The 215,869-nt window shown below is 42.2% G+C and overlaps 2 protein-coding genes and 1 pseudogene across 6 annotated transcripts; 2 read left to right on the forward strand and 1 right to left on the reverse strand.

Annotated features, from left to right (window-relative positions):
- Positions 1-28,077: 28,077 nt before the first annotated feature.
- On the reverse strand, positions 28,078-136,140 carry TBC1D30 (TBC1 domain family member 30). Of its 5 annotated transcripts, XM_033221385.1 has the most exons (14): positions 134,991-136,140; positions 125,103-125,267; positions 82,063-82,124; positions 81,445-81,510; positions 79,484-79,609; positions 77,690-77,875; positions 73,367-73,535; positions 71,182-71,350; positions 66,916-67,021; positions 44,152-44,264; positions 41,997-42,136; positions 38,113-38,319; positions 37,881-37,940; positions 28,078-33,888 (listed from the first exon to the last, which is right to left on the reverse strand). In XM_033221385.1, the coding sequence occupies exons 1-14, from the start codon at positions 135,466-135,468 to the stop codon at positions 33,101-33,103; spliced, it is 2,835 nt and encodes a 944-aa protein (XP_033077276.1). In that variant the 5' UTR covers positions 135,469-136,140; the 3' UTR covers positions 28,078-33,100. The 5 variants fall into 5 exon arrangements, with proteins under 5 accessions (XP_033077276.1, XP_033077278.1, XP_033077280.1 ...); XM_033221387.1 differs by lacking the exon at positions 37,881-37,940 and having other exon boundaries at positions 28,078-33,816; XM_033221386.1 differs by lacking the exon at positions 37,881-37,940 and having other exon boundaries at positions 30,260-33,888; positions 134,991-135,468.
- A 16,124-nt stretch (positions 136,141-152,264) lies between these two features.
- LOC117091263 lies at positions 152,265-152,384 on the forward strand (annotated as a pseudogene).
- A 1,408-nt stretch (positions 152,385-153,792) lies between these two features.
- Positions 153,793-200,303, forward strand: GNS (glucosamine (N-acetyl)-6-sulfatase). The gene is made up of 14 exons (XM_033221390.1): positions 153,793-154,148; positions 160,744-160,803; positions 165,226-165,432; positions 167,444-167,509; positions 168,269-168,367; positions 170,177-170,344; positions 172,248-172,330; positions 173,725-173,843; positions 176,123-176,226; positions 184,428-184,529; positions 190,355-190,462; positions 191,761-191,871; positions 193,619-193,779; positions 196,857-200,303. Exons 1-14 carry the CDS (start codon positions 153,957-153,959, stop codon positions 196,933-196,935), a joined length of 1,659 nt encoding a protein of 552 aa, XP_033077281.1. The 5' UTR covers positions 153,793-153,956; the 3' UTR covers positions 196,936-200,303.
- The last annotated feature ends 15,566 nt before the right edge of the window (positions 200,304-215,869 follow it).

A 215,869-nucleotide genomic window follows, 5' to 3' on the forward strand; every position in this document is an offset into this window, starting at 1 on the left:
ATTATGAAATTCAGTTTGCCAGCAATGGGACCTGCTACTCTGGCAGAAAAGTGACAAACCAAAGGATCTTGGCCAAATCTGCCTATAACCATTTTTGTGGGGTATGTTCTGTATGCTTCAAAATTTTGAATTAGTTGCTGGCATTTAAACCCTGGGAGATATGAACACATCCAGCAAGTGGGCTGCACTGCTGCTTGGCAAAAACTCACCCTGGAAAAGGTAAGACAGCTCCCTTTGGAAAGGGGATCCATGTTTCTGGCCACCCGTCTGCACCCAGGCTCGCTTCACCCGCTGACACCATTGGCCGTGGCCTTTAGGGATCAGATTGTGGCTCCTGCTCTCCAATTCAAGCTCTCAATAAATCAATATAGTGCGCATTGGGGCTGGCATTCCTCCCTGGCAGAGATCCTATATGGGAGAGTGAGGGAAGACTGACTCATCTGCCTGGAAAGAGATCTCAACTTTTCAAGGTTGTGGCTGTTTGGGGGAATCTCATAAAGCCTATTCATGCTTCCCCAGAGAAGTACACAGCCACACAAAAGGTTGCTTATAATTTCAATAGATATTGGACCCCTTATATCTTATTCTGCTCAAAATTAAGATTCTAGCTCTAATATGCTGTGGAGCCTAGCTGGCTAACCAAATCATACTTCCCATCCCAACTCTAATTTGGGGGATTTTTTCTATGTGTAATCAGATAATTTTTGATAGACTCCCCATAGGGATAATGACATTTAGTCTGCTACACCTGTGGACAGTCGGGCAGCTACTGAATGCTAGTGAAATAATGGTTCTTTGAGTCAAGCAAGTAAGTAACATCTAAAATCTGCTATTCTTGGAAGCTGCCTGCTTCCCAGAGGTCTCCAGCCCAACCACAACCGATAAATAAAATCAATTTTAAGACCAGATGCCCTTCCTCTCCAGTGACTCCTTAGGCCTGTAATTAAACAACGAAGACAGAGATATCAACTATGTTAGTGAGCTTTAAAAAATGAAATGTGGCATCATTTGTTTTCTGGAGAACAAATGCCTTGAAGCTAGTGCCTGGTCATATTAATATTTCATTTTTATGTTTGTCTTGCCAGTGATCCCCCAGCCCTTTCCTGCTTTGCAGCATTCTCAGACTTCTTCAGAAGTTATGCACTTAAAAATATGTTTAAATACACATTCTTATAAAAACCGATTTCTCCTTGGTAAGAGGGGAGGGTTAAAAATACCCAGCATCGTCCCAAAAAAATTACCAAGAAGCCTTTAATTTGGCACTTGTCCTTCCTGTGATTTAAACTCATCAAACCACAGCCGTCCCTGGATAAAATTAGAATCAGACATAACAAAAACAAGATATATAGAAGACTACTGGGAACAATCTTTAGAGATGATAAAAAAATAATAAATAAGGAAAGAAACTGTGCTTTAAAATCACACAATTCTAGATATATCCAGATTAATATATTAATGCAAATACTGTGAAAAGTTATACCATAGAAGTTGAATAATATTTTCATAAAACAAGGCAGTGTTTTCACAAGGCACCTTTCATCAAGCAATCTTACAACTTCAGAAAGCACTGGATAGAGAAAGGGAAATATTCCCCAAATCCAATAAAGCTCAGTTGCGCCATTTAAAATAACTGCCAAGAAATGGGACATTCTGGGACAGAATTTTGGATCAAACTACTATGTTATTGTATCATTGTTTAGAAATGGAAACTCAATTATGTTACAGAATGACCTTTGTGAATTACTAAACGACTTTGAAATAATAGATGAAAACTTTCTTCTCAGATCCACTCTCACTGGGATATGAGTGCTTTCTCTACTTGGCGTGCAATACATGTCCTTAAGGGCAAATTGTTCTGGCCAGAAATGCTCATGCATTATCGCAAGGAGCAGAATTACAGCTTTTACTTAAAACTTTGCACCGTAGTGAGTTTTATACAGCGATAGAAATGCCCAGAAATGGGTCTCAGGGAGACTGTTTTGTTGCTGTCATGGTTGACTTAAATTGCATACCCTTTGTGTTTTCCAAAAGCCAAACCCTTATTCACCTGTAAATATGCTAGAAAGTGGGGCAATGTATCAATAAAATAATGCCCCAACTCCCAGCTGATACTAACTAGTGCGTGCGCTAAAACAATACAATAAAAAGAAACTCTTGGACTTGAGCAAATTAAGTGGAAAGAGATATGGAAAAGTTCAAGACCAGTCAATAAAGTAAATAAACTATTTCTGTCCACCAGTCAAGTTTTGAAACAGTTCATATAGATAAGTTTTACTACCCTTCTGGCATTAAGACATTCAAAGCTCCTTCTGGTCTTATGGATTTATTTTTTTATTTATTTTAATTAATTAATTAATTATTGAGACAGAGTCTCGCTCTGTCACCCAGGCTAGAGAGAAGTGGTATGATTTAGCTCACTGCAACCTCTGCCTCCTGGGTTCAAGCAATGCTTCTGCCTCAGCCTCCTGAGTAGCTGGGGATTACAAGCACCCACCACCATGCCCAGTTAATTTTTGTATTTTTAGTAGAGATGGGGTTTCGCCATGTTAGCCAGGCTGGTCTTGAACTCCTGACCTCAGGTGATCCACTCGCCTTGGCCTCCCAAAGTACTGGGATTACATGAGCCACCGCACCCAGCCTGGGTTTATTTTTAACAGAGTTATGAATATAACCAAGATCAGATCCCATCTGAGTACATTGCCTCCAAGATCCAGATCTTCTGCTTCAGGATCACCATGTGAGTGTCTGCAGCAAAACCTTCCAGCCAAGTGGAAATCACATGGCACCCACCACCTAAACCCTACATGTTCCTGTGCAGGCCTATCCCTTAGGTAGGACAAGTTGGGCAGTGGCTCTGGACCCTACATTTAAGGGGCAAGGATTGGGAAAGCCTTAGGGTACTGCACCATATCTTCTTTTCTGAATACCACTAACTTCCATCTCCAATTTTCTGTCCCAACTGGGCTTTGAAAAATGAGAATAGAGTGGACTCCTTCCAAGTGAAACTTTCTAGTGTGGGTCCCATACAGGTTTTATTACCCTGGTCCCAGACCCCAAGTCCCTGCTTTAAGGTATAGCCCTGCTTTAGGTACATTTCAGTAGTGGCCGTTCCCAAAGTCCTGAGAACTCAGAAGGAGGTTGTGGCAGGCCCTGCAGCACCAGGTCTCTTTCCTCCTCCAGAGATGGGGTCTTGTGGGCCTTCAACTGGGAAGGAAACTCCAGAAAGGCACAGGATATAGATCAATATTTTGTCTCTCAGATGAGACCATTTTAAGATGTCATCAGAGACTGTTTCTGAACATATTTTCTAAATCTAACATCAAACAAATTAATGCCGCAAGACACACTTTGGATTTGATATTACTTGGCTTTATTTTATTGAGGGAGTCAATCTTGTCTTTCAATAGAATTCACTGGTTCCAACAATTAGTGACATAAATCCAGGAATGAGAGTGTCAGAGAAAAATCTGTTCTGTGCCTTCTTCCTCCTCCCTTAGCCCTGGGATCATTGAGGTTGTATTTCTATAATGCAGGAAGCTGCCTTTGATTTTTCTTTTAGAAACTATGCAAAATAAAAAAAATTTGAGGGCCAGTGTAACTTCTTGAGAACCACAAGGAAAAGAGCCAGAATCCCAGTGGTGCCGGAAAGACTCGGGGGCACATAAACCTCAAGGTCAGTCCTGCCTAGAAGCTGAAAGAAATCATAATAAGACTTCGTCTCTTTTCATCTTCAAAGTCCTTCATAAGCTCTAAATCATGTATCCCACCACACTACTGTAATCATGCGATTTGGCAGAAGCAGGAGACCTTTTATCTCTGGAGCTCAAAGCACTCTATAAATGCCAATTAATCCTTACAACTGCCCTGGGAGGTGATGGAATATTGGCGGACCTACTTTGTACATAGAGAAGTTATGTGATTTGGTCCAACCCACACAGCAAATTGGCAGCAGAAATAAGTTGAGAACTTGATCTGGAGGTTCTATTCCTGGGACATCTAAGGCTGAAAGCCTAGTCTGTATTTAAAGCATCTACATGGTAGCTGGCACATAATAGATGCTTAGGTAATAATTTTTGAATGAATGAATAAGTTGAATATTCATATTTCCAACTGCCTGCTGAATGTGCCTGAGCTGTGGTAACATCCCCAATTCAGGTTCAAATTTCTTATCCAAATTTACTTTGACTCTTGGGTTTCCATTCATTCACTCTCCAACCAGAACACCTACTATAGCAGAAACCCTCTCCTGAGCCCAGTAGATAGAGTGGTGAATAACATCCTGAGAAAACAAGGTAGACAATAATGAAGAATACAAATAATGTTAGATAAGAAGAGTGGAGTGATGTGACAACACATGAAAGCCAGTCGCTGGAGACCAAAGGATCATCCAGTTGCCACTGCAGGTGTAGGGCAAGAGCCATTTGCCAGGGCCCAGGGCACTAAGAATTTTTTTAGTATTCTGGCAACTTAAGGAAAGAATTCTCACTTGCTTCTATTCCCCTACAATTGACAGCAAGACTTTAAGTCAAAAAAGGCCTAATGATTTGTCTTCAGAAGTAATGAGAAAGAGGCAAACTGGTGATACTGTGTTGTAAGGAGTTCAGGGATGGAATAGGTGATGGCGGATTCTGAACTACAGGCCAGGACTGAGACTGGTCCCCAGAGCCCGTCTACACCTGAGCGTTGCCCCAAGGCATAATATTAAAAGTCCTGTTCTTCCCAACAGAGAGTGCTTACCTCTTTTATTTGCCACTCTGTCCATTCATTCACTTTATATTTATTGAGTATCTACTATGCATCAAGCTCCAAATGCATCTCTGCCCTTAATGGCCCCACCACAAGCCAGGCCAACAATGATCCATCTCGATACTCTTTTATTTGACACACAGCATTTTTTTTTTAGTTATAAGATGATTTTCGGCCCAGTAGTAATGAAAAAGGGGTCACATAGAGATAAATTATCAGTAGTTTTTTTGTTTGTTTGTTTTTTATCCCTGTCATGGCAAATCTGTAGTTTTAAAAGTGAACTACTCAGCATCAATTGCAGTTTTTTCTTTTTTAAAAAAAATAAACTAATATAATTTATTTTTATAAAAGGAGTTTTAGGTTTACAGAAAATTTTATTGGAAAGTATAGAGTGTTCCCACTCCCTTCCTTTCCTTATCTCTCTACTCTGGATCAATCCTGGAAATGGGCTTGTCTGCTTCCATAAAGGAGCTAATAAGATCACTAAGCACATTAACCTCATGCTTTTCAAATCCCTCTAATTTTACAAAAACAATGGTTAGAAGAACTCAGGTTACAGACAAAGCTCCTGCCTTTCTGACACAGAATTCAGAGCCAGCTGTGAACACATGAAATTCCATTCATGCTTATTGGACCTAAGGTGGCACTATTATAAGGAGCAAACTCCAACATCTCTCCTGGGCTTGCTTTTCCCCTATCCTGAATTTAATTTAGTGGAGTTGAGGAAGAGGAGGTGGAGGAGAGGAGTCGGTCCTTCTGGCAATAGTAGCAGCAATACCTAGATGTCTGCAGTGCTGGTGGACTTGACTGTGAATATGTTTCTATTTTTCTCAAGGTACACAACATTACCCCAAAGCCCATGAGCCTTTGAGGAAGCAGTTCTGTAAAGATGGATTCTTTAGTCACGTGTTCCATATCTTCTACTTGCTTCTCCAAGTCACTGTAGTTTCCTCTTTGAACATAACTAAGTGGGCTTAAATTCCATCAAACTCTCCTGCACTGTAACTGAAATTTAGCCTAGGACAACAAAAATTTTCCTCACAACTGTTCACAGTTCTCTTTTCATTCTATCATAGAATTAACAATGCAGAGTAAGCCCAAAGATAGAGAGTGAAGGAGAAAATGAGAATTTAAAGGCTGAGCTGATCCTCAAATTAAAGACTTATTCTCTCTAGGTGAGGGTTCTCAGAATAGAATTCCCCTGAGCCTATCTAAGAATATGGCAGTTGGCTCCAAAACTTCTAAGAAAATCAGAAACCACCCAGCACCTCAGGAATACATTCATAGATCAACTGGAAATGCAGGAAGGGTCCTTTCTTAGAGATCATTTGATCTAGACTCCTGAAGATTTTGTCAATGAAGAAATTGTGGCCCAAAACAGTGGAGAAACCAGGCAGGCCTACATCAGAGTCAGGAGAAAACAGAAACGCAATGTCCTGATCCTTCTTACTTTTCACTATACACAGATATTGCTCCCTGCACACATGCATACATACTTAAAATCTACTTTCTACAGAGTTTAAGTTCACTTTAATCAGCTACAGACTGAAAATGAACAGGGATGCTTTGGTCAACCAAAGATATGTTAATGTCCAAAACCCCAGAAATAAGTTAGAAAAAAGTAATTGGCATTGCTGGTCCCTGGAAACTGTGTGGCCCTTTCTCCCCGACACTTTCATGCCTGCAAGCAAAATTCTCTGTCACATACATGTGCAACTATCTCTGTTTTCCAGAGATTCCTGAGGTCAGCCAGTTAAGGCTAAAAGGCCTCGATGACAGAGCAACTAAAGTTTTCTCTCTATACTCTCTGGGCTGAAAGCTGGGCCTGCCCACTCTGTTCTAGCCACTGCCGGTTGTAAATTATGAAATTGTGCTACAGTTGATTGGGTGCCAGGTCCTGGACTAAGTGATTTTCTTTTGTCCTCACAATTACCCCTATCTGTCCAATGGGAAAACTGAGACTCAGGCGAACCCACTGGTCTCCCTCCAAAACCTGCTGCTGCCTTCCTGGCCATGTTCTGGTCAACCAGGAGCTGGCTCTTCTCTGTTCTAAAAGTGGAGTGGCAACTGTGAGGACCCCAAAAGAAGACCAGTTCCAGAAGCCAAGCCAAAAATACTGATGTGCTTTCTGCCCCCAGGAGTTGGAGGAACTGTACCTAAGCTCTTGGACCCAAGACACACATTACTAAACGTCAGGATGGCCAGCCACAGTCAGAATATTACAACTGGGTGCCCCAAATCTACAAAATTTTTCCTCCAAGTCCCAACATTCTATATTTTGTGCAATCAATTTCCCTCCTTCCTATGACAGTCTCAGGAGGAGCATTGTGTCCTCTTCCCTGGAAAATCTCTTCTTGCCACACCTCTTACCAGGTGACTGATTGGCCCCTGTTGACCTTCTGTGCATTTTACAGAAATTGTCCTCTTCACGGTATCTTTGCTTTGTGGTGGCAGATTGGGGGTGACATAATCACAGCCATAGCCATATAACACCAGAAGTGTCCCTGCTGCCTAGTCTTCCACCATTGAAAATCCGCCCCTTCTGTCCATATGTTGTGCTATACCAGTGAGGGGATGTTGATGTTCAGGGGGGATGAATCCATATCTGCAGGTGGATGAAGCAAGGGATTTCACATAAATGAGTCTCTAATTCTTACCTAGCTGTGATGGCCTCCAAGCTTCAAGGTCACAGCTCAGATGGCTGAGCTGACCTTTGAACCTAAATTAGCCTGGCTCACAGCTCATCACTACCCAATGCTGCCTCCTATTTCTGGAACTTTCTCCATTTTGGAGATACTCCTGGAACATCCCTAGACATGGCCTCCCACATTCCCCACTCCTACTTTCCATGGTGTTTGTCATTGCTCAGTTTTCCTCAAACTTAAAAAATACAGAAAAATACGGGCCCACAGCTCAGTGTAAAGGAAAGTTTAAAGCTGTGGTTGTCTGTGATCACTTGGTGTCAACACAGTTATGAACCTAAAAGCAAACGTGGGCACTAAAATTAAATGGCACTGGTTAAGTGTTTGGTTATAAGGTAGTCATAGATGTGATCCAAAATCAGGTTAGATTTGGTTTTTTAAAATATCAAGACATTAAATGTATTCAGTAATAAAATATTGAAATTAAAAAGTCAAAATTTTAAACTTTTCACTGAAATGATGGATTCCCTGGGAATCCATGGCCAGCAAATTAAGCAATAGAGGGGAAGATCACCTTCCTTTTCTCACAGGTGGGTGCCGGAGGCCCCCTGGACTTTGAGACAGGAGTTTCTGTGTGTGCATGCAGGAAGAGGAGGGACTCTTACAGCTAACATTTATTGAGTGCTTACTTTGTGCAAGACTGGTTAAGCACATTATATGTTGTTTTTATTTAACCCTTCTATGAGGGTTATCATCACAGCAATCTGCTATGAGCTAGGTACTCTTATCTCTGCTTTTACTGATGAACAAATCAAGACCTAGAGAGATTAAATAATTTGAGCAGGGTCACACAGTTAGTGGAGAAACCCTTGTCTATGGTCAAAGCTCAAGCTGCTAACCTGAACACTAGTTCTCTCTCTCTCCCATGTGCAACCCTAATGAGGAATGTCAGCACAGTCAGTCAACCTTGGTTCTCCTCACTTTGTTTTTACCACCTCTGGTTGCACCAGCACTGATTCTGGGCATCACACAAAAAGCCTGCACGGGCACTCCCCACAGCACCAACTCAGCGTCAGGCCTAGGACAGTGGCTTAGGAAACACTTAGCTTGTTGTGAAGGAGTAAAATGCTTTAAACAATAGATGAGTGTGGTGTGTGTGTAGTGTTGTTTGTTTCCATTTTTCTTATTATTCCATTCCCTTTTTATGGATCACCAAACACTGGCTGGAGCAAATCCAAGCAACTTAACTTTCTGTTATTGACAGAAGGACAAGGAAACCAAAATGAAGATCATATTCCCCAAGTAGGCTCCCACATGCCTTCTCCATCTCCTCTGGAACCTGGTGGATTTTTGAAAAGACAAAGCTCTTACATTTCTGTTATGGGGATGAGATTTAGGGCAAAAATTATGAGGCCTAACTGATGCGGGACATTCTCTCTGACTTGGGGCAGGTGGGCTGTATTCCAGGCTGCTTGGCTCTTTCCTCTCTTCCTTGGCTATTTCAGACAGGCACTAAAGGAGCCCAGAGATATCTCCAGCGGTCATCTGAACCCCAGCTTCGGCGACCACCTCTGTCACAAAGACACTGTGCAGAGAAACTTGATTGAAAAAGCATATGTTCAAACCTGATTGAACTTGCTAACTTAAAGAGGCATTAAAGTCAGGAAATGAAAAAGAGATGAGCTGTATTAGTTTACCTTTGGGACCCGAGATAGTATATTTATACAGTCGCCATGAGGTAACAATGTGGAAGGGTTCCAAGGCTTGGCATGATCTAACCTGCAAGTCTATTTTCTTGTTTTCCGGTCTAGAATCCTCTCCTTGGGGGAGCTGAGAGCTGTCTGGTGCTAAACGTTTCCAGCCAGAGAACTTCTAACCTCTCTCTAGAGACACTCCTGAATAAATTAGTAAGTCGGATTCTTCTCTTTCATTTCACCTCACTGCCACTACTTACGTTCTTGGTACCAAGCTAAACAAGTCCCCACTTTGGTGGTTTACACGGAAACGTATTTGCTGTTTGTTTTCATGCTCCCTGAAGTCATTTCTGGGTCCTGGCTCTGTGTTTTTGGTTTCTTTAATCTTTCCTCATAAATCAGTCCTTCCATTCCCTTCATCTTTTTATTGCCTTTCTCTGAATTCTCTCCAATTTGTCTACATATTTCTAGTGCTGGGTGTCTAAACATAATTTACTGGACGAAAAGCCATATTTGGAGGGACCTCATCAATTTATCTCTTGTCCTGAATCTTTTCAAGGGGTCTTGGGTATAGTTCTAAATACCACTGACCTGTCTACTCCATTAATTAACAATAAATATCCCCTAGAACAACCTGATAATGTTGTCATGAGATTTCATGGCCCAACACTCCCTTAAAGAAGAGACTGTTGTTGGTTTTTTGTTTTGTTTTGTTTTTTCATATCCTCTGGTACACAGTAACTAACCAGTTTGGAGGGACCCACCTCACACCTTGGTACATTTTTTAATGAGTGATGTTAAAGAAAGATTTCAGGGTATTTTTCACAGGTAACCACAAGCTGATGGAGGAAGGCTGTTTCTAAATTGGCCGTTTAGATGGGACACACTTCCCTAGAGAAACTGTGCTGTTTGTGGTTAAGTTTAACACCTAGTTCACAAAATATACTTAACAAAGTTTTAAAAATATTCACAAATCCCATTGTGGCCAAGAGTAGGGTGAAAGAGGAATTCTTACATACAGGTAATAACTGTGCAAATTGGCACAACGTTTTTCAGGGTAATTTGGCAACATGTATCCAAAAGTTTTACAAGTACTTGGCCTTTGACCAATGGGTAACCAATGAGGTTACTTCTAGGAAGTTATCCTAAAAAATAAAAAATTTAAAAGGGGACAGAGATGTATGTACAAAATGTTTATCCAAGTATTATTTATAGCAGTAGGAAAATATTGACAATATCCTAAAAGATTTTTTTAAAGAGTGATTGGGTAAATAGAATGGAAATAGGCTACAAAGATGTATATACAAGGATATTTAGCATAGTATTATTTATAGTAGTATGAAAAACTGGAAATAACCTAAAATTTCAACATACGGTGATTGGTTAAACAAGTGGGTCTAGCTCCATATTTATTCAAACAGAACAATGCCTATGGTAGCTAGACATGGTGGCTCATGCCTATAATCCCAACACTTTGGGAAGCCAAGGTGGGTGGATCACTTGAGATCAGGAGTTCGAGACCTGCCTGGCCGACATGGTGAAACCCCATCTCTACTAAAAAAACACAAAAATTAGTCAGGCGCAGTGATGATGTTTCTTTCTCCACAGGTGACCTAGCAAAGCAAGGGCAAACTTGTGTACACCTGCAGTCCCAGCTACTCGGGAGTCTGAGGAAGGAGAATCACCTGAACTTGAGAGGTGGAGGTTGCAGTGAGCAGTAAGCTGAGATTGCACCGCTGCACTCCAGTCTGAGTGACAGAGCAAGACTCTGTCAAAAAAAAGAAAGAAAAGAAAAGAAGAGAAAATAAAGAAGGGAGGGAGGGAGGGAGAGAGGAAGGAAGGAAGGAAAAGATGCCTATGGCATATTGAGTTAAAAGAGCATCTGACGAAGAAGGAGTTATAATGTGATTCCATTTTTATTTAGAAAAATCTCTATCTCAGACTGGGCACGGTGGCTGATACCTGTAATCCCAGCACTTTGGGAGGCCAGGGCAGGCAGATCATGAGGTCAAGAGATCGAGACCATCCTGGTCAAAGTGGTGAAACCCCATCTCTACTAAAAATACAAAAATTAGCTGGGTGTGGTGGCACATGCCTGTAGTCCCAGCTATTCGGGAGGCTAAGGCAGGAGAATTGCTTGAACCCGGGAGGCAGAGGTTGCAGTGATCAGAGATCATGCCATTGCACTCCAGCCTGGCAAAAGAGCAAGACACCGTCAAAAAAAGAAAAAAGAAAGAAAAAAAAGAAATAAAGAAAAAAAGAATAATCTCTACCTCTAAGTTTATAAATATAAATAAATATATATATACATATATGAGACAGAGAGATCTGGAGATAAATATCCCAAAATATTCATAATGGTTGTCTGTAAGTGATAGGCTGAAGGTGACTGCATGTTCTACTTTATTGTCTAATCCCAATCCAGTGAGCCTGGTTACTTGTAAAATTAGCAAAAACTATAAACATTCTTTTTACTTTTTGAAGATCGAAATTAAAACCAAATCAAGGGCCAGACATGGTGGCTCACACCTATGATCCCAGCCCTTAGGGACACTGAAGTGGACGGATTGCTTGAGCCAGGAGTTCCAGGTTGCAATGAGCTATGACCACGCCATTGCACTCTAGCCTGGGCAAGACCCTGTCTCAAAAAACAACAATGAAAAACAAAAACAAAAACAAAAAACTAGTCAGAATATACTGGACTTGTATTATATGCAAAAGATAAATAAGGGTCACTTTCCTGCCTCGGGTAAATATGCAGCTCTTTGCAGTGCTATGAGAACACGCACAAGCTGAGGAAGGAATCATGATGGGGCCTGGGAAGACTGTGCAAGGCTTTGGAAAGGAGGTCATGTTTCATTCAGACCTTGAAGGATGAGCAAAGTAGGAAGGGGCATTCTAAGTCCACCACACTACCTCCTGAGTATCAAATTTACTTCTTTTAAAAAGAAGAAAAAACTTCCTTCCCAGCATATTGTTGGTCTATCCCTCTAGTATGAATATAGTTACAATAATTATCTCTGTAACACACAGTATTTAATGGTTGTGTTTGTATGATCAACGAAACAGTTAATCAATGTATATGACCAGCATTAAGCTGATTTTGCTAACAACCTATTAAAATGGAGAAAATCAAAGATCAAAATAAATAGTTAATGGAAAATCAATTCCAACCGGACTCTCTGTAAGGAAATGTCCTGCTTAAACATGTGGCCAGCACTGAGCTAAGTATGGAAACATTCTTATAAAAGTCCCTAGCCCCAGCCCTCTTCCACATTCACACCCTCATATGTGTCCAGTCTTCGTCATCGTCCGCACAGGGCTGCTGCTTGTTAACTGAGTGTTGATATGTTCTCTTCAACGACATTGTGAAATATTGACTCACATCTGATGTTTCCACTCACTTTGTAGATTCTTGGCTCTAAGACAGAATAGTCAACTGAATTCCAGATGCCAGGATGCACGTATCATCAAACGGAGGAATGATCCTCTGTTGAAAGATGATGTTTCTTTGTCCACAGGTGACCTAGGAAAGCAAGGGCATGCTTGTGTGTGGACACTCATTCATACCATGTGTGCTCGGGTTGTGTGCCCAGGCTACCGAAAGCCCTTTGCATACTAAGTTCTTGGTTTATCCACAGAGCATTTTGCTGACTTCTCTCCAAAAAAAAAATAAATAATAACCAGTTCCTTAACCTTATTAAACCAAACACTTAAATTCTGAAGCAGCCTAGGAGAATAAGAAGAAAGAAACCACTAGAACCCACATTGCTGCACTCTCCTCAGAAGGTAGACTAACGATTTGATATGCTGGTTAAAACACACACACACACTCTGACACATACAATGAAAGTGGCCCAAAAAAGTCAAGATATGCTAGAAGATGATTATCTTGAATTCAGGGAGGACCAATGTCTACAGATAAAAAGAGCTCAAGAAGTACCAGGAAAGCACAACAATGCAAATGACTTAACATCACAGGACTGTGCACTTAAAAATGGTTAAAATGGGCCTGGTGCCCATTCAGAGAGGCATCTGACGTTCCTCTCCATGGACCCCAGAATATCCTTTTCTTTCTCATGTTTACTCCAGGGCAGCAACAGAGCCAGTTATTTTTTGTCACTTGTAACCACATTGAATTCTAACGTATACCGCTTCCTAAAGGAAATTAGTCTTGAACAATGAGCAGGAGTTAACCAAACACAGAAAAGTAGATAGGGTGTTATAGAAGGGTAAACAAGTTAAGCACAGGTTTGGAGGTCTGCCTCTGCATGGTGAGTACATGGAACCATGAATGTGGAGAAGTCCAACATCCACTGCAAGGCACAGAAAAGCTGGACACAAGCCTGGAAAACACAGGGAAAACTAAATCTGAGATAATATTGTATGCCACACAAGGGAGCCTGAATTTTATCTTGATTAGGACAGGAAGCTATACACAGTTTTTAGATGGGGAATGATGGACTCAGATTTGCATTTAGAAAGATCACTCTAATCCCAGCACTTTGGGAGGCCGAGACGGGCGGATCACGAGGTCAGGAGATCGAGACCATCCTGGCTAACAAGGTGAAACCCCGTCTCTACTAAAAATACAAAAACTAGCCGGGCGAGGTGGCAGGCGCCTGTAGTCCCAGCTACTCGGGAGGCTGAGGCAGGAGAATGGCGTAAACCTGAGAGACGGAGCTTGCAGTGAGCTGAGATCCGGCCACTGCACTCCAGTCCGGGCGACAGCGCGAGACTCCGCCTCAAAAAAAAAAAAAAAAAAAAAAAAAAAAGAAAGATCACTCTGGAAATAGAGAAGGGAGTGAAAGGCAGCAAGCTGGAGTCAGATAAGTGACTGCTGCAATCGTCCAGACAGAGAGGGCCCTGAAACTTACCTGCACCCTTGGAGCCACATGAAATAAGAATAAACCTACCCCTAGAAGTCAGAGACAGCAGGGAATCTTGTACTGAGTTATTGCGAAGAATTCATATGCCAGTTCCAGTCCTTTATTTGGACAGAAAAGAATAGAATATAAAGAAGAGTGTGTCTTAGAACCGTCTGGTACAATTGACCCCAGTCATCAGACCTGCCTCTGACCCATGAAGCTGTCACCCAAAAACATAATTAATTTCTAGACCTTTTTCTCATTCTAGATCTGTGTCCAGAATCATTTCAACCTGGATCTGCCTTGTCCTTGATTCAAAGGCCCTTGATGGTCTGACAGTCAGCATTCTAAACTCATGCCCAACTCTCTGATACTTACCTCTGACCAGCCACTGTCCCATTTCTTTGTTTTCCTTTGCAGCAAAACCTCTCCCAAAACTTTTACGTACTAGTTGTCTGTAATCTCCCTTTCCTTCCATTCTATCTTAAATCCACCCAACACATACACTGAAACTGTTTTTCTCAAGATCATAAATGACATGCATGTTGACAAATACAACAAATAATTCTCAGTTATCGTCCAATTTGACTTAGTAGCTTTTTTTTTTTTTTTTTTTTTGGAGACATCATCTCACTAGGTGCCCAGGCTGGCCTTGAACTCTAGAGCTCAAGCGATCCTCCTGCCTCAGCTTTGCCAGTAGCTGGAACTACAGGCAACTGACACCATGCCCCTAATCAGCAGCATTTGACACACCTACTTGTTGATAAACCTTCTTTACTTGCCTTCCAGGATCTACAACTTTTAGTTTCCTCCTATTTGCCTGATTACTCTTCTGTATCCCTTGCTGGTTCCTCCTCTTCCTCTCTACCTCTTAAATATTACAGTGTCCCAGGCTTTGTCCTTGGTCTTTTCCATCTATACAAGGGTTTCTCAACTTTGACACTACTGACTTTTTGGCCAGATAATTCTTTGTTGTTGGGGGCTGTCCTAGGCATTATAGGATAGCTATATATAGTAGCATCCCTGCTCTCTGTCCAGTAGGTCCCAGTAGCAACGACTCCCCACAACCAAAAATGTTTCTAGACATTTTCAAATATCCCCAGGGGAAGCACCTCTGGTTGAGAACCAATGCTCTAGGTCTATAGGAAATTCTCTTTACTGTAAGTGTCTAAGACCTTAGTGATCTCTTCCAGTCTGAGGTTTTAAATATTATCTATAAGGCAATGATTCCCAATTTTACATATCCAGTCCAGACCTCTCTTTTGAACTTCAAATGGACTAAAATGTTCAAATTCCCATTCAAACATTTTGCTTCAATATATAGTGGACATCCCAAACTCACTATGCAATCTTCCCCATCTCAGTTGAAGGTAACACCACCACTCTTTTAGTTGCTCAAACTAAAAGTCTTGGGATCATCCCTGACTTCTTTTTCTTTCACATCCTGCATCCTGCCAAGAAATCCTATTAACTCTACCTCGAAAACACATCCAGAATCTGACCACTTCTTACCACTACTACTACCCTGATCCAAGTCGTCATGATCTCACACCTGGGTTGTGCAGCAGCCTCCTAACTGGTGTCTCTTGATATATCTTTGTGCCTCCACTGTCTGCTCTCTGCAAAGCAGCCAGAATGAGCCTTTTAAAATATGCCAGATAATTCCACTTCTTGCTCAAAACTCTCTGTCTCCTTATCTTGTTCAGAGAAAACTCAAACTCCACACAAGTCTCTGCGAGTCCCTTGTCACTTTTCTGACCTAATAAACTGCTATGCTTAGTTATCATCAACTGAGATGAAAAAGCTGAGGGGTGGGGCAGGTTTAGAAGGAAGATCAGGAGTTCATATTTGAATGTTCTTACGTCTGGAACTCAGAGGGAGTTCTGCACTGAAGGCACACATTTGGGACTTGTTGGCATAAAGATGGTATTTAAAGACATGAACCTGGAACAGATCAGCAGGGAGTAGATACAGATAAAGAGGGGCTAGGGCTGAGCCCTGAAGCACCTCAGTATTAAATGGATGGGAAGAAAAGGAGAAACCAGTGATAAAAACTTCAGCTGAATTAAATGTAATGGAGTTTAACTGAGCAATGAATGATTCGTGAACCAGGCAGCCTTCTGAGCCAGAATAGGCTCTGAGATTTCAGCGCAGCCATATAGGGGAAGAAGATTTATGGACAGAAAAAGGAAAGTGATGTATAGATAATGGAAATGAGGTACAAAAACAGCTGGATTGGTTACGGCTCAGCATTTCCTTATTTGAACATGGTTTGAACAGTTGGCTACATCTGATTGGCCAAGACTCGGTGATTGGCACAAGTGTAGGATATGGGTCTGTTTACACCTCCACTTGTTATAGTTCACAAGGTGCAGAGAAACTGTAGGCCAAACTTAAAATATGTAAGGAGGCAGCTTTAGGCTAAATTTGATATAATACCAGCAAAGGAGATTGAAAAGCAGGAATCAGTGAGGTAGAAGGAAAACCAAGTGTGTGTCATATCCTATAAGCTGAGTAAAAAATAGTCTCTATGAACAAAATCTGAGTCAAAAGTTTCCCTCAAATTCTAGATTCCTCTTAGAGACTTTTCCAGGAAATGTATAATCAAACTATTTGCATTCCAAATGCAGCCTGCAATGTAAATATCTCTTTCATCACTGCACTATATTGCCCATTAATTTATCACATACAATTCTTGTGGTTCAGATTCTCATCTTCATTTAATATCTGTTTTCCTACTTATGATGGTCACAACTTAATTAAATAAACTGGAAGCTTAGGTATAATATGAATAGGGCATATATATGTAGAAATATCAAACTGACACAGATGACTAATATCGGAAATATAGTAATTACATTGCCTAATGATATTAATCTCATCATTTACCAAAATGAGTAGCTCAGGACCAAAACTTGGGGGAGCTATTTCTAACTCTAAATTTCATCACAACAAACCCTTTTAGACACATAATGGCTAATATTTAATAATCTAGTATTTTGTCAGACAATATATTAATTATTCAGTTAATTTCAAGGGTTTTGCCCAACATTTACTGAGTTCTTGGAGCCACTTGACTTGGTTATTTCTTCCAGTGATATAGATTAGTATTTAGCTGGCCAGTGTGACATTCATGGGTTGTTGTAGCAAGGCAAAAACAAAACCAGACTTGGAACCAGTCAATGTCTTTGTAAGAAAAGAGATGTGTGATATAGTTCTAGCTCACAACAGATAAGTGGATTCTCAGAAACATTTCGCTGGAGGATTGCTTGACCCTGGGAGGTGGAGACTGCAGTAAGCCAGGTTGGCACCACTATACTGCAGTCTGGATGTCAAAGTGAGACCCTGTCTCCAAAAATAAAAATAAAAATAAGCAGTACACAATGGGAAAAAAATTGCTTGACACTGATCCTGAGGAAAAAAAAAAAAAAAAAGACTTGAGAATTTAAATCTACCTCAACTGCAAATGGACCGGTATTGTTATAGTGTATAAAAAATTAACATAATCTTACTCGATGGAAGCTTCCAGATCAACTGCAGTAATGGTCCCTATACCTGCATGAATTGGACCTCACCTGGAGTGTTATGTCTCATTCCAGGAAAGACACAGTAAGAACACTGACAATCCCAACTGTCTCCAGCAGATGCTGTGGATTGCTTAGTACAGGGCCTTGGCCCTAAAGCTGTTCAATAAATAACGACTGAATTATCCCGAATCAATCCTTCATCCTTTCTTCTTATCTCCTGAATTGATGAGGAGTCTGGAAATCATGAGAAATGATTAAGGGAAGTTGAAGGGAGGCAGATTTTGGCTTAATATAGAATATGCTTTCTAACAGTGCTGCCCCACAAGAAAATGAAATGCCCAACCAAGTAGGGATCTTAGTACAGAGAGTATTCCAGCAGGTGAGCACTCCTGTACCAAGGATGTTACCAAAGGATTGCTTGCAGTAAGTGGGAGACTGAAGCAGCTGACCTCCAAGAGCTCTTTCAGTTCTGAGGTCCCTGAAACATGTCAGGGTCTATAGAGGGGATCTCCATAGCCAGCTCAGGACACTGTAGGGCTGGCCCTCCTCCCTCCTCAATGTGAGCCCCTGCTCTATATGTTGAGCAATTCCTCAGAAGGTGACTTTACTGACCTGAGGAATTCCTCAGCATATAGAGTAGGGGCTCACACTGGAAAGGGGTGCTGGGCTTCAGTGGCAGCTTTACCCTTTGTGCAGCCAGGGATAGCCACCTGGTGGGGCTTGTTATGACAGAGTGGCCTGCACTAGACACAAGGTAGTGTGTATGCCCTAAATCAGACAGAACATTTATTTGCCCTTACTTACAATAAGTCACTCTACTTACTTTAAAAGGAAGCTGGGCCGGGTGAGGTGGCTTATACCTGTGATCCCAGCACTTTGGGAGGTCAAGGCGGGCGGAACACTTGAGGTCAGGAGTTTGAGGCCAGACTAGCCAACACAGTGAAACCCTGTCTCTACTAAAAATCCAAAAATTATCTGGGCGTGGTGGCACTCGCCTGTAATCCCAGCTACTTGGGAGGCTGAGGCAGGAGAATTGCTTGAACCCGGGAGGCAGAGGTTGCAGTGAGCTGAGATCACGCCACTGCACTCCAGCCTGGGTGACAGAGCAAGACTCCGTCTCAAAAAATGAAAAAAATAAAATAAAATAAAAAGAAGCCGTTTTCAAAGTCATTCTTCAGGAAATAATGATCCTTGGCTGGGAACTCTGTACCTGGTGCCCCGTATTCAAATGCCATGTCTATATACTTTTTAAACTTTGCTAGATTTGAGCACAGGTGAAGGAGGTAACAATGGGATCCATTCCGCCCTTCCTCACGCAAGCACTCAGTTAAGAGTAAAATGTCCAGCGTAAATTATTGGAGCCAAAGCGGCTGGAAAATATTTCCATGAAGCAATAGTGGCATCTAGTGGTCAGATGAAATAATCACATGCCTGCTCACTTCAAGTGAAGGGGAAGAAAACAATAAAACCCCAAGCCTTTTTACTCTCCGTTTATACCTCTTATCCAACCACACCTGACAGGGAACTGGTTGAAAAATCAGAAAAGCCAGAACAGAGAATCATTAAAATGATACATGCAGAGCTCACTAAAGACTTTAACCTAAAACACACATCTAACTATGCGTTTATTCACCAATCATGCGATGCAGGGCCAGGGTCTCTTTCCTGAATGCAGATTCACCAAGTTGCTGCTAGTCTCTGTTGCACAAATCAAACCATTGTACATCATTACAGTGTCCAGCATTTACTTACGATATGGTGAGAACCTTAAGACACTTGAAACAAAATTGCCTCCACTGATTTTTATGATTTTTTTTTTCTTACAGTTGTCTCTCTCACCTTTCATTCAATGACGCTTTTTTGGTAACTCAGTTTTATCGAGGCTTTCCAAAGCTTTTATCTTAGATTTTACAGGAACTGCATCTCTTTCTCTTTGTACTCATATTTCACCTGTTTATTAACTATCTGATCACATACAAATCCTCCAAACATAAACTGGAACAAATGAAATGGAAGGAAGATGGTTATTTAGATAAGGCTTATCTATGTTCATTTTTTTCGTAAGCCAGGGGGCAGGAGTATTTTTTTAAGATCCGATTTAAATTTCCAACGCCCACCGCATTTATTTCATTTCACCTCTCTTTCACTTTCCTGCAGCGCAATTTCCCCCTACCTCCTTCACTTACAGCCCAAACTCCCATCTCCTGTTCAACTGGAGTAGAAATTCCTTCACTCTCTCCCACCTCTACCTGCTGTACTTCTCAGCATTTCTGTTTCTTCAGCCTTCCTTCTTATCTCAAAGAAAAGGAAGCTCCCAAGTGTGCATTTACCATGTGGTGTTCGCCTTTCCTTCACCCATCTACCTTTCCCTGCGGGACTTTCAACTCCCGTGAGGGAAGGAATGTGACTTTTCTGGTCTGTGAAGCTCCAGAGTGCTGTCCTGGCCTGAGAACGTTGCTCTTAGTGTCAATAAAATGATGTCATGGCTCACTGGAGAATTGGGATGACACCGAGTTGAGTAGTTCGTCATGCCTTTGGGAGACCTTGGGGAGCACAGGTCGTCTACCAGGAGAAGCCAGTAAGGTCGTGTCCAACTCCAGCTCAGAGTTTTGTGAACTCAGTTGTAACTACGATTTTTCAGTTCCCAAATACCTTGTCAGTTCTCTCCTCACGTGGCAAAACACAGTGTGTTAACTAAGGAAGCCAAGGAGCAAACCCATGGTGTCTCTGACAGTCCATCCATCCCTTGACACTATCCCAGACTTTTGACCCGAAAACGTAGCCTAACAGCTTTAAAGAATCAAGGCTAATGAAGTTTGCATACTGTTAGGGAAGTCAAGTGCCTTTCATTGGGCCATCAAGTGCTATTGGCAAGAAAGATAAGACAATAGGAGAGCCAATGTAAAGCAATTAGTTAAGATAATAGAAGAAATGGAAAGGCATTATGCTGATTTTTGCAAATGTATGACCAATTAAGGCTAATCTGCCTTGGGGCAATAATGCCTGATCCCTGCATTGGACAGAAAGGAATATTTGGAAGTTTTTCTGCTGGCCTAGTCAAATTCAATTCTGTGTGAATATTAGTCCTTGTGAGTAATAACAGACCTCTTTAGCATCCACTAATTCATATTCTTTAACACACCATCATTTTCCCCTCAGATTAGAAGCACACTTTTTTTTCTCTTTAGGCTAAAACATACCATTGTTCTGAGGTCCTTTTCAGCTTATCTAAGAGTGAAAAACAATGCCAAGCAGCCCTTGCCTCTTTCATACACCATGCCCATTAGCTGTACCCCTGTTAATGGGTGTTAGCTTTCATTTCCTGCAAAACTATGACTTTTTAATAATCATGGCCTTTTTGTTCCCAAAGCAACTTAAAAGAGGAGGGACACCAGCGTGGGTCACTGTATTTTAGGATCTAGTTGCCCATGTGGTGTCCACATACCATGAGAGGCCAGCAGTTGCTCCAGTCCAACCCCGACTCTGAGAGGGAAAGATCTTCTGAGTGCCTGTAGTACAATATCCTCTCCCGTTGCCTCCCAGATCACAATCTTCCATTACATCACATTAGTACAGCGGGTTAAGGGTTGGGGGGACAGGCTTTTAGAGGGACTACCACCAAGTGGTTAAGAATAAGGGAGCTGGCCGGGCACGGTGGCTCACGCCTGTAATCCCAGCACTTTGGGAAGCCGAGGCAGGCGGATTACGAGGTCAGGAGATCGAGACCATCCTGGCTAACACAGTGAAAACCCGCCTCTACCAAAGAATACAAAAAATTAGCCAGGCGTGGTGGCGGGCGCCTGTAGTCCCAGCTACTCGGGAGGCTAAGACAGAAGAATGGCATGAACCCGGGAGGCGGAGGTTGCAGTGAGCCGAGATCGCGCCACTGCACTCCCGTCTGGGCGGCAGAGTGAGACTCTGTCTCAAAAAAAAAAAAAAAAAAAAAGAAGGGAGCTACAGCCGCACTCCCAGGTTCAATTCCATCCTCTGCCACTCTCTGGCTCTAGGATCTTGAGAAAGTAACATCCTCTCCAAGTTCCAGTTTCCTCATCTATTGCAGAAGAAGGAACACTAAAGCCAGGCATGGTGGCATGCGCCTGTATTCCCAGCATTTTGGGAGGCTGAGGCAGGCCTAGGAGTTCAAGATTACGTTGAGCTATGATTGAGTTATGAGCTATGATTGTGCCACTGCACTTCAGCCTGGGTGACAAAGTGAGACCCTGTCTCTTAAAAATAAAAGAAGAAACACTGGTACTTACTCTGAGGGGAGGTTACAAGAATTAAAGGAGGCAATCCATGTAAGGCTCTTAGCACAGTGCCTGTCAAACAGGAAGCACTCAATAAATATTAATTGTTATTTTGTGTTTATCTTCCTTCACTATCCCATAGACCCATAATTCTCAAATTTTGTGGTCTCTGAACCTCTTCAGACAAACTTTAAATTTCACATAAGCTCTTAAAAATTATGAGGACCCTAAAGAGCTTATACATGATATCTTTTATTTAGTGTATTATAAGTCAAGTCAAAATATTTTAATTATTTTAAAAATACAATAAATACTTTATCATAAATAAGATTCTATGAAAAATAACCACATTTTCCAAAGCAAAAATATTTGGCCAAAGGGCAGCATTGCTTTACATTTTTGCAAATCTCTTTCATGTCTGGTTTAACAGAAGACAGCTGGGTTCTCCTATCTACTCCTGCATTCAATCTGTTGTGATATCACACATTATGCAGCCTCTGAAAACCTCCTTGTATATTTGTGAGAAAATGTGAGTGAAAAAGGCAAATCACGCGCTGGTGTTGCTGTGAAAATAGTATGACCTCTTGGACTTTATGAAAGAACCCCAGAGCAGTGTCCAGATTTTCTGGTGTCAATATATCAGCACGGCAGAGTCTCAAGTACCAAGTCAGCTCATTGTTAGAGGTGGGAGAATTTTCCTAGACTACAAAGCCAACAGAATTGGACATGAAAACAACTGCTGGTGCAACTGTGACTATGCCCTGATTAAACGAGACAGGAAAACCCTTAATCTCAGCCTCGCCATATAACCTCTGGTTCAGAAACTCAGGCCTGAGCCATGCAGAAGGCCAGACCCCTGTTGTTCTGCCGTTTGGAATGAAGCTTGTTTGTGAATAAAACATTGGAATCCATCCATTTCTCTGGATTGATGATTAGCAACTATTTTTTGTTATTGCTTTTCTTGTTTTTTTTTTTATTTGTTTTAGAAGAGAGTCAATTCAAAAAAATAAAATCTTTTCTTGATGTAATTCCTTTTTCAAAAATTATCTTTTTAAATTCTGGAAATCCAGTGTTTATGACTTAAGCCTTGTTATTTTTATACTATTAAAGGTTTGGGGTTTAAGACTTTGTTTTGTGTTTTTGGCAAACCTTTAAACAAATATTGTTGCTGAATAAGAACCTCTTCAAATGTTTTACTTATTCTTTACTGACTTTTCAAGATACACACGGTAGTGACATCATAGCCACCATGTCTAGCAGTGACACTTTAAACCATTTACCAGGCAAACTTAAGCAGTGGTTCATTCTCTGCACCTGCTGGGGATGGACAGTCCCTCCTGGAGGGGATCCAGAGATTACCTCTAAAATAATTTCAAAAGAAGGTGGAACTGGGGCTCTCTGGGGCTACTTTCTCAGGGAGAGGCATCAGGTGCAAAGCTGTTTTTCGCTCCTCAAAGCTCTACAACACAGGCTAGTCTTCCCCTCCCCCAACTATTTCTAGAAATTTGAAACGTTATTGTATCAGTCAAGACTAAATTGCTGGCACCAAAACCCAAATTGAAGAGAAGCTTTTGGAGAGCAAGGGGTGGAGTATCCTCATTTATTGGAAACACTTTGCACCGGACACAGTGGCTCACGCCTGTAATCCCAGCACTTTGGGAGGCCAAGGCAGGTGGATCACCTGAGGTCGGGAGTTCAAGACCAGCCTGACCAACATGGAGAAACCCCGTCTCTACTAAAAATACAAAATTAGCTGGGGTGGTGGCACATGCCTGTAATCCCAGCTACTCAGGAGGCTGAGGCAGGAGAATCGCTTGAACCTAGGAGGCAGAGGTTGTGGTGAGCCGAGATCGCACTACTGCACTTCAGCCTGGCTAACAGAGTGAGACTCCGTCTCAAAAAAAAAAAAAATCAGTAAGAAAAAAAGAGCAAAAATGAGCAAAGGCTATGAACAAAGGACATATAAATAACTTTTAAATATATGTCAACCTTATGCATATTTTTCAAATATACATTAAGTACTCACCCAATCAGAAAAGATCAAAAAGTTTGATAAGATAGTGATGTGGGGGGTAGGAGGAACTGGGCACTTCCACACATTGCTGATGGCAGTAGAAACTTATGGAACATCTGTGGAGAGCAATTTGGCAACATGTATCAAAATTTTAAATGAGCAATGTTGACAAGTAATTCCATATCTTAGAATTTATTCCTTAACTAACTTGCTCATTTGTAGTATTACATCATATGTACTAGGATATACATATTCCATAGATATGAAATTGGAAGTAAACAAATAATCTAATAATAGATTAGAGAATAAATGTATTGTGCACAGACCTGAAATGGAAATCCATGCAGCAGTAAAAAAGAACGAGGTGGCTCTACTTGCACTGTTCTGGAACGATCTCCATGGTACATAGTGAAAAAGGAAAGTTCAGAAGGTTATTGTGCTACTGCTTACAAAAGTGTGTGTGTGAGAATGTGCTTGAATATGCATAAAACATATCTGAAAGGATACAAAAGAAAGGAGTAACAATAGTTTCCTGTGGGTAGAGGCTTTGGGTGGACGGGGTCAACAAGTAGAGGGAGACCTAGTTTTCCTATGTTCTTTTGTACATGTTAAATTTTCACCATGTGCAAATATTATCTAATTAAAATGAAAGTCTAAACAATAATTTTATAATGTTCGGCTTCTTAAAAACCTTTGAATATCCTTGAGCTACATGATGCCTAGGATTGCCACTGAGTAATGTTTATTATTGTGATAGAAGCACTTTTTAATGTACTAGAAATTCTGCTCCATAGCTGTACATGCAACAAAAATCTTTATGCTTTTCACCATCTGTTAAATTCTGTTGCATAGACATTTGTGGAGTTCATCACATAAGTTATATGTAGCTCAACCTTCCCCAGACCTTAGCAACCTCTTGGTTCAGATAGGGTTCCTGTAGCAACAATGACTCAACACTGTTCTCACAGACATATTTTGAAACAGGACCTGTAAAGTCCTCCCATCCCCTTAACTGGGCAAGGTTTTCTTGAAATCTTCAAGGGGCACCTCTCATGTGTTCCTAAACAAGTGTGCTCCCAGTAGGTCCTCCCACGGCTCTGCTGAACCCCGCAGGTCCCTTGAGACCCACTTTCTCACCCAGCCCTGCTGCTTCCCCGCAGATGCCATTAGGGATACACCAGAGCCCCTCCTCTGTGAGAAAGCTGCCGGTCACCTGGGGGAGGTGGAGTGAATGCCACGCTCTGTTTCCACTGTGTTCTGTCAGACAAATCCCACAAATATGCTGCTTGGACTCCCAAATTTTGTGGAACTTGGTGACACAGCTCTTCATGTTTTGCTCACACTCTGTCCTCAACAGGACTCCTCCGGGAACACAGATGGAATCGGAATGGTAGACAAAACTGGTGAAAGACAGTTTTTACTCAAAATCACCTCTCCTTCTGTGATGAGAATATAAGACCAAAGAAGAACTCAAAGGGCGTGAGGAAAGAACCATCTTCAGAAAACAAGAACCATGTTCCTTGACTCTGTCACCTCTCTACACCTCTCCACACCATCTGTTATTATGACGGGAAGACGAAGCCAAAACTGAGAGAGCAGTTTAGGAGAGGTTTGAGTCACTGGAAAGCAAAAAGAATCCTGACTACTGCACTGATATAGCCACCATTTTGCCCTTATCATCTGTAATCTTCACAACACCTCTGTTCCAATTAATTTTCAACATGAATGGTAGAAAATCTGACCAAACTAGCTAAACCCCAAAATTGGAATGTTAGCTGATATAGTAAATAGAATGAGACAAATTGGCTTCAGGCATGGCCTGATCCAGAGCTCACAGGCCCTGAAGGCAGCCTAGTTTCTCTGTTCCTCAGCTCTGCTTGCTCAGTGTTAACTCTTCTCCAACAAGCTCTCCCCTCATGGTTACAAGATGGCTGCCAGCAACAGCTCCTGGGCTTTTTCCTTCCAGGTTAAATTCTGTTGTGTATCCATTTATGGAGTTTATCACATAAGCTATATGTAACCCAATTTTCCCCAAACCTTAGCAGCTTAGGACCAAATCCAGTAGAAACGAGTGAGTCTGCTTCCCTGAGAGTTCAAAACAAGAGCCTAGGAATTGAGTTTCTTTGCCTGTGGCTCATCCATGGCTCAGATACCATGGCGAGGGGGAGGAAGAGTCCTGAGTGTCTGAGCTCAGGCCCTATGCTCCCTCCAGGGCCATCACTGTCACCGGAAGTACTTGGGCAGAGGTGGAGGAGGGCTGGCTCCCCAAGCAAAAGTAGGGCAGTGTTGCCAAAGCATAGTAAATTCTAGGCAGCAAAGATGGCAGTTGTCCACAACAAACCCTATGAGATTGAAATTATTCTCATTGTACAGATGTGGAAATTGAAGGTCTCAGATGTTAAGACTCTTGCCCCAAATCATATAATGGTATAGATTGGATTTTACCCCCATTAATGTGTGCAATGAGACTAAAAGGATAGGTAGGTATCTGCCAGGCAGACTTGAGCAAGGAGGGTGCTCGAAGCGAGGATTTATGAATACACAGCAGTACGAGGGCATTAGGGGAGTGGGGGGCCTTCAGGGAACTTGGAGTTATGGGCAAAGTTATAAGACAGTGTAGCAAAGAAGAGCTCAGGCTCTGGTGTCAGATGGATCCAGAAGTTATTTACCAGTTCAATAGGTTGCAGTGAGCAGCCTGCAGTGAGCTGAGGTTGTGCTACTGCACTGCAGCCTGGGCAACAGAGCAAGACCCTGTGTCAAAAACAAAAACAACAAAAAAAATTACTAACGGAGATTTGTTTGTTTTTTGCTTTCTTTCTTTCACATTTTAATATAGATTCCTGAACTCTCCAGGGATAGGGAGATTCCTAGGTTGAGGTATCAGGAAATTTCCTCCCAGAAAAGTGTTGGTCATATAGGGGAATTCATCCACCTCCTTCCAAGTGGCCAAGGATGTAACTGCTCACTTCACCTTCATCACCTGTAATATAGTGCCAGTAAGCTTCACAGAGCTCTTGAGAGGAATGAGTGAGATAGCACAAAGGAGCTGGTATAGTGCTGAGCTCAAGGAGCTCCACAGATGGTCAATGTTATGGTACTGGTGAGGATAGGTCGCACGAGGTAATGAATGGGGAAGGTGTGGGAAAATAAGATGGAAAATTAACCATGGGTCAAATCACGCTAAGATAAGGATTTTAGCTTTTACCCTCCACAAAATGAAGAAGGATTTTGACCAGAGGGACGGCCCAATGAGTTTTTCATTTTAGAAAGATCATTCTGGCAGCAGTGTATAGCCGAGCAGCAGAGAGGTGGGGTGGGCAGGGGGAGGGTCCAAAATGGATGACAGTGAGACCAGTTAGGAGACCATTTTAATACAGTCATGTGCCACATCACGTTTCAGTCAACGATGGACCTCATATGCTATGGTGGTCCTGGGTGATTGGAATACTGTATTTTTACTGTGCCTTTTCTAATATGTTTAGATACACAATTACCATTGTGTTGCAACTGACTGCAGTGTTCAGCACAGTAACTTGTTATACAGGTTTGTAGCCTAGGAGCAATAGGCCACATCATATATAGCCCAGGTGTGTAGTAAGCTATACCATCTAGGTTTGTGTGAGCACACTCCGTGATATTTCCCCATCGTTACCCCTGTCATCAGGTGACATATGGCTAATCAACTTGTTCGGTGGTTGCTAAACTTAGTTCAACGTTAAAATTACTAAGAAAGGCCAGGCACAGTGGCTCATGTCTGTAATCCTAGCACTTTGGGAGGCCAAGGCGGGCAGATTACTTGAGGCCAGGAGTTCAAGACCAGCCTGGTGGACATGATGAAACCCCATCTCTACTAAAAACAGAAAAATTAGCCAGGCATGGTGGCACACACTTGCAGTCCCAGCTACTTGGGAGACTGAGGCAGGAGAATTGCTTGAACACAGGAGGTGGAGGTCGCAGTGAGCCAAGATTGTGCTACTGCACTCCAGCCTGGAGATATATGTGTCTTAAAAATGGACATATTTCCTGACCCTTCAACTCCACTTCTATATGCATATCCTAAGAAAATAATTCGGGCTATGTACACTCCACCCTGTCTCAAAAAGAAAACAATTACTAAGAGAGTTTTTTTCTTTTATTTTTTGCTTTGTTTCATGTTTTAATACAGATTCCTGGACTCTCCAGGGATAGGGAGATTCCCAGGTTGGGGTATCAGGAAGTTTCCTCCCAGAAAAACTGTTGGTACCATAGGAGAATCGATCCACCTCCTTCCCAGTGATCAGCATTGCCTAAAGGCAAACTAGAATTGTTATAGCAAGAATGTAAACACTAAGAAACAGTCAACTTTCTGGTTTTTTAATGTTAAAACAACAACTCTTGAAGCCCCTGGGGGACAGGTTGGCATAGTCAGATAAGGATTGCCTGGGATGGAAGGGATGGAGAGAATGGGATCGAGTGACACTTTGCAGGAGGTCATTTGGTCTGGCCAGAGCAAACCACCAGGAAGGAAGCAACCTTCGAGGTGATGGTATCTGAAGGTGGGGCCATTGGGAGGTAATTAGGTTTAGATGACATCATGAGGATGGGACCCTCATGATGAGGTTAGTGCCCTTATCAGAAGAGGAAGAGATCAGAACATACTCCCTTTCTCCATCGTGTGAGGACACAGCAAGAAGGTAGTCATCTGCAAACCAGGAAGAGGGCCCTTCCTCACCAGATACCAAATTTGCAGACATCTTGATCTTTGACTTCGCAGCTCCAGAACAGTGAGAAAGAAATGTCATTGTTTAAGCTACCTCAGTCTATGGTACTTTGTTACAGCAGCCTGAACTGAATCAGACATTCAGCATTGGGAGATGGCCAGCAGGGAACTGCATGGAAGCTGACCCAACACCTACAGTACCAGTCCCAATTCAGGTGAGCACTGGCTGCCTTTGTGGAAGAACCACTCCCACAGTTCTGCCTTCAGCCAGAAGGCCTCCCATCCATCGCTGTATCCTGATGGCTCTATGACTGTAGACTTGCTGACTTTACTCTGAGCTGCCTGATGTGGGTAACAGATAACTCCCACTTCAATGGCCCAAATACTCACTGGCCTTCACATTTCCATCCTGGGGATGAATCAGAATTCACCCAAACATCTCCCCTATTCCCAGATGTTTACATTGTTTTCAGGTTTCCGTTAGTACATTTAATACTTCAATGAACATGTTGCACATAAAGCTTTTACTGCATAACTTCTAACTCTAAAATATCTGGTATTCTTTGACAAAACCTAGCAATGGCTATTTCTTTGAGTTCAAGATACGAAGTCTCAAACACTATTCCCTTCTCAAAAGATACAATTAAAGTTCTTTTTATGAAATTCAGTACCTGTTGATGGAAAAAAAACTCTTAGCAAGCAAAAAATAAAAGGGAATTTTCTTAACCTAATAATAGGCACCTACCAGAAACCTCAGCCAACATCTTACTTAATGCTTCTTTTAAAAGTCAGGAATGAGATATGGGTGTTATGAGTGTCCATTATCACTGCTTCTAAAACACTTCTGTTGGCACTTCAACACTAGAAGTCATAGAAAAGAAAAAAAAAATGAAAGAGATTGCTGCCTCTTCCAGGATGTAGAGAAGCAGGCATTCTAATTCACTGCTTGTATAACTTCAACCTTTAAGAATGGCAATTTGGAGATATATGTGTCTTAAAAATGGACATATTTCCTGACTCTTCAACTCCACTTCTATACGCATATCCTAAGAAAATAATTCGGGCTATGTACATACATGTAACAGGTTACTGTCTCTACTACTCTCTAGTCAGAAACCTCCTATTTGACAAGGTACTGCTTATGTGAATTCCAGCATGAACACATGCAGGAATATTAGTCACTAAAAATCATATTGTATAAGAGCATTTACCAGAAAGACAGCTTAAACTACCACGTTCAAAATACCTTTTTTTGTAGATAATGGCGTGTACATACATACACAAACGTACTGGAAAGATCTATACAGAATACTGATGATTCCTTATGCTCCTTGTTTTCCCAATTTTCTAAAACCTACTACTTTTCTAATTAGGAAAAACAATATATTTTAAATGCTGCCTCAAATGCTGTAGGCAGCAAAGAAAGTGGCTCAGAAACGCTGTAAAGAGAGATTTTATATGGGGAGATGGTAGCAACTATACATCTATTCATACAGAATCCTTAATGCCATGCAGCTAAACTGTATTCTTATCGTTCATTTTATTAAGACAAAAATAAATGGTAGATCTAAAGGTTAATTTTAGGTAAACTCTCTTAGGTAAACTCTGCTTACTCATATTCAGGAACTAGCTATTCTGCAAATTCTGAGCAGGTCACAGGACACTCTGCAACCCAGTGATTAGACTGGGGAAGATGGAGCTTATCAGGCTGTTTCCCTGGTTCATGTGACCAAGTGGGGTCTGGGGTTGGGGGTGAAGGAAGAAGGGAGAAGGGGCGGTCACAACAGTGTTCCATGCATGCACTCAGACAATGGCACAACAGTTACAACAATGAAAATCTTTATGCATATAACTTTGTGATCAATACAATCCTTCAGAACAAGAGACAAACAAAGGAATACAATGTCCCAAACCATTGCAGTCCATAGGCTGACATTGCTAACTAGATTTAGATCATCTGGAGGCTTTTGTAAGAGGAACTGAGGTGCAGAGGCATCAAAATGAGTTGATTCCCGGTAAAAGTGCTAAAAGGCTACAGACATATCTAAAAATCAAGAAACCACTACTTGTTAAGTACTTCTGGTGTTTGCATACAGTGTCCAATACATAGGGAAGAGAGCAAGTCCATACTGGTCTTTGTACATGCTGTGTGGTAGAGGCTACTGCAGGTTTCTTTATTTTCTAAAGTAGGCAAGGCTCATTAATTGACCAATTCACATTGTGATTACTTGGTACAATGCATGCATGTTATTGGTACACAGAGTGCTTTAACAGGAATCTGCTGGATTTTCAAAAATCTGACAAGGCCATTTTTGTCTCAGAGGACTATTATTATCCTTTCAGTTATTCATTCATTCAACAGATACGTATCCCAAACTGTGTGTTATCTCATCCATCCCCTTCTCAGGAAGACTAACCCTGGAAACAGGTGAGAGGAGAGTGTTCACAGGGCACAGCATGTGTTGTTGATACTGTTTGTGGACAGCAATGGTGCAATCCCAAGGACTTGAATAAGTGGCCTCTACCTCATTAACCAACTCCTTGAACCCAGACCATCAGGGAGCTAGTGAGCTGATTCAAGAGAGGAAAGAACAATTCTCCATTCAAGTGAGACATCCCTCAAGGGGAACACGACTATTCTGACTCATTTGGGAAGGGGCAAAGAAAAGGATATGAGGTGGAATCATTCTTATCTGTAAAGTTTAGCTGATGGAAGAAAATGGTGTCATTTGCTTAACTCTGGAAAATGCAGTGGGTCTCTGGGCCCTGAGGGTGGTATGCAAAATAAGCCCATCTCTCCACCTACACCCTTCCCAAAAAGCAGGCTGTGGGCGTGGCTGCTTTTTAAGAAGCTGGATGCTAACTTCAGATGGCACAGAATTCAAAACCAAAACTGTAATAACTTCTTAGTCATATTTTCCATCTTCAGTTCCTTTGGGGGTAAAAATACCACGAAGAGGATAAAATAGCTTTTCTCACGGTATAGGTCATTGTGTGTTTTCTGTTCAAAAAAAGTTCACACAACCACATTCTCTATTATAAAAATTAGTACCTCTCATAGTAAAAGCCTGCTCTACAATTACAGTTTTCGTTTCAGAATTAAAAATCCATTTGCTCCAATCAATATTGGCCGCATCAACAATATTCCTGAAAGTATTGCCAATAGTCTTCCAGAGACAAACATGAAGGCTGAGTCTATTCCTCTAATGACGGCGGGGAGAAGGGATTGAGGAGTGAGCCTTTTGCTCAGCCAAATAACAGGTGCATGAAGCATTCTTAAGATAAACTCCCTGTTCAGGATAAGGAAGTCAGAGCTGGTTTTGTAAAACGCCATCAAGGGACTCTGTACCATCTGGAGACAGGTCCTTTGAGTCAGGAGGGATTTTAGTGAATGGCTTCCCAGTCTCGGTTTTTACAAGCTATGTAGCCAATGCATCTGTGTACAAAGAGCATTAAACCCGCCTATTGCACTGAAGGAAATGTGGCTAAGTCACTTGGAATACCGGGAGTACTGACCTTGAGTAACTGAAGTGCTACTTCACCTCTGTGTGGCTCAGAGTTCCCATCTGCATAGTGGAGACAAGAGGTGCTATCCCTGACCCGCTGGGTGAGAGAGAGCTAGAAAGGGCAGGAGTGAGAGGGAGCTAGAAAGCACTGGGGCCTTCTCCAGAGAAAGGCAGTGTTCAAGTAACAAAGTACCCAACAAAGGACTCCAATCAAAGAGCACAAAATTCAAGTAACAGAGTCACAGGTGCTGTGTTCTGGCTTCTGAACAGAGGCCTTGTGCGTCTGCAGTCGAGAGCTGGTGGGTGAGTGAGCTGTGTGGTAGGGGATGCAGGCCAGGCTCTGTGTGGAGCCCATCAAGTCATCCGTACCACTGAGGATGAAAGCTCTCCTCGAGAGGAGAACACAGACCTCAGGAAAAGCTCAGTGGCGCGAGCAAGCTGTCCGGAGCAACTGCTTAAAGCATATGCCAAGTGTGTCCTGTGCGTAAGATCTTCAGCTGGGTTATCGACCGAAATTTCAAGAGATGAAAGGTTTTCTTCATTTTGAAGGTAGAAATAGACAGTTAAAGAAAGGCTGTCTAGATTTTTCTCCTATGATTTAGCATAAGAATTTTTTTAAAAAATTGAGACAGGTACTGTAGGAAATCTCACAGGACACAATCCCCTCCATAAACCACGAAAAGGAAAATCAGGAAGTTTTTTGTAACGAAGAAACTTACTTTTTACAGTTTCTGTCCTAGCAAGCTGGTATGTGCATGCTTGAATATTAGTAATACCCAGAGAACTAGAAGGTTTGGGGGCACTGTCACAGGGACTCTGAAGGCCCCCAGAACAGAAGGATGGACAAGAGTTAACAGTCTAGATATATAGTCTTTTTTAAATAGCTCACAATGAAAAATTGGGAAAATTTCACACTATAAAACCACAATATTTATTTTGCCACAAGAATCCACTTCATCAGTTAGCAAGTAGATGGGAAAACAGCCCTGTTTCTAACTCCTATTATAAAACTTCCAGTTCCCATTTTTTATGGGCTGTTGCTCATCCCTGAACCTACTCATTTTCACTGGACAAATAAAACTCTTTTAGAGCCATTCAGCTGCAGCCCTTATACTACTGTGAAAAGGTGAGTCCAGATACAATGTTTCGGGGAGACATCATCGTTTCTTAGTGCCACTGTTTCCAATGCCGGGTTTGCTGAAGCTCCTGCTCATTTGAGGAAAGTGCACAGTCGGGGTTCTTTCTGTAGGGCCATATAATCCCAAGTTCCTGGCAGTAGCAGATTTCCGTAGGGGCTTGACGCTGGGGAAAGGGCTAAAGATGGGGGTTTTTGAGTTGCTGCCTTGGGGAGGTTTGCTGGTGGCTTTGTTTTCTTCAGGTGCACTCGGCGGCTCTGGGCAGTGCTGCTGGCAGGGTGGGTGCACCCTGGGTTCACTTTCAGCTGCGGCATCCCTCTGGTTCAGTTCCAGGGCCCCCAACTTCACCTGAACCGCAGACACATCCACATCAGCATCTCCGAACACCGGCTCCGGAGACTGCCCCTCGATTGTCCTCCCGGTACTGCCTTCGGGGCTGCTGCCTTCTCTTCCAACTGTCGCTGTACAACTAGAGGGGAACGCCTCTGCTGCCCCCAGCCCTTTGGTCTTGCTGGCCTCGTTCTGCTCGTCTATCAGCCCTACGGTGTCCCCACAGCCCGGATGACTCTTGGTCCTTGGCATGTTCTTTTTGTGGACTCGGATGTGAGTTCGCCACGGGGAGTTGAGCTTTGTCTTAAGGTCTTCGTAGGGGACAGGAGACATTTTCCCTCCTGTGTGCCCAGGAATGTGGATGACAGCATTCTTGGCAGCTCTGTTAGTCATTTTCATCTTCTTTCCTAAAAGAAGGTGGTTTATAACTGGAGAACTGTTTACCTGAGATGGGAGAATGCTGGTCACTGGCCCTTTGTCTGAAAGAAATGTTGAAAGGTAGCATGAAGTGCATCACAGAAAAACACATCCATCCTGGAACAGAAATCACATGGGGGTCCTCCCAGCCTGGCCCACCACATCCCTTCCCACGCATTCCCCAGGGAGGGGCACAGGCATGTGACTGAAGACAGCAGAAACCGAATTCAACCCAAGAGCCTGGAACACCAATGTTCTCTTCTTTAAAGAAGAAGGGACCACAGGGTGATGATACAAAAAGGAACATCTGACCCCTCATTCCTCATTAGGGCCTGGACCCCCTCATGTTTTTTTACAGAGAGCTCTCGTCTCTGAGTAGCAACTTCAGAGGTACTGTACCTAGAAAAATCTTTGCAGATTTAAAAAAATAATAATACAACAAACACTATGACCATATGGATTATCATCTGTCAGCCTCTGAGAGGTAGGAAAAGAACACACTGCATATTATGAAGTGAGATCCAGCAGAATGACAGAAGTGATAAAAAGGTAGTGAGAATGCAGTGAAATCACAGCTATCCAGCATCTAGCCCTAGAGATGAAAAACCACTCCTGTGTCCTCAATGGACTTTGAAAGCCAATTGAAAACTGAAAAGCACCAAAAGCTTTGTCCTCAGCTAGGTGCCGTGGTTCATGCCTGTAATTCCCAGCACTTTGGGAGGCCAAGGCAGAAGGATCACTTTAGGCCAGGAGTTCAAGACCAGCCTGGCCAACATGGTGAAACCGTGTCTCTACTAAAAATACAAAAATTAGCCAGGTGCGGTGGTGCGCACCTGTAGGCCCAGCTACTTGGGAGGCTGAGGCCGTAGACTGCTTGAACCCGGAAGGTGAAGGTTGCAGTGAGCCGACATTGTGCCACTGCATTCCAGCCTGGTAATACAGCAAGACTCCTTCTCAAAACAAACAAACAAACAAAAAAGCTTTGTTCTCCTAGAAGGCACTGTCAAAGGCATTATTGTTGACCTCCTGTGGCTATGACCAGGCTCCTATTTCCAATGCAGCATTCAACACACATGGTCCCAGGATGGCACCTGCAGAAAGAAGTTGTAGGGAGAAGGCCTCTCCCTCTGTGTGTGAGTTTCCTTCCTCCTTGATGTCCAGGTCATCTGGCTGAACTAACTTCCACCCTTCTCTACTGTTGTCATTTACCACTGGTCATACCCCAGTATCAACTGAAAATGTTGATAACTGTCTCCTCTTCACCACATTCCTGCCACCTCACCAATTATTTGACTGTCACTGTGATTGGCCCTCCATTACATTCTCATAGTTCCTCAGCCTCCCCAGTTCCATCCTAAACCTTATCACCCAGCTCCACCTTATGTGAAAATATTTAATTCTAATACTCCTCACTTTGGCTCTTCCAGGTCTCAGGCTCTCAGTCTAACTATATGTGGTAATGAACCATAGAGACTTCTGGCTCCTTGTTCCTCAGGCTCCTCATAACCCCTCATGTGCCTTCGGCTCACTGACACCCCTACCCTGCCAGATGCGTGGCCGATCGCTTAGATCACTGCTTCATAGGCATCCCTGTCTCTTTGTCACACATTGCTAGTAAAGCCCCAACCTGGGATCCATAATCCACATTCTCTTTTCTGAAACTGAGCCCTTCAAATTCATGACCTCTCATTTCACTGGGTCCTTAATGCCAAACAATCTTTTCATTTCTCTGTCTCACTCCTTTCAATGACTTAACTAAATCTTCATTACTTTCTTTAACCTCTCATTTACTCCCAACCCCCACCTTATTCCCACCAAACAACTTTCCCCCAATTTCTCCATGAAAACAAAAGCTATCAAGTCTGAAAGGCCTCTATTTCCCATCCTCCCTAACCTCGGAAGCTGATACCTCAACCGCCATCCTCACCACCTTCCATTAAGTCTCAGAAGCTAAGGTCTTTTTGCCTCTAGTTCAAGTTCAGTCTCTCCCCCTGTGCTGCTAATCCTATCGTATACCATCTCATCTAAAACCATGCTGCTCAAACCATGGTCCCTGATATGGTTTGGCTGTGTCCCCACCCAAATCTCATCCTGTAGCTCCCATAATTCCCACGTGTTGTAGGAGGGACCCAGTAAGAGATAACTGAATCATGGGGGTGGGTTTTTCCATGCTGTTCTCATGATAGTGACTAAGTCTCACAAGATCTGATGATTTCAAAAATAGGAGTTTCCCTGCACAAGTTCTCTTTGCCTGCTGCCATCCACGTAAGATGTGACTTGTTCCTCCTTACCTTCCACCATGATTGTGAGGCCGCCCCAGCCATGTGAAACGGTAAGTCCATTAAGCCTCTTATAAATTGCCCAGTCTCAAGTATGTCTCTTTGCAATGTGAAAACAGACTAATACAGTCCCCAAGCAGCAGCACCAGCAGTGCCTACGGGCTTGTTAGAAACATATAATTTCAGCTCCATTCCAAACCTACTGAAACAGAGTCTATATTTTAGCAGATCCCCAAATGATCTGTATGCACACTAAATTTCGAGAACCAATGCTCTAGAGATTTGCCTTTGAGTGGCAATCTTTCCCTTAAAGATAACCACATTAACCATGATCTAGAGAAAGGGTCAGCAAACTTTTCCTGTAAAGGACCAGACTGTAAATATTTTAGCTACTGTAGTGTGAAAGGAGCCTTAGACAACCTGTAAAAAAACGGGCATGCCTGTGTTCCAATAAAACTGTATTTACAGGCTGCGTGCAGTGGCCCACTCCTGTAATCCCAGCACTTTGGGAGGCCAAGGTGGGCAGGTCACCTGAGGTCAGAAGTTCAAGATCAGCCTGGCCAACATGGTGAAACCCTGTCTCTACTAAAAATACAAAAATTAGCCGGGCATGGTGGTGCATGCCTGTAATCCCAGCTACTTGGGAGGCGGAGGCACAATAATTGCTTGAACCTGGGAAGTGGAGGTTACAGTGAGCTGAGATTGCACTACTGCACTCCAACCTGAATGACAGAGTAAGATTCCATCTCAAAACAAACAAACAAACAAAAAAACTGTACTTACAAAAACAGGTAGTGAGCAGGATTTGGCCTACAGATCACAGTTTGCTGATCCCTGATGAGGGTACAAGCCACTGGGTCAATTTAGCACCCTGGGCAATTGTTTACCATCACATCCAAAGACTTGTACAGTGTAGTTAAAAAGGGACTGTACAAAGATTCAGAACACCTGTGTTCTAGCCCTGGCCTGACCACTCACTATAGCTATATAACCCTGGACAATTGCTAAGCCTTCCTGAATCACCATTTCCACACCATTTGGAAGAAGATGAGACTATCTGTCCTTGCCTTCCTCATAGATTTGTTTTAAGGACAAAATTAGGAAATGTATGTGCCAATGTTTTTGAAACTTAAAGTGAAATTGTTCATTTATTTTGTGACTGGTTTCTTAAAGATTCAGGATAAAGTGAGAATCGTCAAGAAGTCAACTATTCTTCTCTGATAAATGGAAGGTAAATTCAGTTTTTGTGCAAGATCAGTCACATGCTCACATGCCACTTTAAAAACACGTCAAATTTATATTTTGGTTAATTCTGGACAGGCATCATTTTCATTAGGATATTCATTTCAAGCAAGAATAAACAACTCCCAAATCAGCATACATTAAACAATAAAGCAGATTGTTCACTGGGACTTTTGGAATTAAAAAGAAAAAAGCTTGGCAATCCTTGGAAAAGAGCATTTCCAATTGCATTATAATTGTGTTCTTTTTAGTATACTCCCAAGATAACTTGCCGTCAGCAAAGCACAGGCTTTTTAATGTTTTTTTTTTTTCCATTTTCTCTGATCACAACATCTGTTATAATATCACCTAAATGACTAGTATGTAGCTTAATTTACTAGTGTGCAGATGGCTAAATTCTATACTCAGATGCATAAAATTTATGGGGCAAAAGCTCCAAAATTTCTCAAGTCCAAGGACTGCATGGCTTTGCAACACTTTAATCATTTGTAAACCCTTCTCCACAGCACACATAGTAGAGACGTGTTTAATACCATCAACTGCCTGGTCCTTGGGGCCTAAAAAGAACCTGCAGTCTTTTTCTTCTTTAGAGCCTGATAAAATAAAATTTAAAATGAGATGCTAAATATGCTATTATCTCAAGCCAGCTGTGTTGACAGATACTGAGCTACAGTTAGTAATTCCAAGGCCTTCCTAGGATTATTTGTTCTTCATTTCACAAGTTGAGATACAGTTGAAATTGATTCAGATGAAGAATCGCATTACCTGCCCTGATGTACACCTGATGAACCTGCTGCTGTTGCTTCTTTTTAATTCGAGAGTACTGCCGCTTCAGTGCATTGATATCTGTGGTCATGCGTTCCATCATCATACTGTTAAAAGCTGCATGGTATTCACTTCGACAGGAATTGATTGCTCCTGGACTCAGCTCTGCAATGTTATTAGATCTCAGACTCTGCTCCTCATTTGGCTCTGCACTCGAAGGATGAGACATAAGGAGATGGTCAGCAGAGGGGAACAGGAGTAAATGGAAAGTGATTACACTACAACCCAGTGAAGTATCTTAACCTCCATTAAATTCTAAATCACAGAAAAAAATGCATACTAGAGTTTGTCTAGTGCTATTTTGATGTGCTCCTGAAAATATTTCTGCATTTTCTTATTAACCTAACTGTGGGTCTGACATGAGCTATGTGGGTTCAGTGTTTGATTTTGTTACCAGTTTGTTAGCTATATAGACATAACATCAACTGCTTCCAGATAAAAATCACTGCCATTTTCTAAGATTCCCTTAGAAAGATATAACTCCTAATTTCTAAAATCATTGTACAGATTTCCACACAACTGCATGAGGATTTATACAGGATTGATGGTTTGTAGAGTTTAGACAGTCATTAAAAGTGCATTATTCTTACATTAAAAATAGTAACAATTTATAACATTATCAAGACTTCAGACCACTGTATCACTAAAATGAACGATTTGTTCATTTAACAAACATTTCTTGTCCACTCTATTGTTATGTCTGATGTGGTGTCTGCTCCTGTGATAGCTACAACTAGCAGATTTGTCTCTTAAATAAAATTGAGATGACCTCCAAGAAAGAGAAACAATACTGGGTGGGAGTAACCCACAGACTGCACAGGCCAAAGCGGGAGAGAGCAAGTTTCTCCAGCACAATTTGTAAAACTGACATGGGAGCCAGAGTAAAAAAAGATGGAGAGATTCCAACTATCCTAACATCTGCTGACAGTGTTATTCAGACAAAGGCTAAACATCTCAGAAATTTACTTCATTTTTTTACTGTAATCATTTCTGTAAGGAGAAGGAAATTAAAAGAGAAACTGCTAATCAGAGCAAAATCAACAAGAAAGACTAATGATGAAATCATGTCATCCTAGAGCACAAAAATGCACAGAAAGAAAAACAGAGAAAAAAATGAAACATAGACCCAGGCTACAGAAACCCAGATTCAAAAACTTTACCATTAAAATATGTATTGATCCTATGGCTAGAAATCAAAAGCTGAAAATCAAGCAATAAGAAAGGGGGTAGAAGGCATTGCAGAAATCAAGAAGACTCTTGTTGGGTTCAGATTTTTAAAAGCCATTTAAAAGGAGAGGAGAGCATATACCAAGGACATACTCATAAAACAGCATGAGCCCAGCCATTAAAAAGGTTAAAACTCAAAACAAGCTGAGGCTTGCAGGAAATACTCCAAAAGATCACAACCAAAAGTTAGAAATAGCAGCAGTTGCTGCCACTGCTCCTACCTTCCAAACAAGAACCGAAAAAGTGAGAAGATAGCCCCATGACTTCAAGAAGGTAGTATAAAGTTGGCAGATGACAAAGATAACACAGAGGTGCCTGACATCTATTCTGTTTCTGTCCTCTTTCAGCATATTTCTAACTTCTCTGAACAAGGAGAAGGTCTTCAAACTAGAAGAGGTAGAATAAATATCCTAAAAGAAAAGCTGCCACCCAAGACAAGAAAGGACGTACAGAACCACAAACTTTAAAACAGTGCATACCATTGATAATGTCCAGACCACAGAAGTCTATTCTGCATAGAAAAAAATAATGAAATAAAACATGGCATGTGATTCAGAGCACCACATTTTAAGAGGAACATTACCAAATTATAGGATATCTAGAGGTAAATTAATAGACTATTAGGAGGTCCAGAAGTCAAAACTTAAGAGACATGCTTAAAGAAATTCTGAACTTGGGCCTTTGAGAAAGCTTTGGAGGACATGATAGCTGTCCTCAAAGATTTGAAGGGATATCAGGTAGAAGAGGGAGTAAGCACTCTTGTTCTGTTTTTTTCCAAAGGGAAGAATCCTCCTTTCCAGCTGGAACCATGGATGGTGTTGAAGAGAAGAAAAAGAAGGTGCCTGCTGTGCCAGAAACCCTTAAGAAAAAGCAAAGGGATTTTGCCAGAGCTGAAGATCAAGCACCTGAGAAAGAAGTTTGCTGAAAAGATGCTTCAAAAGGCAAGGAGGAAGCTTATCTATGAAAAAGCTAAACACAGCCACAAGGAATACAGGCAGATGGACAGAACTGAGGTTCAAATGGCTAGGAGGGCAAGAAAAGCTGGCAACTTCTATGTTCTTGCAGAACCCAAACTGTCACTTTCCCTAAGGATCAGAGGTATCAATGGTGTGAGCCCAAAGGTCTGAAAGGTGTTAGAGTTTCTTCGCCTTCGTCAGATCTTCAGTGGAACCTTTGTTAAGCTCAGCAAGGCTTCAATGAACATGGTGAGGATTGGAGAACCATACATTGCATGAGCATACCCAAACCTAAAGTAAGTAAATGAACTAATCTACAAGTGTCATTATAGCAAAATTGATAAGAAGCAAATTGCCATGACAGATAACACTTTGCTCAATCTCTTGGTAAATATGACATCATCTGCATGGAGGATCTGATTCATGAGATCTATACTGTTGGAAAAGGCTTCAAAAAAGCCAGTAACTTCCTGTGACCCTTAAATTATCCTCTCCCCAAGGTGGAATGAAGGAAAAGACCTCCTATTTTGTGGAAGGTAGAAATGCTGGCAATAGGGAAGAGAAGAGCTACAGGCTTATTAGAAGGATGAACTAAGGGGTCTACCATGATTATTTTTGTAATCTGGTCAGTTAATAAACAGTGATGCCTTCAAATAGAAAAAAAAAAGCAAAGAGAAGAACTATTAGTAGAATGGGTCGGTGGAAGTTATCTCTTTGTAACTAGAAACCATGGACTAAGGGGAAGAATCTAGCAAAGTGTCTTGTAAAATAATGAGTTTCTTGTCATTCAAGAAATTCAAGTAGAGGTCACCATAATGTTTTGATTTAAAGGGTAATCCTATTGTAAGAGAAGCCAGTATGGAATAAATTAAACTCAGATGGAGTATATTAAGCATCTACTATATGCCAGGCTCTGTGCTAAGGAACTTAGCACACGAAGTTGAATCCAGTGAATGGGAGCAAAAGTCACCACAGAGAAAAAGAAATGTGTATTATGCATGTAACACATAATACAGAGAGAAACTATTACATAATAAAAAGATAAAGTAACAGAAAAGATGCTTTTAGTAACAATTTTTTTTTTAAGATGGAGTCTCGCTCTGTTGCCCAGGCTGGAGTGCATGGCATGATCTCAGCTCACTGCAACCTCCACCTCCCGGGTTCAAGCAGTTCTCCTGCCTCAGCCTCCTGAGTAGCTGGGACTACAGGCACACACCATCACACCCAGCTAATTTTTGCATTTTTAGTAGAGACAGGGTTTCACCATATTGGCCAGGCTGCTCTCGAACTCCTGACCTCATGATCCACCTGCCTCAGCCTCCCAAAGTGCTGGGATTACAAGCGTGAGCCACCACATCCAGCCTAGTAACGACTTTTTAATGTTGTTGTTGTTGTTGTGTTTTGGTTGAGACAGGGTCTCCCTATGTTGCTCAGGCTAGTCTTGAACACCTGGCTTCAAATGATCATCCTGTCTCAAAGTGCTGGGCTTACAGGCATGACCCACCATGCCTAGCCTAATAAAGACTTTTAATAGTCGTAACCAGTTCAGAAAATAACTTAGGCATCTATAGGACACAGTGTTACTCTTATTGTAGTAAACCAATACATCTTGATAATCTAAATCAAGAGCCACCTCTTTACCTTTAATTTGTTTTTGGTACTTCTGCAGTTCAGGAGCCAGGAACCCACTAAAAGGTCCAAGACACCCCACTGCATTAACGACAGCATCCTCATCGTCTGGGTCATTCTCTTCATCACTGTCTCTGGCCTTACTATGTCGTCTTGAAAAACATAAAAGACAAAAAAGAAATATAGAAAGAAAACCAGAGGTATTTCAAAACATAATACAGTTACATGGTTTAAATGCCATATATATAATTAACATAGAATTACATATAATTAACATGGTGAAACCCCATCTCTACTAAAAATATATAGAAATTAGCCTGGTGTGGTGCCGTGCATCTGTAATTCCAGCTACTTGACAGGCTGAGGCTAGAGAATTGCTTGAACCCGGGAGGCAGAGGTTGCAGTGAGCCAAGATCATGCCACTGCACTCCAGCCTGGGCAACGACAGAACAAGACTCTGTCTCAAAAAAAAAAAAAAAGAATTTTATATAATTACATGATTTATAAAAAGTTTCCCTCCCATCTCTGTCCAACTTCTGCCCATTGAAACTAGTAACCATGGTCACTTGTGAGAATCTCCTACCTAATTCCCACAGGTGATCATCGTTACTTGTTCTTACATATTCTTCAGTTTCTCTGAGCACACATAAGCAAATATGACTACATGCTTTTATTTTTCTCTTCTTTTTGGATAACTATTAGCATACTATATATGCTCTTCTGCATCTTGCCTTTATTCATATAAGAAATCTTTACGGGCTGGGCACAGTGGCTCACACCTGTAATCTCAGCACTTTGGGAGGCTAAGGCAGGAGGACTGCTTGAGCCCAAGAGTTCAAAACCAGACTGCGTAACATAGCGAGATGCTGTCTCTGCAAGAAATTTAAAAATTATCCAGGCATGGAGGTACGTGCCTATGGTCCCAGTTACTTAGGAGACTGATATGGGAAAATCACTTGAGCCTGAAAGTTAAGGCCGCACAGTATGCCATGATTGTACCACTGCACTCTAGCCTGGGTGACAAAGTGAGGTTTAGAAAAAAGAAAGAAAGAAAAGAAACCTTTCCATATTCATACACAGAGCTTCCTTATGCTTTCTTACAGTTCTACTGGATGTACACACCCCATAGTATGGAACCAGGCTGCTAATGGTATACACGTGAGTGTTTCCAATAATATGTTATTACAAACTCCTGGGCGCAAGCAATCCTCCTGCCTCAGCCTCCCAAGTAGGAAGGACTACAGGTATACACTACTACACCCAGCTAATTTTTGTAATTTTTGTAGAGACAGAGTCTTGCTATGTTGCCCAGGCTGGTCTCGAATTCCTGGCCTTAAGTGATCCTCCTGCTTCAGCTTCCCAAAGTGCTGAGACACACACCCAGCTTGGGTGGCCATTTTCTTATCAATTTCTAGGAATTTTATATATTAGCAATATCCGTCCCTATTTTGTATAGTAAGTTAAAAATATCCTTCCACAGATAGTTTTGAGTCTACTTGTAGAGGTTTGGTTTTGTTCCATTTGGATCATCCAGAAAATTATATTTAAAGTACTTATTTTTTTCTTTTTTTTTTTATTTTGAGTCAGTTATTAAGGCCTTCCCAATTCCAAAGAACTAAAGGAATTCTTCCACATTTTCTTATGCTAATTTTATTATTTCATTGTTTCTATTTAACACATTCATCCATATGGAATTTATCCTGGCATCTAGTATGAGGTCTGACTCTCATTTTCTTTCCAAATTAGTTCCCATTAGTCCATCATCATTTACTAATAGTATAACTTTTCACCATTGATTCAATATGCTTATTTTTCATATGATAAACTCTTTATCAACTGTCAATTTTTGGTCTTCACAGTTTTTAAATCAGCTCATCTGTGTATTTGTATACAGGTTCCACACTATTTTAACTATTGAGATTTTTAATACTTGACATCATTAGGTAAGTTTTGGGGTTGCGAAATATCTCTTATGTTCCAAATTTCTCTGGAAAGTACACTTTTAAAAATCTCTCTTGAGTTTAAATCAAAACCATTGGAAAGGGACATTCAGATTCTAAGTGTCAAATTAACATATCTCTGGGGCTTCATAAATATTAATTTACAGTAACAAATTAAGATATTAAGTCTTCCATCATGAAAACAATGAGGAATTAAAAAACCTTACCCAGAAACTGAGGTGGGTTTAACTGTGGCTGGGAACGGTGTAATGTTGTAGGTGTATTTTTCCCTCAACTCTGCCAATTGTGGGAAAGGGAATGGAGCCATGGAATAAACAGTCTGAAAAACAAAAGCAAAAATGCCATGTCTGAAACAGTAGCCTTCAACAACTCTTATCAATCCTGGAAAGACATTAAAGTTTTATGAAGTCGAGTGTGAAGAGGCAGATACTGCTCCTTACACAGCAAGTGGAGAGATTACACTTCAACATCTGCTTTCAAGACAGACAAAAGAAGATGATTAAACCCGACCCAGTGAGCTCTCAAATCAACCCAGCTGCAGCTGGGTATTCAACTGGTAAACAAGGGTGGGCAATCACGGGCAGTCTGATTTCCTCCTGTTGTTCGATAAATGGATTAATGCAGAAATCCACAGCTCCCTATGTCTTCTGTATCAAAGAACTCAAAAATGTTCTTCCTACGTAGTGCTTACTTTTCACAGCTCTGTTAGATGATTTTTAGACATTTAACGTCAGGTCAGCCTTCTGGATAAAATTAAGTCTAGTGGATGATCTTGTGATCGACTACAAGTTTTCTCCAAAGATACCACCTTTTTAAATGTCTGTGGATGAGTTCTAGGTGAAAATTGCTAGGTGTTATTTGAAAGGAAAAAAAAAAGACAAGAAAAAAGTGACAGGGTGTAAAGCTTAGGCTGTTAAAACTCTATAAATAAAAATGCGGAAAAGCACCCAGGCTTCCACCAGAATTTCAAAATTATGTATCATTCTATCAGCAATAGAAAAGTAATATTGTTGGCTTTCTTATTTTTATTAAAATTTAATAGCTCCAAACATGTTTCTTCAATCCTGGCACTTACTCACCAGAAAATATATATTAATCACATGTTCATTTCTCCTAGAAGCCAAAGAAATAGCCTGATAATGTTTTCCTAGGAAAATATTTTAAAATGGTATTTTTTATTTTAGCAGGACTGTTTTTAGGAAGGCTTAGAAGATGTCTAATTTGGCATATAGCAAAAGGAAGGCTGTGAAAGGGGTTTGATTGTGATGCTTTTTCATTTTATAGCTCAGTGCCACCACTGTGACAGTCCCCTGCAATTTTATTCTAACAACCTGTACATCTTACTGTCCCCAGATGTCATGGTATCCCTTTATACTTTACTGTACCAGCCCAAGATTCCAAACAAATAGGTGTTGGCTGAAATTCCTTCTCTTCAGTTCTCCATGCTTACTGTGCAAAGCTACAGGCTTATAGGGACTGCAAACATAATCTCGAAGCTGCCTTATCACAGACACTCCAGACTTGATTATACCCAAAAGTCTGAGGAGTACAGGTTTACTAACAATAAACTGTGCCCCAAGAAAAGAAGCAGAAGGCATCTTGTGGCTCTCACTAGCCTTAAGTGTGAAATTAAACCAGTTCCCCACCTCTCTGGGCCTCCTTTTCCTCATTTAAAAAATAAAGGGTGTGAAACTCAGGATGGTGGTTACCTCTGAGAGGAGATGGGGATAAGATCAGGGAGAAGTATATGAGGGTGTTTTCCTATGGTTGTTAATTTTTATTTCTTAAATTGGGTGGGGGGTATGTAGATTTTATTGTACTATTCTTAATACATCTGTACGCCCAAAACACTTCATATAATTTTATTAATAATGTAGTCAGAAGCACTCTCATGTTCTTTGATCCCACAAAGGTATCCAACAGCTACCTCGCTGCCACTGCAGAATTCTTCCCCGCTTGCTTTTACGATCATGTCTTAGCTCCACATACCCTTTTGAGGGAACGCAAGAGATGTGAAATCCTCTCCTCAGCAGCCGACCCAGAGCACAGCATCTTCCCTAGGGACTGGGTAGGAGCTGCACTGCCCTAACTGTCTGACCATCACACACCAACTGTGATCCCACAGTTGGGCCAAGAATCAACTCTCATTCATGTAACTTTTTTTTCCTCTCTAACAATTTAGAAATGTGTTCAGACATTTAAGAAACCCATGTCCTTTGGATTCAACTTTAAAAGGTGAGATTTTTGATGTTAAGAATTTCAAAATTCCTTACAAGTGTAATAACATATCTTATTAAAGACAGTAAGTAGGATGATGAGCTAAAGGTTCACCTGTGTTTCATTTTGCCAGTTTTGTAACAAGTTATCAGTAAATTCCCTCATCCAGCCTTGTGAAGGAAGTTCATAAGAGGAACAGGGAAGTACACCTCCCCGTACTGTACCCTGCCGTGCGCCAGGGCTGATGGTCTAGGCTGTGAGCAAGATCCCTCAGGGGCCACTCAGCTAAAGACACCTGACCAAAAAGAAAACTAGCTCCACTGCACTTTCATCCTCCACTTCAGGTCTTCCTTTCTCTGTCATTGACTTTTAGTCCTTCAAAGAAGAAATCAGTATCCCTGAAACAAAGTTGTTTATAGTAGTTCTTCCCAAATATTCACTCACTTACTTGAAGGTCTCACGTCTGAAGGCATTTTATCCCAGGAGCATAAGCATCCCTGGCACACTGACATAGCATTCAGGGTGTCCAAAACCTTTAGGCTTCCACCTTGGTAAGTCGGAAATTTACAACAGATTCCAAGAAAGAGATTTGACTAATCATCTTAGAGCCAAAATATGGTACAGTAATAGAATCACAGGGTTAGAAAGGAATTCGAATATATTAGTTCCACCTCCCTCCCAAGCAGGAGTCCCTTCCAGAGCATCTCCAACAGATGGTCACAAAGGCACAGCTTTAGCACTTTCAGTTATGGGCACACACAGTTTTGCAGGACAGATGATTTCAATTTAATTAATCAAACATGATCCTTGTATTGAACAAGCATCCACACCCTTGTAATTTCCACCCCATCACTGATGGAAAAAAGTGAACAGAGTGGGTGCAAAGGAAAGTCCTGCCTCTCAGTACATAAGATCTCCCACCAGACAACAGGAAATCAGTCACAAACACTTTGAGTTAGGCTTCCCAAGCACCTACAAACCCTAATAATAGCATCTTAACTAACTTTTCTCCACACTGCCCTCAAGGAATTTACAACAGGCATCATCAAAAATCCTACTGATATCCAGGTACATTATTTAATCAGCATTCCTCCAGTTTCTTTAACCCTATCAATTAAAAAACAAACAAACAAACGTGAAAATGACCATTGCTAATAAGAAAACAGTGATCTACAAGGGGGAAAACCCAGCATATGATTTTCAGTATGGCACTTAGAACAAAGAAAGGGAAAAGACTGAAAGGGGCGAATGCTGTCATCTCTTCAGCTCAAAAATAAAGACCTTACATTCAGCCCACATTTTTCATCTGGTGCTATTTCGGGTTTGCTGACAGTACTAAATTTTAAAAAATGAATATAGGAAAGAGAATGGCTTGAAATGACATTCACCATTTCTCTCCTGAACATTCTATGATGTCAAGGAAAACTAACAAGTATTTACTATCTGAACTACCAACATACACTTAAATAGATATTTATATTTAGGCACTGAAAAGACATTATATTTTGTAATTATTGATATGCTTTACAAGAAATATGAAAACATGAGTTGCACAAAATTAGGCTTAGTTCATCTTCACGCAGATGTTTTCCTCGACAGGAGGGATGCTACTGAAATGGAATCCCATCAATCAATCCACAGCCTACAATTCTCCCTCTAGGATTCTTCTGCTTTAAGCAGCGTCAAGAAGTGGTTCCTTCTCCTAATACCTAAGATTAGAAATTCCTAGAGGACAAAGATGGCCTCCGACACATCTCATTCCTTCCGGCAACGTTTAAACTGTAAGTGAAATGAAATGTTGACTTATTCTTCTAAAGAGGATTTCAGCTTTTAGAAAGACATCTTTTGAATAGGTAGAAGCAGTGTGTTGGGTGGTGAGGAAAAGCATTCGGCTAGCAGTCGGGGAACTGGGGGCAGTCTTGGGTCTGACACTAGACAACCTGAGAAACCGACAAGTTGCTGACACTCCAACTCATGGTTTCCTCTCTCTAACGTGACAGAATTAGTTTAATTGATCTTTAAGTTTCTTTTAAGCCAGTGTTTCTCTAAGTGTTTTCTGAAAACCACCTGTATCAGAACCACCCATGGGTCAAATTTTCATACACTTCTGGGATGTTTCTTACACAGTCCAGTTTGAAAACCACAGCCTCAAGATCTAACATTCCAAGATTCTGTGTATTCACTGAGTAACCAGTTGTATTCTTTGCACTAAGCTAGATGTTGCTGAAGCCCCTAACATTAAGGAACTTGCTACTTACAGAAAAAAAAAAAAAATTAATATACTTGAAAAATAGAGTGGGTGCCGTAGTTCATGCCTGTAATCCCAACACTTTGGGAGGCCAAGGCAGGCCTCGCCTGAGGCCCAGGAGTTCAAGACCAGCCTGGGAAACATGGCAAAACTCCATCTCTAAAATACATTTTAAAAAATTAGCCAAGCATGGTGGCATGCACCTGTAGTCCCAGCTACTTGCAGGGCTGAGGAGTGAGGACTGCTTGAGCCCAAGAGTTCAAAACCAGCCTGGGCAACATGGTGAAACCCCATCTCTACAAAAAATTTAAAAATTAGCCCAGCCTGGTGGCACATGCCTGGAGACCCAGTTACTTGGGGGGCTGAGGTGGGAGAATCGCTTGAGCCCAGGAAGTCACGACTACAGTGAGCCATGCTCATGCCACTGCACTCTAGTCTGTGTGACAAAGTGAGACCATGCTTGAAAAAAAAAAACAGGAATCTTCAGTACTGGAGGAGTACAGAAGAGCCATCATCCATGAGTCCCGAGATAACAGAGGTCGTGGGAGTGGGAGAGAGAAGAGATTGAGCGGCATGCGGCATCCAGGATCCAGGTGGGCAAATAGGATTTTCACAGATGCAGCATCAGAGGGACCACAAGCCCTGTCACAGGAAGGAGCAAGGGCCTACAGAGGCCTGGGTGGGAACAGAGCTATGACCAGTGCCATAGAATCTGTCTGTGAAATAGCAGGAACACCTTTGGATAGGCTGGGGACGGGGCAGTCCAAGTACACTTCTAAAGCAACCTATCTGAAAACAAGCCCATCCTCCTCCCCTCAGAAACTTGCCCTCTTCCTTCTAAGCCAGAAGATTATGGGTTGCCCTTTCTCCCCCATTACTTTTTCTTTCACCCCTGTATCCCTTTTCCATGGCCAAGTCCAGTCAATTTCACCTTGTAAGTGCTGTTTCTGTTCCAGTCTGTTTCCACTCTTCACTGCCTCCTCACAGGCCTTCCTGCTGTCAGACTTGTCCCTTTGAAATCCATCCTTCACAGAGCTGCCCATGGAGTTGACTTAAAACAAAACTCAAACATTTTCCTCCTCTCCTTAAAATCTTTCAGGTCCACAGCTCTTCTATTCCCCTTTCCAAAGGGCCCACAGAAGCCCTAGAACTCCAGCAAGTACAATCTCTCAATCACTGACCTGAAACGTCAAGTCCAAGTGCCTTACCAGGCCAGGCATTGTGGTCTTCCATGAGCCAGTCCCTGAATTCCAGCCTTCTGACAGTCCCCCTCACACTTATCAACAGTCCTTGACACATGCTTCTCTCTCAAACACGAATTGACTCTCCACTCTGCACAAGAGCCTTCAACACACACACACACAACCACCCTTGCATATATGTGCACCCCTACACACACACACACACGCCCACGCACACACACAGCCTAGTCAACTCCTATTCTTCTGTAAAGGGAAAACCAGACATGAATTCCCTCAAGAAAGGCTTTCCTAACTTCCTCTCCTCCAACTCACTCCATCCCTGCCCCCTAGACTAGATGAGGTCTTCTCTCTTCCTCAGCCCCCAGCCCCTCTGCACACCTCCCTCGGTGCACTCCCTACACTGTGTTCTAGGAGACTATAGGCTCCCGAAGACATAGCCCATGCTTTCTTCTGTGTCCCTGCACCTGGCACATTACCTGACATTTAGAGGTGCTTGATAAATATTTGGAGAAGTTAGTACAGAGCATAGAAAATCAGGCTGAAGCATTTTATTTACTGTAGTTAGTAATAAGGAAGTGCTGAAGGACTTAGTGTAGAGCAAGGAAATGACCAAAGCAGTAAGCATGGATCATTACTCTGGTAGCAAAATGCTGGGCCCCTATCCCAGGCCTTAGCTCCCAGATGACATTTCTAGCCACACCCTGGGCCAAAATGGAACCCACTGCCTTAAAGGGAAGGACCCAGCACTGGTAGGATTCATCACCTGCTGACTAAAGACCCTGAGTAACAACCAGCAATATCCAGGGAATATGCTATGGGCCCTGAGCTCTGAGACATGCTGGCTTCAGGGGAGACCCAGCATATTCTCAGCTGTAGTGGCTATGGTAAAAGATTCATTCCGTATTAGAGCAGAGGGAATCTAGAAAGACAGCCATCTTCTACAAGTTGGGTTTGATTCAACATTGATTGAAAAAGAAAAGGCAGAAAACTAATCATGGATTCTCAATAAATGTTTGCTTAATGAATTAATAAGTTTGATGGAAATGGAGGGGCAGGCAAGATGGCAGAATGGAATCATACACCATTCACGCCCCCTGCTGCAACACCAAATTTTAACAACTGTCTGTACACAGAGAAGCACCATAACAAGAATCAAAAATTAGGTGAATAATCACAATATCTGATTTGAACTCCATATCGTGGAAAGAGACACTGAGGAGGGGAGGAAAGACAGTCTTGAATCATGGATGCCACCCCTCCCCAATCCCCCTGGCAGTGGCCATAAGACATGGAGAAAGAGTCTGTGCACTTGGGGATGAGAGAGTGTAGTGACTGGAGGACTTTACATTGAACTCAGTGCTGCTCTGTCACAGTGGAGAGCAAAGTTGTGCTGGGCTCAGCCAGCATTTACACTCAGAGGGAGCATCTGAACCAGACCTAGCCAGCAGGGAATCGCCTATTTCAGCTGTTGAACTTGAGTTCCTCAGCAAGCCTCGCCATCGCAGGCCAAAGTGCTCTGGGATCCTAGGTAAACCTGAACAGCAGTCTGGGACACAAGGACTGCAATTCCTAGGCAACTCCTAGTGCTAGGCTGGCCTTAGAGCCAGTGAACTAGGGTGGCACATGACCTAGGGAGACAAAAGCCGGTGTGGCTACGGGAGGACTTGCGCCATCCCTCCCCCAACGCCAGGCAGTGCAGCTCATAGCAATGAAAGTGACTCCTTCCTTCTGCTTAAGGAGAGGAGAATAAAGAGTAAAGAGGACTTTGTCTTGTATCTTGGATAGCAGCTCAGACACAGCAGGATAGGGTACCAGGCAGAGTCATGAGGCCCCTATTTCAGGCCCTAGCTCCCAGATGACATTTCTAGAAACACCCTGGGCCAAAAGAGAACCCATTGCCTTAAAGGGAAGGACTCAACACTTGCAGGATTCATCATCTGCTGACTAAAGAGTCCTTGGATCCTGAATAACAACCAGCCATATCCAGGGAGTATGCCATGGGCCCTGAGCTCTGAGACATGCTGGTTTCAGGGCAGACCCAGATATTCCCAGCTGTGGTGGCTATGGTGAAAAACTCATTCTGTTTGAGAAAAGCAGAGGGAAAAGTAAAGGGGACTTTTTCTTGCACCCTAGATACCAGCTCAGCCACAGTGGGGTAGAGCAACAAGCAGGCTCTTGAGGTCTGAGTCCAGGCCCAGGCTCTTGGACAGAATTTCTGGACCTGCCCTGGGGCAGGAGGCGCCCACTGCCCTGAAGGGTGAATCCCGGGCCTGATGGCATTCACCATAAGCTGATGGAAGAGTCCTTGGGCTTTAAGCAAACATTGGTGGTGGCCCAGCAGAACTCCTTATGGACCAGTGGTGGTGGTGGCCACGGGTAGAAACTCTTCTGCCTGTGGTATGGGGAGGGAAGAGCAGGAAGGACTTTGCATTGTAGTTTCAGTGTCAGCTTAGCTGCAGTAGAATAGAATATCAGGTAAATTGCTAAGGTTTTTAACTCCAATCCCTGGCTCCCAGAAAAAAACTCTAGACACACGTGGGCCTAGGGGGAACTCACTGTCCTGAAGGGCAGGGCCTTGGGCAAGGCCCAATGCTTAGCTAACTTCAGGTCTGACCCAGCACAGTCCCAGTGGTAGTGGCCACAGGGGTGTTTGCATCACCACACCCCCCGTTCCAGAGGGCTCATCACAGAAAGAGAAACTCCACATGTTTCAGAGAAATTAGAGGAAAAGAATAAGAGTCTCTGCCTGGTAATCCAGAGAATTCTTCCAGATCTTCTCAAAGACCACCAAGGTGGTACCTCTACAAGTCTGCAAAAACCACAGCATTACTGGGCTTGCGGCCCAAGTCCCTTCTAATACCTAGTGATAATTTGGATATTTTTCTCACTCAAATATCATGTTGAATTGTAATCTCCAATGTTGGAGATGGGGCCTGGTAGGAGGTGTCTGCATCCCTCATGAATGGCTTGGGCCATTCCCTTGGTGATAAGTGAGCTCTTGCTCTGAGTTCACATAATACCTGGTCATTTAAAAGTGTGTGGCACCACCCACCATCTAACTCTCTCTCTTTCTCCTGCTCTGGCCATGTGACATGTTTGTTCCCTCTTTACCTTTGCCATGATTAAAAGCTCCCTGTGCCTCCGCAGAAGCCAAGCAGATGCCAGGGTCATGCTGCTTATACAGCCTGCATGAACCAATTAAACCTCTTTTCTTTATAAATTATCCATTCTCAAGTATTTCTTTGTAGCAATGCAAGACTGTCCTAACACCTGGAAAGCCTTCCCAAGAAGGATAGGCACAAACAAGCTCAGATTGTGAAGACCATAACACCTAACTCTTCAATATCCAGACACAAGAGAACATCTACAAGCATCAACACCATCCAGGAAAACATGCCCTCACCAAATGAACTAAATAAAGCACCAGGGACCAATCCTGGAGTAACAGAGATATGGGACCTTTCAGACACAGAATTCAAAAGAAATTCAAGATAACACAGAGAAGGAATTCAGAATTCTACCATAAAAATTTAATAAAGAGTGAAATAGTTAAGCAGAAATTATGGACTTGAAAAATGCAATCAACACGCTGAACAATGTATCAGAGTCTCTTAATAGCAGAATTGATCAAGTAAAATAGTGAGCTTGAAGACAGGCTATATGAAAATACACAGAGGAGACAAAAGAAAAAAGAATAAAAAATAATGAAGCACGCCTACAGAATCTAGAAAATAGCCTCAAAAGGGCAAATCTAAGAGCTATTGGCCTTAAAGTAGAGACAGAGAAAGAGATAGGGATAGGAAGCTTATTCAAAGAGATAATATCAAAGAACTTCCCAAACCAAGAGGAGTACATCAACAGTCAAGTACAAGGTTATAGAACAGATTTAACCCAAAGAAGACTCCCTCAAGGCATTTTACAATCAAACTCTCAAAGGTCAAGGGTAAGGAAATGACCCTAAAAGCAGCAAGCGAAAAAAAAAAATGAATAACATACAATGAAGCTCCAATATGTCTTGCAACAGACTTCTCAGTGGAAACCTTACAGGCCAGCAGAGAGTGGCATAACCAAGAGAGAGTGGCATGACACATTTAAACTGCCAAAAGAAAAAAAAAAACTTCTACCCTAGATTAGTAAGTATATTCAGCAAAAATATCCTTTAAGCATAAGGGAAGAATAGAGACCTTCCTAGACAAACAAAAGCTGAGGGATTTCATCAACACTAGACCTGTCCTATAAGAAATGCTAAAGAGAGTTCTTCAATCTGAAAGAAAAGGATGTTAATGAGCAAGAAGAAAGCATGTGAGGGTAAAAAACTCACTGATAATAGTAAGCACACAGAAAAATACAAATTTAGGATAACACTGTAATTGTGATGTATAAACTTATCTTGACTTAAGTACAAAGACGAAACGATGGCCAGGCACAGTGGCTCATGCCTGTAATCCCAGGACTTTGGGAGGCCAAGGCAGGCGGATCACGAGGTCAGGAGAGTGAGACCATCCAGGCTAACATGGTGAAACCCCATCTCTACTAAAAATACAAAAAAATTAGTCAGGCATGGTGGCAGGTGCCTATAGTCCCAGCTACTCGGGAGGCTGAGGCAGGAGAATGGCTTGAACCTGGGAGACGGAGCTTGCAGTGCACCAAGATCACGCCACTGCACTCCAGCCTGGGCAACAAAGCAAGACTCGGTCTCAAAAAAAAAAAAAAGAAAGAAAGACTAAATAATAAGAACCAATAAATAAAAACTAGAACAACTTTTTAAGACATAGTACATAAAGAGAAACAACAAAGAGTTAAAAAGCAGAGGGTCAAAGTTAAAGTATGGAGTTTTTATTAGTTTTCTTTTTGCACATTTGTTTATGCAACCAGTGTTATGTTGTCATCAGTTTAAAATAATAGGTTTAAGATAGTATGTGCCAGTGTCATGGTAACCTCAAATCAAAAAACACACAATACACAAAAAATAAAAAGCAAGAAATTAAAGCACACCACCAGAGAAAAATCATCTTCACAAAAAAGGAACAGGAAGGAAGGAAAGAAGAAAGAGAAGCCCACAAAACAACCAGAAAACAAATAACAAAATGGCAGGAGTAAGGCTTTACTTCTCAATAACACTGAATGTAAATGCACTATACTCTCTAATCAAAAGACACAGAGTGGCTGAACGGATGAAAAAACAGGACCCAATGATCTGTTTCCCACAAGAAACATACTTCACCTGTAAAGATACACACAGACTCGGGTAGCTGGCAAGATGGCTGAATAGAAACAGCTCCGGTCTGCATCTCCCAGTGAGATCAATGAAGAAGGTTGATGATTTCTGCATTTCCAACTGAGATACCTAGTTCATCTCACTGAGACTGGTTAGACAATGGGTACAGCACACAGAGGGTGAGCTGAAGCAGGGTGGGGCATCGCCTCACCAGGAAGTGCAAGGGGTCAGGAAACTTCCTCCCCTAGCAAAGGGAAGCCTTGAGGGACTGTGCCATCAGGAATGATGCATTCAGGCCCAGATACCATGCTTTTCCCATGTTCTTTGCAACCCACAGACCAGGAGATTCCCTCAGGTGCCTACACCACCAGGGCCCTGGGTTTCAACCATAAAACTGGGTGGCCATTTGGGCAGACACCAAGCTAGCTGCAGGAGTTTTTTTTTCATACCCCAGTGGTGCCTGGAACATCAGCAAGACAGAACCATTCGCTCCTCTGGAAAGGGGGCTGAAGCCAGGGAGCCAAGTGGTCTAGCTCAGCGGATCCCACCCCCATGGAGCCCAGCAAGCTAAGATCCACTGGCTTGAAATTCTCACTGCCAGCATAGCAGGCTGAAGTCGACCTGGGATGCTCAAGCTTGGTGGGGATAGGGACGTCCACCATTACTGAGGCTTGAGTAGGTGGTTTTCCCCTCACAGTGTAAACAAAGCAGCCAGGAAGTTCGAACTGGGAGGAGCCCACCACCGCTCGGCAAAGCCGCCTTAGCCAGCCTGCCTCTCTACATTCCTTCTCTCTGGGCAGCGTATCTCTGAAAGAAAGACAGCAGCCCCAGTCAGCGGCTTGTAGATAAAACTCCCATCTCCCTGGGACAGAGCACCTGGGGGAAGGGGCAGCTGTAGGCGCAACTTCAGCAGACTTAAATGTTCCTGCCTGTTGGCTCTGAAGAGAGCAGTGGATCTCCCAGCACAGCGCTGGGGCTCTGCTTAGGGACAGACTGTCTCCTCAGGTGGGTCCCTGACTCCCGTGCCTCCTGACTGGGAGACACCTCCCAGCAGGGGTCGACAGACACCTCATAGAGGAGAGCTCCGGCTGGCATCTGGCAGGTGCCCCTCTGGGACAAAGCTTCCAGAGGAAGGAACAGGCAGCAATCTTTGCTGTTTTTTTGTTTTTTTGTTTTTGTTTTTTTTGTGTTTTTTTTTTTTTTTTGAGACGGAGTCTCACTCTGTCGCCCAGGCTGGAGTGCAGTGGCCGGATCTCAGCTCACTGCAAGCTCCGCCTCCCGGGTTCACGCCATTCTCCTGCCTCAGCCTCCCGAGTAGCTGGGACTGCAGGCGCCCGCCATCTCGCCCGGCTAGTTTTTTGTATTTTTTAGTGGAGACGGGGTTTCACCGTGTTAGCCAGGATGGTCTCGATCTCCTGACCTCGTGATCCGCCCATCTCGGCCTCCCAAAGTGCTGGGATTACAGGCTTGAGCCACCGCGCCCGGCCAATCTTTGCTGTTCTGCAGCCTTCACTGGTGATACCCAGGAAAACAGGGTCTGGAGTGGACCTTCAACAAATTCCAGCAGACCTGCAGCAGAGACGCCTGACTGTTAGAAAACTAACAACTAACTGTTAGAAAACAATAGCATCAACATCAACAAAAAAGGATGTCCACACAAAAACGCCAGCCGAAGGTCACCGACATCAAAGACCAAAGGTAGATAAATCCATGAAAATGAGGAAAAACCAGTGCAAAAAGATTGAAAATACCAAAAACCAGAACACCTCTTTTCCTCCTTTCCTCCAAAGGATCACAACTCCTCACCAGCAAGGGAACAAAACTAGACAGAGAATGAGTTTGATGAATTGACAGAAGTAGGCTTCAGAAGGTGTGTAATAACAAACTCCATCGAGTTAAAGAACCATGAAGCTAAGAACCTTGAAGAAAGGTTGGAGGAATTGCTAACTAGAATAACCAGTTTAGAGAAGAACATAAATGACCTGATGGAGTTGAAAAACACAGCACAAGAACTTTGTGAAGCATACACAAGTGTCAATAGCCAAACTGATCAAGTGGAAGAAAGGATATCAGAGATTAAATAAAGCATGAAGACAAGATTAGAGAAAAAAGAATGAAAAGGAACAAACAAAGCCTCCAAGAAATATGGGACTATGTGAAAAGACCAAACCTACATTTGACTGGTGTACATGAAAGTGACGGGAAGAATGGAAGTGAGTTGGAAAACACTCTTCAGGATATTATCCAAGAGAACTTCCCCAATCTAGCAAGACAGGCCAACATTCAAATTCAGGAAATCAGAGAACACCACAAAGATACTCCTCAAGAAGAGCAACCCCAAGACACATAATCGTCAGATTCACCAAGGTTGAAATGAAGGAAAAAATGTTAAGGGCAGCCAAAGAAAGGTTGGGTTACCACAAAGGGAAGTCCATCAGACTAACAGTGGATCTCTCTGCAGAAACCCTACAAGCCAGAAGAGAGTGAGGGCCAATATTCAATATTCTTTTTTTTTTTTTTTTTTTGAGATGGAGTCTCGCTCTGTTGCCCAGGCTGGAGTGCAGTAGCCAGATCTCAGCTCACTGCAAGCTCCGCCTCCCAGGTTCACACCATTCTCCTGCCTCAGCCTCCCAAGTAGCTGGGACTACAGGCGCCTGCCACCTCACCTGGCTAGTTTTTTGTATTTTTTTAGTAGAGACGGGGTTTCACCGTGTTAGCCAGGATGGTCTCGCTCTCCTGACCTTGTGATCCGCCTGTCTCGGCCTCCCAAAGTGCTGGGATTACAGGCTTGAGCCACCGCGCCCGGCCCTCAATATTCTTAAAGAAAAGAATATTCAACCCAGAATCTCATATCCAGCCAAACTAAGTTTCATAAGCAAACGAGAAATAAAATCCTAGACAAGCAAATGCTGAGTGATTTTGTTACTACCAGGCCCGCCTTACAAGAGCTCCTTAAGGAAGCACTAAATATGAAAAGGAAAAACTGGTACCAGCCACTGTAAAAACATACCAAATTGTAAAGACCATCAACACTATGAAGAAACTGCATCATCTAACGAGCAAAATAACCAGCTAGCATCATAATGATCAAATTCACACATAACAATATTAACCTTAAATATAAATGGGCTAGGCTGGGCCTAGTGGCTCATGGCTATAATCCCAGCACTTTGGGAGGCCGAGGCAGGCAGATCACGAGGTCAGGAGTTCGAGACTGGCCTGAACAACATGGTGAAACCCCATTTCTACTAAAAATATAAAAATTAACCGGGCATGGCGGCGCACACCTGTAGTCCCAGCTACTCAGGAGGCTGAGGCAGGAGAACTGCTTGAACCCAGGAGGCAAAGGTTGCAGTGAGCCAAAATTATGCCACTGCACTCCAGACTGGGCGATACAGTGAGACTCCGTCTCAAAAAAAAAAAAAAAAAAAGTAAATGGGCTCAATGCCCCAATTAAAAGACACAGACTGACAAACTGGATAAAGAGTCAAGACCCATTGGTGTGCTGTATTCAGAAGACCCATCTCACATGCAAAGAGTCATATAGGCTCAAAATAAAGGGATGGAGGAAGATTTACCAAGCAAATGGGACACTGGCCGGAAATTTTCTTTTTTTGTTGTGTCTCTGCCAGGTTTTGGTATGAGGATGATGCTGGCCTCATAAAATGAGGATCAGAGTGGAACTGAAGGAGATAGAGACATGAAAACCCCTTCAAAAAAATCAGTGAAACCAGGAGGTGGTTTTTTGAAAAGATTAACAAAATAGACAGACTGCTAGCCAGATTAATAAGGAAGAAAAGAGAGAAGAATCAAATAGACACAATAAAAAATGATAAAGGGGGTATCACCACTGATCCCACAGAAATACAAACAACCCTCAGGGAATATTATAAACACCTCTATGCAAATAAACTAGAAAATCTAGAAGAAATGGATAAATTCCTAGACACATACACCCTCCTAAGTATAAACCAGGAAGATGTCAAATCCCTGAATAGACCAATAACAAGTTCCAAAATTGAGGCAGTAATAGCCTACCAACTAAAAAAAGTCCAGTACCAGACGGATTAACAGCTGAATTCTACCAGAGGTACAAAGAAGAGCTGGTACCATTCCTTCTGAAACTATTCCAAATAATAGAAAAAGAGGGACTCCTCCCTAACTCATTTTATAAGGCCAGTATCATCCTCATACCAAAACCTGGCAGAGACACAAGAAAAAAAAAAATTTCAGGCCAATATCCCTGATGAACATCAATGCAAAAATCCTCAATAAAATACTGGCAAACCAAATCCAGCAGCACATCAAAAAGCTTACCCACCACGATCAAGTCGGTTTCATCCCTGGGATGCAAGGCTGGTTCAACATACACAAATCAATAAACATAATCCATCACATAAACAGAACCAATGACAAAAACCACATGATTATCTCAACAGATGCAGAAAAGGCCTTCGATAAAATTCAACACCCTTTCATGCTGAAAACACTCAATAAACTAGTATTGATGGAACATATCTCAAAATAATAATAGCTATTTATGACAAACCCACAGCCAATATCATACTGAATGGGCAAAAGCTGGGAGCAGCATTCCCTTTGAAAACTGGCACAAGATAAGGATGCCCTCTCTCACCACTCCTATTCAACATAGTATTGGAAGTTCTGGCCAGGGCAATCAGACAGGAGAAAGAACTAAGGGTATTCAAGTTGGAAGAGAGGAAGTCAAATTGTCTCTGTTTGCAGATGACATGATTGCATATTTAGAAAACCCCATCGTCTCAGCCCAAAATCTCCTTAAGCTGATAAGCAACTTCAGCAAAGTCTCAGGATACAAAATCAATGTGCAAAAATCACAAGCATTTCTATACACCAATAATAGACAAACAGAGAGTCAAATCATGAGTGAACTCCCATTCACAATTGCTACAAAGAGAATACAACTTACAAGGGATGTGAAGGACCTCTTCAAGGAGAACTACAAATCACTGCTCAAAGAAATAAGACAGGACATAAACAAATGGAAAAACACTCCATGCTCATGGATAGGAAGAATCAATATCGTGAAAATGGCCATACTGCCCAAAGTAATTTATTCAATGCTATCCCCATCAAGTTACCATTGACTTTCATCACAGAATTAGGAAAAACTACTTTAAATTTCATATGGAACCAAAAAAGAGCCTATATAGCCAAGACAATCCCAAAAAAAAAAGAACAAGCTTGAGACATCACACTACCTAACTTCAAACTATACTATAAGGCCACAGTAACCAAAACAGCATGGTATTGGTACCAAAACAAATATATAAACCAATGGAACAGAGCAGAGGCCTCAGAAATAATGCTGCACATCTACAACCATCTGATCTTTGACAAACCTGACACAAACAAGCAATGAGGAAAGGATCCCCTATCTATAAATGGTGTTGGGGAAACTGGCTAGTCATATGCAGAAAACTGAAACTGGATTCCTTCCTTACACCTTACACAAAAATTAACTCAAGATGGATTAAAGACTTAAACATAAGACCTAAAACCATAAAAACCCTAGAAGAAAACCTAGGTGATACCATTCATGACATAGACATGGGCAAAGACTTCATGACTAAAACACCAAAAGCCATGGCCACAAAAGCCAAAATAGACAAATGGGATCTAATTAAACTAAAGAACTTCTGCACAGCAAAAGAACCTATCATTAGAGTGAACAGACAACCTACAGAATAGGAGAAAACTTTTTTCCATCTCACAAAGGGCTAGTATCCAGAATCTACAAGTAACTTAAACAAATTTACAAGAAAAACACAAACAACTCCATCAAAAAGTAGACAAAGGATATGAACAGACACTTCTCAAAAGAAGACATTTATGCAGCCAACAAACATATGAAAGAAAGCTCATTATCACTGGTCATTAGAGAAATGCAAATCAAAACCACAGTGAGATACCATCTCACACCAGTTAGAATGGCAATCATTAAAAAGTCAGGAAACAACAGATACTGGAGAGGATGTGGAGAAATAGGAACACTTTTACATTGTTGGTGGGAGTGTAAATTAGTTCAACCATTGTGGGAAGACAGTGTGGCAATTCCTCAAAGATCTAGAACTAGAAATATAATTTGACCCAGCAATCCCATTACTGGGTATATACCCAAAGGATTATAAATCATTCTACCATAAAGACACACGCACACATATGTTTACTGCAGCACTATTCACAAGAGCAAAGACTTGGAACCAACCCAAATGCCCATCAATGACAGACTTGATAAAGAAAATGTGGCACATATACACCCTGAAATACTATGCAGCCATAAAAAAAGGATGAGCTCATGTCCTTTGCAGGGACATGGATGAAGCTGGAAACCATCATTCTCAGCAAACTAACACAGGAACAGAAAACCACACCCCACAAGTTCTCACTTAAAAGTGGGAGCTGAACAATGAGAACACATGGACACAGGGAGGGGAACATCACCTACTGGGGCCTGTCACGGGGTATGGGGCTAGGGGAGGGATAGTATTAAGAGAAATACCTAATGTCAATGAGAGGTTGATGGGGGCAACAAACCACCATGGCACGTATATACCTATGTAACAAATCTGCACATTCTGCACATGTATCCCAGAACTTAAAGTATAATAAAGAAAAAAAAAGATACACATAGACTGAAAATGAAGGGATGGAAAAAGTTATTCCACGCCAATGGAAAGCAAAAAAGGAGCAGGGGTAGCTATACTTCTATCAGAAAAAAAATAGATTTCAAAACAAAAAATAAGAGATGAAGAAGGTCATTATGTAATGATAAAGGTGGTCAATTCAGCAAGAGGATATAATGATTACAAATATATATGCACCCAACACTGGAGGACCCAGATAATAAAGCAAATATTGTTAGAGCTAAAGACAGAGACAGACCCAAGCATAGTAATGGCTAGAGATTTCAACACCCTATTTTCAGCATTGGACAGATCACCCAGACAGAAAATCAACAACAAAAAAAAATCATCAAACTTAATCTGTACTATAGAACAAATGGACCTAGTAGATGTTTACAGAACATTTCATCCAACACCTGTAGAATACACATTTTTCTCTTCAGCACATGGATCATTCTCAAGAATAGATCATATATTAGGTCACAAAACAAGTCTTAAAATATTCAAAAAATTGAAATAATATCAAGGATCTTCTCTGACCACAATGGAGTAAAACTACAAATCAATAACAAGAGGAATTTTGCAAACTATACAAACACATAAAAATTTAACAGTATGCTATTGGGTGACCAGTGGGTCAATGAAGAAACTAAAAAAGGAAACTGAAAATGTTTTTGAAACAAATGATAATGAAAATACAACATACTAAAACCTATGGGGTCACAGTGAAAGCAGTACAAAGAGGGAAATTTATAGTTATAAATGTCTACATCAAAAAAGAAGAAAAACATCAAATAAATAATATAATGATATATATTAAAGCACTAGAAAAACAAGAGCACTTTGGGAGGCCGAGATGGGCAGATCACGAGGTCAGGAGATCGAGACCATCCTGGCTAACACGGTGAAACCCCATCTCTACTAAAAAATACAAAAACTAGCCAGGCGAGGTGGCGGGCGCCTGTAGTCCCAGCTACTCGGGAGGCTGAGGCAGGAGAATGGCGTAAACCTGGGAGGCGGAGCTTGCAGTGAGCTGAGATCCAGCCACTGCACTCCAGTCCGGGCGACAGAGCGAGACTCCGCCTCAAAAAAAAAAAAAAAAGAAAAACAAGAGCAAACCAAACCCAAAATTAGTAAAAGAAACAATAAAGATCAAAGCAGAAATAAATAAAAACTGAATGAAAAAACAATATAAAAGATTAAAGAATGAAAAGTTGGTTTTTTTGAAAAGATAAATAAAATTGACACACCTGTAGCCAGACTAAGAAAAAAAGACAGAAAATCCAAATAAACAAACTCAGAAATGAAAAAGGAGACATTACAACTGAAACTACAGAAAATCAAAGGATCATTAGTGACTGCTATGAGCAACTGTATACCAATAAATCAGAAAATCTAGAGAAAATGGATAAATTCCTAGACATACAACCTACCAAGATTGAACAATGAAGGAATCCAAAACCTGAACATACCAATAACAAGTAACAAGATTGAAGCCATAATAAAAAGTCTCCCAGTAAAGAAAAATCAGTAGCATCTCTATATGCAAACAGTGAACAATCTGAAAAAGAAATTTTAAAATCCCATTTATATTAGCAACAAACAAAATTAACTACCTAGGAATTAAGTTAACCAAAGAAATGAAAGAGCGCTACAATGACAACCGTAAAACACTAAGGAAAGAAATCAAACAGGACACAAAAAAATGTGAAGATACAACACGTTCATGGATTGCAAGAATCAGTATTGTTAAAATGTCCACACTACCTAAGGCAATCTACAGATTTGATAAAATCTCTATCAAAACATCAACGATATTCTTTACAGAAACAGAAAAACGATCCTAAAATTTATATGGAACCACAAAAGACCCAGAATAGTCAAAGCTATTCTGAGCAAAAAGAACAAAACTGAAGGAATCATGTTATTTGACTTCAAATTATACTACTATTATAGTAACCCAGACAGCATGGTACTGGCATAAAAACAGACACACCGACCTAAGGAACAGAACAGAGAACCCAGAAACAAATCCACATACCTACAGTGAACTCATTATCAGCAAAGGTGCCAAGAACACACATTGGGGAAAAGACAATCTCTTCAATAAATAGTGCCAGGAAAACGAGATACCCATACATAGAAGAACAAAACTAGACCCCATCTCTTGCCATATACAAAAATCAAATCAAAATGGATTAAAAACTCAAATCTAGGCCGGGCGCGGTGGCTCAAGCCTGTAATCCCAGCACTTTGGGAGGCCGAGACGGGCGGATCACGAGGTCAGGAGATCGAGACCATCCTGGCTAACATGATGAAACCCCGTCTCTACTAAAAAATACAAAAAACTAGCCGGGCGACGTGGCGGGCGCCTGTAGTCCCAGCTGCTTGGGAGGCTGAGGCAGGAGAATGGCGTAAACCCAGGAGGCGGAGCTTGCAGTGAGCTGAGATCCGGCCACTGCACTCCAGCCTGGGCGGCAGAGCGAGACTCCGTCTCAAAAAAAAAAAAAAAAAAAAAACCTCAAATCTAAGACCTCAAACTTGAAACTAATACAATAAAACATTGGAAAAACTCTCCAAAACATTGTAGTGGGCAAAAATTTCTTGAGTAATACCCCATGAGCACAAACACCCAAGCAAAATGGACAAATGGGATCATATCAAGTTAAAAAGCTCCTGCACAGCAAAGAAAACAATCAACATGAAGAGACAACTCAGAGAGTGGAAGAAAACATTTGTAAACCACTCATCTGAAAAGGGATTAATAACCAGAATATACAAGGAGTTCAAATAACTCTTATAATCTTATAATTTGATTAAAAATGAGCAAAAGATCTGAATAGCCATTTCTCAAAAGAAGATATACAAATGACAAACAGGCTTACGAAAAGGTGCTCAAGGCCAGGCGCCATGGCTCACGCCTATAATCCCAGCATTTTGGGAGGCCAAGCTCGGCGGGAGAATCACTTGATGTCAGGAGTTTGAGACCAGCCTGGCCAACATGGTGAAACCCCATCTCTACTAAAACTACAAAAATTAGCCTGGCGTGGTGGCGAACACCTGTAGTTCCAGCTACTCGGGAGGCTGAGGCACGAGAATCGCTTGAACCCAGGAGCGATTTTTTCTTGAGACGGAGTCTCGCTCTGTCACCCAGGCTGAAGTGCAGTGGTGCGATCTTGGCTCACTGCAAGCTCCGCCTTCCAGGTTCACGCCATTCTCCTGCCTCAGCCTCTGGAGTAGCCGGGACTACAGGCGCCCGCCACCATGCCCGGATAATTTTTTGTACTTTTAGTAGAGACGGGGTTTCCCTGTGTTAGTCAGGATGGTCTGAATCTCCTGACCTCGTGATCTGCCAGCCACGGCCTCCGAAAGTGCTGGGATTACAGGTGTGAGCCACCGTGCCCGGCGCCCAGGAGTGATTATTGAACTGCGATTCGGTGAGCTGAGATGGTGCCACTGTACTCCAACCTGGGGACACAGTGACACTCTGCCTCTACAAAAAAAAAAAAAAAAAAAAACCGACAACAAAGAAAAGATGCTCAAAATCACTGATCATCAGAAAAATGCAAATCAGAATGACAATGAAATATTATCTCACCCCAGTGAAAATGGCTTTTAATCAAGACAGGCAGTAACAAATGTTGGCAAGGATGTGGAGAAAAGGGAATCCTTGTACACTGTTGGTAGGAATGTAAATTAGTACAATCGCTGTGGAGAAGAGGTTGGAGGTTCCTCAAAAAAACACTAAAATTGGAGCTACCAAATGATCCAAAAATTCCCTGCTGGGTACACGCCCAAAAGAAAGGAAATCAGTGTATCAAAACGGTATCTGCACTCCCATGTTTCTCGCAGCACTGTTCACAATAGCCAAGATTTGGAAGCAACCTAAGTGTGTATCAGCCAATGAATGGATAAAGAAAATGTGATATATATACAATATGGAGTACTATTCAGCCATAATAAAAAGAATGAGATTCTGTCATTTGCAACAACATGGATGGAAATGGAGATCATGTTAAGTGAAATAAGCCAGGCACGGAAAGACAAACTTTGAATGTCCTCACTTATTTGTGGGAGCTTATTTGTGGATGGAAATGGAGATCATTATGTTAAGTGAAATAAGCCAGGCATGGAAAGACAAACTTTGAATGTTCTCACTTATTTGTGGGAGCTGAAAATTAAAACAATTGAACTGATGGAGATAGACAGTAGCAGGATGGTTTCCAGAGGCTGGGAAGAGTAGTTGATAGGGAAGTAGAGATAGTGGGTACAAAAAGTAGTTAGAAACAATGAATAAGATCTAGTATTTGATAGCACAACAGGATGACTAGAGTCAATAGTAATTTAATTGCACATTTAGAAATAACTTTAAAAGTATAATTGGATTGTTTCTAACACAAAGGATAAACACTTGGGGAGATGAATACCCCATTTACCATGATATGATTATTATGCATTGCATGCCTATATCAAAGTGTCTCATGTACTCCATAAATATATGCACCTACTATGTGCCCACAAAAATTAAAAAAAGAATCTAATGGAAGAGTGAGTGTTAATAAGTCAGCTATTTTTTCTATACTTGCTGTCAATTTCAAAGACTTGATGAATATGATATTGAGGTACAGTAACATGCCATAAAAAAAAACCAAACCCTTCAAGTCTTTCACTTTAAAATTTATGATTAATATATAATTACCTGAGTTGAAAATGTGGGCAAAACAAATGAAACAAAATGCTGATGAGAATAATCTTTTTTATCCTCAATAATTTCTTCCCCACAGTAACTGTTTCCCCCCACAAGTCTAAGTAGGCTGGGCACAGTGGTTCATGCCTGTAATCCCAGCACTTAGGTAGGCCGCGATGGGAGGATCACTTGAGTCTAGGAGTTCCCGACTAGCCTAGGCAACATAGCAAGACTCCATCTATACAAAAATAAAAATAAAAAATTAGCTGTATGGCTGCATAAGCCCGTAGTCCCAGTTACTCAAGAGACTGAGATGGGAGGATCGCTTAAGCCCAGGAGACAGAGGCTACAGTGAGCAACAATTGTGCCACTGCACTCCAGCCGGGGTGCCAGAATGAGCCAGTCTCAAAAAAGGAAAGAAAGGCTAAGAATAAAATTCAGAATAAGCACTTGGTGATTTTGTTTTTCCAGTGTATTTTTCCAGTTTATATTGCTGCTAATGATTTCTAAGCAACACAGTCTGAAGGAAAGATACAACGAATATCCATCATTCATTTCTTACTTCCTTTTATGACATAGATTCTTATCAAATTATAAACAGACTCTTGGTCAATTTAAGAAACTAAGTCTGACAGCTAACCAAGCACATTTCTCAAGACCGCTGCTCTGGCACTGGTTGTTCCCACCGTGCCTGGGGTTCCCTGAGCCAAGCTGCTCCATGTTGCCCACTCACCTGCATGAGTTCATGGCTTTGCAGAAGATCATTCTCTAGCATCTCCTGGGTAAGGCGCCCCATGGTGCTGTAGAATTCATCTGCTGTTTCACAACATTCTATCTGCCTAGATAAAGAAAGGACAGAAAATAGAACTTGTTTAGGGCATCCATGCTGTGTAACAGTGCATGCTGCAGGTATAAGATATGTTGGGCTGGGCATGGTGGCTCATGCCTATAATCCCAGCACTTTGGGAGGCTGGGGCAGGAGGATTGCTTGAGGCCAGGAGCCTCAATGCAGCAAGACCCCATCTCTCCAAATAATTTTAAAAATCAGTTGGGTATCGTGGTACACACCTGTGGTCCCAGCTACTTAGAAGGCTAAAGCAGGAGGATCACCTGAGCCTGGGAGGCCAAGGCTGCAGTGAGCCATGATAGCACCACTGCAACCCAGCCTGGATGACAGAGTGAGACCCTGCCTCAAAAAAAAGGAGGGGGGGGACAGTAGCCTTTTGCCATCAAGTAACTCAAGTTATCAATCAATGAATATCAAAATCCTGATATTCCTAAAGCCCACTGTGGGTGAAACATTTAAAAATACTAAAAGCAACTTTAAGGTACCCATTTTGGATAACTCCTGTCATTCCTACTTGGCTCCCCCAGCCTCACAATCCCAGCTGTGGCATCTTTATTGTTTCCATGGGACACAATCTACACCTCAGAATTCCCACCACTGGTTAGAAATCATAACCATGAAATTGGGTACTAAAGAACAATTATCTCCTTTGAGAGAGTCTATTGGTCTTAATCTGCAAACAGTGATATCATTAATACAATAGATTTAAAACCAAACCACAGTAGGAATAAACGATGAAAATTACAAGAACTGCATCTGCATATTTCATCAGTCCACGGGGAGTTTTCACAGGCAGAATTTTCTGAGTTCTTCTCAGCGTGCTGCTGCTAGTTGGAGATTACACCTTTTCTTGCATTCAGTTCTACATGTAAATAAAGAATCTGACACTCACTTGGCTACCTGTGAGCCAGGTTGGACTTCAATCTTTCTTCTAGAAAGGGGAAAACAGAAGAGCCCAAAGCAAAGAGTACCAGGTATTTCCAATTTATTTATTTATTGTGACGAAGTCTCCCTCTGTCGCCCAGGCTGGAGCACAGTGGTGTGATCTTAGCCTACTGCAACCTCCACCTGTTGGGTTCAATCAATCTTCCTGCCTCAGCCTCCCGAGTAGTTGAGACTACAGGCGTCCACCACAACGCCCTGCTGATTTTTTGTATTTTTAGTAGAGATGGGGCTTCACCATGTTGGCCAGGCTGGCCTCAAACTCCTGGCCTCAAGTGTCCACCTGCCTCGGCCTCTCAAAGTTCTGGAATTACAGGCATGAGCCACAGCACCCAGCCTAGGTATTTCCATTTTATATGATAACATTCTTTTTATTGTAGGATAACTCTAGTTTCCCACCAACCAGAAGACCTACACTTTGATATATACTAATGCCAGGGGATTTCTGTAAAGCCATCCAAAATAATATGATTACGGAAAAACCATAGTTCTGGAGTGTTGTTCTAATCCCATTGCCACAATCATGTAAATAAATGAATGGAATAAACTGCTGAAGTATTACTATAAAAGTATAGAGCAGCCTGTGGGCATGAATGAAAGGTGCTTAAGTTTACCCTGGGAGGTAAGGAAGAGAAATAATGCTGAGATGAAATTGTTTTTCAGGCTGACAAGGAAGAATAAGCATCCCAAAGACACAGATGCAGGAGACAGCAGGCCTTATCTGGGGAACTGCAAGTAGCTCCACACGACCAGTGAGACCAGCATAGGGGAGGTGGTTGCAGGACCAGAGGAAGCCAGTGAGAGCTGAGGGAAGAGAGCTACTGAGAGCAGAGAGCAAAGGCCTCACCTGGCAGCTGAGCCTCTACAGAGCATGAGTCATGAAAAGGCTTTAAGTAGGGAGTGAGGGAACAGCTGTGCCCTTGGCAAGGTCTGCCTGGAGGTGGCACGGCAAATGTGGGTTACCATGGGGAAACCAAGGAGGACATACCACAGTGGGCCAGGCATGGGTGATGAGGAAGGAAACTAAAACAGCAGGGGCAGAGGAGAAAGGACACATAAAGAGATGCTAGTGATAGTGTGCTAATGGTCTACAATTTACATATTCCAAAGTACCCTTGGTGAAGTGAAAGGTAGAAATTCCAAGTTGCAGAACCCAGGTGAAAGGAAAGGTCCTAGATAACCATATATAAGGCACATGTTACTCAGGTGTACATAAACTGGAGATTACCTATATGCTTTTATGGTTTTTCCAATAGGAAGTTTGTGGGGAAGATTATAGGCATTAGAATCAGAAAGATCCAAATTTAAGTCCCAGTTCTGCTATTCACTGGCTGTGTGACTATGAACTAGCTAATTACCCTTCCTAGGGAAATTTTCTTACAGAAAAGACAGGGAGAACAACCCTACCTACTTCACAAGGTTATTGGGAGAACTGAATGCGATTATGTGTTTAAACTGCCTAACACAATGGCAGGCACTGCAGACATTTATGATGTATGTCAATTGCCTTTCCTTTCCCTTAACAAGCCGCATGCTCAAAACATACAGAATTATAATAAGCAAAAACTGACAGTTAAAATTCTATCATTCTGATTCATATATCCCCTAAACTTCAAAAAGACTAGCCATTTATTATCAGTAGATTCACATTATTAAAAGCACGGACTCTAGAGCCAGGAATGCCTGGGTTCAAATTCAGGCCATTCAACTTAGCAATTGGGTGACTTTAGACAATTAACTGAACTTCTCTGTGCCTCAATTCTCACATCTATAAAATGGAGATGACAGTGCGTACTTTACAGGATGATGAAGAATACATGAGTTTATACATCCAGAGTAATTAGAACAGTTCCTGTTCATTGCAAGCGCTCAATGAATATTGGCTTTTGTTGAAGCTATTATTATTTCAACAGTGTGACATCCCTGGGATGATCACAGGAATAAATTCTGATCCTATAGATTAATGGATAGAGAGGAGTAAAACCAGGATCACCTCTTTTCTTCCTGCTCCCTCATGAAGAACCAACACAAAGGCAATTATAACTGGCTCATCATACAGTAAAGCGCTTTACTATTTTAATGTTATAAACCAGCCATGCAGCAACTGGACTATCACACCCAAAGAAACTATCAAAGCTCAAAGGGTTTACAATGTATAGAGTAAGTTGGAAATACATGGCTGCAGCAAGAGGTAGTTACTGGGAGGTAATGAGAGATAAGTAAATAGCACACCAAATCCCATACAGATGAATTTATTTACCCAGCTGAAAAGCAATGTACAACAAAACCAAGGCAAAGGAGATAGCTAGGTGATGTTTAAAAATACACACAAGAATAATTTTTTAAGTCCCTGAATTGATAGTTGGTGGATCTTTCTTCACAAAATTGTTAAAAATGCCAGAAGTCTCCCAGGAAACAACTTACCATAAATACAAAGGCTAGTTAAAAGGTTTTCAAAACAAAAGTGTCAGTGATTTACTAGTTTTGTGACATGTTGTCTATGGGAACCCACTCGTCATTTATAGCTCCAGAATAGAAACGGTAAAAACTTCACCACTTAATGCTTCTTCCATTACCCAGAAGGTACGAAATTTATGTAGTAGTCATAATATATCAAAGATGAATGAAAAACACCCTAACTTTTTCAGCCCTGCTACCAGTAAAAAATATAAGCAAAATCTATTTGGTAGTATGTTTTGGCAGTGACAGATTCCAACAGAGTATTAATTCTTAATGAAAGGAAAGAAGTTCTATGTGTTCTACCAGGCTAGATACCTTGTTATCTCATTTAATTTTATCACAGCGTTGAAAGGCAGAACAAAATAAAGATTCATCAATAATCTAAATTGTGATCTCAACTAAAAAATTCACCTACTCCTAACCAGATCTTTCAGTTTCTCTGTCACCTAAGTTCCTTTCCCTCTTCCCAACTAGTGTCCAAAGAGATGCTGACAAGGAGTGAACCAGTCAGGACACAAGCACTTGAGGAGGAGTGGGAGGATCTGCAGGCCTAAAGGAGTCTGCCCCCTTCTCCAAAATAGACTGCATGTGCCAGCAATGAGCCTGCTGAGATTTCAGGAGGCTAAAGCAATTTTAAAAGTTCACAACTTTCTGTTTTCACTTAAATATCGATGTTTTACATATTAGAGCACAAAAACTGCTTAAGACCTTCAACATCACAGAACAGAGCAGAATGTGGAACTCACTTACTCTCCTAATTTTGCCCAGATAGCCAGCGACACCCTTAGGATGATTTCTGAACCTTCAAAGAAGACTGAATCCCAGATCTTTAAAACAGTCTGATTAGGGAGGCACGTGGCAAAGAGAGTCAGAAACCACTGCATCGTGAAGACATTTGTAAGTGGGGGCTCATATCCACCTGAAACAAAACAAACACAGTCAACTCCTTCAGAATGCATGATTGGCCACATATGCAGACACTCTTTTCTAGTCTTCCATGTCCACTCAAATTTGTTGTATTTCCTGACTGATTTCTTCATATTTCTAAACTCTTGTTCTTTCTTCCTACTTTTCCTGCCATGTTTCTGGAAAAACACAGGTATGCTTTATAAATATGAACTTCACAAAATATTTACAATACTTCAGAAATCTTAACCTAAAACTTACTTTGGCTCTACCTATTGTAGTGAGCCGAAAATTAAGGAGAAAGTTTTCCTCACCAAAAATAGAAGAAAAAGAAAGGATTTCAGTCTCTCAAAAGCAAAAGCCATCCGATTTTCGAAATCATATAATGCCCACTTATATTCAAATGCTGCTTTGATAAGAATAAAATTGCTCACTATAAATTATCTATCAACTTCTTAAGTTATACATAGTTCTCAGACCACAGTGGAGTTAAACTAGAAATCATTAACAGATATATAGTTGGCAAATCCCAAAATAGAGAATAAACATTACATTTAAAAATATTTCCAACTAAAGATCTGGGGTCCAGCCAATTTTGAAATTTCTGAATTTATTAAAAACATAGTACTCTCTCTTACTTTATGTGATCAGTATGTATTTTTATGAAACATAAAAATTCAAATATTTAGAGTGATCCTCCCTCCAAATTATAGCCAATATGTACAATTACCTAAGTGTAAACAAAAAGATGTCTGTTTTCCTATACTCATTTTCTTCCTCCTTACCTATGAACAATGGGAGTATCTTTGTTCAGAGACTAGAATCTGAGGTTGTTCCTCACAGCCAAGTGCAAGTCACTTGGGTAAAATCATGTAGCTCACTAAAGTGTGTCTGACTAGGGGAGAGGGAAGATTGGCCTATCGGGAAGCATTATAAAATCCACACAGTTATACTGCAGAGCCAAGTTAAATGAGATTATTCAAATGAAGGAAATGCCTAGAGACACTCAGGTGTCTCTGAGTCTGTGGCCTGCTAGGAACCAGGTCACACAGCAGGAGATGAGCAGCAAGCAAAACTTCATCTGTATTTACAGCCACTCCCCATTGCTCACTACCTGAGCTCTGCCTCCTGTCAGATCAGCAGCACCATTAGATTCTCATAGGAACACAAGGCCTGTTGTGAACTGTGCATGTGAGGGATCTAGGTTTCACACTCCTTATGAGAATCTAATGCCTGATGATCCATCACTGTCTCCCATTACCCCCCGTTGGGACCATCTAGTTGCAAGAAAACAAGCTCAGGGCTCCCACTGATCCCACATTATGGTGAGTTGTGTAATTATTTCATTATGTATTACAATGTAATAATAATATATATAAAGTACACAATAAATGTAATGTGCTTGAATTATCCTGAAACCATCCCCCAAGCCCTGGTCTGTGGAAAAACTGTCTTCCCTGAAACCGGTGCCAAAAAGGTTGGGGACCACTGGTTTGGAGGAAACACAACAAACTCCTGACTATTCTGTACGCACAGCCAGGGAAGTACAAGCAGTGAGTATAATGACAGCTATGAGCTCAGATACTTCTAAAAACTGGATAATGCCCGCTAGATAGCAGTGGCTCTTAGCTACTCTTTCATAATCTCAATGGTTCAGGTAAAACCAGTTTGTACTAAATTGTACCTGTAGCTCAGTTTTAAAGACTCCTGCAAGTTTGGTGCCCGCTTAGAGCAGTTTAACTAGATAGTAAGATGTGTACGTGGTACTCCATCCAGAGTACATCATTTCAGTTGTTGATCTGGTACTAGTATTAGACTCTTGACTGACTTCCTAACTGTGACCAGTTAGAGGTTCAACATGTGGCCTTTTGTTATTTTCAGTTTTGTTTTCATTCTCTAAAAATCTGTTTCATTACACCAAGCTCTTATAATACCTGGAAATATATATTTCCATTCAATGTTTAGACTCATTTGTACAGTGGAATCAGAGAAGACAAATATTTTCGGTTACAATAGCATTGAATCCTACCTCCACTTTCTTTGTTTGCAGTTCTCTGAAGAGTATCCAGGTGCTGAGATAATTCCGGCAGCTTCATTCTTAAAAGGTCTCTGAAGACAGCCATATCCACAGACAATGCCCGGAGATTATTGACAAAATAGCTTTCGGGAAGTACCTTATCAATAAGATAAATCATAATCTAAAGAAAAAAAAAGATAAAGCTTAAGACTGCTTTGTAAAAACTGGGATCCCAACATGTCCTAAAGAGAAAATAAGTATTCAAATAGATAAAACGCTGTTAGCCAAAGCACACTATCCTTAAATGCATCAGTACCAAATGTTCCAGATTTACAAGGCTCTCCTACAGCCTGCTAGGGAGCATGTGGCATAATCATCCAAGCAACTCAGACCTCAAGTCTGCTGCTGTCTGAAATTTCTAGATGGGCTGCTAGACCTGAGTTCGGCCCATAAGTAGCTGTGATTATGCAACCCTTAGCGTCATTCTGAGAAATGACAAAGCCCAAGCTTGTGCAGCAGCCAGCAGAGCCTCAGTATTGGCTCCTTGATGTCAGCACAGTTTTACAACCTCAATATGAAAACTAAGAGCAGGCGTATCATAAAACACCCCCACTGAAGCAGCTCTCAAGACTTACCATCAACCTGGGCTATTAGAGCAACTCATGTTAGTTTTTTGTCCACTTCCTGGGAAAATGCAACTATGCTTTGTTTTAACAAATAGTACTTTTCAAAATCTGTATTTCTTTCATAAGGTTGTTATAGAGGTTCTACAAATTGCTATTTTCATTTTGATTTTTCTACGTGTATTACCTTTCCTAAAATGTCAAGAACCTCTAGAATGACCCAGCCAAACACACATGAGGTCTGTAAGTCAATCCCTGGTTCTTTCCCACCAAACTCTTACCAACAAAAATACCGGGAACCATGTATTTCCATTCAATGTTTAGGCTCATTTGTAGAGTGGAATTGAAGAAGTCAGATATTTTCAGAGTTATAATAGCATTGAACCACTACCTCCACTTTCTTTGTTTGCAGTTCTCTGAAGAGTATCCAGGTGCTAATTCAGCTGGCTTCATTCTTAAAAGGTCTGGCATGCTGTACCGACCCACTCCCTAAAAGACCAGCTCCTTCCACAAAACACCAGGAAAACAAAATTAAGAACAAAATCATAACTGGTTCTATATACATAACGGGTTCTATGTTGGTAGAAAAGTAGCTATCTCACATTTTGACATTCAGGATACTGTAAAACTCTATTTCCACCCCCCAACCCCCGCCCAAAAAAAATCTCCCTGCCCTGCCAAGGGCCCATTTTTCCCTCCTCCTCAGCTTATAATTTCTACTTTTCAGGCTCATAGTTTTGAACAAGTCAGTAGGGCAGGGGCATGCTCTCGAGGAGGACCTTCTCCTTTGTTATAAGGTGGCCAGACCCACTGGGCCTTAGCCTTCTTATGTTAGGATAAAATTTACCAGGTAAATGTAACATCATCTTGGAAATAGGAGCTCAGCAACAAGAAAAGGAGTAAATTTTGTCTTTGCGGGGAGAGGAGGTTCTGGGAGGCAGCAGCTGATGAGGAGAGCAAGTTTCAGCATGGCGGAGTACCCTTGCAGGAACCTAGCACTCTATGGATCAGAATTAGAGGAATTTACAGGATCATGAATGCAGACGTAAAGGGCATACACTGACAATTATTGTATTTTTCATCTAAGGATACGATATGTAGTGCCGAGAAAGATATTTGGTTTTTATTGAGAAATTATGATTCCTCAAAATTACGTGAAAACAAGCAAAAAAAAAAAAAATTCTTCAATTATCATACTAATTCCTGTGACAGAGAAATTCTCTATCTGAAGGCATCTGAACGTCTGAAGTGAAGACATAGAGCTAGCTCACTCAAAGCACCCACCACTGTATTTCCAAGGTCAAATCTTAGATCCAAAAAAAAAAAAAAAAAAAATCAGGCACAGTGGCTCACACCTGTAACCCCAGCACTTTGGGAGGCTGAGGCAGGAGGATCACCTGAGGTCAGGAGTTTGAGACCAGCCTGGCCAACATGGTGAAACCCCATCTCTACTAAAAACACAAAAATTCGCTCGGTGTGGTGGCGTGTACCTGTAATCCCAGCTACTCGGGAGGCTGAGGCAGGAGAATTGCTTGAACCTGGAAGGCGGAGGTTGCAGTGAGCCAAGATCATGCCACTGCACTCCAGCCTGGGTGACAGAGCAAGACTCTGTCTTCAAAAAAAAAAAAAAAGATTTGGCTAAATAATGGGAGAGCTCTGAATTTTTAACAAAAATTAAAGATTTCCTAAGTAAAAACTTCAGTGCTAATAGCAGGAAAAATGGTTCACCTATTTCTAATAAACTATGTATTTCCCTAGTAATTATGACTTGTAGAGTCTATGCTGGAAAAACAGACAGACAATATTTTCCTCGACATCAGAAGTGTTTCTTCATGAAGCCAACCTTCCTCTGCATATTAAATGTCTAAACACAAGATCTACACACTCTTAAAGGATGATGACATCATCTCATTGCATGGAGCTCTTTTTCGTGGGGGCTGAAATATTCAGTTTCTCATCTTTAATCCATATTTGTAAGTGAGTTTTTAATTTCTAGTTCCTCAAGTATTACTGAGCCCTTTTATAATTTGATTGGGATGTACACTTCCTTCCCTGGACATCTCCATCCCATCCCCTAACTTGATTCACATATTCCAGTTGCTCTAAAGAAAATTCTCATTTTATAGTCATACCAATTACATCTGGAAAAAAACTGATGAAAGCTGACAGACTGAGCAAACAAAATTCCTTCTTAATAAAAAACATCTTAAAGTCATGTATTTGTCACTGCCTTCCTCCCTCTCCTACCCCCGCCTTTGTGATGAACAAGTGACTTCAAAGCTGCTTCCTTAAATACATCAATGGAAAAAGTGAGAGGTTGAACACAGAATTAGATGTCAAGCTGGATTTATAACTAGTCCACCATGATATGTATAAAACCAAGAGGAACATTTGTTTATTTTTCCACATCACATTAATCAGTGATTGACAGCATCAATAAGGTATTCACCATAGTTAAACACAAGTTGTTGGGAGTAGGGTTGCGGTGGGGGCGGTTCTTGAACACAAAAACTAAGTATCTATCTCATACATCACAAAGCATTGCAATCAAGAGCAGTTTAAAGGTTCAAATATGAATTAGTAACCCCACTTTGCCTTAAGCAAATAGGCATTAGCCTCCACATTTAAAATGTTTCGTTTCTCATAAGCACTCTATTTCTGGTGACTCAGTGACTCACATGCAAACCAATGAGCTTAAATCACTAGTGCCCCATCTCAATACATTTTTAAAATTTAATAAAGGTCCCAGGCATCAAAGATTAAAAGATATTAATGTAAGTCAATTCCATAATGCTTCTCCATGCAAACACCTTCCATAGACACTCACTCTCAGTCCAACTCCTCCATATCTTGCTCCAAATATGAAAGAGTAAAGCAGCCCAATAATGCAATCCAATCAGAATGAAGCGTAACTGGTGTGGGAGGCAGTTCTAACACAACACAGTCACACCCTTATATGAGCCCTTCCCCTTGACTATGAGCTAAACCTGGTGACTGGCTTCTAAAGAACAGAACATGGAAATATAGTGGGATGACACTTCTGATATTTGGCTACAAATCTGGAACTTAAACTCTTTTGCCTTGCTCACTATCTTTTACTCTCTTGCTCACTTTGGGGGTGCCAGCCACTGGGTTGGGAGATGGAGAGGCCCACATGGCAAGGAACTATAAAAGGCCTCCAGTCAACAGCCAGCAAGGAACTGGGGCCTCAGTCCAACAGCCTGTGAGGAATTAAATCTTGCCAACAACTACATAAACAAACTTGAAAGCCAATGCCCACCCCCAAGTGAGACTTTAGATGAGACCACAACGCCAACCAACAGTTTAACCGCCACAGTGATGTGTCCTTGAGGCAGTTAGGCTATGCCTAGATTTCTGACGCAAAGAAACTGTAAGGTAATACATGTCTGCTGTTTTAAGCAGCTAATTTGTTGAATAGCAATGAATAACCGATACAATTAATATTTAACTTGCTTTAAAATATGTTGTCTTATAAATGATACTAAACACACAATCATTTGCCTCACAGTTGGCAGCTACATAAGTCTGTCACTTGACATTACTCTAACCTGGAGGAAATGCTATCATAGGTCATTACAAAGGAGTGACAAACACCTTGGAAAAGGATGAGACGTCAAGGAAGAGAGATTATAGTTCCAATTTCTCACTCTCAAAAGTATGTCCATTGCCTTTGTTAGAGCCTGCTACTCACTTTCAGGGCGTCCCCTTCATTGCCTTCCATCACTTCCAGAATTAGTGCAGCCAGGATGTTAAAGCCTTGGCAGTACCCAACAGTTTTGTTCCATCGGGCATAGGCCAGTAGCACCCGCTTCAACACAACCCTGTCCTGCTCAGCCTCCTGGCCGCAGTAAGAACTACAGCCTGTGCGGTGAAGGTCCTAAAATGGAAGGGAAACAATATTTTCAAAAACAACTCCTAATATTATTTCAAAAAAAACCTTATTTTTTGACTCAATAAACAGAATCAAATTATCATCATAAATTTTATTTTTCAAAAATGTGTATGTTTTTATACATATGAACCAAAATGCATTTTTAGCTTTCTTTTTCATAATATTTTATAATATGTTGTTTAAGAGAGATTTGCAAAGGGAATTTCAGTCAGGCCAATTTTCAACTCAAAATGTTTCCAGGATTACCACAAAAAGTAGCTCAGAATTAACAATAATTACATTATAATTTCATATAAATTGATAATTTGTTTTAATAATATTTCTCAGATAAAACAATAGCCATCACAATACATGTATGATTGAGGGTAACATTCTTCCTTTCTACAAATAAAGTATAATATTTAGCTATCAAAACTCTAAATAACATAAAGGAGTGAAATCAAAATAGCAAAAAATGTGATTATAGAGAGAAAAATCATTCTATTCAAATTATTTATGAATTTATATAAGAAAGACAGAAATATTGCTATGCTTTAATGAAGGCAGTATCTGTAATTTAATTACTAAGCAGGGACTATAATTTTCAAGAGTTGAAGTCATTAACTGACATAAGATTCACTTCAATGAGATAACAAAAGATTCTCTTAATAAGATGATTGTTACAAAAAGTGCATTGCCTTAATTCACCAGTTAGACAAAAAGGAAACATTTCAAATATGAGATACTTCATCTCTGTGAAACATATTCTAAAATTCCAAATATATAGCTTAAATGTGAATAATGCAAAGGCGTTTTAGTACACAATGTAAAATTGCATAACTTTTTTAGCATTTGTCTGAAACAGACCAAGTTAGAACAGAAAGTAGCTGATTTTAGTCAGTACTTCCTCCTTTAAAAAAATCTCCAAATATGCCAAAACATTAGCCATCTTGAGGTGGCCAAAATTTGGATGAAACAACTTTCCTTTTAAAACCCCAGCTTAGTATCACACTGTAATGTACTCATATAAAATCAAAAACCATGTTCTAGACCCTTATGTAAGAGGATAATACTGGGATCAAACAGAATCAGTATCCTTGGCTTTTAGCACCAGGCTCTGTTCAACTGTAATAATCCAGGTAAGCAAGCCACTGCCTACACAGCTGGCTTGAACCCACAAGTATTTGGTTGGAAGTAGACCCCACCTCTGAACCTGTCTTTAGAAATGGGCAGTTAAGAAACTATGAAAGACCCTAATAAGAACCAAATGATTCTCATATGAAATATACTTAACTAACTTTTTCAATCAGTGACTTTTATATAAAAATCCAGTCAGCATTACTGACCCATGATAAAGGGTCCTTCTTATAGTGTGAGGAAAATTAATAAGTTGAATATGAATGAAAGTTCATTTGCAAACATTTTCTTCTTACTGGTAACATTTAAATTTATTGTCAAGGTTCCCCATGAAAAAGCCAATGAAATGAGAAGGCAGAAAACATACAGACATTCAAACCAGAAGGTAGAGATCATTCGATCCTCTGTCCAAAAAGCAACTGGTTCTTAGAGTCTTTCTTCTGTATTAGGATGACAGGCCAAGTTCAGGGGCATTACCTTGACTATCTGAATTCCCATGGAGTCATCATCAGGATTACTCCTTTCATTGAAAGTGAAGCGCATGGTTTTGTCCCAGTCAATGGCTATACTGTGCAAATAATGATCTGCCAAGGTCAACCAAACCTAAAATATTACATAGACAAAGGAGAATGCCAAAGTAGAATATACAATTTCACCTTTATTAGAAAGTAGTTATTGCATTCAACAAGAAAATGGGAAGTGTCCCTAGACCAGCTTTTGCTCATAAGTAGAAATCTACAAGAGCTTCATGGAAATTTTTGCTTTACTGATTTGTACCATTTAGAGCCTTTCATTTACTCTTTCAATAAATATTTGTTGAGTTCCTACTATGTGTCAAGCAGCAATCCAGGCATTAGGGATACTGTTAGGAAGACAAACCAAGAAGATTTTCAAATTTTATTTCTGTTCATTGAATAACCTGTATAATCTCCTAAGCTTGTTTTACTTGACTCTCAATTGCTCTCCATACTTGAGCAAGAGCCATCTGGTCACTCATGGTGAATGGGGCTTTTTTTCACCATGGAGTGGCTTCTGCCTTTAAACCATCCCTCTCACACACATACACAAAACTGACAGATGGGTTCCCATAATGAATAAGTTTTTAAAAAGAGCCACTGGATATTTTTACTCCTTTGATTATTTTATCCAGAAAATCTGTTTCTGAAAGTTGTATTTCATAATGTCATTTTTACGAATATTTTAAGAACCCTCCATTTTCAAATTCTAGAAATATAAAGATTAGGCTTATAAATCAATATCCTAAGCATGTATTTCAAGTTTTGGTAATAAACATTGATTCATATATCTGGCCAGACTTCTCTCCTAACCTTTCAGAAGCATATATCCAAATGCTCACTTGATACCTTCAAATTAGATATCTAATAGGCATCTCAACCTTAACAGATCCAAAACCAATCACTTACTCCAGCATCCACCCTACAGACATACACACACCTGCTCCTCCCATCTGAGTAAACAGTAATTCTACCTCCCAATCACTCAGGCCAAAATCTTGAAGTCATCTTTGACATCCCTTTTATACCTTATATTCAATCCAACAGCAATTCATGTGAGCTCAGTCTTCAAAATATATCTAGGATCTCCATTTCCACTACCATAACCCTGATGTATCTGTTGCCTGAGCTACTGCAAGTCTCCTACTGGTCTCCCTATTTCAGCCCTTGTCTCTCATATTCTCAAGTCAGTACCCAGAGTAGCCCATTCATAATAAAAGTCAGATTATGTCACTCCCCTGCTCAAAACTTCCCAGTGCTTCCTAGCTCACATGGAGCAAAAGCCCAAGACCTGTGGTAGCCTCCCAGATTCTCCATGATCTGCCACCCCTTCAACCCACCACATTACCTCTATGACCCCCTCTCCTATTTCTTCCCCCTTTGTCCACTGTGCCCCAGCCCCGGCCCACCCCACCCCACCCCATCTCATCTTTGCTTGAATACAACCCAGATGCGAGATGCTCCCACCTGAGGGCTGAGGGTGCTTGCGTTGGCTGTTCCCTCTGCCTGGAGTATCTCCTCCCAGGTAGTTGCATGGCTGGCTTCTCACCTCCTTCAGGGGCCTATTCGAATGTCACCTTGCTATTTAAAATTCCACCTCCTTACCCCTTTTCTCCTAAACGCTCTTTATTTCTCTCCACATTTTTATCCATGGCACTTATTACCATCTGACATACTTTATATTTTATTCAGTGTAAGCTCCATGAGGACAAAAAACTTTGGTCTGTTTTTTTCCACTGCTCTATCCCTAGTACCTAGAACACTACTTGGCACAGAATAATCAATAATTATTTATTGCATGAATGAATAATCAAGACAGGTTTTCAAGTAACTAAACCTAGAATATATTTTTTGACATTCCAGAGGCTTTAAAGAAGGACAGAGATGATCCTTCTGTATTCTAGCCCTATGAGTCCCCCTTACCTTTCTCCTCCATTCCTTTGGTATTCCTGTGGATAGCCTGGCAACTGCCTTGAGAGCATCGTACCACTAGGAACAAAGAAGAAATCCCAGGAGGTGATCACAGTGACCTAGACAAGCACTTTTCAATCTTTTTCCCATCTTGACATTCATAGAATGCATTGAAATTTGCACAGCACAATGGGGTAAACAGTCAAAGCTTCTTTCAGACAGAATTGATCAGTCCATGGCTATTACTGTGCCACATCCCATCCCTTGGGCACCCTTAACACATCTGTGACCCCTTTGCAGTACACACAGAATGGCTGGGAAGCTCTGATTAATAAGCCAAAATATATGTTATGGGGTTCAGAATAATAGACATTATGGTACAGGTGTGAAATTTATTCACTCTAAATTTTTTTCACACATGTACCATTAATAGAAAGTGCAAAATTTGTCATTGCAAATATAAACCCAGGTCACTTGTAGCTCAAAGGCTACTTTACCCAAAATATTTTTGAAGTGACTAGTCTTCATATTCATATCAAAGAATACATTATTTCCACTTTGAGAATATATCTCAATGTGCCTGCCCTGTTGGTATCCCCAAAAGAAGAGTCTTTTCAAAACCAAAGTTACCTGCTGAAAGCCATTTTGACCTAAAGATGGCTCAAGAGTGAATTTCAACTTAGTATCAACTCCTGAAAGAGAAATACATAATAGATGTTATTTTTGGAGACTATAACAAGTTATATCAAAAATACAAGTAAAAGCTTGATTCTGCTGAATCATCACAAATTTTTTTAAAGTATGTATCTTTACTAAATTTTAGTCAATTTTGCTAAAAGGTAAGCATATTGATTCTTAAAATAGGAAAATACCCTACAGCAATAGAATGTGCCTTACTACATATGATGGTGGTTTACATAGATGCCTGGAGTACCACAAAAACAAAAACAAAAAAATGTTATGGCAAGCTTGGAGTCACACAGTCCTCCATTTGACTTGGTTCCTAGACTGAAACAATTTACCTAACTTATCTAATTTATCTCAGTCTCAATTCCTTTTCTTCTTTTTAAGAGACAGAGTCTCAATGTATCACCCAGGCTGAAGTATAGTGGCTATTCATAGGCACAGTCATAGCACAATGCAGCCTTGGACTCCTGGACTCAAGCAATCCTCCCATCTCAGCATCCCGAATAGCTGGGATTATAGGCACGTGCCACCCCGCACAGCTTATTTTTGTATTTTTTGTAGAAGAGGGTTTCGTCATGTTGGTCAGGGTGGTCTGAAACTCCTGACCTCAAGTGATCCACCTGCCTCTGCCTCCTAAAGTGCTAGGATTACAGGCATGAGCCACTGCACCCAGCCCCACTTTTTAAAGGAATTATTGCTCAAAAGTTCAAGGCCCAAGAAATGCCAAATATTATCAATAACATTAAATTTTACAAATTGCAAAAATCAAATGATGGCATTTTTGTTTCTAAGATTGTTGATAGCAGATTAGGTATACTGAAAACTTCTCCACAACTTCCACTTCTTAGAGGTTGGTATGAATAGGAACAATCTTCGGAATTTATGAAATAATAGTAAGTAATCAAGCAGACTGGTCTTTTAAAAAATATGTATACGTGAAGTCAAGAAGCTGGAAAGAGATGTAGCTGATTTTCGCAAGCCCATGACAGTATGTAGGTGTTCTTCTTGGAACCCTGGAAGAGCACTGTAAATGCATGAGTCGGGTCCTAGGTTTCCAAAGTAAGCTGTGACAGAGAATCCCAGGCATCCAATCTATGCCTTGGTATTTCTTTTTAAAGCTTCAGGGCCATAACCATACTCTGCCTGGACAGATAAGTGTTTTTTTTCTCCGAAGGAATATTAAGTACCCCATGGATCCGCCTCTCTCTGAGGCGGTTTAAACGAAGTCCTGCCCAAACGTAGAACGGTGATACAATGGCCACAGAAGTGTTTCCAGCCCAGCGCACACTTTAAGGCACGTTGAAACAAGACCTAGAAGTGAGGGTGCTGTCCAGACGCGAGGTGCTGAATGGAGGAGCGTATATTCCTGACGTTGGCTTGATAACAAAGACCAGGAAATTCGGTCCCGCGCTGACTTAATTCTTGCCGCACTACAAGGATTCCCTGTATGTCTGACCAATGTGCTCTTCTAACTTTTCCGGGGCACCTGCTGGGCATCATGCGATTGCCTTCCCATAGTGAAACCCAGCAGGGGTTAGTTGGCCAAAACCACAACTATCCTCTCATGATCAAAAATGAGCAAGAGGATTTAACTGAAATTGATTCGCCGCCTGCATGCAAAAGCTTAAACCAGGTCACTTTCACCCCCCTTTTCTTCTAACAGAATACGGGCAGAGAAAAGGTTTATGTTTCATCTGATAATCACGGCTATTCCAGATTCAGAAATACAAAACATTTACTTTTAACGTGGGAAGGAGATTTAAAAAAAAAAAAAAGAGGTAAAGGAAGATGGTGAAGAAAGACTACAGCCTCTGCAACTAGACACTTCCTAGGGGAGAAAAACAAAGAAACCACGAGGTTGGGAAAGGCAGAGCCGCATCCCACCCTTTGGGACTCGGCGCCTCGATTCTCCTGCGGCACTACAGCAGGTCCCCAAGGCGCTGGGGGGTGGGGACCAGAGACCGCAAACCCGTCTGGAGCCCAGCCGGTGCCACTCCAGGGAACAGGTGAGCGCCAAGCACCAGTGAGAGTACAGCCAACTCCCTCTGCGGCCACTCCTTGCCAGAAACCTCCGTGCCCAGGAGCCCGCGCTAGGGCTGGGCTCTTAAAATCCCGGGGAGGGATGCCTGGTGACAGAGCAGACGCAGAGTTATGCAGCCTGGAGAAGCAGGGATGGGTAAACACAGGCTGATGGCAGGAAGGGCCTTGCCTAGCACGGCCAGGCTCGTTCCCGGACCTCACCTATGAAAAGGATCTCCTGCTGCTCCCTACCCTCACTCACAAATTACAGGCTCCGGTTCAAGCTGACCCCGGCACTCACGCTGAAGGGACGCTTGGGAAAATAACACCCAATTTTGCCTTTGCAGTCACCGCCTTCCCCTGCCGACTTCCAGTGTCAAACCTGTGCGTCTCTCCGCCCCCACCTCTCGCAAGGTCTGGCTTCCTGCGAGCCTGGAACACAATAGGTGGTGCGGCCTCTGATGGCCCGGGCAGCCACCCGCACTTCCCCGCCACGGGGAGAAGGCCAAGCGCATAGGCCGCAGGGTGGGGGTCCGCGGGCAGTGGGTGGAAACAGCGAGTTCTCCGTGCCTGGGGAGGCCGCTGCCCCGCCCGGGCCCCCATCTGCTCTCTGCCCTTCCAGACCGAGTGCGCCCTGCAGGTGCCAACGCTGTGCCCAGCACCGGGTGGCAAGCGGACTCTCCCCGGCGCTCCCCGGCCTAGACGGAGTCAGGCTAAGACAGAAGCGCGGGCAGCCCCAGCGCTACTTTCCAGCGCCCCATCTGTAGCCCTGGGTCCTCACCCGGCTCCAGGGTGCAGAGCAGCCGGGGCGCGGTCCGGGAAATGCAGCTGCGCTTCTTGAGCACATTGCTCAGTATGGTGCCCACGCCGCCGCCCTGCCGCTTCAGGCATCTCCCCCCGCGCCTCAGAGACCCGGTCAGCTTGTCCTGCCGCATCCGGGAGCGCCCCAGGCTCTGGCGCGGCCACCGTCCGTCTCGGTCCCCGCTGCCTCACCGGCTGAGCAGCTGCGCTCCCCGAGCTGGGTGAGTGTCCGCGGCTAAGACCCTTGGGAGCAGGGAGCGCACGGCTGAAGGGTCACTGGGACTTGCGGGGCACCGCGGGAGCCGCCGAGCACAGGGAAGCCGCGGGCATCTGCAGTGCGGAGCCTGCAAGGCTGAGGCAGGAGATTGCTCAAGGCGGGGAGGGCGGGAGCGAGTGAGCGAGAGAGCGAGCACGCGGGAGACGGAGGCGGCGCGCCCGCCCCCAATCCCGGCACCGCCGTGCGCAGGCGGGGCGGCCCCAGCTCCCCCGCGCCCAGGAGCGCCAGAGGCAGGGGGCCGGTGGGCGAGCAACTGCATTCGGGGACCAAAAGCAGAAACAGAGATGTCCGTGCTTCTCCCAAGATCTGGGAGGGAACAGAAAGAGCACCAAGGAGCGTCAGTCTCAGGGGTAGAACACCCGCGAGGGCAAGCGTCCTCTCCCTCCTCCGAGCAGCCTCAGAAGGGACGGTGACCCAACCACAGGCGGCGAGGCACATGCTTCAGCCCGAAATGCGCTGAATTATTTCCTGGCAGATTAGAGGCGCGGAGAAAATGAAGAAAAAACATGATTGTTTCTTTTAGAAAAATGGGCTTCCAGAAAAAAAGTGTTCCCATTTCAAGCAGTATTAAAAAGTAATAGTTCCTCATCTCTCCAGCCAGACTTCAGTAGTTCTGAACTACTGCCCATCGTTATGGTTTAAAAAAAAAAAAAAAAGTCATTATCCAATGGTAATATTCACCAATGGAATATTTACCATTAAAATGGATGAAAGAAAGGGTGTGGGGGGGAGATATAAAGGTATTTGTGTTTGCTAATATTTATAAAAAGAAACATTAGATGGATAAACCAAAAAACAAATTAGAAAACTTGTATGGGAGAAGGAACATCCTGGAGGAGACAAGAACAGAAAACTGAGTCCTCTCTTGATGTGCCTTCTGTAGTTTTGGAATAATATTAACAAATTAAGTTTTTTTAAAAAAACCAGGATGATGGAGCAGCATGCCTATAGTCCCAGCTACTTGGCAGGCTGAGGTGGGAAAATTGCTTAGGCCCAAGAGTTTAAGGCCAGCTTGAGCAACACAGCAAGACCCCCATTTCTTAAAAAAGCATAAAAATAAAAATAAATTTTGAAAATACATAAAATAGTCCAGTTACAGTGGCTCACACCTGTAATCCTAGCACTTTGGGAGGTCAAGGCAGGAGGATGGCTTGAAACCAGGAGTTCAAAGCTGCAGTGAGCTATGATTGCACCCCTGCATTCTAGCCTGAGCAACAGACCTAGTCCCTGACTATAAATGAATAAAGTATTTTTAAATTGTAAAAGAAAACTCTAACAATTGAAAATTAATGGAAACAAATCAATCTAATGGACTATCCCACTGATAGCATAAGAACACAGAAAAAAATAATTCTCTCTCTTAAGTTGACATAGAACACAATACTATGACTGTACATCAACAGTGGTACATATTCCTAGAGCAAATAAAACTGCAAAGAAATTTTACATTTCATTCAGTAGTATTCTTATTAATAATATTCATATTTCTTAAATTCTTAAATCAACGACAGGATAAAGCAAATAAATAATTATGCTAATATCAAATGGAGCCAAGATATTTTCAGTGTAACAGAAAATATAAGTGTACAACCAAAGTAATTAAGTTTTCTTTAAAATATTACAATAATATATTTACATGGGAAACACTAGTATGAACTCATTTTTTTCTTTTCAAAAAAATATATACAGCCATTGACTAGGTTTAGAAGTAAGGACAACTCAGCAGCAATGAACACTCCCAGCACCCTGGTTATGGTCTCTAAAAACCATTCCCCACTCAAAGGAACTAAGGCTCCTTTGAGGAGTGACTGATTCCAGGTTTGGGTCAGAAAAAGTACAAGATGACCCTGAAACATTTTGATGACCTCAAAAAGACAGGAAATGTTTCACAATTAATGGGGTCAAGTCAAAAGGACACAAGACTCACATAAACAGGCTCCTTCCTATTGGCCAAAAATGAAACAATTTGAACTTGAAAAACAATGGCTTAGCCTGGACAACATGGCAAAACCCCATCTCTACCAAAAAAAAAAAAAAAAGCTACAAAAATTAGCTGGGCATGATGGCACACACCTGTAGTCCCAGCTACTCAGGGGGCTGAAGTGGGAGGATCACCTGAGGCCAGGGAGGTCAAGGCTGCAATGAGCCATTATCGTACCACTGCACTCCAGCCTGGGTGACAGTGAGACCCTGCCTCAGAAATAAAAACAAAAACAAAAAACAATTGCTGGGTTAGGCTCAGGTCTGTAATCCCAGTGATTTGGGAGGCCAAGGTGGGACAATCACTTGAGGCCAGTAGTTCAAGACAAGTCTGGGCAAAATAGCAAGACCCTGTTTCTGCAAAAATAAAATAATTTAGCCAGGTGTGGTAGTGTGTGCCTGTAGTCCTAGCTACTTGAGAGGCTGAGGCAGGAGGATCGCTTGAACCCAGGAATTCAAGGTTACAGTTAGCTATGATGGGCCACTGCACTCCAGCCTGGGTAACAGAGCAAGACCCTGTATCAAAAGAAAAAAAAATGCTGCTATTGATTGTAAACAATATTGAATATCTTTCAATGCCTTCATAAAGATAGCCTAAACAAGCCAGAAAAAGAAGGCATTCTTATGACTCTTCTCAGAATTTGAGGACAATGTGAGAAATGGTGTAACCCTAAGAATGAGCTGTATAAGAATCTGTTAAAAATGAGATGAGCCATCTGCAAAAGTAAAGCAGGCTAATAAAGGACATGCAAGCTATTCAGTTGTAGCTGCCTGGCAGAGGTAAAGATGCTTTCAAAAGGGCAGTACTCTTTGAAAAGGCATCACTTTAGAAAATGAAGTCATGTTTAACCTGGTCATGACTAATTGCTTGGCTTAGATTTCCCAACCTTTTGCTGCGAGCTCCAGTACAGAAATTTATTCTCCATCAACCATCAACTTTTTGCAGTTTTGGTACATGTTTGTATCCTTCAGCTTTCTATTAATTTTAATAAGACACTCATTGGTTGTTGCAGCCTATCTCAGCTGTACTGAAAACCATTGGAAGAGGTCTGATGCTTCCCTTTGACCAGTTTTTTAGAGGGTACAATATATCCTGGGGCTGAAGATGGTGATGAATACCCAAAGTCAAAGAGAAGGAACTGGCAGGAGAGGGAAAATCCAGGAGGACAAGTTGGTAACCGTATGCACAGTCTCGTCTTCCAGACCTCTCACATGCTCAAACCTTAGAGGGTTTTGTGTTCAATTTTAACAAGAGAGGCTATTCATGCTCAGTTTCCATCACTAGGCAAGCCAAGAGGACAAGCAATCAGCTCTGCTCTACAACACTGTCTCTGGAGTGGAGAGGAGGACATTCTGCCCCTGGGGCTGTGACACATGCCACTCAGACCATCCAGCTCCCTTTGGCTGTGACATCATGCTCACCAAGCAAACTTTGGATTGTCATTTGATTTCCCATATAGACTCTGCTGCACTACAGAGAATATACTGACCAGTTAATAGCAGTTAATACCCCTGAGTTCACTCAGCAGTCAGTAACCTGAAGATACCAAATTTCCAGACTGCCAAAGCTGATATCTAGACTCTAGGCTGTCAATTCACCCAAGTGTCATGACTGATAAAAAGACTTCTCTTTAGATTCTTCTTTAGTTATAATACTTTTCTTACTAGTAGTGACAGAAGCTTGTTTGCTTGCAAAAGGAACATTCAATTTCACCTCTTTTAGATCTATTACAAGGAAAATCTGTTTTTAAAATAAAATTTATGAGTTTCTGCTATGATGGCAATAAGTAGCAAAGGAATTAGACAATATTATTTTGTTTACATCGAAGAGGAAAGTCAGGACTGCCAACTTTCATAGCAAACAGGTAATTAAATGAGCACTAAAACACAATACTCTAAAAGCAGCCATGGCCCAAACCTAGTATTATGTTGATTGTGTGACTCACAGTTTCTTATTTCATGTCCGGAATAGTTTTCCAAACGTGAAAGATGTCATCTAAAGTCAACTTACAGAGAACTCAAACCAGCATGGACTTTGCCAGAGAATCTCAGGAGCCAGGCCAATTTACCATCATTCTTTACTAATCAAGTGATTTTTACCAATCAAATAATAGTGAATTCACATTTGGGCAAATTATACACTGTCACAGTCTAGAATGGTTATGACTTATGCTGAATTTAGGGGAAGGAAGGCTCAATGAACACTTCACACTGGATGAGATAGTTATTTGGATTGCTAAAGAAAATGAAAGCTTTGAGGAAATGCCCCCAAATGTCTCAGAGCTAATAACCTGAGGACATCCCCCATAGATGTGAGCTCCCAGGCTGAAACAAAAAAGTATGGACCATTCGCCATACCCTGCATCTTCAGGCCTACGTGCTGGGAATGAGGTTTCCTTGAGAGCGAATTTTTCCTTTAATGGGAGAAGGGGGAAGAAGTCAGTAAGGAAAGAAAGCCCAACACAAGGAATTAAAAACTACATCTCAAGGGGCTTCCAGAATGGGAAGTGGGTCTGAGGCTTGTGATTTCCTAATGCTGCTATTTTTTGTTTAACAGTAACGTCTAAAAGTAAAAAGGGCCTACGTGCTTATCTTCAGGAACTGACAATTACCAAGAGAAAAGGCCCTGGAAGCCTGCTGTGAGGAGAGAGACCACAGGGAGCCAGCCTGCTCTGGGGAAGTGAGCCTGGAACTCATTTGTACAGCTGTGGAGTTCCCTGGCAGGTGCTGATGAGCACACAAGCTGAGCGTCAGAGGAGATCTCATCAGACCACCAGATCTAGTGGTGTCTCCCATTGGGCAGATGGGGACATTTTGCACTTGTGATAATAAAAAGAGTGGGGGTCTGGTGGCATAAAAGCCACTCTTCCTCCTCTCCCCTCATCCCACAATTTTTGAACATGTGTGAACGGCTCCTGAATAGTGAAAGTGGCATCTCCTAAACAGACAAGATCTGCGACCACTTCCATAAGAAGTTAACACTTTCCTCAGACCTACTAAAAGTAGGGACTTAACAAGTAGTTCCTTCAAGGCCGAGTGCAGTGGCTCACGCCTATAATCTCAGCACTTCAGGAGGCTGACCAGCCTGGCCAACATGGTGAAACACCGTCTCTACTAAAAATTCAAAAATTAGCTGGGTGTGGTGGCACACACCTGTAATCCCAGCTCCTTGGGAGGCTGAGGCAGGAGAATTGCTTGAACCTGGGAGGCACAGCTTGCAGTGAGCTGAGATCATGCCATTGCACTGCAGCCTGGGTGACAGAGCGAGACTCCATCTCAAAAAAAAAAAAAAAATGTAGTTCCTTGAACTCATTATCCAAGACAGAGTCCACACACTGTGAGCACTGTAACAGTTTCTCCCTCATGACAGAGATGCAGGAGCAGGGCAGGAGGAAACTGAGGAGGAAGAAAAAAACTGTAAAATTATTTGACAGATCACATTATCTACATGGGACATTTTCTATTTATATGATTTTATCTTAGTCATAAAAATAATTTCTCTATTTAAATACAGGCATCCTTTAAGACAATCAGGTATAGCTTTTGTATTTTGTTAATTTTAGAGAAAGGACTCTGTCAAGCATGGAACAGAGAGGATTTAAAATTCCAACATCAAATCACACTCAGAATGTCATATGGAAATGTACTTAAAACTCTGCTGCCAGATCCATGTAACCTCAGATGCATAACTAACCAAAGATTTTAGAAATCATCATATTATTCTTCTTGTCCTGGTATTTCCTGTTAAGTATTTTCTTGCTTCAAAATGACTGAAACTGACTCACTACTACTTGAGCTAGATTGATATTGACCACATAAAGACATCCTTTTATTTATTTTATTCATTCATTTATTCATGAAAAAATCATTAATCAGATGCTGTGGGAAAGGCACTGTACTAAGAACTATGAGACACAATTATGAACACAGTACGTACTCTACCCTCAAAGAGTTTACAGTTGGCAGAGCGTGGTGGCTCACATCTGTAATCCCAGCACTTTGGGAGGCTGAGGCAGGCAGATCACGAGGTCAGGAGATCAAGATCATCCTGGCCAACATGGTGAAACCCCGTCTCTACTAAAAATACAAATATTAGCCTGGGGTGGTCGCACATGCCTGTAATCCCAGCTGCTTGGAAGTCTGAAGCAGGAGAATCGCTTGAACCAGGGAGGCAGAGGTTGCAGCGAGCCAGAATTGCACCACTACATTCCAGCCTGGTGACAGCGCGAGACTCTGTCTCAAAAAAAAAAAAAAAAAAAAAAGTGACAAGGACACAAGGCCTATGTGAAAGGTCCTTTAAAATACTATGTGAATAACTGGAGAGATACCATTCTTGCTATATCTTAAGTATTAAATATGTTGCAATGTTTTCCCAGAGCTCCATTTCATTGAGCTATTAAATTTCACCTGAAAACAGGCCAAGGACAAAGTTCATGTACGCTCTTCTTACAGTCGTGGTATTCAGTTCTTTAGTTCCACATCAGGAATACAACTGGAAGATTCACACTCATCACTGCAGAAGAGGAAATAACTGTTTAACCTGGTCATGATGAACCATTTATCTGGGATTCCCCAACCTTACTTACACCAAGCCATTCTAAGATTGTTTGTTTGTTTGTTTGTTTGTTTGTTTTCTGACAGAGTCTCGCTCTGTTGCCCAGGCTGGAGTACAGTGGTGGGATCTCGGCTGGCTGCAACCTCCACCTCCTGGGTTCAAGTGGTTCTCGTGCCTCACCCTCTTGAGTAGCTGGGATTACAGGTGCACACCACCATGCCTGGCTAATTTTTGTATTTTTAGTAGAGATGGGGTTTCACTATGTTAGCCAGGCTGGTCTCTAACTCTTGACCTCAAATGATGCACCCACCTGGACCTCCCAAAGTGCTGGGATTACAGCCATGAGCCATGTGCCAGGCCCTAAGATTCTTTTGACCCCGCTGAGGAGAGGTATGAAAGGAGAAGTTTCTCATATCTATTGAGGTAGATTTGTTTGACTTAGAAATGTATCCCTAGACAGGAGAAGGGTGACGCCCTTGAATGTAATATGCTTAATTTTGGTGATAAGAAGAGAGAAGTACCGGGAACAGGAGAGAGATTAGAATTAACAATAATGTTGGCTTGACAGGTCTGGAAGCCTTCGCTCTCCAGGCTGAGTTCATTCAGAAGAAACAATGTAGAATGTGTGGGCCAATGAGGAGACGTGTGAGGGGACACAGGTAAGACCCTCCAGGAGGCAATGCGGCAGACAAAGGTTAGAATTCTCATGCCAGTACTTGCTCCCTCTATGTCCTTGGGCAAGTTATTTAATGTCTGGGTTTCAGTTTCCTCATCTTTAGAATGAATGATATTTGAGTTAACGGTGAGAATTAAATGACATAATGAAAGTCACGGCACAAAGCAGGAGCTCAATACTGTCCTTTGATTAGTGTTTGTTGTTGCTGTACTAGAGGCCAAAACGGTGCTGTGAGCAGTCATCCCAGAGGTCTGTCCAGCACGGGACTCAGACCTGACCCACAGGGTGAGTCTGACTGGCCAGGATACCCCACTGAGGTCCTCGCCTCATACTCCTCTGGTGCCCTCACTCACTTGGTAGAAATTGTGAAATTAGTTTTGTGTTTGCTCCAAAGGGCTAAGTTAGAACTGCTAAGTGGGAGCTGTAGTGAGGCAGATGTCAGCAAAATTTCAGAATGCTGTGTTGGGCATGGTGGCTTACACCTGTAGTCCCAGCTACTCGGGGAGCTGAGGCAGGAGGATCACTTGAGAGCCTATGATTTCAAGGTTGCAGTGTGCCCTGATCACACTACTGTACTCCAGCCTTGGTACAGACCAACACCCTGAGGAAAGAAAGAAAGAAGAAACGAAGGAAGGAAGAAGGAAGGAAGGAGGAAGGAAGGAAGGAAGGGAGGGAGGGAGGGGAAGAAAAGAGAAAAGAAAAGAGGAGAGGAGAGGAGAGAAGAGGAGAGAAGAGAAGAGAAAGAGAAAAGAAAGGAAAAAAAGAATGCTGTGACTGTAATATAACATCCAGCCTCAGGAGATCATAAATGTCCTCTCCTTTGGAGTTCTCAGGCAAAGGCTGCAAGTCCAGCAGTCAGGGATGCTGTGAAAGGACATTTAAAATGAGGTGAGGCTGGACTAGCAATACAAGTAGAGCAGCTTCCAACCCTAGAATTCTCTGAGACCAATTTAACTGATATTCAGACAGTCTTATTACTCTATTAGAATTCCTCAATCCAGTATAAATGTTGGCCGATGGCAATGCTTGGACAATACAGTTGAGTTGCTGTGTTTTCAGATAAACTGAAATTTAAACAAAGAAATCCTTTTGCTGTCAGTCCTCATTAAGAATATTTCTACAAGGTATTACACTCTCTTGACTTAAAAGTCTTCTGGGCCCAGATGCCAGGGCTCATGCCTGTAATCCCAGCACTTTGGGAGGCCAAGGCAGGCAGATCACCTGAGGTCAGCAGTTCGTGACCAGCCTGGCCCAACATAGTGAACCCCCATCTCTACTAAAAATACAAAAATTAGCCAGGTGTGGTGGTGCATGCCTATAATCCCTACTACTTGGGAGGCTGAGGCACAGGAATCACTTGAACCGGGAGATGGAGGTTGCAGCGAGCCAAGATAGCACTGCTGCACTCCAGCCTGGGCATGAGAGCGAGACTTCATCTCAAAAAAAAAAAAAAAAGATATTCTGAACAAATCAAATTTTCATGTATTTATTACTAATCTTAACCTCAGCAACATGACAAAACGCTGTCTCTACAAAATCTACCAAAAAAATTGGCCAGGCATGGTGGCACATGGCTACAGTACCACCTACTTGGGAGGATCACCTGAGCCCAGGAGGTCAAGGCTGCAGTGAGCCGTGATCACGTCACCATACTGCAGCCTTGGTGACAGAGTAAGACTCTGTCTCAAAAAAGAAAAAAAGAAAGAATCTTACATTATCTTTACATCATTACTCTCATTGTTTAAGAGTCCAGGACAAGTATTAGAAGTTCATGTAATAAAGCTGAACCCAAGTCATCATCTGAAATATGAAAGTTTAAAAAATATATTTACGCATGATTGTATATATGCATATAATACTAAATGCTGTATGAGTTTTTTCATGAATTTATTTCCTTATGATTTCTCTACGGATACATTTGTCACATTCCAATGCAACAAGGTGCTGCTACAGTAGTCTTACTTTGCGATAAATTTAATGTTTAATTTTAAAAATGAAAGCAGAGACTCAGGATTCTTCACAGAACCTCCCTTTGAAAACATCTTTTTTAATAGCTAAACTTCCTAATTCCTGCTTTCACATATGCTTTTCTGTTATTGCTTTTTCTAGAAACACCATAAAGTAGCTGGGAATTTTATTTCTTCAAATGAAACGTATGTTCAAGGCAGTTCAGAGAACCAGAAAGAAAAAAATGTGAGCCAACAAGTCATACTAAGCAGGTTAACTCCCATGAGTAAAACTAAGATCTGTGTAAAGAGAATTGGCATGATATTTCAAAAGTCAATACTAAAAAATTTACTCAAAAGAAACATTTAACAGAATTAATCAAATGTTTTCCCTTACTGTGTTCTAAAGATAAAGGTTAACAGAACATTCAGCTGTGGTTGAATTATAGAGGAGTGAACGTAAAGGGATTTCAAATCACATCAGCATCTACATGAAAAGGAATACACATGTCTCCTGAATTACACAGGTGACAGATATTCGGGGATAAGAGGAATTTAACAGTATGTCAGTCACTATAGGCCTCAGCATTTCAAAAGGCAGCATATCTGGTGATTTACATTCACTTTAATCTTCACCATTATAAATATATAAGAATCCACCAGTAATAGTGGGCCCTGGTAATGGTCAAATTTATGTCTTGTTTTTGAAAGTCAATCTCAAGTTTTGGTAGTAGAGAAAAACTCCTAAGGAAGCAGACAGCTGTTAATAAATACACTTTCTATGTTCTCCTTCTCTTTTAGAAACAGCATAAGCGTGGCCTATTATACTCATGTACTTAATATAGCAGCGCCAGCACTGTTAATTACCACCATCTTTAGTCCGTGCTTACAACAGAGTGTCACTTGGCAGTGCATCAGTATGGCCCAGTGCCAGCATCAATCAGATATGCAAGCTCCTCAGGAGGCCACATTCTATCTTTTTAAAAAATTACCTCTAGTTTCACTACATTTTAAACCTTCCTGATACTTGAAAACTAAGTACCCATGGTGTGTTTTTTAAAAATTCAAAGTAGTTTTTTAGCACATGACCTGACACAAACTAGGCTCTCAGTAAATATTTTTTTTAATTTATCTATGGCACATGAAGAACATCAGATTGGGATCCTGCTGATTTGACATTTAGAAATGGTACCCTCCTGGCCAGGCATGGTGGCTCATACCTGTAATCTCAGTACTTTGGGAGGCTAAGGCAGGTAGATCACTTGAGACCAGGAGTTTAAGATCAGCCTAGCCAACATGGCACAACTCCGTCTCTACTAGAAATACTAAAGTTAGCCAGGCGTGGTAGCACTCGCCTGTAATCCCAGGCACTCAGGTGGCTGAGGCACGACTATCACTTGAATCCAGGAGGTGGAAGTTGCAGTGGGCCAAGATCACACCACCTCACTCCAGCCTGGGTGACAGAGCCAGACCCTATCTAAAAAAAAAAAAAAAAGTACCTTCTTTAACACCTGTATTCCAGATGGTACACTTCTCCACACTCCCACACCTGATTCATCCACGCCCTTGTATTATTCATAGGCAGTCTCTTTCCTCTCAATACATCATAAACTCCTGTGAACACAGGAACTAAGTCTTACTCATTGTTTTATCTCTCTCCTCCCCTGCCTGCAGCTAGCATGCGGCTCTGTACACATTTGACAGTCAGCATGAACTTTAAAAAGACAGAAAGTCATGAGCTCATCATGTCAAGAAGGAAGCCATACCATCCCACTCATTAGAAAAGGACTTTTAATCCAACTACAAGAGAAATTAGTAGATGTATTTACAAATGGTTATTTTGACTAAGATTTACACCACGTAATAAAACATTCCAACACTATTCTTAGTCTCCCTGACAAGTTTCCAAAATATGTGATGCTCAAATGTCACATGTTTGCTCTACTCATCAGGTGAAAATGCTCTTGAAATTCTAGATATAATGGCAGAATATAATGGCAGCATAGAATAGTAGCTAAAATGTACAGCTGCCTGGATTTGAAACCTGGCTCCCACAGTCAGTGGCTATGAAAACTTGGGTGAGTTCATTGTCTCAGTTTGCTCACCCAGAAAATGGGACAGTAAAAGTGCCTAATTCATAGGGGTTTTCTGTTGTTGTTGTTGTTGTTGTTGTTGTTGTTGTTATTGTTGTTTTTGAGATGGACTCTTGCTCTGTCACTCAGGCTGGAGTGCAGTGGCGCGATCTCGGCTCACTGCAACCTCTACCTCCCAGGTTCAAGCAATTCTCCTGCCTCAGCCTCCCAAGTAGCTGGGACTACAGGCATGCACCACCACTCCCGGCTAGTTTTTGTATTTTTAGTAGAGACGGGGTTTCACCATGTTGGCCAGGCTCGTCTCAAATTCCTGGGCTCAAGTGATCTGCCCACTTCGGCCTCCCAAAGTGCTGGGATTACAGACCTGAACCACCATGTCCAACCCTACAATATTTTTAAGGACATTTAAACCTACCTTACAACATTTGACATAGATTACCAACAGTGCCACCAGGTCGCCCAAGCTTCTTTGCTCTTTAATTTTGTTACCACCCAATTTGACCTAGAAATTTAATGCAAGATCACTCCAGAAAGCCCATAAAAAGAATGTTTGTTTAAATTGACAAATTGCTCCCATATTTCATCATCTTGATTTTTTTAAACATGTTACTTGAGAAGAATGAGCTACAATGCAGACAAGCCAACCCTTTCCTGCTCTTCATAAATTAATAAAGCCCCAGCATTAATTACTCAGTAGCCACTGGCTTTGCAAGATCACTGCAAGCCAAAAAGAAAAATCCATCTCTCAGAGCAGAGTTTAAGTAAGCAATTTTCTTCTCAATTGCTCTATTCCTCCAACATCATAGCTTTTTAAATAATGCATGCAATTTTCTAAAATTTGGTTCAACCATTTTTTTTTAAAGTTTACCAAGTGCAGTCCATCATTTATGAAAAAGGTCTGGTCTTAAATACATTCTCCTTATTTGCAATATAAATAGGTTTTACAAGGTATTCTACATTCCTACATATATTAACACCAATTCTTCCAGTTGTGGCTTACAAATATATCGTAGAAGGAGAAATAGCTTGTCCAAAAACAATTGTTTTTATAAGTTTGTTGATTTACCAGGACTATATTTTCCAATGGAAATGCACAAATATAGAAGGATGATTAACAATAATAACAACTACTGCCATGTACCAATTGTTTACTGTGGATCAGACACTGAGAAGGATGCTTTATTTTATCTTGTTTAGCCCAACAAAGTATATATTATTTCCCAAGAAACAAGAAGCAAAAGGGGAGTCTATGCATATATCAACAGGGTAATTTTTTGCTAGGCATAGGAAAAAAACAACTAAAGGAAAATATAGTCATGTAAATATAAGTAGATAATTCTGGGTAGTAAGAATATGGGAAATTATTCTATTTTTCCTTGTACTTTTCTAATTTTTTTTATTCTGGAAGGAAAGGAAAAAGAATGAACAAATGAATGAACAAACTGACCAGGAGGTTAAATAACTTTCCCAAGGTCATGCAATTACTAAGTGGTGAAGTTGAGATTTGAACCCAGGTCTCTCTCACTTGAAAGCCATACTCTATCTACTAAGTTAATAAAATATAATCAGGTATTTTGTATCTTAGCAGGATCAAAACATTTTGGAAGTTCTGAAAGTAGACTTGTTCACAGTCCCCATTTATGTCACCAACTGAACGAAATGTCCACCATTTCCAAAAACTCCTCTTCCATTATTTAACTACTGGTACAAACAAGGTACTGGTAGAAATATCAAAGAAGCAGCAACAACAAGGTCAGCCTAGCACTGCCAGTTAACAAAAAAATCTCACGATAACAGAACAAACAAGTGAAGTTCTCAGGTGAGGACTACAAATACTGGCTCTATCTTATACGACGCCATGGTTGGACATACAGGAGTCAATTAGGGCACACAGTGGGATGGGGCTTGGTGAGCACCTCACAGAGCACTCCTTTCTGCATCAACCCACCCTGTAACCCACATGGGAGAAATCTGAGCTCTTTGATGTTTCCTTAGAAACTGCAGACATGATTTGTCCCGAAAATTAATTTGCCAAATGTGAGAAAGGAAACAGGAAGCTGGTTAGTTAGCTGAAAAAGCAACAAACTGAAGACCCTCTTCATAAAGAGAAAATGTTCAATGATGCAGACTCAGTATAATTGGCCTAGAATAATTTTTGTGCCATTGTTGTGTTCCCTCCCATGCAGGGAGCAGCTGTCATAATCACTATCTGTGTTAAGATAACTTTTGAGATGATTCTAACAAAATTGTCTGAAGATTTTTTTTAAATGCTTTAAAAATCTTGCACTATATTACACTTACTCATTAAATCTCATAAAAATCTCATTACTTACTGATGTTGACATTTTGATAGAGTGAGTCAACATTTCAGATGTTCCCTTGCCATATGTCTAAGACTTGCATTACAAAATTTGGTATACAACTTGATTCCAAATTAACTTTGTTCAAAGAGAAATGTTTAGAATGCCTCCTCTATCCTGCCTGATGCCATCCAGGTGAGTTAGAATGACACAGAGTGAAGCTACTAGGCAGCAAATTTATCTATGGCTGACTCCTCCATGAGGGAAAACTTGGATTAGGCCAGTGATGTGAGTTTACCTTCTAGGCTCTGGGGCTTCTGGCTTCCTAACACTAAGGATGGTTGAGCAACAGAATAGATTAGTAGAGCCTAGAGGAAAAGATTATCAGGAGGAATTCCCAGGAGAAGAAAGTCAAAGGCCATTTAAGAACAATAATTGTCTAGGATTTGATTCAGTAGTTAGCCATTGCCTATTTTCTTTCACATTACAGCTTCTCTCCATGTTACACTGAAGCCTTCTGTAAACTGTTACATAGCATTAGGTCAGTAGTACTTTGGGGTTTGGTTTTGTTTTGTTGTTTGAGACAGAGTCTCGCTCTGTTGCCCAGGCTGGAGTGCAGTGGTACCATCTTGGCTCACTGCAGCCTTTGGCTCCCAGGTTCATGTGATTATCCCGCCTCCACCTCCTGAGTAGCGGGGATTACAGGTGCCCATCACCATGCCCGGCTAATTTTTGTATTTTAGTAGAGACGGAGTTTTGCCATGTTGGCCAGGATGGCCTCAAATTCTTGACCTTACGTGATCCTCCCAAAGTGCTAGGATTACAGTGTGAGTCATGAGAAGATGATGGGGGAGGAACAGAGTAGGGCAAAGAAATGAGGCAAAAAGATGGTGCTGTAAGAACAGAGAAAACATGGAGAAGGAGAATGGCCCAACATAGACCATATATGAAGCAAATCTCTCCCCCATCAATATGGGCTGTTGGAAGTGGGAGCTATATTTTGCTACTGGTTGTCTCAAATACCAAAGGTCACTTTTCATTTCTCTGAGGCCTTGAGATCATTTCTCCAAGGCCTTGAGATCACAGGAGATGGAGCGGGGTGGAGGGAGAGCCATACGGACGAGGGGTAAGAAAGGAGGGCTTCATCAACTGAGCATGGGCGGGTTGCTGTCAGCTGCTAAAGTGGAGATAAAGCCACTTTTGATGGAGAAGAAGAGGAGGAAATAGCGAAGAAGAAAGGGGGAAGGGAACACATTCTGCCAAAGATCCCAAACTCTATGAGATAGATAATTAAATTATAAATTATTTTTCTGGATGGTATTAATAATAAACCATCTGGGGGAAGGATGCTTTAGCTTTTGATCCATGATTAATTAGACTGGATCTGTAGCATTATTGATCCAAAGCCACAAAGAGGCAGAGCATGAATCACAGATGCAGAGGGAAGCTGGAGAAAGTTTTAAGAAAAACAAATCAAGATGAAAGCCAGAATGAGTGGAACAGGCCAGAAGGCAGATAGCTCGAGAAAAATGTTTCAGAATGCAAGCTGTAAAGAATTCAGGTTATTAACTACTGGGTGTCTACCCAGAGGAAAAGAGGTCATTATATGAAAAGGACACTTGCACACACATGCTTATAGCAGCACAATTTACAATTGCAAAAATATGGAACCAACCTAAATGCCCATCAACCAACAAGTAGATAAACAAAAGTAACATTCCACCATGGAATGTTTTTTATTCAGCCATAAAAGGAATGAAATAATAACATTTGCAGCAACCTGGATGGAGCTGGAGGCCATTATTCTAAGTGAAGTAACTCAGTAATGGAAAACCAAATATCATATGTTCTTCCTTATAAAGTGGGAGCTAAGCTATGAGGACGCAAAGGCATAAGAATGATATAATGGACTTTGGGGACTCGGGGGGAAGAATAGGAGGGGGCAAAGGATAAAAGACTAGGTACAGTGTACACTGTTTGGGTGACGGTACATCAAAATCTCAAAAGTCACCACTAAAGAACTTATCCATGTAACCAAAACCACCTATTCCCCAAGAACTATTTAAATAAAATTCACAACAAGAATTCCGGTTATTAGAAGTATAGTTTTGTGTGGTATTGAATGGATAACACAAAGACAGATTTGCCATGTTTTAAAACACAGAGCTATACCATGTTCATAGCAGCCAAATAGGTGGAAGCAACCCAAATGCCCACAGATGAATGAATGGATGGATGAATGGATGAACAAAATGTGGTAATACATACAATGGGATATTATTCAGCCTTAAATATCCATGTTGTAGCATGGGTATATTACTATATTATATAATCCATGCAACAGCATGGATGAACCTTGATGATATTATATTAAGTGAAACAAACCCATCACAAAAGGACAAATACTGAATGGGGGTTGCCAGGGGCTGGGGAGGGAGGGAATGGGGAATTACTGTTTAATAGGTACAGAGTTTCAATTTTGCAAGATGAAAAGAGCTCTGGTGATGATAAATACACAGCGTGACTGTACCTAATGTCACTGAATTGCACACTTAAAATGGTTAAGGTAGTAAAATTTCTGTTATATACATTTTACCACAATAAAAATAAGAGATACCCTTAGGAAACCCAGAGAGATGCAAATCAGTTGACAATTTTGAGTATGTCTCTCTTATAGCAGTATCTTCCAAGGTATAGTTCATCTTATGGCAAAGATTTTCGAGCACCTCCCCTGTGCAAGCAATGTGCTAGACACAGAGCACTGAGATAGGCACAGCACAGTCCAATGGGAGACATAGACCAGGAAACAGAGTATTGCAATGCCATGTGGCCAGGATGACCCTGGAAGTAGTAAGCACCTAATTCAGACTATGTGGTCAAAAGAACTTTCAAAAGGGATGGTGCTTCAGCTGAATCCTAAAAATAGAAGTACTATATAGACGTAGTGCAAAAGAGTACCAGGCAGAGGAAATAGCATGTGGCAAGAGAGAATGTGATAAATTGTAAGTACTGCATGTAACTCATTCTGCTTGGAGCACAGAGTGGGAAGGAGCCATCTGAAGGAGACGAAGGTGGAGAGTCAAACAGCAGCCAAGTTCAAACAATGAAATTTATTTTTCTGGCTGGGCATGGTGGCTCATGCTGTTAAATCATAGCACTTTCCAAGACTGAGGTGAGGGGATCACTTGAGGCCAGCAGTTTGAGACTAGCCTGGAAGATACAGGAAGACCCCAGTTCTAAAAAAAAAAAAAAAATGTAAAATTAGGGTGGCATGGGCCTGTAGTTCCAGCTACTCGGGAGGCTGGGAAGGAAGATGCCTTCCTTGAGCCCAGGAGTTCAAGGTTACAGTGAGCTATGCCACTGCATTCCAACCTAGGCAACATTAAACTTTCTGTGTCTATCTGACTACTCTAGGTACCTCTTATGCATTCCAACCTAGGCAACAGAGAAAGACCCTGTCTCTAAAAAATTAAGAAATTAAATTATTTTTCTGGGTGGTAAATAAACCAGTTGGGGGAAGGATGCTTTAGCTTTTGATCCATGATTAGTTTGGTAGAAAGAATGCCACAAATGGCATATTAGGAAAACCACAGGACAGGGAGTTGAGAGCAAATACAGCACCAACTACCCATGTGACTTGAGAGCATCTTTTTTTCACTGTTGTAAAACATATACAAAGTTTACCATCTTACTCCTTTTGTATGTACACTTCAGTAGTGTTAGGCACTGCTCACACTGTTGTATACCCAATCTCCAGAACTCTTTTCATCTTGCAAAAGTGAAACTTTATACACATTAAACAACAACTTTCCATTCCTCTCTGTATTAGTCCATTCTCACACTGCTATAAAGAACTGCCCGAGACTGGGTAATTTATAAAGGAAAGAGGTTTAAATGACTCACAGTTCAGCATGGCTGTGGGGGCCTCAGGAAACTTACAATCATGGTGGAAGGGGAAGCAAACACGTCCTTCTTCACATGATGGCAGGAAGAAGCACCGAGCAAAAGGGGAAAACCCCTTATCAAGCCATCGGATCTTGTGAGAACTCACTATCATAAGAACAGCATGGGGGGAACCACTCCCATGATCCAGTCACCTCCCACTGGGTCCCTCCCTCCACACGTGGGGATTCTGGGAACTACAATTCAAGATGAGCTTTGGGTGGGGACACAGCCAAACCATCTCACTCTCTCTTTCCCAGCCCCTGGAAACCACCATTAAACTTTCTGTGTCTATCTGACTACTCTAGGTACCTCTTATGAGTGGAATCATACAGTATTTGTCCTTTTGTGACTGGCTTATCTCACTCAGCATAGTGTTCTCAAAGTTAATCCATGTCATAGCATGTGTCAGTCTCCTTCATTTCTAAAGCTGAATAGTGTTCCAGTGTATGTAGATGCTATACCATATTTTGTTTATCCATTCATCCGCTGATGTACAATTGGACTGCTTCCACCTTTTGGCTATTGTGACTAATGCTGCTATGAACGTGGATGTACAAATATCTCTTTGAGACCCTGCTTCCCATTCTTTTCAGTATACACCCAGAAATAGACTTGCTGGATCACATGCTAATTCTACTTTTATTTTTTGAGGAACCACCATACTATTTTCCACAGCAGCTCCCCCATTTTACATTCTCATCAACTGCGCACAAGGGTTTCAATGTTTTTCTACATTCTTGGCAACATTTGTCATTTTCTGATTTTTTAAAATGATAACAGAGTTCCTAATGGATGTGAGCTGGTTGTATGCATCTTATTCAACTCTCTGAGCCTTCAATCTCCTCATCTGTAAAATAAGCAAATTGGACTAGATGATCCCCCAAGGATCTCAAATTTCATTATTCTATGAACTGAGAGAAGGATTAGGTTCATTTTCCAGGAAAGCTCAGTCATGTCATTTCCTGAGGCTCTCATTTCCTAACTATATTCAAAGCACTGACACACACTTTGGATATGGTTTCAAGTAAAACACAGATTGAAATTCAAGTGCAAGGAGCATTAACTTAATGGAAAAGTTGAAGAAAGTCCAGCCCCAGCCTTCCACGGAGAAGACACAGATGTCAATGGATGCTGAAATTGAACAGTATACATAGCTGGAGCAATTTTACATTCCACTGGTCTTCCCACTGGTGGGGTTGAATGAACAATGACAACAACAGACACACCTTCTGCTCACTGTTCAACATTCACTCTTAATACAGAAATAAACTGCAAATAATTTTTTTCAGTGGATAGACTGGGATGGCAGAGAGAAATGCTCATTCCCCCCAAGAAAGCAGTTATGTTTTCTGATATAGGATTAATCCTCCTTACTATGGCAACTAAATCTTAAAAGAAGAGACATATTTCTTTTTTTTTTTTTTTTTTTTTGGAGACGGAGTCTCACTTTGTCACCCAGGCTAGAGTGCAATGACAAGATCTCGGCTCACTGCAACCTCCACCTCCTGGGTTCAAGCAATTCTCCTGCCTCCACCTCCCAAGTAGCTGAGACTACAGGTGCCCACCACCATGCCCAACTAATTTTTATATTTTTAGTAGAGACGGGGTTTCACCATGTTGGCCAGGCTGGTCTTGAACTCCTGGCCTCAAGTGATCAGCCTGTCTTGGCCTCCCAAAGTGCTGGAATTACAGGCATGAGCCACCACGCCTAGCCAAGAAATGTATTTTCTCAATGAGACACACTGAAGAGGAGTCACCAGTAAGTCAACAAAGACAAACAGGATGATGTGCAGAAAAAACCAGTAGCATCAAAAACAGGATTCAGGACTCCAGAACCCACAGCCCAATACTGTTCACAAATTTAGCTCTTCCTCTAAAAGGGATGACTATTACTATCACATTTTTCGAAGAACAACAGCAACAACAATCTATTAACATGGATATATAAAGACTGTTTAGCTCCATAAAGGCCGTGTCTTTTTATAGGAGTGCAGTGCGCTGCAGACCTTAATGTGGGACCTCAAACACAAGAAGTCTCTTTTCTATTTCATTTTAAAGTCTTCAGAAGGAAGACCCAATTTCTCTGTTGCCCAGGCTGGAGTGCAATGGCGTGATCTCGGCTCACTGCAACTTCTGCCTCCCAGTTTCAAGCGATTCTCCCATCTCAGCCTCCTGAGTACAGGCCCTGCCACCAAGCCCGACTGATTTTTGTATTTTTAGTAGAGACAGGGATTTACCATGTTGGCCAGGCTGGTCTTGAACTTCTGACCTCAGGTGATCCACCTGCCTCAGCCTCCCAAAGTGCTGGAATTACAGGTGTGAGCCACGTATCTGGCCAAGAGAAGCCTCTTTAACAGTTCTACTAAGAATCATCATCCAACACCTGAAGACTACAAACTTTCCCACATCACAGGGTTGAGGGTTGAGCCCCATAAACGTTTTGTGGGTGATTTTAGGAGAATTAGGGCAGAAAATGCTCAAGAAGGCCACCAATGTGGGCTAAAAGAGATCTGCCCCAAAAACCTCAAGTCATTTAGAGGAAAAAAATGAATTCTGTGCCCCTTTCCCACTAGTTTTTTCACTACATAACTGACTCCAGAGTCTGTGCGATCTGACACATCAGAAAATTGGTGGGGATCAGCCAATATCATACTGAATGGGCAAAAACTGGAAGCATTCCCTTTGAAAACTGGCACAAGACAGGGATGCCCTCTCTCACCACTTCTATTCAACATAATATTGGAAGTTCTGGCCAGGGCAATCGGGCAGAAGAAGGAAATAAAGGGTATTCAATTAGGAAAAGAGGAAGTCAAATTGTCCCTGTTTGCAGATGACACGATTCTATATTTAGAAAACCCCATCATCTCAACACAAAATCTCCTTAAGCTGATAAGCAACTTCAGCAAAGTCTCAGGATACAAAATCAATGTGCAAAAATCACAAGCATTCCTATACACCAATAACAGACAAACAGAGAGCCAAATCATGAGTGAACTCCCATTCACAATTGCTTCAAAGAGAATAAAATACCTAGGAATCCAACTTACAAGGGACGTGAAGACCTCTTCAAGGAGAACTACAAACCACTGCTCAACAAAATAAGAGGACACAAACAAATGGAAGAACATTCCATGCTCATGGATAGGAAGAATCAATATCGTGAAAATGGTCAGACTGCCCAAGGTAATCTATAGATTCAATGCCATCCCCATCAAGCTGCCAATGACTTTCTTCACAGAATTGGAAAAAACTAAAGTTCATATGGAACCAAAAAAGAGCCCACATTGCCAAGACAATCCTAAGCCAAAAGAACAAAGCTGGAGGCATCATGCTACTTGACTTCAAACTACACTACAAGGCCACAGTAATCAAAACAGCATGGTACGAAAACATAGATATAGACCAATGGAACAGAACAGAGCCCTCAGAAATGATACCATACATCTACAACCATCCAATCTTTGACAAACCTGACAAAAACAAGAAATGGGGAAAGGATTCCCTCTTTAATAAATGGTGCTGGGAAAACTGGCTAGCTGAAACTGAATCCCTTCCTTACACCTTATACAAAAATTAATTCAAGATGGATTAAAGACTTAAATGTTAGACCTAAAACCATAAAAACCCTAGAAGAAAACCTAGGCAATACCATTCAGGACACAGGCATAGGCAAGGACTTAATGTCGAAAACACCAAAAGCAATGACAACAAAAGCCAAAATTAACAAATGGGATCTAATTAAACTAAAGAGCTTCTGCACAGCAAAAGCTCTACCATCAGAGTGAACAGGCAACCTACAGAATAGGAGAAAAATTTTGCAATCTACCTATCTGACAAAGGGCTAATATCCAGAATCCAAAAAGAACTCAAACAAATTTACAAGAAAAAATCAAACAACCCCACCAAAAAGTGGGTGAAGGATATGAACAGACACTTTTCAAAAGAAGATATTTATGCAGCCAACAGACACATGAAAAAATGTTCATCATCACTGGCCATCAGAGAAATGCAAATCAAAGCCACAATGAGATACCGTCTCACACCAGTTAGAATGGTGATCATTAAAAAGTCAGGAAACAACAGGTGCTGGAGAGGATGTGGAGAAATAGGAATGCTTTTACACTGTTGGTGGGACTGTAAACTAGTTCAACTTTTGTGGAAGACAGTGGGGCGATTCCTCAAGGATCTAGAACTAGAAATACCATTTGACCCAGCCATCCCATTACTGGGGATATACCCAGAGGATTATAAATCATGCTGCTATAAAGATACATGCACACGTATGTTTACTGCGGCACTATTCACAATAGCAAAGACTTGGAACCAACCCAAATGCCCATCAATGATAGACTGGATTAAGAAAATGTGGCACATATATACCATGGAATACTATGCAGCCATAAGAAAGGATGAATTCATGTCCTTTGTAGGGACATGGATGAAGCTGGAAACCATCATTCTGAGTAAACTATCACAAGGACAGAAAACCAAATACCGTATGTTCTCACTCATAGGTGGGAACTGAACAATGAGATCACTTGGACACAGGATGGGGAACATCACACACCGGGGCCTGTTGTGGGGTGGGGGGAGGGAGGAGGGATAGCATTAGGAGATACACCTAATGTAAATGACGAGTTAATGGGTGCAGCACAGCAACATGGCACATGTATACCTATGTAACGAACCTCCACGTTGTGCACATGTACCTTAGAACTTAAAGTATAATAATAAAAAAAAGAAAAAGGAAAAAAAGAAAATTGGTGGGGATCAGAGACAAACAGGGCAGGAAGAAGAGTCCCAGGTACTGGATCAGGGAAAGGAGCCAGCCTGCCCTCTGCTGGCCATCTCTGGTAACAGCAGCAAAATGTGGGAGACCCTTTTCGTCTCCACCCAGAGCTGGAGGACCCAGATATGCCAAAAACAAAACAAAGTGCCCAGCCGACAGCAACATTCACACATGACCAAGGCTTTTTGGGAAAGATCACAGGCCAAATGGCAAGCTTTAATGCTTCCTTAATGGCCATGTCCTGGCACATCCCTTTCTGCAAATGGTGTCGGGGAGGCAATACTGTACAGAACCAAAAAAGAGCTCTAATGGGCTAGGCATGGAATAGAATGTGCATTCATCAGCAACAATTATTTTCCAACACACATGTCAAAATATATTTCTATACAGAGTCCATTACAAACAAGTACTTGTTTGTGCCAGTACCAGAAAAAAAAAAATGATGTTACATTATTGTTCCATAGTATACAATCCACTGAAAGTAAAAATTCACGGCAAAAACGCCAAGAAGCAGGTAGGAGAAAACCTCCTGCAGTTTGGGGAGGGGATAAGGTTAGATGTACATTTAAGACTGGGTAAATAACATTTCACAGTGCTGATAAGGAGGCCCTCAGAACACATCTGAATTTACCTGTCTTTGCTATTCTCCTGCTGCCTGATACATAGGTTTTTGAACTATTTTTCAGTCTTTCTAAGTAAATGATAAGCGTAATTTTCTGCATTCCCTCCTCATGTAAAGATTGTATTAACATTGTCAATTAATAAATGTTTACTGGATAATGACCATACTCTCAAAATGCTTTTAATCTAGCTAAGAAGGCAGCCCACATACACTAGTGCCCTGTGTTCAACAGGAGGTGGCACTAGATTAACCCTACGGCTCCCTCTAGCTCCAAAATCCTGAGTTGTTACAATTCCATAAAATTCCTGCATGTTTATGAACTAAGAAGCTCCGATCTCAACAGGACCTTGTTGGTGTTCCTTCCTAATCAGTCCCTTTCCTGTTTGTCAAAGTGATTATTATAAATACGTACTGTTGTTCATAAGTGCTGAGCCTACCCCGCCTGCCTCTCTTGCTTTCATAGCCAAATCACCTGCTTCACAAGTGCACACACATGCACACGCACACACAGTAACCTTGATCCAACCTCTTAACTTATCCACCCAGCCATCTATCCATTCATCTCACACATGTTCAATGAGTCCCACTGTAATGAAGCTGTGTAACAGATGCTGAGAAAAAGAAGATGAATGATACAGCCCCTCCTCCAGAAAATCTATGTCTAATGGGCAGGGAGAGAGAAGACAGATGCATAAAGAAACAAATATGAAATGTAATTAGCGCTCTAATAGAAGTAAGTATAGGGAATGGTGAGGTTCAGAAGAGGAAAAATTCATCAATTCTAACAAGCGGAGAAAGACAGAAACAGCTCTGTACGAGGAGCACAGAACAAGCCTAGTTCTCATCCATCTCATCTCCAAAAAACTCCGGAATGACTCTAACCCCCTTGCTGAGAAATCAAGTGTAATGTGGCTTCTGTCCCCGCCATTGCGTGAAACAGAAACTCTTCTTAAATGAAGGCCTCTAGCCTCCCACAGCATCTTCCACGCTTCTCTCCTTGTTGGCTCTTCTCTCTCCCGGGGTTCTGCCCTCTCTAACAGGTCACTCCCTTTCCTTGCAATCTACCTGTGGTACCTGAGGGATCTCTACTGCAGCCTCCCACACCTTACTCAAGCCCTCACATCAACCCAGATTCCTCCTCTTCCCATATCACACTCTCCAGTCCCACGGAATCTCCCTCCTTTATATCTCATTGCCTTTCCTCCATTTCCAGGAGCCCGTTTCCCAGGGCCCATCGACTCTGCGCTGATTCCATTCACCTCTCCCAATACTCCTCACATCCACTCACCCTATCCAGCCTGTCCTCACTGCTGCCAAAATGACCTCTGAAACATGAAAATCCAGTCACGTCACTCTTGTGCTCAGGGAGACATTGCTACAGAACACACAATCTAAACTCCAGTCTCAACTTCTGCCACTTGCCTCCAGCCTCCAGTTTTGTATCTAGCAACTGTTGATTACCAAGAGTATCCTAAATACCTGATGCACCCTCAGCCTCTGTGCCCTTATCTCTGCCTGGAATGTCTGCCACCCCTCCTAACCCTGTCCACAAGGCACATTTCTATCAGCTTTTTTTTTTTTTTTGAGATGGAATCTCACTCTGTCACCCAGGCTGGAGTGCAATGATGCGATCTCGGCTCACTGCAGCCTCCGCCTCCCAGGTTCAAATGATTCTCCTGCCTCAGCCTCCCAAGTAGCTGAGATTACAGGCACCTGCCACTACGCCCAGCTAATTTTTCATATTTTTAGTAGAGAAAGGGTTTCACCATGCTGGCCAGGCTAGTCTTGAATTCCTCCTGACCTCGTGATTCACCCACTTCGGCCTCCCAAAGTGCTGGGATTACAGGCATGAGCCACCGCGCCCAGCCTCTGTCAGCCTTTTCTAATCGCACTTCCCCATGTTCCCTAGTGCTTTGAAGATTTGGGTGGTTCCCACTTTTTCTCCTATTGCCCTTTGTGCACACAAGGCTGACCATCAGATATAACATGTATCCCCAAGACACATTTATGTATCACATTCTCAATGGAAACACGTAAAGGAAGAGCACTTTTCTTGCATGTTACTGGAAAAGAGGAAGCAATCCTTTCCCGAAGAGTTAAAAACTTATATAATCCCTAACTGATTATTCAACATCTGCTCCTCAAATAACCCATCTCATCAATTTTTTTGTAAGCGAGAAGCCCAGCAACCTTTATAATTGCCTTACACAGGCTAGGATGCAAATGTTGATGGCAAAGGCAACCTCTAAACCTCCCACAGTGGGAATTATAGCAATGGCAGTAAATACTACAGCCAGTGTTCCAAACATTTTACATACTTTAACTCACTTAATTCACACAACCATCCTATGAAGTGAAATCATCATCATTCCCATTTTACTGATGAGAAAACTGAAACACAGAGGTAACGTTAGGGAACTTGCATGAGACTGTAGAACTAGTAAGTGGCAAAACTGGAATTTGAGTCCAGGGGACATGGCTCCAGAGTCCATGTTCTCAACCAATGCGCCCGTCTCACATCCCATCAGCTCTCCAGAGGCACATCCTCAGGAGCCCAGGCTTCTCTCACCTTTCTCCATTCCCGCTTTTAAGAAAGGTGCCTGAAGCCAGACTCCAGCCTGGCAGATGCTGGGGCCCAGTCTGTACCCTGAAGAAATGGTCCAAGGAAAGAGGAGCAAGAAGAGAAGGGGATCTGTACACACAGAGAACACTCTGAGCTCCCATTCCATCTTTCTACCACTCATCCCCCGAATAACTCTGTTGCGTAACTGAGCAAACGTCAAGGTTTTTAAATTTTACAATAGGAGGTCTTTCTGGTAGTCTAATACCACTCAAACAAGTTCTTGTCTTGAGAACATCAAATCACCCTTGACTTGCCTGAAATTCTCCTGTGTCAGCAACACCTTCTCCTAAGCATTTTCCTCCAATTTCATAAAAATACATAATTCTATCCTGAAATAGTAAAAGACTTATTGGAATGCCAAGCTGAAACCTGGTACAGTTAAAACCACCATTTGTTAGCTGATCAATTGGAAAGATGGATTCAGAATACTTCAAAATGTCAACACATGATGTGTAAAAATGGGAGTTGTCAAAAAATCTATTTCAATATACCACAACCTCCATTAGAACTATTATACTGTAATTTTTTATTTGCTTCTCTGACTTTATTCTTCTGAAAGCTCACTGAGGATACTGTATATTTTTCTTCTTCTTTGCACCTTAGCACCCAGCAGGTACTCAACACAGAATTTTGAATTTACAAACAAATACATATATACATGTACACATTTAACATTTCAAAGTACCGTCAATTCTGTCTTCAAAACATTCCTAAGAGATAAGTAGGACCAATATGATTGTCCATTTTACAGGTGAAAAGCAGAGGCACAGAAAACCAGAATGATGGCTGAATAGAGGTGTGGAGATAAGACTTTAATGTTTGGTTTTAGATTAAGGATAAAATGGCATGCTTCTATCCTGGTTGAAATAATCCAACAGAGATGGAAAACCTGATGAAGAAAGAGAGACAAGAAGAAGGGTGATTCTTTGAGTTAGGAAGAAAAGACGGATGCAGGCTACCCCAGAAAAGCTGAACAGTTCATCTCGAGTTATGGGGGAATGCCACCTATACAGGTGGGAGTATGAGGACATTCGCTTTTGATTGCTTACATTTTCTCTGTTAAAATACACAGCAAAAATCACCAGCTGAGCCGGACGCAGTGGCTCACGCCTGTAATCCCAGCACTTTGGGAGGCCGAGGCAGGCGGATCACAAGGTCAGGAGATCGAGACCACGATGAAACCTCGTCTCTACTAAAAATACAAAAAATTAGCCGGGCGTGGTGGCGGGCGCCTGTAGTCCCAGCCACTCAGGAGGCTGAGGCAGGAGAATGGCGTGAACCCGGGAGGCGGAGCTTGCAGTGAGCTGAGATCGTGCCACTGCACTCCAGCCTGGGCGACAGAGCGCGACTCCGTATCAAAAAAAAGAAAAAAAAAATCACCAGCTGAGAATGAGGGGAGAAAAGAGGATGTAAAAAGGAAGAGAGAGAGAGAGGAGTATGAACAGACTAAAGAAATACAATAGGATTGCTGGTGGCACCAAGGGTGTCTGTGAGGCTGGTGGTCACATATTTAAAGAGTCATCCCCATGATATGTCTTTCTGCAGCTGCAGTCAGCTAGGTAGGTGCAGAGACAGAATGTGCAGAGACTTGAGTTTAATCAGGCTTGGGGTTTTGCAAGGTGAAAATGACAAAGAGTGGAATAAATAAGTTAAATATGTACACAAGTGAGTCATTATGCTGACCATAAACTCGAAGCAGAGTTAGTAGGAAACCAAGCACTGGATGTTTATTGATCACTGCTAGGTCAAATATGCTGTGCATGGTGACAGAACAGGAAGAACAGGGATTCAAAGGAGCTTGTCTTCAGGAAGCTGTCATATTAGGAAACAGTCCAACAGTTCCCAAACTTTTCTGTACATTAGAATAGCCCAGGGAGCTTAAAAATCACAATGTTCAGACCACACTCCATGCCAGTTAAATCAGAATGTCTGGGCTGGGGAGCCACGCATTAATAGCCTTTTTAAATTTTTCAAGTGATTCCAATATGCAGCAAAGCTTAAGAAAACTGGAATAGTCTATTTTTTTGCAGAAGACAATGGTATTTGAAGATTTGTGTGAAATTCCTAAAAGTAAGCATTCAGTATAAGTTATATTATCATCTTATGTTTTGCTGTTGATTAAAGATCTGACATAGGAAAAATGCAGTTGATTGTCCCAGCAAATTAAAGAATCAATTCTTTCAGGGGAAAAGTATTTCTTTTAGGCTTGTATTACACTTCATATCAAAGAACTTCAAATTGTGAGGTCTTAATCTTGATATGTTGCTTGTTACTATATTCCCAGCACCTACAATCATGTGTGGGAAATAGTAAACACAGAATGTCTGTTAAATGAATAATACTCTTGAAAGATATAGCCTATAAAAAATGGTTTAATGTAAATGCCCCTTTTTAAACTATAAATGACAAAATATCCCCACTTCTAGAAGTATTCTCTCATAACTAAATACAAAAGTGGTCACAATACATATATATAGTAGTTCCAACAAAGGTTCCTGTATTTCTTTCATATGGTGTTTATCTTATGTTGTATCACTTTTAGTCTTATAGGCCGTATTACCCTTGTAGCAATACAGAGAACATAAATAGTATAATACTTCTCTCACGAAAGCTTAGGAGAAAGAGCTCCCCCTGCTGGCTGTATATATAGTTTTCTCTTGCCATAACTGACAAGAGAAAACAAACAACTCCTGAGTCACTAATCAGCTGAGTGAGTTTCAGCAAAGTTCACCTTTTCCAAGTTTCCCTTTGCTCAACCCAAGCCTGTGGGTAAATGGAGACCATTTTTTAAAGATTTCTAGTAGCTCTCAATTACCATGACTAAGATTCAGATTTTTTTCCTACAAATCAACCCCTTTATAATGAGGTCATAAGAAACACAAGTAAATTATGACAAAACGAAAAAAAAAAACAACTCTTAACTTTAAGATGCTAAAGAGCTTAAAGAAAATCAGGGGAAATTGTTGCTAAAATATGCTGTATGCAAGCTCAATCAGTTTCTTTCATCTAGTCATGTTCTAAGTTATTTCAGGGTAGACCAGGCTGCTAATCATATATCTAAAACATACCTAACACAGTTATCAATATTAACAAATTTGTAATTAAATTCACAATTTTGCAGGCAAATTCCAAATTTAAGGCAAACCTACCCTAATCTGAATAACTTCTTCTCATCTCTCAAAAGAAATGAGCTTATGAAAAAGGAAAAAGTACATCTCAGGTAAGGCAGAAGATTGAAAAAAAATGCATCTAATTTTGGTTCCCATCAAAACCACACTAAAAATATTGTAAAGATAATTTTTTTTTTCTTTTTTGAGAGGGAGTCTTGCTCTGTCGCCCAGGCTGGAGTGCAGTGGCATGATCTCAGCTCACTGCAAGCTCTGCCTCCCAGGTTCACACCATTCTCCTGCCTCAGTCTTCAGAGAAGCTGGGACTACAGGTGCCCGCCACCTCGCCCGGCTAATTTTTTATATTTTTAGTAGAGACGGGGTTTCACCGTGTTAGCCAGGATGGTCTCGATCTCCTGACCTCGTGATCCGCCCGCCTCGGCCTCCCAAAGTGCCAGGATTATAGGTGTGAGCCACCGCGCTTGGTTGTAAAGATAATTTTTAAATCATAACCCACAAGGACCAGAGTGAGGGGGAAAAAAGGAGCATGGAGAATAGCAATGAATTTTTGAAGCTGGAAAAGCAAACAAACATAAATTGACAGAGGATCCTAGAAAGCCAAATCCCAAACTAATAGGAAAGCTGAAATCCAATTTATGTTATACCACATAGTCCACAAGAGACTCGGGGATTGGCAACCAGTTCCCCAGGAGGCTTGACAAGGAATATGGGGAGAAGGTTGTTGAGAAGTGGTTGGATCCCTCGTTCCTCTCTTCATAAGGTTGGCAACTACACCTTTCCCACCCTGCAAAAGTTTAAGAGTCTTATTTTTGAAGACAGTGGTAACAGAGTCCTTGGAGGGTGAGTACCTTACCGAAAACAGGGACTCAATGGCCATATGCATACTGAATGCAGAGACTCCCAGTTCTCTTCACCCAACAGCCAGACCTTCACTCTTCAAGCAGGAGATCAGAAGACTCTTCCTTGAAGAATCTGACCAGCCCAGAAGAAAGACTTGAAGATACTGACCTGAGGGTTCCAGAGCAAAGGGACCATCCAGATGGCACTTTAATGAAGCTCAAAGTCAATAAGCCCTGCCAGGGAGCCCAGAGTTCAAGTCAGCATTTACACTCCCACACCTAATTATGAGCAGACAGCCAAGGAATACCAGATATCTAAGGAAAGCTTCTAAATATAATACAGTTTTGAAAGTTTCTTTCCTCCTTGTATAATCTTATCTCTTCCAAATTGTTTTGTTTGTCCGTTTTAGTCTCTATCATAATATCCTTAGAGCAATAAGAAAGTATATTGCATCTATGAAACAAGAACAGGATACCATATAAAAGAAACATTCAAACAGCAACCCAAAAAGATTTCTCAATAACAGGACTGGAAAATAAAGTTGAGGTAATCTCCAAGAAAAAAAATAAAAAAGAACAAGGAGTTGGGAAGCGAGAAAGCAGGAAAACATTACAGCCAGGTGCAGTGGCTCACACCTGTACTCCTGGCACTTTGGGAGGCCGAGATAGGGGGATCACTTGATTGAGACAAGGAGTTTGAGACCAGCCTGGTCAACATGGTTGAAACCCCATCTCTACAAAAAAATCAAAAAGTAGGCCGGGCGCGGTGGCTCAAGCCTGTAATCCCAGCACTTTGGGAGGCCGAGACGGGCGGATCACAAGGTCAGGAGATCGAGACCATCCTGGCTAATACGGTGAAACCCCGTCTCTACTAAAGAATACAAAAAACTAGTCGGGCGACGAGGCGGGCGCCTGTAGTCCCAGCTACTCGGGAGGCTGAGGCAGGAGAATGGCGTGAACCCGGGAGGCGGAGCTTGCAGTGAGCTGAGATCCGGCCACCGCACTCCAGCCTGGGCGACAGAGCCAGACTCCGTCTCAAAAAAAAAAAAAAAAAAAAATCAAAAAGTAGCCAGGTGTGGTAGCGTGCACCTGTGGTCCCAGCTACTCAGGAGGCTGACGTGGGAGGATCACCTGAGCCCCAGGAGGTCAAGGCTGCAGTGAGCCATGATTGTGCCACTGCACTCCAACATGGGCAACAGATGAGACCCTGTCTCAAAAAAAAAAAAGAAAGAAAGAACATTACAGAACTAGTCTGTAAGTTCCAACAGCCAAACAATAGAACCCCAGAAAGAGGAGAAAGAAAAACGAAAAAGGAGGGAGAAAAAACAACAAAGAAATAATTCAGAGAAAATGTCCAGAACTGAATGACAAAAGTTGCCTGATTGAAAGAGCCTGTCTAGGCCCAGTGACAATGACCTGAGTGAAAACAGACCCACTCCATGCAACATGATCACTGTATTTCAGGAACACCAAGAACAAGGAGAATATTCCACAAGCCAAGGGGAAAAAAAATAAACAGTCTAGGATAAAGGATCAGGCATCAGAAAAGCTTCAGCCTTCTCAAGAGCAACAAGACAAGTGAGAAGGCAATAAAGCAAGTATGGAATAGTCGATCAAAGTGCCTACATACAGAATCAAGACATTTGACATTTTCACCCGTGCACAGTTACCAAAAATTTACTTCACAAGCCCTCTCTCTCAAGGGGGTATGGGAAACAAAATAAAAAGAATAATCAAGAAAGAAATATAAGATCCAGGATACAAGAGATCCAACACAGGAGAGAGACAAAGAAAGCCTCCACAATGAGGCTCCCAGGATGGCAATGCATGCAGATGGAGCCAGCCAGTCGGGAGTGGAGCCGCCTGGCTCAATCAACAGTCCGGTAAGGGAAGTCAACAAAAGAGGCTTCCTGCTGCCGGACCATCTTTCTAACTTAAGGACAGAATGCCCAGGAGAACTCGCCCATATTTTTATCTGTACTTGTGGTTTTTGTTTGTTTGTGTTTTTGTTTTTTAGAGATGGAGTCTTGCTGTTGCCCAGGCTGGAGTACAGTGGTGCAATCTTGGCTTACTGCAACCTCTGCCTCCCAGATTTTCAGCAATTCTCCTGCCTCAGCCTCCAGAGTAGCTGGGATTACAGGTGCATGCCACCACTCCCAGCTATTTTTTCATTTTTTTATTTTTTTATTTTTTTATTTTTGGTAGAGCTGCGGTTTCACCATGTTGGCAGGATGGTCTCAAACTCCTGACTTCATGATCCTCCTGCCTCAGCCTCCCAAAGTGCTGGGATTACAGATGTGAGCCACTGCACCCAGCCTATTTTTATTTTTTATTTTACTGAGTCAGGGTCTCACTCTGTCACCCAGGCTGGAGGGTAGCGGCACAATCTCAGCTCGCTGCAACCTCTGCTTCCCAGGCTCATGCAGTTATCATGCCTCAGCCTCCCGAGTAGCTGAGACTACAGATGCATGCCACAACGCCCAGTGTATTTTTGTTTATTTTTTGTAGTGATGAGATCTTACTATGTTGCCTAGGCTGGTCTTCCACTCGCAAGCTCAAGCGATCCTCCTGCTTCAGCCTCCCAAAGTAATAGGATTACAGGTGTGAGACCCCACACCCAGCAGGCTTGCTCTTTATTTTTTATTTAAAGCTCCCCATGGCCTTGCTCCTGCTCCTAGAAGTAGGCCAAACCACAATACTTGTGTGGGCACGGAGAGGAGAGCATGGAAAGGCCATGGTGAGCTTTGAATAAAAAATAAAAAGCAAGCCTCTCCCCTAACCTAGTTGATTACTCAATAACTAGCCTAGGCTGGGCACAGTACCTCATACCTGTAATCCCAGCACTTTGGGAGGCCAAGGCAGGCGCATCATTTGAGGTCAGGCGTTCAAGACCAGCCTGGTCAGCATGGTGAAACCCATCTCTACTAAAAATACCAAAAAAAATTAGCTGGGCATGGTGGCGCACACCTGTAATCCCTGCTACTTGGGGAGGCTGAAGCAGAAGAATCGCTTGAACCCGGGAGACAGAGGTTGCAGTGAACCAAGATCGCACCACTGCACTCCAGCCCGGGCAACAGAGCAATATTCCATCTCATAAATACATAAATAAATAAATACCAGCCTAAAGCACAGCCTGGCAGAAATCACATGGCTCATTTATAACCTTGCCTTTTGACTTCCCCAGAAGGGAACCTAAAACCAGGCTGCGACCCAGAGACAGCACAGGTTATCTTCTGAAAGGTTTTATCTAAGACAGCAACATTAGCCTTTCCCCACACAACAAGGCTTGGGCTTGCTACTCTGTTTTTCAGAACCATATATTGCTTAGGAACCTATACAGGAAGTGGAGAAAGTATAAAGAAAAGCAAGGTAATGGTTAACACAAATGTGGGGGAGAGAGGAGATCTCAACCAGGAAGGAGCACACAGGGAGCTTTCAACATGCCAGTGATACTTGCTACTCAACCCTGACAGGTGAATATCCACATGTATACACCTTTGTTCACTTATTCTTTAAAAAATACATATATGCATTACATTCTCTTGTTTATGATACATTCTATAATAAAAGATATGTTAAGGAGTAAGTGAATTCCTGTTTAAAATCAGTGAAATTGTTTTAACATCTTGAAAACTAAAGGATCACTCAAAATATTCTTAATAATTTTATGCCTGCAAATATGAAAAGTTATGGCAAGTTATATATAATATACTAGGGATGATGCAAGAAGAAACAGAAGATACAAATAATCCTGTATTTATTTTAAAAGCTGGATTGATAATTTAAAACCTTCCTACAGGCCAAGTATGTTAGCTTACGCCTTGTAATCCCAGCACTTTGGGAGGCCGAGGCAGGAGGATCCCTTGAGCCCAGGAATCTGAAACCAGCCTGAGCAGCATCGCAAGACCTTCCCCCATCACCCGCTCCATGCCTCCATATCTATAAAAAATAAAAAATAAAAAAATATATATATATAATACACACACACACAAATTAGCCAGGTGTGGTGGCACACACCTGTAGTCCCAACTACTCAGGAGGCTGTGGGAGGATCACTTGAGCCCAGGAGGCACAGGTTGCAATGAACTGTGATCACACCATTGCATTCCAGCCTGGGTGACACAGCAAGACCCTGTCTTAAAAAAACAAAAACAACAATAACAAAAAAAACCACCACTTCAATATTCTAAGGGACTGTCTTTAAAAAATAATTTTTTCTCTTCCTTTTGCATTTCTGTATTTTCCAAAGTTTCCACGGGTGTATTACATTTTTAACACTTTATCATATTTTATATAATTCACGTGCCATAAAATTATACAACCATCACCACTATCTAATTCCAGAACATTTTCACCACACCAATAAGAAACCCATTCCATTAGTAGTCATTGCCCATTCTCCCACCCCCAGCCTCTAGCAACCACTAATCTACTTTTTGTCTCTATATATTTGCCAAATGGAATCATACAATATGGTAATTTTTGTGTCTGGCTTCTTTCACTTAGAATAATGTTTTCAAGGTTTATGATGTATCATGAATCAATACTTCATTCTTTTATGGCTGAATAATATTCAATTATATGAATAATAATCACATTTGATATATCCATTCATCCATTGATAGACATTTGAAATGTTTCTACTTTTTGGCTATAATGAACAATGCTGCTATGAACATTTTTGTACAAGTTTTTGTGGGGACACATGTCTTCAATTCTCTTGCGTAGAAATCTAGGACTGAAAATGCTGGTTGGGTAGATTATTTTTATAATTTTACAAAGAGAATTGTTTTTTAGTGGAAAATGTTGAGTTCCAGTGCCACCAAACTCGGGACCACACAAATTCTTTTCCTGCCACAGAGGACAAGGTATTAATGAAGAGAAGACACTCATTATGAAAAGAAAAAGATTACTCACCTATTTCACAAATCATCAGTCTCTACCAGGCATTTTAGGTATTTATCATAGTAAGATTTAATCACATTATTATCAGGATGTGAGAGTGGCCACATTAACAAAATTAGACTACAAGCTAAAATGTTTATATTTATCAGCAAAGCTAAAATAAAGATAATATTTCTGCATATATTCACATTTTGTTCATGGTTTTTTTTTTTCAGTTTTCAAGTGACAGCTAGATTTTATCACTTGATCTGTAAAACTACTTCACAAATTCAACCAGCATAACTTAAACGTTTACTATACCAATGCAGGAAATAGCAAAACTATACAATGTTAATAATTAATATGACCTTCCTTCTGCTTTCATGAGAAACAGGTTAAGCAAACCACTTAAAAATCCTAACATCAGAATCAACAAGTTTTTGTGGGGACATATGTCTTCAATTCTCTTGGGTAGAAATCCTGACCAAATACTCTTTTTATTCTTCTAATTGTGCCTTGAAGCTTTTAGGTGTATTTTCCTGCACACCAAGCTACATTTGTTCAATAATCTGTTTGGCCCAGGAAAGATAAAGTACTGATTTCATAGGCAAACTACGCTAAAGCCGCACATTCTAATAAACCAGAAACTCTGTATGTATAACTCATGTTATAAATTTTTTCTTGCTCAATTGTATTCCAATAACATTACAGTTATCTATCTAATTGCTAAGAAAAAGTAGAACCCTCTTATGTCACAGTTTATAACGGAAAGTGTGGACTTTTGAGACATCTATCTTCAGATCCCATCTCAAATACTTATCAGCTGTGTGATGTTTGCCAAATTACTTAACCTTTCTGAATCAGTTTCCTAATAAAATATGCCTAGAGCTACATATCATTTTGGAGTTGCTATGAGAAATAAAAGCAAGTTTGGCAAAAAGCATGTACTCAATGAATGGTAACAGCTGCTGCTACTCATCATCAGTTTTTAGTATTAAATTGCTTACACCATGGTTATCCTTAGATAAATGGTTAAATATAGGCGTCAGGCCTCTGAGCCCTAGTCAAGCCATCGAATCCCCTGTGACTTGCACATATACGCCCAGATGGCCTGAAGTAACTGAAGAATCACAAAAGAAGTGCAAATGCCCTGCCTCGCCTTAACCAATGACATTCCACCACAAAAGAAGTGAAAATGGCCAGTCCTTGCCTTAAGTGATGATATTTATCTTGTGAAATTCCTTTTCCTGGCTCAAAAAGCTCCCTCACTGAGCACCTTGTGACCTCCACTCCTGCCCACCAGAGAACAAACTCCCTTTGACTGTAGTTTTCCTTTACCTACCCAAATCCTATAAAATGGCCCCACCCTTATCTCCCTTCGCTGACTCTCTTTTCGGACTCAGCCCGCCCGCACCCAGGTGAAATAAACAGCCATGTTGCTCACACAAAGCCTGTTTGGTGGTCTCTTCACACGGACATGCATGACAACAGGGAGAAAAGAAAGTATGCTCTTCTATAACACAATATTGATCTTGTTTTTCTTATTCCCAGTCCAGTTTTAAAACAAGGAGATACTGTAAGGCTTGGTGTAGGAAACCATAAAATGTAAGTAGCTATATCATTTGTGTTAGAAATAAAAATGATCTAGCCATTTTGGTTCATAATTTATATTTACTTTTGACTCTTATATCAAGATTACTATATTCCCTTTTGTGTGTTAACAAGAAATAACCCAATTTAATAAAATAATAAAATAGCTTTTATTCTATAGCATGCTATAGGAGGAGAAAAGCCTGTCAGGTGAGGTGGCTCATACCTGTAATCCCAGCATTTTGGGAGGCCATGGAGGGCAGATTGCTTGAGCCCAAGAGTTCAAGACCAGCCTAGGTAACATGGTGAAACTGTGTCTCTACAAAAAATACAAAAATTAGCCGGGCATGGTGGCACCCACCTAAGTCCCAGCTACTCGGGAGGATGAGGTAAGAGGATCGCTTGAACCCGGGAAGCAGAGGTTGCAGTGGCCAAGACTGAAGCACTGCACTCCTGGGCCTGGGTGACAGAATGAGACTCTATTTCCAAAAAAAAAAAAAAAAGAAGAAGAAGAAGAAAAAGAAGAAGGGGAAAAGTCACTTATGCAAAGAATCATAAACATCAAATCTATGTGGAGGCCAAAACGGGGATTATCTGAACTTCTGCATACTAAATACAAGAAAGTCAATATGTTATTCAGTGTGATAGTGAAATCTCGATTTTTTTAAAATCTCAATTCTTTAGAATTAGTTGACTTTGAGGAAGAGGCAAAACATGCAACTTCTGGAATCAGGGATTTAGTCATGAAACATCTAACCTCTGGCATTTTAAGATGGGTAAATAACCATGTAGTCAAATTTTTGACAGCGTCTATATCAAAATACAGTATCCTATGATGAGAGTAATAATTCTAATGCAGTTATTTCTTAACAAAAAACCTTCTGTTCCATTGAATAGTGTCTTATTAGCAAAGAGATAATTGAACTCTCAGGGAAACGTGCCAGACAGCCCTGTATTCTCTGAAATGCAAAACCCTGCCTGGAATTAAAGAGACAAACTCTAAAATACATAGGAAGGATGCATTGACAAATTCGTGAATTACGCTGAGAGCTTGTGGGCACATTTTTCTAAAATAACACAAATGCCAGCCCTTTTATAAATCAAGTAAATTTAAATTCCAAATGATGATCAGTCCCTAGTAACTACCAATAGAATCCACCAATCTATGGCCCTGCACTAGCCTGACATTTCTCTCTGTCTCCTGAACTTGCTCCACCCTCCCTTATACTTTCCCACACATCAAAAACCCATGCATGGCCGGGCGCGGTGGCTCAAGCCTGTAATCCCAGCACTTTGGGAGGCCGAGACGGGCGGATCACGAGGTCAGGAGATCGAGACCATCCTGGCTAACACGGTGAAACCCCGTCTCTACTAAAAATACAAAAACTAGCGGGCGAGGTGGCGGGCGCCTGTAGTCCCAGCTACTTGGGAGGCTGAGGCAGGAGAATGGCGTAAACCCGGGAGGCGGAGCTTGCAGTGAGCTGAGATCCGGCCACTGTACTCCAGCCTGGTGACAGAGCGAGACTCCGTCTCAAAAAACAAAAAAAAAAAAAACAAAAAAACAAAAAAACAAAAAAAAAAAAAACCCATGCATTTACCATTCTGTGCTTTTAGCTGCTGCTACAAACAATAACAATGAGTAGGATATAAACATAGTTGAAAGGAGAAAAATCAAAACCAAGGTATTTCATAATAGAAGGGGAAAACATTTTTTAACTTGACATGTAAATCAATCAGAATTAATGGAAAACTATCAAATACTTATAACACATGCCAACTTTCAATAGCTACACACAAATCACACACACACACACACCCTTCTTCCTTCTCTAGCTATGGCAGACAAGTGCTTGACTCTGGAGAAAAGCCTATTCAAAGTCAGTCTACTCAATCGCATTTCTGTTTGGTATGGACTATAGTGATATTATGATAATCAAGCAGCACTCTTTTTTTTTTTTTTTTGAGACAGAGCCTCACTCTGTTGCCCAGGCTGGAGTACAGTGGTGCAATCTTGGCTCGCTGCAACCCCTGCCTCCGGGATTCAAGTGATTCTCCTGCCTCAGGCTCCTGAGTAGCTGGGATTACAGATGTGTCACCACACCCAGCTAATTTTTATATTTTTAGTAGAGATGGGATTTCACCGTGTTGGCGAGGCTGGTCTCGAACTCCTAACCTCAGGTTATCTGCCCGCCTCAGCTTCCCAAAGTGCTGGGATTATAGGTGTGAGCCAACATGCCTGGCCTGCAGCAATCTGTTAATATCCATTAGGTAAAACCTTCTTGAATAAACAGCATAAATAATACTTTAGGGATAACAAACAGAAATGTAATAGAAGAAAATACAGGATTTTTAATAATAAACATAAGAATGAAATTTAAGCGATTAATTTCATTACCAGAAACTAATCAAACCCCAAAAATTGTTTCATGAAAACAAACACATCTTAATTTGCAATTCTGAAAAAAAAGCACTCTAGGAGGTGTCAATTTACATATAAAATGTGACAGAGTAAAAGAGCAACAAAAGGCAACTTCCACAATCACCTGAAAAGCTGTCACAGGCATTTTATCAAAAACATCATTGTGCCTATATTTACCATACCTTAGCATACTGTTCTGCCATGCTGCATGTTAATAAAGAATGCAAAACAAAAATAGGTAAATGTTAGCAGAATAAAACATAAGGCTATTGCATGGAGAATTTTAAAATTAATTCACGAGGTTTTATACCTAGTGTTTAATATGGATCAGCAATTTAGCAATTTATTTTTAATTGATTAACAAACCACACAGCTCCCACACAGCTCTTAGTTATGATTATGCAAGAAATAGGTTACATTTGCTAAAATATTTTGCCATCTTCAGATTTCAGAGCAAGTTGTTAAGGTCCTGTTACAAGAATCTATTTATTTAAATCAATTATTTAATTCACTTACTGTAGCAACACACAGAATAAGAGAACAAGGACATGCCTTTTAGGCTATGTCTGTGTGATGCTGTTTTATTTATTTATTTTTATTTTTATTTTGAGATGGAGTTTCACTCTTGTCACCAGGCTGCAGTACAATGGTGTGATCTCGGTTCACTGCAACCTCTGCTTCCCGGGTTAAAGGGATTCTCCTGCCTCAATCTCCTGAGTAGCTGGGACTACAGGTGCCAGCCACCATGCCCAGCTAATTTTTAGTAGAGATGGGGTTTCACCATGTTAGCCAGGCTGGTCTCAAACACCTGATCTCAGGTGATCCACCAGCCTCAGCCTCCCAAAGTCCTGGGATTATGGGTGTGAGCCACCGCACCCAGCCAGTGATGCTGTTTTAAAAATAAAAATTTATCTGGGCACAGGGGCTCATGCCTGTAATCCTAGCACTTTGGGAGGCCAAGGGCGAATCACCTGAGGTCAGGAGTTCGAGACCAGCCTGACCAGCCTGACCAACAAGGTGAAACCCCGTCTCTACTAAAAATACAAAAATTAGCCAGGCCTGGTGGTGGGCACCTGTAGTTCCAGCTACTCGGGAAGCTTAGACAGGAGAATTGCTTGAACCCGGGAGGCAGAGTTTGCAGTGAGCCAAGATCGCGCCACTGCACTCCAGCCTGGGCAACGGAGCGAGACTCCGTCTCAAAAAATAAATAAATAAAATAAAATTTTAATCATTATTCAGCATGAGGTAAAAATATTGTCAAAGTAAAGTACTACCTCAAATCTAGAATACTAAATCTAAGGTTGTAACATTAGACATCAAGTATACATTTTAACTGAAAAATAGGAAGCTGTCTGAGTTGTTCCTTGTTCCTAGTTCTGAGGGTATAAGCTCGCATTTAAAAGTTTTCAATATATTAAAAAACACAGACTGTTGGCTCAGCTTTCCTAACATTCTAGTCGCATGTGACCAAAGAAGTAACCCTATTCCAATACTTACTTCTCTTCTGTGACACAGCCTGCAAGCAGGCAGTCACAATATCACAGTTCCTCTGTACTTTGTGCAGAAGCCTATCTTTTTGCTTCAGATGCCGAAGTAACTTGGCCGACTGGATGCCAATTCTGTACTTTAGCTCTCGAAGGATCGTCTTCAGTTCATTAGTGTCTATCAGTAAAGAAAAATAAGAATAACGATTAATACCTTGAGAGGAATACAAATTCCAATGTGATATTAGTCCAAAGATAAATAGAACATCCATTTAAACCAACTAATTCTAGGTTTTCACTCAAGATTACATGTATGTATTCAGCTAGGACATTCTGATCAAATAAGTCACTTATTTATCTGCCCTGTCCATGAGACAGAGATTGTAAGGTAAATTTATCCTTAAGCCTATCTGTAACATGTAAGCAAAGACTCCTGCTTTTACCATATCTAGCTCTGGCTGCAAATTTACCTTTCATTGCCTGAAAACTGGCATGTATATTTTGTACCACTGAAGTGTTCAGATGGTAAGCTTGTTAGAAAAGAATCTTATTTAGTCTGTAACATTAATAATAAACCTAACAGCTGATTTTTTTTTTTTTTTTAAATGTCTTTAGAGGCTAGGTGCAGTGGCTCACACCTGTAATCCCAGCACTTTGGGAGGCCAAGGTGGACAGATTACTTGAGGTCAGGAGTTGGAGACCAGCCTGTCCAACATGGAGAAACCCCATCTCTACTAAAAATACAAAATGAGCTGGCCATGGTAGCACATGCCTGACCTCTCCCCTCGTTGCCAGGCCTAGCTAGGTCCCAACTTTCCTCAGTCTCTGCTCCCCCACTCTATAATCCTTTTATCACCTCCCCTCCTCACACCCAGTCCAGCTTACAGTTTCGTTCCTCGACTAGCCCTCCGCCACCTGCCCAGCAATTTCCTCTTTAAAAAGTGGCTAGAGCTAAAGGCATAGTCAAGGTCAACGTTCCTTTTTCTTTATCCAGCCTCTCCCAAATCAGTTAGCATTCAGGCTATTTTTCATCAAATATGAAAAACTTAGCCCAGTTCATGGCCTGTTTAGCAGCAACCCTGAGACGCTTTTCAGCCCTAGACCCTGAAAGGTCAGAAGGCTGTCTTATTCTTAATATGCATTTTATTTTATTACCCAATCTGCTCCCGACATTAAATAAAGCTCCAAAAATTAAATTCCAGCCCTCAAATCCCACAACAGGACTTAATGAATGTCGCCTTCAAGGTGTACAATAACAGAATAAAGGCAGCCAAGTAGCAACTTACTTCTGAGTTGCAATTCCTTGCCTCCACTATGAGACAAACCCCAGCCACATCTCCAGCACACAACTCCAAACACCTGCACGGCAGCTGCCAGGGGTTCCTCCAGAACCTCCTCCCCCAAGGAGCTTGCTACAAGTGCTGGAAATCTGGCCACTGGGCCAAGGAATGCCCACAGCCCGGGATTCCTCCTAAGCCGTGTCCCATCTGTGCAGGACCCCACTGGAAATCGGACTGTTCAACTCGCCCGGCAGCCACTGCCAGAGCCCCTGGAGCTCTGGCCCAAGGCTCTCCGACTGACTCTTTCCCAGATCTTCTCGGCTTAGTGGCTGAACACTGACACTGCCCCATCGCCTCGGAAGCCTCCTGGACCATCACAGACGCTTTGGGTAACTCTTACAGTGGAGGGTAAGTCCGTCCCCTTCTTAGTCAATACAGAGGCTACTCACTCCACATTACCTTCTTTTCAAGGGCCTGTGCCCCTTGCCTCCATAACTGTTGTGGGTATTGACGGCCAGGCTTCTAAACCTCTTAAAATTCCCCAACTCTGGTGCCAATTTGGACAACATTCTTTTATGCATTCCTTTTTAGTTATCCCCACCTGCCCAGCTCCCTTATTAGGTTGAGACATTTTAACTAAATTATCTGCTTCCCTGACTATTCCTAGGCTACAGCCACACCTCACTGCTGCCTTTTCCCCCAGTTCAAAGCCTCCTTCACATCCTCCCCTTGTATCTCCCCACCTTAACCCACAAGTATAGGATACCTCTACTCCCTCCTTGGCGACTGATCATGCACCCCTTACCATCTCATTAAAACCTAATCACCCTTACCCCGCTCAATGCCAATATCCCATCCCACAGCACGCTTTAAAAGGATTAAAGCCTGTTATCACTCACCTGTTATAGCATGGCCTTTTAAAGCCTGTAAACTCCCCTTACAATTCCCCCATTTTACCTGTCCTAAAACCAGGCAAGGCTTACAGGTTAGTTCAGGATCTGCGCCTTATCATCCAAATTGTTTTGCCTATCCACTCTGTGGTGCCAAACCCATATCCTCTCCTATCCTCAATACCTCCCTCCATAACCCATTATTCTGTTCTGGATCTCAAACATACTTTCTTTACTATTCCTTTACACCCTTCATCCCAGCCTCTCTTTGCTTTCACTTGGACTGACCCTGACACCCATCAGGCTCAGCAAATTACCTAGGCTGTACTGCTGCAAGGCCTCACGGACAGCCCCCATTACTTCAGTCAAGCCCAAATTTTTTCCTCATCTGTTACCTATCTCGACATAATTATCATAAATACACTCTCCCTGCTGATCGTGTCCGGCTAATCTCCCAAACCCCAATCCCTTCTACAAAACAACAACTCCTTTTTTTTTTTTTTTTTTTTTTTTGAGACGGAGTCTCGCTCTGTCGCCCAGGCTGCAGTGCAGTGGCCAGATCTCAGCTCACTGCAAGTTCCGCCTCCCGGGTTCACGCCATTCTCCTGCCTCAGCCTCCCGAGTAGCTGGGACTACAGGCGCCGCCACCTCACCCGGCTAGTTTTTTGTATTTTTAGTAGAGACGGGGTTTCACCGTGTTAGCCAGGATGGTCTCGATCTCCTGACCTTGTGATCCGCCCATCTCGGCCTCCCAAAGTGCTGGGATTACAGGCTTGGGCCACCGCGCCCGGCCAACAACAACTCCTTTCCTTCCTAGGCATGGTTAATGCAGTCAGAATTCTTACACAAGAGCAAGGACCGCATCCTATAGCCTTTCTGTCCAAACAACCTTACTGTTTTAGCCTAGCCTTCATGCCTGCGTGCAGCGGCTGCCACCGCTTTAATACTGTTAAAGGCCCTAAAAATCACAAACTGCTTGACTCTCTACAGTTCTCATAACTTCCAAAATCTATTTTCTTCCCCCAACCTTTGCTCAAGACACCGCTTATGCTGATAAGGTACCTAAAAAAGCAGCCATCAAAAGGCATCAGATCCCATCTCTCAGGACAATGCTTACACTGATAAGTTAGCTAAAAAAGCGGCTAGCTTCCAACTTCTATCACTCATGGCAGTTTTCCTCCTTCACATCGGCCACTCCCACCTACTCCCCCGTTGAAACTTCCACCTATCAATCTCTTCCCACACAAGGCAAATGGTTCTTAGACCAAGGAAATTATCTCCTTCCAGCCTCACAGGCCCGTTCTAGTCTGTCATCATTTCATAACCTCTTCCATGTAGGTTACAAGCCGGTAGCCCGTCTCTTAGAACCTCTCATTTCCTTTCCATCATGGAAATCTGTCCTCAAGGAGATCACTTCTCAGTGTTCCATCTGCTATTCTACTGCCCCTCAGGGATTGTGCAGGCCCCTTCCCTTTCCTACACATCAAGCTCGGGAATTTGCCCCTGCCCAGGACTGGCAAATTGACTTTACTCACGTGCCCCTAGACAGAAAACTAAAATATCTCTTAGTCTGGATAGATACTTTCACTGGATGGGTAGAGGCCTTTCCCACGGGGTCTGAGAAGGCCACCACAGTCATTTCTTCCCTTCTGTCAGACATAATTCCTCGGTTTGGCCTTCCTAACTCTATACAGTCTGGTAACAGACCAGCCTTTACCAGTCAAATCACCCAAGAAGTTTCTCAGGCTCTTGGTTATTCAGTGAAACCTTTATATCCTTTACCGTCCTCAATCTTCAGGAAAGGTAGAATGGACTAACGGTCTTTTAAAAACACACTTCACCAAGCTCAATCACCAACTTAAAAAGGACTAGACAATACTTTTACCACTTTCCTTTCTCAGAATTCAGGCCTGTCCTCAGAATGCTACAGGTTGCAGCCCATCTGAGTTCCTGTGTGGACACTCCTTTTTATTAAGTCCCAGTCTCATTCCAGACACCAGACCAACTTGGACTGCACCCAAAAAAACTTGTCATCCCTACTGTCGTCTGTCTAATCATACTCCTATTCACCATTCTCAACTACTCATAAATGTCCTGCTCGTGTTTACACTGGTAGTTTACACTGTTTCTCCAAGGCATTGTTTGGGTGAGGGAGAATGGACAAGACGGAGGAAGGTGAACAAGAAGGCACAATCCATGTTGCTTCCGGGTTCTTCCTCACCAACTTTCCCATGCGTGGGAAAATGCAGCCCGCGCCCGTGAAGATGCAGATCAACGGAGCATGTGCCAGGTGATGTCAATCTGAAGAGATTGAAACTTACCCAGCCACACCTATGGAGACGCCCCTATCACGCCCTTATCCCACCCACTAACCTCCCCCTTCCAGTACCAATGCATAAAAGTCCGCCGCAGGCAGGAGCCGGGGTGACTTCTTCGGCCCCCGCATTCGTGGACTGGAGAACCTCACCTGAGAGCGCGGGCATGACTTCCCTGGCCCCATACCTGAGGACCGGAGAACCTCGCCCGAGAGTGTGTGCATATTTGCAATAAAGGGCTGCCGCTTTCTTATGTACTTTGGCCTCGTGTTTAATTACTTAGCTCTCCTAAATTAAGTTACATTAAATTAAATTAAGACAGCCATCACAGCTGATATCTCCTAGTGCTATCCCAAACTGCCACTCTAAATTCCCTCTTAAAGTAAATAAATGATCTTTGCTAGCAAGGCTATGCTGAGCCTCCTTAAGCACTCTCTAATTAGATGTCCTAGGTCCTCCCAATTCTTAGTCCTTTAATACCTGTTTTCTCTCCTCCTCTTATTCAGACCTTGTGTCTTCTATTTAGTTTTTCAATTCATACAAAACCGCACCCAGACCATCACCAATCATTCTATACGACAAATGCTTCTTCTAACAACCCCACAATATCACCCCTTACCACAAAATCTTCCTTCAGCTTAATCTCTCCTACTCTAGGTTCCCACGCCACCCCTAATCCCACTTGAAGCAGCCCTGAGAAACATCGCCTATTCTCTCTCCATACCACCCCCCAAAAATTTTCACTGCCCCAACACTTCACATTATTTTGTTTTATTTTTATTAATATAACAAGGCAGGAATGTCAGGCCTCTGAGCCCAAGCCAAGCCATTGCATCCCCTGTGACTTGCACGTATCCACCCAGATGACCTGAAGTAACTGAAGAATCACAAAAGAAGTGCAAATGCCCTGCCTCGCCTTAACCGATGACATTCCACCACAAAAGAAGTGAAAATGGCCAGTCCTTGCCTTAAGTGATGATATTATCTTGTGAAATTCCTTTTCCTGGCTCATCCTGGCTCAAAAAGCTCCCTCACTGAGCACCTTGTGACCTCCACTCCTGCCCGCCAGAGAACAACCCCCCTTTGACTGTAATTTTCCTTTACTTACCCAAATCCTATAAAATGGCCCCACCCTTATCTCCCTTCGCTGACTCTCTTTTAGGACTCAGCCCGCCTGCACCCAGGTGAAATAAACAGCCATGTTGCTCACACAAAGCCTGTTTGGTGGTCTCTTCACACGGACGCACATGACACCAGCTACTCGGGAGGCTGAGGCAGAGGCAGGAGAATTGCTTGAACCCAGGAGGAGGAGGTTGCAGTGAGCCGAGATCACGCCATTGCACTCCAGCCTCGGCAACAAGAGTGAAACTCCATCTCAAAAAAAAAAAGTCTTTAAAGTACTCATCTATGTTTATAAATGATGAGCTAAAAGTAAATAATTTTACCACATTTTGTAAAGTAGATGAATGTGGCAATACTGGTTTCGTTTTAAATATCCAGTCTTCCAATAGCCTAAAAACATTTCGTCTTAGAGGTATAATATTTCATCTTAGAGCCTCAGCAATTTTTCAAATACAGTAGAAAATAAATTTCCTTTAAACAGATAAATTATAATAATTCTACATTCATAAAATTAATATTCACAACAGCAGGGTTTTTTTACTTTATTTTACTTTAAGTTCCAGGATACACGTGCAGAGTGTGCAGGTTTGTTACATAAGTATACGTGTGCCATGGTGGTTTGCTGCACCCATCAACCCATCATCTAGGTTTTAAGCCCCGCATGCATTAGGTATTTGTCCTAATGCTCTCCCTCCCCTTAACAGCAGTTTTTCTACAGGTAAAAACAAATTTGGGAATCAGAATTGTCTACTGTCTTTATATAAATGATTATTACAATGTGAGAGGAGGTTTCTTTTGGTCACATTTGATATCATTAGTCACTAGAGCAAGATCTGGTAGGCAGGTGAAGCCTTCCACTCAACTTAATCTTAGCTAGCCCCTCATTAGAGGTTCTCTGTGGGGTTTGGATCTACTCGTTTTTAAAGGGATTTGGAGAAACTAAAGAGAATCAGAAGGGAAGAAAAGAAATGCTCAAAAGTAGAAATGTACTCTAGAAGTCAAAGTCAACTTTTTGGGGTCTGTAACAAAGAAATGCAGGGCTCTCAAACCTGACCTCACCATGGAAAATGCATTTGGCCTTGAGTTAAAAAGGATTGCTTTTGGATCAGCCAACTCTCTGAGTGATTTTAGGCAAGGAAGTGTGCTCCAAGTCTCAAATTACGCCTAGCATAAAGATTATGCTGAGAAACAAATGGGAATGGTCTTTATAAACACTAATATAAATAACGCTTTAAGTAAGAATAAGGAATTACCATGAAGAAAAAGGCAAAGGCTAGTTCTTCCTCTCCCCATAATTTTAAACATAGTAGGAAATAATGAAAAGAGAACATTTAAGTTAAATGAAAATATGACTAAATATGAGAAAAAGCCTACAAGAGGCGACCAGAGGCTCTTCATTCCTAGATGCCTTCAGATAGAAGAAATATCTTTCTTTGAATATTTCAATATTTTGGGCCAGGCACAGTGGCTCACGCCTGTAATCCCAGCACTTCGGAGGGCCGAGGCAGACAGAACCCCTGAGGTCAGGAGTTTGAGACCAGCCTCACAAATATGGTGAAACCCCGTCTCTACTAAAAATACAAAATTAGCCAGGCATGGTGGCACATGCCTGTAATCCCAGGTACTTGGGAGGCTGAGGCACGAGCATCGCTTGAAACTAGGAGAAAGTTGCAGTGAGCCAAGATCTTGCCATTGCACTCCAGCCTGGGCAACAAGAGCAAAACTCTGTCAAAACAAAAACAAAACAAAACAAAAAAACAAAGAACCAAATCAATATTTTCCTTCTAGAAATAAAAGTGGTAGGAATATAATCACAAAACATTTAAATTATACTTTTCCTCTAAAAAAGGGTTCTTACATTATCTCATTTCCAGTGATCCCTAAGGTGCCTACAACTCCAATTCTCTGAATTACATTTATCGTTCAATATGGGAAAATTTTTTCAGAGATGAGGGTGAAAATGTCTTTTATAGCAATATCTGCTGATATAGAAGCCTCCTGGGGATGAAAACAGGTCTCTTTCATCTTCAAATGCTCCATGGCATCAGCCACAGCCTCTTACACGGTATTAAATAACAGGAAAAATAAAGACATTGTCAACTCCCAACCTGTGCTCAGTGTCCTAAGGAATTCCAGGGTATATGATAAAAAGTTGTATCTAACATCTGTTGAGCACATCACACACTCTGACTTATGTAATTCTCACCACAGTCCTCTGAGGTATTATTATTATCCCTATTTATAAGAAAAATGAGACACAGAGAGGTTAAATAGCTTGTCCAAGGTCACACAGCTGGTAAGCAACTGTGGCCGGATATCAACCCAGGAGTCTGACTCCAAAATTCATTCCCTTAACCATGGAAATACTGAAGAGAGCCCAGATGTCCTGAGAAACCATTCTGGTGCCTCACCTAAAGGACCTACACATGTTAAATATATAGCTAAATAAGTGCTACAGCAAAATCCCTAGCAGTGACAGGAGACAATACACAGGCTATTAGTATTGTATGAGATTCTTACTGAATGCAGAGTAGTTATATTGAGGGGAATATTTTTTGAGCCTGAGAAAAAGATCAAATAACCTAAAAAGCAGCGTTCTTTACGCAGACAGCTGTATCATCACCTGATACTTTAATCTTAGCACACGAATGATGTTATCAATAAAGGGGAGAGGGAGTGTGTGTGTGTATGTGCACACGTAAGCACGCGTATGTATATATAGGACTATTATGATATGGCATTTTGTTTATCTTAATAGGGTTGACTACAAGGGAAGAAAGGTTTAACAGGCAGCTAGCCATGCAATAAGACTGAAACAGGCAAAACGAACTATTATAGGGCTTGTGGATGATTAGTTGTGTGGCCACTCATACGAAATCCACTTGCATGGTTAGCTGTACCGTTACTACTTCTTTAAACTTTAGCTTGCCAATTTTCCTCTTCAAAAAGGAAATTACTAATTCCCAGAATTCCCTCGGTGATGAAAAATGTAAAATCTTGTAAAAAGATAAATCATAATTCTTCAAAACTGATTCTGTTGGAGTCTGAAGGAACTATTGCCCTATGGGACTTGTGGCATACACAGACACTCTGAGAACAACCAAATAATTCTATAAAATGAAATGGCACCGCTACAGCTAAAGTCCCAGGCAGGGGGAGGAAACTGGAAGCCATTTGTAACAATCAGCTGGGGAAAAAAAAAAAATCTTCACTAGGAAGTCAAAAGAGGAAGCTAAAAGCTGTTTACGTAGGTCTGAGAAAGCAGACAGATTTATTCTTTTCCTATTTTTTTTTTTTTTTTTTTTAATTTTACAGTGGGAGCTGGGAGACTCTCTTGCCTTCCTCCCCTGGTAACCTAGCACAAGGACGTTACTGTCAAGAAATGTTATGGTGGCTCGACATCTGTTTTCCATACCTCACCTCATTTTGTAAATGGAGGTGTTGATATTCTATACAAAAAAAGACGCCTGTAATAACTGTGTTACTGCCTGAAAGGCAAGCTATTATGACTAGACGAAAAAAAAAAAAAGTGTGACTCGACACGAAGGCAGGAGCATCAGAGTCTCATAACAAAAGAAACACCAAATTAGCCTCTCTCCCTGAAAGCCAAGGCCATTTTCTCAGGCTGACCTCTCCATGCCAACTGAAGGTTACCAGCAGTTAAATTCTGTAATAAACCTCAACACTCTAGGGCCCTCCACTAACCTGCCACCGAGAAGGAAAAAAAGAAAACAAACAAACAAACAAAAATCCTAGTGAGCTGCCTGGAACCGTACGTTCTGGCAGAAAAAGAATTCACATGCTCTGCTTCTAAACCGCATTATCGAATTATTCTGCCTCACTAGTTAAACACTATCTAAGTGGTGTGACCAGGGAAGGCGGACTTAAAAAAAAAAAAGGAAAAGAACACCCCCAGGACTCGGCTCGATTCTGGCAGCGCCCTTCTAGGTAGGTCGGGTATACGTATCAGAACCTCCAACTCTGTCCTAACAGCTGTTCAGGTGAAATTAGAATCTGGGCTGCCTCTCCCCTTGGGGCCTCCGCGAACACACGGGGAGAGGGGAGATGGGAGGAGGGAAAAGCGGGGAAACTGCCCACTCCATCAACTGATGCTTGATTCAATTACTCCGGAGAACTTAAGAACTAAATGTGGACATAAATCTGTGCCACGGTGGGTATCTGAGCGCTCCGCCGAGCAGCCCAGGTGCGCGCCGACCAGCCCAGCGCGGGCAGAGAGGGCGAGGACAGTCCAACTACAGGAAGCCCCCCAGACCCCGCTGCGCCCGGCCCTCACCTTTCTGCCGCAGGTACAGCATCTGATGCCGCTGGCTAGGTCGCTCCTGCAGCTCCTGTAGCACGCGGGAGTCGCCGGCGCCGCTGCGGCCGCCCAGGACCACGTCTGAGCCCGAGGCCTCGGTGGAACTGTCGAGGCTGTCGCGGCGCCGCCGACGGCCCTCAGCCCCGCGGCCCCCGCCCGCCGCCTCCTCCTCCTCTGTGCAGCTGTACAGCTCGTTGAGCAGCCCGCTCACCAGGGACGCCGTGCGGCTAGTACGGACGCCGCGCGCCTCGCCGGGCTCTGTGTCCTCGTCGCCGTCCCACGAGTCCCGGGAGCCCAGCAGCCGCTCCGCCGCTCCCTGGAGGGGCGGGGCTGGGGGTGCTGCAGGAATCGCTTCTTCCTCCTGGCTCTCCAGCCTCGCCTCGCCACCGCCGCCGTGGAATTCCAGCTCCGTCCGGAGTCCCGGGCGGCCCCCGCCGGTGGGAAGGACGTCCATGGTCCCCGAGGCGCGGCCACCCGGCTCCCGCTGCTCCTCCCGCCTCGCGGCGCCGGCCAGTTCCGGGAGGAGGCGCGGCCTCGTCCTCGCCAGGGGTGCCCTCCCGGGCGCGGCGCCAGCGGGCTCTGGATCCCCGAGGTGCCCGGGCGTCCCCCGAGCCTGCACCTGAACCCCTCCCCTCCGCTCTGGACCGGGCGAGGAGACGGCCACGCCACTGCGCTACCTGGAGCCACCTGCTGCCGAGGCCCGGCCTCTACCCAGAGCGCTCTCCGGTGCGCGAGAAGGCACAGGACGTGGCCAGAACACCGTCGAGAAGAAGCCAGCAGCCTGAAGGGGGAGGGCGCTGCGGCCGCCGCCACCTTCACTTTTAATTAAGCACGTGATTTAACTCAAAAAGAGGGTGACTCTTGCCTCTTATTCAGCCGCCAGCTAGAAATAATGCCCGGGAGGGTTCTAAATGCCCATCAATAGGCCCAGGCCAGGAGCTCTCCTTCTTGACATGCTTGGAACACAATACCAGCCCTTCTCACTTTCCCACCTGATCTGAGCGCCTTCAAAAGCCTTCTTAGTTTAGTCTCTGACAATAAGCTTTCTAAAACTCTCAACACCTGGCAAATATTTAGGACTTAATAACGCTGTGAACTTCTTTCCTCCAGTGAAAAACAAAGCACTGGATTAAAATCAACGAATTCTCTGATACAAGATGTAACCAGAATGAGTGTTTAATAAATGTTCTTGAGATGACCGAACTAATACGTTAATTGAGCTAGTTTTGATGATGGTAGAATCAAAAATTTACAAGAGACCGTGAGAGATGTATCTTACACCAGACCTCAGTAGAACTTGGAGCTGCCGCTCCACTGTAGATAGTTTTGTAAAGTTAATAATTGGCAACATGTTTTAGCGCTTTTAGTATGTCAGGCACTGTTCTTAGAGATTTGCATGAATTATCCCACTTAATCCTCATTTTAACGCAATAAAGCAGATAAGTGTGGCGTTATTCTCACTTTTCAGCTGAGGAAGCTGAGGCACGGAGAGGCTAAATAACGTGTTCTTTCACAAAGAATAAAGTGAACTTTTCATAAAGTGTCTGGCTTTCATTGTGGATGAATATATATTAGTGAAACACTATTAAATACTTGACCACACTTCCAAAAGGAGTAACAACACACCTGGTGAACAACAGCGGTGTTTTGTGTTTGTTTAGCACAGTTTTGTTTTCCAAGGCACTTTCATAACAGAGCCTGACCCTACAGGTAGAAATCTGGTGTACCTTGACACCAGCACAGCAATAAAAGGGCCCTTTTTGAAACTGGAGTTAACATGAGATAAGCAGAAGTTGTATTTTTCACTTAGGTATTCAGAATTTTAAATTATACTGGAAATATTATTTTATGATTTTATAACTATATTAATGACTACTGTTACCATTTAATGTTTAAATGTATGAAATGAGAGTAGAATTTATTATTATATTGCTGTTGTTTTGTTTTTTGAGGTCTTTTTCCCTATTGTCCCTGGCATTCAATGAGTTCTGAGTCCTTCTTCATATGCCAAACTTTGCAACAAGCAGGATTTTCAGAGGAGTAAACACTGAAATTGGATCTCTTTTTTTAGTTGGCTTCCCAGCCCTTTTTATCTTTGCCCCCTAAGAAGAGATGTGATTAACTATTAGTCTTCAGCACTATTCTCATTTAGGGAATATCTATCAGGAATTACAGATAAAGAAACTCAAAGTGAGCTGAAGGGAAAAAAGAGACCAAGAAAACAATAGGTTATTGACATTCAACATTTCTAAATTAATAAGTACTTCAAAATTATTTCCCATTCCCCATCATTACCAAATCTAAAGAGAGGAAAATGGCAAACTAAAAACTAACAAGGAAAGCACACTTAAGATCATTGTACTTATTGGAATGATCTTCCCCTAGATATTGGCACGACTTTCCTCTCACCAGAGTCTCGTCTCTGCTTAAATGTTTTCTCTGTTAGCCAGGCATGGTGGCTCATGCCTGTAATCCCAGCACTTTGGGAGGCTAAGGTGGGCAGATCACGAGGTCAAGAGATTGAGACCATCCTGGCCAACATGGTGGAACCTTGACTCTACTGAAAATACAAAAATTAGCTGGACGTGATGGCCCGCACCTGAGAATCACTTGAACCCAGGAGGCAGAGGTTGCAGTGAGCCGAGATCACACCACTGCACTCCAGCCTGGGTGACAGAGCGAAACTCTGTCTAAAAAAAAAAAAAAAAAAGTCTTCTCTGTGAATCCCTCCATGACCACCCTATTTGACATTGCAGCTCCCCATCCCCCAGCTTTTCCTTAGTTCTCTTCTTTGTTCTTTTTTTCCATAATACCCTCTTCCAACACACTACAGTATATAATCTACTGATTTATTCTGTTATCTGTCTTTTGCCACTAAAATGTAAGCTTCTGAGTGCAGGAATTTTGTCTATTTTGTTCATTGATATATGCCCATGACTTAGAACAATCCCTGGCACATTGTAACTGCTCAATAAATATTTGTTTAATTAACTAATTGAATGAATACCATGAAAACCAGAGGGAAAAAACAACCAATTACCTACTTTCCTAAGAAAAGTTAACTTTAGTAAATATAATCCTAGAAGTGGTATTGGCAAAGGACAGCTGCTTTTCTCACCCTACATTACGGCCACCAGCAGACTGGCAGGCCCCACGCAAGTTCCCTGAAGCTCTGGATATAAGAGAGAACCACTGATGGCTGGGTGCAGTGGCTCACACATGTAATACCAGCACTTCGGGAGGCCAAGGCAGGCAGATCTCTCAAGACCAGGAGTTTCAGAACAACCTGGCCAACATGGTGAAACCCCATATCTACTTTAAAAGTACAAAAATTAGCCGGATGTGGTGGCACACACCTGTAATCCCAGCAACTTGAAAGGATGAGGCATGAGAATCACTTGAACCTGGGAGGCAGAGGTTGCAGAGAGCTGAGATTGCATTACTGCACTCCAGCCTGGGCAACAGAGCAAGACTCTTTTCTGGTACCACATGAATTTTAAAATAGTTTTTTCTAGTTATGTGGAGAATGTCAATGATAGTTAAATGGGAATAGCACTGAATTTATAAATTGCTTTGGGCAGTATAGCCAATTTAATGATATTGATTCTTCCATGAGCATGGAATGTTTTTCCATTTGTTTGTGTCATCTCTGATTTCTTTGAGCAGTGGTTTGTAATTTTCCTTGTAGAGATCTTTTACCTCCCTAGTTAGCTGTATTATTGGGTATTTTATTCTTTTTCTGGCAATTGTGAATGGGAGCTCATTCCTGATTTGGCCCTTGGCATGACTGTTGTTGGTGTTTAGGAATGCTAGTGATTTTTGCACATTGATTTTGTATCTTGAGACTTTGCTGAAGTTGTTTATCAGCTTAAGAAGCTTTTGGGCTGAGATGATGGGGTTTTCTAGCTATAGGATCCATGTCATCTGCAAACATGGATTGTTTGACTTCCTCTCTTCCTATTTGAATGCCCTTTATTTCTTTCTCTTGCCTGATTGCCCTGGCCAGAACTTCCAATACTACGTTGAATAGGAGCTGTGGGAGAGGGCATCCTTGTATTGTGCCTGCTTTCAAGGGGAATGCTTCCAACTTTTGCCCTTTCAGTATGATGTTAGCGGTGGGTTTGTCATATATGGCTTTTACTTTTTTGAGGTATGTCACTTCAATACCTAGTTTATTGAGAGTTTTTAACATGAATGGATGTTGAATTTTATCGAAAGCTTTTTCTGCATCTGTTGAGATAATCATGTGGTTTTTGCCTTTAGTTCTGTTTATGTGATGAATCACATTTATTGATTTGTGTCTGTTGAATTAACCTTGCATCCCAGGGATGAAGCCTGCTTGATCCTGGTGAATGAGTTTTTTGATATACTGCTGGATACAGTTTGCCAGTATTTTGTTGAGGATTTTTGCATCAATTTTCATCAAGGATATTGGCCTGAAGTTTTTTTGTAGTTGTTGTATCTCTGCCAGGTTTTGGTTTCAGGATGATGCTGGCCTCATAGAATGAGCTAGAAAGGAGTCCCTTCTTTTCAATCTTTTGAAATAGTTTCAGTGGGAATGATATCAGCTCTTCTTTGTACATCTGCTAGAATTCAGCTGTAAATCCATCTGGTTCTGAGTTTTTTTTTTTTTTTTTTGGTTGTTAGGCTATTTATTACTGCCTCGATTTCAGAACTCATTATTGGTCTGTTCAGGGACTGAATTTCTTCCTGGCTCAGTCTTAAAAGGGTGTATGTGTCCATAAATTTATCCATTTCTTCTAGATTTTCTAGTTTATGTGTGTAGATGTATTCATACTGTTCTATGATGGTTGCTTGTATTGCTGTGGGTTCAGTGGTAGTATTCCCCTTATTTCTCATTGTGTTTATTTGAATCTTCTCTCTTTTCTTGTTAGTCTAATGGTCTATTTTATTAATTTTTTCAGAAAAAAAACTACCTCCTGGATTCGCTTATCTTTTGAATGATTTTTCATGTCTCTATCTCCTTCGTTCACCTCTGATTTTGGTTATTTATTGTCTTCTGCTAGCTTTTGGATTTGTTTTCTCTTGCTTCTCTATTTCTCTTTTTTTTTTTTTTTTTTTTTTTTTGAGACGGAGTCTCGCTCTGTCACCCAGGCTGGAGTGCACTGGCCAGATCTCAGCTCACTGCCAGCTCCGCCTCCCAGGTTTACGCCATTCTCCTGCCTCAGCCTCCCGAGTAGCTGGGATTACAGGCACCCGCCACCTCGCCCGGCTAGTTTTTTGTATTTTTTTAGTAGAGACGGGGTTTCACCATGTTCGCCAGGATGGTCTCGATCTCCTGACCTCGTGATCCGCCCGTCTCGGCCTCCCAAAGTGCTGGGATTACAGGCTTGAGCCACCGCGCCCGGCCGCTTCTCTATTTCTTTTAACTGTGATGTTAGGTTGTTAACTTGAGATCTTTCTAACTTTCTGATGAGGGTGTTTAGCTGTGTCCCAGAGATTCTGGTATGTTGTATCTTTTTTCTCTTTAATTTCGAAGAGCTTCTTGAGTTCTGCCTTAATTTCATTTATTTACTCAAATCATTCAGGAGCAGGTTATTCAATTTCCATGTAATTGTACAGTTTTGAATGAATTTCCTAGTCTTGAGTTCTAATGTGATTGCACTGTGGTCTGAAAGATTGTTATGATTTCAGTTCTTTTGTATTTGCTGAGAGGTGTTTTACTTCTGATTATGTCATTGATTTTATAGTAAGTGGCATGTGGCAATGAGAAGAATGTATTTTCTGTTGTTTTTGTGTGGAGAGTTCCGTAGATATCAATCACACCCATTTGATCCAGTGCTGAGTTCAGGTCATGAATATCTTTGTTAATTTTCTTTCTTGATGATCTGTCTAATATTGTCAGCAGGGTGTTAAAGTCTCTCACTATTGTGTGAAACTCTAAGTCTCTTTGAAGGTCTCTAAGAATGTGCTTTATGAATCTGTGTGTTCCTGTGTTGGGTGCATATACATTTAGAATAGTTAGGTCTTCTTGTTGAATTGAACCCTTTACCATTATATAATGCCCCCTTTGTCTTTTTTTATCTTTGTTGGCTTCAAGTTTGTTTTGTTAGAAACTAGGATTGCAACCCCTGCTTTTTTCTGTTTTCCATTTGCTTGGTAAATTTTCTTCCATTCCTGTATTTTGAGCCTATGTGCGTCATTGCATGTGATATGGGTCTCTTGAAGACAGCATACCAATAAGTCATGGTTCTTTATCCAGCTTGCTATTCTGTGTCTTTTAATTGGTCATTTAGCCCATTTACATTTAAGGTTATTATTGATATGTATAAATTTGATCCTGTCATGATGATGTTGTTAACTGGTTATTTTGCAGGCTTGTTTATGTGGTTGTTTGATAGTGTCACTGCTTTGTGTACTACAGTGTGTTTTGCAGTAGCTAGTAACGGTCTTCTCCTTCCATATATATATATAATATTTTTTTTTTGAGACAGAGTCTCACTCTGTTGCCCAGGCTGGAGTGCAGTGGTGCAATCTCAGCTCACTGCAACCTCTGCCTCCTGGGTTCAACCAATTCTCATGCCTCAGCCTCTGAGGTAGTTGGGATTACAGGTGTGCAACATAACACTCAGCTAATTTTTGTACTTTCAGTAGAGACGGGGTTTCACCATGTTGCCCAGACTGGTTTCAAACTCTTGGTCTTAAGTAATGTGCCCACCTTGGCCTCCCAAAGTGCTGGGATTACAGACGTGAGCCACCACACGTGGCCTTCTTTCCATATTTAGCGCTTCCTTCAGGAACTCTTGTAAGTCAGGTCTGGTAGTAATGAATTCCCTTAGCATTTGCTTGTCTGAAAAGGATCTTATTTCTCCTTTGCTTATGAAGCTTAGTTGGCCAGATATGAAATTCTGGGTTGAAAATTATTTTCTTTAAGAATGTTGAGTATTGGTCCCCAATCTCTTCTGGCTTATAGGTTTTCCTCTGAGAGGTCTATTGTTAGTCTGATGGGCTTCCCTTTGTAAGTGACCTGGCTTTTCTCTCTAGGTCCCTTTAACATTTTTTCTTTCATTTTGACCTTGCGGAATGTGATAATTATGTGTCTTGGGGATGATCTTCCCATGGAGTATCTTCCTGGGGTTCTCTGCATTTCCTGAATTTAAATGTTGGACTGTCTAGCTAGGTTGGGGAAGTTCTCATGGATGATATCCTAAAGTGTGTTTTCCAAATTAGTTCCATTCTCCCCATCTCTTTACCAATCAAAGATTCAGTCTCTTTACGTAATCTCATATTTCTCAGAGGTTTTGTTCATTCGTTTTCATTCTTTCTTCTTTATTCTTGACTGTCTGTCTTATTTCAGAAAGAGAGTCTTCAAGCTCTGAGATTCTTTTCTCTGCTTGGCCTATTATACTATTAATACTTGTGATTGCATTATGAAATTCTTGTAGTGTGCCTTTCAGCTCTATCAGGTTGGTTACATTCTTCTCTATTCTGGCTATTTTGTCTGTCAGCTCCTGTGATGTTTTATCACGATTTTTAGCTTCCTTCCATTGGGTTACAACATGCTCCTTTAATGCAGTGAAGTTTGTTCCTATCCATATTCTGAATTCTACTTCTGTCATTTCAGCCATCACAGCCTTGGCATGGTTCCGAACCCTTGCTGGAGAGGTGATGTAGTCATTTGGAGGAAAGAGGGCATTTTGGCTTTTTGAGTTTTCAGCATTCTTGTGCTGCTTCCTTCTCATCCTTGTGGGATTATTTATTTTCAATCTTTGAGGTTGCTGACCTTTGGATGGTTTTTGTTTTTATTTTTGTTTTTCTTTTAACAACCTGACAACTTTTCTGTAGGGCTGCTGTGGTTTGCTGGCAGGCAAACCTTGAAATGGTGAATAATTTTGTTTTTAAATTTGGTGTTTTGGCTGGGCACGGTGGCTTACAGCTGTAATCCCAGCACTTTGGGACCTGCCAAGGTGGGCAATCACGAGGTCAGGAGATTGAGACCATCTTGGCCAACATGGTGAAACCCCATCTCCACTAAAACACACACACAAAAAAAAATTAGCTGGCCATCGTGGCATTTGCCTGTAGTCCCAGCTACATGGGAGGCTGAGGCAGGGGAGTCACTTGAACCCAGGAGGCGAGGTTGCAGTGAGCTGAGATCGCACCACTGCACTCCAGCCTGGTGACAAAGCAAGACTCCGTCTCAAAAAAAAAAAAAAAAAAGAGAAAAGAAGAAGAAGAAGAAGAAGAAGAAGAGGAGGAAGAAGAAGAAGAGGAAGAAGAAGAAGAAGAGATTGGTGTTTTATAAGTGCAGTCATATGGGACAATGGCCACGTGCATGAGAAGTGGAGTTATGCCAAGCTAGGAGGTCCAGCAGGCACCCTGCACCAGGCACCATGCGATTGTCACACATGCACACCTGAGGGCAGTCATGGGCACTTAAGGGCCCCAAAGTAGCTAGATAGGGACCAGTGCTGGCTGACAGCAGCAATAGCTGAGAAGCAGCAGCAGTGGTGGAAGCAGTAGGAAAGTAAAGGGATTCTGCATAAAGCCAGCCCTAGGACCTGCTGTGGAAGCCTAGCTTGCCTGGCTACTTCCCAAATCCCATCTTTGTGGCATTTGCACGAATCTTAATTTTCAGGCTTGAGAGACGGGACAGAAATTGCCAGTTCAGGTAGTACACACTGTCATTAAATTATTACTAAAAAAAAAAGCATACTCAGACATTGTAATAAACCATATCAGGGAACTATTACAATTCTTCAGAGTTTAGAGTCTCTACTTTTGAAAACTTACGCAACGTGGCAAATCAAATATCCCCAGTTTTAGAAATATAAATTTAAAGATGTTTGCATTTGACAAAAAAGAACGCTATTTTCATAGGAAGTTTCGGATGAGCCAATTATTAATTAAAATTGCTTTTTCCTTGTAATTAGAGATATGGTGATAGAATGTATAAATAAGCACTTTGAATTGTATAAAAGTTTGAAGCCATGGAGTTTTTCAAATGACCTTCAAAAGTTACTGGAAATGTCAAAGGAAATGTTACAATGTAATTGTTATGCCAGTTACAATTTTACAATTGCAAAATTACAATAATTTATACTTTACATTAAAAATTAAATTCAACTTAAAACTGATTCATAGGAAGAGTTAAACACTTTTCAAAAAAATTTTTCAGCCAAGTCCAGTGACTCACACCTGTAATCCCAGTACTTTGGGAGGCCAAGGCAGGTGGATCACAAGGTCAGGAGTTCGAGACCAGCCTGGCCAACATGGTAAAACCCCATCTCTGGGTTTGTATTTGGGTCTACCCAAATACAAAAAGTAGTCCAGGCGTGGTGGCATGGTGGCTCACGCCTGTAATCCCAGCACTTTGGGAGGCTGAGGCAGGCAGATCGCAAGGTCAGGAGTTCAAGACCAGCCTGGCCAAGATGGTGAAACCTGTCTCTACTAAAAATACAAAAAAATAAAATAAAATAGCCTGGCGTGGTGGCACGTGCCTGTAATCCCAGCTACTTGGGAGGCAAAGGCAGAGACTTGCTTGAATCTGGGAGGTGGAGGTTGCAGTGAGCCGAGATCACACTACTGCACTCCAGCCTGGGCAACAAAGCAAGACTCTGACTCAAAAAAAAACAAGGCGTGGTGGCTCAAGCCTGTAATCCCAGCACTTTGGGAGGCCGAGACGGGCGGATCACGAGGTCAGGAGATTGAGACCATCCTGGCTAACACAGTGAAACCCCGTCTCTACTAAAAATACAAAAAACTAGCCAGGCGAGGTGGCGGGCGCCTGTAGTCCCAGCTACTTGGGAGGCTGAGGCAGGAGAATGGCATAAACCCGGGAGGCGGAGCTTGCAGTGAGCTGAGATCCGGCCACTGCACTCCAGCCTGGGCAACAGAGCGAGACTCCGTCTCAAAAAATAAATAAATAAATAAAAGAAAGAAATGCAAAATGCAGCAGTTTGTTTTTACTTTGGAGGCAATGCCATGACACACCCCAGGACCCCTAAAAATCTTTACTGAAGTACCAAGTTTCTAAATTTTCACAGAGCCTGTCTCCCACCCCCTGGAGCACGCATATCTTATCAAGGTGTCCAGATGCTAGTCACCTCTTTTTCATCATGCCTGATCAGCATGATGTCATCAATGTATTGGATGAATAAGATGTTCTGCAGGATGCCCGGGCAGTCTCTGGATTTGTCAGGGCTGTATTATAACACATAGTCACATAGTACATATTGTGACACAGAGATAACATAACCTTGGGGCAAAACTGTAGCTGTCTTTTGTTCATTCTGTATGAATGTGAAGTTTTTCTGAGCCTCTTTTCCGAATGGGACAGAAAAGAACGCATTCACCAAATTGGTGGCTGCTTACAATTTACCTGTGGTCGTATTGATCTTGTCTAGGAAAGGTATCAAATCCAGCATGGCCACAGCATCAGGACTAATACTTGGTTGAGCTTGTGGTAGGCCATGATCATTTCCCATGATCCTTTCTGCAGGGGCCAGACTGGTTACTTAAATGGTGATATGATAGGGACCACCAAGATTTGGCAATTTTGTTAATCTTTCCAAAGGATCAGCTTTTGCTTCCATTGATTTTTCTCTATTTTTTTTCTATCCTCTGTTTCATTAATTTCTGCTCTATTTTTTATTATTTCCTTCCTTCTGCTTGGTTTAGGTTTATTTTGCTTTCTTTGGTGTCTTAAGGTAGAAGGTTAAATTAATGATATGAGATCATTCTTCTTTTTTTTAAATATAGGCATTTACAGTTGCCAGTTACTCTTCAAGCTCTATCTTAGCTGTATCCCAAGTTTTAGTAGGTTGTGTATTCATATTCATTCATCTCAAAGTATTTTCTAATTTCCCTTTTGATTTCTGTTTTAATCCACTTATTATTTAGGAGTATGTTGTTTCATTTCCAAATATTTGTGAGCTACCCAAATTTCTCTAGAAATCTTATCATGTTCTAATTTTATTTCATTATGGTGAGAGAATATACTTGTATTATTTTTATCCTTTTGGATTCATCGAGGTTTGTTTTATGGCCTAGTGCATGATCTATCCTGGAGAACATTTCACAGGCACTTGAGAAGAGTATTCTGCTCTTTTTGGGTGGAGAGTTCTGTAGATCTCTGTTAGGTCTACCTATTTTATAATGTTGTTCATGTATTCTATTTCCTTGTTCATCTTCTGCCTAGCTACTCTATCCATTATTGCAAGCGGGGTGTTGAAGTTTCCAACTATTACTGGGTTGTCCATTTTTTCCTTTATTTCTATCAGTTTTTGCTTCAAGAATTTTGGCACTTTGTTAGGTTCATATATAATTGTTATATCTTCCTGATGGATTAAACCTTTTATTACAAAATGCCCTGTTTTATCTCTATTCATATTTTTGTCATAAAGTCTACTTTTCTTTATTACTAGTTTCCAGAATTTTGATTGTGATGTTTCCCAGTATGATTTTCTTTGTTTTTCTGTATGGGGTTTATTGAATTTCTTGAATCTGATATCAGAGTTTTCTCTATAAGTAGACAGCAACTATTATTTCTTCAAAAAATTATTTCTTCCTTCTGGAATTCCAATTACGTAAATAGTAGACCCCATGATTTTGTTTCACAGGTCACAGGGGCCCTGCTCATTTTTGTTTTCACTTTTTCTCTCTTTGCTTTATTTTGGATAATTTTCTCTTGCTATATCTTCAAGTTGACTTATCTCTCCACTGCATATTGTTTAATCATCTGTTAATCCATGTAGTGAATTTTCAGATATAGGACTACACAGTTATAGATTTTATTTGTATTTATTTATTTTTGAGACAGGGTCTCCCTCTGTCACCCAGGTTGGAGTGCAGTGGCATGATCATGGCTCACTGCAGCCTGGACCTCCCAGGCTCAAGTGATCCTCCCATCTCAGCCTCCTAACTAGCTGGGACTACAGAAGCATACCACCAAGCCCAGCTAATTTTGTGTATTTTGTTTGTTTGCTTGTTTGTTTTGTAGAGGTGGGGTTTTGGCAAGTTGCCCAGGCTGGTCTCAAACTCCTGGGCTCAAGCCATCTGCCCACCTAGGCCTCCCAAAGTGCTCGGATTACAAGTGTGTGCCACTGAGCCTGGCCCAGTTATATATCATCTACCTCTCTTCTCAACTGGCTCATGATTTTCTTTAAACACTTGAACAAGTTATAATAGGAGTTTTAACACACTAATCTATGTTAACTTCTTCATCCCTATCATTTATTATCTGTTTCTATTGACAATTTTTTCTTCTGGTCAGGGGGTTATATTTTCCTATTTGGAGCCTGTATGGGGTCACGTTTTCCTATTTGGGAGCCTGCATAGTAATTTTTTTTTTTTTTTTTTTTTGAGACGGAGTCTTGCTCTGTTGCCCAGGCTGGAGTACAGTGGCACCATCTCGGCTCACTGTAAGCTCCGCCTCCCGGGTTCACGCCATTCTCCTGCCTCAGCCTCCGAAGTAGCTAGGACTACAAGTGCCTGCCACCAGGCTCGGCTAATTTTTTGTATTTTTAGTAGAGACGGTGTTTCACGTCATTAGCCAGGATGGTCTGGATCTCCTGACCTTATGATCTGCCCACCTCAGCCCCCAAAGTGCTGGGATTACAGGCGTGAGCCACCGCGCCCGAGCCCTGTGTAGTAATTTTCTTATTGGACGCAGGACATTGTGAATTTCATACTGTTGAATATCTAGGTTTCGTAGTCTTCCCTTAAAGAGCGTTGAGCCTTATTCTGGAAGGCAAGTTACTTTCCTTGCAGGTTAGTCTGATCTTTTGAGGACTGTACCCAAGCTTTGTTTCTGTGGGTGCAGAGTACTTTTTACTCATGATAGTTTAGCTCCACTATTAGGGCATGACCTTTCCAGGTTCTTAAGGAATGCTCCTGATGATCAAGGAGGACTTTCCCCTATGGCTGGTTGGATCTCAAACATGCCAACCTTTCTGAGAATTATTTATTTTACATTTCCTTGGTCATTCTTTGCCTTGCCTTCTGGTGGTGTTGCACCCTGTGAATGCACATCTCAGTGTTCAGCAAAGTTTCAGAAAGACATCTGTGTAAACTTATGGAGCTTTTAAATCTATACAGCATCCTTCTCTTTGGAATTCTTTCCTGCAAACTTCCAGCTGCCTCGATCTCCCTCAACCTTGATCTCTCTCCACCCAAAGTTAGTAAGTCAACTTTGTCAGGCATGAGATACTTTTTCCTGCTCTCTGGTTCAGAATATCCCTCCATCAGGCAAAAAGTTGGAGTAATTGTTTGCTTCTCTTTACACCTGGATCACAGTCCTTCACTATTGTCCCTTGTATAAAAGCATCTATATTGCCCTGTTTTCTAGTTGTTTTTAGCAAGAGAATTAGTCTGGCACTGTTACTCCATCATGGCCAGAGATAGAAGTTTTGAGGTTATTAAATGTTAAGTGAAAGTTACACTTCAGAGGTCATGATGAAAAGTACTATTGTTCCTATAATGAAAATTCCACAGGAAATTTCCAACTAATAGCTGAATTGGATCCATTTTTGCTTAAGCTCTTGGAAAAACATGTCAAAATGAAAAAATTACTTATTTTACTGAAAAGATTTATGGAAAAAATTGAAATAATTAAAATATATGTTTAAAAAGTGGTAAGTCAATGGCTGGGCACGGTAGCTCACGCCTGTAATCCCAGCACTTTGGGAGGCCGAGGCAGGCAGATCACCTGAGGTCAGGAGTTCGAGACCAGCCTGACCGACACGGAGAAACCCCGTCTCTACTAAAACTACAAAATTAGCTGGGCGTGGTGGCATGTGCGGTAATTCCAGCTACTCAGGAGGCTGAGGCAGGAGAATCGCCTGAACCTAGGAGGCGAGGTTGCAGTGAGCCGAGATCGCACCATTGCACTCCAGCCTGGGCAACAAAAGTGAAACTCCGTCTCAAAAAAAAAAAAAAGTGGTAAGTCAAACACATAACCAAACACCAAATAATATTATATATTCTATTCTGGATACGACAACCACTGATTAGTTGGCAATTATTAGGCACTACTTTCTAATAGGAAACCCTATGGGCAATTTTTAAACATTTTTAGCCAACTGAAAACATCTGAGACATTATTCAACAAAGTAAAACAAGATTGTTATTTTAACCTGTGGTTAAACAGCATTTACAATGAGTCATCTGTTAACACAGCTATTATAATGATTAGGAAAAAGGGCTGCATGGTCTTTAAAAAACAACTTGGCTAGGCTGGTCGCGGTGGCTCATGCCTATAATCCCAGCACTTTGGGAGGCCAAGGTGGGTGGATCACCTAAGGTCAGGAGTTTGAGACCAAACCAATATGGCAAAACCCTGTCTCTACTAAAAATACAAAAATTAGCTGGGTGTGGTGGCGCACACCTGTAACCCCAGCTACTTGGGAGGGTGAGGCAGGAGAATCGCTTGAACCTGGGAGGTGGAGGTTGTAGTGAGCTGAGATCGTGCCACTGCACTCTAGCCTGGTGACAGAGGAAGACTCTATCTCAAAAAAGAAAAAAAAAAAAAAATTAATAGGATACGAAACCAAAGTGATAAAGATGAATGAGAAAGTAAAGAGAAATTATCCTGACATTGAGAAGTAAAGAGTAACAAAAAAAAGTTTCAATCATAAGAAGAACAGTAATTCATTAAGAGGAAGAGAATAATCATTTCACACTGTATACATATATGAAAACATGTACACCTTAAATATACATAATTTTGTTAATTATATCTCAATAAAGCTGGAAAGAGGAAGAGATAAATTGCAAAATTAAAGTAATAAATAGGCTATTAAACTGATAATTTGTGAATTATATAAACTCATTGAAAAATATTCAAATTTCTTTCTGATTTGATCTCACACTAGCATTGAGGAAGATGACATAAAACTCACAATACATGATTACAATGAACACATTGATGACAAATGAGTGACTTCAATTCAAAAACTACATAAGATTAATAACTGTGTAAGAAAAGGCCAGGTGTGGTGATTCAACACCTATAATCCCAGCACTTTGGGAGGCCGAGGCTGGTGGATCACCTGAAGTCAGGAGTTCGAGACCGGCCTGGCCAACATGGCGAAACCCCATCTCTATTAAAAATACAAAAATTAGACGGGCATAGTGACGCATGCCTGTAATCCCAGCTACTCAGGAGGCTGAGGCAGGAGAATCACTTGAACCTAGGAGGTGGAGGTTGCAGTGAGCCAAGAGTGCAGACAGAGCAAGACTCCATCTCAAAAAATAAAATAAAATAAAATACAGAATGTCACGAAATGCCTATGTTAAGAGGATATTTGATAGAGTTTTCTGAAATTTGACAAAAATACTAAACATATATATATATATATAAAACCAATAATGAACTGTGCAGGTAAAAAATAACTTTTCTGAATTATCACTAATAAAAAGCAAATACTGATCAAATACACTAGCAAAAAAACTAAATTATCTTTCTATTCTCTTTAGAAAATATGATAAACTATCATCATATGAAGAGATGATTAAAGAGTACATAGCCATATAATGTAAGCGGAAAAAAGTATGAAGAAGTATGCCTGGCGGTTACTTAACAAAAATATGTTACTTTAAGTTTTTGCATTATTTGTAATATTTTTCAATTTTTAAAAATGTATAACATTGTATTTTGTTTTAGTCTAAATACATATTGAGTTGTGTACCTACTTTTGTATCTAAAATTATTATTCTTTTTCTTAAGGAGCCCCCACTCACCAAATGCACATAAACTTCAGGCCCCCAAAAATTTGAATCTGCCCGTTAGCTACTTTTCTCTCCACCTAATTGGTCTACCCTTACCCATACTTGTCCTCTTCCAATCTGTTCTTCATGCCACAGTCTAAAGGATCTTCTAAAAGTTCATGTATGATTATATTTCTCTCGTATTCTTTCAGTAATTTCCAATTAGCCTTACTATAAAAACCCAAGTCCTTAAATAGGATCTGGGTCCTCACCACCTCTCTCCCTCTGCTCTAACCACACTGGCTTCTTCTAGTTATTGCAATGCACCAGCTCAGGACCTTTGCATATGCTGTACTCTGTGCCTAGGAGACATTCCACCCAATACTCCATTAACAAATTATCTCCTACTCAAACTTCAGATTTCACTCAAAGATCACTTCCTCAGGGCACCTTAGACTAAGTGAGCCTCCTACCACCTTAAATGCTCACTGCACCCTTTACTTTTCCTTCACAGCATGTCTATTTGTAATCATATCCAAGATACAAGATTAGATTGTCAATCTCTCTGCCATTAGACTGCAAATTCGATGAACGAGGGACAATGTCTCTTAGGCACTAGTGTAGCAGTGTTACCAGAAAGGGGTCCTGATCCAGACACCAAGAAAGGGCTCTTGGATCTCAGGCAAGGAAGAATTCAGGACAAGACCATAGAGTAAAGTGAAAGCAAGTTTATTAAGAAAGTAGAGGAATAAAAGAATGCCTACTCCATAGGCAGAGCAGCCCGAGGCTCCCGGTTGCCTATTTTTATGGTTATTTCTTGATGATATGCTAAACAAGGGATGGATTATTCATGCCTCCCCTTTTTAGACCATAGAGGGTACCATCCTGACATTCCCATGGCATTTGTAAACCATCATGGTGCTGGTGGGAGTTTAGCAGTGAGGATGGCCAGAGGTCACTTTCATCACCCTCTTGGTTTTGGTGGGTTTTATCCCGCTTCTTTACTGCTACCTGTTTCATCAGTAAGATCTTTATGACCTGCATCCTGTATCTTGTATCTTTATGACCTCCTATCTCATCTTGTGACTTAGAATGCATAACCATCTGGGAATGCAGCACAGCAGGCCTCAACTTTATTTTACCCAGCCCCTATTCAAGATGGAATTGCTCTGGTTCAATCGCCTCTGACAGCAGCATCCTGAACAAAGCGGTCAACTAATTACACAATTTCTGGCCTCAAACAGTTTATAATCTAACCTTGAAAAAAAAAAAAAAAGAAAAGAAAAGAAACAATTTTACAATTTGGGACATCAATACAGATGAAATAGGTTCTTTTTTTGTGTAAGAAAGTCTTCCTGGAAGTCTTGAAACCTGACTACGTAAGGATTAGTTATTCTAACTAGCTTGAAAAATTGGCCTAGGCCAAGGTTGTAACCAAGTATTCTGGTTGTCTAGGAACTGCTCTGGCAATATTTCCGGCATAATTGTTTCTTGCAGAAAAACTACTTAATTTTTTTAAAGCTTCTTTTGCCTTCTGTAGGCTTACTTAAAAACAAACAAACAAACGAAAATAGTATTAAGATCCTTTTGTGGTTCATAAGCCTGATGATTGGGTTTTCACGCTATTGTGTGAGTTAACGACCCCTACCTCAAACCCGTACCTCAAATCTTGTTAGGACTCGGCACATTACCCCTCTGTGGTGAAAAAAACAAAGTAATAAAGGTAATTCTTTTTTTTTTTTTTTTTTTGCATAAGACCTATCCTTGTACACATAAGGTTTCAAAGTGCTTCCATCATTATTTTTACCTTATAGTATAGTGTTTTCATGAGTTTCTGTATTTTTATTTATTTTTTATTATATTTTAAGTTCTGGGATAGTTTTCACGAGTTTTAAGAGACTCTTCTTGGCAAACAGATCAACTCAGAGAAAATACTTTTACCAGCAAGGAGGTTCTACCCTGTTATATCGGTCTAGGGACATGACTTGACAGTTCACCTTGCCAGGAAGATCTCTGTGATTTTTTTTGTTTGTTAGTTTGGTTTGAGACAGAGTCTCGCTCTGTTCCTGAAGCCTGAGTGCAGTGGCGCACTGTAAGTTCCGCCTCCCGGATTCAAGCCATTCTCGTGCCTCAGCCTCCCGTGTAGCTGGGATTACAGGTGCGTGCCACCATGACCAGCTACATTTGTATTTTAGTAGAGACCGGGTTTCGCCATGTTGGCCAGGCTGGTCTCAAACTCCTGACCTCAGGTGATACACCCGCCTCAGCCTCCCAAAGTGTTGGGATTACAGGCGTGAGTCACCGCGCCCCATCAGATGTTTTTATAAACGTCAGGAGAGGGGCAAAGTCGAATTGTTCCAGAGCGACCACAGAAATATCTGGAGCTAGTTTCAAGGGCTATTCCCCGCTAAAGATTACTTAATAATGCAGTTGGATGACCATGTTTCAAGATATTTGTTCGATCTGCACAACCTCCAAAATCTTCCAAGGGGGTGTTTAAAAAGTCAGCAAGGACCATCAGGATCAAGACATCCCTAAATTGTTTGAAACTACGATGTTAGCTGAGGAAAGCAGAACATAATCAGGCTTTGGAGTTAAGAGAGCAGGCTTTCGAGTTAAGAGAGCTGAACTGGAATCCAGTTCCAAATTTAATGGCTGAGCCAAATGAGAATGTTAAGACTTATTTCACAAGTTGTAGAGAAAATAAAAAAAGATTAAACATCCGGGCCCTGAGGAAGTGGCCGTCGACTTGGGGATTAAATATGGTAGAGTCCACCTTCCTCACCAGCTGATAATAGTATCTGTTAAGTACAGTCCTCCTTTCTCTTTCTTAATCGGTTGCTTAGTATTTGCCAACTTTTTCCTGTTTTTCATCTTCTCTTCCCCCAATTTAAATCTTTCCACCAAGCGCTCAGAAACAGGTCCTAACAGAACGCAACCCGAGCCTGCGCGTGAGGTACGCACGGGTCTCGACCTTTTCCCCGTTCTCCGCCCTTTCTTCCGGTTCTCCGCCCCTTTTCCGCCACTGCCTGGTGCCTCCCTCCCGGCTGCGCCTGTCCGCGGCCCCGCCCACGCCGGCCGTCACGTGACCGCTCTGCGTGCTCCGCCCCCTGTCCCCGGCTCACGTGATCGCGCCTAGGGAGAAAACGCCTGACCCCAGCCACCGGCCTTCAAGGCACGGGTTTTTCTTCCTTCGGCTGGTTGGCCTCTCACCCTTCAGCTACCTGTGCGTCCCTCTGTCCCGTCCCGGGGTCACCCCGGAGCCTGTCCGCCATGCAGCTCCTGCCTCTAGCCCCAGGTCGGCTCCGGCAGGGCAGCCCCCGCCACCTGCCCTCCTGCAGCCCAGCCCTGCTGCTACTGGTGCTGGGCGGCTGCCTGGGGGTCTTCGGGGTGGCGGCGGGAACCCGGAGGCCCAACGTGGTGCTGCTCCTCACAGACGACCAGGACGAAGTGCTCGGCGGCATGGTAACTCTTCTGTTTCTGCCCCGCCCCTCTATCTCTGGGGCTGACTCCCCGGTTTCTTGCTCTCTTTCCCGGTCCCCATCCCCCCTCCCCGAACTGGCTGTCTTATCCCTGGGTAGGTTTGGTTTTCCCACCTGAGGCCCTTTATGCCGGTGTTAGGGACTGCAACACTCTTTTCCCTTCTGGATTGAGGCACTTGCGTACGGCACACACAGCTTCTAGTCTGGACCGTACTGCTGTGGAGTTTACGTTAACATCTCAAGATAAACATGTGGAGACCAGTGGAGGATGGGTTGAACCAATGAGGATCAGGTGCTGGCTAAAAGCACTCAAGCCCTGATTGTTTTTCTTTTGGATTAGAGGATCAAAGACAAGTCCAGTCCCCTTTATGAGGGACCTAGACCACCTCCCCATTTGTGCCTGTATACAATGTCTGTATCTGATGTCTATAAAAATAAGACTGGGCCGGGCGCGGTGGCTCACTCATGTAATCCCAGCTCTTTGGGAGGCCGAGGCGGGCGGATCACAAGGTCAAGAGATCTAGACCATCCTGGCCAACATGGTGAAACCCCGTCCCTACTAGAAATACAAAAATTAGCTGGGCGTGGTGGCGCGCACCTGTAGTCCCAGCTACTTGGGTGGCTGAGGAAGGAGAATCGCTTGAACCCGGGAGGCGGAAGTTGCAGTGAGCCGAGATTGGGCCACTGCACTCCAGCCTGGCGACAGAGCGAGACTCCGTCTAAAAAAAAAAGCCTGAAGTGAACTAATCTGGTAGGCCGACCGTCGAACTATTGAATAGGGTGTGTTTTGCCTCACAAGAATCAAGAAAATTCAGTTAGTCTGATTGAACACCTGACTGTTGCATTAGAGACTGTCAGTGTTTCATTTTCTATCTAATGGGTGTTGTCACAAGACTTCTTTTTTTTTTTTCCCAGAGTTAATTTTGCTTGTGTATTGCAGAATTCTGGAATCTGTAACCTTTGGAAACATCCACTCCAACCCCTGCCTCATGGAGGTCCAGAAAGCAACTTGCCCAAGACATGAGTAGTTGAGGCAGAGTCCTCTAACCCTGGATTCAGCGTTCCTCTCTTCACTTTAAAACCAAATGTTTTATTGCTTTATTCGTTTCAGTTCTCTTTTTGCTTTCAGCTGAATGCTGAGACTATGAAATACTCCAGGCAAGACGTTCCTAACTTTTCTTGTGTAATTACACACCCTCGCTCAGTGTCCTTCAAACCCCTGGTCCCAACCCGTGAGTGAGTTGTGAAATCAGTTTAGTAACTACCAACATTTTTTATTTCCTCTGGAATAGAGTAGAATAGAAAATGTCCGTGTGTGTGAGTGTGTGTGTTAACACTTGATAAAGGTAATCATTATCTATCTTTCTTCCCGAGTTGTAAAATATATTTCTTAGGTTGTGCTCAAGAGCTTGAGTCTTTTATAGTTGATGTTTAAGATGCTTGCATTTTGATTACACACTTCTTCCTGCCATATATGCTTCATTGTCTGTTAGTTTCTACCAAGCGATGTTGACATCAGTCTTGATTTAATTTTCCTCCTACACTTCAGTTTCACTACTCTTCCAACTACTGCACTTACTTCTCTGCTCACAACATTCCTTTTTTATTTAAACAAACAAAAAAAAAATTGTGTCCTTGAAGAGTGTTTTGTCCAGAAAAAGCAAGCCTTCTCTAGCAGTGACTAAAGTACTCAGTTAAAAGGTCAGGCTTTTTTAGGTGTTGAAAACAAAATTCATTACTTAAATATGAGGTGTTCAGAGTTCAGTTTCTTCAATTCTTGTAAACCACGGCTGTAGTCTGTGTGTAATTGAGGTCTCTTCCTTTTAGTATGTTAATCCAATTTGCTTCGTTAAGCCAGCAGCAGATTTTTTAAGTCGGGGTCTTGCTCTGTTATCCAGGCTGGAGTGCAGTGGTACAATCAAGGCTCATTGCAGCCTTGAACTCCTATTCTCAAGCAGTCTTCCTGCCTCAGTCTCCCTAGTAGCTGGAACTACAGGCACAAGTCACCACGTCCAGCTAATTTTTAAATATTTTGTAGAGACAGGGTTTCTCCATGTTGCCCAAGCCGGTCTTGAACTCCTGGACTCAAGTAATCCCCCCACCTCAACCTCCCAAAGTGCTAGGATTACAGGCATGAGCCACTGTCTCGGCCCAGATTCTTTTTTTTTTAATAAGTGTTTCTACTGGAGAGAGGTACCAAAATTGAGTGGAGGAGATAAGTCAAACTTAATGTTCCCAACTCAAGAATTCTGGATTCTCTTCTAGCCTTTTTCAGAATATTCTACCACTAATTGTCAAACAGGACTCCAAGGGAAAAAGCTAAGACAAGAGCATTTGAGAACTTACTTAGAGCCGAGCAGAGTATGAGGATTTTTATACTTGTGCTTCAGTCATCACGGGAGTCCTCTACTGTACATAGTATCCTTATCTTAAAAGGAAACTAAAACTGGAAGGTGATTAAGTGACATGACTAAGGTTCACATAGCTAATACTGGACAAAGCCTGGGTACTTATGATCTCAGAGCACCATGCTTTTTCTCCTATTCTAGAATACTGTGATAATAATCAGATTTCATTCCACATACCCACACCAGCGTAATCACACCATAGGTCAGAGAGTCTGCAGGTGACATTCGGGGATGCCAGTGACATCATGGAACTCCTTAATTTACATGTAAAACTTTGTATATAATATCTTCATTTTTGGGGAAAGAGAGCTCTAACCTAAAAAAGATTGCAGATTGCTGCCATAGTTGGCAAAATAAACAGTGGTCAACCCCTACCAGACTAACTCAGGTCAAAGGATTGTAGATAGCGCTTACAACATGATTTAGATTTATAGTGGAATTTTTCAGGCATCTTTGAAATGTTCTTTTATATAGTAGCATCATCTTTAACATTTCATTGTATTTGTTCCAGGTATCTATGGGACTCTGTTTTTATTTTTTATTTTGCCAGGACACTGTTCTTACCACTTTCTTGATTTTACTTAAACATGATTATAGTGTGGTGGACACAGTGTTCTTCATAGAAGCGTAAGTAGCTCTTTTAAAAATCATTCACGGCTGGGCGCGGTGGCTCACCCCTATAATCCTAGCACTTTGGGAGGCCAAGGTGGGCAGATCATGAGGTCAGGAGTTCAAGACCAGCCTGGCCAGCATGGTGAAACTCCATCTCTACTAAAAATAGAAAAATTAGCCAGGCATGGTGGCATGTGCCTGTAGTCCCAGGTACTCGGGAGGCTGAGGCGGGAGAATCACTTGAACCCAGGAGGTGGAGGTTGCAGTGGGCCAAGATTGTGCCACTGCACTCCAGCCTGGGTGACAGGGCAAGACTCCGTCTCGGGGAAAAAAAAAAAAATCATTTAAGAAAAGTGACATTGGCCAGGCGCGGTGGCTCACGCCTGTAATCCCAGCACTTTGGGAGGCCGTGGTGGGCAGATCACGAGGTCGGGAGATCGAGACCATCCTGGCGAACACGGTAAAACCCTGTCTCTACTAAAAATACAAAAAAATTAGCCAGGCGTAGTGGCAGGTGCCTGTAGTCCTAGCTACTCAGGAGGCTAAGGCAGGAGAATGGCGTGAACCCGGGAGGTGGAGCTTGCAGTGAGCCGAGATCGTGCCACTGCACTCCCGCCTGGGCGACAGAGTGAGACTGTCTCAAAAAAAAAAAAAGAAAAAGAAAAGTGACATTTGGCCAAAACCTCAGGCAAGTGATGGAAGAAACTAATAAAGGGTAGGGGAAGAATTTTTTTTTTATTTTGAGATGGAGTCTTGCTCTGTCACCCAGGTTGGAGTGCAGTGGCGCCATCTCAGCGCACTGTAACCTCTGTCTCCCGGGTTCAAGCGATTCCCCTGTCTCAGCCTCCGAAGTAGCTGGGTTTACAGGCACCCACCACCATGCCCGGCTAATTTTTGTATTTCTGGTAGAGATGGGGTTTCACCATTGGCCAGGCTGGTCTCGAACTCCTGACCTCAAGTGATCTGCCCACTTCAGCCTCCCAAAGTGGTGGGATTACAGGTGTGAGCCACTGTGCTGGGCCGGGGAAGAATAAATATGTCATTACTTCATTGAAAGCAAAACAATTTCCATTTTTAGCCACAAAATTAACAGAATTGTCGTTTCAGAACAACTATACATGGAACCAGGAAAGTAAATGATTCTTTAGGGTTTTAGTGAAAAGGATTCTGCTTGGGGTGAGCAGAGAAACATGTTTGCCCACATGAGGACATGAAATTGGCTACTGTTTAAAGACTCTTGCGTGACCTTGATCAGCCGCTGTCTTTGCCTAGCTCTTAAGGATTCATTTTTCATTCTAGTTTGCATAGAGACACATACCTGTTTTGGGTACAGTATGGTTTCTTGTTTGGGACTTTTTCAATTAAGCACAGATTATTATCTCTTGTACTATTGTTAGCAGTATAAAGATGACAGTTAATAACTTTTTTTTGAAACAAGGTCTCACTCTTCTTGCCTAGGCTAGATTGCAGTGGTGCAGTCATAGCTCACTATAGCCTCGAACTTCCGGGCACAAGCAATCCTCCCACCTCAGCCTCCCAAGTAACTGGGACTACGGGCACGCACTACTATGCCCAGCTAATTTTTGTATTTTTTTGTAGAGCCAGGGTCTTGCTATGTTGTCCAGGCTGGTCTCAAACTCCTGGCCTCAAGCAGTCCTCCTGCCTCTGCCTTCTAAAGTGCTGGGATAACAGGCGTGAGCCACTGCACTGGGCCTAAAGTCTAAATTCCTATGCGGCCCTGCATCACTGACTCCTGCCTACCTCTCTGACCTCATCTTACCTCACTCTCCCTTCTCCTCCCTAAGCTGCTTCCATCACCACACTGGCTTCTCTCTTTCCTCCCAGGTGCCTCTCTCCTTCCTCTGGCAGCCCTTGTACTTGCTGTATACCCAGCCTGAAACCTCTTCTGAATCTTTGCGTGACTGACTCCTCATCGCTTGGCTCTCCGTACGAGTTACCTCCTGAAAGAGAGGCCTTTCCTGACCACCCATCTAAAGTAGTTCCCCTTTCCTCCCACCAGGTGCAATCACATCATCCTGGTTTATTCTCTTCACAGCACTTATCACCACCTGAAATGACTGTTTACCTGTTAGTTGTTTTAAGTCCCCGAGAGTGCAGGGATCATGAGGGCAAGAACTATCCTCTGTCCACCACTGCCTAGATTAATACCTGGCACACGTTGTGTTTAATAAATGTTATTACACAATATTACTGTAAATCAGATATTCTTTCATAGTTTTACATATTTATCCGTTTGACAATTAAATCCTATACAGTCAACTCTGGTCCTTTTCTCCACTTACTCTTTGAATCTTCATTTCATCTTCGAATGTCCTCATAGTAACTCAGGATTTTTTTTATCAAGCCAGTGTCTCATTAAGCCCAGTATTCTTTTCCTGAGGATGGTACCCAGTGATGGCTTTGAGGAGAGTATGGTTGATGACTTTGCTTTGGAAGGTTGGCGAAGATCTTCTGCATCTCTAGCGTCTCTTGGCAGCCTCTTCTGAATCTACTCATGAAATTATCAGAGCTTTTTTTGGATAAGTTAGAATCCTCATCCTTTTGAGTTTATGGATTCCGTAGGTTTTGTATTTATATAAAACAATGGTGAAAAGTCATTTATACATTATTAAAAATGAGGCTCATGTTAACCTACTTATATATTTAGATTAGCGATCTTTAAGGAATTATTTCACAACAGAATATACTTAAAACTGCATTCAGTATGGTCTTAGGTTTCAAAGGTATCTCAGAATCATCATGAACTGACTCCTATTACAACTAAAATGACCTCTTCAATGGTACTTTTTGTTGTCTGGAATCTGAAGAATATTACTGTTCCTTTTATTCGTATTTAAATGACTGTCTTCATACGTTTGTCCTCACTCTAGGGGGAAGTTAATTGTCTCTGTACTTGTAAGGATCTTAGATTTTGAACAAAAGATGAAAAGCAGGACATAAAGTAGTTTCTGAGTAGCCTTTTGCCTGATAGTGTTCTGTGTACACCTGCTTACCACCTGGTTCAAGTCCTTATCCTGAGGTGCTGGTGGGTCTATGCAGACAACAGTAGCTGGTAGTTGAACAGTGTGCGTCTGACCTCCACCACTGAGTGTGTGAGGTTTGAATCAGTCTCTGAGCCCTGGGGCCTTGTCTGGCTTTCAGAGTCCAACTGTTGTCTTACTTCTGTTCTATAGGGCGGAAGGTTCCCTTTGTATATCATTTCCCACATCCTACTTCTAAAGATTAATTCATGGAAATGGGTCTGCCCTATCTGTCTCATCTGGGGGCAGATGACTAATAAGGGCGTAAAGATGTTATTGCCATTGACTGAACTTTCCCTTCCTGCAAGCATTTTGACCTCCTGCACTTTTACACAGGATGGAGCTGGCTGGAACCAAACCTGTCTCTAGAATCATACAGGACTGTCTTTGGCTGTTGCTTAGAGCTGACCATTTGGGAATAAAAGATTGAGTAAGATGTAACCAAACAGGAATTCTGGCCTGTGTGTCTCAATTTATTGGAAGAAATTGTTTAATGGATAATTACTTACTTTTACAGACACCACTGAAGAAAACCAAAGCTCTCATCGGAGAGATGGGGATGACTTTTTCCAGCGCTGTAAGTTTGAAAGCTAATTCAATTTTGTTAATTTAACTGTTTGTATTCTAAGAAGAAATGCTCTTCTCGGGAATCTGGTATGATCTATATGGTTTTTTCCTTGTTAAATACCTGATTTGAAGGATTTATTTAATGTGATATAAACTCTTTTCATTGAAATATTACCTCTTATCAATTGAAGATGAATTGCAGATATTTCTAAGCCAGTCTCAGAACTAGAGAATTTTATTTTAAACCTCACCATTTGAGGTTTGAAAATGGATTATAAAAAAATCAAGATATATGTATGCTGTGTAAACTTTTCCATGGTAAAAACCCAATTAACCCTGATAGCCAAAACTGACAAATAGCAACACACACCCCATAAATATAGATGCAGAAATTCAAAATAAAATATCAATTCATTTTCAAGAACCGTGTACATAACCAAGTGCATGGTAGTCTAGGAATGTAAGGTAGCTTACTATCAGGAAATCCCTTGAATAGTAGCATAGTGTTAAGTTTAAGTGCTCAGACTCTGGAGCCAGACCGCCTAGTCTGGAATACCCTCTCTGCCTCTTTTCTAGCAGTGTGACCTTGGACAAACTAACCTCTCTGGCCCTTTTCCTCCCCATTTATAAAAGGGAGTACCAAAATCTTTTTCAGAGTTGTTGTGAGGTTGAGTTAATAGGTGTAGAGCACTTCTGTCAGTGCCCGACTTCTTTTTCTTTTTCTTTTTTTTTTTTTTGAGATGGAGTCTCGCTTTGTTGCCCAGGCTGGAGTGCAGTGGCGCGATCTCGACTCACTGCAACCTCCGCCTCCTGGGGTCAGGCAATTCTCCTGCCTCAGCCCTCTGGGTAGCTGAGATTACAGGCACCCACCACCATGCCCTGCTAATTTTTTGTATTTTTAGTAGAGACGGGGTTTCACCGTGTTAGCCAGGCTGGTCTTGAACTCCTGACCTCAAGTGATCTGCCCTCCTCAACCTCCCAAAGTGCTGAGATTACAGGCATGAGCTACCATGCCCCAGCCACTGCCTGAGTTCTTTTTTTTTTTTTTTTTTTTTTGAGACAGAGTCTCGCCCTGTCGCCCAGGCTAGAGTGCAGTGGCACGATCTCAGCTCACTGCAAGCTCTGCTTCCCGGGTTCATGCCACTCTCCTGCCTCAGCCTCCCGAGTAGCTGGGACTACAGGCGCCTGCCACCACACCCGGCCAACTTTTTGTATTTTTTTTTAGTAGAGATGGGGTTTCACTGTGTTAGCCAGGATGGTCTCGATCTCCTGACCTCGTGGCCTCCCAGAGTGCTGGGATTACAGGCATGAGCCATTGCGCCCGGCCAATGCCTGACTTCTTATAGTATATACTACATGGTGTTGCTTATTATATGTCTACCAACATGATACAAGTAATTGAAAGAAGAAAAATTTAATGTTCTTCCCAATAGATACTAGAAAATACTCTGAAATTTTAGCATTCTTTCCTGGTAATGTATTAAGCTATTGTAAGAATACATCCTGACTATGATGACTATTTCAAATACATAAGGTAAAAGACTCAGAGCATTGCTGTTTGGGATGAAACAAGTGCTCCATTTAATGTTGTTCCGACTATCTAGTCATTGTCATAAGTCTTATGGAAATAAGAGGTAAAAATATTGGAAAAATTATTTCTGATTGTTTGGATTTTCTATCTAGAAACACAGGAGAATTATTGAAAACACTTTAAAATCACTAGAATTCAAGATAAAAATGAAAAAATAAATTTTTTTTTCTTCCATGTAATCAGTTAGAAAAATAGAAGGTGGGAGACAAAGAAAATATTCATAATTATTTATTTTTATTTTATATAAAGGTAGAGAAAAGGTCTCACTCAGTATGTATCCCAGGCTGGTCTGGAACTCCTGAGCTCAAGTGATCCTCCCATCTCGGCCTCCCAAAGTGCTGGGATTACAGGTGTGAACCACCATGCCCGGCCTCATTTATAATTTATAAACTCTCTAAGAGTAACTGGTTGGGGCCAGAAATGGCTATGACCTATGTAAGTTACAAAAGATGCAAGTGGTAAGATAAAAAATATTTGATACATAGATATGCACATCATTTTATATACATTTCTTTTCTTTTTTCTTTTTTTTTTTTTTTTTTTTTTGAGACAGGGTCTCACTCTATCGCCCATGTTGGAGTGCAGTGGCATAGCTCACTGAAGACCTGAACTCAAACTCCTGGGTTCAGACAATCCTCTCGCCTCAGCTTCCCAAGTAACTGGGACTACAGGCATGCATCACCACACTCACCTAATTTTTTTCCACTTTTTTTTAGAAATAGGGTCTCGCTGTATTGCTCAGGCTGGTCTCAAACTCCTGGCCTCAAGAGATTCTCTGCTTCAGCTTCCCAAATAGCTGGGATTACAGGTGTGAGCCACTGTGCTCAACTAAGACACAATATTATATAATAAAATGTTTATTCTAGTTGTAATCCTAACAAGATTGTTTTAGACTCAAATGATTCCAAAAGTTATCTGGAATAATAAACAGATGAGAATAATCAAAGTAATTAAAAAAAAATTACAGTGGCTCACACTTATAATCCCAGCACGTTAGGAGGCTGAGGCAGGTGGATTGTTTGAACCCAGGAGTTTGAGACCAGCCTGGGCAACATGGCAAGATCCTATATCTACTAAAAATACTTAAAAATATCTGGGCATTGGGCCGGGCACGGTGGCTCAAACCTGTAATCTCAGCACTTTGGGAGGCCTAGGCGGGCGGATCACCTGAGGTCAGGAGTTCAAGACCAGCCTGCCCAACATGGTGAAACCCCATCTCTACTAAAAATACAAAAAATTAGCCAGGCGTGGTGGCGGGCATCTATAAGCCCAGCTACTCAGGAGGGTGAGGCAGGAGAATTGCTTGAACCCAGGAGGTGGAGGTTGCAGTGAGCTGAGATTGTGCCACTGCACTCCAGCCTGGGCAACGAGTGAAACTCCGTCTCAAAACAACAAAATACAGTGGTGCCCGTCTGTGGTCCCATCTACTTTGGTAAGTTGGGGTGGGAGGATTGCTTAACCCTGAGGTGGCGGAGGTTGCAGTGAGCTGAGATCGCACCACTGTACTCCATCCTGAGAGACAGAGTAAGACTGTCTCAAAAAAAAGAAATTGCTCTACCAGATGCTAAAATGTGTATTAAGATAAACTGTGTACTAGCTATAAAATTGATCAGAAAGCAAAAAGGGAAAGAGTTAAGAGTTGCCAATTTAAACTTAAGAAGTCAAACATCTAATAAAACTAAAAGGCAAAAGTAAAAATGGGAAGTATTTGTATCATGACTGAATTCTTCGTTAACTTAAATCTTATGTAACAAGAGGCCAACAGCCCTGGAGGAAAAAAATGAGCAAAGCATATGAACACATAAACACAGTTGGTCAGGACCTGTGGAGAATGTTCGTCCTCACTGTTATTTTAAAATGTCAAATCGAATTTGAAAGGCAAAAAGGCTTGCTAGTATTAAAAGGATAATACCCAATTTTGGCATGAGTCTGTGCTCAAATGCCCATTCCTTCTCTGCTGGTTCAAGTGTAAGCTAGTATTACCTTTCTGTGAAGTGGCTGGGTAATGTGTACCAACATGATTGGGTAGAATGGGGAAAGTCTGTTGCTGACAGTAGCTAATGGAAATATAATTACAGTAGGGAAAAAAGTCTGTGTCCAGTGTATAAAGTGATATAGGAAATGTGTAAAGCTGCAGATCAGCCTGCAAATGAACCACTGTGTCTCAATTAGATCCCAGTAGTATTCTATCTTTGGTTAAGACCCGTCTCTCACCATGCTGTGCTCCTTGTGTATAAATATTATTTCTGGCTGGGTGCAGTGGCTCACACCTGTAATCCCAGCACTTTGGGAGGCCAGGGTGGAGGGATCACTTGAATCCAGGAGTTTTAGATGAGCCTGGACAACATAGGAAGAACGTTATCTCTACAAATAAAAAAATGAAAAAAAAAAAAAGCCAGGAGTAGTGGCACGTGCCTGTACTCCAAGCTGTTTGGGAGGATCACTTGCGCCAGGAAGTCGAGGCTGCAGTGAGCTGTGCTTGTGCCACTGCACTCCAGCCTGGGTAACAGAGTGAGACCTTGCCTCGAAAAAAAAAAACAAAAAAACAAAAAAAAAAAACTCTATGGCAGATGAGACCAGAATTACTATTATCCTGCAGAAAGAAGCCACTTGAAAAAGAAATCTGTATTCTCAGTTTGTTTTATCTGCTTTGATGTCTCCACTATGTGACTTAAAGCAGCCCTTAAGTGTGTCATGTGTAGAAAAAAATACATATATTCCATGAGAAACTACATATTTGAAGTTAGAGTATTAAGGAGCTTTTCTTTACCCTCTTTAGCAATGATGAGAAGTTCATCTTTCTTGTGTGACTTTGTCCTTTTTGCTTCCTTTCCTTTGTAGTATGTGCCAAGTGCTCTCTGTTGCCCCAGCAGAGCCAGTATCCTGACAGGAAAGTACCCACATAATCATCATGTTGTGAACAACACTCTAGAGGGGAACTGCAGTAGTAAGTCCTGGCAGAAGATCCAAGAACCAAATACTTTCCCAGCAATTCTCAGATCAATGTGTGGTTATCAGACCTTTTTTGCAGGGAAATACTTAAATGAGGTATGTTGAATGATCTCTTTCTTTTTTTATAATGGCTTTTAAAATGTGAATATAATTCATGTTAATTTTATTATTAGTATCAAAAATGTTAAAGGATTTCTTGGTGTACGTTGTTTTCTGTGAATCTGCCTGTTAAGCAAGAACAAGTACCCACATAATGTAAATATGTTCATATAAGTACACATGTACATATTTACATGATTTGGGTAAGTACAGTGTATTTATATGATGTGGGTACTTGTTCTTCCTTTCAGTAGTCCCAGGAGCATGTATTTAAAAATTGTCCTAAGAGTCCTGCTGTCTGATGCGTCTTTCCTTTTTCCTCAGGAATTCTGTTTGTCATGTGGCTGTCATGGTATCTTTGTTTCCATTCCCTGTTACCAGTATCTAACTGAAGACATTTTTCATCTTAGAATCTTTCCTCAGATTTTTAGAATCTTCTCTGATTTATAACAACTTAACGCTTAACTCATTTTCTAATGTGAAAAGTGGCAATAAAATGTGGAGAGATTAGTGATGAAGTACCCAGAGTCAGGGTCCTGCAGGTCATTAAAGTGTATGGCCAGCAGCTGGTACACCAGCCTTGTAGACCTAGATGGAGGGATACCCCCTGGTGACCTGTCAAGGCTAGATTCCATGTGCCCACATTCACACATTGGCCTTAGCTGTTACCCAGAATCCAAGCTTAAAGGAAATTGTTTGTTTGAGAATGTTTGGGGTTAGCTCTTACAGTTAAACTGGGGGTTCAAGACAAAGAGAAAATATACTTATACTCTTTATCTGTAGTTGCTAGAGATCTTAATATCTGATCTGGATTTTCTGTTCATTCTCCCCTCCCCCCAATAATTGGGGGAATCTGCAACCTTGTGAGTCTGCAGGAAGATGAGTCAGTTTGAAAAGGATCATGAGAACTAGGAACTGTGGATACTGGGTCATTTGGTTGGGGCTATGGGTCATAAAGACAGCTTACACTGCTTTGCATGTTGAAGGACATCTGATGTGTATATAAAATTAAGAGCCCGTTAAAGTAGAAAGATTTTGTTTTCAGGGATTAAATTCTGCCTTAAGTGGATGGCATTAAACCTTGAAAGGGTAAAGGGGGATAATTCTGTGGTTTCTTTATTTTATTCATCTCATCAGATAAATCAAGCTCGAAAAGTGGGTTTTATCTGCAGGCAACTGAAATACAGATTATTCCTTATCCAAAATGCTTGGGATCAGAAGTATTTTGCGTTTCAGATTTTTTGGATTTTGAAATATTTGCATGATATTGAACAGTCCGAATCTGAAACAGTCCAAATCTGAAAATGTGAAGTGCTCCAGTGAACATTTCCTTTGAGTGTCATGTTGGCACTCAAAAAGTTTTAGATTTTCAGATTTGGGATGTTCAATGTATAGTAAGTTGATAGCTCATAGTCTGATTATTTGAACTACTTAGGGTCAATTGGACTTTTCAGTCTATGGTATCAGCAGGTCAGCATTCACCCCATGAATAGGCTGCGTGGGGTAGGCTGTGTGGACTTTTTCTGTAGTAGGTCAGATAGTAAACATTTCAGGCCTTGCAGGCCATATGTCTCTGTTGCTACTATTTAGCTCTGCCATTGTAGCGTGAAAGCAGCCACAGACACTAAACTATGTAAAGGAATGTGGCTGTCTTCCAATAAAACTCTTTATCATTATTAAAATTTGAATTTATATAATTGTCACATTTCACCAAATACTCTTATTTTGGTCAACTTTTATATTTGAAAATTGTTAAAACAAATTCTTAGCTTGCTGTTCGTACAGAAGTCATCAGGCCAGATTTGGCTCACTGGCTGTAGTTTGCCTACTCCGGCTTTAGAAGTTCCTAGGATTATTAGAGTTTATTTTTGACTAGTGTCTGTTTGGGGAAATTAGGTGCCTACTGTGTTTCAGGCACTGGTCTAAAAAGATTCTAAAATTTCCTGTTTCTTTCTGGTCTGGTCATATCTAAGGACTTGTAACTGTCCCTACTTGTCTTGCTTTTCAGTACGGAGCCCCAGATGCAGGTGGACTAGAACACGTTCCTCTGGGTTGGAGTTACTGGTATGCCTTGGTAAGTGATTATTGAAGTCAGTGACAATTATATGCAGCCCTACAGATGCAGAATATGTTTAATTTAGCTCTGATATTGACATAACTTTATTTGCTATTACAATCAGTCATTTTAAAACCTTAAAATTTATTGACTTGTGGCCAGGTGTAGTGGCTCATGCCTAGAATCCCAACACTTTGGGAGGCAGAGACAGGAGGATCTCTTGAGTTCAGGAGTTTGAGACCAGCCTGGGCAAAATGGCAAGACCCCCATCTCAACAAAAAATTTCAAAATTAGCTAGGTGTGGTGGTATGTGCCTGTAGTCCTAGCTGCTCAGGAAGCTGAAGCAAGAAGATCACTTGAGCTCAGGAATTTGAGGCTGCAGTGAGCTATGATTGTACCACTGCATTCCAGTCTGGGCATCAGAGAGAGACCCAGTCTCGTATTTAAAAAAACAAAACAAAACAAAACAAAACAAAAAACGTCTGTTGACTTGTGAGTCAGTCCTTTCTGGGATGTTTTTCCTGCATTGTACATGGTTTAGCAAAGTAGTTTGCTTTTCTACCTGATCTACTTCTGGCTTTTTAACTAGAATGTATAATTGAAACTATGCTTGTCTTTAATAAAACCCTGGTCAAAAAATCCAATTCAGTATTGACTTGAGTAATTATCTTTTTAATGTCTTATCACTGCTCAGGGTATAATTTAGCCCAGCATGGATTCAGACTTCTACTTTGTGCACTGACCTTGTAACAAATTTGACTTTCCTCTTTTTAATAGGAAAAGAATTCTAAGTATTATAATTACACCCTGTCTATCAATGGGAAGGCACGGAAGCATGGTGAAAACTATAGCGTGGACTACCTGACAGATGTTTTGGTGAGTTGCAGAAGCCCTGTAGCTCTGTCCTTACAGGGTTGGCTCACATTTGATTGAAGACTCTGCCTAGAAAACCTATAAACGTATTTGTTTGTGTTGGGTAATATAAATGCACAGTAACCTGGTCTAACTGCCCAAGAGTATTTCCAGCTGATTACAAACTCCTGAGGGTGTTTTCTTTGTGTATAAGCCAGGCTCAGATCTAATGCTCTTGAAATTCCAGCAACAAATCCCTTTTCCAAAGGTTAATCTCGTCGACTATAGAGATTACTTTGTAGAGGTTTTACTTTGTAAGGGTACCTACTCTTGACCCCAGTTTTACTCACAAGCTACAAGATGGCAGCTTCACAGGCCCCATTATGAGGATGGAGGGATAGGGATACTGGATTTATTTGGGCATTGGGTATTTATATATAAAAATTACTGAAAGCAGGTTAAATTGGGACTTCCCTATTCTGAGGCATTTCTAACGACAGTCTTCCATAGTATTATATATTCATTCACTCAATAGTTCAGCACCTGGTGTAGCCAGTATTCAGCAGTAAATGAAGCAAAGTCCCTGATTCTGTGGAAGGTAATTTTACTTACACACACACAGTCTTATGTGTTGTGTCATTAGCTGGTGATCAATTAGAGAAATAAGTTAGGGTATGAGGTTACTTAGATAACATTTAAGCAGAAACTCGAAGTAGGTGAGAATGAGCTGTGCAGATCCGGGGAAGAGTGCTATAGAGTCAGGGAACAGTAAGTGGGAGGGCCCTGAGGCAGGAGTGTACCTGGCATATTTGAGAAACCACAAGGAAGCTGATAGGACTGGAGTGAAAGGTAGATGGAGGGATTATAGGAGATAGATACAGTCAGTATCTTTTGAGTTAGTGTTGGGAATAAATGAAATTACTTCAGAACAATGAAAAACAATATATATGTAGCATGCTTTCATTTTCTTTTTTTTTTTTTTTGAGACGGAGTCTCGCTCTGTCGCCAGGGCTGGAGTGCAGTGGCCGGATCTCAGCTCACTGCAAGCTCCGCCTCCCAGGTTTACGCCATTCTCCTGCCTCAGCCTCCTGAGTAGCTGGGATTACAGGCGCCAGCCACCTCACCCGGCTAGCTTTTTGTATTTTTTAGTAGAGATGGGGTTTCACCGTGTTAGCCAGGATGGTCTCGAACTCCTGACCTCGTGATCCGCCCGTCTCGGCCTCCCAAAGTGCTGGGATTACAGGCTTGAGCCACCGCGCCTGGCCTGCATGCTTTCATTTTCATAAAGTATCTTCTAATAAGCAAAGGAAAAATGTAAGTCTTTGTATTAAAGCCCTAGTGGGATGTATTTGAATCTAATGTTATTCGCTTAACTACTTCAGTGCATAATTTATGACATATACTTTCTACATATTTTCATAAGGTTAAGGTAACTTAATCTACCTTTCCCACTGTTTTAAGTTGACTCTCTTTTTACATCCTTTAAGGCATCACATGTAGATACCATAATCTCCATTAGTGTAAGTTAATACTAAAATGGCCAAGTTACTGTTTCCTTCTTTGTGGGAGACATGATTTCTAGGTCATATAAAATCATCAAGATCTTCATTGCCTTCTTATGTTGGTATGCTTCTCAGTCTTTAAAGTATTGCCTAAAAACCAAATATATTTATTCCAACAATATGCTTGCAAATGGCTATGACATGAGATCATGTGCTAAGATTGCTTAAAAGCTAGTAAGACCCTGTGCTGTCTGCTCACCAGAAGACATTTATCTATTAAATACTCATCTGTTGGGTAAGGTAGGAGATGACAAATCTTTTTATGTGTCAGGCTAATGTCTCCTTGGACTTTCTGGACTACAAGTCCAACTTTGAGCCCTTCTTCATGATGATCGCCACTCCAGCGCCTCATTCGCCTTGGACAGCTGCACCTCAGTACCAGAAGGCCTTCCAGAATGTCTTTGCACCAAGAAACAAGAACTTCAACATCCATGGAACGGTAGCTTCCCCCATCCCTTGTATTCAGCCGTACTCAGTATAATTAACTATATGATATACTTGTCAGGAAGCCTTTGAGCCATGCAGTGGGTTTTTCTTCACAATGTTTTAGAGGTAATTGCATCTGTCCCTATTACAACCGATAGTATACTTGCATTGCAAGTACAGATAAAGTTCCTGCTACACATCCAGTGAGCAGCTGGAGAGTTGACAGGGAATGGTAAAGAATGCCATCTTTCCCAATTTACAGGCATATCACTCAGGCTCCCCTGGTAACCTCTGTGCAGGCTCTCCTCCCTCCTGGCATAGCCGGGACTGCACCAGCCTCCTGGTGGCCCTCACTAGCCTTTGAGGCATGGGAAGAAGGGGTGGCACAGAGCAATATGGATGGAAAGGGAAGTTGAATGGAAAAATGAACCAGGTGACATGATTAAAAGCCACAACAACCCATATGTTTGCCTCATGTGCCAATTACTTACACTTCCCTTGGCTTGGTGTATAGACAGTTCCCTGGTTCAAAGACGGAAGGCCTCCATTGCCTCAGGTCTGTTATCCAGAAATTGTAATTGCTTGTAAGGTTATAGAAAGAAGGAGTCATAAAGTCAAACTCAGAACTACCACTTTCTAGCACAGTTCTGACCATGAGCACAATGCTTAACTGCATTTTTTCATGTGAAGTGGGAGCTCTTGATCCCTTATGAACTACTGTATGAATTCAAGTACATAGAAACAATTAGCATATTGCCTGGCACGTTATGGGCAAGTGCTTGTTAAATACAATTTCAAAGCTGAGTGAACTGGGTTTTAAATTAGAGGACCATTCGTAATCTGTGTTCCAAAAGAAGTTAATAAAAAGTTCCCATGGTCAAGTAAGTTTGGAAAGTTTGAGTTAAATAAGTCACTCCGCTGCAGGACTTCTCAGAGTTATTCATGATCAAATGTGAATTTCTAGCAGGAGGATATGCTATATAGCATTTCCCAAACTTAATAACACTTTGAGGAGCATAGTTTGAGATATGGTGGCTTAGGGTTTTACAAATAGAGCAGAGAGAATAGTATATGGGGATGTTTTTGTTTAAATGGGAGGGCCATCCAGATTTAGACTTGAAGTTTTAGGAAATTGCTGTAATAAGATTTTTCCTTAGGATCTAGGGTGACTGACATCTTGGCTAGGCAAAACTTAGAGGAAGGCAGACCAGGTGCGGTGGCTTATGCTTGTAATCCCAGCACTTTGGGAGGCCAAGGCAAGAGTATCACTTGAGGCCAGGAGTTCAAGACCAGCCTGGCGAACATGATGAAACCCCATCTCTACTGAAAATACAAAAATTAGACAGACGTAGTGCACGCCTGTAATCCCAGCTACTCGCGTGGCTGAGGCATGAAAATCACATGAATCCGGGAGGCACAGGTTGCAGTGAGCCGAGATGGGCCCCACTGCACTCCAGCTTGGCCTTGGGCTGGAGTGCAGTGGTGCGATCTTGGCTCAATGCCACCTCCACCTCTGTCTCAAAAAAAGCAACTTAGAGAAAGGGTAAAGTTACTTGCCCATTTTGTGATTGTAATAGACCAAAGACATACAATCAGAGTTGTAAATGTAATCTCGTTTTAGCCAGTAGTTTCCCAGTGACATCCTCTAAAATTTCTTAATGCTGCTAACAGAGGAGCCAAGACCTTTTATGGTTTGGGAGGTGCTGGGAAGCTGAAGAATGAGAGATTGAGTTAATCTGCAGAAATTTCTATTTTAGGAACGCAGGAAGGGAGAGTAGGGCTGAAGTTGCTTAAGCAGGTTCCAATTAGTTCATTCTTGCTGAAGTATAAGTGAAATGATTCTATTTATTATCTACTCTAGTAATCCAGTAGTTTGTTTGACTGTGGTGTTAACATTTTTTTCTTCTAAATTTTAGAACAAGCACTGGTTAATTAGGCAAGCCAAGACTCCAATGACTAATTCTTCAATACAGTTTTTAGATAATGCATTTAGGAAAAGGTAAGAGCTGCTGCTACATAACAATCTGAGTTGTTTTAAGGACTCTACAAATCAGCTCATGAAGAGGGGACCGCCACATTGTTGTCTCTGAAACAAAAACAGAGGGAAGCAGGTCAGTGGGAGAGAGGCTTCAATGGGGCACCAGAAGCAGAGACATTCCTTTACACTCAGTGAGGTGGCCTTTGGACCCCAGTACTAGTTAGACTGCCCATTTTTAGGACTTGGCAAAAGTATTGCAAACTTGAACCACGTCGTAGAATTTTTTTCTCCTGCTTTAAAGAAAAGGTTATTTGGTTGAGAGCACCCATTGTCATCTGTGACAAATGACCCAAAAGCTTAGACAAGATCAAAATATTTGCCCTTGCCCTTTGGAATTTTCAAGAAATTATCTTAATTCAATTTTTAAAAATCCATTACTTTCTCTTAGGAAGTGTTTAGTGTAGACCAGGGATAAGCAAACTTTTTCTGTAAAGGGGCAGATAGTAAATATTAATAGGCTTGCAGGTCATGCATTCTGTCACAACTACTCAGCTCTGCTGTTGTAGCACAAAAGCAGCCCTGTGTAATATGTAAATGAATGAGCATGGTTGTGGTCCGATAAAACTTTATAAAAACAGACAGTGGGCAAGCTTCAGCCCATGAGTCATAGTTTGCCAGCTCCTAGTTCAAACATCTTAAGCTTTTTTGTAGCACAGGCCTATCTGAATTAATCTGTAGTACACAGTACTGAGAATGGACAACTCTGTCTTCTGTTTGTCTCTACTCTCATCACTATTGGCAATAAAAAGTAAAGCTTACGGGTTATTTAAAAACGAGTTTATTTCTTTGGAAACAATTAACTTTGGAATGAATTATGTTCTGGAATTTTCTTTTTTTTTTTTTTTTGAGACGGAGTCTCGTTCTGCCGCCCAGGCTGGAGTGCAGTGGCGCGGTCTCGGCTCACTGCAAGCTCCGCCTCCCGGGTTCACGCCATTCTCCTGCCTCAGCCTCCCAAGTAGCTGGGACTACAGGCGCCTGCCACTACGCCCGGCTAATTTTTTTGTATTTTTAGTAGAGACGGGGTTTCACTGTGTTAGCCAGGATGGTCTCGATCTCCTGACCTCGTGATCCGCCCGCCTCAGCCTCCCAAAGTGCTGGGATTACAGGCGTGAGCCACTGCGCCCGGCCGTTCTGGAATTTTCTAATCTGTTTTTTACAATGGGAAGGTCTGGGGAATGGAGATTGGGGATTTGAGTTTTGGGGGAGAGTATTTTGGGTTTTTTCTTTTTTTTAAGTGGGGGTGTCTTTGTTTTTGGTTGTTTTTTTTTTTGTTTGCTTGTTTGTTTTTTTGGCAAGATAGTGATACCTCAGCCATTGCCCCTAAAGTCCCATTTCTACCTTCTGTTCACATCCAGGTGGCAAACTCTCCTCTCAGTTGATGACCTTGTGGAGAAACTGGTCAAGAGATTGGAGTTCACCGGGGAGCTCAACAACACTTACATCTTCTATACCTCAGACAATGGCTATCACACAGGTCAGAGGCAGGGTTAGGTACTGCTGTGATCTTTGAGAATATGTCTTTCCTTTTTCACCCAATGAGCCCTGGCAGGGAGTTCTAGTCTTGTTATAACTGAACATGCCAGAGGGAGGATCTTGCCCTCAGGACCCCTCCAGTTGGAGCACCACATCATTCACACATGGAGAAACCAGGATTTTTTATTTGCTGTTTCACACGCAAGATGACACGGTGTTCTAGAGTAGGGGCAGAGCATGAGCTTGATGGGTTGGAGGCAGGCCGTATGGAAGGCATTTGAGACAGGAAGACCAAAAGAAGGTTGTCTTGTGGGGAAAACTTTCTTGCCATTCATGGAATTTGTTTTTTGGGTGTTTTTGTTTTTTTTTTTTTTCAAAAGCTGCAGGATGAGTCAGCTCTGTGTCCTTGACTTTCATGCTTTCTACTTGGACCTTCTGTTGTTAAAAGCAAACATTTTCTTCTTTCCACATATATAAATGTCCACTTGAATGGGATTCACTTGAGACTTGCTTGCATAGGAGGAGATCACTTAGGCATTAATGCATTATTGTGATTTTTTTTTTGATGGGGGGAGTGGGGGGACAGAATCTCACTCTCTCACCCAGGCTGGTGTGTAGTAGCGCCATGATTTCGGCTCATAGCAACCTCCATCTCCTAGATTCAAGCGATTCTCCTGCCTCAACCTCTCGAGTACTGGAGACTATAGGCACATGCCACCACGCGTGACCAATTTTTGTATTTTAGTAGAGATGGGTTTTTACCATGTTGGCCAGACGGGTCTTGAACTCCTGACCTCAGGTAATCTGCCTACCTCAGCCTCCCTAAGTGCTAGGAGTACAGACATGAGCCACATGCCCGGCCTGTGAATATTTTTAAACACAAAGTAGAGAATAGTAAAATAGCCCCCATTATCCGACTTAGATTTTCAGCTGCATGAGGCCAGTCTTTTGAATTCTTCCTACTCCCCCTGTGTTTTTCTTTTGTTGCTAGAAGGTTTTGAAGCAACTCCCATACACATGACTCCAGGATTCAACACCAGATTATGCATCTGACTGGTTATTATGTATCAAGATGCAGACCGCCAGCCACAGTGGCTCACAGCACTTTAGGAGGCCAAGGCAGGTGGATCACCTGAGTCTGGATCACAGGAGTTCCAGATCAGCGTGGCCAACATGGCAAAACTCTTTTCTCTACTAAAAATATAAAAATTAGGCGTGATGGCACATGCCTGTAGTCCCAGCTACTCAGGAGGCTGAGGCAGGAGAATCGCTTGAATCCAGGAGGCGGAGGTTGCAGTGAGCCGAGATCATACCACTGCACTCCGGCGTGGGTGACAGAGCGAGATTCCATCTCAAAAAAAAAAAAAAAAAGATGCAGACAAAGTCCACATACTACCTCTAGTTATTGTGTCTCCTAACTCTTGTCATTTGCCATGAATTTACAGGGAGAAGTGGGTCTTTTGTCCATCAGAATGTCTCACATTCTGAATTTGGCTAACTGCTGTCATATAGTGCCTTAACTTGTTCATCTCTAGTCAGCATTTCTTACAGATTGGTAGTTAGATTCGGAACTTGATGGAAATTTGCATTTTCAGGTGATGGTGCATCCTCGCCTGCTGGTGTGTTCTTCCTATTGCATCATGTCATGAGGCCCGAGGCATCTGGCTGCACTGTTTTTGGGGTGCTGGTGATTGATGGGTCAGGTGGTTTCAGCCTGAGCTCTTCCTCTGAGCTTTTCTGTTATTCCATTGATGATTGTTGCCTAAATTCATTATTCCCTCAGAAACTGCAAAATGTTGATTTTGTAATCCTGTCCTTTCTTTTGTGTTTTATTAGCTGGAATTCCTCAGAGAACTACTTCCCCTTACCAATTATTTGGTTATTTTGAGATGCAGTTTATTCAGGAAACACAAGATAGGTGTTTTTGTTTGTTTATTTGACAGTTTTTGGAGTGAACTTAAGTTGTGATGAGGCTGAGTAGCATGCATAATTTTTTATGTATTTGTGTTTCAATACTTTCCTGTCATTATTTTTGCTCATTTTGTCCTATCATAAGCCAGGGAGTCCCTTCTAGTCATTTATTTAGAGAAGATAAATTCGTTATTTTCCTGCCTTGTAGTAACAAGAGATGTCTCTAGGCAAATTTCAGCTTTCTATTAAAACACCAGAATCAGTAGAACAAAGTTGTTTTAGTGTTGGCTGTGGATTAAATGAGTGAAACATAACATGAGCAAGGCCCCTGTCTTGGCTCCATCTTTACCTTGTGTGTTTTGTTTTCAGGACAGTTTTCCTTGCCAATAGACAAGAGACAGCTGTATGAGTTTGATATCAAAGTTCCACTGTTGGTTCGAGGGCCTGGGATCAAACCAAATCAGACAAGCAAGGTAGGTGCCTGGCAAGCTGGTGCTGTGGACAGGTAGGCATTTGGCCTGAGAAAATAAGGTGTTTCCTCCTGAGAGAAGATTGGGTTCGGTTCCTCTTCTCACTAGGGCTAAGCAGCAGCAGAGCTTTTAAGTGGAAATAGTGATTCCTTTTTTTTTTTCCCTTAACTTCCCACTGCTCTCTATATCTGTATTTTCACCCCACATGTACATGTCCCATTAGGATGCGTAGCTTTTCTTTGTCTTTTGAGACTGGATCTTTGTTCTGGAGCAGTGACTCTCAAAAGAGGGTGTACATCAAGATTGCCCTCCAAAACTGAAGAAGAAAATGCTACGTGCTTGGGCAATATCCAGAAAGAGTGTGATTGACTCACTTGGTCTGGAATAGGGACCCAGCATCTGCCTTTTTTCTTTTCGAAGTTTACAGGTGATTCTGAGAGGCAGCCTGGTTTGGGGCCCACTGCCTTGTAGAGCAGAGCTCCTCTGGCTTTTCTGTGAATCCCCTGGGGATCTGGTTAAAATGCAGATTCTGCTTCTCCATTTCTGACCAGCTCCCGGGTGATGTCTGCTGCTGGCCTGACCTCGCTTTGAGTATAAGGCTATCAAAAACATGTCTTCTAGGAATTAGTCTTTCCCTGTGCCAGGCTCTTCCTTATGAATGCTTTGTTGCTTTCTTGGTTCTCTCCCTAGAACTGCCATAATATGCCACATTGTTCTGTTGTCATTGCCATTCGGTTTCAGTGTCTTTTTCCAAACATGGTACCTAATGCTGAGGCACTTTGTTCCTAGCGGTCATCTTCATCCAAAATACTGTCCTCCAACACTCAGGAGAAAAGAATTGACAGGCTCCACCAGCTATGTCTTCTCTCCTTTCTGATATCCCAATTTCAATGTCAGTCCCAGTTCTGAGAGACCAAAGAAGATGAACAAATACACACTTTAAGCTGAAATTGCTAAGTGGGTTTTTTAATGGGCCAGACTTTCTGGGTATATTGGGTATTTAATTTTGGAGCTTGATGTTTACTTGTTTAAAATGTCTATTTTTCACTTATTTCCTTTTACAACACTCTTGATGGAGTTCTGTTAAAATTCTCTTGGAAGGGTAAAATGGCCTTCATAATTACCTTTTGTGTTTTTCTCTTAAGACCCACGTTCCTAAAGCTAGTCACTTTCCCTACAAATTTCAGTGCCTTCTAAACAGGCTCCCTCTTTCAAAGGAGATAAGCAAGTTTGGAAGACCATTAAATCTTAAAAGTGTTTTCTCGAGGTTGTCGTCTGGAACTGATTGAGGAGATCATGTCAGCAGCCATTTTCTGTTTTTAGGAGCAGGGCTACCTCAGCCCACATGGGAAGGAGGCTGAGTGAGATCATAGTGAAATGTGTCGGCCAGCTGCCTGTGGAAAAAATTGTTCCTTTTTTTCTTTAAGTTAACATTGCCATCTAAATGTTAAAAATCAGAAACTTCACCTTCTCTAAGCAATCTAAATGAAGTCTGGTTCCTGAGAAGCCATTTCAACAATGTAGCTAACATGTATTGTTTAGTATGGGACAGGTGCTATTCTAAGTGTATTACCTGATTCAACTCACTCAATCCTCACAGTTGATGAGATAGAGGTACTGTTATCCCTGTTTTGCAGATGAGGAAAACGGAAGCAGAGAAGTTGTTTGCTGAAGATCACATAGCTAAAAAGCAGCAGAGCCCTGCATTTGAACTGGGGCAGTCTGGCTCCAAAGTCTGTATACTTAACCATTACATTATAGCTCAGTCAACAAGTATTTATTATCTTCTTTGCCAGTACAGTACACCAAGGAGCCTTGCACATGGCAAGGAGCAATCAAACAAAATCAGTTTTGCTGTTGTTGGGTTTTTTTTTTTTTTTTTTTTGAGACGGAGTCTCGCTCTGTTGCCCAGGCTAGAGTGCAGTGGCGCAATCTCTGTTCACTGCAAGCCCTGCCTCCTGGGTTCACGCCATTCTCCTGCCTCAGCCTCCCTACTAGCTGGGACTATAGGTGCCCACCACCATGCCTGGCTAATTTTTTTTTTTTTTTTTTTGAGACGGAGTCTCGGTCTGTCGCCCAGGCTGGAGTGCAGTGGCCGGATCTCAGCTCACTGCAAGCTCCGCCTCCTGGGTTTACGCCATTCTCCTGCCTCAGCCTCCTGAGTAGCTGGGACTACAGGCGCCCGCCACCTCGCCTAGCTAGTTTTTGTATTTTTTTTAGTAGAGACGGGGTTTCACCGTGTTAGCCAGCATGGTCTCGATCTCCTGACCTCGTGATCCGCCCGTCTCGCCTCCCAAAGTGCTGGGATTACAGGCTTGAGCCACCGCGCCCGGCCTTTTTTTTTTTTTTTTTAAGTAGAGATAGGGTCTCTATCTCCTGACCTTGTGATCTGCCCACCTTCTCCCAAAGTGCTGGGATTGCAGGCATGAGCCACTGCGCCTGGCCACAAGATCAGTTCTTAAATCCCTGTGTCAGGGAGCACAAGATATTTAAGCTACAGTGGTCAGTGAAAGCCTCTGAGGCATTTGAGCAGACGTGGATGTTGAGAAGGATTTAGCCATGCAGAGATCTGTGGGAATAGTGTCCTGAGCAGTACAGTAAATGCAAAGGCTCAGATGTAAGGATAAGCTAGGCTTGTTCAAGAGACAGAAGGTAGCAGTTGTACTGAACTCCTTGTACTTCCTAAGTGGACCTTCTCTCTCACCTCCTGGCCTTTGTACAAGTGACTGCTCCTTCTTTCTGCAATGCCCGTCTCGCACCCCCATCAGCTGGCCAAGTTAATTGTCCTTTAGGGCTTTGGTTTAGGGCTCCCTCTGGGAAGTCGCTTCATACTTCTGCTCCCACGTGGGGTAGATGCCCTTCCTATATGTTCCCAGCTGGCCTCACACTTATCACACCCTACTGAGTTTGTCTTTTTTAGTCTAGGATGTCCTAGAAAAGAGGAACTATCTAAACTTAAAATATCCAGCCCCTAACATACACTGGGGAACATCCACATTAGTTGAATGGATTTTTGCCAAGGTTGCAAATAAGTGGCAGATCAGGGACTGGAAGTTAAGTCTGTGCATTCTCAGATCCCATGTGTTTGTACATTGCTGCATTGACAGGTGTAATTTGAGAAGCATGAAATGCCCCAGCTTTCCCCTGGCACAGAGAATGTCAGAGATGATGGGTGATATATCATGTGTTGGCAGCACAGTTGTCTCAGTACCAGCCGTTCTGTGTGAGTGGCACTGGCTTGTGTGTTGGGCATAATGAGCTGAGCTGTCAGCAGCCTCGACAGCCAGATCAGTGCACATTTAACTGACTGGTGGACTCAGCTGTGTGTTGGCTATGCGGGAGAACTGGGACAAGGTCGTATGTATAGATGTCAAAGACTGGCTATTGACGTTTTCTCCTCTGACTAGTTCGGCTTTGGTGGTAGAAGTTCTGCAAAAGGAATTCTAGAAAGGAAAAGGTTAGTAGGAAAACTAGAATGATATAGCGTGGTCCCAGGGAAATAGAAGTGAGCTGGGTAGTCAGGAAGACCACCTATTGGCTTTGGACAAAATCAGCCTTGGTTCCCCTAGTTTTGTGAAAATAAGAGGATGTTAAGCCTCCATTATCAGGTGGAACCCACTTTCTTCCTTGTCAGGAAAACTGGAACTGAGGAGCAGGTCCAGCTGAAGCAACCAAGATAATGGGATTCTGCACTTTCTCATGCAGTTACAGTGCTTTTTACTAAGTGGATTTAGGGGGCTTCCTCGTGTGCTTGGAGCCTTTTCTTTGATAACTCTACAGAAATTCAACATCAGGGTTTGGGTGTCTGTTTGGAAACCTGATGTGTTCTGAGAGCCCATTGCCATCTTGTTCTTTTCAGTAATTATGCAACAGTGTCAGAGCAAGAATAAGCAGGTTCAATGCATGATACTCCTTGATTTAAGCCCCAGGAGTGTTTGTTTGTTTATTTGTTTGTTTGTTTTGAGACAGAGTCTTGCTCTGTAACTTAGGCTGGAGCGCGGTGGCATAATCTTGGCTCACTGCATCCTCCACCTCCCAGGCTCAGGTGATCATCCTACCTCAGCCTCCTGAGTAGCTGGGACTATAGGTGCACACCACCATGCCCAGCTAATTTTTGTTTTGTGTGTGTGTGTGTGTGTTTTTTTTTTTTTTTTTTTTTTTTGTAGAGATGGAGTTTCATTACATTGCCCAGGCTGTTCTGGAACACTGTGCTCAAGCAGTCAGCCCTCCTCCCCTCATTACAGGCATGAGCCACCACAGCCAGTCTACCCCAGGGTTTTCTAAGGACTTTCATTTGATTAGGATATTTATATACTTGATTGCTAAGAACATTCTCAACCTGAGAGAGTGTGATTTATCAAATAATTTATTTTTTTGGCTGGGCACAGTGGCTCATGCCTGTAATCCTAGCACTTTGGGAGGACAAGACAGGTAGATCACCTGAGGTCAAGAATTCGAGACCAGTCTGGCCAACATGGTGAAACCTTGTCTCTACTAAAAATACAAAAATTAGGCTGGACACGGTGGCTCACGCCTGTAATCCCAGCACTTTGGGAGGCCAAGGCAGGTGGATCATGAGGTCAGGAGATCGAGACCATCCTGACTAACATGGTGAAACCTCATCTCCACTAAAAATACAAAAAATTTAGCCAGTCTTGGCGATGGGCACCTGTAGTCTCAGCTACTCAGGAGGCTGAGGCAGAAGAACAGCGTGAACCCGGGATGTGGAGCTTGTGGTGAGCTGAGATCGTGCCACTGCACTCCAGCCTGGGCGACAAAGCGAGACTCTGTCTCAAAAAAAAACAAAAACAAAAACATAAGCCAGGTGTGGTGGCGGGTGCCTGTAATCCCAACTACTTGGGAGGTTGAAGCAAGAGTATCACTTGAACCCAGGAGGCGGAGGTTGCAGTGAGCCAATATCTCACCATTGCACTCCATCCTGGGCAACAGAGCAAAAAATCTGCCTCAAAAAATATATTTTTGGTCTTGTCAAAGCTTTTTCTGTTCCTATCCATAAATGAATTTTCTGTTTGTTTGAGATAGGCACTCTCTCACCCAGGTTGGAATGTGGTGAATCAAACATGGCTCACTGCAGCCTTGGCCTCCTGAGCTCAAGTGATCCTCCTGCCTTGACCTCCCAAAGAGCTGGGATTACCAGCGAGAGCCACTGTGCTCAGCCCATAAATGAATTTTTATATTTTTACTAGACAAAAGCAATACCCTGAAACTAATGTTTCTCAAAGTCATCACACTGATGGTTGAATCCATCCAAATTCTTGGTTATATAAAAACCAGAGGTAGGTGTAATTCTTTTTAACTCTTCATTCATACTGGCTGTTCGCTGGAAGTCTCCCATCTCCTGATATACTATGCTAATTTTGAGACTGTCTGCTTATTCAGATAACATTCTAGAAGAGGAGGCAGTTTATCCATTATATTTAGGGGAGTGTGATAATTGTAGATTTCTAGGGAGAAAGAGTCCTGGAATGACTTGTGCTTATGGTACTTGTGCTGAATCTTAGTGACTTTGGATTTACACTGGATCTTACCCGTTTCTCTCCAGAGAGCAAAATGCCATTAGAAAGAGCCTCGGCTGGGTGCAGTGGCTCACACCTGTAATCCCAGCACTTTGGGAGGCCAAGGCAGGCGGATCACTTGAATTCAGAAATTTGAGACCAGCCCGGGCAACATGGCAGAAACCCCATCTCTACTAAAAATAAATAATACAAAAATTAGCTGGGCATCATGGTGTGCACCTGTAGTCCCAGTTGCTCTGGATGCTGAGGCAGGAGGATCAGTTGAATCTGGGAGGTCAGGGCCACAGTGAGCTGTGATGGTGCCACTGCACTCCAGCTTGGGTGACAGAATGAGACCCTGTCTCAAACAACAAACCAAAAAGAAAGAGCTTCCCCCCACCTTAACAAAAAAGGAGCAAGCCTCCCATTATACAGGTGTTGGCTCTTGCAATTTTTGGTGAGATGACAGTCACCATTTTATATCTCTGTGGGTTTTTTGATGTTTCCTCTTTTTTTTTTTTTTTTTTTGGAGGCGGAGTCTTGCTCTGTCGCCCAGGCTGGAGTGCAGTGGCCGGATCTCAGCTCACTGCAAGCTCCGCCTCCCGGGTTCCCGCCATTCTCCTGCCTCAGCCTCCCAAGTAGCTGGGACTACAGGCGACCGCCACCTCGCTCCGCTAGTTTTTTGTATTTTTAGTAGAGACGGGGTTTCACTGTGTTCGCCAGGATGGTCTCGATCTCCTGACCTTGTGATCCGCCCGTCTCGGCCTCCCAAAGTGCTGGGATTACAGGCTTGAGCCACCATGCCCGGCCTCCTCTTTTCTTTTAAAACTGCCTTAAACATCATAGTATCTGAGGAATTAGCTTCACGTCATTCATGTTACAGGCATCACTGAAGATCTGTTAGTCACACTTCAGGGTCTGTACATGGCTTGTTGTCTTGATCTCATTCTGGAGATGGTGTCTCTCTTTGACCCTCCTTTCCTGCTGTGACCTCTTCCATATTGACACTCACACTTGATGACTGTTTTCCAAGCTGCTCAGTTTGCCTGGGGGATTTGGAACCAGGAAAGTTATCTGTAGCAGTGGGTCTTGTATCATCCCTGGAGACATCGTTTTTTGTGTGTGAGGTTTTTCCCCCACTGAGTAACACATGGATTGCCTTTCTCCTAAAGTGTCTGCCTCTGGGCGGTAATTCCTGACAGCTGCAGAGTTAGACTAATTGATTCAGAGCCAGGATATTTATCACTGCCCTCTAAGAGCTGTCCTAGCCATCAGGAAATCTGGCCCCTGATAATATTCTGAACATTTTTTTTTGCCTTTCATATCTGTACTTTTGGTTTTGTTTTTAAATTAATAGTTGCAGGGCTGGGGTGTTTTTGTTTTGTTTTATCTCCCTGTTTGGCCTCTCTTAAGATGATCTAAGTGTTCTCAGCAGTTTTGAAGACTGTTATTTCCTGTCAGTAAGTGATGGCTTTTCCAGTTAAAAGCTGGTAACTTTGCTCCAGTCACTTCTTGTGTTTCATTTCTTCACCTATAAACACTGTGTCCAAGGACTGTGATGAGGAATAAATGAGAATAAACATCAAATACCTGGCACAGTAAACTGTAATTCCCAGTTTTTCTCATTTCCTCTTTGTTTCCCTGATGGAGTGTTTCAGCGCTTGAAGATTTTTCTAGCCTGTGACCAAGTGACTTCTATGCTTACGTTCTGTCTAGGCCTGCACTGTCCACTTGTGGCTGTTGAGCACTTGAAATGTGGATAGTCCAAATGGAGATGTGTTATTGTGAAATACCAGATTTCAAAGACTTGGTTCACAAAAAGTTAAATCTCATTGATTTTTAAAAAAATATTGTTTACATGTTGAAATATTAATATTCAGATATTTTTATAGGAGGTTAAATAAAATATAGTTTTACCTGTTTTTATTTTAATGTGGTTATTGGACAATTTTTAATTGCATGTGGGGTCCCCTTTATATTTCTATTAGGCTACTCTGGATTAGGCCCTGTAGAGGCGTTGTCTACAGAAGGAAAATAGTCTGATAACCAAGGAAATAAGTCAAAGCATAAATACAAGACAATGCCTTTAGTTTCTAGAATGTTTAAAAACATCTAAGTTTTTTGCTCTTAAAAAATCTTGTATTGCTATATTTTTGGAATAAATTTTCTGCAGCCTTCACAGCCTGTTGCAAACATATTTTGGCAGTGTTGTCCCTTTGAGACGCTATAAAAAGAGCTAATAATTCTCATTGGTGGCAAACATTCCATTTTTGAGGTCTTCCAAAATGTCTGGAGTTCATTTGAAGTCAAATTTAGTTAATCTGAATAATCAAGTTGTAAGACACTTTGTAAAAAATAATTAGACCAATATTTTTCTCATGATTCACAACAAACTCAAAGCAGTTCCAAAGGAGTTTTCAAAAAACATTTTGATCAATAACAGAATCGGTAGAATAAATATGTCACTTCCCCGGGGGATATACTATTATATAAGCCTTATAAGACTTTATATTTTGTTTTAAGTTATTATATTTGATTCTATGAAACAGACCAAAGCATGGGCTGTATAAAAGGTAATAGTAATGGTGTTGTCTCATGGGTGGGGTGGGGGGAAGAAAACTTTAGTATAGATAGAAAAGGAAAATGAGACCAGCTGTCTTTTAGATTGTTTTTCCATCTTTCTCATAGATGCTGGTTGCCAACATTGACTTGGGTCCTACTATTTTGGACATTGCTGGCTACGACCTAAATAAGACACAGATGGATGGGATGTCCTTTTTGCCCATTTTGGTAAGTGTAGAGCCCTCAATCAGGCCTGAGCCAAGACCGCAATAAATTCTGGGTTGTGTAAAGACTTAAAAATTTAAACATTAAATAATACTATTAAATTTAGGGGGCAGAAAATCTTGTGGCGGGAAGGAGTTTTCTAAAATAAAAAATTAGACCACATGTGAAATTGAGAGTTCTGTTTCCTCCCCTCTTATGCTCTCCTCCAAGAATACCCACCATAAATAAAGAGAGGTGACAGGTTGGGAACACATTGGCAGCATATGTAAAAAGCCATTAGTCCAAATACATGAGTTCTTAACAAAGATTAATATCCCAGTGGGAAAATGGGCAAAAAAAGTGGCTAATCAACTTGTAGAAGAATTAAAAATGGCAAAACAAATGCAAAAAGATTACTTCAGTGCTTATCACGGAAATGCTTAACTGAAGGAGACCTCTATCTGTGAACTGGCAAAGATTTTTAAAACACCCAAGATTTTAGAAGTCTGAGAATTTGGAAAGTACTTTATATACTTTTCATACAAGTGTAATCAGTGTAACCTGTCAGGAGGTTAGTTTAATAAGACATACCACTTCAGAGTACACACGTCAAAAACAGTCAGACAAGTTAACTTCTGCCTGTCTGGTGAGTGAAATGTGGCATTTGGTCTTACTGTGCATCTGTTTGTTTAATAATGAGGTGAATTATTTTTTAACAGCTTAATTCCCATACCATACAATTCACTCATTTAAAGTGTTGGCTGGGCGCGGTGACTCACGCCTGTAATCCCAACACTTTGGGAGGCCAAAGGTGGGTGGATCACCTGGGGTCAGGAGTTCAAGACCATCCTGGCCAAAATGGTGAACCCGTCTCTACTAAAAATACAAAAAAGCTGGGCATGGTTGCAGGCACCTGTAATCCCAGCCACTCGGGAGGCTGAGGCAGGAGAATCACTTCAATCCAGGAGGTGGAGGTTGCAGTGAGCGGAAATCGCGCCATTGCACTCCAGCCTGGGCAACAAGAGTGAAACTACATCTCAAAATAAAATCGTTTTTTAGGTGTCCAGTTCAATAGTTGTTGGTATAGTCACAACCATCATCATCATCTAAGAGCATTTTCATTACCCTAAACCCCTAGACACAGTAGTCATTCTAATAGGAGAAAACTGGAAATCCACATGTCTAGTAGAGAATTGTTTAAACTGTGGTGCAGGGAATTGATTAGATCTGTTGCTTCCTTTCCCACCACGAATCTACTTTATGTCTGTATAGATTTGTCTGTTCTGAACTTCTCATAAATGAAATTACATACCATGTGGCCTCTTGTAACTGGTTTTTTCACTGAGCATAGTGTTTTCAAGGATCATATCATTGTAACGTGTGTCAGTACCTTGTTCTGTTTTAGTGCCAAATAACCTTGTGTGTGTGAATGTATCACATTTTGTTTATCCATTCATCAGATAATTTGGGCTGTTTCCACTCTTTGGCTATTATGAACAATGCAGTTGTGATGTTTTTGTTTGTTTTTGAGATAGTCTTGCACTATCACCGAGGCTGGAGCGAAGTGTTGCTGATCACAGCTCACTGCAACCTCAGTCTCCCAGGCTCAGAGGATCCTCCCACCACAGCCCCCCTCCGCAGTGGCTGGGACTGCAGTGGCTGGCTACCACATCTGGCAAATTTTTTTTTTTTTTTTTTTTTTTTAACAGAAATGAGGTCTTCCTACATTGCTCAGGCTAGTCTCGAACTCCCGGGCTCAAGAGATCCTCACATGTTTTCCAAGAAGAGTTTAAGGAAAAAAAAAAAAAATCCTCCCCCTTTAGCCTCCAAAAGTGCTGGGATTATGGGTGTGAGCCAACACTTGCTATTATCTGTCTTTGTGATTATTGTAGTAGGTGTGAAGTGGTATCTCATTGTGGTTTTGATTTGTATTTCCCTGCTGACTATTGATGGTTAGCATTTCATCATGTGTTTGTCAGCCATTTTTGTTGTTGTTGTTGTTGTTGTTTTTGGCGGAGTCTTGCTCTGTCGCCCAGGCGGAGGGAGTGCCGTGGCGCCATTTCGGCTCACTGCAAGCTCCGCCTCCCCGGTTCACGCCATTCTCCTGCCTCACTCAGCCCCCCGAATAGCTGGGACCACAGGTGCCTGCCACAACGCCCGGCTAATTCTTTTTGTATTTTTAGTAGAGATGGGGTTTCACTGTGTTAGTCTCGATCTCCTGACCTCGTGATCCGCCCACCTTGGCCTCCCAAAGTGCTGGGATTACAGACGTGTGCCACAGCACCCGGCGTTTATCAGCCATTTGTATATCTTCTTTGGAGATGTGTTCATATTTGGATCCTTTGTCCTTTTTGTTGTTGTTGTTGTTGTTTTTTAATTGTGTTACTGATCAGGGAATCACTTTTCATTTGTGCCTTTTTGTGTTTCTTCCCTTGAGAAATGCCTCTGCATTTTTGTGTATCAGAGTCTCCTTTTATGACTTGTCTTTTCCATATATTAAGATATGGGAACCAGGTACAATGGCTCACGCCTGTAATCCCAACAATTTGGGAGGCCAAGGCAGGCTGATCTCTTGAGTCCAGGAGTTCAAGACCAGCCTGGGCAACATGGCAAGACCCAGTCTTTACAAAAATGCAGAAAATTAGCCAGGCATGATGGTGTGCATCTGTAGTCCCAACTACTCGGAAGGCTGAGGTAGCAGGACTATTTGAGCCAAGGAGGTGGAGGTTGTAGTGAGCAGAGATCGCACCACTGCACTCCAGGAATTGAATGTATATATTGTTTCTTTTAATGTTTAGTGTCCTTTGTATATTTATAAAGATGCTTCTAAACTTCGAAGCCAGAAAGCTATCTCCTATATTTTCCTCTGAAACTTTTGTAGCTCTGCCTCTTACATCCAAGTCCTTGATGTATCTAAAATTTCTTTTCTTGTAAGGTATGAATCAGAGATTCAGTTTCTCTCTTTTTTTCTTTTTTTTTTTTTTTTTTGCTCCATAGATACTCAGTTGTCTTTTTTGCTCCATGGATCTGTCTATTCCTGTGCCAATATCATTTTGTCTTATAAAGCTGTGTAACTAAATCTCGATTTGCATAGGCATACCTCTCTGCTTATTGTTCTCATGGGGATCCTAGCCCCTATCTTCCACATAAACTTCAGAATCAGCTTTTCAGATTACCTGAAAAACGTTGGCTTTTGGTTGGAACTGCATTTAAGCTATAGATCAGTTAGAGGAAATTTTACATCTTTTAATTTTTCATACAAGTCTTATACTTTGTACCTTATTAAGTTTATTTCTAATTAGAAAAAAACACTGATTCACTCTAGGGGTAAAAATCATTGTGCTGTGTATAATTTCTCTGCACAGTTCTCGAAGTGCCACTTAAGACTTGGTTCTTTTCCTTGTTCATGTTTTGTTTTTGGAGGTTATTCCGATGAAATACTGATGTAGTAGAACAAGTTCATTAGCCATGTGTGGCTACTTATTTAAATTAAAAATGAAATTCAGTTCTTCCGTTGCAATAGCCGCACATCATGTGCTCAGTAGCCATCATATTGAACAGCAGAGATCGAGAGCGTGTCAGCCAGCAAGTTCTGCTGGACTAGCAGTTGGCAGACTACAACCTGTGGGCCAAATCTAGCCCACCCTGGTTTCTGTAAATAAAGTTATATCAGAACACAGCCACACTCATTCATTTATGTATGGTTGATGGCTGCTTCCCTGCTACCTGAGTAGATGTGACAGAAACTGTATAGCCAGGAGCCTAAGTATTTACTCTGTGGCCTTTTACAAAAAAAGTTTAACAACCCCTACAGACCGTGAGTCTCAGACTTGGTCAGACATCAGAATCACTCGGAAACTAAAATACTAATGCCTGGGCCTCACCCTTAGAGATTCTGATTTAATTGGCATGAGATAGAATCCCTTGGGATTTTTCAAGTTTCCCTGGTGATTTTTAATACGCAGCAAAGTTCAGGAACCACTGATCTAGGCTTCTCAGATGCTTTTTTCTCCCCTGGACACTTTGACATTCAAGGGTGGGATTTTGAAGTTCACTCTATTCTGACAGTTCACTCAATTCCACCTTCCAGCTTCCATGACTCAGGTTTGGCAGCATGAGCTTTTTTTTTTTTTTCTTTCTCATTTTCCAAGACAGTCTTGCTCTGTTGCCTAGGCTGAGGTACAGTGGTGCGATCTCAGCTCACCACAACCTCTGCCGCCTGGGTTCAAGCAATTATCCTGCCTCAGCCTCCCAAGTAGCTGGGACCACAGGTGTACACCACCATGCCCAGCTAGTTTTTTGGTATTTTTTAGTAGAGACGGTGTTTCACCATTTGGCCAGGTTAGTCTTGAACTCCTGACCTCAGGTGATCCACCCACCTCGGCCTCACAAAGTGCTGGGATTACAGCCGTGAGCCACCGCACCCAGCCATCCTGAGCTTTTTAAGTCTCCAGCGAGTCATGATTTCTGAGATCCTGAGCCGCACAGGATTGTTCAAGTTTCATTGTAGAACAGTAAGTTAGGAAATAATTCCTATCTCTAACTCCCCCTTTTCAGGTGGCTGCGGCATTCAAGGCCTTGCACAAGCTGTTACCCATTCCCCACTGTACTGACCCATGTTTAGCATTCTTTAGAGCAGTGATTCTCAAACAGGCATTCCCTAGAATTGCCTGTGGGACTTGCTGAAACCCAGGTTGCTGTCTACCTATGTTAGGAACTAAGAATGTGCATTTGTAACAAGTTTCCAGGTGATGCTGCTTGTCCTGGGAACCACACTTTAAGGACCACTTTTTTAGAACAGTGCTTCTCAGATTTTTACTATGCATGGAAATCACCAAGAGGTCTTACTAAAATGCAGGCTTTGGCTTGTTAGAGCTAGAGTAGGACCTGAAATCCTGCATTTCACCAAGCTGCCAACCAGACTTTGACCATTTTAAGAGCAGCTTCTAACCTGGTCTTCCTGTCTTTGCATATCTCCATTCTGTCTCTAGATTCTGCCACTAAGCTTACTTTTCTAAATCACTGCCTTGATTGTGTTACCTCATTGCTCAAAAACCTCCTATTGTTTCTAGGACAAGCCTGGGCAGCATGATGTTCAGGGCCTTTTCCTGTGTGGTACCAGCCTGCCTCTCCACCCTCACTGTGCACTGCTTCCTCGTCTGAAACCTGGGTTTCAGGAAGCCACACATCTAAGTGGTCTGTGTTCAACCTGTATTCATGCTCTTTGAATCTAAAACTTGCTCCTATTCCTAGATTCTTTCTCCTTTCACCATTTGTGTCTTAAACTTGCTCCTTTCAAATGCTGCCACTTCTTTCCTTCCACACCATGAATGTACATTGAAGAGTGAGTTAATGTACTATACTTTCATTCTGACCAAGAGGTGCTTTGAACCTGTTACAGTCCTTTGCACACAAGTCTGCGGAATATTTCTTTATTGTCCTTGTTTCTATTAGGTTATAAGTTCCTTAGTCTGAGCTTAAAACAGTTCTTACATAGAGCATATGATAGTATTATTTATTCTAGTCTGGACTTTCAGCAACTTGCACTGTAACTTTGATTCTTGCTTAGTTACCTTGTCAGGTTCCATTGCTGACCTGATTCATGGAAGTAGCCTTGGAAAGGAACTATTAAATTTTCAAAGCATTTGACCATCACTTGAAAAGGCCCTTAAGTACCAAACATGCTGCTCAGTAGCTTTCATGTGCACCTGTTTTAGTCATTCCCTTCAGTTACTGAATGAACAGTCCGATTACTTTTGACTCCCAAGTCCCCTTTAGAAGTCAATTACTTTGTGATCTTTATCATAGTCTATGTGCCTCACAGAAACTCCACTTGCTCTTTTATCTAGAGAGGTGCCAGTAACTTGACCTGGCGATCAGATGTCCTGGTGGAATACCAAGGAGAAGGCCGTAACGTCACTGACCCAACATGCCCTTCCCTGAGTCCTGGCGTATCTGTGAGTAATAGCTTGAATCGACTTAGACAGATTTCTCACTGATAACGTGGCAAGGTGCTGGTTTCCATGTGTCAAGTATTGAAATCTTTCATCTGAGTCCTCTTCATTTCTCACTGACTGTGAGTGGTTAGTAGATGGACAAAGGTAAATCCAGTGATCTTGGAAATGATGCTGCCGACCTGTCATCAGAATGTGCACTGTTAATTCTTCCAATTTATGTAGCAAGTGCATGTATCCACCCATGTTCTTATCAATTCCTCTTCCCTGTTTTTCTACCCCTCCCAATAACATTACCAGTTTTTTTAATTAGGGATGTTACTGAGGCATGAAGTAGAGAGATGTAGTTCCTGCCTGTAACCATGCCATTATGAGTGCCTCACATTGGCGGCAGCCAGCCAGGTCACAAAAAGGGGAACAGCCATGTTGGTCTCACTTTGGAGAAGGGAAAAATCGGCTTCCATTTGGAGTTGATTGATTCTTCTAACACCAAAGTGTTACAGTGTAATGAACCAACCAAAAGTGCAATAACACATCATATGGTAGACGGAAGTTAGATTTAAGTTGTACTTGGTGATAAAAACACTCATAAATAACTTACCTGCAAATGATTCCACAAAACTCATTTTAGCCTTCTCCTCCAACTTTTTAGGGTGATAGTTCCTAGTAGCTCTTAGAAATGAGTCATTTGGGCCGGGTGCTGTGGATCACGCCTGGTAATCCTAGCACTTTGGGAGGCCAAGGCAGGTGGATCATCTGAGGTCAGGAGTTCGAGACCAGCCTGGCCAACATGCCAAAACCCCATCTCTACTACAAATACAAAAATTAGCCGGGTGTAGTGGTGCATGCCTGTGCTTCTCAGGAGGCTGAGGCAGGAGAATCACTTGAACCCAGGAGGTAGAGGTTGCAGTGAGCCGAGATCGCACCATTGCACTTCAGCCTGCACGATGGGAGCGAGACTCTTATCTCAGAAAAAAAAAAAAAAAAAGTCACTTGAGTTGATTTCTTCTTGCCAACCCATACATTTTACAGGTGCCCATTATAAGTAATTCTTGTCAAGAGTTTAGCAGACAAGGATGGCAACAGTCTACAAATGGAACAACCCATATACCTTGATCAAGTTAGCCAAAGGAACAAAGCCTCACATCTATTTTTGAGTTACTGGCTTCTCCATGGAAGGTTTTCTAATTGCTGTCAAATTGCATGTCTGGCATGAGCCAAGCTGATTGCCCTTCTAGGCAACTAGGTATTTGTTACTATGGAACAACTGTCTTCATTTAAATTTTGAAATATCCCTACAGCAATGTTTCCCAGACTGTGTATGTGAAGATGCTTATAACAATACCTATGCCTGTGTGAGGACAATGTCCGCGTTGTGGAATTTGCAATATTGCGAGTTTGATGACCAGGAGGTAAGAGGGACTTCTGCCTGCACTTCCCCACTGCTTTCTTGCTGGTGCTTTGTTGGCTGGACTTGGTGGCATAAGATAGCAGTTCCAAGGCTGCTCCCTAGGGAAGAGGTTGTGTTTCTTATCTGTGCTTCACTTTAGGTTTCCTTCCGTTGTAAGGCCATGTCTCACTTCTCTAACTAATCTTTCTGAATGGAGTTCTCTCCACTCCTACCACCACCCAAATACACACTTTAAATGCACAGTTCATGTTTTCAGAATGATAAATGCTTTGTCTGTTAGCTTCCCTGGTAGTTTGGGGTGAAAGAACTTTCACTTTCAAGTGAAGCCAACTTCACTTGAGTTGGAGCCTTTCCTAGAAAGCTTACCAGCACCTCGTGTATTCAGAAACTCCTGTTCCCACCACAGCATAATCCACTGCTGCTCCAGTAGATTAGAGTAGGGGTCAGGCCCAGGAGTCCATCCATGGAAGAAGGTGGTTTTTGGCCAGCACAGTTTGGTGTGGATTTATCTGAAGGATCCCATGGACTCTAGTCCCTTGTGGTTTCTTACTGTTTATCAGCCTATGCTTACCTGCCCCATCTGGCAACCCTTATCTGACCATCTGGAACAGATGCCCATCTGTGTTTCTCAGAAATGGACTCATTCTCCACTCCATTTGCAGCTGATAAGCACTTTGGACAAGCAAGAGAGCTTCCCTCAAACTCAGTTCCTGTTCCCTGCTCCCCCATGATGTTTATCAGTTCCATCACTACTTTATAAGTGATAGTGTGAGGGCAGCTACCTAAAGCCATTATAGGCAAAATTACCTACCATCTTTCTAGCCTAACATTTGACTCCAATTTGGAGAACAGCATACAGATTATAGAGGGAAAAGTACTGCGTTGACCTGTCTTATTTTAGAAATAATAATTAGTACTGTGTCCTTCCCCAGTATATCCACAACTACTTTTTAAAATAGGAAAACTTAACATTTGTATAATACAGGCAAGAGTACTTTCTTTTTTTTTTTTTTTTTTTTTTTTTTTTTTGAGACGGAGTCTCGCTGTGTCGCCCAGGCTGGAGTGCAGTGGCGCGATCTCGGCTCACTGCAAGCTCCGCCTCCCAGGTTCCCGCAATTCTCCCGCCTCAGCCTCCGAGTAGCTGGACTACAGGCGCCTGCCACCGCGCCCGGCTAGTTTTTTGTATTTTTAGTAGAGACGGGGTTCACCGTGTTAGCCAGGAGGGTCTCGATCTCCTGACCTCGTGATCCGCCCGCCTCGGCCTCCCAAAGTGCTGGGATTACAGGCTTGAGCCACCGCGCCCGGCCGGCAAGAGTACTTTCATATCCATTCTCATTTGAACTTCACAGTTCTAGGACAAAAATCACCTTTAAATGTTCGCTCTTGCTTTAGTAACTTTATTGCCAAGTCTTGTTTCTGAGACCTTGCCATTGGAAGCTCCTGCCTTCTGTTCTGTTTTAATTACAGAAGATAATGCATTTCTTCCCCATACCCCTTCTTGCCTCTGCCTGAAGGCACAGGCTGTGTGGCTGGAGACCCGAAGCAACTGAACCCCCAGAACAGATGCTCCCTCATCTCAAGGAAGCAGTGAGCTCTTTGAGGATCTCGAGACCAGATTGAGAGTCTCCAGGGCCTTGATTTTTTTTATCTACCTCCTCCCTTCCCATTTAGAAATAAATCACATTAAGAGTATTTCTTCACAGCTAACCCTTGCTCTTTTCTTTCCTCCATTCTTTCGTGTCCTCTAGGTGTTTGTAGAAGTCTATAATCTGACTGCAGACCCAGACCAAATCACTAACATTGCTAAAAGCATAGACCCAGAGCTTTTAGGAAAGATGAACTATCGGTTAATGATGTTACAGTCCTGTTCTGGGCCGACCTGTCGCACTCCAGGGGTTTTTGACCCCAGGTAAGTTTCCTTTCTCTTCATTTACTTGGCCAAGTTTTTTCTAGTAGTCATGCTGTTCTTGAAGGCACAAGGAGCCCTTTTTGCTGTGAGATGATGATTCTTCTGCTTTGGAGGGAATACTGTGTTCTTAGTGCACCAGCCTGTTGTGCTGGGAAAATAAGCTTTTGAAACTTTTGTTCTGCACTGCCAGTTGGTGCTTTAGCCAGAGGTATAGCCCTGTTCCCCACCAGACATGGGGCTCTTCTCTTCCTGCTGTGATTATTGTCATGGTACTACTTGATTGCACTGGTGACACTTGGGGCTTCTTTAAGTAAGCTGCGACCCACTGCTGCCCTGTTCCCTAGAGCTTCTGAGAGTATATGCCTTCATTTCATTTCTCAGAAACCCCTACTACAGAAACTTGAATGTTTGCTGGTGAATTTAAGATATTAAACACACAATGAAAATAGAAGGCGTAAACTCAGGTGTTGAAATATATAAGCCCACTGCACGATATGGAGGTATAAAGGATGTTTAGCTATCACCTGTTAAGTCAGATTTGTTCCCCACACTGTCCCTCTTAGTAACTTTTCAGCAGTAACACTGGGTGTCAGTACACCATGCATGGAGCTGCTGGTGGGAGGAAGCTTGTTATTTATCTTTTCCTTGAAGATCATGAAGTTTAAAAATCAAACTTTCCCTGGGAAAGGAATATTTTAGTTCTTACCTTCAGACTGTAGGAGAGGGAAGAATGATGTCCTAAGTTGATGGAAAGTTATCACTTAATTTTTTAGCCATCTTTGTACTAAATTTTATCTTTAGTCCAAATTAGAGACAAATGAATGTGAATGAGTAGAAAAACTTGATGATAGACTATTCATTGTTTGCTTTTAAATAATGTATATAATGCCAAAGTGGCAGGGACACCAGTAAACTAAAACCAAATAACAATATAAGGAGATAATACTTATCATTATTTTATATCACTTAAACGAAATAACTGTTTTTATATGGATAATCCCATTAATACAATAAGAATGGTCATGGATTTTGACCACCCCACTTTGGTCTTTCCTCTAAGTTAGTGAAATAGATCCTAGCTTGGTACTACTTACCTGAAATAGGAAGTCCAGTCCCGAAAATAAAAGCACAAGACTTCCAGTTTACATGTGCTGACTTTGCAATTTCCAACAGTTACTTAGCTCAGAATGTTCTTTTAAACCAAATTAAGTTAGATGTCAATAGCAGTTAATGCTTTTTAACCATATACTCTCTGGCTGACTCTGTGAACTTAAAGCCAGCATCTGACTAAATCTTAAATGAAAGGTCAAGGAACTGGACCTCTTGGATTATGATGTGTGGCCAAACAGTCCCTGACCACACCACTGCTAGGACATGGACCTGCCTGGCTGGTTGGCCAATGTAAGGTAGATGCAGCCAGCTGTCTGTTTCTTCTGAACATCTGGCTCTAAGTGTTAGAATTCATAGAATTTCCATACAGCCCTTAGAGCCCAAAAAGTAAATTTCAATTGCGGAAATTGAGCTTGCAGTTGTGATTTGCCCAAGGGTCACCCTATAAGGAAGTGAATACATTATTTCCTAAGCAAGTTTTGTTTGGTTTTTAACTGCAACAAATTGTCTTCCTCCCATTTTAGAAGTTTATAACTAAAGTTCTAGACGCTGGCTTTGCTGATGTTAGCCTGGACGACTGAAACTTAACCTGATTTTCTGTGTTAAATACCTTAGCCCTGATTATTCCTTTCCTATCAAACATTTGGGCCTGTTGAGTCCTCCAAGATGGGGTCATCAGATGTTGTGAGCCCAATCTAGCCCCACCTGCTGGAACACAGCCTCACACATTCTTTTACCTGGTTTTGGCTGCTTGTGTGCTTCAGCAGCAAAGGAGAATATTTGGGACAGAGACTGTATGGCTCCCATACCCTAAAATATGTATTGTCTGGCCCTTTACAAAAAATATTGGTCAATTGCTGTTCTAAAATGCAGTAGTCTCCCCCTTATCCACAGAGGATCTACTCCAGAACCCACAGTGGCTGCATGAAGCCGCAAGGATAGTGCCAGGCCCAGTTGCCATCAGTCAGAAGATGTTTCCATTAATGTCTTCTACCATCAAATTTTATGCCTTTTCTATCTTAACTAAGCTTTTGTCATGCACCGTGGCCCTAACTTTTGCAGTTTAAGGTGTGGCAGCAAAACTAGAATTCTTTTTTCCTTCTTCATGATTTCACAGATAGAAGATTCATTCTTGGCTGGGAGCAGTGGCTCACATTTGTAATCCCAGCACTTCGGGAGACCAAGGCATGCAGATCACATGAGCCCAGGAGTTCTAGACCAGCCTGGGCAACATGGTGAAACTGTCTCTACAGAAAAAAAACAACACAAAAATTAGCCAGGTGTGGCCATGCCTATGTTCCTAGCTACTCAGGAGGCTAAGGCGGGAGAATCACTTGAGCCTGAGAGGTGGAGGTTGCAGTGAGCTGAGACTGTGCCACTGCACTCCAGCCTGGGCGACAGACTGTGACTCTGTCCCCCTGACAGCCCTCCCACCAAAAATGACTCATGCTTATGGTGACTCTGCTGTAGGTTTTAGCAGTCTCACTGTACGATTTTTTCTTTCCTTATTAAGTCAAGAGCATTCACTTTTTCACTTAAGGGAATCACTTTATGGCTTCTCTTTGGCATTTCTGAATTGGCAGCACCACTACTCTTGTGGTTTGGAACCATTACTAAATAAAATAAGGGTGACTTGAACACAAGCACTATAATAATGCAACAATTGATCCACCTCTACTCCCTCAAAAGAAAAAAATCTCAAATCTTGCTGCTTTCTGACACCTTTCAGGATTAACCTACTTGTTTTTCTCCTCTTGACTTGCACTGTGTGACTTTGTGTGTGCTGACTGGTGATGTAAATGTTGGGAACTGTCCAGGGCTCATGTTTTGTACCATAGACTTTCTCACTAGAGTCCCTTCTGGTGATTTGTTTCTTTTACACCAATTCGTGCTGTCCTTTCCACTGAATCATATTCTGGGTGAGAAACTAGCGAGAGCTAATGTTACATTTGGTTTTTCCTCCCCAGATACAGGTTTGACCCCCGCCTCATGTTCAGCAATCGCGGCAGTGTCAGGACACGAAGATTTTCCAAACATCTTCTGTAGCAACCTCACACAGCCTCTGCAGATGGATCCCTGCACGCCTCTTTCTGATGAAGTGATTGTAGTAGGTGTCTGTAGCTAGTCTTCAAGACCACACCTGGAAGAGTTTCTGGACTGGCTTTAAGTCCTGTTTGAAAAAGCAGCCCAATCGGCTGACTTCCTCGTGCAATGTGTTAAACTGTGAACTCTGCCCATGTGTCAGGAGTGGCTGTCTCTGGTCTCTTCCTTCAGCTGATAAGGACACTCCTGAGGTCTTTGTTCTCACCATATTCTTTTTGTCCTGGGGCCACAGTTCTTGATTATTCCTCATGTGGTTAAAGTCTGAATTTGTAAATCCATTCAGATAAATGGCAGTACTTTAGGACACACAGACACACACACAGACACACACAGACACACACACACACACAGAGAGATACACCTTTTGATATATAAGCTTGACCTAAAATCAAAGGACCTGTGTAGCATTTCAGATTGAGCACTTCACTATCAAAAATACTAACCTCACATGGCTTGAAGAGTAACCATCAGAGCTGAATCATCTGAGTAAGAACAAGTACCATTGTGATAGAGAAGTAGAGATACATTTTTTTATGATGTTCATCACAGTGTGGTAAGGTTGCAAATTCAAAACATGTCACCCAAGCTCTGTTCATGTTTTTGGGAATTCTAGGCTGGTGCTGCACTGAAATACAGCAGTAAGCTTGTGATAAAGGCCAATTCCAGATAGCTCTTGAAGGTGATAGCCATCTACTTTCCAGTGGCTGCCAACCACAGGGAGTGCTGGTTAACCCTGGAAGGATTGAGCAAGGTCCCTTCTCTTGAGACTCCCCTCTGAGATCTGAAAATAAAGTGGCTTAGAAACAGCAGAGAAGAACTGCCAAGAGTTGGTGAGGGTTGTCTCTTATAGGGTGTTCTGAAGACAGGGCTCTTGAACAGACAGGTGGAAGGACTGTACCGGGGATAAAGGAAGGAAGTGCCTGTCCAGCAGGGAGCTTGAATTTCAGTTCCATGCATGAAGTCGTTGGCTCTAATCTGCATTTTTCTGCCTTTCTCTTCATTTGTTTCAAGATGGAAAATTTTCTTACAGTTGGTGCAAAGTATCAACTACTTTACCCTACCTTCTCCCCTTTTAGATGGGTTCTTCCTGAGTTTTGGAGTATTGTTAATTATCAGTATTCCCCCTGTCAAAATCAAATCTATTCAGGTTTCTTCACTGTTGAGAATATGTAAATTTTTTTATTTTTGGCGGGGGGTGACAGAGTCTTGCTATGTCACCCAGGCTGGAGTGCAATGGCATGATCTCAGCTCACTGAAACCTTTGCCTCCTGGGTTCAAGCAATTCTGCCTCAGCCTCCTGAGTAGCTGGGATTATAGGCACGCACCACTATGCCTGGCTAATTTTTTGTATTTTTAGTAGAGATGGAGTTTCACCATGTTGGCCAGGCTGGTCTTGAACTCCTGACCTTGTGATCCACCCACATTGGCCTCCCAGAGTGCTGGGATTACAGGCATGAGCCACCACGCTTGGTTGAGAACACCTAAATTTTTATGTTTCTTGACTTAAAAACCAGTTCCATTTCTAATGTTTTCTTCACAAGAAGGCTAATTGGTGGTGAGACAGCAGGGGAGGAGGAAGAGCTGTGGTTTATAACTTGTTCAACTCAGGCAATAAGCGATTTTAGCTATATTTAAAGTCTTCTATCCAGCTTTAAGCACTTTGTAAGACATGGCTGAAAGTAGCTTTTCTATCAGAATTGCAGATAGTCATATTGGGCTAATAGCCATTGGATTTATTCCTTTACCTCACATGATCCCAGCAACTGAGGTGGTATCTAGAGGTGAAATAGGCAAGTGAAATGGACACTTCTGCTGTGAATGTTTTAGAAGAGGAAATTCAAAAAATGTTGTAACTAAAAGCGAACTACATTGTTGAATATGGGTATCGGCTTTCTTTTTCACTTTGATTCTTAACATTATCAGTCAACTTCCACATTAATGAAAGTTGACTATAGTTATTTCCAAATAAAAAGAAACCAACTCTTACCAGGTCTTGGACTGTGATGTCATTCAGTTTTTTGCTGGTTATTTGCAGATTATTCAGTTTTATGCTGGTTTCTAAGAGCAGAACTCATAAGAGTGACATAGTCAGCTGCTGACGGCACCTCTGCCACACCACTCTTACGCTCAGTTCAGTGGGTGTGCTTGCCTGGTGGGGTGTGGTGCGGCCCTGTCTCTACGCTCTTCTCTTTTTGGTATATTTCCTGTCTAACCTTCAAGTAGCTTTCAATTCTGCTTTTTTTCTTGGACTGGCTCCATTCTGAATCTGTGCTAAAATCTTTCATAAAGAGACCTCAGTTGATAGCGTAACAGACTACACAATGCACTGATGTTTTCATAATGTTTTAGGGACCCACTGCAAGAAGCTTGCCTCCTCCTTTTAATTGTATTCATTTAGATTTTGATTTTCCATGTTAAGAAGGTGAAGTCCATATTGGTGCCCTTCAGAATAGAGAACCATATAAACATTAGGAATGAACAGAGGCCTTAGGAATGAATAGAGAGTTTGCCTTATACGATTTCCTGTTACAAAGCTCTCCCTCTCACGCAAAGTAGGGAACACCTTTTGAGCATCTTTGGATTTGACAAACGGTGCTGTTGCAGACACTCTTTTTGTTTTTTTAGATGTAGTCTCGCTGTTGTCACCCGGGCTGGAGTGCAATGGCATGATCTCGCTTCACTGCAATTTCCACCTCCTGGGTTCCAGCAATTCTCCTGCCTCAGCGTCCCAAGTAGCTGAGATTATAGGTGCCCGCCACCATGCCTGGCTGATTTTTGTAACTTTAGTAGAGACTGGGTTTCACCATGTTGGCCAGGCTGATTGAACTCCTGACCTCAGGCGATTCACCCGCCTCGACCTCCCAAAGTGCTGGGACTACAGGTGTGAGCCACTGTGCCTGGCCCACAAACACATTGTAATTGACAACACTAGGGCTCTTGTACAAAATAGCCATGATAGCCATGGAAGTTTTACCTTATTCTGTGAGAAGTGTTCTTAAACTTATTAAGTGTCTAAACTAAGGTTTAGTGCTTTTTTAAAGGAAAGTTGTCCCAGGATTCCTATTAAAGAAAGCAAAAGTTATTTCAGCTGATCCACCAATGGAATTAGATGGGTAGAGTTAGGTTCTTGAGTTTTATCACCACTGAGTTCCCACTGAATTTTGTAACTTCCTGTGTTTGCATCCTCTGTTCCTATTCTGCCCTTGCTCTGTGTCATTTCAGTCATTTGACTTACTTAGAAAGTGCCCTTTAAAAGGACCCTGTTCACTGCTGCACTTTTCAATGAATTAAAACTTATTTCTGTTCTAGTGGGAATGTGTCCTTTGTTTTAGTTCACAAATAGTAATTTTGACAAGATGCTTTCTTCTGATGCAGTTTGTTTTAATCACTCACCTAGTACTGGAAATGGGCTTTCTAGTCAGATCCTATAGTCTCTATCTGTGTAGCTCTTACATACATGGCCCCTACTGATTGATAACCCCTGAATGAAGTACCATGTAGAAAATATTTCCTGATAAATCTTTGTGGATTTACAGCTTTGGAGAAAAAGTCTTATCTTGGCTGGCTTTGAAACAGACTCAGCTCACCTTCAAAGGTGGTTTGCCATGTGATCCATTGCTCTAGATGAGGAATGACTTCTTACAGGGTCAGCAAACTTCTTAAAGGGATAGACGGCCAGTATTTTAGGCTGCCAGGCTCTGTGGTCACTATCAGAGCTATTTACCTTTGCTGTTGTAACACAAAAGTAGCCATAGACAATAGATAAGTGTGTGACTGTGTTCCAATACAATTTTATTTTCAAAAACAAGTAGGTCATAATTTGCCAACCCCAGAGCTTACAGGTTGCCTCATATCTTAGCAATTCTGAAGACCACATAGAAAACAATGTTAGGCACTCATAGAATTGCCAGATTACTATCAGAAAAACAGGTGATTTGGGCCAGGGGCAATGGTTCACGCCTTTAATCTCAGTACTTTGAGAGGCCGAGGCAGGAGGATCACTTGAGCTCTCTGGAGTTGGAAGACCAGCCTGGGCAACACAGCAAGACTCTGTTGCTATAAAAAACATTTAAATTGTAAAAATGAAAAATAGGTGATTTGGGTATATCACAATTTTAAGGTCATTTATTAGGGTCTGGGATTTGTACTGTTCTTGCAAGCTAATTAAGTAGGTCTGTTATTTCATGAGACTCCTGGGATAAAGACAAAGGACTTGAGTACAGCACAGCAAGCAGTAAGAGCCTGTCAGTTCACACTTACACCCAAGTCCTACAGGTACGATGCAAAGGGCCCAGAGGGATGCCTGCACATGCAGTGGGTTTTGTTACAGGAAAAGAACATTAGGCTTGGGGAGCCTTCGTCCAGGCTGGAGTACAGTTGTGCAATCGTGGCTCACTGCAACTTCTGCCTCCTGGGTTCAAGCAATTCTCGTGCCTCGGCCTCCCGAGTAGCTGGGATTACAGGCACACACCACCATGCCTGGCTAATTTTTGTATTTTTAGTAAAGACGGGTTTTGCCATGTTGGCCAGGCTGGTCTCAAACTCCTGACCTCAGGTGATCCACCCACCTCAGCCTCCCAAAGTGCTGGGATTAGAGGTGTGCGCCACCGCACTGGGCTGAGCCTGTTTTATAGCAAGCACTCAGGCTGCTCTTTGTTCCAGAAAAAGACATTAACTTATCCCTCAAACTGCTCACTACAGACAACGCTGAGGAATGTCCAGCATAAAAAGTGGTCAGCCTGGCCAACATGGTGAAACCTTGTCTCTACTAAAAATACAAAAATTAGCTGGGTGCAGTGATGCGCGCCTGTAATCCCAGCTACTTGGGAGGCTGAGGCAGGAGACTTGCTTGAACCTGGGAGGTAGAGGTTGCAGTGAGCCAAGATCGCACCACTGCACTCCAGCCTGGGTGACAAGAGTGGAACCCTCTCAAAACAATGGCCAGGACCTTGCGTTCTTGGCATATCCAGCAAGAAGGTGCAAGGATGCTTGGGGTTCATAGTGGATTGCCTCTCCCAAGAGCTGTCAGCTGTTCAGTAGCAGGGGATCACCTAGCTGGATGTTTCTAGCCCTCCAGAAGGGCTAGAATGCTAGATCAGGCCAAAAATAGCAATAGTAGACCTAAATGCTTAAGTGAGATTTTTTTTTTTTTTTTAACCTGGGACCTACAAGAAACATGGGAAAGAAAAGTGGGTGCTGGCCTTTCAGATTTCAAGACAAGACATCAAGACCTTAAAGTGATGACTTAAAGGGAAAGGATAGCAAGGTTAAGCATCGGGTCAGATTTAGTTTTGAGAGCTACCTCGTCTGGTCGTTGTCTAAATACTAGAGAAAGGCGGAAGAGAAAGGAGAGTCCCTGTGATCACTGACTAAATACTAATAGAAACGCAAGATGGTACAGAGCTCCCATAAAGTCACTAAATTACCATCCTAAACATTGGAAATTTGATTACATCACAGTCAAGCCATCAATAAGGAGGAAGAGAATCTTCACTTGCATAGACTCAGAGTGAAGATACAGACTCCATTAGATCCATTTTTTTTAACTTATCCCAGCTATTCCCACTGAAACGACCCTGCCCTGTAGAACCAAATTCCCTACAGAAGTGGTGTTTGTCTCATCTTTCTCTACCACCAGTGGATTTAATTTATTTTTATTTTTTGAGACAGGGTCTCGCTCTGTCGCCCAGGCTGGATGCAGTGGCCCTATCTTGGCTTACCACAACCTCTGTCTCCCAGGCTCAACTGATCCTCCCATCTCAGCCTCCCAAAGTACCTGAGACTATAGTTACACACCACCGTGCCCAGCTAATTTTTGTATTTCTTACAGAGACAGGGTTTTGCCATGTTGCCCAGGCTAGTCTCGAACTCGTGGGCTCAAGAGATCCACCTGCCTTGGCCTCCGAAAGTGCTGGGATAATGGGCATGAATCACTGCACCCAGCCACCACCAGTGGATATAAAGGGCTGATCATATGTGTACACGAAAGTCTGTTGAGGCAAGAGCTGACAACCAGAGAGCCCAAAGGATACAAGCTGAAAGCATCGTGCTGAGATCTCTACTGATGGCCTAGAATCACTGAATAAGACAAGATTTAGATATGGGACGCGGGAGCTAGCTCCTGGAGTACGGTAGAGTAGATGACATTTCTAAATCTTTTTTTTTTTTCCTTTTTTTTTTGAGATGGAGTCTTGCTCTGTCGCGCAGACTGGAGTGCAGCGGCGCAATCTCGGCTCACTGCAACCTCTGCCTCCAGGGTTCAAGCAATTCTCCTGCCTCAGCCTCCCGAGTAGCTGAGATTACAGGCGCCTGCCACCATGCCAGGCTGATTTTTGTATTTTTAATAGAGATGGGGCTTCACCACGTTGGCCAGGCTGGTCTCCAACTCCTGACCTCGTGATCCACCTGCCTCGGCCTCCCAAAGTGCTGGGATTACAGGCATGAGCCACCGCGCCCGACCTTGACAGTTCTAAATCTTAGTCTTCGAGAGGAAGATTTCATGATCACCTGCTGGTGAGACTGATACCCGTATATGTCATCGTAACCTGCACCTCTAACTGATGACGATAGGTTCTCAAAGGATAGAGAGATACAAGGATGCTTGTAATTATCGTTTTGGGGGGATAAAAACAGCTCCATAAGATAGATTTATTTCCCTCAGCTTAATTTATCCAAACTCACAAAGCTAATTGTCAAAGAAGAGTCAGAATTTCAAAGATATGGTTTCAAAGCCATCTTTCCATTAACTCTGTTGTCACCATGATCTGTGAGGCTGTGTCTGCACCTCATTATATGTGCGAGTGCCTACTCTGACTGGTGGTGAGCTTAGTTATGAAAGGGAATTATTCTGGCCAAGCGTGGTGGCTCACGCCTTAATCCCGGCACTTTGGGAGGCCGAGGCGGGTGGATCACGAGGTCAGGAGATCGAGACCATCCTGGCTAACACGGTGAAACCCTGTCTCTACTAAAAATACAAAAAAAAAAAAAATTAGCCAGGCATGGTGGCGGGCGCCTGTAGTCCCAGTTACTGGGGAGGCTGAGGCAGGAGAATGGCGTGAACCCGGGAGGCAGAGCTTGCAGTGAGCGGAGATTGCGCCACTGCACTCCAGCCTGGGTTACAGAGTTAGACTCCGTCTCAAAAAAAAAAAAAAGAGAATTATTCTATTCCTCCAGGATATTATTATGTAGACTGAAAAGAGAACTCGTCTCTCATACCTGTACTTACAGGGAAACTATGGTTTCAGGCTAAGATGAGAATGTACCACGGCCATTCAAGTGTCTTCTTGTCCTGTGCTACAGCCTGGCTGGCAGAAAACAATTAAGAAGAGGGCTCCTCTCTGTATGCCTCATTTAACTGTTTCCAGCATGGCTGTGGTAGCCAGCCTCCAAGATGGCGCCTAATTATCCTTGTGCAGTTTCCTCCCACAATGCATCAGGGTTGGTCCATGTGACCAGTAGAATAGGGCACCTGTGATGCTGTGTGACTTCCACAACTAGGTCCCAAAAGACATGGCCACTTCTGCCTTGCTCTCTCTTGGATAACTCTGGGAGAAAACTACTGCCATATCAATGACAACAAAATAGATCTTTGGTGAGGTCCACGTGGTGCGGCAGGTGGATCACCTGAGGTCAAGAGTTCGAGACCAGCCTGGGCAACATGGTGAAACCCGCCCCCTCTACTAAAAATACAAAAATTAGCCGGGCATGGTGGCGGGTGCCTATAATCCCTACTCAGGAGGCTGAAGCAGGAGAATTGCTTGAACCCAATTGCACCACTGTACTCCAGCCTGGGCAACAAGAGTGAAAGTCCATCTCAAAAAAATAAATAAATAAAAATAAAAAGCTAAAATTAAAACTGTGCCCCCAAAGGATTAAAAAAACAGTAAAATTCTTTAATTTACGAGATAGCATATTTTAAAAGAAAACTAGCTAACTAAATTTTGCATAGAATGAGTCTGCTGACATCACAGCCTGAATTTCCACTGCATGTTTCATATGAACTCCCCAAATTTGCACCTTTCACCCATGAGCTTGCATAAAGAAATAACTACATGCACGCAAGGACTTTCCAGACCTCAATTTTCCTTCCACTAAGCACCTGCTAATCCACCCCCAAACTCCTTTTTGTTTTTTTGTAGAGATGGGGCTGTATGTTTTGGGGGTTTTGCAGGGGCAGTTTGAGACACAGGCTTGCTATGTTGCCTAAACTGGAGTACAGTGTTGTGATCATGGCTCACTGCAGCCTCAACCACCCAATCCTAAGCAATCCTCCTGCCTTAGCCTCCCAAGTAGCTGGGACTACAGGCACGTGGCACCACACCCAGCTAATTTTTTTTAATTTTTAGTAGAGATGGAGTGGGGTCTCACTATGTTTCCCATGCTGTTCTTGAACTCCTGGCCTCAAGTGATCCTCCCACCTGTCTCCCAAAGTGCTGGGATTACAGGCATGAGCCATGGTGCCTGGCCTAAATCTTTTTTTTTTTGGAGACAGGGTCTCAGTCTGTCAAACCTAGGCTGGAGTGTAATGGCACCTGTGCTCAAACGATCCTCCTGTCTCAGCCTCCCAAGCAGCTGGGACTATAGACACGCTACAGGCATATGCCAGCATGCCTGTCTAATCTTTTCTAATAAAATTTCTGCCTGCCTTAAAGACAGCACAGGGAGAAATATTTGAACTTGACACTCCTATCTCCTTGTGAGTCAACTTATATACAATATAAAGTTTTCCTCAAAAACAACAAAAAACCCAGTGTCATGGTATCGGCTTCCAGTGCATCTAGCAGGGAGCCCTTTTTACTACAGGGCAGGGCAGAGCTATCTAGTGGTAGAGGCTCAGATTGTCTCCAAAGTGGGGGAAAATATGTACATGACATACTAAAATAATAGAAATAAGCACTGGTTCCCAGCTATTGTTACTAAAACCAAGTGGAAGCTTCTTCGTTGGAATGGTTGCTAAAATGTTCTCAGCACATGTTGGAAAATATTTTAATGGACTCTTGGCTGGCAAGCTCCAGTCACGAGTCCCAAGTTTTCTCTCTAGCGGGTCTTCGCAACTCCGAAAAGCTGGTGCGAGGGAGAGTCACAGCTTGGGAGAGCGGCCCCTCGGCAGCTGCAGCACGCCAAGATTCTAGCTGGGTTTCCGAGGCACCTGTTGTCCAAATCAAGATCATCAGTCACTTCTCCCTTTCTCCTTCCGATGCTGGGAAAGTAGCTCAGATGCACAATTGATTCTGTTCCCACTTACGTCCCTAAGAAAGGGGCTGCTTTGTTTACTTTTCCTCCCAGTCCCTTTTACCCAGCGTCTCACAGATTAGGTGAGCTGCACACTAATTAGGCCTGAGATCAACACGACAACTTGGATTCTTTCCAGCAGTCTGGAGCAAGTAAGTACTCACTTTGTCATCTATCAGGGCAGGCTTCAGCCTAAAGCTCAATGCCCAGCAATGCTCCCACAGAGGATGAAGCCCATGATGCCAAGTCTGGTCCTCTGCACAGCCAGGGATAACAACACTCTGGCCTGCAATCATCCTGGCCCCTCTCTTCTTCCTGTAATGCCATCAAAGGTCTTGTTTATTAAGAGTTCAGCCGAAGGTGAACACTGGCTGGATGAGGAGCGGCAGGAAGCTGCAGCTCCGGGTCTCTCTGTAGAGGGGCACCTTCTTGTCTCAAAGCTGCCCAACTGGCTGTTTCCAGACATGTCTATGAAATGTTTAGCCTCCCAAATGCTGTGCCCTGCGGCTAGGAGAGATGCAAAGTGAGCTGAAGATATGGCCCAGTCTCCAAGGAGACTACTGTCTAGGGGAGAATTTACATGCATAAAATCAAGGCCTAGAAACAAAGGTCAAGGCTCCCCACTGCACCACAGCCGTCTGGTTTGGATCATGCAACATCACTCTGTCCCTTACATTGATATGAAAACCTGGGCATCCCCAGTCCCAGCCGCTCTGAGCAAGATAGAGCCTACTCTATCTTGTCAAGGAAGAAAGAATACTTTGTGACTGTATTTACAGGGAGCACAAGGCAAGGTACTAAATGATCTGGCCTACCAATCACCCGAAGAATCTTGAATGTTTTGCTTTTAACTCCATTTCCTTCCCCTAGCATGAAGTTTTTATTTTATTTTTTAATTTATGATTTTTTTTGAGACAGAGTTTTGCTCTTGTTGCCCAGGCTGGAGTCCAATGGCACAATCTCGGCTCACTGCAACCTCCACCTCCCAGGTTCAAGCGATTCTCCTGCCTCAGTTTCCTGAGTAGCTGGGATTACAGGTGCTCGCCACCATGCCCAGCTAATTTTCTGTGTTTTTTTAGTAGAGACGGGATTTCACTATGTTGGCCAGGCTGATCTTGAACTCCTGACCTCAAGCGATCCACCCATCTCAGCCTCCCAAAGTGCTGGGATTACAGGCATGAGCCACCATGCCCGGCCGTGGATTTTTTTTTTTTTTTTTTTTTTTTGAGACAGAGTCTCACTCTGTCGCCAGGCTGGAGTGCAGTGGCGCAATCTCGGCTCACTGCAAGCTCCGCCTCCCGGGTTCACGCCATTCTCCTGCCTCAGCCTCCCGAGTAACTGGGACTACAGGCGCCCGCCACCGCGCCCGGCTAGTTTTTTGTATTTTCTAGTAGAGACGGGGTTTCACCGTGTTAGCCAGGATGGTCTCGATCTCCTGACCTCGTGATCTGCCCGTCTCGGCCTCCCAAAGTGCTGGGATTACAGGCTTGAGCCACCGCGCCCGGCCTCCGACCATGAATTTTTAAAAGAAAAGAAAACAAAACCAAACCCTTTCTGCTTGGAAAAATGTCCATCTTGGAAACTGGCACCTAGGATGCCTCTAGAATGATAGATAAGCATCTATTATTGGCCCAGTAGTGAAGCAGCCACATTATTGTAGGAACAAATAGTTGGAAAATAATACCATCTCAGGCTATACCAGGAATTACAATGCACAAGATACCTGCACACTCCCGATCTTATTTGGTCCTCACGGCAGCCTTGTGAGGTAAGCAAACAAGTGATGTCCTCTCCATTTTACAAGTGGAAAAAATAGATTTGATCCAGAGCAATTGCCATTGCAAATTTTTTTTTTCTGGGGGGACACAGTCTTGCTCGCATGCAGGCTGGAGTGCAGTGATGCGATCTCGGCTCACTGCAACCTCCACCTCCCTGATTCAAGCAATTCTCCTGCCTCAGTCTCCCAAGTGGCTGAGAGCTGGGTGCCACTGTGCCCGCCTAATTTTTGCATTTTTAGTAGAGAAGCAGTTTCGCCATGTTGGCCAGGCTGGTCTAGAACTCCTGACCTCAGGTGATTCTCTTGCCTCAGCCTCCCAAAATGCTGGGTTTATAGGTGGAAGCCACTGCACCCAGCCTATGATTGTTAATTTTAACTCCACCCTTGCCAAAGATGAACTCTTAATGTGAGGAGAATTATTTAGGCCTGAAGTTCTTTGCTTATAATATTACAGGTTGGTATAAAAATAATTGAGGTTTTTGCCATGGGCGGCGAACAACCAGCAAGAGTAATCCTGATAAAACACACTGTCAAAAAGAAAGACCTCAGATACCAATCCCCACCATGCAGAACGTGTTCATGTAAGTTATTAATTCTTCTAGGTAACTCCTCCTCCTCCTTCAGATCTCAGCTCTAAATCACTTTCTCAAGGATGCCTTCTCTGTCCTCCTAAATTATACACTCACAGTACACTGAATTTTATCTCTATGACACTTAACAATTTACACTACACACGGACTGATTTTCATAAACAGAGTTCATGATGTTCTCACTCATCATAATCTACCCAGTTCTTGGGGGTGGGTCATGGGACCAGGCAGCACAGGCTTGAAAAAAAAACAGGCCAGGCACAGTGGCCCATGCCTGTAATCCCAGTACTTTGGGAGGCTGAGGCGGGCAGATCACCTGAGGTCAGGAGTTCAAGATCAGCCTGACCAACATGGAGAAACCCCCGTCTCTACCAAAAATACAAAATCAGCCGGGTGTGGTGACGTATGCCTGTAATCCCAGCTACTCGGCAGGCTGAAGCAGGAGAATCGCTTGAACCCAGGATGCGGAGGTTGTGGTGAGCCGAGATCGTGCCATTGCACTCCAGCCTCGGCAATAAGAGTGAAACGCCATCTCAATTAAAAAATAAATAGGCCGGCAGAAGTGGCTCACACCTGTAATCCCAGCACTTTGGGAGGCCGAGGCGGGCAGATCACGAGGTCAGGAGATCGAGACCATTCTGGCTTAACATGGTAAAACCCCGTCTCTACTAAAAAAATACAAAAAAAATTAGCCGGGTGTGGTGGTGGGTACCTGTAGTCCCAGCTACTCGGGAGGCTGAGGCAGAAGAATGGCGTGAACCTGGGAGGCGGAGCTTGCAGTGAGCTGAGATTGTGTCACTGCACTCCAGCCTGGGTGACAGAGCAAGAACCCATCTCAAAACAAACAAACAAAACAAAACAAAACAAAACAAACAGAATACAGATATCACAGGATACAAGGACATTAAATAAGATGGAAAGGAGGGAGGGAAAGAGGAGACCACATGTAGACCCAACCGTGTTTCCAATAATGTGGAAGCTTAAATGTTAGGTATAGATCACATGCATTAAAGCTTCATACTGCAGACACTTGTAAACGGTAAATTCCTGAAAGACCCATGAAGTTGGTAGCAGCAGCAACATCAGCACTTGTCTTTTGGCAAGCTTCTTCGAAGCTAGCCAATAGATAATAGAGGTATATATATACATGAGAGAGAGAGAGAGAACAGAGTAAGAGTAATAAGAGTAATTTTTTTTTTTTCAAGAGGGAGTCCCACTCTGTCTCTGTCACCCAGGCTGGAGTGCAGGGACACAACCTCGGCTCACTGCAACCTCTGCCTCCCACGTTCAAGAGATTCTCCAGTCTCAGTCTCCCAAGTAGCTGGGATTACAGGCACGCGCCACCACATAGGGCTGATTTTTCATATTTTTAATAGAGATGGGGTTTCGCCATGTTGGCCAGCCTGGTCTCAAACTCCTGACCTCAGATGATCTGCTTGCCTCGGCCTCCCAAAGTGCTGGGATTACATGCATGAGCCACCATGCCTAGCCATAAGGAAATTTATTTCAATGCAAAGACCTAACATCTGAACACATCAAGTATATCTGTAGTAATGATAACTCTCTTGTTCCTGACATTGGTAATTTGCCTCTTTCCTTATCAGTCTGCCTAGTGGTTTACCAATTTTGTTGATCTCAAAGAATCAACTTTAGTTTCATTAATTTTGTTTTTAATTTCATTACCTTTATTATTCATTACATCTTTAGTATTTCCTTTCTTCTGCATCTTTGTGTGTAACTTGCTTTTCTTTTCATTTCTTAAGGTGGAAGCTGATGTCATTGGTTTAAGACCTTTCATCTTTTCTAATATAGATATTTAGTGCTATAAATTTTCCTCTACCATTTCCATGCTTGATCCCATAGTAAAAATGGGCACATGAGTACAGAGCTTATGTAAACAAAAGTAATCCTTTACGAAGGAAAGAGTGTTACCATGAAGACCCAACAGCTGGAACACATCAGGTAGGTTCTAAATGTACTCTCTCCACCTCCCAGAGGCCGCACAGCCTCTCCTCTCTGCTTCTCTGCTTCATTCTGCTTTCTCTGCCATCTCTCTCTGCCCATGATACAAGGCCCAATGGTGGGCTCAGCTCCTGGTCTATAAATATTCCTCACTAACTAGAATTCTTGTTTATGTAAAATTTTGAGGCCAGGTGCAGTGGCTTGCACCTGTAATCCCAGCACTTTGGGAGGCCGAGGTAGACAGATCACTTGAGGCCAGGAGTTCGAGACCAGCCTGACCAACATGGCAAAACGCCATCCCTACTTAAAAAAAAAAAAAAAAATCTGCCAGGCATGGTGATGGGCACCTGTAATCTCAGCTAATTGGGAGGCTAAGGCATGAGAATCACTTGAACCCGGGAGGTGGAGGTGGAGGCTGCAGTGAGCCAAGATCACACCACTGCACACCAGCATGGGAACAGAGCAAGACTCTGTCTCTAAATACATTATTTAAGTTTTGAGAAAATCTAGTTGATCAATGGCCTTTCAGCAGAGGCCTAAGATCCAATTAGCCATGGTCCAGGGGAATAGGATATATAGAATTGTCCTTTCCAGGCTAAGTGAGGCAGGTCAGAAAGCCTCTTTGCAGGCTAGTCTTTACTCTCAATTTGGAAGTAATTTATTTAAAATTTCAAAACAAGGGGTATGAGGGAAATACTCTGTGCACAATGATGTATCCCTTCAGCCTCACAAACCCTCTGGAGAGCTCTAGGTTTTGCAGTTGGCATTTGAAAAAATATGGAGCACTTATTAAAATGGCAGATTCTCAGGGGCCAGTACTAGAGATTCAGATTAAGTAGCTTCAGAGTCGGGGAACAGAAAAATCTGCCTTTAAAAAATCAGCCTGGGCAGTGGCTTACACCTATAATCCTAGTGTCTTGAAAGGTCAAGACAGAAAGATCATGAGGCCAGGAGTTTGAGACCAGCCTGGGCAACATAGCCAGACCTCATCTCTACAAAAAATTTAAAAATTTGCTGGGCATGATGGCACTGATGCCCCTCTAGTCCCAGCTACTTGGGAGGCTGAGGTGGGATGATTGCTTGAGCCTGGAAACTTGAGGCTTCAGTGAGCTATGATCATGCCACTGTGTGACACAGCAAGACCTATCTCAAAAAAACCAAAGTCAGCACCTTCCATAGTTCCAAAGGCAGTCTGTGAAGACATAGTGTGATAACCTCATTTTGTCTTGAAGTCTCTTCCAACAGATCCTAACCGTTGCCTTTTCCTAACTACCACCTTCATAACAAATAACTTTCCATGATAAAGGGGACATTGTTTCTGGCCTCCCCAACACCACCCTACACCCTTATCTTCCTTAAAGCCCACTTTCTTCCCCAGCACACACAAACTCCTATACAAATTGTATTTAGATAGAGGCGATAGAACTGGAAGTTTTCTGATGGCTGGGCACAGTGGCTCACCTCTGTAATCCCAGCACTTTGGGAGGCCGAGGCAGGTGGATCACCTGAAGTTAGCAGTTCAAGACCAGCCTGACCAAACATGGTGAAATCCTGTCTCTACTAAAAATACAAAAATTAGCTGGGCGTGGTGGTGGCTGCCTGTAATCCCAGCTACTCAGGAGGCTGAGTCAGGAGAATCACTTGACCTTGGGAGGCAGATGCTGCAGTGAGCCAAGACCGAGCCATTGCATTCCAGCCTGGGCGACGAGCGAGACTCTCTGTCTCAAAAAAAAAAAAAAGAACTGGAAGTTTTCTGAAAGCTGGTCTTTGTGTTTCTCAATTTCTATGGTTGCCCTTACCTGCTCAGTCAAGCATCTTTTATTGATAAGGCCCCGATATGCTCAATCTGACCAAAACAAAATTGACTATGAATGTTTTCCTTGCAAAGATCACATATGCAAGAAAAATATTTGAAATGTTGACCATCTTTAAAAGAATCTGAAGACACCATTTAGAGTCCTGAGTAAAAGGTTTGAATTTAAGCTGTTGCCTCCCTGCCTGCAACAGCAGTAATTCAAGAATTCCAAGTTTTGGCAAGGCACTAAAGTTTGCTGCTTCAGAATTTTCAGAATTTAAACAAATTTTATCGCACCTGTAAATGGAAAAACGCTCTAGAGCAGAGCCTCCCTAGAAAGCCACCTCAGAGACAGGAACCACAGAGAGCTTAATGAATCCCACGTGCCCACATATGCCAGCAAACACAAATCAGATAGATGCCCTTAATGACCCAGGCGCATTGTAATCAGAACTCCTCGTTTAGAAAGAGAAAAAAAAATGAACTCTCCTGATTGAAATAACTCCCTCCCCAAAACAAAGTCAAATCCCAATTTCTTTTGAAGTTTACAAAGAGCCCTGATGTTTTGTTGTTTGTATGTAAATAATACTGAAAGGTGCTCACATTTCTCAGAAACAGGAAGAAGAGAGCTTTCAGGGTTCACTTGCTGCCAAATGTAGCCTCAGCCAAACACGTGAGAACCACAATCATCCTTTGGAAACTACTATTTAAGATCAAAGGGTCTACCCTGTACCCTGCTATTCTCATCTCCTAGAATAGGGAAAGATTTGTCAAAAAACAAAACCAAATGAAACCAAAACCAACAGGCAAAAAAAAAAAAAAAAAAAAAAAAAAACCCAAAAGACAAAAAGCAAAAACCCAAACCCAGATCCAAGCCTGCAGATGGAATAAATGATTTAGCTTCAGAGTTGTTGGTATATAACCCAACTAGTCCCCACTCCCTCCTGTTCCAGCCTTCACCACACCTGCCCCCTGACCTTTATCCTTATATAAAACTTCTTTCTTGTACATTCAGTTAAGCAAGTAGTGATTCACACCACACAAGCACACGCTTTAAACTTTGAATACTAACCTCCTAGTGTCTCTTTGCAGAGGATGAGTCTTCTTTGGGGGGATGGTTCCATGACTCAAACCTTTGCACAAGTTCCGTGGCTCCTATAGCAGTCTGTAGTACTGAAGCTGTTCTTCTGGTGGCTCCAGGAGAATTGTCTTACCATTTGCAGTGAGACCACTAAGTTTGGTTACCTGCTTTGTCGTTTCACCCCATGCAACACAACCTCTAAATGAAAACACAGGTCTGGGCTGGGCATGGTGGCTGTAATCCCAGCACTTTAGGAGGCCAAAGCAGGAGGATCGCTTAAGCCCAGGAGTTGGAGACTAGCATGTCTCCATCTTTACAAAATAGCCTGTCTCCATCTTTACAAAAATGAAAAAAAAAAAAAATTAGCTGGATGTGGTGGCAGGCACCTGTAGTCCCAGCTACTTGAGAGGCTGAGATGGGAGGATCTCTCAAGCCCAGAAGGTTAAGCCTGCAGTGAGCCGTAATCACGCCACTACACTACAGCCTGGGGGACAAGGTGAGGCCCCATCCCAAAAAAACAAAAAGAAAACACAGGTCAGCATTTCTTTCTATGTGACTTAGTATAATCACCTAGATGAAATGATAAATGAACCAACATGGATGAGAACACACACTGACATCAACAAACTCCAATGGCACCAAAAGAGTTACGCTTCTGGGTGAACTGTCCATTACGGCAATTTAACAGACTTTTGCTCCTTTACTCAATAGGCGATGTAACTGAGAAACCAGAGAGCACTTACAGGAAAAGATGGTAGAGAAACGGGGCAGTGGCCAGCTCTGCCACTCACTCACACAGTGGCCTTGAGCAAACTGCTAAACCTCAACATGTCTGTTTCCACATTTTTTAAAAAAGGGATATGAAGAAATAGTGTGGTAACGTCATGGGGGAGTCAATGAGTTAATACATACTAAGCGTTTCAGAAGCATGCCTAGCACATAGTAAGCACTTTGTTAGCATTGGCTATTGTAGTGTAGACCTTCACCACCAGCCTCTTTTTTTTTTTTTTTGTATAGAGTCTTGCTCTGTTGACCAGGTTGGAGTACAGTGGCACAATCACGGCTCACTGTAGACCCCGCCTCCCGGGTTCAAGCGATTTTCCTGCCTCAGCCTCTTGAGTATCTGAGACTGCAGTCGTGTGCCACCACGCCTGGCTGATTTTTATATTTTTAGCACAGAAGGGGTTTTGCCATGTTGGCCAAGCTGGTCTTGAACTCCTGGCCTCAAGTGATCAGCCCGCCTTGGCCTCCCAGAGTGCTGGGATTACAGGCAAGAGCCACAACGCCTGCCCCTCTTCTTTCGTTTTTTTTTTTGTTGTTGAGACAGAGTTTCGCTTTGTCACCCAGGCTGGAGTGCGCAATGGGGCGATCTCGGCCCACTGCAACCTCAACCTCCCTGGTTCAAGCAATTCTCCTGCCTCAGCCTCCTGAGTGGCTGGGATTACAGGCACGCGCCACCATGCCCGGCTAATTTTTGTATTTTTAGTAGAGACAGGGTTTCACTGTTTGGTCAGGCTGGTCTCAAATTCCTGACCTCATGATCTGCCCACCTCAGCCTCCCAAAGTGCTGGGATTACAGGCATGAGCCACTGCACCCGGCACCCTTCTTTCAATAAAACAAAACACCTAATTAGGGTTATCTGACAGTGTTTCTGAATTTGTCACCAATTGATAACTGTTGCTTCAATAAATATTCATGTGAGCCGGGCATGGTGGCTCATGCCTGTAATCCCAGTTACTCAGGGGGGCTAAGGCAGGACAATCGCTTGAACCTAGAAGGTGGAGGTTGTAGTGAGCCCAGATCATGCCACTGCACTCCAGCCTGGGAGACAAGAGTGAAACTCTATCTTTTTTAAAAAAAAAAAAAAAGTTTTTTTAGTAATAAAAATTGACTTAAAAAAAAAAAATTCCTACCTGTAATCCCAGCACTTTGGGAAGCCAAGGAGGGTGGGTCACTTGAGGTCAGAAGTTTGAGACCAGCCTAGCCAACATGGAGAAACCCCGTCACTACTAAAAAATACAAAAAAACCCAGTTAGTCGGGTGTGGTGGCAGGCGCCTGTGATCCCAGCTACTAGGGAGGCTGAGGCAGGAGAATTGCTTGAACCTGGGACGTGGAGGTTACAGTGAGCCAAGATCATGCTACTGCACTCCAGCCTGGGTGACAGAGTGAGACTCCATCTCCAAAAAAAGTGGGGGGGGGGATAAAAATATAAAAATTCCCAAACATTCCCCACGCACCTTGGGTAGTAACCCAAGTAGAACCCCCAAACCTGATTCCTCTGAATGTTTCAGTATTAAACAGAATTATACAAAGCCATAATTTTCTATCACAGTATTTTTATTTAGAGAGCAGCTATGGTACGTGAAAGGCCTCTACCACCTGGTGCCAGCCTTGCTCCTATTTCATCAGCCCCTCCAGGGGGCAGTGTAGTAGTAAAAA

Source organism: Trachypithecus francoisi, unplaced genomic scaffold (assembly GCF_009764315.1).
Source record: "Trachypithecus francoisi isolate TF-2019V2 unplaced genomic scaffold, Tfra_2.0 Lachesis_group11, whole genome shotgun sequence".
Classification (NCBI taxonomy): Eukaryota; Metazoa; Chordata; class Mammalia; order Primates; family Cercopithecidae; genus Trachypithecus; species Trachypithecus francoisi.

Coding starts and splice junctions, on each gene's coding strand:
- TBC1D30 (XM_033221385.1), bottom strand. CDS start 135,468: ATGGACGTCCTTCCCACCGGCGGGGGCCGCCCGGGACTCCGGACGGAG. Junction 71,351..73,366: donor TGCAAACAAAGAAAGTGGAG/GTAGGATTCAAT, acceptor GTTTTGTTTCAG/GTGGATATGAGCCCCCACTT. Junction 42,137..44,151: donor AAACCCACCTCAGTTTCTGG/GTAAGGTTTTTT, acceptor ATGTTTTTCAAG/ACGACATAGTAAGGCCAGAG.
- GNS (XM_033221390.1), top strand. CDS start 153,957: ATGCAGCTCCTGCCTCTAGCCCCAGGTCGGCTCCGGCAGGGCAGCCCC. Junction 160,804..165,225: donor GGATGACTTTTTCCAGCGCT/GTAAGTTTGAAA, acceptor TTTCCTTTGTAG/TATGTGCCAAGTGCTCTCTG. Junction 191,872..193,618: donor GCGAGTTTGATGACCAGGAG/GTAAGAGGGACT, acceptor CGTGTCCTCTAG/GTGTTTGTAGAAGTCTATAA.